The sequence below is a fragment of the Amphibalanus amphitrite genome, unplaced genomic scaffold, assembly GCF_019059575.1.
Source record: "Amphibalanus amphitrite isolate SeventyFive unplaced genomic scaffold, NRLGWU_Aamphi_draft 000785F_arrow, whole genome shotgun sequence".
NCBI lineage: Eukaryota > Metazoa > Arthropoda > Thecostraca > Balanomorpha > Balanidae > Amphibalanus > Amphibalanus amphitrite.
This window is the reverse complement of record NW_024882279.1, coordinates 1-260,033: the sequence shown is the minus strand read 5'-3', so window position 1 is coordinate 260,033 and position 260,033 is coordinate 1. Positions and strand designations below refer to the sequence as shown.

Here is a 260,033-nt window from a genome sequence, read left to right as displayed (position 1 = left end):
GTTAGCTTTGTGTTCGCCAAGATAATACTGCCAGTGTCCGATCAGTCGTGCGGTATTTGATAAGATGCAATAGCGCCCCACTCTGCTATGTCAAAGCCGGCAACCTTGATCTTCATTGCATTTTCTCTCGTGACATTCGCCCACAATAAGGTAATTATCTGTAATGAGCATCGTCCGTTTCATTTAACAGTAGGTAGGAAATTTCTATTTATAGGTAGGCAAGAAAAAATTAACGTAAGAAGATAGCCAAGTAAATCCCTTGCCGTGAGTTTCCCTTTCTTCCAACGAAGAAAAAAACTAGCACCGTCCCACCCAGTCCCAGGTATTGATGTATCGATAGTTTTATCCATCATTGCTGTGGTAAAGACAATCCATGGCCTTGAGTAAACAGGACCTGAGGGGTACACCTTCCACAGTTGCATCGAGCATAATTTATTGATCATTATTCCGTCGGTGCTGTCAACAGTCCGTCAGCATCGAGCCGATTTGTCGGGGGAATTTTACAGACTCGATAATGAACTATAGTGCACAATGGTATTTTTCATGTCCGGCCTGTATCCAAATATAGTCATTTATTGTCAGACGCTATAAATGTTGGGTGCAAATAAAGTGCACATTAGTCCTGACCATTAGTTGGTTCAAGTTTAAACCTTATTTGTGTTACTTGAATGTCGTACTATTTCAAGCAGAGGGCTATTTTAGGCCCACCGAGACAAATTTGCTCCGTCATTGGAATACCTTCTTGGGGTCAGGCACGGCTGCACGTGCGTAAATATAAGCTTACAAACCTAGAATGTCTAGAATGATCGGATATCTTAAATACGTGATTATCCTCTCACTTAGGTACAACTTCATTACCCGCCTTAATCACTAAAGTTGCATCACTAAAAAAGTACCAACCCGACGCGTGTAGTTGGTCTTCCCAAGAGACTTCTGAAATCATGCGCTTACTAGCCGTAACTACGAACGCCACGCATGGATGTTGCGTACACGGCTGGGTCTTCTTTGTGCCACCTGGCCTTGAGAACCGGCTTTAGATTAGGGATCACGGTACGTGTAAGTAAATGGTGTATATGGTTCATGCCACTTCTGTTCATTTAGACGCAAAATCATCAGTACTTGAAGTCCTATTCATAGCCAACACTTTTCCAGACCGCCTCTTCCCTAAAAAGGGCAAGAAAAGGGCACCAGCCGCCTCGAGAGCCGCTTTCTACGTTATGCGTATCTCCAATACCATTACAAGTGCAGAACACTCCCTTATCTCTGGTTACGCGCGAGCGAGCGCAGCGAGCGAGCGAGTTCATACCTACTGAATTAAAGGTAGTGTGCCACATTCCAATGATTTCCCATTTTATTTTTCCTAGGATAAGAAGCTTCTGTTTTTACCTAATATCGCAAAAAAAATCAAAAATGGGCCTGGAATAGTGCCTTTTTTGCCTAAAAGTTTATCGGTTTTCGATATGTATAACAACTGTAGTGGGCTGACCTGCAAACAGGCGTCGGCAACAATCGCGAATACGGCGCACATGTGACAATAAGCAAAGGTCATTATAGAGTTACGACGTACGGGAATGAGTTATCAGCTGTCTAATCGTAGACAACACAATGTCAAACCTTAAACTGTAAGCCTGTATTGGTATTGTTTCTTTTATTTGGCTGTCGAACATTATTTATGGTTTGAATTATGATTTTATGTAAAATAATTTATATGAAAAAGCCGTCTCTTAAGTTATGACCCCATTTCACCACACGCAAGTGGCAGAAATGACAATGATCAGCTGACGCATTTTTCTTGGCCGAAGTCAGAGCGCGCGGCCCGACGCACCACCACCGCACCACAAAGTATGAGCAGAAGCCGTGCCCAAAGCCAGGGCCCCGGTAACGTGAGGTAGCCGAGTCGGGGCAGCGTGCGCTGACCCAAGCCGGGGCCGCGGCTTTGGGCGCGGTCTACCGCATCCCCGCGGGCAGCCCCGGGCTATCACATGACACCGGGAGGACGCGCGGCCCCGGCTTGGGTCAGCGCACGCTGCCCCGACTCGGCTACCTCACGTTACCGGGGCCCTGGCTTTGGGCGCGGTCTACCGCAACACCTAACAGGCGTGTTCGAAACCGCAGGAGATGATGATGAACGGGTTTATCGAAACTTGATTGGATGAGCCTATCGGTAATAGCGATTTCAGTGTGTGCATTTACTGTTCATAGTGGTGTGAAATGTGGTTGGGGTACGACCGACAACCCGTCGGGGCGAATTTTGCACTGAGGTACTCAAAATTTGAAGAATTTAAAGGTAGTGTGCCAGCTTTCCTGGACCGTATTGAGTTAATGGCCCAGATAAGGAGAACCGGATTTTTAGAACTTATCCATACCTTCAAAACTCATGGAAACGTCTTAAATTCTTCAAATTTTGAGTACCCCAGTGCGAAATTCGCCCCGACGGGTTGTCGGTCGTACCCCAACCACATTTCACACCACTATGAACAATAAATGCACACACTGAAATCACTATTACCGATATGCTCATCCAATCAAGTTTCGATAAACCCGTTCATCATCAGCTCCTGCGGTTTCGAACACGCCTGTTAGGTGGTGCGGTAGACCGCGCCCAAAGCCAGGGCCCCGGTAACGTGAGGTAGCCGAGTCAGGGCAGCGTGCGCTGACCCAAGCTGGAGCCGCGCGTCCTCCCGGTGTCTGTGATAGCCCGGGGCTGCCCGCGGGGATGCGGTAGACCGCGCCCAAAGCTGCGGCCCCGGCTTGGGTCAGCGCACGCTGCCCCGGCTTGGGTCAGCGCACGCTGCCCCGACTCGGCTACCTCACGTTACCGGGGCCCTGGCTTTGGGCGCGGCTTCTGCTCATACTTTGTGGTGCGGTGGTGGTGCGTCGGGCTGCGCGCTCTGACCGGCCAAGAAAAATGCGTCAGCTGATCATTGTCATTTCTGCCACTTGCGTGTGGTGAAATGGGGTCATAACTTATGAGACGGCTTTTTCATATCAATTATTTTACATAAAATCATATTTCAAACCATAAATAATGTTCGACAGCCAAATAAAAGAAACAATACCAATACAGGCTTACAGTTTAAGGCTCGACATTGTGTTGTCTACGATTAGACAGCTGATAACTCATTCCCGTACGTCGTATGGTCGTAACACTATAATGACCTTTGCTTATTGTCACATGTGCGCCGCATTCGCGATTGTTGCCGACGCCTGTTTGCAGGTGAGCCCACTACAGTTGTTATACATATCTAAAAACCGATAAACTTTTAGGCGAAAAAGGCACTATTGCAGGCCCATTTTTGATTTTTTTTTTTGTGATATTAGGTAAAAACAGAAGCTTCTTATCCTAGGAAAAATAAAATGGGAAATCTTTCAAAGGTGGCACACTACCTTTAAGACGTTTCCATGAGTTTTGAAGGTATAGATAAGTTCTAAAAATCCGGTTCTCCTTATCTGGGCCATTAACTCCATACGGCCCAGGAAAGCTGGCACACTACCTTTAAGGGAAAATCCTGAGTATGAGCGGCCGGCCGGCCGGCCGTGGGGACGCTCTTCAAAAGCTAATATCTTAGGAACGGGACATCCGATTGACAAGCGGTCTTCTTTACTGAATGTCACTTGGACGTAAAAGTTCTGCGGTGTGATGGCCACCATGCGTTCTTGCCAACCACCGCACGTGGCGCGTGGTAAAGTTGGACATTTTTTAAGAACCCCTAAAATTACAACCTCAATAACGGCACAACGGTTGGGCCGATTGAATTGAAACTCGGTACACAGTTAGGTCTCCATCAGATAATTCATCTGTATGTGTTAAGGTTGGGGTGCACTACAGCACGTGCGCACGTGCAGAGGGCTCTCCCAGATCTCGAGAACGGCTGGGCCGATTGCGCTCAAATTTGGTACACGGTTGGGGACCAGTTAGTAGGGTGCCGTGCAAAAGTCAGTTTGGAACCCGCTTGCACGTGCGCACGTGCAGAATGCCGCTTCCAGATCTCAGGAACGGCTGGGCCGATTGCTCTCAAATTTGGCACACCGCTAGCGACCGGTTAGGAGGGTGCTTTGCACAAGCCCGTTGGAAGTACCCTCTCGCCCTTGCGCACGTGCAGGGCTCACTATCTCGCTCGCTCGTTCTTCTCGCAGTAAAACGCCCCAAAGGCGTTTTACTGGTTATAAGTTGTTATCCCATTCTTTATCAATAATGGGTTTTTCGTCTTTTTTATCAATAATGGCTGTTTTCACGACGGCCATCTGGTACACATTTTACAGCAAACAAGCGCAGTTTCCTCTACCGTGCGGTGAAGGCTCTGAATGCTACGATGTAGCTGGAGGTCACCTAGATTGGGTGCGATTTTATAGCAACGGCCGTTTTTTACTGTCTCATTTATCGCCTTTTATCACACGAAGTGTATTGTATTGATGTGTTTTAACCATCACTTTTGTACTGACGTAGACGCTATATAATCCATGTCATGGAAGGTCTTAATACATTATCTATCTATCTATCTATCTATCTATCTATCTATCTATCTATCTATCTATCTATCTATCTATCTATCTATCTATCTATCTATCTATCTATCTATCTATCTATCTATCTATCTATCTATCTATCTATCTATCTATCTATCTATCTATCTATCTATCTATCTATCTATCTATCTATCTATCTATCTATCTATCTATCTATCTATCTATCTATCTATCTATCTATCTATCTATCTATCTATCTATCTATCTATCTATCTATCTATCTATCTATCTATCTATCTATCTATCTATTTGGTGCACAGTTGGTGCAGATTAGGTGCAGATTTTGTCAAATTAGGTTCAGTGTGTCAGGGTGTCAGGGTAGCTATCAGCTAGGGCTGCACTAATTGCTTATATCCCTGCTTTGTCATATTATCAGAGAGTATCATCGATTAACCCGCGACCACTGAAATAAATTCATAGAATAAAGATGTTTGCTGTAAAAGAGATTAGGTGCAGATTTGGTCAAATTAGGTGCACTCGCGGGATAGCCCGTCGTGAAAACGGCTAATGTGTATTTCGTCTTTAAAGCCTAAGGACGCAGCACGTGGATGACAAAGTACGTGATTCATTTATGAATACATTAAAATGTTCTGTGCTGGTGATTCTGCTTTTAACCCTCGCACGACCAGGCCATTTCTCATAACACGAACGACCAGGGGTTGTTACGACCCCCCCCCCTGGCGTTTCGAAACGGAAGGTCGTAGAGCTTAGCGGAAAAAAACCAACGGATTGCTCTCAACGAGATCTCGCGATTGGTGGTATATTTTTTGGTCCTAGGTCAACATTTGACCTACTTTTGACCGGTCAAAGGTCAAATTTTCGGAAAAATAGACTTTTTTCAACTTTCGGCGGCGATTGCGGCAAAACGGTGGGAGATATCGACTTGAAACCTTCACTATCGTGTTTCTTGATCAATTCTCTATCGTTTGGTATGTATTTCGTTTCCCTAGCTCTAAAAATGGCGCGTTGGGAGCGCCGGAAGTCGGCAAGGTCACAGTCGGCGGCAGAAATTCGAAAAATCAAAATTTAAATTTTTGAAATCTGATTGTATTTTTGGATTTGGGAGGTCCATTTGCTCCCTGTAGAAGCTAATATTGCTGCATATTCCCATTGAGGTGACAAGAATTAGCAAAATAGTGGTTCGGGCGCTTTTCAAAAATAGTACCGGACGCTGTTCCTCTTGTGACGTCATAGCTCCGTGACCTGACCTGACCCGGTCAAATTTCTTATACCATATGATAGCCAATACTTGCCCCAACATGCATGGGAAGTTTCATCACGATCCATCAACCGATGTCCGTACCACCGGCAGGAAACCTCGGGCGTTGGCACTCAGTTTGTGAAAATCCGGCCGGAGGCTGTACCTCTAATGACGTCATAACTCCGTGACCTGACATGACCCGATCAATTTTTTCGGCAAAAGATGCGCAAAGGTTGCCCCAGAGGGTATTGAAAATTTCAGCCCGCTACGACAAGCCGTTTAGCGTACACTTCGAAAAAACCTCAGGGGGGGGGGGGTTGATACAACCCCCCCTAGGCGTTCTAGGGTTAAACAACAAATGCCTTGAAGCTCAGCGTGATTGAAAACGTAGTTCGTGCTTTATGATATACCTAAATCAGAGTAAGCTAAATATCCTCTTTTTTGTTTATGCGAACGATAAAATTTCCAATGCATTTTTATGTCACTACTGGTTTATTTACACTTTAATTATTGATATTTTTTGTTATGCTATAAATGTTGCTTAGTTGTTTGCTTAGTTTATCAATGCGACCGATCTCATTTTTTCAGGTGCTATCTGTTTAGGAGGTTCGCTATCACCAGTTTTGGCTGCCGGGGCCTGTGCCTCTCGTGACCCGACGATGGTCCGGGGGTGAAGCTTCCCAGCCGCTACGTGCTGCATCGGGATAGATTCAGTTTTCAGCGCCACACACAGCGCCTCGGTTCTGCGGTGACCTGGTAGCTCGTCAGACTCGTCATGTGATTGTGGTGCTGATGAAGGAAGGGGAATCGTGGCGTGCGTTGAGGAACCGTTTCTATGAGTCACTTATGTTTCCTGATATCTCCAGCAAACTATAGTTTGCTCTATTTTCAAGTTACTCAGACTATAGTTTTGCTCTATCTCAATATATTGAGATAGCAGCTACATTAGAATCGAGCCGAGACGGTTAGGGCAATACGCAACGCGTCTGTTTTTTTTTAATTCTTGTTCTTGCTAATGTCTTTACTGACTTTACAAAATAAGTTAATGATTTATTCATTTTTGGCGCTCTGTTAGAAATATTAGACTGGTTTATGACACTCTCCAGTTGCTTCATCTTGACCATGCCATACGCAACCGCGCAGCTCATGACATCAGTCGCGAATTTCGTGGATCCGCAGATTGCTGTCAGTGCTCGGTCACGGTTTATTTCGGCATCTGGCCGGGGCCCGGTACTCCAGTTAGCGACCTTGGTGTCATCCCGGCCCGTGACGGTCACGAGCCGAGCCGTGCCCACTGCTCAGACCGGCCCGAGCGGGTCGGCGGCCTCCCGCAGACAGACAGACGAAGCCTCGGCGCGCGCCGCGAGCCTCCCACCGGTTCCGCCAGTTCGTCGAGCGGTGAGGCAAGCGACGCATCGTACCGGGGCGGCCCGGGCAAACCTGCTGCCAGAAACGCTGCAATGGGAAAACCGGATCCTGCTGAAATCGATAGTGTAGGGCCTAGTCTGCTCGGCTACAACGGCGGCGGCTTGGTAGACTTCTAACCTGGATAAGAATAGAGCAACACGTAGGCGGCTCTATTTAAATACACCGGCTCAACGTGGCGTTTATTAAAAACACAACCTTCTAAAGGCTCATACATATTTCACAAGGATATAACACATGTCGGACAGGATGACACGTTGTACAGAATCCATGGACAGTTGTACCTTTCGACCTACTAATCTTATAACACTAAGATGCCAAGTTGTTTCAGGCCTAGGCGAAGACTAAGAAAAACCTGAACAATAACAATGTGAACGTACAATAATATACACTCAGCTGAACGATTGACATCTCACTGACCACCCGCAACATCGCCATTGGTACACCGAGCAACTCGGGATAAGCAAGCATGCGTGATAGGTGTAGTGTGAAAAGCCGATTAGCGGTAGACAGAAGTCACGGCAGAGAGCACTGAACATGGTACCGACTACAAGTCACTGCTGCCAGTCATGCTAGATAAGCAGCACACGCACCAGTCCGTTCACTAGCGCAAGTGGTTTAATCTTATTTATGGTCGCTGGACTTGTCCATGACACTCGTACCGAAAAGGTTAATGATGTATATGAAGCCATCACATGAGCCATCTCCACAGCCAAACCCCACACCCGTAAAACCACAACTTATTCACCCTGGAGACTTCATCACAATGCCACCGAAGCAAAACACGCTTTGACTCAATATGAGTTTCAACTGACCCTATCAAGTTGAGTTGTCGAGCGCAAAATCAGTTATCATCGCTGATTCAGTGGAGATTTCCTGTCATTGCGGAAGCTCCCACCTTGCTCGACATTGTCTAAATCTAGACCCTGCACTTTGCAAAGCATCCGGTTTAATGATATCATACACCGGAGTGCGTCACCGCTGACATTTGGGCAGCCAAGCAGCTTGTGCTCTAACCGGATGCATAGTGCGGCGCGCGTCTCTCTCAACCGGAACGGATCATCTCCGCCTTTCGCGTCTTGGGCACGAACTTGATGTTGAGCGGCCCGTGCTTCTGGATGGTGAGGCTCATCTCGAAGACGAGATCCTCATATTTCTCGTTGGTCTCCACCCAGAACTTGCGCAGGATGGCGGCCACCATGATCTTGACCTCCAGCATGGCGAAACGCTGGCCGATGCAGTTTCGCAGCCCGGCTGAGAAGGGGACGTAGCTGTAGGGGTGTCGGCCCTTCATCGCCTCCGGCAGGAAGCGGTCAGGGTCGTAGCGGTCCGGCTCCGGCCAGTGGTTGGGGTCGCGGTGGATCATGTATGGGAAGATGAGAATGTCGATGCCCGGCGGGATCTCGTACTCGCGGATCTGTGCCGTCTCGTACGTCCTCCGACTGAAGAGCGTCACAGGAGGGAACAGACGCATCGACTCCTTGATGGCGCACTCGAGGTACTTCAGGTTGCCGATGTCCTCGCGAGACGGCGCACGGTCATCACCGGCAAACACCTCGTCGAGCTCGCGCTCGATCTTGCGCTGAACGTCCGGAGAGCGGGCGATGTTGTACAGCGCCCAGTTGATGCACGAAGTAGTTGTGTCGTGGCCCTCGAACATGAAGGTGTCCACCTCTTCGCGGATATCTTCGTCGCTCATGACGGCGCCATCCTGCGCTGTCATGATGAGAAGATCGAGGAAAGCCAGGCGTCTCTTCGTCACGGGCATGTCCTCGATGCAGAAGCCGCTGTCACCGAGGTGGCCCTCCTCCAGGAGTTCTTGGCGTCGCTTGGCGATCACCGAGCGCGAGAATCCGTGCAGGATGGCCAGTGTGTCCTTCTGATGCTGCTCCTTGCCGAGCATACGGAACACAAACGGAATGCGGAGCCACGGCCGGATGGACTTTTGCTGCACGATGTTGCCCATTTCGATGACGGCTCGTCGGTAGGCGTCCTCACGTGCGCCGAGCTCCACACCCATGGCCGTGTGGCAGATGGCGTCCAGCGTCGTGTCGCCCACCAGAGGCCACACGTTCACGGTGGACGAGCGCTGCACGCGCTCCTGCAGGGTGCGAACCAGCGCCTGACTGTGCTGCTGGAAGATGGGCAGGAACTGGTCCAGGATCGAGAAGTGGAAGGTCGGCGTCAGCAGCTTGCGGTGTTTGTGCCAGTGCTCGCCAGAACCGGTCAGTAGACCCTCGCCGAACCATGGGCGCAGGGAGTCATAGTCGAGGCCCTTGTTGAGGAACTTCTTGCTGTTCATCACAGGTTCGACATACTCGGCTGTCGAGACCAGTACGTAGTGGAACCAGAGCACGTAGCCGTAACAAATGCCTGGGAAGTACTCGACCCACATGCGCATGGTGGGGATGAGCGTGGTCAGTGAAGTGGGAAGATCCAGAAGGTTCCCAATGAGGGGCCGAGTCCTCCTGGGCATACATTTCAGTACCGGATTGTCACAGAACTTGAAGCTCAGTGCAAACAGAACAGCGACCGTGACCAGTAGTCCTTTGATGCACGAGAACATCATAGGTGTTATGACGAGTCCGAGGATCTCCATCGCGACGACGTTATGTGATGTCACGAGGAGAGAATGTTAGCATCCAGGTTTGCCACAGGCCGACGATTCCCCGCGGTATCACTTGGGCTATCCAGCACTCCTGGCTGATGCACCGTGAGACTAAGGCCACCAACGGGCGATGGAATCTCGAGGCTGTGCGTCGCTCCTTAGAAATTATCTCCTGCAAGAAGAAACATGTTGTCAGCGTTGTAGTTAGCCGATGTAAAACTGAGTACATCAATGGTCTGCTGACTGTAAACAATAGAAAGCTGAGTCAACACAGGACTTGCGATAGCTCGCCAAAGATTTCGTACTTGTGAGCGATCCTTGAATGAAGTTCTAAGAGCAAAACTAATGATAAGAGATAAGCAAAACAATAAGGGTCAGAAACTTTACTGCTTATTTTTGCTTATATAAATATATGTAAAAAGTATTCACGCTGCTTGATTAACTTCACAGCGAGACGTTTAGTAAGACGCTAGACATAACATTAATGTCTTCAAATTGATTGATTGGTGGACGATTGTCTTTAAAAGACACGAGAAGTAAAGCGACGAACCGGTTTATGCCGCCCTACTCCTAGGTCAGCATAGATAGAAGAGAAGGACATTGATGTCAATCAATGCAATCATTTGCAGACGCTTGCTCCATCGATGACAACGTATTAACTATTGAGGACTGCACACGCAAGCCCCCGTGCAGCGGAATACCTAGTAATGCGTATCTGACCTTGCTCAATGGGGAACATTTAACTGCACTCGTCATTTTATTGCCCGGGTGCGAATGCAAGCACGCTAGCATGGCCTGTCTCACTACAGACTCCATGCTCTGTGACTGACGGAGTGACGTCCAAAACGCAGCCGCGCAGATCGCCCGTGAGCTGTTACCATGACCAGCATTGGATGCTGCATCTAGTGGTTTGGTGTTTAGCTCCCTCGTCCAGGACAACAAAAGCAATCCACTGCTAAATTCTGCAGGCTGTGATGTCCACAGAAACACCACCTTGCGGCTGGCTCTCGGGGCGGAGCCACTGAGCTGGCCGCAAATTATCTGCAGTTCCGAGTAAAGTCTAACCGTGACCTGAGCTCGCTCATCGGCTGCACCGTGCGGCGCACGACAAGGTCAGGACGCATGTTGGCGCCGGAAGGTCACCGGTTGCGCCGCCGAGCGGGTCACATGCACGCTTCACCAGGCGCCTCACGCACTCGAAGGGTGTCGTCACCGCCTGCTGTGACCTTGGGTCGGGCGCGAACGCCTAAGTCGCCTGATGTAAGTTTAGTGGAATCCTCAGTGGCCGCTGGTATAGGCTTACAGAAATCAGCTTTGAATAAGCATTCTCCAAGGTGTGGTGCCCCCCCCCCCCCCCCACACACACACTGCAGCACTATGTGATATACCGATGCAAGCATCCCTTGAGCTCAATTGATGAGTCGTTCGTCTATGTAGCTCGGAAAAAGAACCCACAATGCATCCAAACGACCGCTTAACTTCAGCTGCCCCTTCTTTCGGATCGCCCCTGAGGATCGCTGCTCAGGAAGCGGCAGAGCCGGACTGAGTCGCCCTGTACATTTAGCATATGCTATGCGTGAACTGCGTCTGCAGCCGATTAGGGCATACATCAGGCTGCAGGAACTTGGGTGGGACGCCGCCCGTGTCCGCGGCCACTTGGATATGCAAACCTTTCCGCTTATACGGCGAGCCGAGACACGTGAGCTGACCAGCGGTGTCTCCGGTCCCTGATGGATCGATTGGAGGTTCAGCAGTCCGCCAGTCGCCGTCGGATGCCGCGCATACTGATGAGCCCGGTCATGTCTTACCCATTGACAACATTGACACCTGAGTGTCGGCTATGGTGCGCCATACTTTATGTAGATGGTTGCCTGTTGCATAACCTCGTACATTGCTGCAGGTCATCGCCAAGGTGCGAAGGAATGGTCGTGTTCATGAGGCAATAGACAATGTAGGAACTGGGAACAGGGAACGGTCACAAAATATTTAACTTAGAAATCTGGCATGTGGCCGGGAATGCCGAACATAGGTTTTAAAAGTGTCCAAGCTATTCATGGAACGTTATTTCCTTAACAACCAACAGCAAGGGTAGCTTATCAAACATATGCTATTAACTCTTTCAACAGCACCAGACACAAACAACCACTTGAACGACCGTAGCGACTAAATGGCGGCATTAAAAGCGTGCAATCTTTGTGCAACACCACATCCCGTCTTCCTACAGACGTCGCTCATGAATTCTACGATATTGCGAGAGTCATAAAATGAGTTCAGAGGCAGCAGATGGTGAAGAGAGGAATGAAAATGCAATAGGATAAGAAGGAGAAGCGTGAACGGTGTGGCATTTATGAGAGATAACCACTTTTATATTAACGAGGAGCTGGGGCATTCCACCATAGATCGTACCACTTTTTTCCAATTTGACACCCTCATCTCTCGGATTTTAACGATAATTGGTCTGAGGGGTAATCAGGGGCTCTGAATCCTCTTGTGACAATTTCAGGCTTATCAGATGAGTAGTTTTTGAGTTATAGTGTATAACATGTTTTGGATCTTGCGTTGCAGCGCCAAGTTTGGCGGGCTGTAACTCTCAGACGGATAATCCAAATGCCAAATGCTATACGGCATTGAACTTGCATTGAAACAAAGAATAATATGCATTTTTGAAATTTTGAAATATAATATATTTTTGATATATAACACCTCGAGCTTCCTTTCAGTTGCATTTTTATGCCTTTGGGACCAAATTTTTTTGAATTTTTATTTTCTTAAAAACATTTTTAGATCATTTTTAAGTAGTGTGCAAAAAATTAGGAAGGTGTTCTTTCTCTAAATGTACTTATTTTGCGTTACCGTAATGGTCTCAAATTGTAATTTCGGGAAGAGAGCCTACAAATGGCGTGGTAAAGCTGCCTAGTGACATCACTGGTTACTGAAAGTTCAATTGAAGTCATTTGTGCCTGACTTTTGCATTGTTGACCTTGCGTGACGTCATTCGTACGTCACTAGGGTCATAAGAGTTTTTCGTCAATAACTCTCGATCAAATTGAACTAGAGAGACGGGAAAGCTACCAATGGACTCGGGAAGACCTTGCGAATCGAATGATGTGCAATATGATCTCACTCACCCAGATTCGTGGCCTGACCCGACTGTTAACCATCTCTGTGGCGGCGCTGTTTGTCTAGCGCCGCGCTGGTTGGCTTTGCCGCGGACTCGGGCGGTCACGTGATGCCCGGGGGCTGGCTGCCGGCTGGGCCGCCCGGTCGGGGAGCGGAGCCAAATACACGGCAGTGTGCTGACCCGCGGTCAGCGACTTATGCTGACCTCACCAGAACAAACAGTATATCATTCGACGCGCCGGAGCTAGGCAAACTCAAAGATGCTAAAATCGCGGCTCTGCGACCATTTGTTGCGAAGTTATCTACCAAAAACCGGACCCGTAATTTGGGTCACTTGAAATGACCTCAGGGTTCACACCAATGAACCCGAGACCTTAAAATGTGGTATCATTCGATGCATCTTGTAACGGCGCACATGCTCGTTTTTTCCGCAAGGTTCTAGCTCCATTAGAGGCGAAACGGCGAGCTGGGGTCGTACCGACCCCCGGAAACCCATTTTGTATGCATTAAAATGAGGAACTTATAGAAAGAACACCTTTCTAATTTTTTGCATGTCGATTTTAAATGACCTGAAGTTTATTTTGAAGAAATAAAAATGGCAAAAATTTTGGTCCCAAGGGCCATTAAAGAGAATTTTGAAAAATATTACGACTTTTTTCAATATGTAAAGCTTTTCTTTCCAATTAAAAAAAATATGTATTAATCTTTAATTCATCGTCAGTTCAAAGCTGTTTACCGTTTGTTGCTTGCTTAGCTCATTTTTTAATTATAGCTCATCAAACTCACCCTTACAATCTGAAGTTTAGAAAATATTATGCAATATAACTCAAAAAGTTTTCATCTGAGAAGTCTGATATTTTGACAGGTGTTTTTGGAGCCTATGATTACCTCTAGTACCAATTTTCATTCAAATCTGAGGGATGAGGGTGACGGGCCTGGTACGATCTATCGTGGAATGCCCCAGCTCACAAATGCAAATGATCGTCAGATCGAAAAGCGCTTAGCTCCCATTTACAACTCGATTCGTCAATGGCGTAGCGTAGTTAAAAAATTTACAGTGATTAGCGTGGCTAACTGAAACACCCTCAAATCACCGATAACTTTTCCTTTTCACGGGCCCTCTTTAGCATTGAAATCCTTTCACATTTCCAGCGTCATTCCGGCACTTTCATGCTTCTTCATGTCTGGTTGGTTTCCGCGCTTCATTCTCACGAGCCCACGAGGATGGCATTGAGTCAGTCCGTGCAGACTCACCGAGCCGTGATCACCACGGTGCGCTGCTCACAACCCATCGCAATCCCAGCTGGGCCAGCGGCATTCTACAATCCGCACGGCACGCGAACGCAGGATTTGTAGTGATGGTGAAACACCTCAGCCGCCCCTCCCTCTCCTATTCTCAGCTGACCGGGGCTGGAACCGGTGGCCGGCCTCAGAACCTGAGCGGGGCTCTAACTGAGTTCACAGATCCACCCACCCACGAATTCTTTGAACGCTGAGAAAATCCTTCGACATTCGTTGCACAAATGGCGTGCCGCGAAGCCCACGTCGTGGCCGATGCGGATCACTGTGGTTATTTGGGACTGACCACAAAAATCATTTAGTTTTATCTGCGATGTGCCTACGATCTATATACGATAACGGTGAGATGGGAACACGCTGGTCGTTACATCAGTTGTTACTGGTTAGGCAATAGAGTTCATGCTTACTGGCGATGGCCTAGTAAAATTTTCCTTAACCAACATTGTCTGGCCCAAAAACAAGGCCAGAATCGTGTCGAACTCCAAGGTACATTACAGCTTATTACAAAACCGTCTTAGTTCCAAGGGCAGTCAGGTGTTATTTCGGCATTTCAGCTGTGCTGATTGCCATCATATAGGGAGCCACCGATAGTCACACCTAAGAACGATGACAATGGATAAGTGGGAAAAGGAACGTGGATCAGAAAGTTATCGATCGCCACGGTTAGATGAAAATGGGTTGTATTGCCTACCGTGAATAGATGTAAGCACTGTGAAGATTAGAGGGCTTCTCGCAAGATCAATCACTTTCGTTTTCCATTCACATTATGATTATATTCAAGGCTAAAACAAACAGCTGAGCTCACATGAGATTGGCGAAGAGAGATCTAAGAAGCTATACTACAATATAGTTTTTCAGTCGTGTAAAGATAATTTCTTTGATATCACCATTCACTGCGTTCGCCCAGTGCCCATGGGTCATGACCCAGCTGAACTGAGTGCAGAAGACAGACCAGTGGACCTCGCGGCTGCACAGAACGCTTTACCCACGCGGTCGGCTATGGCGGCAATCGCCGCGCCGCCGCCAGCGGGACCATCAGTTGTCTAACCAGCAGAACACCGAGCTGATTGACGTCTGCCATTGACTGCACATGGAACTAGCCCGCATACCATGAAGTGCGACCGCTGTCCTTGATTGAACTGCAACCGGCGGCGGCGGGAGATCAGTCGCATGGCGACATCATTGCAGCTCGCCGGAGAGCATGCAATCCAACTTTCCAATTCATCGCAAGGTCTCGGACCGATGATATTGGTTATCATGGTGTAGATGTACTCATCTACTTGGTAGATAATGCTAGGGCATGTTCGATAGCAGACTATCTGAGCGTTTGTGTGGTGCAGGCTCTATTGTAGCCTATAGGTAGGTACTGCGCCATAGCTGGCGCATTGCACTATCGAGAGACGAGAACCATAATAAGTGACAATAACTAATAGACAGAATAGAAATAATAGACAGCGCAAGTCGTAGTACCATCAATAAATGTACTCGTACAACGTGAGCACCCGAGATCTTTCGAAAAAATATGTTCAATTATTTCAAATAATGTTTCACAAATGAGCTGTAAATGTATAATTTTTTCATCAATAAATGCATTGCATCTAAAAGTGTCAGCTCGAATATATTCGAGCGTTGCCATAGACCATGTAGGCCTGAACAGCCAGCACGACCGGCCTCGAGCTCGGCAGCGCGGCACCGGTTAGAAACATAAACACCCACTTCTGTAGGCATCTGTTCGGGTACAAACATACTGCAGATCTCCACTAGGCCAGCATTTAGGGGCACGTATTGCATGCGTCTGGAATTCAAGGGTGAACAGGAGTCGAGAGCCTGCTGTTAAAGGATCATGTTGATGTTTGGAAATCGCCAGATGGTGAACCAAACTGATCACGGCGCTGGCTGTTACACCAAACTGAAGACTGTCTTTTGTCTAACTATTAGAGAACCGGACCGGGTGCCGATAACCTCAACTATAGGACCATTTAGGACGCATTTAAAGTCCCAGATCATGAGTTACATGGACCGCGTAACGTATCGTTTATATCACCGCACTGAGGACTGCCGTCAACGCCAGCAGCTATGTCCACTCCATAGTTGGTTGGGTGGTTAAGGGTTAAGCACCGCTGTATTCCCATGGCTTGGTGATGATGAATGAAACACGCCTGTTTCGGTCGGTTCTCTGGCTGGTTCTACTCTGATATCTCACCGAGCAGGTCTGTTGGCGGGTCCGCTCTCCGGGTCGGCCCGTCACACACCGGCCGGTCCACTCTCTCTCCGCTGTACGGGCGCTCCGTCCGCTCCGTCCGCTCCGTCCGTCGGTCGCTCCGAACAGTGCAGCTGACCGCGCTCGGCACACCACTCGACTGACGACCGGTCACTGGCCGCCCCCTGTTATAGCCGCGCCTGTGACGTGGCACACCCCCTCCCTCCATCGGCCATCCGCAGCTCGATACGGTCCCCGCCCGGCACACACATGACTCTGCTCAAACCTCAGATCTATTTTCTCTCTGATAAAATCATTATGTATATGCGAGACAGAGCTAAAATTAATTGTAATATGAATTCATTATAATTTAAATTTATTCAAACAGCCCCTCCTAGCTTCGAAACCACTCATGGAATGATGGAGCGAAACCTAACCTCATTGACCTCGAGGTCACCGATGACTTCATAAGTCAGGTCAAAGTAAAAATTATCAACATTTTCGCTAGTTCACAATTTGGGCTCTAGCCGCCACAGGCTTACCTACATGTCAGATCAGGCTCATTTTTCGGTTTACACACTCGTGAATATCAGCATTAGATACCCTGAGGGCATCGAACTTGTAATTCGAATTTTTCAGGTCAAAGCCAGGTCGTCTTAGGCCATAAAAATTTTATGTCGTACATCGGCCACGTGACACATGTTTAATGATCCATTTTGGTCATTGGGTAGGGTGGGGCAAAGCGCCCACCCTAACTTCCCAGCCTCAGTATCTCCTTATCTTACAAATTTAAAGAACAACCAGGTGGCTGATCTGGTAGCTCATTACCTTAGCTTTCTTCGAATAACACATCAGAAACGTATGGCATGCACGATTTTTGAGATATGCCGTCCGATTTGAGAGGATTTGGGGCATAACGCCCAGTCCTGAACGTTTCATTACAATTTTGATACTCTGGCAAAATAATGTAGCATTCATCCATGCCTCATTTCGAAAGACCTCAACTCGACAGGTTGCATTATTAACCCGCGCCCCGTTGGGCTCTGCCGAGCAACGCGCCCGGTTGGGGGGGGGGGCATTTTGGCCCCCCCTAAGATCTCGAGACCCACGCAACCTAGCGACAAGCGGTAAACGGCGTTGGATAGCCCCAACGGGGAACTACCTTGTGACCCAATTTTATTGACCTAGGTCAAACCGATGACGTCACAGGTCAGGTCAAAGGTCCAATTTTCACCGTTTACAGGCATTTCAAGAAATGCGTTGTAAAATCGAGTAAAATGCATTTCAATGAAAATCATCGATGGGGAAATGTTCTTCAAACACATATTTTGCTATTTGAGGTCACTGATACCAGGTCAGGTCACAGAGGTCAGGTCACGGGGGGTCACAATATGAAAGTGTCGTGTGATACATGTTTTATGGTCCATTTTACATGACAAATGCGATTATGTGGGTCAGGCAGCCTTTGGGGCCAGCTTAGGTCACGTTTTGGTCAAGGTCAGGTCAAGGTCAGGTCAAATTAGGTCAAATTTCAAAGTTAATATTTTTGCATAAAATGGGTATCGAATCGATGCAGCTCGTCACGGGGAGTTCAATGGTGGTCTTTGTTTTGCCGTACGTGGTCTAGAATCGCTAAAAATTGAGTTCAAAAATTTGACGTCATCATTTTTGAACAGTTTTTTCGCTATAACTTGGCCAAAAAACGAGATATCGATCTGAAATTTGGTATGTATATAGAAGAGCGCTGGTACTATCACATATATTCCGGTTTTTTCGAAATTCGGAAAATTTTGGATTTTTTTTTGTTTTTCTAAAAAAATCAATTTTTTTGATTTTTATTGGTCAAAAACCAAAAATTTTGAAAATCCGAGATAGCAGTTTTGTAGCGCCGCTTTTTGTCTACTAGACTATACAAAGAACTTTGAAATTGCTTGATAACTGTAGATTTGGTGAGCCTTTCAAGATTGCATGTTTTTTGCTCATTTTTGCTCGAACATGACCTCAGTTTGACCTCAATAACTCCTGACCTAAGGTGACCTAAGACTTGAAATTTGGTGTGAAGGTGTCAAATTGATGCCCGGGAAGGTACTGAAAATTTGGTGGCGCTGCGCGCCGCCGTTTTCTTGCTATTCAGGAAAAACCACAGGGGGGGGGCCAAATGGCCCCCCCCCAACGGGGCGAGGGTTAAAAACATCTTAAACACTGCTGTCGCCACCCCAGTCCTTATTCAGTCAACGCCTCTCAGTGCCTTTAGGAGCAGAGATCAAATCCTGCAAATAAATCGTTCTAGACGATCCAAACCAGCAAATTGCATATTTAATAAGAATCCTTAGCATTAGAAACGTTACGCATCCCGCCCATCACTTTGAGCCCAAAATGCTCGCCGTACTGTATAACTCCCGTTGGTCCATGATGGGCGCTTTGCCCCACACCAAAGTGGGCGTATTATCCCAACAGCACATTCAAAACAAAATTTACCTACATGAAGCCTGTCACAATTGTGTTGCAAACAAATAAATGCTCAAAGCATAGCTTAAATCTGCAGGTTTGAATTGGCAAACTTGTAGTGCCTTCTTCAATCTCTATATATCAGACAAAGTTTTAGCACTAAGAAAGCCTGTAATTCCTAAAAAAAACGTCAGACTATATCAATCTATTTTTATATCTTACCTCCAGAAAACCCCACATGTGGAAAAAAGGGAGTACAAGCAGATTCCTGCGTGCTCTTGAAAATGGCTATCAAGAATTCTTCAAATAGTCGAGCATTTCACAAAAAAGAGGGGTGGTCGTTTTACCCGCCCTGGGCGCTTTGCCCCACCCTACCCTATATTTCGACATCAGTGACGTCTGTGTCATCTGAGGCCATTTTCAGCTAATTATAGTGCGGGTCAGGTCACTTTCAGTCCAAAAAAGTCAAATTTCGAAATTGATTTTTTTTTTAAACAAAAAGGCATCTATGTTATGCAGCCTAAGCTTAGGAACACAAAAGCGCTATTTTTAGCGCACTATGTCAAAACGTACTGAAAATTTAGTTTGAAGCATTGATAATTGTGAAAAATCGACTAAGGCAAAATGTAAAAGCCGATAACTTGATCTTTTTTAAGCTATCGGGCGAAAACTTTCCAGAGTAAGTCATCGGTATGTATTTATCACGCATATTCCGTTTTTGTTTCTTAAAAAAGGCAAAAACTATAGGAAAAAATTCACAAACATAATTTATGAGGTTATATTTATACGGCTTTCAATTTTTTTTTCTTTCAAATGTTGAAAATCCGAGATCGTGGTTTGAGAGCCATATGTATTTTGAGTCCTCTTATGCAAATATATTGTATCTAGCTTAAATTCTAAGCTCTTGAGAGCGATTGCCGCAGTTCAATGTTTCGCATCAAAATTGGCCGAACATTAACCCGCGCACCGACGGGGGGGGGCGGATATCCGCCCCCCCTGAGGTTTTTCGCGAATAGCGGGAAAACCGCGGCGCGTAGCGCCGCGAAATTTGGTATGACTATAACCTCATCAATTTTACACATGGTGTGCAAGTCTGAACCTCAGATACAGATACAGATACAGATGTATTCAAAAGAAATCCATACAATATGGCTTTTCATTCTTCTACGTCAGTTACAATGCGGACACAATGAGGACACATTTACACTAAACACACAAACCCATCATACATACACCAACTGCTCACAGCGCGTCAGCCGATCTCACGAGCCGCCTGACAGTACGGCGGAACCCAGGCTCGCCGGGAACAGCTTGCACACTGTTCAGTAATCTCACTCCCCGAAAACACATTCTCCTCCTTCCAGCTTCGGTACGAATGTTGGGGCATGTGATTAGCCCCGACTGTCGTGTTGCATGGGCATGCCTTTGGTCCGCTCTCGGTCCAATGGTGTTGTACAGGTACTCAGGCTGTTCCGTCTCAATTATACGCGCTAGCGCACACACAGTGTGGTAGGCAGCAAGCTGCTCTGCGTTCAGCCAGCGGAGCTCCTGCAGCGCCCCGCTGACATGGTCAAAGCGTCGTTTGCCCGTCACGACTCGAACACAAAAGTGAACAACTTTCTGAATCCGGCCGAGCTGGGTCACACCACATGTGCCGTACACGGACAGGCAATATCGCACCACTGACATCGCCAGCGCCTCCACAATCACCTTCAATGTCTGTTTCGGTAGCACGTGACGCGCGTGTGACAGCCCTATCAGAATACCCGTACATTTCCGTGAGATGTATGTCACGTGAGCTTCGAAATTGAGGTGACGGTCGATGTACACACCGAGGTTCTTGACCTCTCTCGAGTCGGTAATCATGTCCCCGCAAAAACGGACAACGACAGGCGGCAGTGTTCGGAGCATTGCAGGCGTTCCTAGCACGATCATCTGTGTCTTTTTAGTGTTAAGTTTCATGCCGTTGTGGCAAAACCAGTCATACACATGACAGAGCGCGTCCTCCATGCTACCGATAAGCCTCTGGATATCGCATTTACGGCCGGACACTAGGAGCTGCGTATCATCGGCGTACTGCACTATTGTGACGTCACTGGGCAGCCTCAGGCTCAAATCATTTGCAAAAAGCATATAGAGGATACAGCTGAGCGCTCCTCCCTGGAATACTCCTATGCTGTTCATTCGAGTGCGAGACAATAAATGACGCCCTCCGGTCGACTGCACGCGGACCTGCTGCGTGTGGCCGGACAGATAGCTACGAAACCACTCAGTGTCGATTCCGTAGAGGGCAAGCTTAGCCAGCAGCTTAGCATGTGACACCACATCAAAACATTTCGAAAGATCTAGCAGTACTAGTATCGATATGTCGCCCCTGTCCATAGCATACAACACTCTATCGGTAATGACATGAAGAGCTGTCTCGGTTGAGCGATGCCTGCGATAGCCGTGCTGGGCATCTGCTAGAAGTGCGTGCTGCTCTAAATACCCAGACAGCTGGCCCTGCACGACACGCTCCACCACCTTCATAACGGCAGGGAGTAAAGAAATGGGTCTCGTGTCAGACGGGTCGCGCGATAACATATTACCCTTCGGGATGGGTGTCACGAGAGCATGTTTCCATTCACTGGGGACGGTTCCGGTTACAAGACTAGAGTTCACCACGTCAAGCTATAAGGAGACAACGTCTCTAAGCAGACAAATCCAGTGAGTAAAACAGCCAGTTTTCAATTTGGTTAGGTAAACCAAATGTATTTCTTGTTAATTTCATTCTCTTGCATGCGTATTGTCCTATTTGAGCAAACGAGCCAGAACCTGACACATTTTTTAGGTATTACCAATTACCATTGACCATGGATGAACCATGGGAACAGAAAGACGTTTTGAAGCTTCCGTATGCAGGGATTCAATGGAGTGCCACTGTTACCAAAATGCATATAAAAAACAACACATATACTGAAATAAGAACAGAAGAAAAAGGCGAGAGAGAGAGAGAGAGAGAGAGAGAGAGAGAGAGAGAGAGAGAGAGAGAGAGAGAGAGAGAGAGAGAGAGAGAGAGAGAGAGAGAGAGAGAGAGAGAGAGAGAGAGAGAGAGAGAGAGAGAGAGAGAGTGAGAGAGAGAGAGAGAGAGAATTAGAATCAAGGAATATCACAGCATACTTTACAGATAAATAGCATGACATCAGCAAGCTTTTAAGCAGGAAGAGCTTAACTGTAGGTAAAACATAAAACGAAAGACCCCGCAAGCTAAAGCTGATTCCAGAAGCCATGCGATGGGCTCATTCCAGCATTCGTACGTGATAGTTGTACACAAACAAGGCTAACGCCGCATGACGACCAATATGAGCTATTCAGCATTTTATTTTGGTCACCAATTATATCATACCGGGTGGCCCAATAAAAAATAGCAGCGTAACACCCAAACCGGATGTATGCCAGCGACTGTACGACATAATAACGTGTCTACGTATCTACCAAATGCATCTACCAAATCATTTCCTGCACAACATCTTCAAAACATCGACGAGCAATCCTAAATATAGCATGCCAACGATGGATCAGCTTTAGGACAATGCACGTCACAACCCCTGCCACGTCAAGGATCTGAGCGCCATGACAACAGGACCGGGTACGCCGCAGGGTCAAACATGTTATCGTGATAATATCCCAGGCCGGAGATGAATTTACGACTCAAAATCTTTTGTGTTGTCCCGAAGCCTTTACCGCAAAGACCGCAGCATGATGAACAAGCGGAACCGTTCCGTTCTTTACCAGAACATGGAAATTGCATTCCGTGCTCTGAGGGATCTCTGCGCTTTGCATGTTTCATCGTCGGATTTTTATCAGGCGGAACTTATTGTTTGTTGGAGTAAGCACGTTTGTAGTTTTGCTTATCCGTGGTGATGTTTGTCCCTGAAATGCCGCCAAGTCATGACGCTGGTTTAAACACGATTCGGTGTCAGATTGGATTCGCGGCGGCTGACTCAAGGGAGGCATCAACGGTACCCAGGCTGACCTCCAACGGTGCGCTGAGAACCGGCTCAGTGCCGGGGCACTCGTATGGGTACTCTGTTTGACGTATCGTGCAGCGTTGATAGCATCTTTGACGCATTTAAACGATTTCAATGCATAATCAGGCATAGGCTTGATGAAGCTGAAAACAAACATCCCTTTTTACTACAAGCCTATGATCCTATTGAAGTAATGCATATAATCCTTGTTCAGTTGCATGATTATATAATGTTATAATAGCCGTTTTCATGACGGCCATCTGGTCCACATTTGGTGCACATTTGGTGCAGATTAGGTGCAGATTTGGTCAAATTAGGTTCAGTGTGTCTCTTAGTAGCTATCAGCTAGGGTTGCAGTAATTGCTTATATGCCTGCATTGTCATATTATCAGAGAGCATCATCGATTGAAATACTGAAATAAATTCATAAAATGAAGATATTTGCTGTAAAAGAGATTAGGTTCAGATTTGGTCAAATTATCTGTAAAAAACTGATCTGTAAAAACGGCACTGTTGAAATTTGCAATAACCAATAGTTATTTGTGAAATGATTTGAATGAGTTATCTCAAATTGACGAGTAGACAAGTTTACGCACCTCTGTCTCGAAACATTCCAGATTTCGGTCAAGGTTGCATTTCAGCGTTCATTCCTCTTACATAACGAGCGCGACATCGTAAGCTGAGGTCTACACGGGTAAATGATGATGCAATAGGGTTCACAGCTTCACTGGGCCACTGGTGAGGAATAAGCACTGCACGGGCCTGAAATTAAGACCAATGACACTTGATGGTTATTGCATTGCTCTTTCGAACTGTCTGGAATAGTGCGTTAGTCCATCTTCATGGGCCGGTCTCAGTAGTGGTAGGTCATTCTGTGTTGCTAGGTCATTCATCACTTCTTCGTTCTTCCTATCTTTTTGAACATATTATGTCATCAGGAAAATTGCGTTAACCCTCGCCCGTAAACGGCGATCTGCCACCTTCGCCCATGCAGTTGGTGCGACCCCCCCCCCTTGGCGTTTGAAAACGGAGCGTCGTAGAGCTTAGCGGAAAAGACCAACGGATTGCTCTCGCCGAGATCTCGCGATTGGTGGTATATTTTTTGGTCCTAGGTCAACATTTGACCTACTTTTGACCGGTCAAAGGTCAAATTTTCGGAAAAATAGACTTTTTTCAACTTTCCGCGGCGATTGCGGCAAAACGGTGGGAGATATCGACTTGAAACCTTCACTATCGTGTTCCTTGATCAATTCTCTATCGTTTGGTATGTATTTCGTTTCCCTAGCTCTAAAAATGGCGCGTTGGGAGCGCCGGAAGTCGGCAAGGTCACAGTCGGCGGCAGAAATTCGAAAAATCAAAATTTAAATTTTTGAAATCTGATTGTATTTTTGGATTTGGAAGGTCCATTTGCTCCCTATAGAAGCTAATATTGCTGCATATTCCCATTGAGGTGACAAGAATTAGCAAAATAGTGGTTCGGGCGCTTTTCAAAAATAGTACCGGACGCTGTTCCTCTTGTGACGTCATAGCTCCGTGACCTGACCTGACCCGGTCAAGTTTCTTATACCATATGATAGCCAATACTTGCCCCAACATGCATGGGAAGTTTCATCACGATCCATCAACCGATGTCCGTACCACCGGCGGGAAACCTCGGGCGTTGGCACTCAGTTTGTGAAAATCCGGCCGGAGGCTGTTCCCTTTGTGACGTCATAACTCCGTGACCTGACATGACCCGGTCAAATTTTTTTTTTATCAAAAGATGCGCAAGGTTTGCCCCATAAGGTACCCAAAACTTGGCGGCGCTGCGCGCCGCCGTTTTTGCACTATTTCCGAAAAACCTCAGGGGGGGTTGCACCAACCCCCCCCCTACATGGGCGAGGGTTAACTTGTTGAGATTTCCGCAGTCACACCTTCCCTCAGGTCAAGGTCAGTGACCGAGTTTTTGACAAAGGTATAGTCGTCTGCACGAACTGAAAAATACACGACCCCAGATAACGACCAACAATCGCACTTGCCCCGCCTTCTATCCAACGTGGAGCTAGATCGCGAGATGCAAAAACAGGTTAAACACGCATTGATGCGAAACTCGCGAAGGTAGCTTTCAAAACAAATTATCTTGTTTATTCCCCATTTTATTTAGCTATTTTTTGAAGAGCTCCGTCAGTAGTGTTTTCGAATCTGGCACATAAAAACAACAATTCAGGATACCTATCTCTGCAGACTGCAGTGCTTGTGGAAAAGTTGGTCAGCCCTCCCATCGGGCCTGCTTGTTTATCATTCTAGCAACAGCAAAGCAAACCCACCAACAACAATAGTTTATAAGAAAAGTTTCATATTTCATTGGGGTTGTGGTTACTGAAGATTTCAGTAGCAAGACTTCGGTAAAAGCTTTTGCCATAGGAGCACAGAATAAAACAGTAAGCATTACGTCACTCCAAACAGCGAAGATTACATCACCCTCTACTGGATTGGATTTGCAGTGATGAGTGAACACTGAACAATGCTATGAGTCGGGGCCGTCTAGCGACTCCCACAGAGGAGGAAAGTGGAAAGACAGCGAGAAATCTCATCAACCGTGAAGATCGCATATCGGCATATCACTTGGCTGGTGGAGTTTCACGACCAGCGGGCGTATCGAGCCGATTAGAGATTTCCTAAATGCAACGGAAGCAATAGATGCTAACTTTATGATAAGCTGAACGTGTGCGCCATATGGGATGTGCATTGTGCACGGTGCAGCATTGTGACTACCACACCTTTAGCTGATGTAGGCTATACTCTGTTCCGTTTCAAGCTTGCAGCCGAAGTGCCTTGCTGAAAGCAGGGCGTGTTTTCTGTACATACAACTCTTACATTTTAAGACGCAAATTCTTGAGCGGAGGAGCGATCTGCCGAAGAAACTCCGACTGCAAACTTGGTATGGAACAGACTATAGGTATATGCGAACATAGTTTCCGTGAGGGCGGAAGATCGATGAACGACCTAGTGTGGCGTCACTAGTGGCCAAGATGTTAACCCTTGGCGGCGGCGCGGCGACCGGCGCTAGCCGTTACGCGCCGCCCGAATTGTAGACTGAGCTGGGGCGGGACGGTTCCGTCTGGCGTCTTAACATCGCGCTCCGTACCGCTGATTATATTCGATTCGCGTCAAATTTTGTGAGAAGACTAAGAAATGTACAGGCAATCTTATGGTCAAAGTATTTTGATCAAATAATTTATTGTTTTCATCCACCCCTCAGGTGTTTTTTTGGGAATGTCTTCGAAACGGCTGGAGCTTGGATGCTGAATTATTTTCTGACTTTTCCTAGAACTAAAATGGGCACATTCCCTGAAATTTTCAAGCTGATACCTTTATCAGGGGCGGTTCCAGGGTATCGGGAGGTCCTATTCGTGAAGTGAGTCATTTAGGTGAAGATCACGATGCTGGTGCATTATACATAGCTGTAGGTATTCATTCTGAAGGCAGATCAACATTATATACATAATTATATGTAGGTATTACAGGCTTACAAGAGATGGATCACAGGCGGTTCCAGGAAAAAAGAAAGGGAGGTCGATTTCACCTCCTAACTTCGATGACCTGACGCCGCCTGTGAATCTATTTTTTGTCATTTTATCACACATTTTGTAAAATCATAAGACCATTGCCAATCAGTTTTGGTAATGCCACAGCCCACAACGTAAAAAAGCGAGTTATTATGTATTTTAAGTACCGTTCAAATACATTTACCTGTATCCGCCTATGATTTTTCAAAAGGTCCATTTTTATGATGCATGTTAGTTGTTACTTTTCGGTTCATTCTGCATCGATTGGCAGTAGTTGCGTCAAAATTGGTTGAAAACATGGCCGTGGTGAGCAGTTAAAACTGAAATTTGCAGTTTTTACCCCCCTCCCCTACTGTCCCCCTATTTGCTTTTTTGGGACTTTTTCAAAGTGTCGATCACGTTGAGGGGAATCGAACGACGTTTGGGTTTTGAAAATCGGCCAATTAGATCTCGAGATATCAAGGGAGGTGCTAAACAGCCCCCCTGTCACTAACAGGGGTAGCCAGGAGCATGACACTTATAGGGTTAAAGAGGAAAAAACGGTAAAACAGGATCAAAATAAGGTCGAATATAAAACAGGTCTGCAGCACTGCACGACTAACCCCACGTTCGGTGTCTCTCGGACGACAAAGATTCTACGGCGTCCGACCAATCACGTTCCATAACCGCAGCCGAGCCCCCGCTGACCTTGAACGGGATTGGCCGGACGACGTAGAATCTACGTCGTCCGGGAGACATCGAACACGGGGTATAAAGTCTGTTAAGTCTGCATGATACCTAATAACACGCAGCTTAACAGCTACGCAGCATAAATGACACGCGGCTACTGCTACTGCAATGCTACTGCTGCTACTGCTACTGTTACGGCTACTGCAATTATTCGTTTGAAGGCATGATGCTTCAGAACATATGCGCGTTATATAGCGAGTGGGCACTGGGCAGTGGACCGGCGCTGCCGGAGCTCGGCGGCACAGCCAGCTCACAGGGGCAGCCGCCTGCAGCGCGGCGGCCATGGCCGGGCGGCCGCGGGCGGGCGGGCGCGCGGCGGCGCAGTGGGGATTCGCCAGCAGTGTGCTCAAAGGCCCGGACGTGCTGTTACAACCTACATGCCTGTGCTTTTATTTTTAATTGTCAAACAGGGTCTTTTATTCGATTTCATCTATCAAGCACGTCTTCATAAGCGGCTGCTGGCTAACGGTAAGCTGTACTACACATATACCTATACGAGTAGCAGCACGGGATGACAAACACAGTTTGCACATTCTCTACAATATCTGCAAAATGCCACCCATTCTATTGATTTAGCCACCGCCAAAACGATCAGCTTCCTGTTGTCCTCCGAAGGTGGTTTGTGTGTTTTTGTTATCATCCGCCAAAGCGCCTGTTAACCCGCGCCCAGATGGGGTCTGCCGAGCAACGCGGTCTGATGGGGGGGGGGGGGCATTTTGGCCCCCCCCCTCAGATCTCGAGAACCACGCAACATAGCGACAAGCGGTAAACGGTGTTGGATAGCCCCAACGGGGAACTACCTTGTGACCCAATTTCATTGACCTCGGTCAAACCGATGACGTCACAGGTCAGGTCAAAGGTCGAATTTTCACCGTTTACAGGCATTTCAAGAAATGCGTTGTAAAATCGTGTAAAATGCATTTCATTGAAAATCATCGATGGGGAAATGTTCTTCAAACACATATTTTGCTATTTGAGGTCACTGATACCAGGTCAGGTCACAGAGGTCAGGTCACTGGGGGGTCACAATATGAAAGTGTCGTGTGATACATGTTTTATGGTCCATTTTACATGACAAATGCGATTATGTGGGTCAGACAGACTTTAGGGCCAGCTTAGGTCACGTTTTGGTCAAGGTCAGGTCAAGGTCAGGTCAAGGTCAGGTCAAATTAGGTCAAATTTCAAAGTTGATATTTTTGCATAAAATGGGTATCGATTCGATGCAGCTCGTCACGGGGAGTTCAATGGTGGTCTTCGTTTTGCGCTACGAGGTCTAGAATTGCTAAAAATTGAGTTCAAAAATTTGACGTCATCAATTTTTAACAGTTTTTTTCGCTATAACTTGGCCAAAAAAAGAGGTATCGATCTAAAATTTGGTATGTATATCGAAGAGCGCAGAGACTATCACATATATTCCGTTTTTTCGAAATTCGAAAAATTTTTGGAAATTTTTTGAGTTTTTCTAAAAAAATCAATTTTTTTATTTTTGGGGGTCAAAATCCAAAAATTTCGAAAATCCGAGATAGCAGTTTTGTAGCGCCGTCTTGTCTCTACACAACCACATAAAGAACTTTAAAATTGCTTGTTAACTGTAGAATTGGTGAGCGTTTCAAGATGTCATGTTTTTTGCTCATTTTTACTCGAACATGACCTCAGTTTGACCTCAATAACTCCTGACCTGAGGTGACCTGTGACTTGAAATTTTGTGTGAAGGTGTCAAATTGATGTCCGGTAAGGTACCCAAAATTTGGCGGCGCTGCGCGCCGCCGTTTTCTCGCTATTTAAGAAAAACCACAGGGGGGGGCCAAAATGGCCCCCCCATCAGGGCGCGGGTTAACCCGGCACCGCCTGGGCTATTTCCGTACCCACGACAGCCTGGGGGGGGGGGTCGGATCCGACCCCCCCTGTTATCTCGAGAACCAATGGTCGTATCGAGCCCCGCGAGGCGGCGTTCGAAAGGTCTCTACGAGACCTTCCCAAAGCACTCTTAAGATTTTAGGATTGAGGTCAACTTTCGGGTCAAGGTCAGGTCAAAGGTCAAATTCAGGGGTTTTGCATGAATCGGCTTACGGACAGCGGAATCGATAGCTGCTGCTCGAAACTCACCAAAAATGACCTCAAAGGCCTAGTGAAGGTACCATGTGCGTATTGGGGTCATACTAGGTACAGGTCAAGGTCAGGTCAGGTCACGAAAGGTCACGGTTTTCACTTTCTGCTACATGGGCGTGCGACACATGTTTCATGGCTTATTTTTCACGCCGAATCCGATGGTAATGGTTATATGTGACCCCAAGTCACTGTGCTGGTGATAAGTGTGCATTGAAAGCATAAAAAATCGTTTATACTATACATAACTAAACGAGGGCTAAGAAAAAAGGTCAATTTTTCAACTTTTTATTTTTGACATAAAAATGCACTTTTCTAGACGAGCTTTGTCCCAGGAATCTAGTGGTGCCATTTGTTTTCACATGCAATGTTCAGAAGTGCCTCTAATTCACGAAAATGTTTATGACGTCACCATGCCCTGTGCATGTTGGAGCTATTTTTTTACAATTTAGGGGTCAAAAATCAAGATAGAGAGTTGAAATTTGGGGCATGTAATGTTCTAATAGAGCTTTACCCCAGCTAACAATTTGCCGTTGTTACAACGTCGTTTAAACGTTGTCAAATGGTTACCACAACGTCCCGATTTATCGTTGTGACAACGTAATTTTGTAGACTCCAGACAACGGCGTGAGAACGTCATCCGACCATGCATTTGAATGTCATCACAACGTTTCTGTAACGTGGCCGTGACGTCCCAAAACTGTTCTTACAACGTCCCGCCAACGTTATGAAATGTTTTCTGTAACGTACCAACAGTGTTTCTGGAACGTTGTCACCATGTTTCCGCAACGTGGCTACAAGGAGTATAGAACCTATAGAACGCTTTGGCAACGTCTCTGCGACGTTTTTATCACGTGCGCACCACGTTGTCGCTACTTCGTATTGCCGTCCCTGCGACCCTGAGTAAACGTCCTAAACATTTTCGCAACGCCCTCTCAACGTGTTCGCAACATACTCAGAATGTGTTTCCGACGCTCTCTTCCCGTTCTCTAGACTTGTAAAAAAAGGCATGTAAGAAGTGTATATTTCAATACATCATACAGGTCAATTTACAAAAAAAAAAACGACGGCGGCGGCATCGGTGATGGGGCATGGGGCCCAGGGGCGCCCCCATGGGGGCGTGGGACGGAATTGGGTTCTACCGGCTCTGGCGCTAGCCGCTAGCACGCCAGAACTGGTGGAAGTTCACTTCTTCACTAACCCTCGCTGGGAGGATCACTCGGCGGACCGTTAGGCACCGGCTCATTTGCGGCCTCGATGTCCCTAGGCAGCTGGCAGTGCCTGACTAGACGGTCTGCGCACCCCCCGTTCCGGTCGCAGCTTCCGGACAGCCACTTCGCTACCGCATTGCCGACAGTAGGCCTGCCACAAGGCGCGCTGACGAGTTGCAGGACGTCTGCGGGAAGACATGAGGGAAAATCAGACATTCAATTCATGAAAAAATCACAAAAATACCTGCACCACTTTCCGTAACAGTGCAGTTGGTGACATACCAGGGAAATAAGCTAAAATTAGAGCGCTCTATTTATTGCTCCTGCCCCATGTTGAAGAGATACCCCTAAAAGCGTGATCTTTTATCGGCCCTTACGCAGCAAGGCAGTAATTCTCAGACCGGTGGATGGTATCAATAGAAAGAGAATGCGTCAAAGATTAACATGAATTAATTAAAATATCATTAAAATGTTAATTAAGCGTGGAAATTAGTCTCAAACATAAGCTAATTGTTGCTCCTACCTCGGCGACGGCGCTCCCCGCAGTCAGCGGAGAAGCTAAAATAAAAGCCACCATCCTCCTCCGTAAGTCAATTTTAGAGCGGCCGAGTGGGCCGATGCGGGGCCACCAAACTGAGATGAGACGTGGCTAGCAATTGCGAACTGCCATAGAAATCAATATCTTAAGACGTACAATACCTATGGGATGATTACTCTGAAGCTGGAGTGAAAGCATGAGTAGATTGCAAGAAACGAAATGCATAGATTGGTTGAATTATGTACAATAGGCACAGCTCAGATGAAGCCATTTCTTTGATGTTGACATTTGACATAACCCTTCCTCTCCTCACCTACGACCTAAGTACGTTGGCAGTTACCGGCATAGTTTTTTAGCACGAGTGTAATTCGCCATCAGACCGCAATGCATGTTGCTAGGCCGCTGCAATTACAACGAACATACGAATACTGCCTTCATTTGTAGACGTTTGTTTTTTAGGCGGTCTTTGACGTACAAGGGGGCATACCTGTCGACAACTTGAGTTTCTCCGAATTTCAAAAACTCCCAGAATTCCAATTCCTTATGCACTGTTGTAGGTACAGCTATGTTCACAAGTTTTCGTTTCCTCCTGCTCTAAAAAGGATGATATTTGTCGATTTCGCGCGTCGCTGATAGAAGGGTGCGTTTAATAATTAGGCCCAACGCTTTCTGCATCCGCGAGTACCTTGAAAAGGGAACAACAGTTTCCATTTATTACCTACACTATGGGACAAGTGACAAAATGACCAATGCAACACGCATGAAACGGAGCTCATATTCCTAAAAATGTCTACAATCACTTCTTTTCTGACACTATTAGCAAATACCATCTCAAGTTAGGTGGTTGACAGACAGTCAATGGAGATCTGGGGAGACTGAGTGATGCCAATTCACCACTTAACTGATAATGAGGGCCGAGGGAAGAGAAACATGCAACATGCACAACTGACAACTTGACAAGTGACAAAACACTACCACTATTGCGCAGTGCACAACAAATTACAGCAGCCAGCCCAAAAATGCTTTTGGTGGCTAATTGCAAAACAAGTCACTAATAAATGTCTTAGTTGCAGCTGAACACTGCACAATGATCACACTGTTCACACATTGAGTGAGATGCCACAGGTGGTTTGAATCACACTTTGGTACAACTGCAAATCTGAAGTGTTGTCATGAGGTTCATGCCTCCATGATCACAGCACTTTGGTTGTGGTTGGCATAACACTTGTAGTCTGCAGAGTTCCACATGAACTGCAGACACCTCATCTGGTGGTCTTCATGTTGCTCAACTTCTTCAGGAGGCAAATGTCGACCACCCAGCGGAAGCATGGTCCTGCAGAAAAGAAAGGTAATGCATAAGGTACAAACATTATCTGCTGAAACAGCCCCTTCTGTTTGCTGTTATTAAACTTTTAACATAACATAACAACATGTATTCCATGTATATTACATTTGTTGAAGTAAAATATTTCAAAACCAGAAAATGAAATTATATTGTGGCATAATTCACATGCTCAGCTATCAGTATCAAATAATAAATTAAGTTAAAATTTGGCATATTCTATATAACACATTCATAGAATATTCTACTTCACGTCACAAGGACTCACAATCTTTCTGTTGGGTGTTTGATTGACGCATTAACTAGGTTTGTCTTAGGTTTTATTATTGCAAAAAATTCATATTGCATTATTGTATTAAAATACTGCCAGCAATAACAAAACAAGAACATGAAATGTCAATGAGCAAGTCGCCTTTCCTAAAAATGGATTACTTTGAAAAGAATTTGTTTCTTTTAAGGAAAAGGAGAAATGATTATCAGGTACTTATCAGAAAACCACTCAACCAGCAAGTGGCTGGGTGGTTTCACAGCAAACATCAAGCCAAAACATATGCTTACATTTATCTAACAATTGAGCCATTTGACTACACAAGGATATGTGAGCAAAATAAGAATCCAATTATCCAATGTTGACTTCCTTGCAAAGTTTATGCCTTATTTTATGAAAATGTGTCGCTAGAATATGATACTTATCATCGAATATTATTTAATTTACGATTTATTTCGATCGGAACGCACATGGGGTCCCGCGCCATTTTCGTCGACGATGATTTGATCGTGTTTCATGAAGAGATAAGGGGTTTCAATGGTCTTTCAAAGCAATAATTTGATGCAAAAATTTGTAGGAAATAATATAAAGCTGGTTCAAATGGCCATCAACCATTTAAAACACCGAAAATACTCACAACTCCGTCCCGACGACCACGCAGCACCGCGCACGCCACACTACTGGCACAATGCCAAAACTGCTGTCACAGCAGAAATATTTTTTTTTCTCGATTGCAATTGTGGAATTATTTATTAAACAGAAGATGCTCTTTCCGAAAAACCGACTGATTTCATACACAGATGCATGGAAAATAAAAAAATCCCAGTAAGTTTATTTGTATTGTTTTGTCGATTTTGACATGCTCCTAGTTTGCAGCCATATTTCGATATGTTCTACAGGGACGACGGTGAAAACAGGGCGCCTGGGGCGATTTGATCAAGGTTCGTTAAATTTACACGTGACGTTTGGGATATAGAAGGCCCATGGAGCGGGGGAAGTTCCAAATGTCACGTGACTAATATGCCCTCCGGCGCCCTGTTTTCACCGGCGTCCTTCTACAGGGAGTTCAGAATTATTTCAGGACCAATCTTTTCCTCGTTCATTTTCCCGTCGATCATGAAATTTTTAGAGCGGAACAATTAGTTTCCAGGCGGTCCGAGCGGTTTTCGTGAGATGGGTGCAAAAATCGGCGTCATTTTTAGAGCCTCGACACCAGCTCAACACAGGACCCTATGGGAGACGGTGAAGTAGCGGAAGCAATAAATAGAGCGCTCTAATTTTAGCTTATTTCCCTGGTGTGTCACCGACTGAGTGCGACAGGCTAGATCAAACATGTCAACACCTTAGCGGCTAGAGCTACAATGAACTATAGCCTAGACCGCACGATATTACAAGGCACAATCTTGCAAATGCTACTCGTAAATGGTACTTTGACTTACCAGTCAAAGCAACAATCGCATCAAGCGCAGACAACTGGCGCTATCTTCCATCTTCCAGCTATCTCAGCCGCGCCCGCCGCCGGCCCTCACTGCTCGCTCGCGCTGCGTAGACTGCGGCTCGGCCGGCTGGCTCTGAACGCCGGCCGGTGACACTGACGTCATGACTCACGGCCCCTCAGGCGAGGTCAGGGCGCGAGCCACCGTTCGTCTGAGTGGCGGCCCGCGTGGCTTGCTGGCAGCCGCGGATAACAGCCGCGTTTACAGAGGGATAGTTGCAAGCCTCTAGCTCCGCCTGTAATGTTGCAAAACATGCCAATGACGCTTTGCAATTTACAAATGTTATATATATATATATATATATATATATATATATATATATATATATATATATATATATATATATATATATATATTAGAGAGAGATAGAGAGAGAAAGGTATCAGAATTTACTTGTAAAAACACCGCTAATTATTCAGTGCCTATAATGTCAAGGTTGTGAAAAACCGTTTTAACAACGTGTTGGCGACCACCAGCTGACAACGTGAACAGTCCAAGTGTTAAAATATGTCAAATTTAACGATGAAAACTGAATATTCGCATTGAAAGTCAAAGGAAATGCATTATATGGCCATATATGTCACCATGCATTATCAAAATATAATGCTGCAAGTGCGCGGTTGCTGCAACGTACCAATAAAACGTTGTCACGACGTTTTACCACGACTTTCGGACCAAACCATGGCTTCACAACGTTCAGAACGTTGCTACAACGTAATTAAAACGTAATTTCGCAACTTACCGAAACACGACGTTGTGACAACGTTGTAGTAACGTTTCCTGTTAGCTGGGACAACATATATTCCGGTTTTTTGGAAATTCCCAAAATTTTGGATTTTATTAGCTGTTTTCCAAAAAATATAGTTTTTTGAATTTTTAGGGGTGAAAAACGCATTTTATGGAAAATCCGAGATAGCCATTTTAAAGAACTCGTTGAGCTGCGTCTTTTGATGTCCTTAATTTGCAATTTGCTTCAAACCCTGATTTTTGGTGATTTTTTTAACATTTACCACTTTTTGACTAAAAACGCCATGTAGTTACATCACTAAAGTCGATATATCTCAAAAGTTTTCGGAATTTTTTTCTTGAAAATTGCACAGGAGACGTCAAATTGATGGGGGAGAAGGTATGCCAAGTTTCAAGTAGATAGCGAAAGTGGTTCATGAGTTATTCAAGAAAAACGGAGGGGGGGGGGTCGGATCCGACCCCCCCAGGCGGTCGCGGGTTAACCCGGCAGCTGCTGGGCCTCTGCGCCACGATAGTCCGCCGGCCGCGCTGGGGGGGGGAGGGGGGGAACTAGCTGCCCCTCTTTACGTCTCCGACGATATCGTCGGAACGCGACAAGATAGAAAAGCGAAAGTTTGCAATGTGCACACATATTTCGCGCATGGACAATTCTATCGGTTGTGGATAAATATGCTGCCAGCAAAATATGCATACATACCTTGTTACTAATCCATGCGATGCGATGGTGCGTACATATTTATGTGCTTGATAATGAAACATGAAATTATTAAACTGCGCCCCAGTTGCGGTCTCAGCCAGCTTCGCCATAGTGGGTGGGGGTGGGGGGGGGATATGTTACCACCCACCTTTAACCAAAAAATTAAGAGGGCTAGAGAGATGCGGTAAAAGCATTGGATAGCTCTTAATGCGTACGTTTGAAAGAATTTCAGTCATTTGTCATCTTAGAGCAATATTGGGGTCGCCAGAGGTCATCAAAGGTCAAAATTTGTCAAATGTCATATTTTTCAGACAACACCGTTATCTCAGGAACTATGATAGCTAGAAAACGCATGGAAAAGCAATCGATAGCTTTTGAACTCTTCTTTTGATAAGGTCATTATCAAAATTGACCTCAGGTCAACGGTTAAGCCTCCATAGGTCAAATATTGTGGAAATACCTAGCTGTTTTTGGATAAAGCTTTTTTCACGAATAACTTTTTAACCAGCAAAGATCAAGAATTGGCAATGGCAGATCGCACTATCGTGTTTCTCGCCTTCAGTCGCTTCGAAAAAATATTTTTTACCTGGAAAGGTCAAGGTCAAAATTTGACCTCAGGTCAAGGTCACGTGGTGACTCAAATAGGACATGCTGCATATCACTCGATGCGTCTCGACAAGACAAACACAATGAAGCCATCCCCAGCGTTCTATCTTTTTCCAATCGAGAGGTATTGGCAAAAAGCTGTTCGTAGCCTCAAATGACCTCGGATGACCTTTTTAGAGGCCATCAGCAAAAAAGACACCTTGGTCGTCACGGATGGTCCAAATCATTGTGATTCTGAAATAGCTGGACTGTTCCTATGCGTACACACGGATCTAGAGGCATTTTCATTTTTCTCCATTGACTTATAATGGAAAGGTCACGCCACTGGCCTGACCTTAGGTCACGGATATAAAAATCCGAGATATGCAAATTATAGGTGCCCAAAACATCATGCAATCCACAAAGTTTAGAACCTCTCTGACAAACACTGCAGGCTGGACATGTTGCAAGCCTTTTTAGGCTTGGTCAGCTAACTTGACCCTGACATGACCTGGGATAAAAAAATTTCACACATTGTCCAAAATTGATATACAGCAAGCTACCTCAAGCGGCGCGGCGCTACGTGCCGGGGTTTGTTATTTACACGCAAAAAAAAAAAAAACGCGACAGGGTGGTAACATATGCCCCCCCCCCCCACAGGGGCGAAGGTTAATGAAGCAAGCCCGAACCTAAAACTTAATCACGCACTTCCGCCCACCCTTCTCCGTAATAATTACTATTCTTTTCCACCTCTCTGGATGGTCAAGAACATCGCACGTATCCACTACCAACACAAAATAGCCACCGTAAAACTATCCCGGGGTTCACGGTTCGCTGCTGAGAATGGGTTTGGGCCGACCGCAGCGGCCTCCGCCGTCACTGGGCGCTAATCTGCAGAGCGGCAGCTGGGCGGCCCGCTGCAGACCTGTCTGAAGAGGTGCCGTCCTTCCGAGCGGAGAGCGGCGCCGCAGTCGACGAGCCGGCCTTCGCGCCGGCTCACGGCGCCGGTCGCCGGCCGGGCCGCACCGCAGAAGGTCAGCCACGTGACTCGGCCCGGCCCGCGGCGGCCCGCCGCGCTGGACGGAGCCAGAGTCATCGCCTTGGGCCAGATACCGGCGGCCCCGTGCCAGTTCAATTGCAGGCGCCTCCAGTTGCACAATCACTGGTGATAATTCGGGGTAAAACGGGATGTAGGTACATACTCCCGCGGCTGGACCGGCCTGAAGACATGGGTGTCGCAACACCAGCCGCGGGCTTATCAAAATGAACAATGTGGCCAAACATTTTAAACGCATGAGACTAGGTCATCAGCAGATAAAGCAGCTACATTTAAAATCAACAATGCATTTACACGCTATTTGACGCCCCAACGCACTAAGAATCGGGCGCACTTGGATACGTCTCGCAACATACAATAATCTTACATACTATTGCGCGAATGAGGGCAATGCTGCAACGATCAAAATAGCAAATTAATTCAAATTTGTGTACAAGTTGTGAAAAACATTTCAGGATTCAGACGAGATAACTTTACTTCGTGCGTGACAGATCATCACCGATGCAATTTTTCAACATCATACCTTATCTCCGACATTTTCACCGAATTCTCGCCGAATATGGAATGTATGAAATGGTCCTGTCATGTTGAGTCAAAAACAATGCAAGGTGCGCGCATGAGCGTGTGGTCAGATTCCTAGTTATTATTGTTTGACAGATAGGCTTATAACTTCTCGGCAGTTTTGTTTTTGTTAGATGTTCCGTCCCGGGTGGTATGACCATAGAGTAAAACATAACCATACTGCAATAAACAGGTTTTTTGAATTTCGAAAAAAACGGAATATATGTGATAGTCCCTACCGCCTTCTATCTACATACCAAATTTGAGATCGATACCTCTTTTTTTGGCCAAGTTATAAATTGTTCAAAATTGATGACGTCAAATTTTCAAATTAAATTTTTAGCAATTCGAGACCTCGTAGCGCAAAAAAGACCATCATTAGACTCCCCGTGGCAAGCTGCATCGAATCAATACCCACTTTATGTTAAATATCAATTTTGAAATTTGACCTTTTTGACCTGATCTTGACCTGACCTTCACCAGAAGGTGACCTAAACCGTACCTGATGGTCTTGTAACCAACACCATTGAGTTGGAAATGAAAAACTGGCCATAAAACATGCATCGCACAACCTTAGTAAAGTTGGGTTCGTGTGGTGACCCTTGGTGACCTTTGGTGACCTGACCTGTGACCTGACCTGGTATGACCAGTGACCTCTAATAGCAACATATGTACTAGACAACTGACACCCTATCGCTGATTCTCGACAAAATGCGTTTTACTCGGTGTTATAGCGCTTTCCCTAGAAGCCCCGTGAACTGTGAAACATTTTATCTTTGACCTGGCCTGTGACGTCATCGGTGACCCCGAGGTCAATGAAATTTGGTTCTCTTCAACAAATTTGACAGGGCTATCGAACGCCGTTTGAATTTTCCGGATCCGTCCAGTGGTTTCGGACATACGGAGGGGGGGGGGGCAAAAAATGCCCCCCTCCGTGAGGCCCACCGCCTGCCGGGTTAAATATCCTGCTACCGTTTCTGAATATCCTTTGACCTGTGTAGTTGAGCTACCACCGCCAGAGGGCCTCGGCTGCAGAGTGTAGATGACGCCACCATCAGGGAGAAGACTCGATCTCTGGAAGTACTGGCAAGTGGCATGCGACAGTGCCTTCCAGTCTCGGGACTATTTGTCACATAATAATTCTGGCCTCCTATTCACTTAGTTATAAGCTCTGTCCGAGTGCTGCTATAAGGTAGGGGCCAGGAGGGGTGGGAACTGTGTACGTACCGCACCTGCTGTCTGATTACTGAGGTCAGGTCAGGTCAGGTCAGGAGGCAGGCAGATGATCTATCTCGACAGCTGGAAACCAGCTCGCAGCTGCTCATTGTGGGATACACAGACCACATTCATAACTTTTCACTAAGCGTTTCATTACGTCGAACGCATTTTTGTTCCACAAATCGTGGACAATCTCCCATAAGCTGTGTTGATTGCTGACACAGAGCCTTATGCAATGTGTGCGCTATCCCCTTGACGCAGGCTGCTAAAAGCCTGGGGTAAGAGATGCAAAGTTCACAAAGGGCTCCATGCTAATTGTTGTGTAACTTGGGAAGAAAAGTTTTACATGAAACGTAATGTGCGAGAAAACGACAACGAGGAACGTTAATGGCCGTATCCCTCACTGTCTTAGTTTTTGTTAGCTTGTGTCGGAGCGTTATCTCAATTCAATTTCAGCAGCATAGTTCGCCTACATAAGCTAGCTACATACTGGCAAGATAAGCACTTTCACATTGGGAACATAAACATACCTGTCTATAGCTCAGTTGGTAGAGCACCGGACTCCCGGTAGTGAAAGCCCGGGTTCGAGACGCTCCGGCGCTCGGTATTTGAGTCTCCTAACGGGGATAATCTGCGCTTGGTGGGAGCAGCCGCAGCCAGCTGAAGTCGTTGAGTGGGACAGGCCGTGCCCGGCTTTGAAGGGCACGGTAAACTTTGGCATCTAAATTCTCCCGTTACCCGGAATTGCGCGATCGGACGGTAGGGGTCGGGGTCTACGCAACAAGCTCTGCTTAGCGTGGGCCCCGGCTCTGCAGTCCGTCCATTCAAACATACGAGCTAAATCAAAAAAAAAAAAAAAAAAAAAATCCGAGCCTACCCACATATCACATTAGGGTGGACCAAATGTGCTGGTCGTTCTATATTAAGACACTTCCCCAGTCATGCTTCGCACATTGACGTCATTGTCCCCTTTGTGGTGACCTTCATTAGCGAGACAAAATGGACACGAGTCCCAAGAACTTGACCCTTGATTCGGAGAACGCCCTTGAGTTGGAGAACGCTCCTACCGAGTAGATTTCCTCGGTATAGATAATCCACTATTCTTATCAGAATGCGTTTTTTTTTTCTCTTGAGCTTTCCATTCGACTTGATCCAACAACCAGCTTTATTTCTATCCGGAGCGAAGCTTCCATTAGTTTACTGGGCTCACTTATACCCAATATTGTGACATGTTTACGTTCTCTGGAGGAAAACGCCACGTTCGCCGGTCTGCATCTTATGAAAGGCGAACGGCTTTGTCGATAAAGTCGCCAGACGGCAAAACACAGGATACAAGAGCATATTGAATCGATGAAGAGGAAAGAAGACCCTTGAGGAACGTTGCAAAAGAAATATATAGCTATTGGACTCGGTGTAAGCTTCAGTTTATTAATACAGCGTAAGGCAGTTCGATTCTTTCAAAGCGCTGTGTGCACACCCGCCGTTTAGATGCCATTATACACCAGCTTGGTGTCTTTGAGATAGCCACATAGCACACAACATCTCAGTGGGGGAAACTGTGGTCAAATCTTCTATTTTTGGAAGCCTTCCATTTTTGGAAGGACCTTCCATAAATGGGTATGCATTTTCCAAAAATGGAAGGCTTCCAAAATTGGAAGGTCTAATCTCAGTGTTCCCAACTGTGATTCACATTCTTTGATTTAAGTTACGGCCTTTTTAAATGTGTAACATTAATAGTTGATTTTGCCATTTATGATCATTGATATAAGGAGAAGCAGCAGTGCTAGTGTTGGTAATACAGGCATGCTATGTCAATGGACATAGTGATATAATAGCATGGTGTCCTGGCGCACTGCTCTCTTTTTCTACTTCTAGAGGACACATAGAAATTCAGAAGAGAAAACAGCTGGTCAATAACCAACCAGGAGGAACACAGCTATAGCCCTGACAAAAAATGGTTTAAATTAAACTTACTTTTCCTCATATAAATTGAAGATTCATGCTCCTTCGATAGAAAGTAACACGAAAAACGGCGCAGCAACGCCTATTTAATTCGTCCCATATTCCGGAAAAAAACATTGAAAAATGACGAGACCTCCACCCAAATGTTTGGCAAAAGCCTTAAAAAATTGAAATCAACCACACAATATGCTAATAAATGCAGAAAACGGCAACAAATACAAGTTTTACTCGCCACTACACTCCCGAAACCGCCGCACTCTGTCCAGACAATTCCGCACTGTAAATAAAGTCGGCGGTATCGAACAAGCATGGCCCGTCACTAAAGTACTTTTAAGGATATTTACTTTTCGTTTTTGATGCTTTTTGCTTACAAAATGTTTGATAAAGTCTTATAAAACCATCGTTTGTCGGTAAATTTTTGTCAATTTTCCACGACTCATTACTTTGAAAAATTACCTAAAATACATCCACGCTAGGATTTAGGCATCCACGCTAGATTATGGACACTTCACTATGGCGAATAGAAAGCGACCAGGGGCGATAGTCGCATTTGCCTCATGTTCGGCGGAAATCGGTAAGTTCCAACATATGCGCAACATTTTCTATATTTGGGTACGATGACGTCGTCAGCGTACCCATTTTTGGAAGGTGCGTACCCATATATAGAAAATCCTTCCAAAAATGGAAGGCTTTCTAAAAATGGAAGATTTGACCACAGTTTCCCCGACTGATCTGGCCGCGCTTCGTGTAAGTAGGTAAGTATGTACTATAAGCTCTAATCATCTAATGGCTCTCGAACTGTTAATTTAAATTGGCACTTAAAGTGCTAGTTGCCACGATAAGCAAATAGCATGACCCCTCTAATTTACATAAATGTCACTCGAATTAAGAACTGTGCTTTCAGCACCAAATCATTATCCACACGCTAACATTTGCGGATGGACACATAATGGATTTAGGCCACTTCTAACTTTTATCGACTCGGCTGACATATTAATTGAGGCTATCATTCGACCCCAACGTATCTTCTGATAGGGGATTCGGGTATTTAGCTGACAGCATTGTAGCATTAAAACATGATTTTGTGGATTCGAACAAGCAAATATTTATCGAGTTGTGGTTAGCTGGGAGGGCAACAAACGAGCGAGTGTTATGAACCTGCCAAGCTCAGAAGGCACCACTCACAGCAGTAGAACTTCAGCAGCGAGAGCGCACGTGAAGTGAGTGGTTACTGGCTTTGGCGTGGTAAACAAACCAATGGAGGCGCAACTGAAATGAGACTCCGCGCCTCCGGGCACTGCGAGCCGCGCAGTTTTATTCTGTTTTCTCTATGCAGACTCGATGAGTTCGTGTCAGAATATGAGACCGGGGAAGAAGGCAGTGGACGCACAAACAGCGGCAAACCGAGAGCTGGGGATTTACTCAGAACCTCTCATCCCCGTGGAGTGTGGAAATATTGCAACGCTCTATAAAAAAAGTTTATTCCTAAGCCGATATCGTATGCCTACATAGCTGCTGAAAATCGCTAAATCCACCAGTAGTTGTGTGCTTAAGGTCACTCCGGCAACTCACGTCGGTATGCTCATTTAGAAATATGATATCGCTTAAAGCAAGTTTTACTTGCAATATTAAATAACATGAAGCGAACTATTGATCAGGCATAACTGGCATGATTAAGGTGCAAAGAGTGTTTAAGTGCATCGGGCTATCATTTCGTCATAGGCCATAGCTGCACTTATTCAAGTTTCGTTGCCGCTGAGAGGACCAGTAACACCCCAAACGTACGTCGATAGTCTATAAAGCGCACCCCGGCAGCTGAGCAGTGTGAGTTACGTCCCATCTGGCTAGCAATGTCCTCGTAAGGTGTCTCATACTCCGAGCCGCATCTTACGGTCCACACAGTAAAGTACTCCTTCAAACACTTATATAAACCAGCTTAATAACTACCTACTTGCAACAAAGTAATATTAGGCTGGTGTTCTACAAAAGATAGCATTAAAAGATGTAAAAACAAGTGCGAAAGAACCGAGTTTCTTGCGACATGACCTATGTGTGTCGCCTCCCCAGGTTTCCGTGCCGCTCCCATGGAGACGGGTCCAAATCTGGCCCGTCGCTCCGGCCGGCCGATGGTCGGCAGACCGGCTCTGGAACGGCTCGGACTGTCCATCGGCGTCCGCCCTACATCTCGCTCGAAGGTATGTATGTTCGTCCGTTCCGGTAACTCGGTTTGGAATGTATCGAGGCTCCGACTGCCGCTGTGCAGGGCAGACGCCAAATGAGGGCTGCATCTCACCCCGCGCTGCAACACAGCGAGAGGCGGCCGACGCCACAGTTCCTTTCCAGAATAGGGCGATATAGCCGACATATACACTCCCGGACATGGTAAATGCTGATGAGGCATGAGATATTTTAGAATCTTCTTAGGGTCAGCTAGACAAATTGTTTAATTACTAAGAGCCACAGTACAGAAAAAGCTGGAATCATTCACTTGACGCTAACTATCCGTCCATCCGCCCAAGCCACATACATTCACCTAACGTTTCCTAGCCTCCTATCGAGCAGCGATTTAGACGCCATCGTCCCTCAGCAAACACGCTCGCGAATCCTGGGAGTGCTGATTGTGAAGGCTTTCAACCGACGGTGAAAATATCTGCAGGGAGCGGCCGTCAAAGGTGCTGCGAAATGCGCACAATCCCATTCCAGTAGTCCCACGACCCGTTGCGGTCGATAGGTCCACATCAGAGGGAGATCAAGTCATCCACCCCTGGAGTACATATATTGGAATCCGTGGGCGGCGATGGTTCCAGTTCCCGTAATTGTGGCGTGATGCTAATCTCTATTTTTCGCTCACTATCACACACAACACAAATAACACAGAACGTGACATATTCTCGTGACACTTATCCGGCTGCCTACATCTAAGCAGCCGGCACATCCTCCGTTTTTCATTTCTGATGTGACCTACTCCTCAGCATATACGGTGACCGAGATCTCTGGTTCCCAGTGATCTGAGGTTCCGGTCCTCTCCGGGAAACCTGAGGTGGTGCTGCTGCCTCTTGGCGTGGTGGCACTCTTAGGTACAAGCTTCCGTCGCTGGTTTCTCTTCTCTTTGTCGAGTCCGTTGTGTCCTGACAGGGGCTGTACTTCCGCAGATGACGTCGATTTCTTCGGTACACTCGTCCATCCTCTGTTTTGACTGCATAGGATCGGTTGCTGTCTCGACTTACAACTACGGCGGGTCTCCATTTTTTTCTGGCCGGGTCTCGGTGCCATCAGCACCGGCGTGCTGGTCTGCATGGGAGGGAGATCTTTTGCAGTTCTGTTATAATATTTCTGCTGCTTTTCTTTTCTTTCCTGAAGGCGCCTTTCTGCACCAAGCGGTACTTCGGGATTGAGCAGTTTTCCATGGATGGGTAGCATAGTTCGAGTACGCCGTCCCATGAGACGTTGCGCCGGGGAACTGCCGACATTTTCTGACGGTAGGTTTCGCATTTCTAGTAATGCTAGATATGGATCTGATTTTATCTCGCATGTTCTTGTCATCATTCTCTTCATTTGCTTCACCGCGTTTTCAGCCTTTCCGTTAGACTGTGGATATCCGGGAGAACTCGTCGTGTGTTTGAATTCGTACATCTCAGCGAACTCCCTGAAATCCCTTGAGTTGAAGGGAGGGCCATTGTCGCTGACGAGCTCCATTGGAATACCATAGCGTGCCATATGTCCTTTTAGCAGTCTGATGATTTCTTTCGTGGTCTTGTTGTGCACTCTGTCGCATTCTATGAAGTCGGAATAGTAATCTACAGTGACTAGATATGACCAGCCTGCAAACTCCATGAGGTCACAGCCGATCCTCTCCCATGGTCTTGCTGGTACTTTGTAGGATATGAGTGTCTCTTTCTGTTGGGCTGGCTGATAAGCCGCACATGCTGTACATTTGGAGACATAGTCTTTTATGTCTTCGTTCATGTTTGGCCAGTACAGGGCTTCTCTTGCTCTACGCATGCACGTTTGCACTCCAGCATGCGACAAGTGCACGCGTTCCAGCATGTAGCGCCTTGCGCTGACAGGTACGAAAATTCGATCACCTTTAAATATTACTCCCTTGTTGACAGATAACGTGCTCCTGAGATCGAAATACCTGCGTGCTTCCATCGGTACATCACTTTTATGTTTTGGCCATCCTTTGCTGATGAGTTCTGCGAGTGTGCATGCTTCCATGTCGTTTTCTGACTCTGTTCTCAGGAAAATAGCCGTTTTGTGAGATTCGGCAGGTAGTCTTCTATCTCCAGTTGTTCTATGTTAGCTTCTTTTTGGCATCTTCCAAGTGAAGCATAGTATATTTCATCCAGATGTTCCGTGTTCGTATCCGGGAGCTGAGCTCTGCTAAGTGTATCGGCTAGATGCATGTCAACTCCCCTTTTGTACTCTAATATGAAAGTCGAATTTCTGCACCGCTAGCATCATCCGTTGCAAGCGTTTCGGTGTTTCAGCGAGGCTTTTGAGCTGGATCTGTTCCAATGGCTTGTGGTCCGACTGTATTGTCACCTCTCTTACCAAGGTGTACCGTTCGAATCGAACTTGTTCAGTCCGTAGACAATCGCGAGCATTTCTTTTTCGATTTGGGCATAGTGTCTCTCAGCGTTGGTGAGCGTTCGAGAGGCATAGGCGACTGGCTGACCGCATTGCATTAGACACGCACCAAGCCCCTCTTGAGACGCGTCCACCTGGAGACTGGTCTCGTCTTTGGTACTGAAGTATTTCAGAACAGGTGCCTCGACGATCAGCTTCTTTATGGCTCGTAGAGCCTCGCCGTGGATGCAGTCGTCAAAAAGGAAAGGTGCATCATCCTTCAGAAGCTGACGGAGTGGTGCTGCTACTGTCGACAGGTTTGGGGAAAACTTTTGAAGATAGTTGACCATTCCCAGCAGCCTCTGCACACCTTTCTTATCTTTCGGGGCTGGCATGGATTGGATAGCACGCGTCTTCTCTGGGTCAACTTGTAGACCTCGATCCGTGAATAGGTGACCCATGTAGGCTACTTGTTTTTGTTTCAGCTTCATCTTGTTCATGTTCAATCTTATACCTCTTTCTCTACATCTTTCTAGTAGAGCTTTCAGTTTCCTGTCATGATCTGTGACAGCCTCTTCGTATGTGTCGCCTTCCCCGTAGATCAGAATGTCGTCGGCAATAGCCTTTATGCCATCTAGACCTTCTAGCTCTTGGTTTAGCCTTCTTTGAAATTCTTCTGATGCCACGGCTATACCAAATGGTAGGCGGTTCCATCTATACCGTCCCCAGGGTGTTCCAAATGTAGTCAAGAAGCTACTTTCGTCTTCGAGTTCGATGTGCCAATATCCGTTTTTTGCGTCGCAAACAGTGAACACCTTTGCCTTCTCCAGTCGGCACGTCAGGTCATCAACTGTCGGAATCGGATACTTGTTTCTTTTCAGCTCTTTGTTCAGCGGTTTGGGATCCAAGCAGAGTCGAAGGCTGCCATTCGGCTTCTTCACTACGACTAAGGCAGACACCCAGTCAGTGGGCACTTCCACAGGTGTGATGATGCCCTCACTGGTAAGACGATCCAGCTCCTGTTTGAGGCTGTCTTCCAGTGCCACTGGAACTGACCTCGTCGCCGCCTGATGCTGTTTAGCCTCTGGAACTACTTCAAGCTTCAGTTTCCCTCGGAATCGGCCTGTCCCGGTGAAAACATCCTTGTATTCGGCGACGAGTGCCTCTTTTTCTCCGGCGGCTCCTCCCGTGGTCACGTTATTGGCTTGATGCACGGTCATGATGTTGGCGTGGTTGACATTGATGAGTTCCAAGTCCTGTACAGCACTGACCCCTAATAATGGAGTATAGTCTTGTGGTACTACAAAGAATTCCACCTGATACTCCTTCATCGTCATGGGGTTCGTCACCGTCAGTTTGCATCGCCCCTTCACCGCACTGGTCGATCCATTGTACATGACAAGCGACATCTGACATGGCTGAAGCTTCTTTAGGAGGGGGTCATCGCATGCCATCTTGTAGACGTGCTGGGGTATCACATTGACACCGGCTCCAGTGTCGAGCTGAAACCGCTCAATATGATTGTTGCCTATCATCAAGTGAGCATGTATCTTGCCGCTCCGTGGCTGTGACATTGCACCGGTGCTCACATGCAGAATGTGACTCGTCTCTTCTAACAGATTAGTTTGCTCTCCCTGTTGAGTTGCTGTTTGAATCTCGACACCAAATGAGTTAAGGTGTGTTTCTTGTGCAGAGCTTGGTTCATCGCACTCCATACCATTCGGTACGTATGAGTCAGCCATGTCCAACATCTCTACACGGGCTCGTCTACACTTTGCGGCGACATGGTTCAGGCGACCACAGATCTGACAGGTCTTTCCCCAGGCTGGGCACTGTTCTTTTTTGAACGTGTGTTTTGTGCCACAGTATTTGCACCATCCAATGGTTGGAGCTATTCTCCGTTGTTGACCTCTTCCTCTACCATGTACTGCATGAAGGTCGGCACTTGGTGTGAAGCAAGGTTGTGTCTCTTGCTCTGAGTCATCGCCTTCATCTGATCAGATGCTGTCTCATGAGCTCTTATGGTCTGCATCGCTTGGTTCAATGTCAACTCATTTTCTTGTAGAAGCCTTCGTCTGACGTTGTCGTCTTGTATACCGATAATCACCCGGTCTCGGATTAGACTTTCCTCCAGGGATCCAAAGTTGCATGTTTTTGCTAGTTGTCTCAGGCTTATAACGTATTCGTCCACCTTCTCCTGGTTTTCTTGCTTACGTATGTTAAACTTGTACCGTTCGTACGTTTCGTTTGGTTTGACCACGCAGTAGGCTTGGAACTTTGCTACTACCGAAGACACGGATGCCTGTTCTTCTTCACTTGTGCACAGACCATCCAATATCAGCAGAGCCTCCGGACCGATGCACGTCAGGAATGTGGCAACCTGTACCCCATCTGGCTTCTCTTGTAAACCTGTGGCAATGGAGTAGTTTTTCCACTGTCGATGCCACAGCTTCCATGTTGTGTCTAAATTATCGTGGTTTTGTTTCAGTTTTAACGGACCTGGCAGAGGCAAGTTGGCCATAGCAGTGATTGCATGAAAGTATATCAGATATTTTGTTCCAATCGAAAGTTAATCATTTCAGGTCTATGTGAAAAAAATACAAAATATTTACAAATAAGATACCCCACTTCTGACACCATATGGCGTGATGCTAATCTCTATTTTTCGCTCACTATCACACACAACACAAATAACACAGAACGTGACATATTCACGTGACACTTATCCGGCTGCCTACATCTAAGCAGCCGGCACAGTAATGACGTCATAAATGATCGATAGCCAGCGGATGGTTTAGGCTGCAGCATGAGAAAATGTGCAGCCGCAGGCGCTCACATTTATCAGCTGACAGTGATAGTACTCCTTCGGATGGGTTACTGCTGGATGCCAGTTTGATTCCTGATATCAATACCCAATTTGTAATAGAAAAGAGTCGTAAACACAATAGTGACAAGGTGAAAAAGAAGTGACGATGCTGTTGAAGGCGCTGTGTCACTCGAAGCTCTTCATCTGACCGTTGGCATTCTTTCGTTAATTCAAGCTTCGTTTTTTCAAGGTTCGTTTTCTTTCTGTATTTCCCATGGCTTCGGTTGGTATTTGATTTGATTTTGGTTTCCAAATCATCTCAAATTGACATCAATAATCTTACCCTATATGCGGTAACTTTGTTGAGCATGATCTGCGAGGTATCAAGGGAGCATTTCCCTCCGACGAATGTTCTATATTGACCAGACTCCCGCCAGCCCGCCCGATATATTTTTTCCGAAGCCAGTCTGAGCTCCGACGACGGCAGATTCGGCATTCAATGATGGAGCGGGAAGAGGAACGGCGACGATAAAACTGGAAACGCTGAAATGTTGAGGGTGAAAAGACATTACACATAGGTATTAGAATGAAGCTGCACTTGCTAGACTCGATAGAATGCTTTGAGAATAAGTGAATGCTCTAAAGAGTCGGAGCGACCAGCACGAGACAGGAATCAGGGAGCGACTGACATATGAAATGAGTGAGAGTGCACTGTGCATTGTGCAATGTGCAATTGCACATTTTGTGTGAATCGTGACTGCATATTTGCTTTTAAATTCACCCAGCATTGTTTTGTAAGACGTTAAGAGATCAAAAGATTTTGAGGTTTGCTGTAGAGTGATATACGCACTCACTAACTGCGATTTTGATTTACATACCTTCCGGAAAGTCAGGTTCTAAGAAAACGACTGTCTTTGTGCCGTCTCATAAACAAATTCGAACTTCGAGCAATATCTCAGATGGTTGATACTCCGTCGTAGTCGAATCATTAGAAAAGGTTCAAAGTTCCACGACGCCATTTCGTCTTGCTTTGCTGTAGTGTTATTTAAATATTGAAAGAGTGGGACTTTAAAGTTTCATCGCCTTCAGCGTCGAACAGTTGAGCGAGTGCACCTGTCAAACTGAGCAAAACACTAATTAAGCATTGCCGTTTATGCCTTGCCGTAGGATGAAAAAGCTTCTAAAGAATCTTCACCGCTTATCATTGAGCAGGACACGTCAAAATATGATAATAATTTGGTAGATAGACAGACAAACTTGAGCAAATAGGGCCAAAATGTGATTTCAAAAGAAGAGACAGACTGCTCTTAAAGTGAGCAATTGATCATATTCACATCAAAATCATTGGTGACATTGTAAAAAGTTAAAAAATCGTTATGCAGAAACAAATTATACAGCGCTACTACATTCTAACCCGCGCCCGGCTGGGGGTCCTGGATTTCCACGCCCTGCTGGGGGGGGGGGGGGTTGAACACCCCCCTTCTAACTCGGCTCCTGGGCCACGTAGCGATACGCGGAAGGCGGCGTTCGAAAGAGCGTCAAAAATAATGAGGAAATCACCTCGGTCAATTTTTTGGTCAGGTCAAAGGTCAGGTCACCAGAGGTCATTGAAGGCAAAATTTCGCCGATTTCCAGGTCGAATGTCGACAATTTCCAAGAAGCCAACGCATAACTCGGGAACCAATAGAGCTACAGCGCCGCGGAAAAGCGCATTCGATAGCCCTATCAACGCCCTTTCTGAGTAATTTTCTCAGATTTGACCTAACGTCAAAGGTTTTGCCTGCAGGGGGCAAAAACTGCAAAAATAGCCGATTTTTCGGACACAGTTTTTCTGCGATAACTTTTGACCCAAGACGCGTACGAGGTTACTTTTACCGGCATCGTGTTCCTCTCGTCAAGACGCATCGAATGAACTATAACTTGACCTTGAAAGGTCAACTTGAAAATTTGACCTCAGGTCAAGGTCATGACCTGACCAGAAAGGGTCATGTTGCATATCAGTCGATCCGTATCGTCGAGGTGAACACATCTAAGGTGTTTTCATCGCTCTAGCATGACTCTATCAAAAGTTATTTGCGAAAAACTGTTAGATACTATTCATATATTTTTTCATATATTCATGCGACACAATCACAGTTGCCAAAGCATGGCCTTGGTGATGTTTGCTAAAACGCATGACGATGACGATGACCAGCATCCATCCATCTAACAGTCATACGCAATCACATTCAGGTTGCTCTCTCATTTCTAACGACAATCGCACACGTTCGTTCCATGCACATTTTGACATTTTTACAATGATAGGCACACAGTACACAGAGCATAAGTTATGTAATGTGAAAATAGTCGACATACAATTGATTTCAAGCATTTGTCGTTCGCAAGGGGACTACTATTGTTAATAAAAACTAATTGTCATTTTCTTCTAAGACATATTTTTGGAAAGCTGCGGCACTTTCTGCTTCTATGAGCCTCGCAGGCAAGTTGTTCCAGTCACGGATAGTTCGAGGAAAATATGAGTTGTGATAGGACAAAAGTCGTGATTGAAGTCGTCTAACCTTTTTGCTGTGATCATTTCTTCCTATGTAATCAGGTTGTATGAGGATGCCACTGACATCTAATATGCTAAAGCCACTGCATAATTTAAACATCAAGCATAATCTAGCAGCTCGGCGTCGGGCCTCTAGATTTTTCCAGCCAATATCAGACAACATCCTGCAGTGCTAACACTACTATCCCTCGAATAATCATCTAAAACAAATCTTACAGCACGTCTTTGTATCATTTCTAGTTCATGCTTCGTTCCCTCTGCACTTGGATCCCAGACACAGCTTGAATATTCTAACAGTGGCCTGACTAAGGTCAAATAGACGCTTTCCTTAACAGTCTGCGGGCAGCCTCTAAAATTTCTTTTGACAAATCTCAACATTTGTTTTCCTTTACTTGTAACATATTGTATATGTTTTTGCCAATTACATGTACTCGAAAGGTGAATGTTGTCATTCTTCAATATTCCGCTTCTGTCTGTTTTACTTTATTCAGAATTAAAGTTAAAATCGATTAATCATAAATTAATGAAAGAACGTTTCTGTGATTCAAGTCCATCTGTATTCTCTCTTTTTTAGCCCGACATGCTCTGCAAGACCATTTTAACAGGGCGAGCTGTCTCACGTGACAGACACCCAAATAGCACATCTGCTGCGTGATTCGCAACATCCTCCCCCCGTGAGATGAATAACGAACATCTCACTACACCGCTGTCACCCCTGGGACGTAGATATCCTAAGGTTGGGTTAGGTTAGCTCCTTCCAGAAGATGAAGCCGCTGAATCGGCCGCACGAGCGTCCCGTCTGTAGTGCGCACAGTCGCCGACCGCACACGAGCATCCCGTCCAGGAAGCAGCTTTTCGATTATGCCTGTTTTCCACAACGCACGCGAGGAACGCGGGTTGTCTTCTATGAGCACCAAGTCATGCTCTCTTGGTCCTCGTCTTTGTGGTCCTGTCCGGAGTGGTAGGCGGAGTGCTCTTAAGTACTCAGTCTTCCACCGCTTCCAAAGATGCTGGAGGACCTGAAGGCGATATTTTCTCATCGATTTGAGATCACGACCAGAGACAGAAAATGCATCCGTATACTGGTGGTCGCCAGTCCCAGGCTTAGAAGGATTGTCTCGTAAGAAGTCCTGTGGCGAGAGAGGGCGGATGTCATCTGGGTCGTCGTTGAGGGCCGTCAGCGGTCTGGCGTTGATGGCCGCCTCGATTTGGCACAGGACTGTGCTGAGTTCCTCCCACGTGAGGAGACTTCTTCTTAGGGTTCTACGCAGAGCTTCTTTGGTCATACGTATCAGCCTCTCCCAGAAGCCGCCCCACCAGGGCGCTCGCTGCACATTGAACTTCCACCTGACGCCTCTTGAAGCCAGAATCCTTGACGCGCGCTTGAAGTTGAGGCCGTTATCGCTATAGACGATCTCAGGTTGCCCTCGTCTTGCTGAGAATCTTTCAAATGCCTTCATGAAGTCGTCTGCAGATTGAGACTCCACTAGTTCAAGGTGCACCGCTCGTACTACGGTGCAAGTGAACAAAACTAGCCACACCGTCAGAGGGTTTTTTCCGGGAGGGTCCTTTCTGTATATTGGACCGGCCAAGTCCACTCCAACTGCCGAAAATGGCGGTCTTTGGCACACTCTCTCCTTTGGGAGTGGAGCCGCTTCTTCAACGAAAGGTTCTGTACAGAACCTCTTGCACATTGAACAATCACGAATGATCTTCCGAACGACTTGTCGGCCGCGAGGGATCCAAAACCGTTCCCTGAGAGAATGGAGCGTCTGTTGTACGCCACCGTGGCATGCTTGTTGGTGTCGATCGAGGATAAGGAGCCGCACGTATCTGTGCTCTGAAGGAAGGATGATGGGATGCTTCTCTGCCTGGCTCAGGTCAGATTCCTGCAGCCTCCCTCTGACCTTCATCAGATCTCGATCCATGAACGGATTCAGATTGTAAACGTTGGACTGCTTGCTGATTTCCTCTCCCGTTTGAAGACTGGCAAGCTCCGCAGCGTACGACTCCATTTGCAGTTCCTTCAGCCAGATGTTTTCAGCCCTGTGGAGCTCTTCCACAGTCAGGTCTCCGTGCTCTCTGGTCTGGCCGGGGCGGATGGCTTTCCATCTAAGCACCCATGCAGTGACTCGGTGCAGCTTGTCGAGTGTGCTAAATCTGCTGACATCAATGACATTTTTCAGCCGGCAGCTTCCGTCAGGATGAGTTTGATGAGTCACCAGAACCGGTGCAGTTTTGCTCTTCTTTTCCTCCTTCAGACACTCCGGAGGTTCACAGATCCGATCTTGCCGCGGCCATCCTTCTTCAGGCAGCTCCAGCCAAGCAGGACCCCTTTGCCATAGGTCTTCCTGCATCTTCTTAACAGACACACCTCGCGACGGCAAGTCTGCCGGGTTGCTCTGGCCAGGGCAATGCCGCCAACACTCTGGAGCGAACTTTTGTTGCAGTTCCACCACACGGTTCGACACGAAGGCACCCCATCGCTGCGGGTTGCTCCGTATCCAGGCGAGTGCCACGGCTGAGTCCGTCCACAAATGCACGGAGTCCGGCTGCATGCTGAGAGCTTGGAGCACATATTCGGTGAGTCGAGCGCCGATCACCGCTGCCATTAGCTCAAGACGCGCCAGACACATGGTCTTTGTCGGCGCCAGCCTGCTCTTCGAAATCAGCAGTCTACTCTTGCGGGGATACTTATCAGTTGGCCGCAGGTACACGGCGGCGGCATAGGCGTCTTGACTGGCGTCACAGAAGGTGTGGATTTCAAACGATTCAGTGTTGGCTGAACCGTAACTTCTTGGGATGCGGATCTTCTCGAGTTCTTTGAGATCCTCCTTCCACGCTTCCCATAGCCGACGTGCATCTTCTTGCATTGGGTCATCCCATCGGTTCCCTCGGATCCACAGTTGCTTCAGTAGCATTTTGGTCCGCACGGTGAACGGTGTCAGCAGGCCCAGAGGATCGAAAATCCTGGCGGATATTCTGAGAACGTTCCTCTTGGTAGGACGCAGACTATCACTCAAGCTCACAAGGGAGCTGGGATCAAACCTCAAGCTGTCGTCCGTTGGGGCCCATACCACTCCCAGCACCTTTTTCTCTTCTGTCCCGCCATCAGGGAGCGGAATCGAGTTGGACTTGTCGTCTTCGACCGCAGCCAGCTTTCGATTGCTGGCCCATTTTCTCATATTCATCTTCGCCTCGCTGAAGATCTGCCTTGTCTCTTGGATGAATTTCTCTGCTTCCTCTTCTGTCTTCAGACTTGTCAACAGATCGTCGCAGTACAAATCGGTACTCAGACGCAGAGCTGATGCAGCGCATGAGTCGGTATATTGACTCAGGTGCCGCCTGATTGTTGCCTGTAGGAGATAGGGTGACGCGCTGACCCCAAAGACGACTCGCTTCATCCGGAATACGGTCGGCTCTGCTCCAGGAGTTTCTCTCCAGAGGAATCTGGTCACATCGCGATCCTCTGGATGGAGGCTGATCTGCAGGAAGGCCTTTTCTATATCGGCTGATACAGCGACTTGGTGGAGCCGGAATCTCAGCAGGATTCCAGCGAGGTTTGCGATCAGATTGGGCCCGGCCAGCACGCAGTCGTTGAGGGAAATAGGGTGCCCGGCGGATGCATCAAACACAATTCGTATCTTCCCATTTTTGTACACAGCGTGGTGTGACATGACGTGTAGAGGCCCATCGGGGGTGCTGGGGGCTCGCTCGGCGTAGTCGTTCTCTATATACTGCATCAGAGCTTGCTCATATTCCTGCCTTCGTCCTCTAGACTCTAAAGCCTTCTCGCAACGCTCGAGGCGTACGCGAGCTAGTTTGTCATCTTCAGGGAGACTGTCAAAGTTTTCTTTCTTTGGCCAGCGCACTTCGTATCGTCCATCGTCGAGTCTTGTGCACGTGTTCTCGAAGTGTGACACTGCTGCATTTTCCAGAGTCTGTTTTTCCTCGCGTGCACTAGCGAATGGAGGGCTCTTGATCCCGATCGAATCCAGATCCCAGATCCGCTCGAGGTCTTCACTGGCATTCGTCGTTCGAACGAAGAGAGTCTGTTTGCTTTCTTCTTCAGTTGCATTGACTCGGCCGCCCAGAATCCACCCAAAAATGGACTCCATCGCGATCGGACCGGACATGCTGTGTCGCACACGTCCGGTCATGACGTCCTGGTAAAAATCCATTCCCAGCAGTATGTCGACTTCCTGTCCGTCTTTCCACTCTTCTGGGGGATCAGCGAGCTCAAGATCTTGCAAGTGATCCAGCTCTTCTTGATTCACTGTGAGGCTTGTGTTCACCGGGCCACAGATGGTGTCAATCTGGACCAAACTCAGTGTAAGGCCGGTGGACATGCTACCCATCTTCCTCAGCGTGACAGACACCTTCTTCATTGACTTGTGACGTTTCTCAGTACCTCCGAATGTCACTATCTGCGTGTCTTGCTCTCCGACATTTTTGCACTCCAGTTTCGTAGCCAGCCGTTTTGTAATAAATGACTGGTTAGAGCCGGAATCCACAAGCATTCTAGCGCACTTCAAGCCCGCTGCCCCGGCAGCCATAACGCGAGCAGTCTGCAGGGCGACGCCAGTTTTGTTTTGCACTTGCGACCGAGCTGCGAGGACTTGTGCGGGTCTCTTCGAAGCTTCCGATTCGTTGTCAAAGCAGAGTAGGTCATGATGTTTCCGCTGACATGCAGTGCACGTTTTCTTACTCTCGCAAGTGCTTGCGATGTGCTTTGGACGCAGGCACAGAAAACAACAGCCGGATGCTAGCAGTCGCTTACGTCGCTCTTCGACACTGAGTTTTAAAACATCTTGGCATACTTCTGTGGCGTGCTGCTGCTCACAAAAAGCGCATTTCAGGGTTTTTGCACTTACTTGTAGTGCAGATGCGGATCGAACTGTTTCAGCCGGTCCCGACACTCTGAAACTCCGTGGTCTCGCGTCCCTGCTCCACTGAGGCTTCCTATTCAGATCAAATAAGGTCTGGCCTCTTGCTTCCAAATATTGTTGAGCAGTTTCGGTAAGATCTTCAAGAGAGGCCAGATCCCTTTCCTTCAAGAACAGACGGAGCTCGGGAGTACACGTGTTCATGAACTGTTCTCGAATTATCAGCGCCTTCAAGCCGTCTCTCGAGTCGTTAGTCTCTGTCATTTCGATCCATCGCTTAAGATATGCTTGTAGTCGGACTACGAACTGCACAGGTGTCTCATCTTGTTCAGGCCTAGACTCCCTCAGCTTCTTTCGATAGCCCTCTGCTGTCAGTCCGTAACGCCTTAGCAGTACATGTTTCAGATGTTCATAGTCGGAAGACTCTTCAGCGTCCAGTCGATAATAAACATCTAGCGCCTTGCCGGTTAACAAGGTGCTCAGTGAGACCGCCCACTGCTCCTCTTCCCATCCAGCGGCCCGAGCAAACCTCTCAAATCTCAGGAGATAACTGTCCATTTCATCACGGCCTTCAACAAATGGAGGCAGTTTTGGGGTCAGCACAGGGTTTGCGGCTTGTCTTGATGTGCTCTGTGTCTCATTTTGATATTGCAACTTTTCTAACTCGTGTTTCCGTTCCTTTTCTCGTTCTTCTCTTTGCTTTTCTCGTTCCTCTCTTTCCTTTACGCGTTCCTCCCTTTCCTTTTCGCGTTCTTCTCTTTCCTCTTCGCGTTTTTCTCTTTCCTTTTCTCGCTCTTTATCGCGCTCCAATCTTCTCTCCTCTCGCTCCACATCCTTGTCCATACGTTCAGCTGCAAACTTCAGCGCGTCTTCACCTTGCAATCCGTATCGTGTTGCTAATTCTAAGTACTTTTCCATGTCGATTGTCCTGTCACGGTCACCAATTATGTTGTCATTCTTCAATATTCCGATTCTGTCTGTTTTACTTTATTCAGAATTAAAGTTAAAATCGATTAATCATAAATTAATGAAAGAACGTTTCTGTGATTCAAGTCCATCTGTATTCTCTCTTTTTTAGCCCGACATGCTCTGCAAGACCATTTTAACAGGGCGAGCTGTCTCACGTGACAGACACCCAAATAGCACATCTGCTGCGTGATTCGCAACAGGTGAACGCCTAAGTACTTATATTCTTTAACTACCTGGACTTCTTAACCATTTATATAATATTTCGGTGTTTTTGCACATTTTTGTCTGGACATTCGCATTATAGCACACTTTTTAACATTAATAGTCATATTCCAGTTTTTGCACCATCGTGACAATTCATCTAAATCTGTCTGTAAGGTGTCGCTTGATATCTGATCACTTCTGACCTCCGTGTACAGGACTACGTCATCTGCATACATTCTTACCTTGCATTTCATTATGTCAGGGAGGTCGTTAATATACAAAAGAAACAAAATTGGGCCCAAGACGCTGCCCTGCGGGACTCCAGATGTGACAGGTAATTCATCTGAGTATGAATTTTCCACAATGACTTTTTGAGATCTATTGGTAAGAAAAGCCTGTATCCATCCTATTACTTTCTCATCCAAGCTGTACATTTTGAGTTTGTTTATGAGATGCTTATGTGGCACCTTATCGAAAGCCTTGCTAAAGTCAATGAAAACAAGATCTATACTATTTCTTTTATCAATTGAAGACATGGTGTCTTGGCAAAGCATTATCAACTGAGACTCGCAAGACAAATGTTTTCTAAATCCATGCTGACTCTCTGAAAAGAGGTTTAAGTCTTCTAGGTAGGTTACAATTGAGGATCCTAATATTCTTTCCATCATCTTGCAGCAAATGCATGTTAGCGAAATAGGACGATAGTTTTCTGCTTGGTTTGCATTACCCCCTTTAGAAACGGGATGAACCAGAGCTTGACGCCAGTCATTTGGTATATCTCCTATATTTAGAGACTGTTTAAATATAAATGTTAGGAACATAGCAGCTACCTTAGCACAGCGTTTAAGAATGGTTCCACAAATACCATCAGGTCCACATGCTTTGTGGATTTTAATATTTTCCAGGAGACCTAAAACACCCTGATAATCAATAGTCACTGGTTGCATTTCTTCGTTTGTGCGACTGCTCGCTAGATTTGGAGTGACTGTCCCGTTTTCAGTAACAAAAACCTTTTTGTATTGGCTGTTCAAGACATTTGCTATGTCTTGTGGTTGGTGTACAATGGAACCACTTTTATTCGTGACCTAAGATGACCTCAGGGCATAAACAGGGGTCACGGACACCATTTTCATGTTCAGTGTGTCTAAACCACTTGTAATTCAGTGTTTGGGAGTGTTTATAATGTCTTTCGTCCAAAAGAGGCACATTTCAATTTTCTCCCATTGACTTATAATGGGGAGGTCGCAAAATTGACCTGACCTTTGGTCATCGATATCAAAATTCTGAGATATACATTTTGTACATGCTATTGCTCTTAGCAATCGCTGAAAGTTTCAAAGCGATCGGTCACTCGGTGTAGCTTTGACAGACATTGAAACTTTTTATGAGGTGAGGTCACTTCAAGTGACCTGGTGACCTGACCTTGAATGACCTTGGTCTGAAATTTTCACAACATGTGTAGAATTGATGTATGATAAGGTGTACCAAAAACGGCGGCGCGGAGCGCCGCCTTTTTTGAGATATTCGCGAAAAACCACAAGGGGGGTGTTCAAACACCCCCCCCCGCAGGGCGCGGGCTAACATTTCTATAGCTCCTTCCGACGTAAGGAGAGCGAAATATCTTAACACCAATTTGGACGGCTACATAACCAGCGCCTTGTGAGCACAGTCCACAAATCTCTGTTGTGAAATTCAGCCGGGGTTTAATATTCCGCGCCGCTCAGCGAGCGGCCAGATTTGAGAGTGGACTCGTCTGATGGGTGAAGCACGTATCACAGAAGTTATTGTAGCTAAAGTGGCTTGCGACCACCCCGGTACCGATGCTGCTCGAGCGAAACTGGGCACCGGCCCTAGCCGGAAGGAACAAGGTTAGAACAAGACTCGACAGGCTATGGACGCCGGTCCTTAGGACAGAAACACGGGGCGCCGATCCTTAGGACAATGACCAAAGAATGTCGCGTGTCAAGATAACTGTCGCAAGGTCAAGGCCATTGTAAAACTAGGACACAAACGATTATTGCAAACAACGAGGATGTTTGTTTATGGTGCCTTATGTACTATATGTTCACAGTTCACACAAAAGGAAAATAAAAGCACTCATTCTTCTCTGCGTCACATATTACAGACACACAGCATCCTATATGTTGACTTGAACAGCATTCATGAAAGGTCAGCCTTGTGTGAATCGTGTCAGCCTAACATTCGGTCAGTTAGCAGGAAGAATTTGTGCGCGCACGTCCTTACTACAATATTGTTTTTTTTTCAAAAGCCTTCGGGGATATTTGAATGACTATTATATAAAGCAAAGGAAGAAGTCATTTTTTGCGCCTAATTTTCACCAGACCCTGAGTTGCGCTAGTTAGCTTCAAACCAAATTGATGCGGAGAAGAATGCTTATCAAAGCTGTGCTGACATTCCAATTTAATTTCAGGGGCGGCTCAGAATGGACATGGCGCAGTGAGAAGGTTGGTATTGATTGATTGCAATTAACCGCCAATTGATCAAATCACGCATAGTTATTCATCGGCCATCGCTCATGCCGAAGCGGAGTTAGTGATGACTGACGAAACTAGTGCGTTAAATACAAAAATAGCAACTGAATCCAAGCATGTGACTGTGGATAATAAAGTACTGGCTCCTTTAAAATCAGGTTCAATAATGAAGGCTCCATTCATGAGATATTGACACGTCTGCAGGGCATAAATAAATACAACTACTTAACTAACCTATGCCATTCCCGGGATGTTGTAATGACTTTTAGTAGCGATTGGTAGGTAAGTTGAAAAATGCCGAGCTGACTGGCTGGCATAATTATCTATTTTCTGGTAGGTACATGTATGCATGTAACGCATCGAATATCGATCATAAATTACATATATCGCCACCCGGTTGAGCTCGTCTTGCCTAAAAAACTGATCGGCCTGCTTTTACGTGGCTGCTTCGTGCCACCACAACACCTACCCCTTCTATTTTTCTTTTATGTCGGCTCTTTCTAAAAAAGCACGCACGAAAGTACTTTGATCTCACTTGAATAGTGGCGTATGTGTTCCATCACGATGTAAACGGATAAAGTGACAGAGACTTCTAAAATTGAATGACACGACATCAAACAGGTGTTTTTAGAAAGACCAAAGAGTTCACAAAAAATACACCAGTTACTTGTAACTACTCTCAAACATATCTGGTGTGCCTTTCGATATTTCACACTATCCATAAACAAGATGCTGTGCTACAGCCTACAATGTGCCAATCTATTTTGCTGCCTGCAGAAGCGAGACTGCGAAACTTATTCGGAACAAGGCATATGACCTCCTCTGCGCTGTAAACCAATGAGCGTATAGCTGGCGTTTCAGTCGGCTCGGGTAACGCTTTGTCCTGCCGTACCAGCCTGCACCCAAATCCCACTCAGCCGCCTCCGCGCACATCTCCTCTCCTCCTCCTTCTCTCTCTCTCTCTCTCTCTCTCTCTCTCTCTCTCTCTCTCTCTCTCTCTCTCTCTCTCTCTCTCTCTCTCTCTCTCTCTCTCTCTCTCTCTCTCTCTCTCTCTCTCTCCTCTCTCTCTCTCTCTCTCTCTCTCTCTCTCTCTCTCTCTCTCTCTCTCTCTCTCTCTCTCTCTCTCTCTCTCTCTCTCTCTCCAGGCGCTCTCGGTCCCCCGAGCTCCAGTTCGACAAACAGCATCGATGCCCACCCCCGGGGATATTGCGCTACGCACAACAGACACAGACTACCTGGGTTCCCTCGTTCACCGTAACGCGACACGACGCATAAACCAACCACCAACGGTTCTCGGTGCTCCGAACCTAGGACGATGTCTGGCAGCCGATCCCTATCGACTCGGCCCAGGACATTTATACGACATTGCAGGACACTCCCGGATCCAGCTAGATATTCAGTGGGTTCCTGTGTCAATCTGGAGCTGGCCAGACACACAAAACACGCTTGATGTCACCTCATAGGACCATAAAGTGCAATATAAGACTTCTCGTCTTCTACGAAAATACACGACATAAAGGAGAGGCTGTACGTTTTTATTGGTCAATACGAGTATACGAACTACAGCACACTGTCCTCTTCAAGATGCATCCGGATAACGACCAATAAGAGGCTTTAATTACCACTTACCGTTTTTATAGACCTGTTGTTTTATCACCAGCAGACGGATGCTATTTTTGGCGCCGTGATATGTCACCGTATGTTATACAGAGGTGGGCATCGCTACCGAAAATTGGAAACCGCTACCGCTACCTTCCGCAACCTGAGGTACCCAAAGCGCAATCGCAACTCCGAAACTATTTTGCAGATAGTAAAACCGCAACTCGCAACTCCGCAACTCCGCAACTCCGCTACCAACCTCTATTAGGACATTAGGTTCCTATGTTTTATCAGTTTTAGTCCTGAAGCGCAGTGTTATGTCTGACAGGTACCTTTGGACAGGTACCTTTGTACTACCTTTGGTTGACCTCTGTTGGTGACCTGACTGTTGGTGACCTCTGATGACGTCACGTGACCTCTAATGCTCAATGCGCAGGTCATTGCGACACCAGTCGACTTAACCCTCGCCCGTATTGGTGTTTTTCCAGCCGCGAACGTATAAGGTGGTGGTCCGTTGGACCCCCTTGCCGTTTCGCCCCTGATCGAGCTAGAGCTTCGCGGAAAAAAACGAGCGTGTTGCCCGTGACAAGAGGAAGCCGATGATACCCAATTTTAAGGTCCTAGGTCATCGGTTGACCTTCCAGGTCAGCTCAATGACCCAAAAGTCGGGAAAATCGGGCCCTGTTAGAAAGTTGTAAAGCGTGGCTGCTATGGGGTTTTTCGGGGTGCTGCTCACGAATATCATGTTAGTTTTGATCACAGATGATGTTTCATGCATTTAGGCCAGGTCGGGTCAGGTCAGGTCAGGTCAACCAGTAAGGGTATTCGTAGTAGGTGGCAACCGCCTCAGACAGCTTCGTAACATGTTACGAAGGCACCAAAACTACTTCGTAAATGTTCATATGGTTGCTAAATTCGAATTCAGCTCCAAAAACTGGCCTAGAAACATGTAAAACTCGAAAAAGTGAGCCGAGGTCATCAAAGGTCAGTGACCTGACCTGACCTTCCGGTGACCTTGACACCCACCCTTATGCATGGGAGCAACATCATATCCCATGTTTGAACGCTTAAAACCACGAAAAGACTGCAAACGCGCGGCTAATGCGAGCCGACATACACCGAATCGCGATTCCGGCCAAACATGGTCTCGAAAAGTAGGTCACAGGTCAAAGGTCATTAGGGTCAGGGTCATGAAAATTTCAGGGTAGGTGTAAAATTGATTAACGCGAGGGTACGGAAAGTTTCGTCCGCGATCGGCCGCTTTTTACGCGAGTTATTCGCGAAAAACGGAGGGGGGTCCGTTCGACCCCCCCCCCCCCTATACGGGCGAAGGTTAACCCTCGCATGTGTGCGGCGTTTGCCAGCTTCTAATGTGTAGGGTGGGGGGGGGGGGATCGGTTGGACCCCCCTCCTTGCCGTTTGGCCCCTGATCGAGCTAGAGCTTCGCGGAAAAAACGAGCGTGTTGCCCGTGACGAGAGGAAGCCGATGATACCCAATTTTAAGGTCCTAGGTCATTGGTTGACCTTCCAGGCCAGGTCATTGACCCAAAAGTCGGGAACATTGGACCTGCTAGAACTTCGTAAAGTGAAGCTGTTATGTTTTTTCGGGGCGCTGATCTACCGGCTATCCAGTAGTGTCAACCACCACTGAAAGATTGTAACATGTTACGAAGGCACTAAAACTACTTTGCTAACGTTCAAACGGTTATTAAATTCCAAATCAGCTTCAAAAACTAGCCTGGAAACACGTGCAGTGTGCAGTGCAGTGCAAAGGGTGCAGTGGCGCCCCCACCGGCGGTGGCGGCCCCGGTAGCGGTTGCGCTTTAGAATTTTTCGCTTCCGCAACTCGCAACTCCGCACCTTTTTTGGGCTCGGTAGCCGATCCGTAACTCCGCTACCAAGAGGGTAGTCCGCAAGTTGCGGAGTTGCGGAGTTGCGGACTTAAGTTGCGCAATGCCCAGCTCTGATGTTATATAAGTGAGATTAAATCGGGAGTCGTTATGATGTTGGTGCTGAGGTATTCATACGGTGTCAGATAACGACGGCCCAGGGGACTGCAGGGTATCTACGGCCAGACGACAGCCAATACAGCGGCGTGTCTATCTACTGGGCGCCCACTTTCCATCTTCAATGGAAAAATCTGTATTCATTAACTTCATGTCAAAAAGACATGCATACCTGATACTTGTACGAATAAATAATAAGTGAAAGAACACTTTGTGATGTTACTTGCATGCAAAACACAATGCTTTATCTCGGTTTGGGTTGCAGAAAAATCATAATTTCTGACGAGAGCTCTTAGCGAGGATTCCGGGCAATCAGATTATTCAAGACATGCAGCCTGAATCAATCGGGGCAAAGTATTTCATAGAAATATTGAATATACTAGGCATTTGTCTTTATTTCTTCGATACGTTGCGTAAGAATTTCATAAGCATGCAGGACGTGGGTAATCAATAAAATCAACTGGCTATGTAAGCATATAAACATAAACTAAGATAGAGCACCTCAGTGTAGCAGTAAGCCAGTAACCGTCATAATACATCACCGCATAAACGACATTGGGACGAAAGATGCTTCAAATATCAAGTTTTCCAGCATTTTCGCTTTATGTAGCTGCCATTCCAGTATCCAGTTTGACCCGTTTGACCTTTTCACAAATCGGGTGTTCCGGACGGGCCGATCGCGTGACATGCTCAACCGCACAGAATTTATACGCCAAAGCGTATCGATTGATAACTGGTGTTTCTGGATACTAATTCCAGTTCGAGACGGAAGTAGGTTTGGCGACTGCGGAAATGTATGCGCACTGACCGCCTGGATTTGTGACAGTTGCGGCCAACTTCCAGCTGTGCCGTCAGATATCGGACAAAATTTATGGCGAGATCGACTATGCCTACGCCATGCACATATGACCGTAATATCTCAACGCATTAAATTGGAGGCTAGCAGAGGGAAGTGAATATTCCATGGAGCTCATGAGCAACGATTTCAGAGGCTCAGTGAAATCGGTCTCTTAAAATTGAAATGCATAAATATAATAGTTTCTTTATATTAAGGCCGCCCCACACTGGAACTCGCATGTGCGGGTTGCGAGTTTTCGGGTTTTCGGGTTTCTTCAAGATCAAATAATACAATCTAAGCTGAGTGACCCACACTACCATCTAACAAGCGAGTCTGCATGGTTTTAGCTTGCGAGCGACCTTGCATCGCATTCCACAAGTTGATGTTGAGTCAACTTTCGATTTTCCTCGCTGCGAGGTCTGCGAGTTCTGCGAGGTTTGCGGGTTTTTCGTTGGAGTCGAATTTTGGTTCGTTGCGCTGGTATTGCGACTAGGTATATGTAATTTTCTGAAGGTGTACCGGTTTCACTGCATTCATAAAGTTACCATAATGGAACGGTCTAATCACTCTATGAATTAGTATTATGCCCGCAAACTCAAAACCCGCAAACTCGCAACCCGCATGCGAGGTCCAGTGTGGGGCGGCCTTTACATACTACAGATATTGATAAAAGCACCGTTTGTAAATGCTGCCTTTAGCCTGGGACGTCAGTGACCCCTATCCAGCAACATTGATGGTGTTTGTTTTCCGGATCACCCGCCACTCCGGCAGAGTCACAAACTTTTTCTGATAAATAAGCAGCATCATGGCGTTCCAGTAGTTTATAGCCTTATGGGGTATTCCACGTCAAATCGAACAAAAATCGGCTGTTTTGCACCTTACCATCAGCGATTTCATTATAAATTAGTGAGCGAGTTCCTGTGTGGCCCCGGACATTACATTGATGTTTTTTGCACATTCTGACCACAGGTCTTCTAAATATTGGGCATCAAATTTTTACAAAATGTTGCATCTTTATATTTTTGAACGACCATAACTTTGGTTGTACTTGTTTGATTTGAATGAAATAAACCTTACTGTTTAGGTAATTTCTTAAGCATTTGTTTAGAATTGCACCTACTTAAATATATGACCTTGAAATTTGCTTAACTCTGTTCTTAAGCACAAATATTGAAATAGCAAAAAACACGTCACCTTCGATTTGGCTCATTTTCATATATTTTATTGCCTACCATATTCTTAACAACCTGTGAAAAAATTAGAGTGGGCCATTCATAAGTTTTGAAGAAAATTGCACATATGCAAACGTATGTTAGCACGCGCAGTGGAGGGGGAAGAGCGAATTTCGCCCACCCATCCTGTTTTTCGCCAATATCTCATAAGATTAATGCGAAATTAATTATGGCTACCTGTCAAAAATTGAATTGGACATCTCATCGTGCAAGCAATAAGAAAATCGGTTCACAACTGTTCTAGTAATAGCGGTGTAAAGTGAACATTAGGGTTGTTAAAAAAACCGAATTTTGGAAAAGTATATGGGCTCATGGCTCATGTGGTGCGATATTCTTTTCTGAGACCAATGATGCCCTTTTTACTGAAAAGTATTAACTGTTAGGGGCAGGGCTGCGGAGTCGATGGATTTTCGGCGACTCCGACTCCGACTCCGACTCCGGCTTTCAAAAACCAGCTCCGACTCCGACTCCGACTCCGGGCAGAATTGTCGACTCCGACCGACTCCAACTCCCGACTCCGACTCCGCAGACCTAGTAGGGCTGCGGAGTCGACAGATTTTCGGTGACTCCGACTCCGACTCCGGCTCGGGTTTCTAAAATCGACTCCGACTCCGACTCCGACTCCGGTCACAGCTGTCGACTCCGACCGATTCCGACTCCGACTCCGACTCCGACTCCGCAGCCCTGGTTAGGGGCTCCTCAAACGGCTTAAAGAGGACCATGTTACGCCCGCCGACCGACCGGTGTCAATAAGGGCGAGAGTTCGACGCCGCACGGCGGCGGCAGCGCCTTATCGGCACCGCGCGCCACGACATCTGCCGGGCGGCCGGCTGGGCGGTGGGAAGTTATAAGTGCGTGGTCTTATTGCACACGATCGGGGTGAGCTATCCCATGTTTTCGGGGCGGAAAGTTTCAGTGCAGCATCGGTGCGTCTGCCACGGTGGTCTGTGTCGATGGTATAGAAAATAACTCAAGCAGAGCTCAGAAAAGAATGAATGATTCCGGGTAGTTGCCTCGAAACAATCCGTTTCAAGAATACAGCTGCCTTCTTTACGTACCGTATCACTTGTTAATTCTTCAAAAAGCAAACTCTGAGCAATAACACACCTCTTTGCGTTGCTGTTGACAATTTACGTTAGTTTTTAACGGTGGCTCGCACCCCCAATATGCTGCCGCGCAACTTTATTCCAACGGCGAAACGGCAACTTCGCGAGAATCGAAAATTCACGATATAGGTACGTACATCAGGGGCTGGCAATGCAGTATGCACAAGGACAGAATATGGAGGAGACCCGACAGTCATCGGCCCAAGTGTGGGGGTGGCTTTGACGAGCATAGGCGTCACCAATGTCATTATTCAGATACGTTGATGTCAGATGCTGGGGCAACAGAATCGACGCCAGGTGTAACTTAGATTAGCGGGTCGAAAGAAAACATAACATGTCTGGGAATGACAGAGTGGCCACCCTGACAGTGTGACGAAGCGAGACATGAGTAGAGACATTAGCCGGAGTACCTACTCATATAAATCAAGCGCCGTTTATCCAATATCCAATCCTGCCGGCGTCGCATAAGCGACGCCGGCAGTCCGTCCAGGGCGGCCGTGCCCACCGATGCCGATCAAGCCCCGAATCCAGACCCGGCACAGAACACAGCTCTGCCCTGACGTGACACATTACCCCGGTGTGTCACTCATGACGGATAGACCAATGCAGGAGCCTTGCCAGCTCCTGTTGTACCTACTTCGTTAAATTTTCGATTCTCGCTAAGTTGCCGTTTCGTCGTTGGAATAGAGTTACGCGGCAGCATATTGGGGCTGCGAGCCACCGTCCAAAAGCAACTTAAATTGTCAACAGCAATGCAAAGAAGTCTGTTATTGCTCAGAGCTTGCTTTTTGAAGAATTAACAGGTGATACAGTACGTTAAGAAGGCAGCTGTATTCTTGAAACGGATTATTTCGAGGCAACTACCCGGAATCATTCATTCTTTTCTGAGCTCTGCTTGAGTTATTTTCTATACCATCGACACAGACCACCGTGGCAGACGCACCGATGCTGCACTGAAACTTTCCGCCCCGAAAACATGGGATAGCTCACCCCGATCGTGTGCAATAAGACCACGCACTTATAACTTCCCACCGCCCAGCCGGCCGCCCGGCAGATGTCGTGGCGCGCGGTGCCGATAAGGCGCTGCCGCCGCCGTGCGGCGTCGAATTCTCGCCCTTATTGACACCGGCCGGTCGGCGGGCGTAACATGGTCCTCTTTAAGCCGTTTGAGCAGCGCCTAGCAGTAATACTTTTCGGAAAAAAGGGTATCATTGGACTCAGAAAAGAATACCGCACCACATGAGCCATGAGCCCACATACTTTTCCAAAATTCGGTTTTTTTGAACAACCCTAGTGAACATCCTGTCGCCGCAGCGACGCGGCGACTCGGCAGCCGGCGCCGACCGCTACGCGCCGCCTGAATTGTAGACTGTGCCGGGACGGAACAGAACGGTTCCGTCTTTACATCGCGCTCCCTACCGCTGATTACGTTCGATTCGCGTCAAATTTTGTGAGAAGACTAAGAAATGTACAGGCAATGTTATGGTGAAAGAATTTTGAAAATCGGTTGGTAAACAATTGAAATATGAACGTGTAAACGCAAAATTGTGATTGCTGCGTTTCCCGCATCGGCCGAGCCCGCCTCAGCCGGCGACATGTTACTCAATTAGCAGGCCTCTAACTGCCATATTTATTATTGGATTAACTAGAAATTCCCCATACATACTAAAAAATGTATGTTCTTTCGTATAGAGAAGATCTAACGACGTGAAGATATCGTTGCGTGATAATTTTTTCGTTGAATTTACTTCATGATGCATTTCCACACGGCTCAAAATTCACCGCAAAATACCGTTTGCCTGAGACACTTTTACTATGGAACGTGAATGCTTGACTACGATGACTACGCATTTCCATTCTCGCAGAGTTTGGGATATCACTAATCAGCAATCATTCATTTCAGAAAGTGTACACAAGCAAGCATGTCTTGACTCTGTCTTTCAAGGTCACGCGCGGTTGCGTGATGTTGATGCATGAAAACGGCGTTTGCCGCGAAAGTTATGAATGGCCCACTCCAATTTTTTCACAGATGGTTAGGAACATTGTGACGGACATAATATGTAAAAATTACCCAAATCGAAGGTGACGTGTTTTTTGCTATTTAAATTTTTCTGTTTTAATTCAAGGTCAAATGCATTTCAAGGTCACTTCAATTTAATTTTATAATTAAAAATCAAAGCCTTATCAATTGCCTATAAGACCCTGTTGATATCATTTTGATACCAGAAACGGAACCAGAGTTATAGCCATTTAAAAAACTGATGTGTGGCATTTTTCGCTATATTCGATGACCTATATATCAGCGATACGTTATCAAATTTCGAAAATATTATACGTAACTCAGTTTTGAACCATGCCCAATCTGCCTACAAATTTTCAGAAAAATCGAAGGGGATGACGGATTTCGGTGTTTGATTTGACGTGGAATGCCCCTTATATAACCTGCAGAATCAGTGTATAAATGCAGATTTTAATTATTGGTGCGATTTAAGGATCAAAAATATCAGACGACGACCATTAATCATAACAACCAACAAATAGCCCAAATAGCCAAGCATAGCCTGCTAACTTTGCGGCTCCTGCATACCTAAAGACGCTGGAGAGAAACATATAGGATTCCTAGCATGTGACTGCTATTCTTAGATTATAAACAGAAGACGGTAAATACAAATCATTTTTTTTTTCTCACATGCAGCACAAGAGAAAACAATGAAACTAGATGCTAGAGTATATATGTTACAGGCAATGTGTGGAATCAGGCATTCTATAGAATGCCTAGGCATTCTATAGAATGCCTGACCGACCAGGCATTCTATAGAATCCCTAGGTATTCTATAGAATCCCTGACTGCTTAGGCATTCTATAGAATGCCTGGCTTAAGCTCCCAGGCATTCTATAGAATGCCTAAGTATTTTGATTGTCCGAAACACACTTCGAAAATTAGGGGTCAGTGGCAGTAATGCTATTTGTTTACCTAATTTTCATTGTTGGCCTATAGGCCGGTCGTCACCTCACACCATTTCAGGGCAATGAGCTGAGAGGAAGCGAGGGAGGTATTGGGCTATGCCGACCACCAAATGGTGCGCCGCAAGCAGCAGCTGATCCAATTCCGTTGGCACGGGAGAGCCACGGTGCAAGGCACGCGGGAGAGTCACAGGCCAGCCAGTCGCTTGAACGGTTACCCTCGGAGGATTATGCTGCTACAGATACGAAGCTGCATTAGAAGAGTGTTGGCTGGGAGGGTGGACCGTAGGCTTGAATCGAAAGTGATTGGGAATGACGATGGCTTTGTTCTGATGTTAGAAATGAAGGTGAAAAATACACCAAAGGTCACATTTTATGTTGTCATAAGCACTTCGTGTAACGACTCTCAATATGCATACATGAACAGCTCAACCTACACCGTAATGTCAGGGAATAACCTGAATAAATGGTTCATTATTCCACGTCTGGGCGGTGGCCCGGCCGTAACAAGAGCCGGATTAGGTGTTGTTCGATCTCCCCTTCCAGCTTGACTTCTGGGCCATGCGGTATTCGAAAGGTCGTCAAAGACTCAAAATTATGAAATTTTACTTCAGTTCTTCTTTGGCAATGTTCGAAAGGGTGCCATTTCTAAAACAAATAGCTAAGCCATTTTTTAGGTCAGCCCAATTTTTGTCCATTTTTGGCTCGTAGCCGTTTTCTCCAGTTTGACTTTAAATCAATTCCTTAGAAAGCAAACACCTCCAAAAATGGACGATTTGTCAATTTTTTATGTGTATTTTTTTTTTACCAAAGGCGTTTCCGATATTGACATTACCACCATCGTCTTTCTTGCGTTAAGATAAATACTCTGTACTCTCAGAATGAAATCCTGATACAATTTGACCTAATAAGGTCAGATTGAATACCTGACCGGAAAATTTGACTGAATGAACATTTGCCTGAATGAACATAAATAGCTGAACGCAAGGTAGCCTGGCAGAAAATAATAATGTTACATGTCGGTCTGTGCTCATAATCTTATACAACATACACTTATATGTTGGAAAGATTCGTGTATTTCCTAGGCATTCTATAGAATGCCTGAAAATCAGGCATTCTTTAGAATGCCTAGGGATTCTATAGAATCCCTGGTGGGTCAGGCATTCTATAGAATACCTAGGGATTCTATAGAATGCCTGGTCGGTCAGGCATTCTATAGAATGCCTAGGCATTCTATAGAATGCCTGATTCCACACATTGCCTGTAACATATACATAGTTTGGCACGATTCTGATGGTCGTAAGTTTACTGAAAAACTTTACTCCACTGAAGAAGTGTAATGACGCCAAAAAGTAATGCTTAACTCAGAGCTGCTCAGAGCAGACACTTCTAGCCTTTCGAGAGTTTCTGCAACGTCTCAGATAGGCAATAGATGTACCTATGATTTTAAGCAGTAAACTATATAATCGGCGTTTCCCTTACTTTTAACACCAATACCGTCTCTGTTATGGCATTATCAACCTCTCTTTTAGAGACTGAAGAGTCATGTCTTAATAGTTAATACCCAGGTAAATGCTTATTTGAAATTGTTTTAACGGACTTTCACTGGGTAGTGGGTAAAAGTTATTATTGGTCCCGGTACTCCGACTTGTATTGAAAAGTCTTCGATGGGGCACACATTCGATGGGGCACACAATGTGTGCCCCATCGAAGACTTTTCAATACAAGTCGGAGTACCGGGACCAATAATAACTTTTACCCACTACCCAGTGAAAGTCCGTTAAAACAATTTCAAATAAACTCTCTTTTAGAAGCAGCGTATCACTTTATCTTCGGGATTGAAAGTGGCACCTTCCATGCTCTGATCCATGAAGAACGTTCTATGTACATACAAATACCAAGGCAAACACGGACGCGTGCTGTTTAGAGGGAAAGGTTTGTCCGGGTCGGTATGAATATTGAATAGTCCCTGTGGATGCGTTTTAGGCACAGTACATACTCCAGTGGACATATATTGCAATCTGAGGATCCTGGGGGAGCATGCGGATGGCAGATTCGTTTCATCAGTCTTATAACTGTCTCACTCAGTATCTTTCATGTATTCATTATGGTTTCGGGCAGGTCGTGTTGTAAGCTGTGCAGCTTTGTGCACTGTGCAGCACAGGTCAACGATATCCCTTCCTTAGATTTTGGCGAGAGCAATAGGGCAGTGTCAACATGTAACCTGCAGCCCTATACTTCGTGTGTTCGGTTCAGACTGCCGATGGTTAAATGCTGTTGATTGTTGTCGAGCTCCACAGCGTTTCGACCTATTTGGCAATGTGCTTGGCTATTGCTGCTGACCACGCAGCGTACACAGATCCTGCCAGCAGCTCGGGGTCAGTGTATAGGTTAGCGTGCTCTGACGGTGATAATATCGGGTGGGTCAGTAGGTACTTTCAAACAGCTTTTCACGAGAAGCCGACACAGCGAACCGAACTTCTGTTCATTAAATAGGAGTAAATTAGTATTCGACTCTAACTCGACTCTAACTCTAACTCTAAACGAAGAAGCCGGTTAATTCTTAGAAACTACTCGCATTAGTGTAAACTAATTAGCTCAGGCATTACGACGGCTCGTGGTACTCACGATTCATGCCTGTCAGTCGTCGAGTGGCAGGTCACGTGCTCACTCCCAGCCCATGCAGCCTCTGTGTCACGATATGCTAACGTTAGCCCGCGCCCTGGTGGGGTCTGTTTATAACGCGACATGGTGGAGGGGGAGGGCGGGGCTATTTTTGCCCCCCCCCCCCCCGACGTATCTTGGAAGCTGCTGGACGGATCCGCAAAATTGAAACGGCGTTTGATAGTCCTGTCAAATGTGTCAAGGAAACTCCAATTTCATTGACCTAGGGGTCACCGATGACGTCACTGGTCAGGTCAAAGATAAAATATCTTACCGTTCACGGGGCTTCTAGGGAATGCGCTATAACATCGAGTAAAACGCATTTTATCGAAAATCAGCGCTAGGGCGTCAGTTGCCTAGTACATGTGTTGCTATTAGAGGTCACTGATAATACCAGGTCAGGTCACAGGGCAGGTCACCAAGGGTCAGCAGTCAGCACATGAGCCCTATTTTGCTAGGGCTGGGCGATGCATGTTGTATGACCAATTTTCATTTCCAATTCAGTGGTGTTGGTTATCAAACCATTAGGAACGGTTTAGGTCACTTCCTGGCCAGGTAAAAAAGGTCAAATATCAAAGTTGATATTTTTGGATATAATGAATATTGATATGATGCAGCTCGCCACGGCGCGTCTAACAGTGGGCTTTGTTTTACGCTACGTGGTCTAGAATTGCTACAAATTGAGTTTGAAAATTTGACGTCATCAATTTTTAACAGTTTTTTAGCTATAACCTGGGCAAAAAAGAGGCATCGATCTAAGATTTAGTAGGTGAATAGAAGTCAATAGGGGCTGAAACACATACTCCGGTTTTTCGAAAATCGAAAGACTTTTGGGATTTTCGACAATTATATCAATTTTTTAATTTTTGGGGTCAAGATCCAAACATTTCTAAATTTCAAGATGGCAGTTGAGTAGCCCTGGTAATTCTACACCTTTTACGGCTTAAACATTGTTCTGTATCTTCAAAGCTATAGGCCTGACAGCTCTTCCCGCGAAACCTTTTTTAGATTGAAAATGGCAGAACGTGACGTCACTCTGACGTCATTTGAAGCCAAGCTATCATAGCATTTGTAAATTATTGGTCACAATGTGTCAAATTGATGCCCTGGAGGGTACTGAAACTTTGGTGACGATCGTTGCTGTGGTTCTGGAGATATATTGAAAAGTCTGGAGGGGGGGGGGGGGGCAAAAAATAGCCCCCCCCCCACCAGGGCGCGTGGTGTTAACTTGCTGCTCATCGATCCCGCATTCGAACAAATGATGAGTAGAGTCTTATGCCGTTACCTTTTTATTAAATACAAATGAAAAAAAAAATCATTAAACATTTTTGTATCGCAAAAAAAAACATTTTGGAAACGTTTCTCGTTATCAAGTAATAGAAAATAACGAAGCTAGAGCCTCAGGGTGATAGGAGAGGGCGGTAAGATTAAGTATGCTATGTTCAAGAGAATGACAGATGAGGTGCTCGAGGCTACTGACGTAAATGAAAGCAAAACTCTACGATATACCTACAGATTGAAAAGGCAAAAGCTCATCATGATGTAAAACACTGCAGCAAAAAAAGAAAAGAAACGACAAACAAGATCGCATTAGCTTGCTGCAGTTTTTTACATCATGATGAGCCTTAGCATCTCCAGCACCGGAAATGAGTGATTCCTCGAATGGCCCAATGCCAGAGTCTTGCCCTTGACCGCTGATTTCTGAACAGTATTCATTCAGTACTCAACCAAGAATGCGGCAAAGCCATGTGCACAAAACAAACGGTATGCATTATATAACCTAGGTGAACAATTGATATACATAGGTATTAGCCGTTTTCACGACGGGCTATCCGGCGAATGCACCTGATTTGACCAAATCTGCATCTAATTTCTTTTACATCAAATATCTTCATTTTTATGAATTTATTTCAGTGTTTTAATCGATCATGCTCTCTGATAGTTAATATGACAAAACAGGCATATAAGCAACTAGTGCAACCCTAGCTGATAGCTGCTAAGAGACAAACCGCCGACCCTGATTTGACCAAATCTGCAACTAATTTGTACCTACCAGATGTGCACCAAATGTTTACCAGATGGCCGTCGTGAAAACGGCTTTTATATATAGTTCATTGTTTAAAATATGCATCAATGAATAGCGCAAATGTTATAACATTTTTGGTCCTGGATTTTAGGTGAAACAGTCAGGTGAAGCATGTCATGATAATGATAACAGATTATCATCTGATGTTACTTAACATTTAAGGTAGGATGTATGAATTCATTAACTAAAAGTAGACTATCGTTGAATATTTCACGCTCCAATTGGCTTAACCCTCGCCGGCCGAGGGGGGGGGCGGGTGCCGCCCCCCCCATAGGGTTTTTTCGCGATAGCTCCGAACACGCTGGCGATAGAGAGCTGAAACTTGGCATACCTGACCTTTGATCCAAGCCGCATCTTTTGACACCAACCGCATTTTTGGGTCAGGTCAGGTCACTGACCTATGACGTCATAAGTGAACCTCTGCACGGTCTTCAGATGTCGCAACTTCGCAACGCCCTCACTGCCAGAGGAGATGTCACAGGGAAATGAAACTTGCAGGATCTAGTATCCATTATGAGTCCCACAACTTGTATATCTCGGATTTTTCCTAAAGGTCATATGAGGTCAGGTCATTTTCGTGACCTCACCATTTTAAGTCAATGGGGAAAAATGAAAACTGCTATTCTGGCGCCGGGAACGATCTCCAACTATCTCAAGCACACAGAATCGTGATTTGATGCACTCCTTGCAAGGTTAGATGCGTCACTTTTGCAATGTTGACCTTGCGTGACGTCATTTATGACGTCATCAAGGTCATATTAGTTTTTTGTCAATAACTCTTGATCAAATTGAGCTAGCGAGTCGGGAAAGCCGCCAATGGACTCAGGAAGGCCTGCCGAATCGAATGATATGCGACATGACCTCTTTCGACCAACTTCGTGACCTGGGGGTGCTGACCTGACCTTGACCTGAGGTCAACACCCCAAGTTGACCTGACCCGGACAAAAAGTATACCATTCGACGCGCCTGAGCGAGGCGAACACGATGCTGCCAAAATCGGCGCTCTGCGGCCGTTTTTTGCGAAGTTATTCACCAAAAACTGAACCGTACCCTGGGGCACTTGACCTGACCTCAGAGGTCACCGGTTGACCTAGGACCTTAAAATCGGGTACCAATCTCTGCGTCTCGTAACGGCGCACACGCTCGTTTTTTTCCGCGACGCGCTAGCTCAACCAGGGGCGAAACGGCGAGGGGGGGGGGGGTCGTACCCGCCCCCCCCCCCTCGGCCGGCGCGTATGTAGAAAACCAATAGGTCCGGCGAGGGTTAACTTTATACACAACATGACTTGAGCCTTGAATGAATTGTTTAATGGTAAAGGTGCGCGCTCATCGGTCCATATATTCTCGTTACCCATGTGTGGGCACACAGCTGGTGGGAGCATGGAGCAGCGTCGGTCCCCGAGGGGCTCGGTGGCACCATCTATGTATACGGTATGCTGACTTTCCATCTGAATCCTCACCAGCCGACCGGATGCGGTGAATGAAGTCGGATGGCGGGTCCGCAATGTTGCACAATAGCGGCTGCTTAGCAGGGATACGGTGCCTGTGACGGCCTATTCAACATTCGGAAATGGCTGATTTTTCCCATGCCTGAATAAGTAAAAAGTAAATAGTTGCAAAACAGCGCAACCAGGCTTGAAGTTATTGACACAGGATTGAATCGGATACAAAACAATGTGCGTGGCAACTGGCAAGTGTAATGAAAATATACCAATTATTGTCTAAATCTATTCCTTCATTCTGTCAATGAATACACTTATTATCCCGCGCCCTGCTGGGGTGTGTGTGTGTGTGTGTGTTTGAACACCCCTCCTTGAGGTTTTTCGCGAATATTTCAAAAACGGCGGCGCGGAGCGCCGCCGTGTTTGGTACACCTTATCATACATCAATTCTACACATGTGAAAATTTCAGACCAAGGTCATTCAAGGTCAGGTCACCAGGTCACTTGAAGTGACCTCACCTCATAAAAACTTTCAATGTCTGTCGTAGCTACACCGAGTGACCAATCGCTTTGAAACTTTCAGCGATTGCTAAGAGCAATAGCATGTACAAAATGTATATCTCAGAATTTTGATATCGATGACCTAAGGTCAGGTCAATTTTGCGACCTCGCCATTATAAGTCAATGGGAGAAAATTGAAATGCGCCTCTTTTGGATGCAAGACATTATAAACACTCCCAAACACCGAATTACAAGTGGTTTAGACACACTGAACATGAAAATGGTGTCCGTGACCCTTGTTTATGCCCTGAGGTCATCTTACGTCACGAATGGTGTCTAAGAGTTTTTCGCAAATAACTTTTGATAGAGGCATGCTAGAGCGATGAAAACGCCTTAGATGTGTTCAGCTCGACGATACGGATTGACTGATATGCAACATGACCCTTTCCGGTCAGGTCATGACCTTGACCTGAGGTCAAATTTTCAAGTTGACCTTTCAAGGTCAAGTTATAGTTCATTCGATGCGTCTTGACGAGAGGAACACGATGCCGGTAAAAGTAAGCTCGTACAAGGCTTGGGTCAAAAGTTATTGCAGAAAAACTGTTTTCGAAAAAAATCGACTATTTTTGCAGTTTTTGCCCCCTGCAGGCAAAACCGTTGACGTTAGGTCAAATATGAGAGAATTACTCAGAAAGGGCGTTAATAGGGCTATCGAATGCGCTTTTCTGCGGCGCTGTAGCTCTATTGGTTCCCGAGTTATGCGTTGGCTTCTTGGAAATTTTCGACATTCGACCTGGAAATCGGCGAAATTTTGCCTTCAATGACCTCTGGTGACCTGACCTTTGACCTGACCAAAAATTGACCGAAGTGATTTCGTCATTATTTTTGACGCTCTTTCGAACGCCGCCTTCCGCGTATCGCTACGTGGCCCAGGAGCCGAGTTACAAGGGGGGGGGTGTTTAAACACCCCCCCCCCCCAGCAGGGCGTGGAAATCCAGGACCCCCAGCCGGGCGCGGGTTATAATGCCGCCATCGAAATGCTTAATTTAGTTCCATCCTTGCGTGGTCCGCCCCCGTTCCCTATATTACCGTGGACACCGTATGGGAGGCGTCTAATCGACCTCGTTTGTTGACGCAGCTGGCTGGGTCTGCTGTCCAGTCAGCTCCTCCTATATACGGCATTGGGTTGGAAGTGTTCTGTCGTTCTGTCGTTGGTAACCAGGAGGAGGGCAATAACGGCGAACGACAGCAACAACTTACGACTGACAGCCTGACGCTTGGCACCGGAAAAGGATGCAAGGAAGTCACTTACCTGAGAAGCAGAGGCTGCCTTTTCTTTCAAACCTATAATTACCAAAGATATTCAAATGCAGGTGATGTTAGATAAAGGCTGTAAATGATATCAAGGCTAAATGATGTTTTATCCGTTCAATTCACCAAAGCACGTATCATCAAGTGATGATGATAAATATATATTTCTGGTAGTCCATTCATGAATCATCCACATGTCTACGTGGACGTTGACGTCTGTTGTTGAGTTTGCTGAACAACATCCAAATGCTGCTGAGAGTGGATCCGTTAGCTGCCAATGTCTGTAAAAGTTATCAGACCGTAACCAGTTGAACACTTAAAACTCACTGAAATATTCAAAAGTGCATTTGGGTGTCACGATACATTGAGCTCTCGGGAGACATTTGAAATGGTCCCACCCACATCACATGCTTACGTCAATTACGCATTGAGCGCCTCGCCATTGCGAAATTAGACTAGAAAGCACAGGAAGAAGCAAACATCACCACAGCTATCACCGCCACACCACTGACAAAATATTCCTGACATTAGAAAACTGGCGCAATAGTTGATGAAAATGCCTACCAAAATATGACTATAACTTTCTCAGCATTAATACATTGTGTCAAAATTCAATGGACAAGCTATGTTTATGGAAACATGCTCGTTGCTAATTATCTCACGGGCCAGGCAGTTGGGTACAAAACGAACACTGCTGTAGTTTGCTACTGGTGCACTCTGGCACATCGACGCTCCATTCGTTGCGAAAATTGCTTGCCCATGATCCGGAGCTCGGCACCAGAGCCGTGAACTTATCTCATATAATCCAATCTACGACCACATATTTCTAAGAGGGAACATATTGTACACAGAAAGCAGCTACACAGAAAATAACAACACACTTCTCGCTGAGCCATCTGAGCTTGGACCGGCGCGACCAAACGAGGAACATGAAGTACAACAGGCCAATCTGATGGCGCGCCGATGCCAGACAGATCTATCTCTAAGTCCACATAATTGCGATGTCTCTGCAATCCATGCCACCACCATAGCAATTCACTCGGGGAATGGCAGGGGTGCGCGGTGGGGAAACATTCAGCGTTGTCCGTTACGCGTGACTCTGTGCGGCCCGGCCGAGGCCGTGGTCACGGCACCGTCTCCTTCACCTGTCCGTGTCACAGCCGTTACACGGCTGTTTCTCTGGGCCATTGGCAGCAGCACCTCCACACCCGCTGCAGTGCCCTCGGCCGCCGTTGTCGTCAGCTCGCCGTTTGCGGCGCGCCACTGACGAATTTTACGCCGCACCGCGCCACAGAAGATACGCAGGAACAGACGGCGGAACTTGCGTCCGAAGATGCAGTAGAGGAAGAAGTTACTGGCCGAGCTGATGTTAACCAGCAACGTGCTGACGTCTGTGAGTACAGCGAGGGTAGCCCCGTCCAGATCGAAGCTGCTGGTGCTCCGAGCCAGCTCGATGATGTTGATGACGAACGCCAGGCTGTTGCACGTTAGGAAGAGCAGCACGATGGCGAAGAGCAGCGTGGCCAGGCCGATCTCGCGCTGCTGCTGGCGGCTGAGCAGCTGGCGCGTCCGGTTGGCCACCTGCACGTGGCGGTAGATGAGCGTGTTGAGCACGAGCAGGGTGCCGAAGGGCAGGCAGTACATGACCAGCAGGTACAGCCACACCACGTACACAGCGATGTAGACTGGGTGGGCACGCAGCGCGCTGGCGCACACGGTGTACCCGTCCGGAGCACCGTCCTGTGCCGGCAGCGGCCGCAGCTCCGCCTCCAGGAAACGGGGCACGTTGTAGAGCACCACCAGCGCGCTGATGATCAACATGTAAAGCCTGGCGCGGCCGTACGTACAGACACTGCGTGAACGGAGTGGATGACACACTGCCACATAACGCTCCACGGTGACAGCCACCGTCACATACGTGCTACCCGTGTGAGCGATGTTGGCCAGCGGAAAAAGCCAGGGCGTGGCCGCCGGGATAGCTCCCTCGGTGAGCGACCTCCAGTAGCCCGTGTACCCGGTGATAGCCGGCACACCCCAGATGAAAACAGAGCTGGCCAGAAGCAGCATGTCGTAAACTGCCAACCCGATCAGACAGCAGCTGGTAGATGAGCGCATCGGCGGACGCGACAGGATGTACACGGACGTGCTGTTGCACACCAGACCGACCAGGTTCACAGAGTTGAGCAGCACGCCGCGCAGGAGGAACTCGGAGAGACTGGCGGTCCGCGTGCATCGCTCGGTGCACGGGTCGCAGTGCGTGAGAGTCTCGTTTGTCGCCGGCTCAGACGTCATTACGATGACGTCTCTTCACTTTTTCGTCAGTCCTCACTCTCACCGAGACCAAATCACCACGGCGCTGCTGAAAGGAGTCCCACGGGACGACCACCGACTTGCAGATGGTCAGATCCGTCCACCCCTCTGCTGGTCCGTCTCGCAGTAGGACAAGTACTCAGCCCAACAGTGCACAGCTGGTTCAGCAGGTACTCAGAGTGTAGGCGGGAGAAACTCTGAGCGTTGGCGACGAATGAGCGCTGTGAGGTCGGTGAGGTCGCAGTGTGGTGGCGACGAACGAGACTTCTGAACCGGGCCGGAGCGTTCACCTCACGAACTTGCCGCAGGAGAGTCGAACTTGGATGGCACTCGCTGACAAATGCAGACGTACCGTTACACTGGAAAAAGTAATCGTGTAGTTAGTGGCTGAATGATTTACAACGTTTTGGATAAGGATACATATACAAATCTTATGCTGGATACAAAAAAGTAGATAAAACAACAGTAGCGAAATTTGTTTTTTGCGTTATTGCGATGTTTTCTAACAACGATATAAAGATAAAAAATCATTTCCAATAGGCCCAGTGTGTGTTCTCAGGAAAGAACACACGAACAAACACTAAATTATCCGGTCTAATTTATCTATGTAGTCTAAATTATCCGGGTCAATAGATTTATCGTTGGGTTCACTAAGCCACGCCATTCGTTAAAGGTGGTTGATGGCTTGTTTTGCAGAGAAACGCAGTTCAAAAACATATTCTTAGTCTGGCTATCACTTACACGTCATCTCTAATGCCTCACAAATGAAAGACGAAGCTGAATTTGAATTGGTGGAAAAATATACCTTCTAGGCATGACGGCGAAATAAACATGAGCCATGAGCTTATCATAATTTGTAACGGAACATTTGGTTACAATTCATCTGAATATCTGTCATTGATAATTTCTGCTGCTTACTACCTACTTCATAGTGCACGCGTTTTGTTGAATGATGCTATAATGAAAATTGTGTTCTGTTTATGTGGATTGCATTCTTATTCATGTTTGTGCGTACCAGCTTCAAGCTTGACATATTTTGGACTAGAACTACATAGCTATGCTCGTATATCCAGGTGATGTCATCCGCTTCTGATATATCACGAAGTGCTTTCTATGCTGATTAAGTGCGATGATGTTGTATAGTGCTGCACTTCAATGAAATTGGGTTGTTGGAGTTCCCTTGAGCCTAAAAGAAGTGGCGTTTTAAAACACGTTAGTTCAGGGCAACGCCCTCGACTAATGGTGTTCAAATCTCTTTATTGTAAGTGATGCCCTATAGCCAGCAAGATATACTGACCATCTATCGCCCCAGGGAACAGAGACTGCATTTGCAGGAAAACACTTCGGACGCAAACATCGGAGAGTGCCGGCAGAGTAGGTCGTTGGGCCGGGCGTCGGAGCTCGTTTGTCGCCGGACGTGGCCCCCATACGGCTGTATGATGACCCGACTGGGCTCCCATCAGCGGCCAGAGCCAATATGGGCCGCAATCGCCGCCAGGACGGGCGTGCCTACGACAGCGGCTCTTATTAGGTCGGAGCACGGGTGACGCACTTCGCGCAGCGTCCTCCGCACTACGGCTCTGCTGCCGCGTGTGACTGAAGGCCGAAGGTCGGCTTCGGTACCGGGCCGCGTGTACTGAGGGAGGCGGGCCCACTGCACGGTCATAAGGACTTTGTAAGCTCATTGGCTTTCAATAGAGTGCCTACTCTTAAACTCTTTCTTATCCCGCGCCCCAGTGGCGGTCTCAGCCAACTTCGCCCTAGTGGGGGTGGGGGGAGGGGGGCATATGTTACCACCCACCTCTAACTAAAAAACTAATAGGGCTAGAAAGACGCGGTAAAAAGCACTCGATAGCTATCAATGCGTACGTTTGAAAATATTTCGATCATTTTTCATCTTAGAGCAATTTTGGGGTCACTGGCGGTCATAAAAGGTCAAAATTTGCCAAATGTCATTATATTTTTCAGAAAACATGCGGTTATCTCAGGAACTATGATAGTTAAAAAAACGCATGGAAAAGCAATCGATAGCTTTTGAACTCTTCTCTTGATAAAGTCATTATCAAAATGGACCTCAGGTCAACGGTTAAGCCTCCATAGGTCAACTATTGTGACAATAGCTGATTTTGGACAAAACTTTTTCACGAATAACTTTTGAACCAGCAAAGATGAAAAATTGGCAATGGCACTATCGTGTTTCTCTCCTTCAGCCACTTCGAAACATACATTGTTCTACCTGGAAAGGTTAAGGTCAAATTTTGACCTCAGATCAAGGTCACGTGGTGACCTAAAAAGGTTATGTTGCATATCATTCGATGCGTCTCGACAATACAAACACAATGAAGCCATCCCCAGCGTTCTATCTCTTTCAAGTCGAGAGTTATTGACAAAAATATGTTTGTAGCCTCAAATAACCTCGGATGACCTTTCTACTAGAGGTTATCAGCAAAAAAGACACCTTGGCCGTCACGGTTGGTCCAAATCATTGTGATTCTCAAATATTTGGACTGTTCCTATGCGTATATACACACAGATCTAGAGGCATTTTCATTTTTCTCCATTGACTTAAAATGGAAAGGTCACGCCACTGTCCTGACCTTAGGTCACGGATATAAAAAAAATCCGAGATATACAAATTGTAAGTGCACACTGCACATAACATCATGCAATCCACCAAGTTTAAAACCTCTCTTACAAACACTGCAGGCTGGACATGATTGCAAACTTTTTTAGGCTTGGTCAGTTAACTTGACCTGGTGACCTGACCTGACATGACCTGGGGTCAAAAATTTCACTCATTGTCCAAAATTGATGTACAGAAAGCTACTCCAAGCGGTGCGGCGCTACGCGGCGCGGTTTTTTATTCACACGCAAAAAACGCGACAGGGTGGTAACCATCCCCCCACTGGGGCGAAGGTTATTTGCGCTCGCATTCATTGGGTTGCATACAATTGATTTTTCACTATTGCAATAGCAATATCTTGACTGTTGGATCACTATGCGCGAGGTAAGGCGCAACAGGTTCTTCTGACAAATGCAGACCATAGGTCATGGCTCATGGCATCTCTCACTGTCATGGTTCGTGGACCGTGATTTAAAGTAACCGGCGAGTGTAATTCATACTATAGTTCGTTTTTCTTAAGTTTGCCCCTCACTGTAAACGTCTTTTTGAACACAGCACGAGAATTGCTAGCTGAATTACTTAGAAAACTGGTTGGCGCACATTGATTTGACCAGATTTGACAGACGATCAATTTGATCAAATTTATTTACTATTTCACAGACTCGTAGCTTGTATTTGCCAATACCTACAGCCCCACAGGGATAGACGACTTCTCAGGAATTATGTCTGAACTAATAAATAAATTGCACGGCGCGTAACATAACGTTAAATCGTCGGTGTTCAAAACTTATTTTGAAAATATTATTCATATCTACAATACAATGTGCGCCAACCAGTTTTCTCAGTAATTCAGCTAGCAATTCTCGTGCTGTGTTAAAAAAGACGTTTACAGTGAGGGGCAAACTTAAGAAAAACGAACTATAACTACATAAAAACTTCCGGCACATAATATCCGGATAAAATAAACAACGATGCGTCTAGTATCATACCTCGTCTGGGTGGAAAGTTTCCTGCGTTGATATAAATGATTTTTTAAGTGAATAAATACTAGTTAATGATTCTGGTTTAAAAAGAATGCCTAATCAAATGCATCTGTTGATATTACTCTTCTAATGCTTTGAAATGGCTCTTCCAATGCTATACCGTCTGTTAGAGCAAACTTCACATTTTTACCAATGCCTGGATTAACGATGCAGGTCTAGGTATATCAAGCCATTCCAGTGGGTAATCTGAGAGGACGTTTTTTTCGAATTGCGCATCTATCTTGCCTCTCTCACGATGTGATGCATAAGTGATGCGATCGTTTTCTCTCTCCAATCTAACTGCGATGTGACGCAGGTGCAGCCAAGCTTCTGCACAAGTTAGATTGCAGACACACAAACACACTTAGTGGCGCCGTCCTGCAATATGACTTCCCGAGACGGAGTCTACACAGCCAGTCAGCTCCAACAGTGGCGCAAAGCTCGGGAATCTCGGGCAAAGAATGTTTGAATCCTAAATCGGGGGATGGTAAATTTTGGTACTGACGATTTGGAAATAAAATACTGGTAGCGATGAAAATATTTGATTTTATCAAGCATGGTTGTCTTCAAACTCGCACATTTGTCAGATAAATCAATGCGATCGAGCCAGTTGATAATTCTTCAGCCAAATTGATTATGGCATAAGTTTGATGTCAGAAGACTACATTTCCTTTCAAACTTCCAATGCCACAACAGGACACTACGCATGAAGAGAGCTTATCGTGTTCCATTTGTTTCAGTAATTGTGTCCTTCACGCCAAAGCAGCCACGGCAAAGTTCAGCCATTCGGTAGAATCATTTTCCCGAGTTCGCGGGCCCATGTCCACCACCGCCTGGTCGTCTGTTCCTGCAGCACTGTGGGCCAGCGTCTGGCTACGACAGGCTCTCCCGCGCTACCTCCACGGACATATTCTTAGATACCCGCAGCGCTATCTTTCGGACAAGTTGAGTCGGTTACCTAACTTCCCTCCGCGGCCGGCGGCGGCAGGTGACAATGGCTCCGGACGTTTTCTCTCAATGAAATTCAATATCAAACCCCATGGAAATCCCCGTGAAATTACACCGGAAACATAGCAAGGCTAGGCGATGTTCTGAGGACATCTCTGATGAAATGAAGCCAGCCCGCAATACCGCATAGTTGTCCTCCTGCTGCAGGAGAGCACATAAACCTAATGTTTCTGTCAAGTGACACCCTTCAGCTTATCCAGTGGAATGCCATTGTGTCCTTCACTCCCCTATGCAATCGTTGTCCCCTCACACAACCCGAGCACGTATTGGGAACCGGCCATGCGAAATGCATTATACATTCGGAGCGTCGTCAATATCGGCGTGGTCTATTGGACATAACTCACCCGTCTCAAACTGACCAGTGGAGAGATTCAGGCCGGAAAGGAACACATCCGCTGGCCAGCCGCCCCACCGAGCTAAACATTATAAAAACCGACTAACAGCTGGCGACAGAGACTGGAATCGCACTGGACACAATAGTTCTGCATGGACATGTGCCTATGGTGTTGTGACTTTTGAGCTAAATTAATCATGCAGTATTGCTCATGTGACAACTTCTACTGAATTTGTCCTTGGGCTGACAGCTGCAAGCTCTCAACCACTTCGTTAAAGTTCCTTATGGGTAGCATCGTTACGAGCAGTTTCTTGGTTTCCAGCTTAGTCATGCTTTACTATTGGATACCTGTCAAGCGCTTGCTCCTCTCTCTCTCACTCTCTCTCTCTCTCTCTCTCTCTCTCTCTCTCTCTCTCTCTCTCTCTCTCTCTCTCTCTCTCTCTATCTCTCTGTCTCTCTCCCTCTCCCTCTCTCTCTCCCTCTCTCTCTTTCTCTCTTTCTCATACTCTCCCTCCCTCTTCGCCGCTAAATAAGCGATCACACCATGGGCCGGAAGAAGGGCCAATTTCCTGACTCATTTCTGCCCACTCAGCGGGCCGAAGTTGTGTCGCCCGATTCGGCTACCAGATGGTCCTCCATCCCTCCATGACAACATTGATTAGCATCCAGGTTCCGGAAAGTCAGAGGCATCCAATTAATCGCAGCAAAATACAAAATGGTGCCTTGAAGCTGTAGCTTTGCCACACGGGTGGTTACCTCCCGCACCATTGAACTTTCATTGGAAAATCTCATCAAGACTGTAGAAGAGCTTCAGCTGCAGCCGTGTCATCTATGTGCATATTCTCACCCTCAATAACAGTGGCATTTAACCCTCGCCCGCACATGCCATTTTCCCATCCTAGAACGCACATGGGGGGGGGGGGGGTTGCCACCCCCCCCCCCCCGCGCCATTTCGTTCCTGTTGGAGATAGAGCTTAGCGGTAAAGACCAAAAAGATTCTTTGGGAAGAGACGAATCCAATTATACCCAGTTTTACCTTCTCAGGTCAGTCATTGACCTTCCAGGTCAGGTCAAACTAAAAAATGTTGCTGTTTTGGGTCACCGTTTGATATCAAGTGCGCTGCTTATCATATACCGATGACGATGCCGTTTTCTGGTGCCAAGCCCGCTAGAACCTCTTTCTCACACTACCCGACCAGGTTTTTGCTGCTGAGGTCATTTCAGGTCAAGTTAGGTCAAGGTCAATTATATGTGTTTGTATGTCTGTGTGTGTCTGTGTGTATACTGATGTGTGCACCGATTGTTTATGTGTCCATATTACATGAAATCATGATCTGAGAAGCTTGTACCAAAAATGCAGTCAAAAAACTTCACAAAAAGTAAATTCCGCTTGCCTAAAACGCAATTATCTTAGATGACCTAGGTTGACCTTGACCTCGACCTTGACATCTGTACATCGTCGAACAACATGTTCCATGATAGGTGGGAGGTAAGACTGGTAAAAAAAGGCCGAAATCAAGGTGTCAAAAGCTCACAAGGCCCATAGCCAACGCAAGATGTCGAGAATTGGCCATTTGGGTCATGACATGACCTGAAAAACAAGGTCATATCTCCGAAACCAAAAGTCACAGAAACTTGAAATTTTCAGTGAACATCAAAAAAAGAAAGAGGAGCAACTATACGAAAAATCAGCCTTCTAGCTTTAAAAATGTTGAGTGCAGAGCAGAAAGACTACCTTCTACGCCAAGGAGCATCACTGCATGCTGAAAGTGAACGCGCCTGGCCTTATGTGCTCGTACATGATCAATAGCTATTTGCCGTCGATATCGGTCAGCACACCTATGGGAACACCCAATGTCCCAGGGAAAGAGTCACTCACAGACAGAGCCAAACAACACCACACTAAGGAGACACGGTTACCACACACACTGGAAACAAGACCATAGTTACAGACATAATAAACAAGACCGCCATATCGACCCAATACAGGTCACATGGAAGAGGCAAACACGCAGAAACAGCACGCTACAAAGCAGCAAATGTAATGGACTAGAATGTTTGACACTACCGTCGCCCATACACAAAATCGTATCACTTATTTCGCTCGTATATCAACTTCACGATCTGAGCTGTAGACTCGCGCGCCTCAAGTCATTGTTAATCCCTCCTCCCCACTGCACAGCACCCCATCACCCTTTCTTTGACGGATCAATATTTCCTCTGCAGGATGGACATACACATCACACAGCAACCCATCACGCGCAAACCGCGTCAATGCTCGTCCCATTGGAAGTTCAAATTTCTCGGTCGATGAAGCGCGTCTTCGGTGAATAACGGGACGGCGGTGGAGCCCGTGGCACTTTTAGCTGAGATATAATCCCACTTGTCCTGGACAGGGATTTCATATTGAAATTTGAATTGTTTGCAATGAGATTTCCTTCGCATTATTATTGCCAGAATAGCTCAAATCGGCATCCGCCCAACCATGATATATCGGTGATGTCACTCGTATTATTTGTGGACTTTGGAGCTCAGAGGCACACACATTTATGGTCATAAAAGCGCTGAAAATATTTAACAAGGGATTTGAGGCCTGATGCGAGGAACAATTGACGTTGAAGCTCAAACAAAGAACACATTTTCCATTCACCTCAGGATGCATTTTTGCTTGCATTTATGCGTTCGATGATGTAAAACAGACTATAGATCTGCCTCAAATTCACTTTTTTTTTTTGCAAAAACACATGACTTTGCTATACTATAAGACAGATAAACTCCTTTAGCCATTTTGAGGGTCCTTACAGCTACTTTGCAATTTGCATTTTGTTCTGTCATAACCTTCTGTACGAGGTGGCGATTGAGTGGGCTCGGGACTTCCCGTATGGTTATGGAACAGGGTAAGCATAACCAGCGTGCTAACGAATTTCCCTTTTTATTAGTATTTAATGGTTTTGGAATTTAATTACGGCAAGTTGCAAGAAAAAGCCCTGACTTCTTTTGCTGAAAATACTTAGGGCATGGTTAACATTTCAAACGCGCAATTTCAAACTTGGGAAGAGAATCATTTTCTTGCTACTTCTAACGGCCAAGATAAGACAAAAGCGCAACATAATAAACATACGCAAAACAGAAAAAACAAACATTGGAAGCCTTTTCAGATAGCAGCAATGACAGTAATGTTGAGAAATGCCCTGGAGGCAGACTGGAGGCAGTTTTTCACCTATCATATGAAAGAATGCTTTATAATGTGTACGAGTATACTAAATTCAGCTTCGGCGAAATGTATGGAAAAAGAGGTTCGCATAACCCTGCCCGCAGCGCACGGTGAATGGGTATACTCACTGCCATACGAATCTCGAGACCCTGGTTCGTTACGCCCGTCAGAGCTTAAGTTTCTTGATTATCAGTTTACCTGATTATCAGTCACATTTTGCAAGCAAAAAGGCCCGCAGTATGGGACGTGCTATTTATGACAGAATCCCTTTATCCCCCATCTCCACACTCACTGGTTCGATAAGCGCGGGCAATGGCGCGAGACGCAAGCCTCGAGTGGGTTAAGGGCAAATAACCTGCAGCCCATGCATACTGCATTAGAATGGAAATGAGAAAGAGTATGGAAATCCATCTTAGCTTTCGGTAAAGCGTATTTTTAGCCCGCTCATTTGTGAGAGACATATACCTATCTCGTCGGAGGAAGATGCGGTTTAGCTTGGGTTGATATCAGAAACTGGGTATTCCAATAATATTGACCTTTTCTTTTATCTGACAGCCGAAAATATCATTCTGTCTTTCACAGTATAGTTCATAGTAATGTCATGCCATGCAGTAGTCATATTCTGCAACTGCACACATTATGTCATTTCTCTTCGTAAACCGACACTCAACACCAACAGTTCTCTTCCATCACCAAATTTATCGATGCTGATGTAAGGAACTAGATCGGTTTCTCACTTCTCACGCTAATATATCGAACTTGCACGTATGAACGATAAACGACGATGAACAATGAGAGCAGCTAGCCCTCGAAGCGAATCCGGAAGCTACTCGAGTTTGCCACTTCCATGGTGGTCGAATGCACCGCTTCATCTAAGTGTCATGGGCTGTTTAAACTGGCTGACTGCCGATCATTTATATTTATCAAACGATTTTCACATAAACCGAAGTGTACTGAAACGTATGGAAGCATGCGAGGTCGTAGTCTGAATCAATGACCAATGAGATTGGATTTGTACGCTTTTCTGTCAGAAGAAACTCTGGCTAATTACTTGTCAAACGATTTATTTTCAACGGATTGTTTTTATTTCTTATGCACCATTGGAGAACCCATTACCCTCGAGTTCCGTCCAACGTACAAAACAAAGGTATTATTTCCTAGCGAAAAGAGTTCCCTAAAACGTAAGTGACACAAACGTGATTTCGCTACATGACACTACTGTCCAATATCCATGCTGCTGTACCGTATGCAACGCCCCTCGTATACAACATGCTAGTCGAAAGCCTTTCCAGAGATGACGACATGCATTTCTGTCAAAATGGATTGGAAACCAAATTAGCCAGGAAAATACAGAAGAGACATTTCATGGCATCACTCCTTACGGAGCATGTATTTCCCTTGGGGAGTGAAATGGACCAATAAGTCTTGGACAGATCGATGAATCCCATCGACTAGTCACAGCGGGGAGCAGAGAACGGGGCTGTACTGGGTGCAACGCAGCACACTTTCAATGCCTATCTTGGCACAGTGTGAGATCTTACGAGGTGCTCAAATGATTATAGCAAAATCTGTACAATCTATTTGATAATTGTCAACTAAAAAAAAAGAATATTTTTCAACCACAACTGCAGGTTAAGAGAAATCTCTGTCAGGAACATTCTGATCAAATATTCCATAGCTCGTCTATGTAATCATATTCCATCTCGACAACTGCAGTGGTACGGATTTTCCTGGATGAGGTCCGATCAATTGCTAAAGCTATTCATCGCTCTCAATTTCGGTTTGATGGTTTTCTCCGCAGCATGCATAACGTAACGTACAGCCCACCGCTAAAGTAATGTAGGGTTTTACCAATCTCAACGGTTGGCTTTGACTGGCGATTGTTTAATGCGGAGTAATCGAAAAGAAGATATCAAAAGCTAAAGCTGCAGCTGCAAGGGTGACGATACATATAAGCTACACTCAAGTTTCATTGTAGTCTGGCTAATCATTCCTAAGCTTCAGGAGCAGAACATACCCATGACTAGAGGTCTGCACCGGCCGGCTGCAGCCGCGGCTGGCTGCAGCCCCACGGCTGTGGGCCGGGGCGGCTGCAAATATCTCCAAGAACACGGCTACGGCTGTGGCCACGGCTGTGAGATTTCAAGCTCAATCTTAAGTACTCAAATATAAAATTTTAAATCCTTAATCTTACATTCTTATAAGCAGTCTAGCCTGTAAAAATCATGCAAAGGATGCCCATTGAACATTGAAACATTGAAAGTGGTGAAGCCTTTGAGAACCTGTAATGGTTTTACCATTTGCTGTAGGGGAGTTTGCACTCTGGTACAGAATACTAATAATAGGTACCAATTGTTCCTTCATATCAAGAGCTTGACAGTTTCAGAAAATGCAACATGTCGTAAGTGGTTAAGCGTTCTGAGGAATATCATCATGAGAAGTATGCGCATCTGGCTGACCTTATCCTCACTTCTGTATGGAAATATGAAATTGCCAAAATAAATTACTGTATTAAAAATCGAGATATTTCGAGCACAGCTCTTCGTCGGTCGATTGTCCGACGACGAATCGACCGACGAAGAGCTGTGCTCGAAATATCTCGATTTTTAATACAGTAATTTATTTTGGCAATTTCATATTTCCATACAGAAGTGAGGATAAGGTCAGCCAGATGCGCATACTTCTCAAAATGCAACATGTTGCATTGTCACATCCCTCTCAAATCAATCTCACCTGGTCATTAGGAGAGCACCTTACAGCTATTAAAGACGAGCGTTCAATAATTCTTTCAGGTAATAGAAAAAGAAATCATGCCTAGGTAAAGGCAGGTAAAGCTTAATAAAATATTATCAAAAATACCTCGCCTCTTAGATGAATTTTTGGATTTTCGACAAGTCCAATTACATAATATAAAACTGGCGCTTTATGTTCTAGCTGGTGTGTGAGTGACCGCTAACAGAAAATGCCGATCAACGAAGCCAATGGAATTAGATTATAAGTGAGCATGAACCTTACTTACGGTTAATTCACATGATGGTGAAAACCCTGAACACGTAATTCACATGACGGTGAAAACCCTGAACACAATATTTATTACGCGAGCTGTTGACTTTACTAACAAAATGACGTCTTCTTCTAAAAATGTAAAAACTTGATACTTGATCTTTGTTTTAGAGAAAGTTTTTAACTGCATAGCGTTATTATTTAAAAATTATAATTTTTATGGCTGTTTATAGTGAAACAAAACAATTTATTGCCTCTTACTTACTATTGACGTCATTAAAAACTCAAGTAAAATTTTTGATTGAAACAGGCAATTGTGGCGCGCACGTCCTTGGGGACTTGAGCAAAGATCATTATTTGGAAAAATCAAAATAGATGAATGTTTTTCTTTCTTGGATGCTCACTAGTGTTTTGATGCCTTGCATATCAAATTAGTTTGAGACTTGCTCAGAAGGCTGCTTCAAGCCTGGCATATCACACCCCAGAAAATATGCAAGGTAAGAAAGAAGCAAGAGTTTTGACTAGACAATCACTGTTTGACAGTCCATCAACTTCAGTTTCATTTTCCATACCTAACATTGATAATGAAAAGCATCAGGGTCTGTTGTTCTGTCCCACAACCATGCTTCAGGATTTGGCATTAGATGTCTACACTGCTAGTGCTTCTATTCTGGTTTGTTGTTTATGTTTTCTGTTGATGTAGGTACCTACCTAGTACCTACCCATCTTTCTTAACAACTTGCAAGGGCTTGTGTAGGCATGCATTGCGCATCAGGCTTCAGGCCTTCGGCCTAAAGCCAGATACACAACCACTTAACCTATGATGCTTCATGAGCTTGAGAATCTATAGCCCATTGCAATGTGCCTTTGGCTATATGTTTCAACTAAAAACAACTTATTATGTACTATTTGGTTGCATTTCATTGAAAGTATCCACGGCCGGCTGACGGCTGGCTGCCCACAGTTTGCCACGGCTGTGGGCGGCTGTGGCTGTGGAGCCATGGCTGCGGGGCGGCTAGGCTGTGGAAAATTGCAGCCGTGCAGAACTCTACCCATGACTGAAACCACACATTACTTCTGCTGTGGACTGTACCTCCAGGACCAGAGAGCTATCAGCAGCGTCTTACCGCATTTCTGTAACAGGTCATGCATGTCAAGCCAACACCTAAATTGTGCAATGGATGAGCAGAATAATGCATGCATGGACTAACTACAAAAAGAATTAACCACATAGACTCCAGAGTCCAGGATCATATTTATGTGTGTTAACCCGCGCCCGGCTGGGGGTCCTGGATTTCCACGCCCTGCTGAGGGGGGGGGGGTGTTTGAACACCCCCCTTGTAACTCGGCTCCTGGGCCACGTAGCGATACGCGGAAGGTGGCGTTCGAAAGAGCGTCAAAAATAATGACGAAATCACTTCGGTCAATTTTTTGGTTAGGTCAAAGGTCAGGTCACCAGAGGTCATTGAAGGCAAAAGTTCGCCGATTTTCAGGTCGAATGTCGAAAATTTTCAAGAAGACAACGCATAACTCGGGAAACAATAGAGCTACAGCGCCGCGGAAAAGCGCATTCGATAGCCCTATTAACGCCCTTTCTGAGTAATCATCTCAGATTTGACCTAACGTCAACGGTTTTGCCTGCAGGGGGCAAAAACTGCAAAAATAGCCGTTTTTTTTGGAAACAGTTTTTCTGCAATAACTTTTGACCCAAGCCTTGTACGAGCTTACTTTCACCGGCATCGTGTTCCTCTCGTCAAGACGCATCTATAACTTGACCTTGAAAGGTCAACTTGAAAATTTGACCTCAGGTCAAGGTCATGACCTGACCGGAAAGGGTCATGTTGCATATCAGTCGATCTGTATCTTCGAGCTGAACACATCTAAGGCGTTTCCATCGCTCTAGCATGCCTCTATCAAAAGTTATTTGCGAAAAACTGTTAGATACCATTCGTGACCTAAGATGACCTCAGGGCATAAACAAGGGTCACGGACACCATTTTCATGTTCAGTGTGTCTAAACCACTTGTAATTCGGTGTTAGGGAGTGTTTATAATGTATTTCATCCAAAAGAGGCGCATTTCAATTTTCTCCCATTGACTTATAATGGGGAGGTCGCAAAATTGACCTGACCTTAGGTCATCGATATCGAAATTCTGAGATATACATTTTGTACATGCTATTGCTCTTAGCAATCGCTGAAAGTTTCAAAGCGGTCGGTCACTCGGTGTAGCTATGACAGGCATTGAAACTTTTTATGAGGTGAGGTCACTTCAAGTGACCTGGTGACCTGACCTTGAATGACCTTGGTCTGAAATTTTCACATGTGTAGAATTGATGTATGATAAGGTGTACCAAAAACGGCGGCTATTCGCGAAAAACCACAAGGGGGGGGGTGTTCAAACACCCCCCCCCCCAGCAGGGCGCGGGTTAACCAGCACTCCAGCGCGGCGGGAAATGTCGATTGTCGAAGCGATATTGACAGACAAAGGCGGTAGGCTTGTTTACAATTAAAACGACTTTGTTGGTTTTATGAACTCATGCCCCTCACAAAGAAACTTAAGGCCAATGAGCTGTATGAACTCCTTTGTAGGTTGTCTATAAAACGATGCTTAAAGTGTATTATGCATCCTTCTTATCTATAACCCATAATTAGGCATGCTCATAAGTTTGGATGTATGCTCATTGGAAGCAGCTATCTTAAAAAAGAGGAAGGAGTTTGGCACTAGTCAATCACGGAGTTAGAACTCCGTGACTGTCCTGCCCGCCGTCACTGCTGTGATCGTTACTGTAAAGGTCAGTCCAGAACGGCCACCGTGGCGCGGACATACATACAGTGAGCCAATCTGACACATATTTCAGAGGCGGTCCACAATTCAGCGCTACCAGCCGACGGCAATGTTCCGAGCTCGCGCTTCGCAGCGTTATCGACAAGCACAGCTCGTCGATCGTGGAAACAGTTCCATGGGCCCTCGCGTCCCGGATAGGCCCAGAGGGAGAGCCGGAAATGGTCCTTTGGACAGGAAACCGCAGGGGCCATTTAGAAGAAATGTTAAGGAGGGTCTTTACATAGTTGGTGATTGCATTCTCCCTTCAGACAGCATTTTTAGAAGACATGGCAAAGAGGGTGTTTTGAGAAGGCACGTTTGTATGGGCCCCAGATGAAGGAGCATTCTGACGAGGGTCATTTCAGTTTCCTGTCGACATCAGTCCACAGCGTGGGGTCATCATCGCTCGAACCTTTGTCTAACCGAAACCGTCACATGCATGATGCTGGTAAGATATTTATTTCTATTTCCCTATGGTTAAAGGGACCCTCCCACCTTAACATTAGTTTTGAGTTGAGATAGCCAAATTGGTGGCCATGACCTGCAAATACCGGTTTGGACACTCACAACATCGAAAAATGCTTTAATTCGAAGATATGGAATTTCAAACTTGCAGTTTTCGGATTCTAAGGGGCTAATGCATTGGAATGCCCCCCTTAGGTTTTGTGACGTCAGCGGAGATCTAACGATTTTTAAATCTTAGACTATAACCATCGTTAACACGTGGTGGTATACGCTGCTTTGCGCGCAACGTCTGCCGCACTTTAGGGCTGCCAAATTATTGCTTCCAAATAAAGTCGCTAGTAACAGGGGAGATCCCAAAAAGTAAACAAAAGTAAAAGCCTAATATCTTGAAAACCAGTGAATATTTTTCGGTGAAATTTGGTAGATATTCGTTTTCGCTCTTTCTGAACCAAGGGACATCACTTTCATGCCAATTCATTAACTTTTTTGAAGGTGGGAGGGTCCCTTTAATATGTTATTGATGCATATTATCCATTAAAATAGACATGGTGTACTTGTAGGGTAAATGGCCAAATCACGAACACTGCCAAAATCCGAGCAGCCAACTTTCAACTGCAATATTTGATATTTAGTGTAAATGGAGTTGAAATATGGCCAAAATTAAATTGACAACTTTTAGGTGAAAGGTGGTGATTTGGGTTAAGGGGTGAGTCAACTATACTGGGTCATTTTGCACCCATTAAATGAAACTTCTGCTCCAATTCTACCCATTGAACCTCAATATCATGATCCACCTGTCCATCACTAGGTATCCTTCCTTATTACATAGAAACTTTGAATGGCATGGCAATTTAGAATTTTAAATGAGAATATTTTTGTTTCTTCTGTAGGTAGGTAGGTAGGTAGGTAGGTAGGTAGGTAGGTAGGTAGGTAGGTACACCTGACTGCTATGGACACTTTTCCAAGTTGGTGGGGCAAAAAACCTAATGTATGTCTTGGTTTGAGTCGTTTGATTGAGTTGATTGATTCCTTTCATTGTCGCGTTTGAGTCGATTGAATCAATTCCCGAAAACTGCTCTGACTTGATTGATTTGATTGGTTTCCCAAATTTGTCGTGATTGAATTGATTGCTATTGATTGAGTCGTATACAACCCTGGGTCTCAAGAGTGGTGACAATTTATGGTAATGGTCACAGCAGCCACCCCACAACCTTTGCTCGATGGTCTATTGACTGACCAGCTGCAGAGTAATGGTCATTCCCTGCCCTAAGACGACACCTCGATCTCTGAAGAGACCATGCTCTGCTGATGGCCATTTCGAGACCACCTAATCGATCAATCGGCTCCATCGATATCGATCTCATCGATATACGATCACACTCAACTGCCCACACGTCCATCACTGAGCACTGTGGTACCTACGAATAATTACATGTACCGTGTGCATATGCTTGGAGCAATGTGTCATGATGGTATTTCAGTTACGATTTAAACCTAAGGTTTTCGGTCACTTATCGACCACGAGTTGACCTTTCACGGCGACCAAAAATGTTTAATATTGAGCACTTAACCGGCCCCTAACAGGCTACGAGCAAACTTAGAGCCATATCTATCAAACATTGATGTAAACTTCTCAATCATAACGTGAATGGATCCTCAAACTCAGCAACGTGTAGGTGGTCGCCAGAAGTCAAATGCCTCCATACTTCCCAGCTTCAGAAAGTTTGTCAACCGTCCCGAAAACGAAAATTGTCAGTAACACCAAGCACGCGTGTTTTAGCGCTCTGCTCAGTACCTACTTTGGCGTGTGACTTTCAGAGATACTCGTATCATCAACTCCAGAGTGCTGGGAAGGAGCTTGCTTCTTTTAGATTGATTATTCGAAACTCAAGCACAAAATTCAATTGATATTGATATATTCATGTAACTTTCCAACCGAGTACCACGGTCATGAATAATGTTTAATCACCTGGATCGCTCAAGGGCTAGGAGCCCGTGGCATCGCCCGGCCAGTCTTCCGCCACAAGTTATACGACTCTCGAGTTCATGAGGCGGGGGTCGTTCCAGGGACCGGCTCGCGGCGGTGAAGCTGAGCCCGTGTGATTTGACGGTGAGGCACGTAACACCGTACGACAACTGGGTTTCGAGCGGGAGCACCGGCTTAACGAATAGAGCGTGCCGTCTGCTGTGTTGGCTGTCGGGCCAGCGCGGTTCGCCACTGTAAATCACCGTACCGACCACGGGGCAATGTGTCTGAAATGATCCCACAGCCCGACACCTTCTAAGGAGAGGATATAGAAAACTTTGGAACAAAGGCAACTTTCTATCAGGCGCTTTCAGCGGATGTGCGCAGCTCATGTGAGATGGGTGAAGTTGTACCAACGATAGTTCATGGAAGCCCATATCCTTGGGTAAGGCTTATTCGGCTTGCCAATGGAGAAAAGTCATACACGGTAGGGGGAGTGCTTGAAGTGCATACCTATAGTTTATATGAAGTGAAGTGAGGTTATCAGATTATGCAAAGAGGCTAGTTTCGTATCACTTTTCAACTCTTTTTTCTTTTTTATGCCCAAACCGCTGCGAGCCGAACCCAAATCAAAGTATTTCGACTCTGTGATGCTCCCATAGCATTTTCTTGCGGTCGTTGCCTGCAGACTTTTATCTGTCACCTAGCGTTGAACCATTCTTGGCTGATATCCTTCCGATTGTCTGAGCTATATGATGTCTAAAAAACCATCATATGTATCACAATTTATAGAGCTTTACATCATTCAAAAACTGTGTCTGTAGCTCCATATATGGAGCTACAGACATTGTGCCTATCTATAGATAGGCGCAATGCCTTTACATACAGCTCGAGCTGTTGTCCATGTAGTTTCAAAACCATAGAAGAAACGTGCATTTCGCCACTCTAATTCAATTATATTTTGAGCATTTAATACACTTCAACGCTATTTTGAGGGGTATAGGTACATCGATAACATAGATAATAATATGCTGATAAAAAGACACAAATTATTCAGAAGCTTTCGGCATTAAACGTATGATAGCACAGTCCCAAAAGTTCCTGGGAAAAAAATATTGTTAATAATGAGTTCATTTAAGACCGTATTAGGGTTATATTATTATTTCACTCAGTAACCAGTGGTAGCGTTTAACAGTTATACCACCTGTCGGTGTATTTATCTCTCCAGCGACTTCAAAACCTTCGACGCCTTCCTTTTCAGTTGACTGGTGAGAGGCGCCTGACCTCTGCACAGTCGCTTCAGCTCATCAGCCAGAGTGACCCAGTCTTCCCAAATGCAACACTATAGTGTTGCATTATCGGCACGTATACGTGCCGAGCTTCGCGGGATATAGAGACGGCAGAGCTGGGGACCGCCGCCCGCCTAACTACGCGAATAGCTCCAAATGGCCAGAGAAGTCACTCTGCTATTTTCACAAACGAGCGCTAATGGCCTTGTGTGGAACGAAGAAAGGAAAAGGGCTGGTCAGATATTAAGATTCTCAAATGAAATGACCTGTATTTGGTAAGGCCAATCCAAAATGTGAAGCAGGATGTCGTGTAATGGACAGGGTACAGGGTATTCCAAAACTCCACGCAGGAAAATCACACTGTACCCATCAAAGGCTTTGGTTGAACGAATAGTAGTACATTGATCTTACGTTGAGGAATCCGGGTTCAATTTCCGGTGCTGCCCCTATGTTACTGCGAACAGTTGTCCCTATTCTGCCATGGGTTGTGTTTGTGCCCCATATTTGCCCCATATCCACCCCATACCCCTCAAGTACGGCTCTCGTGCGAGATTAAGCGGTAGGTTTTGCACTTTCACATTTCCGGCTATATCTCAGAAACTAATCGATCTACGATGAAGCCATTTTACACGATCATGGCCGGCTTGTGAACCAACAAGTCGATCCCATCTTCAACACTTAACAGCTTAAGACGACGAGGATATAGCCTGAAGGTATGTCCATGGAAAACCTCAGCCCAGCGGGAATTAGCATGTGCCAAAAATTGAAGCATCTACCATTGTCTGTAAAAGCAAAATATATGGCCTGTTCAAATGTACGAGTATGTAAAACAGCACGTTTCATTTCAGCCGGAAAATGAGCGAGGCTAACATGGGCACTTCAGAGCACCATAGCTCATGACCCTGTCACCACGGACTCTTATATCAACAGTCTTTTGGCGGCATTTGCCGCCACATTCAGCGCTGCATTTGAGAGAAAGCCTGTCCAAGTAACGAAATTGCACGCCACAAGTAACAAATTGAGCTTGTGGCACACAGGTACATACATGAGGAATAGATCAGCCTAAATATTTTGTGTCATTAATTTACGACAGGAAGCTGTTCAGTTAATACTTAAATCAAGAATGTGACAAAAGCATGCTGCATTAAATCACCAATGCCGTGCAACCACAACAGACTTCGGGCCTTGGGGCAATGAGGGAGCAAATGGGGAGCAAGTATAGCTGCTGAATAATAAGCTACTGAAAGTTATATAGCCTATTTAATAACAAAAAATTACACGCAGATAGTGTGATTAAATCTCATAAGATTAAGCCTATAAACCTCTAAAGATATACCCCTCACTGACATTATTGCAACTCCTACTATGAAAATGACGTCATTAATCATATAAATGAACATCCGGTGGGTATTCTGGTTTTTCACGCGCAGCGGGGGTTCCACCGGCACCATTATGGCTTATGCGGCTTGGAAACGCAGCGACAGATGTCGCCCTTAATTCATAATATTTCACAGATTATTTCTAAAATACTGTCAAGAAGGTGAACAAGTAGTCACTAGGCGCGGCCTAATTCAATAAATTCATTTTGATTGGTAGATATTTGCAAATTTGTCAAAAGTTGTTGTCAATCTCATAATTTCGCAGGCTAGCGACCGTCAAAGCTTTCCTGACAGCACGAATCAGCCCACATTTGGTTTCATGAATTCTGAGTAAGCATAAACCAGCCGTAATTAGTTTTCAGGCCGCTGTGATAGCATGGAAGCCACCTAGTGCCCGACGGCTGGAGGCCACTTCCAGCTACTCGTCAATGCACGGAGGTGGGAGACTCAGAGTTCGGCGATCGTGTGCGGTGTGCAGCGGCCATTTTAGGGAGGATCGTGTGGTGCTGAGGCGCCTGTAAGCTCCGTTTGCCGGTCCAGAACTGCAGCATTACACTGTAAAAAATATTGACTAGCCCCTCGTCAAATGATTCTCAACGCTAAATGTCGGGGGTACAGACTAGTTTTGCATCCTACTTTTGACACACGCTGCGAGCCCCTGGCTTGTTTTGTGTTCGTCAGATGACAGTTACCAGGTGTCGGTTAGTTTTTACCACGTCCCAAAAATAGCTGGAGCGTTTCTGCCTTGTTTTGGAAGCAGGTCCTCGTTAATGCTGTGTATGATAACAAAGTGCCTAGTAACAATAATAACGAAAAACAATGTCAAAACGAGGGCGGCTTGTTTAGTGACGATGCTCAAAAGAAGCATCGTCTTGTTCCTACTTAACGAATGAAGCTCAAACTAGGTCAAAACTAACGTATTGCTCAACCCATAGTCAGATGACCAGCACATCCTACGCCGCCCAATCCAGTCATCGAATTTGCCAGCGAATTCGTTTGAAGACCATCATATTATTAAATATCGGTGGTCTTCAAACGAAATCCCTTACCAGTTTGATGACGAATTCATCCGGCCCATTCCAAAAACGCTCAAGATAAAATGAAAGTGTATTTCTGAAATAATATGCTTTCTTGCAATGCACCTTTCGTATATCAAGCGAATCTTTCACTTCCAGCGCCCGTTTACAGTTATCAATCGAATCAGAAGCATGCACATACCTATCGATAGATCTGAACCTAAGAACACAGACGACATTTTGTAGAGTACCTGTCTGAGCCTATGCAGTGGAGCCCGTGAGCCGCCCAACCGCAGCTGCCTCATGAACTTGATGATAGGTCTGAACCTCAGATTGGCCAGAGCTTGGCCGTCAATAACCAGCTTATTTATATCCACAGTTGTAGTGACTTAGGGTTTGGAATTTGCCAAACCTAAGTTTTGATTACCAAGAGAAGTTTTGTACTTCTTGCACTTGCCCTTTCTTCATAACTTTGGCGGAAGTCGTCGTAGTGAAACTTCAGTGTTCCGTTAGCTGTCGGTTCTTGAGAGAGTTGGCCAGGCCGGACACCGGGGGCGGCTCCACAACTTTCGAAAAATTAAACCTAAGTCCTATTGCACTGCATGGAGAGCAATTCATTTAAAATCGCTCTTGTTTCGCCCCCCCCCCTCGACAACTTTGCAAACGTCTCTGCGCGATTTGGTTGAGAATAATGGCTTATGGCAAGTTATTGAATCAGAACGTCGATCACTGCAGGTCATATATCGGCAAGCAATTCTTCATAACTAGACACTGCACAAATGGAAACGATACAGGTTTGCCCAGTGATAAACACTCGCACTGCACAGACTCGCGCACCCCCGACCGAACGCGGCACGGCACAGCGCAACAGCTGGCGCCGGGAAGCCGGAAACGCATTAAGTGAAGGATTCACAGGTGCGCAACTTTATTGCGAACAATAAAAACCTACCGCAAACGATTAAAAAAAAAGTTTTAGGGCAATCGGAAATACAAATGTATTGACTTATAGAAATAAAATTGTCATTCACCTTCCAAATAACCCAACAATTTATTTGCCGTAAAAAGTGTCTGGAAATGGAAAGTTGCTAACATGATTCAGCAAGTAGGGAAACGCAGCCGCTACCTGGCGAATAATCTCAGGCTGGTTTAGTGACGAGTGCATTGCTACGGCTTGTTCCTCAACCTTCACAGATTACTATGACAAAACTACCCCTAGTATTTTGATCATCCTGAGGCTGGCTTTCACCTAATAATTTGATGAGGGTCTTCCTCGTTTCGGATTGAGGCGAAAACAAACGTCAAACAACCTTGATAGTTAATTCAGCACTTCAAAACAAAGGTACACCTAGGGTATCATTACAATACCGGATCATAACGATCTGGATAGTTCTCAGCCTGTAAGCTAACTAAGCGGTAACTAGTCAAGTGGTAGGTACCGGAAGCATTGACAACCTGGTGACTGTTTCGAGACCCTTGTTTTGACACATAGCTCGTCAATATTTTTTACAGTGTAGTCGTGTGTCAGGGACACTCGCTTAGCTCTGTCTTGCCACAGCGTCACATGCATTCGCTAGTGGGCGATGATCGGTTCCCAGACTGACAGTACATACATACTACCTACATACAGTAAGATTGGTCCCGGACTGACAGTAACATGATCGGTCCCCGGACTGAACCAGTACTGTGACACGATTGGTCCCGAACTGACAGTGCAGTGACATGATCGGTTCCGAGACTGAACTGATCGGCCCCCGAGGTGGACACAATACAGTGTCGTGACTGGTCCCGAACTGACACAGCATAGTGTCACGATCGGTCTCGAGACTGACACAATGCAGTGTCGTGACTGGTCCCGAACTGACACAGTATAGTGTCACGATCGGTCCGGGACTGACACAGTATAGTAACAAGTCAGCTCTATCTGCTCTCGGACCGTTGCCGGAGCCCCGGCTAGCCGGACGGCCGCCCCAGGCGCCCCACCCCGGCTCAAGACACTGATCAAAGGCCCATCCATCACATGAGCTCACTTATCAGTTGCTGAACTCGGTGGGCTACAGAACCTGGAAATTTAGTCAAATTTATATCCCAGCTTATCTTACATGCGTCTTATTCTGAATATATGAAAGCGGCGTGTTAGCTCAAAAGCTCGAAAATATAAAGTAATTCTTGAAGGTGCATATGAAAAGATTAGAGTAATTCATGAATAACGATTCCATCGTAACCTGCGGCGACATCTAAGATAATGAGGTCATGTACCATGGTTAAATGTCAACTTATGATCTTAACCCTCGCCGGACCTATTGGTTTTCTACATACGCGCCGGCCGAGGGGGGGGGGCGGGTACGACCCCCCCTCGCCGTTTCGCCCCTGGTGGAGCTAGCGCGTCGCGGAAAAAACGAGCGTGTGCGCCGTTACGAGACGCAGAGATTGGTACCCGATTTTAAGGTCCTAGGTCAACCGGTGACCTCTGAGGTCAGGTCAAGTGCCCCAAGGTACGGTTCAGTTTTTGGTGAATAACTTCGCAAAAAACGGCCGCAGAGCGCCGATTTTGGCAGCATCGTGTTCGTCTCGCTCAGGCGCGTCGAATGATATACTTTTTGTCCGGGTCAGGTCAACTTGGGGTGTTGACCTCAGGTCAAGGTCAGGTCAGCACCCCCAGGTCACGAAGCTGGTCGAAAGAGGTCATGTCGCATATCATTCGATTCGGCAGGTCTTCCTGAGTCCATTGGTGGCTTTCCCGACTCGCTAGCTCAATTTGATCAAGAGTTATTGACGAAAAACTAATATGACCTTGATGACGTCATAAATGACGTCACGCAAGGTCAACATTGCAAAAGTGACGCATCTAACCTTGCAAGGAGTGCATAAAATCACGATTCTGTGTGCTTGAGATAGTTGGAGATCGTTCCCGGCGCCAGAATAGCAGTTTTCATTTTTCCCCATTGACTTATAATGGTGAGGTCACGAAAATGACCTGACCTCATATGACCTTTAGGAAAAATCCGAGATATACAAGTTGTGGGACTCATAATGGATACTAGATCCTGCAAGTTTCATTTCCCTGTGACATCTCCTCTGGCAGTGAGGGCGTTGCGAAGTTGCGACATCTGAAGACCGTGCAGAGTAGGGCTGATAATCCCGGGACTTTTTGGCAATCCCGGGATCCCGGGATTTTAGAAATGCAATCCCGGGATATCCCGGGATCCCGGGATTGAGCAGTTTTTATTTTAACCTGTCTACAAAGCAGAATTTTCTTGCAATATCGTATGTATATGGCGCATCCTTACCATCATAAACACAATACCAGGCATACACCCTCACCCCGAACAAATATAAGAGCATGAATGACATTGATCATTGTATTTCTTGTTTATATTTCGAGTCAGGATACAGTAGACGTGCCTACGGATTGTGGTCGTCTGACCAGCAGCATGTCAGATGGCCACACGACACTTTGCTGTGTGGCCATCTTGACTTCTTAGATAATGTTCCCACACCGCACTGCCTTTAAATTCAGCAAAATCCGACATTTTGGCAAAGTTAGCTATAGCTTATCACAAAGGCACGTAATTAATAATTATTTACTAACGGTAACCATGCCCAGGGCGCCCGGCCAGCCTCATGGATCGTCCAGCCACGGGGCACTGACAGTAACTGAGCCACCAGACGTGCTCCCACAGTCACACAGAGAAGACGGCCGACCTCCTCCCACTCGATGGACTCGAATTCGATAGTCGGCATAGTATGTCATCGTGCAAAATGATCTGTTAAACCGAGTACGCGAGGGACGTCGCGGGGAGCGAGAGATGAGCCGAGAGAGAGCTCGTCTCTCGCCACATTGTGAAGGCTGAGACGGTGTGAAACAATGTCAATTAGGTATATATGTAACCAATACTTGTGCATAACGACTTTGCACGGCGTAAGTAAGATCTTTGGACATAAAACTGCACTGTAATGCGTTGTTACTCACTTACCTTTTTTTACATACCTACTATCAGCTACACTTTATGAACGATGTTTCTGTACGGAAAATATCGGGATCCCGAAATCCCGATGCTTCTAATCCCGGGATTCGGGATTAATACAATCCCGGGATCCCGGGATCCCGATCCCGGGATTATCAGCCCTAGTGCAGAGGTTCACTTATGACGTCATAGGTCAGTGACCTGACCGGACCCAAAAATGCGGTTGGTGTCAAAAGATGCGGCTTGGATCAAAGGTCAGGTATGCCAAGTTTCAGCTCTCTACCGCCAGCGTGTTCGGAGCTATCGCGAAAAACCCTATGGGGGGGGGGGGCGGCACCCGCCCCCCCCCCTCGGCCGGCGAGGGTTAAAGATGACAGCTTCTATGTACATGGCTTACACATAGCTGAAAATGTTTAGCGTTTCAGAGTTCTAAGATCTAAAACTTTTTTTTAAATCTTCACAAGATAAAGAATGAGAACAGAGAAACCATTGTAAGTACAACATTGTAACTAATAAACCATTGAAAGAACATTTTACATCAGTTGAAAAATCAATTAATAAATGATGCACAGAAGCTAAACAAGGCTGAAAAGCGACAAAATCATAGCGACGATCAGTTAAAACGGTTGTCAAATTTTGCTTGATTGCGGTAATGGGAGAAAAAGATAGCGCCGGCCTGCAGCTATCGAACACAGCTGCAGACCCGCGGCATCAGAATTGCATCTAATGAACTGCAGATGTGGTAGCTGCTTGTGCTAAAGAGTAAATAAAACGAAATAGCATATGAATAGCTTTATATTTGTAGCAAGGAGCTAATAAGCAAGTGTTTTCTCGGATCCTGATGGAGGCGAAAGTGTGGCTAAGCTGATTTGTGTGAGTGTTTGGGGGATGGTAAATAAATAGGGACTAATTACGTTGATCTCAGGTTCCAAAGCTGCGTAGAGGCGAATAACTTTAGACTTGTAACATGTCATGCTTAAAAGCACGTCATCCTTATTTTTACGTGTCGGAATAGGACGGAGCATATTCAAAGAAGCCATTTATATCTCATCATTTCATTAAAAATAGTGTTTTTCATCACATTTTTACATTATTTCGTAACATCAAAACGGGTTGCTTAACTAAAGCTGTCAAATCCATTTTACGATCGACATTTTTACATGAACAGGCAAGAGTTTGTGTAGTTTTTTTTTTTGCGTGCTGATCGACACATATGAAACGTAATTTCAGAGGACAACAACAATTAAGTCGTCAAATTAAGTTTTCAACCTAATCCTTCCAAATCATAAGACCCGCCTGAGACCGTTCCGTTTCAAATTCATCCAGCCTACACGACGCTAGACAAATGCAAAGGCAAAGCGACATTTTTAATCTGTCCATCAACGCCAGTTCGGACCCAATGCACCAACCTTGCGTTAAATATGGCCTCTCCTGAGGTGGACAACTCGTCCACAGCGGAGCCCACCGGTCCCGACACCACCGGTGTGACTTGCGACCCTGCGGACGGCAGTCGTCGGCTGGAACTGCAGCTCGCTACGGTCACAGGCTCGGCGCCGGAGGGCAGAGAGGGCACAGCTCCGGGCACCGCCTGCGCGCCCCCTCTGTCCGCGTGACGTCACCGATCGGCAGGACCAATCAGCAGCGGCCCAGGCCCGGCTAGCGGTGGCACCGCGTGGACCTGAGCAATTCATCTGGAATTGTCATGTCTGTGGGCGTGCCACATAAGTCCAGCACGACAGAAGTAAGGGCCATTACTTACCGTGAGGATACCGAGCGGACATTTACTGACCTATCAGGCACCCAACTGTTGACCTGTTAACGGTTGAAGTTCAAACAAATTACGTCCAAAGTACCTCATAATTCAGGTCACATTTTTGTATGAAAATAAAGGGAAAATATTTAGTATAGTTAACTAGCGTCAACACCAGCTGGATTGGTCTGGAAGCACTTCCTTGCGACAATTACTTTCCCAACACCAAAGCTACAGAGACAACCTACTCGTCAACTTGGAGCAAGGCATTTAGTCCCGGGAGTCACAAACCGTATCTCTGGTCAAGGGACGTTTCGATGTACTTACGGCAGTCGGGCTTTCGAAATATCGTCAATATGGATACATCAATCCATGTCAATAGTACACATCACCGTTGACTCAAATAAGTTGAAAGATTTAATCAAAAGGAACTTATGCAAAGTTCCTGGCGAACGAACGTAAAGGCAACAAAAATCATAACACATTGATCCTGCGTTGCGGTTTAATTGTAAACCGCCTCACCACGAGAAAGCTGCATGCATTTATTGCATATAGCGGATGCATATAGCAATGGTGTGGATGGATCGGATAGGGAGTACTGATCGGATCGGATCGGCTCGGAGAGACAGCTTAGTACTCGAGCAGACCCCATCTCATTTATGGCGACCACTGATGGTGCAGCTAATGGATTGGCAACATTGGAAGACTGGATTATGGGCAATCTGGTTACTGGTGGCCATAAAATAAATATCGCTCTAAATCAGCACTCGGTCTCTGCCTTTATCCTGGCGGCAGCAGTAGATTTCAGGAAACTACCGCACGCACAGTATAGCGTCATCGTCATACCAGAAGCACAGGGTTGAATTAGCCAGGAGCGCACCCACGAACTTAACTTAAGTGTTTGCTGACTATCCATTTCAGTTGACAGCTTGGATAATCAAGTGAACTAATTCGTCAGTATTACGCTGGCACTAAATTAAATATTGCAAAATGTTTCGGATCGGATCGGATTCCCTGTATTTTTCATTACCGGCATATGTAAATTGGTTCATACACATTGCACATGGTTCAGGGGAATCGTCGCAAGACGCCTAGACTTTTCCGAACGGAAAAGGCATCACTTTTCAGCCTCGACTCTCACCACAGCTGCATTGCATTTATGAACGAAATTTTAGCATCACAATGGTTCCATACCCAGGCGCGTCGGTTCAGCCGCTTTATGCCCGGATAAGCAATAAGCATTTATGAAGACTTGAGCCGTACCGCAAACATGGCGAATGCAAGTCGGTGCCATGCGGAACAGCATAAAATCAGGCGCTTCATACCAGCGACATCTAGGCGACAGGGTAGGAGCTGCAGTTTCACTCCTCACGTCCAGGGGAACTCTAGTAGTGCCCAGTAAAATTTCGATTGAAAATTTGAAACAGCACACGAATCCGAACGATAACTTCAAGTTTAGATGTTTGAATGAGCACATGCATTTCATGCATTTATTTATTGAGCCGGATAACAGTTACTCTGAATATCTTGCCCTACTGCACTTACTCCTGTCACTGGTACCTATCCCTGTCTCAGTGCCTTGGATGCCTCTTCACCACTTACATGTCTACCTACATACCTACCCAGTACGGTGGTCCGACCAATGCAAATGGTCCAAGTGCAGTGGCCCCTCCAATAGCCTCCGCTGTGACGCAGTCTGTGACCACTGCTGACCCCTCACTGATCGATGGCCCCAAGAACGAGCACGTTACGGGTATTGGCCGGCACGTCATCTGCCTCGATGGATGGCGAGTACGGAGGTCACAATCTGGCCGCAGAGTTCCGCGGCCGGCGGGCGGTCTGGTTGTGTGCTCAGACTACCAAGAGTCAGCTGCTCGTAACGGCAACTTATACAGCATACCCAGCAGCAGCGGATTTTGTGGTGCCGCCAGCATGTGTAGATAGTTTGAGTTGCAGTCTTGTCGATCGATATGTGCTGCCGACATCGATCACTGTCGCTGAAATATGGCTTAAATTTGTGTGTCGAGGGCTTCAGGATGTCGTCAATTTTTCTCACTTCATCATAACCAAAGTAATTGTTTAAGATGCATGGGGCGGAGCCTTTACTGGACGATCAATACTGCGGCAATTCATATACAAATAAACTATGAAAACGCGTTTAATTTATCCCGGCATTGACTGGTATTCATGGATAATTCGGCCGTAATTGCGTATATCGGCATACCTGATAAACATAAATCAAGAACAACGTTTGCAGTCAATGGAGAAACGCATTAAAATTAATTGCCGCCACATGACCTTGTTGATAGTTGATTGTGGTTGTTGTGATGAACAGATAACCTTTAGAAACCAGCCAACCATTTAATTATTTTCCCGAAATCAGCCGTCAGTGAATCAGCCGCAGATGAGCTGACTGCGTTCGCGGAAGACGGGCGATGGGAGACCGGCCCAGTCCACCTCGGGCACTGCCATTTGAGCGTCTCACTGTTATGACCATTGCTCGGTAGCACTCGCCACACTAAAGGCCAGATATGACGCCGTGAGGGCTGGACTGTATCCGGCGGCGTGGACAGATCTCATGACGGTCAGCTCAGCCGGCACTCCCAACTTCAGCAGCACAGGAATAAGGTCAAATACTCTATTATTAGCCATTGTGTGGTCGAGTTCAAACAAATTCCGATTCATGAATATTGAATATACAATTTAAAGGCACACGAACTATTGAAACATTGTAAAGTTGCAGCCTTTCAGCAAAACTTACCAAAGTAGATAATGTTCTTGAAACGTTTCTTATTGCCCAATGCCTTCAGCTGCCACCGAGATCCCTTGATATCAATTCAGTGAACAAAACAAAAGACTATCTCTAACGTCACATAAAATTGCGAATACTTTACAATCGCAGGTACTAAACGCTTATGTTGATAGAAAATGTAAGATAATATAAATGTAAGATGGCTTGGCGCCGCCGCAAAGCCATGTCATCCGCTGGTTGGTGCCTTGTCCCACAGGTCACACGGACTGAAGGGTTGTTCATTCCTCAGCCTAGATGCCGCAAAAAAAAACATTAAACAAATCAGTCGAAGATAGCGCCAGCACAATAAAATGTGCGCCTAGGACTGAGGACAAATGGCCCTATTTGTTCAACGCTGGCACTTATCTATAGAAAAAGCACTCACCGATCGCCGTGATGTCGCGTGTTGCATCACCCATAAACAATTATTCAAAGTATTTTCATGTCGTACTCACCCGTCTGGTTTGTGCAGATTTCAGTGAAGATCACTCACTTTTATTTGATAGGTATTTCAGGAGCTCTGCCACCGGAAACTGCATTGGTAGAGGCTGCGCCTTCCTTTTTCCAGTCGATCTGAGAAGCGAGAGCTAGGTTCCGGGGCACAAGGACAGTCCGACACCCAGAACTCGTCAGAAAGTCCCTCTCCGACCCGGCCGTCGGTCGGCCGCCGCAGCCTTTACACGCTGATTGGCTCGCTTTATGGTCAGCCGAAGTGCCTGCGCTGCTTGATCCGTGCAAAGCACACAACACGTGCTGCAGCCCAATCTCGTAGGGAGTCCAGTAAGCGGCAGAAGCCACCATCAGTCACAGACGACGGAGGTCCCTTCCTGGAGCGGCTGAGCTACGACGCAGAGGTGCTCGCACGCAAACCACACAGTGAGGTTCACCGCACCAACTGACTGTAAACATGCGACACCATTCTCCTCTTACTCACCAGCGGCCTGTGACTTGTGACTTGTGAGCCCCCCCCCCCCTATCACCATCCCCACCCGACACCCCCCCCCCCTCTGCTCTCGACAGCCGACGCTACCAGTGCCCGGGGCTGCCCGTGACATTTGACCCCCGCCAAACGAGCCTCAGCGGGCACCGACGTCCACTGGTTAGCAGCCAGGCGGGCGCCGCGCCGCCGGCCTCCGCCCCTCTCCCTGCCCACATCTCGTCTGAACTGACGAGTGACGATGAGATTAGACCAGAAGTCGCACAGGGCTCCATTCGGCATTCTTGAATTATTGCGAATCCATTTGACCAAGGAGAGAAGCTAGACTGCAGCATGAACTCTGAGCGGCGATTAACGCAGCTCCGGGGAATTTCTGAAGTCTGTTCGGCAGGTATAACCAGACGCCCACAAGTCGAAGAAAAGATTCGTAGCCGGCCGGTAGCAGACAACCTCCGTCTCAGACAGGGCGGAGACGTGACGGGGGTCAGAGATCGGCTCTCAGTGGAATGAAAGACGACGGCCGCACGCGCTCAAAGGAGGCGAAAGCGCAGGCGTTCGCGTAACTATGTAGTCGAGTAAAAGTTATCCAACAACATGGACGAGCTCACCTCAATTCACGTGGTTATGAGCGCCCTTTAGCATCGGCGCCTATAAAGAGACGTGAGCTGGCGAGTTAACATCAAGTAAAATTATTGTACGATCGAAACTTTTCGTTTCAGGTGCTCAACTCTGCAGAGTTCGGCTGTTGCCGCACGTGGAGCCTGGCTTGGCTATTTTCACTGACCTCTCGGCGCCACTCGGCGTTCTTCGTTAATCCCACGGCGGAAAGCGGTAATCACCAGCACCATACACCTCACTCTCCAGCTCTTCATTCATCCCTCTGTCTTCCTCTCCGTCCCTCCCACTTCCTGGTCGTTTGCGGAGGAGAATGGCCCTCTAGCCCTTCCCATCCTCACCGGCCCCTCCCCCCTCACTGACCCCAAATCGCAGCGGCTCTCAGCGTTGGGGCTGCACCGCTGGTAGTGGCAGGGGCTGTCTGTGTGCTGAGTTACTGCTCCGTCGGCCGACTGACCCAGAGCGGTACCGGCTGAGAGCGTGGCTGGCACTGGCCCTCCCATCTGTCCTGACAAGTGACGACCGAGTTTGAACTCCCGTGGGCTAGTCTGAGGTGATTGGTCACCGTCTGTTAAAAGGAATAGTCCCCAAAGAAATTAAGGTTTGAAATTTTATTATGATTATTTTCCATTTCAAAACAAATAAAAGTGATCACTTTTGCAGATCTATTTATCCATTTTCAGGTTGACAGCGACTGAAAAAGTTTAATGACTGGCCTGCCACGCCTTTCTCTGGAAATCCACCACTGATGAAGTGTCCAACAATCAAGTCTGTGACGCTGAGAGCTGGAGGAAGGCCAGCAGTCCGCTACGCCTTTCCCGTGTACCTGTCGCTGGCGAGTGTCACACAATCGAGCGGCGACCAGTGACGGTGGCCGGTCGAGCCATCTGCTGTGGCGCGCGCTAAATTGGCGCGGGAAAGACAAATAATGTTGCCCTAGGAGTCCATTCACTTACCCCACAGCAATTACGGTAAAGTGCATTGCTGGATGTGGCGGTGAAACTTTCGGGACCGAGAAACGTAATGCACAAATATCTACAAACATGTACCTTATCGTGCTATGTAGCAGTTTTTGGTAAGTGGTTGCGATAATTACAAATGTTTCGCTATATAGCATTGCGTTCTTGAACTCTAAGCACCATAACCATTTTTTAAATAAAAACTTAAAGATACATTGAAAATATCCTACCTAGCACTGCACACCTATCGCCATGGGATGCCACCCATTCATTCGTTGTTTTGAACCAACCTCCGGGTGCAATATATTCGGAAACGCTCTCTAAAGGGCTATACAGAGTGCGTATGCGGCAACCAGACAGTGTCGCTCCCAGGCTGATACAATGCCTTCTGCGAGAACCCAACCAGCCGTCAACTGTTCCAATAGAGACAGTCTAAATAAAGATAACTTACCTACAATGATCTATGTATACACATGTCTGCCAAGTAGCAATGTTCTAAGTTATCATGCGAAGACTGGTCGTGTTTATACTTAGTTTACTGGTAGGACTGCGGGTGGCTGAGAGTTAACTTACGTCTATTCAGAACTTTAATACCGACGTCCGACAGCCATTACTGTAATGTGTGTGCGTGTAAAAGTTTTATGTAGATCTCTCTTCAGCATGTTATATTATCGCGTCACCTACCACTTCGCATTATTGTAATTGGTCACTGTTAAATTCCTTTGAAGGCTGGGCTATTTCAACCTTTCATGTTAATGTACCATATCACAGTGGAAATCCGAATGCGGATGTTTGGAACTTTATCAACAAGGCAAACAAACTTCGAAGGACACGTTACTAGCATTCAAATTAAGTGGATCGCTTCACAATGTTCTTTGACTAAAACATAATAAGCCCAACTCAGTAGAATAGAACAGTCTGTAGGTATACGATAATACCACTAATTATGTTGGAGCTCAAAGCTTCATAAAACCCTTTTTTAAGAAATTTAATGATGCTGTTGCTTGATCGCTAGAAAACAAACGCACAGAAAAATCGCTTGTCCATCCGGTTTGCCAAATGATCACGATGCTCCGCATTGTGACATATTGTGACAATGTAGCTGTAGTAAAAATGAGGCTACAGGTATTCCCCAGAAACTGCTATCAAGCGCATCAGATTTAGTGGAGAGTGGCGAGAACACATGCAAAATATAAAGGGAGTAGGCTAGAGGGCTACTGGGTTGCAATTCTGCACCTCAAAAGGATTGAATATAGTTGTGGCTGGCCTGCCTACCTAGGCGGTTGTATTTGTTCCGGTAGGTATGTAATTAACCCTAGAACGCCTAGGGGGGGGGGGGGTTGTTTCAACCCCCCCCTGAGGTTTTTTCGAAATGCACGCTAAACGGCTTGTCGTAGCGGGCTGAAATTTTCAATACTCTCTGGGGCAACCTTTGCGCATCTTTTGCCGAAAAAAATTGATCGGGTCATGTCAGGTCACGGAGTTATGACGTCATAAGAAGTACAGCCTCCGGCCGACAGTTACCAAACGTGTGCGCCGAATCCCTAGGTTTTCTGCCGGTGCTATCCACATTGTTTGATGGATCATGATGAAACTTCCCATGCATGTTGGGGCAAGCATTGGCTATCGTGTGGTGCAAGAAAATTGACCGAGTCAGGTCAGGTCACGGAGCTATGACGTCACAAGAGGAACAGCGTCCGGTACTATTTTTGAAAAGCGCCCGAACCACTATTTTGCTAATTCTTGTCACCTCAATGGGAATATGCAGCAATATTAGCTTCTATAGGGAGCAAATGGACCTCCCAAATCCAAAAATACAATCAGATTTCAAAAATTTAAATTTTGATTTTTCGAATTTCTGCCGCCGACTGTGACCTTGCCGACTTCCGGCGCTCCCAACGCGCCATTTTTAGAGCTAGGGAAACGAAATACATACCAAACGATAGAGAATTGATCAAGGAACACGATAGTGAAGGTTTCAAGTCGATATCTTCCACCGTTTTGCCGCAATCGCCGCGGAAAGTTGAAAAAGTTTGATTTTTTTCGGAAAATTTGACCTTTGACCGGTCATAAGTAGGTCAAATGTTGACCTAGGACCAAAAAATATACCACCAATCGCGAGATCTCGTTGAGAGCAATCCGTTGGTTTTTTTTTCCGCTAAGCTCTACGACCTTCCGTTTCGAAACGCCAGGGGGGGTCGTAACAACCCCCCCCCCCCTGGTCGTTCGTGTTATGAGAAATGGCCTGGTCGTGCGAGGGTTAACTTATAAATGTAATTACCTATGTCAATGTGATCTATGTAATAACCCATGCAAATAACTAAATATGTCATTTTCATCCGGTCAAATTTGCTTGGTTCGGAAAAAAGTATCGTGCAAACTAAATTTGTTCAACCTAAAATTCAAATACCGATGTATATTTTACGAGGCTGAATACTTAAAGGGACCCTCCCACCTTCAAAAAAGTTTATGAATTGGCATGAAAGTGATGTCGCTCGGTTCAGAAAGAGCGAAAACGAATATCTACCAAATTTCACCGAAAAATATTCACCGGTTTTCAAGATATTAGACTTTTACTTTTTACTTTTTTTGGGATCTCCGCTGTTTCTAGCGACTTTATTTTAGAAGTGCGGCGTTTGCGGCAGATGTTGCGCGCAAATAGCATATACCACCGCGTGCTACAAAACGTTTTAGTCAAACATTCAAAAATCGTTAGATATCTGCGCTGACGTCACACATTCAGAGGGGTATTCCTAAGCATTAGCCCCTCTGAATCAAAATGCTGCAATTTTGAAATTCAATATTTCCGATTTAACCCTCGCACGACCAGGCCATTTCTCATAACACGAACGACCAGGGGGGGGGGTGTTACGACCCCCCCCTGGCGTTTCGAAACGGAAGGTCGTAGAGCTTAGCGGAAAAAAACCAACGGATTGCTCTCAACGAGATCTCGCGATTGGTGGTATATTTTTTGGTCCTAGGTCAACATTTGACCTACTTTTGACCGGTCAAAGGTCAAATTTTCGGAAAAATTGACTTTTTTCAACTTTCCGCGGCGATTGCGGCAAAACGGTGGGAGATATCGACTTGAAACCTTCACTATCGTGTTCCTTGATCAATTCTCTATCGTTTGGTATGTATTTCGTTTCCCCAGCTCTAAAAATGGCGTGTTGGGAGCGCCGGAAGTCGGCAAGGTCACAGTCGGCGGCAGAAATTCGAAAAATCAAAATTTAAATTTTTGAAATCTGATTGTATTTTTGGATTTGGAAGGTCCATTTGCTCCTTATAGAAGCTAATATTGCTGCATATTCCCATTGAGGTGACAAGAATTAGCAAAATAGTGGTTCGGGCGCTTTTCAAAAATAGTACCGGACGCTGTTCCTCTTATGACGTCATAACTCCGTGACCTGACCTGACCCGGTCAATTTTCTTGCACCACACGATAGCCAATGCTTGCCCCAACATGCATGGGAAGTTTCATCATGATCCATCAAACAATGTGGGTATCACCGGCAGAAAACCTGGGGATTCGGCGCACACGTTTGGTAACTGTCGGCCGGAGGCTGTACCTCTTATGACGTCATAACTCCGTGACCTGACATGACCCGATCAATTTTTTTCGGCAAAAGATGCGCAAAGGTTGCCCCAGAGGGTATTGAAAATTTCAGCCCGCTACGACAAGCCGTTTAGCGTGCACTTCGAAAAAACCTCAGGGGGGGTTGATACAACCCCCCCCCCCCCTAGGCGTTCTAGGGTTAAGGCATTTCTCGATGTTGTGAGTGCCGAAACCGGTAATTGTGAGCCAGGGACCCCATTTTGGCTATCTCAACTCAAATCTAATGTTAAGGTGGGAGGGTCCCTATAAGCCAAGTTCATGCGGCAGCTGAAAACCGGGGGAGGGGCGGGCAGACTTGCGTCTTGCGATACCGGTGAACCCATGGACAAAGTCACCGTAGTCGACCCTGCGCTGACCTCTGATAAGTGTTCACTGTCAGCCGCGGTCTCCAAGAGCAGTGCTGTTTTGGTAAATAATGGCAGTGATAAAGACCTGAAAATGGTGACATTGAAAGCAGCCATTCACGCTCCGTCGGCCGATATATTTCATCTTACGTCCAGACAGTGTGAATATTGCTCATCGTCATCACAGTATCTGGTAAGTGAGCTCTGAAGAAGTCTACTTAGTTAGATCAATAAGTTTTGATAGATAAAATTTGCCCAACTTTGTCAATGTGGCTAATATTAGCAGGAAGCTCGGTTACATGGGAAAGGGTACCTATGTGTCACGACATCCACTTATCATGGACATGCCATATAACCTCCTTCGACCGGCTACGTAACCTGGGTGATTCAGACCTTATTTTGACCTGAGGTCAACACCAAGATGGCCATTTCCAAACAAAAAGATATCACATACCTACGACGTGTCTGAGAAAGGATAATTCCCGTAGGCGAAACGGCACGACCGAAAACCTTTGCAGTTTTGCAGAAATTTTGAAGATCCGGCCAGGGTATAAGTCCGAGTTCGATATCGACTCCATCACTCAACCGTCTCAACCGAAAACATCAAACGAACACAGGCTGCGGGAGCCTATATATTCGCAGGCTTTAGCAACCAGCCAGCGGAGGGGGTTACGGACAAAAGTACGTATCGCTAAAGTACGTAGGACAAAAGTACGTAAGCAAAAGTACGTAGGATTAAAGTACGTATCGCAGAAGTACGTACAGTATAAAGTACGCGGACAAAAGTACGTCAGGGACAAAAGTACGTATCGCAGAAGTACGTACAATATAAAGTACGTATGGACAAAAGTACGTCAAGGACAAAAGTACGTATCGCAGAAGTACGTACAGTATAAAGTACGTATGGACAAAAGTACGTCAGGGACAAAAGTACGTATCGCAGAAGTACGTACTGTATAAAGTACGTATGGACAAAAGTACGTCAGGGACAAAAGTACGTATCGCTAAAGTACGTAGGGTATAAAGTACGTATGGACAAAAGTACGTCACGGACAAAAGTACGTATAACTAATGTACGTAGGGTAAAAAGTACGTGTGGACAAAAGAACCTCACGGACAAAAGTACGTATCGCAGAAGTACGTAGGGTATAAAGTACGTATGGACAAAGTACGTCACGTACAAAAGCCTACGCATAGCAAATGTACGTAGGGTATAAAGTAGCCTTGGGCAATACGCCCCAGATAATTTATTTTGCTACATAGGTACCTTCTTTTGTCTCACATCACCTGGAAGGCCAAATTTGTGCTCAATGTGTTCTTTGGGCATTTTATTTTAAATTCCACCCCTCAAATTCATTCACTTATGATCGGACTCCCAGCTAGGAAGTGATTTGTGAAGCAACTGCAAATGGGGCATTTTGCCTCAACCCCAGGGCAAAACGCCCCACGGCCTGAGGCAAGAAGCCCCATACACTAGATTAAAGATTGAACATGGTAGTTGGCTAAGTCTTATATGAGACCGCTGTTCTTATATGTTAGACCGCTGGAGGCACGGCACTGAAGGTAACACCTTCCATCCTATCAAGTGTTCAGCTATGACACTATTGTATGACCAGGTTTTTCACCTGCCTCATAAGGCCAAATAATAAATTAATGCAATGCAAATCAGTTAACAATATACTTCCCTTGCCATACAGTTGCTGAGAAAAATACATATAAATGTATAGAAACTTGTTGTTCGCCAGCTACCGAACATTAGGAAGTGGGTAGTCCGAACAACACATGAGGTAAAACGCCCCATGGGGCTTTTTGCCCCGCGACCTACTGAGGCGTTTTACCCCATCACGTAGTTCGGTCAGCGAACAACGCCTTGCGCTCCAGCAAGACATAATTTAACACCAACCAACCCGGCATCATAAGCATTAGACAACAGTGGTTCAAAATACATAAAAGTTGTTAACCTGATGTGGACCACAAAAGAACGCGATGATGTATAATCAGACAACCAAACATAAAAATCAATCAACAAACACATTTTTGGCTATATCTCCCTAGAGAATTATCACAATTTCTTTCCAGTCTGCCCATATAATGATCATATAGTGCACATTTAACAGAAGAGAGGATCTTTCCCCAGAACCCTGCCAGTTCCGAGAAACATCGGTGAGGCGTTTTACCTCGGCGGGGCGACTTGCCCCTGTCTACCCTACGTATGGACAAAAGTACGTCACGGACAAAAGTACGCATAGCAAATGCACGTAGGGTATTAAGTACGTACCCCACCCTTGGGTTAAGTTGATCAATGTGTAATACCTTTCTTATTCTTTATTTAATGAGCATTTGTTACAACGCATAGCAAAATTTCTCGATGAGTAAATGGGCAAAATGGACATAATATTATTTGGTATATGAATTTATCATGAGTTTCTGTTAGTATGGCAACAGAGCAGCAATAAAGAAAAAGTGGCTCAACTTACACTATTATACCCTACTTTTAGCATACGTACTTTATACACTACCTACGTACTTTGGCATAAGAACCGTACGTACTTTTGGCATACGTACTTTTTACACTACGTACTTTTGCATACGAACTTTTGCATACGAACATTTGCGTACGTACTTTTAGCATACGTACTTAATACGCTACGTACTTTTGCATACGTACTTTTGCGTACGAACATTTGCGTACGTACTTTTGGCATACGTACTTTATACACTACGTACTTTTGCATACGAACTTTTGCGTACGAACATTTGCGTACGTACTTTTGGCATACGTACATTTTACACTACGTACTTTTGCATGCGTACTTTTGCGTACGAACATTTGCGTACGTACTTTTGGCATACGTACTTTATACACTACGTACTTTTTCATCCGTACTTTTGCGTACGAACATTTGCGTACGTACTTTTGACATATGTACTTTTTATGCACTACGTACTTTTGCACGCGTACTTTTGCGTACGAACATTTGCGTACGTACTTTTGGCATACGAACTTTATCGCCTACGTATATTTGCGTACGAACATTTGCATACGTACTTTTGTCCTACGTACTTTAGCGATACGTACTTTAGTCCTAAAATCCAGCGGAGGTCAGCACTCAGCAGCCGACCTCCGCTGCCATTCGGCTATAGCGACAGACACAACAAGCACAGGTTCCAGGCCTGCCCTGTAGGTGGCAGTGTAGTAGTAGTATTTGGTACCGTCTGTTGCCACATCCATGCCGAGCTCCTCGCTGCAGGTGGCGTTGAATAATGTTGAAAATAATCAGAATAACAGATTTGTTCGCATGATGACTAAGCCAGAGGCAGCCAAACCTTGAACCCGCGCACCGACGGGGGTCCGCGCCGCCGCCAACTTATTTCCGACGGGGTGGGGGTGGGGGGTGGGGGTAACCGCCCCCCCCCCACAGATATCGAGAACGAAGCAAGATAGCGACAAGCGGTAAATGGCTGGGGTACACACGGACGAGGTCTACAATTTTTAATGAGGTCAATTTCAAGTCAGGTCAAAGATGACGTCACAGGGGTTAAAAAGGTTAAAATAGCGGCGCTAGGCATGCAGACATGCAGTTTTTCCCGAACAACTTTCGAAGTAGCAAAGCTAGGAACAAACTACTGTAATAGCACCATCGTAACCCTCTCGTCAATCCGCTTCGAAACATGAATTGCTGACTTCGGAAGGTCAAGGACAAGGGTTGACCTCACTCCTCAGGTCATGTGACCTCAAGGTCAGCATGTATATCATTTCATGCGCCTTGACGAGCTGAACACAATAAGATCATCCGAGCGGTTGTATCTGGTTCCTGTAAGGAGTTATAAGCAACAAAAAAATACTTTGGTGAACTTTTATTATACGTCACATGACCTTACAGCCGCCCAAGAGCAAAAACGCCTCGAGGTAGTCAAGTTTGATCGCATATGAAATCATTCATGGCATATTAGGCCATTCCGACGCGTTTTACGAGTAGTGTAAAAAATCAGGCAGCTGATTTTCCCCCATTGACTTATAATGGGAGGCTAAAAAATTGACCTGACCTTAGGTCATCGATATCAAAATTCCGAGACATACATATTGTAGCTACATAGGGTTCCTTTGACGCTAAAAGGTGCTACGAATAGCAGCCGTTAGTACCCCAAATGCTAAGCTTTTTTACAATGACCTCATCACATCCGGCAAATTTCAAGGGACTCCGCCATCTACTATAGCTCTGACACGTTGACAAATTTGCAAAAAAGTGATTTGAGGTCGAGTCATTCGAAGTGATCTGGTGGCTTGACCTTAACCCTATAGGGTTAAGGTCAAGTAATATATTACTGGTCTGCTCTCTGGACTTAACTGGTGGAGGGGGGCCGATTCGGCCCCCCTTGATATCTCCAAAACTAAATGTCCGATCTTAATGGGACAAACGCAATTCGACTGCTTTCATCGTGAACTTTCAGATTGATTCTAAAAAGTCAAAGAAAGTTCAAAATTGGAAACCATGTGGAAGCAAAATTTTTCGAAAAATCGCGTTATACACCTCATCACTAAAAATGCTATAACTTCTTTTTTTTACCGATTTTGATGAAACTTCAAGGGACCCTTCTTCATGAACGGGGCCATCACATATACCGGGTGGCCCAAAAAAATGTTCCGAACTTTAGAGGCCTATATCTCAAATTTAAGTGCTAATAACGAGCCAAAATTCTCATCAATTTTGCGTTACTTCTTTGCGCATTGATATGCCAAGTTATAACACTCCATCATCATTTTCAAGCCAGCAATCTTATGTTGAATTAAGTAAGACGTTTTTGCTTTTTTTGCCGATGTTGGACGGTAGTGATGCTTGGCTTAGACGTACCATGTTAGGAAAAAAATGTAAAAATGGAACACGTGAATGAAATCAGCACTTGTGTTGTTATTTTAAATATTTTTGTTCCACTTATGTGCCGAATATTCAAATACTGAGCCAAAATGGTGTTAATGGATGCTATTCGTTTCAACACTGAGTCCTGTTTCGAGCATGAGTGGCGCGGTGCATGGGTTACTGCTGATTGCCCTCCCTTCAAGAAGATCAAACAGTAAATCGACCGAAAAAGGGCTAGAGGGAATGTGCCACTCTAAGGCCTGAACCATCAGTGAGGCTAGCCAGTAGCAGTCATGGCTGCAGGCCGTGATACCGAGCTGGAAGTGGCCCGTTCACTCACATTTTTTTTAGTAAACATCTAAGCAAAAAAGTAATTTTTACATGGCATGCTAGAAACACGAACCATTTAAAAAGTAATTGCCGGAATAGCATAAAAATAATACAGTTTACTGAAAATATATGCCGCATTGACTATTGGAAGTTTCAATGTTGTGTCTTTATCACTTTCTGAGAAATGTTGATTTAAAGTTGGGAACATTTTTTCTGGGCCACCCGGTATATTCCGGTATTTTGGATATTTCAAAAATCATAGGCGAATGCAGGTAAACTAACTTGGGATGATGTTTTGAGTTATTGTCATGGTATGTCATGTGTCTTATGACATGATGTGTCGTATACCTATACATAGATAACAGTAGAACACCTATACAATGTAAAATATGCAACGTGAGCACAATATACACGTTTTCGTTAAGCATAGGCGGATTCAGGCACGACGGGGGCAGTATAAACTATAAACTAGCTTCCACTTTTTCGCTGCACCGTAGCTTAAAAACGGCAAAATTTGCCGCAGGCGCGGCCAATTTTGGGGAGCTGTTCGTAATTGATTGAAGTTTATAGTGACGAAACAGTTTTGTTTTTCGGGGATATGTGATTGACCTGATTGACCTGACCCAACCCCTGACCTATGCTTGACTGACTCCTACATGGATCTGCAACTCGTATAGCATGTGCACAGTGTTGACAGAGTTTATGACGGGAGACGCCCAGTACGAGGTTCTAAAGTCTATGCTTCTTTAAACCCGATTTTGGGTGTTTGACCTGACCTTGACCCGACCTGTGACCTCGAAGTTCAACTTTCAAGTACTCATCTGAAGCGTCAGAGTGTCGTCAGCAGTGCCATGACATTGTTGACACTCTGTAACTGCTGTTGAATGGGTAACGGTGACTGCATGAGTAGACTTTATCAGAGATAATTGTGACGTCATTGTCGCATATAGAAGCGTGTCTTTGTCACTTCAAGAGACATGGCTAGAGATTCAGTGTCAGGGTCGGACGGAATTATATCAGAACCGACGTCTCTATTCGTCGACAAACAGTGCCAGTGTCATTGCCTGTGTCGGTGTCGGACTGACCCCCGTCGGTGGGCCGGTCGTCGGCCGTCGGCGCCGCCGTGCCGGCCGTCCCCACACCGCCGCACGGTGGGGCCGGCGGCGCGGTGTGCCGGGTAAAAACCGGTGCTGCCGCCGGCGGCGGCGCGGGTCGCCGCGCGGTCGACCCTCAGTCGAGGCGCCGCGCTCGCCGGTGCAGTGTGGCAGTGCGCGAGGTGCGCCGGGAGTGAATCCAGTGCGTCACGACCGCCGTCAAGCTGGATGTGAGGGTGTTGTAGGCACGTGAGCGACCATGGACTCGAATGGCAGCCGGCGCGAGTTTAGGACGGAGCCGTTTGAACACTACTATGACATATTCGAGGAACTCGGCAGGTAAGGAACCGGGAGACTGACGTCGTGGCAAACGAGACAATGTAGATCGGACTGACAACAAAAACTGCATTATTTACTGCAGCTGGTGTCATTGTTTACGACAACGTTTTGATGTTAGTGATTCATGGGAAACGGAAAATATCTAAGTAGACGCAAGCGTGTGACTGCGATACGCATTCCAATGCGTTTTGATGTCCCAAGGCTTAAATTTCGTTATTTTTGACGATTTTATTCAGTCTTATAAATGCAATAAAATAGGCATTGATTTCCGATATCTCAACCAACGAAAGCCTTTGGCTAAAAATGTCGTATATTCTGCTTATCTGTCAAATTTTTGGACTGGCTCACATGTTTGAAACATCATCATCAATTAGTTTGAGCCAATACTGTGCCAACTTTTAGATACGGTAGCTATTTTAGAAACTTATTTCCTGTGGTCAGATGCTTTGGGGTTTGTGTGGTTTTACATTCCACAGGCATTTAAATTTATATCTAGCACTCGGCTTGTATTTTCAGAACAACTGTTTGCTGTTCACTGTTCGGAGCTGGCGTAAAGATATTGCTTTCAGTGCGCTCAATGTATAGAAAATGAGGCTACTAGCCCATGCACTTCCTATTGATCTTTTGCCGTGCAGACAGGAAATTGCCTGCAGTGTCGTCAGTAGCCGCTTGCGTTTCACATCGATTGGCCGTCCCCGCTCCAGCGGTGACTAACGGCAAGCAAGCAGCCAATTTGGTCGGCAGTGGCTAGAGTTACGGCACTCTCCTCTGTTCTGTTCGTTTCTGCCCACCGATAGTCCCTCGGTGGTGGCAGATGGTAGGAGGTCGACCCAGAAGAGTCTGTGTGCCTGTGACGGTGGTCCCACGTACGCCGCTCTGCCGGACTGGCGCAGCGGGCGGCCGGCGCCGTCTTCCCTCCCCGCCCCTGTTTGGCTTGGCACCGTGCCTTCACCACGATAGTCCGCCAATAAATTGGATAAAATGGAAACGATACCAGTTATTTCTAGCATTATGATTCATATCAATTCCTGAGATCTTTTTCGTGCCAATGGCAATGCAAAAATTATCTACTTGCTTTGATTATTGAATTATTGAGAGAAGCGTTTAACATTTTTTTTTAGATTGGTTAGAAGCTCAAATAGCTTTTTAATAGCAAATGACCAAAAAACTTTTTTCTAGTAGAGTGACATCAACAACCCAGTGAACTACTTCTTGCAAGGTCACCTGAAAATGGGGACAGTTTTCATCTCAAGCATACCGCAGTCAGTCCTAAATTGCTTCTGGCTGAAAGACATCGGATGCACCTCAATTTTCGGTCACCACTTGTCTCATGTCACCGATCATCACATGTCACCACTCGTCACATGTCACCGTTACATAAGGTGACATCACATGGTCACACCGTCACATTGTCACAGATATGTGTATTGCGTAACTAGCGGTCCTCAGTGGACACGTGCAGAGGCGTTTTTCGACTGTCTGTGACCGGCAGATAGTTGGGCGATAAAACCATCGCCGAGACTTTGACCGAGGCGACGCCGAGAGTGACAGTTCCATGAGTGGGAATGTGGGCGGTATTTACCGAGGTGCTAAGAAGGTGCTAAGAAGATGTTGAAAAGGTGCCGAGAGAGTAAGAGGAAAAGGCGGAGGAGGTCTGAGGGCTGAAATGCAGCGTGGGTTTTGACGATTCGTTGTCATTGTGGCGAAACGGCTCCGGGCAGTTCCAATGGAGCGGTACTTAAAACCATGATACTCCGAGCTGAGACAGTCGAGAAACCGAGCCCGGCACTCACTCGGCGCATACAATACCGCTGACGCGCTGGGTTCGACAAATGGCCCTCGAACCCCGGCGCATGATCAGCTGATACAGGACCTGAAATGCATTACCGCCTCTCGCCACCGGTGCAACAATGAGAGCCTCAGTGGTCAGGAGGATATCAGAATGTCAACATTTACGGCAGGCCCATCGGTGACGGGTACGGCGCCTGACCCCGCCCTGTACTCTGGCGGCCGGTCCACGACAGTTTTCATTAGCGGTTGGACCGTGTCAGACAAATTGTATATGAATAATCCATGATTGTATCATGTTAAGCAGATGACACTTGCACCGTTGCAGTGTCGTCTATAAATGTTTCTTCCCCTAGAAAGTTATTTGTTTGAAATTGTAGGATATTACAAACGATGCTAGTGTAGCTTTAGCTGGCTGAATTTGGCCACATTTCGAGATAGTGAATGCTCATGGACTGGCCCAGGACATGAGATGGCTATAGATCTCCGCTCAACAACATCAGGGTCTTTGATGAAACGCGACTATTGGACCAGCTTAGGTCGAAAGGGGTTGATGGATAAAGCTAGGAGATTAGGTGCTGGGCCAAGTCAGGAGAGGTCAGGTCAGCCGCTGTGTCGAAAAGACGCAGGTCGGGACGCGCTCTACCCAGGAATGTTGTTCTTTGTTCGCTGGCGCGGTGCGACGCTGATATGATTTTCCCTCATCGGTCATCTCTCGCCAAAGTCAACAATCTGAAGAGGATGAGCCGTGATTCATCGCCGTGCTGGTATTTTTACAGACGAACCGCGGCTCAGATATCCAGGGCGTGTACTCACATACTTGTCGAAGCGACAATGTCTGACCCAGAACGCGCTAAGGTTCTCACGGGGTCGTTTGGATAAGGAATTTGTTTGCAGAACGCTGAATGGCTCCCGAATGTTTACCGTATGATCATCGGACGGAGCCTTGAAAATTGTCTGTCAAACGGGACGAATGCCTTTCGGTCATTTTGAAATGCACGAGACATTTCACTCTTGTTCCCAAAATTGGCACTGCGTCAGTCGGACACTGAATGCTTTGGGTTATATCGTCACTGTCACGAGATGGGCAAAATATATCCGAAAGGAGGGTATAACGGAAACTACAGATCATACGTGACTCTTAGAGCCAACTGGATGATTATTTGTCCCTTTCGAGGTTTCTCAATTGGTCCCGCTATTTATAACCTCTTCACATGGCAAAGTGACCGCGAGCGATGGTGGACATCACGAGCCCATCTCGCTTCACGCCGGACGTCGCCGTTTGTTTTCTACATCATCTTTAGGTGACCACGGGCCGGCGTGATACAATTACAGACCACCCAGGAGGTCGCGATGGATTGCTGCTGGGTGCCGCGAGCCCTACCGTGTCCAGCCGCCATGATTTACCAGTGACATCCTCCTTCGAGACGATTAGAGCTGCCAAATCGCGCCCCAATGAAGCACGACGCTGGCCCGCCGGGCATCGTGCCGACCGTGCCAGCCAGCTCGGACACTCGGGACTTGGCCGGATCTCATCAGGACAAATTGAGGCACTTGTTTTACGATATGAGGCACATGTGCCACGGTTGAGCGCACACAGATTGATGTGATGACGGGTCGGAATGTCAGGTACGGTAGTCTCATGATCGCCTGTCATAGTCGAAGGCATGTCCCCACTTTCCAATACGGGTATTTGCAGTATTTATGTCGGAAGCTCAAAGCGATTGTGCAATTACGCCTTCGCAACACAAATTTTTGACGTTAAGATTTCGCATTATCTCATTGTTTACATAACGAGGAGACATTTGGTGCTTCTCGAAATTGACATTATTCGTTATTGCTCGGTGACCTGGCCCTCAAGTCGTTTTCCACCGCCCGTACTCCGCCGCTGTCCCTAACAGTCATCTCGTGCTCCCTCGCGGCCCGTGCCCCCGCCATTGCAGCCGGACCGGATACAATGCAGAGTGGTGACGCTGTTGCCACTTCCTGGACCGCCCACTGCAGCCCGGCAGTCTGTCACGCATGTCCGCCAGTGGGGGGTGACGGAACTCTGAGCTGCGCTGGAGAATTGCTACGGATTCCGATAGCTCCCCGCTCACCAGCTGGATGAAGGGCATAAATGAAGGAAGTTACTTTGTTTTGGAAGGATCAAAATTAGATTTCATCTACTTTTTGAGCATGAAATATAACTTACTTTAGAAAACTTTGGAATGCTTCCAGAAGTCATCAGTTTCGTTTCTCAGAGCCGTTGCAGTGCGCAGGTTCTGTTTGATCCGTCGCCCGTGTGCCCGCATATGTTTACCCTGCCGGTGTACCTACTCCCATACCTATACCACGGCCCGGTGATGCGGGTAGCCGACACTAGAAGCAGGCATACATGAATAAACAGGCCCAGATTGCTGCCATCAGTCAGCAGGCCAATGAATAGTTTTACATGCGCCGGGGCCTGATTATTTCGGTGCCCGCGATAGAGCGCGCTACAGCACGCGGTGGTCGGTTACTACTCCGCATCGGTGTGCTTAGTGAATTGATGAGAGACGACAAAAACTCGAAAGGTTTATAGCTTTTGGATTGGCAAACCTATCATACCGGCATGCTAAAACGTCAGAATTTGTCGCGTGCCCCTTGATAAGGATGGTTGCGACGCGACGCCTGCTAAAATTAATTTGTCTTCGACAAGTGAAAACGGCTAAGAGCGATTTCCTCAACATATTGCCAGGCTGAACGCTACGGCATACGAATTGGCAAGTCAGAAAATTCGTTTGCTGAAGGTCAGTGCGATATGCAACATATTAACGTGAGACAAGATCAAGCTCAATCGTTGTAATTCTTAGACATTTTGATGATAAAACTTCACTGAACTATACAAATACCCGCGTATTGTGATTTGTGCTTTGATGTGACACCAATGCACGGATATACGGGTCAGATGAAAATCTACCTACCTGAGGGGCGGCGATCCAGCAACTCATGAATAAACTGCAAAACTGAAGCATCGCTTACTTGGTAACACCACCAGCCAGCTGATCGTACCAAACGACCTGGCTCTTCACGCGAGTAGGACAGGTCAGGATTCGTGGACCGTGTCCCTTCAGGCCCGAATGGCGCTCAACAGACATCAAATCACCCGTGTGTGCACAGGGCCTAGCCAGCGTATTGGTTCGTATGAATGAATGCTTGTTTGACATATATGTGTACAATCAACTTCTCGCTATAATAACCGAGTGGGGATGAGTGAAGAGACTGTGTCAATGTTCGCCGACCTCATTTGAATGTACAGTCTCTGTCCCCATCCTATGAATTCTAGTTGAACATGAATACAAAAGATGAGATCATGCGTCCGAGTTGAGGAACAGTTGAGCAGGATCAGTTTCTTTCGATGATTAATTAAATGCGTCATGATTATATCTGATGTGCAGGTATTAGGTAACTGCATTTGATGTCTCCTGTGCACTTAAATGTTCAATGCTCAGCAATCTGAAGGCATCTTTTAACATTTTATTTGGTGCCTCTTTTCAACAGCAAAGAAAAAACATCGTTTCTTGAAGTACCGTAAAGTGGGGCTATTTGAGACAGTGGGGCTATTTGAGACAGTATTTAAAATAACTATAAAATGAAGATCGTTTGATATTTTTGTGAAATGTTTGCTCAGGGTGGTGCTGAATCGAGCAGTGAATCGCCTGAGCAAAAAAATTAAGCATGAATATCATACGGTTTTCATTTTATTACAATTTTAGATACTGTCTCAAATAGCCCCACTGTCTCAAATAGCCCCACCCTACGGTACGCCTAACATTGAGCGGCTTCCACGAATGCATGAGCACACGTTCTGATCTTACCTTGTTTCCCCCTCGATTCCCAGCATTGTCTCGTATGAGCGCGCCCGTCGTGACCACCTAGCCCTATGCCGTACGGTACGGATCGGCCACAGGCCCTATTGTGCTCCATTAATGTCGGCTATTTTCGGGCTCAATTATTTTTGATTGATATGAAATCGGCGGCCATTGTGTAGGCAGCGTGCCTGCTCTCAAAGGCTGTTTAACGGAGCACGCATCTTATACTATCGCCTATCGGCTTGTCGAGCGGGAGGTTGACAAGCCGTGCGTATCACCCAGGTATTAGCGGTCGGTCTAGTTAGCCTTTACGGCGGCTGTCCATTTTCCAGTCAATAGTCATCCGTGTCGACGGCGGGTGCCGATAACGCTGATGTCCAGCTGCTGGAGGTGGGGCCGATCGTTTCGTTTCTCCGAGACGGCCTGCTGAACGGGTGTTGGGCGCGAGCGCGGCTCTATCGGTCGTGACATCGGTGGGCGCCGTGTCGCCGAGCTGCACCTGATCAATGCACTGTATCTCAGCGTGGTGCCGGCCGGTGCGGGTGGCTCGCACGAGGCGCCGCCGGCGGACCACACACGGGGCCGGGAGGGCGGGCCCGCCGCGGCCGTCACGCCGGCGCCGCCGCGACACACCGACGCCCGGCGACCGGCGACACTGCAGGCGCCAGGCGCACCGTCGCCGCGACACTGATGTGAGCCCGGCGGAGGACCGCTGAGGGCCGCCCAAGTACCGACACAAACACAGACGGAGGCTCCGAACCGCAGTATGACCGCCCCCGATTGCCGCATAACTCAGCTGGCCAATCTCGGCTCGGGCCGTAAATGTAGTCGCCTTGTCACGCGCCGGGCCCACCGTGCGGGGCGCGCGGCGCGCGGCGGCTCGTCCCGTGATCCTGCCGTCAGTCCCTGTTATACCTGGCGCCGGCCCGAGGTCTGGCGGGGCTGACCGGTGCCCTCACGATCTGCCCCCATCTCTGCACATCGAAGCTACGGGGAAGCACGTGAGGGCACCTATCCACGACGTGGCGTGGGCCGCCGGGTCGGCAGAAAACCCATACGTCAGCATTACCGCAGGACCGAGCTATGAAAACCTTACGAGCGCACGAGTGCCGAGTAAAGCGTGTGCGATGCTTTGCGGATTCGCCGGAGCCATTTAGTGGGCCCGGCTGTCCGAGTGATTTAAACGCTGCCTCATCAGGCGCCCGCTTGTTCCCCGGTAATTTAGGGTGTGCTTGCGTTAAATGCAAAGTATGGCAGAATTTCGTGTTAATATAGTGGGTTCCGTGCGCGATGGCTGTTTGAATTGCAGGCGTGCTAATTCACAAGAGTAATTACTGCCGAGGTAATGTGATAGTGATGTGAATTCTGAAGAACACTAAAAATAGGTTCGGCCGATGCTGAGATGAGATCCGGGATCATCCTTTCGTGATGCGACAAATAAATCTCCCTCTTTGTTGTCAGTTGGATAACGACTTAATGTGTTAGTCGTTTGTCTCGTGCCAGTGGTTGGCAATGCGCCGTGTAATCATGGAACTGGTCGTCGTCCATCCTCATCTGTGTGCTTATTCCGCGCTCGAATCTCGGCCGCCATCGCAGTCATGTCACGGATCTGCTTCCCTTACGGCCGACACATTCCACTATTTCACACCGGTCTCCGCCTCGGGCAGACAGCGATGTCTGTGTCCAGAGCATGGATGACTGTGTTCGTATTACGTCTGTGTCCAGCCAGACACCAAGATTCTCCTCACGGACTGAATAGATACATTCGGCTACTGAAAAAGTTGGATAGGAGTAGCAATACCTTCTGAAAACGTATTTACATAATGATAACTGTGGCTATTGCTTATGCAAGAACGCAACTCAGTAGAAACTCTGAGCCTGCTGCGCAGACTGCTGCAAGAACTGACTGCATCTTGTCGAACTCGGGTGGTCCAGAGGCCACTTCAGTCATCAGTCATCTGAATGTCAGACCGTGTTACCTCAGTCTCGGCCACTCCAGGAGCCCAGCTTCCATCCCCAGCCCTCCCCCGGCTCTCTCCCAGGATGTGCCCAGACAGCAGCGGAGAGGTCGGGGCCATCTCGCGGTCATCTCACGACGCGCTCTAAATCGTGTCCGGCGTCGGCTCCTCCCCATCGGCTGGCCGCCCGCTCTCCGAGCTGTTCCCACGCCCCATGGACTGCCGTGCGGTACCGAGATGATTGGCACCTAGCAAAGTAGCCGACGAAATGCCCACTCAAAACGAGATAGCCGACCCCGTTCGCTGGGCACATGCATTACGAAAGGCCTTCGAAGCCGGATCTAGCGTAAATGACTGTTCTGTTCGACATTCATCAATCTATTATACCTTACCTCGATTTTCTTTGGTCCTAATTACTTGTACTGTCATTCAGCGCGGAGAACAGAACGGTAGAAGTTCATTTCGTATCTTGGAGCAGGTCAGCCCAGCGACCGTCCAAGTCATGATGACCTGTGGCGTCGTGACTTGGTGACTCCCGTCCCCTTCCCCTGCAATCCCACGCCCACTCTGAGCTGGTCCAACTGCCCCGGAGACCGGCGGAGATTCGGAGCAGGCAGAGGAATGTGTGCGTGCCAGGGAGAGTGCGAGTCCGTCCGGCACTGAGGCCGCACCGAGTCTAATGCGCCGCCATTGTCACTCAATTGAAGGTACCGGCCGACCGATTGGCATCACCCTGGCGGCTGTGGGAGAGGAGGGAGGACTACATTGCTGACCGCGGCCCCCGCGGTGGTGCGTGAGGCGCCAGGCTGTCGAGGAGACTGATCGTACTTGGCCGTGCGTGGTGTTGGCGATGGCGATGGCGATGACGATGGCGATGATGATGGCGATGGTTTGGTGAATGTGGAGTGGTGCGGCGGTCATATCTATGCACCGCGCAATGTATTTCTTGGGGTTTTTAGTAGAAGCAATTTTTCAGGATTGTGAACGCAAACCAGCAATGACTGCATCATTTGACTCGCCCACAACTGTGACAGGACAGCCCTCGGCTTTGTAAAAGTCCCCTAGCCTTCAGATTGAGCGAGGTCAGTTGGAGGACGCAACACCTTCACCCGCCTTTCAGTTCGAATGCGATAGTAAACAAAGCTGCGCTTTCAATATGCCTGACCTTTCACTACATTATAAATAATGCATTGATGTTATGTTGCACCAGTTGGTTGGCAAGATGCGACCATTTGTAGATACGCTTCCCACTGCACCAAGTTTGTGTGACCCGCCTGAGCGATGACGGGTCTGTCTGGGCGGTATTGTGGGCTGGCGCCAGCGCTGGTCGGGCCGGACCTGCACGGCACGTGACTACGACGGTTGGGCTGGTGTGAACGGAGCGTCACCGCCGCCACCGCCTACACCGCAAATCGCCCACCGCTGCCGCCTCTCTGGCCGGCGACGCAGACGTGCCTAGGAACCAGAGCAGCCTCCGCCACCTCTGCCAGGAGCCGGGCTGTGTCTGCTACCGTCTACAGACACAGCCAGACGGTAGCAGGGCTCGTGTTTACTGTCTGTACTCAGCGCGGTATAACCCGTCTGGTAATCAGAGCTCGGCTGCGGTGGCGACCCTAAAAGGCAATTTTATCCGCGCTGTGATAAACAACGAAGATGAGGTGTCTGACTTTGTGGTACTGTAAACAACTCAGCATTCAGCAATCGAACATTTATAAGGCGAGTGTAGGCTTATCGCCTGTGGAATAAGTTTATCTGGCGTCCTCGGAGCATTGTATGCGCCTGCTTTTGCCGGCTAATCGGATACTGACAAATGCGCGATTTCACGTGTAATCGAGCACAAGGCGTGGGGGTTGGTGTGCAATAGTGTGCCACCGACGAGATAACTTACTGGGCTGCAGGAGGGGCACCGTCCACCGTCCTGCATAACCCGTCGCGGCGACGCTCGCATTGATGTTTATGGTTTATCCTACATAGATGCTGACTTGTTTACAATGAGTTGCAATAAAATCAATCACTTCACGTTCGTTCATTATTATTACGAGCGAGCGAGCGCAGCGAGCGAAGTGAGTCTTTTCAATATAACGGAAAAATCTCAGTATGAGCGGCCCGGCCCGGCCCGGCCCGGCCCGGCCCGGCCTGTAACGCTTTTGAGAGGCTTATATCTCAGCAACCGCTGGACCGATTGGCCTGCGGTCTTTTTTGCTGGGTAGCCCCATCCCTTCTACCCCGTAATTGACTACTTTTGATACATCTCAGTGACCGCCGTGGCACGTGCCACGTGAAAAGTCAAGGGTGTTCAAGCAGTTTTGCAAAAGTAATGATTTTGAGAGGCCCATATCTTAGCAGCGGCTTGAGCGATTACCTTGCGGTCATTTTTATAGGGTAGCTGCATCCCTTCTACCAAAGGTCGGATACTCCTTGGGATACTCTTCATCTATGTGAGTGACCCCCACTGCACGTGCAAAATACAACAATAAGAGGTGCCAAATTTGTTCCCATTTCAGTAACTCGGTAATTACTGGGGCGATTTCGCTGAAACTTGGCATACAGGTAGGCACCCACCAGGCAATGCATTCCCATGTGTTGCGGTTAGGGTGCTACTGCACGTGCGCACTAGAGTTGCAAAATTTCCCTACCGCACTACCGGCATGCCGGTAATTTTTCACTACCGCAGGTTTTTTCGTGGTATTTGGCATATCCTGCCGGTAGCATGCCGGTATTTTTGATTTTGCACAAAAAAAAAAAAAATATATCAGCATATGATTCAAACTTTGGACACTAAGAGGCTATTGAATTGTAATAACAGCAATCTTAGCCACTGCAAAATACATTTTGTGGTAGAAGTTCCATTGGTAAGGGATGGTAAGGGTAATTGTACAAAATACATGAACCTCAGCATTTCACAGGTTTGGCTCTAATAAGAATTGTCAAGAATCTACTTTGGTCTATCAAAGGAATAATACTCATTCATGTTGCAAAAGCACAACCAATAAGTAAGTCTAATGGTAGGTAATAGGTATAATACAATAAAATAAATTAATGTTAATGGCAACATTCCCTAGGCAAAAGGCAGAATCAAAACAACACAAAACACATTGTTTGGAAACTGGCCTTGAGTCCTGAGATGTGGTCTGAGATACTCTACAAAGAATTTGACACTGAAAATCCAGCTGAAAAGGCAGGTGTTAGGAAGCCCTGATCCTAACTTCAGTCCCAAAATGAAATGAAAATGAATTAAACTGGCATTTTGTCTTATCTTTACAAGAAAACACAACATGCAGACCAAATGAATACAAAGTGGCGCAATATGATCAGCTGATCAAGCAACCAAGGATTGACTTTTAAGATCCTCTGTCCCCCTAAAAAAAAGATGTAAGCTGATGACGTAATATTTATTCATATGCCCTTTTGGTTGAATTACTCAAGAGAAGTGGATTTTCTTGTAGTGAATAACACTCACAGTGTTGATTTTATTGGATCTTAATATGGTGTTGGATGATTTTTATCAAAAAAAAAAAATCATTCACGAGGCAGTAGTTTGCAGTCCTAAAACTTTTTTTGCAGTGTTTTAATCAGCTGGTTAAAAACTGTGTTATGGCGCATCTGTTTCGATCCTTTATAACCTTGTGTTTGTTCCCGCGTTTGAGATGGGAGAGGATATTATATCGTTTTTATACATATTATTTGGTGACTTCTCAGGACAAGTGAGTTATTAACACATATTTTTACATGATTCGTATCTTACTCACGAGCCAAGCCATGGCGGATAGGAAAAAGCAGATGTTGATCTCGCTTCCTCAGTTAGGAACATGGCCAAATCTGTAGTTTTTTATATTGTGATTTATGACTAGCTATAGTTCACTTTAGGGTAATGTGGAAAATAAGAACGCTTGTGGTAAATGTGATTGCTGCTCACTGTGCAGTCTTCAGGAACACATTTCAGTAATTCAAGTTCTTTTTGACCTTGCTTTTTTGATGAATGTGTGTAGGCTTTTTGTAGGCAATACCTCTATGATTACAGGTGATATTTTAACAGCTGTAAACTGGAATTGAGTTTCAAAATTGTGGTATTTGTGGGGGCAACTCAGCCAAAATCAGGCTGCTGAAGTTTTGGTTGGACAATGGGTGGCTGCTGGGTGGGGCGGTAACTGAAATTGCCAAAATGTGGCATCTCATGTAGGGGTAAGCCAGAATCAAGAATGCAGGTTTTTTAGTATGCCGGTAATTTGGCGGTGTTTTTGCTTGGGGCGTGGTAGCATGCCGGTATCCCAGAAAATTTTTGTGGGGCGGGGCGGTGCCGGTAGCAGCCCATAGGGAAAACTTTGCAACTCTAGACTGCGCACGTGCGATTTCCAGATCTCGAGAACGGCTGGGCCGATTGCGCTCAAATTTGGTACACGGTTGGGGACCGGTTAGTAGGGTGCCGTGCAAAAGTCATTTTGGACCCCGTTTGCACGTGCGCACGTGCAGAATGCCGCTTCCAGATCTCAGGAACGGCTGGGCCGATTGCGTTCAAATTTGGCATACCGCTAGCACCAGTTAGAAGGGTGCTTTGCGCAAGCCCGTTGGAAGCACCCTCTCGCCCTTCCGCACGTGCAGGGCTCACTATCTCGCTCGCTCGTTCTTCGCCCAAAAGGCGTTTTACTGGTGATACGCACGATTGCCTTTTAGAATCGCGCACTGGAGTCATGGCATTCAGCTACAGAATCTCTGGTTTAATTTGAGCGTCTGTCGCAAGGTCATTGATTCAAGACGATGTCATTCGTCTCAAGACGGAGCTGTGCTGATATTGAAGGCTTGACGCTCCTGAAAAGATTACTGTCTTTGTATGCTCTAAAAGGATGCCGATATTTGCGGTTGAACAGATGCCATTGGACCGACTCTGGCGCTCCTGGTTGAAAAAGATGCCGGTGCGGCAGATGGCAAAGGCTTGCCCTCGGCTATGCCATGACATTAATCATGAGCCGCCTAACATAGCGTCAACCGGCTGTAAAACTCCATACACATTCGGTAACCAGTATGCACTCCCTTTGATATAAATGGGAGATCTGGGTCATGCAGGCTCTGTATTGGGAATCTGCCAATGACTTGAAGGCTGCCGGTCATAAAATGACATGACTCCAGTTTTTGTTTCCAAACATTTATGAGCTTCTGAAGAAGTAGCGCAAGTCAGCTCCCAATTCATTAGATAAATGCACATTTCATTGATTGCAACTCATGATTCCGTGGTCATTCAGAACCCAAAACACTAAAAATCAGACCACCAGCAGAAGAAATCCACTTGGACGGCATTCGCCATAAGCTCCCGTTCGGCGCGACTCTGCATTCCGGTCGTGCCCGGTGATATCTCAGTGGTCACTCCATGCAAAGTAGGCCGCCCGGGACCGTCGGCGGCCACCTTGGCAGTCTGAGCGCGTCTCCGACGACCGCCACTGCCGCTATACATTTGTCCAATGAACAGGCTGCAACCATCAGCTGCCATCACAATTCCAGTGGTTTCAGGCGGACGCCGCCGCGTATTGGAAAATAAGTCACGGATTGGGCGTGGCCTCAGCAACACAAAGCCTTCTTTACTATCGTTTTAGAGCGCCGAACTCGTTTATTGTATCGTTACTTAGTCATGATGCACGGAATATCTCGATAACGTCCGCTTCGATCTCGACTGAGCGCCGATTGCCGGTACGCCCAATTACGAGAGGGTGTGCTCCATGGTCTTTGGGGCGGGATTTACTCGCGGGGTTCCCTGGCAGTTGCCGCTCCGTGAAACTACAAACCACTCTCAACGAGCTCTTCACGAGGCCTCTTCAGTGACATTCAAAAAGCAAATAGAGCACGACATAGCTGAAGCAGCAACTCCGCTCGGTCTCACTGCATGCATGACGTCCATCGAGGCCCGGCTGGTCGTCCAGCGGACCGAGAATCGCATACCTCTACGTGCCGCGGCACAGCAGGGCCGCTTTCCAGGCGCGCCGACTGGTCAACGCCACTTGACGACAGTCGCTTTGCTCGCTGACGATCGGCGGCGGCTCAGCGACAGCGCTCTGGGGACTTTTTGCCGGCGCGCGCGACTCGGCGCGTGTTTTGTGCGAGCGGCGCGCACCTGTACTGGGACGCGTGTCGTCGAAGGAGGCGCGCGCAGGCTCGCGACCATGTGGGTGGTCGGATGGCCACATGCCTCAGTGGGACGCTGAGCGATCGGCGTAAGGTTGGCGTGGGTGCCCGAGTCGCGGCGAAGGCCCGGTGAAAGAGCCGAGAACGACTGTCACCGCGGTGAAAAACTAGACACATACCGGACACACACTGCGCCGATGCGAGCGGTTACGGTCAGAGTGCAGGCCTGGGCACATGAACCATGAGTTGAATCTTCTCGAGGTGACATTGGAACCTGAAGCGAAACCGATAGATTAATTAGAGAGGGAACGAGTGTGTTTTTATGACGCAATCTTCTTGCATTGGGTGACGCGGAGCTCATTGGACGTTCATGATTCATGAGATAAACATTCAGTCTACCTCACGTATCCTTGAGGCTGCACTTGTTGGCAAATAATTATCGACGATGGGTCCGGCACGTTTTGGTCATGCTCAACATCATCCTTGTGCTGGGTCATCACGGACGTGTCTGACTGGCAAAGAGCAGTTGGCTGGGGCTTCACGGCATGCATTGGCAACTGCACGCGACTAACTATAAGGTCCTTCTCGTGACCAATTTTCCACGACAATAGTCTCTGTTCGGAGCACGGTCGGTAGATATTTGCTGACAAGTTTGAAAGATGCATTACTGACACTGACCAACTACCTAGGAAACTTCGGTCCGGCAGCGTTGAAGCCCTTTCAGTTTTGCATGACACACTGTCCGATTCTGTGAGTTATTTCGGCCCAAATATGTCCTGGATGCGCCTGAAGGACTGGCAATTCTTCTCACTGCACGCAGAAAATATCTGCAAGGCTCGTATTGTGCTTTCACGACGTCTCCTTTGAGTGGCAGCGCAGTGATCTCTCCCATCCGCTCGGATCGGACCTTCTTGTCTTCTTGGCGGCAATGGCAGCAGTGATGGTCGTTGGACCTGCCCCGAGCAGTGGACGCTCCCGTGTCGCCTGTGTGCTCACTGAGGTCGCCGGTTAGCGCACATTTAGCTTCCACTTGGAAGTTCATTCCCATGCCAGTGTGGTGGTGACTCTCGTCTCTCTCTCTCTCTCTCTCTCTCTCTCTCTCTCTCTCTCTCTCTCTCTCTCTCTCTCTCTCTCTCTCTCTCTCTCTCTCTCTCTCTCTCTCTCTCTCTCTCTCTCTCTCTCTCTCTCTCTCTCTCTCTCTCTCTCTCTCTCTCTCTCTCTCTCTCTCTCTCTCTCTCTCTCTCTCTCTCTCTCTCTCTCTCTCTCTCTCTCTCTCTCTCCTTCTCTCCCTCCGTGGCCTGCTCGAACGGCACGGGAAGAAAGGTCCTGCATGTGACCTAACCTTTCCTCATTGGCATTCTGGAAGGTTGCGATTGGGGATATTTTCACGTTCTTTTAACGGGGCTATAAACTGATTCGGTCTTGGGAAGTACAGCTAACAGCTGCCCCAAGTGGGCGGCTATTAGGTATTGACGCAGTCGCCCCACCATGCACCCATCAGAGGACACGTTTCTGGCTACACGGGTGGCGTCACGGACCTGCCGCCGACCCGCAGGTACACAGGTCACGTGCCTCCGCACAGGCCGCGGGTACTCACCAAGGACGCAGTCACGTGCCAGGAGGGACATGGCTCCATCGTTCTGTTAACAAGGCAGAGGTGGACGTTGTGTTTTTCGTCATCAGACCCGCAGTTCGTTGTGAAAGGGAAACTTCTTTGTTGAAATTCGATAATTCATCTTTCCACTGACGATGCAATAGTCATAGCTGTGTATGCTACTTTGCATGCATATTTTAACACATTTATGGTCAATGTTTTCGCGATTGGAAGCATTTAACGGCCGTTTCTTACTGCTTGATTGCTTTCAGCAAGGTTCTTACGGTCTGACATGCATGCTACGGTACATACGCATTACCTACTTGGCTTGGTTCTATCAAGGCAGTTCCGCGGCGGGCGCTATTCCTTAGTTGGCACGACAAGGAGACGCCAGCGACTGTAATCCAAGTTGATGGTCGGTGTCGGTAACAAACCGTGCAGCAGGAGCTCCATCCACGACGTGAAGGGGTGACAACACGTGGCACGTGCCACCCTCTGAAGTGGTCATGCACCACAGCATTTGACCTTTGGCACACCATTTGCCACGATAGTCTTTGAGGATGCACATTAAAAAACGAGTGAAAGGGCTGTAATTAACTCTTAATATTTCAAATGATTACACTGATTGTACTGATTAGCCGGTATGGCGCTGTGCAATATATGCCAACTGTCCGTCCATTGCAGATCGTAGGCTGCACAGTGCGCTGTGCCTGTAGAACTGATAGCGTTACATTCCTCATCGCGCGAATCGAGTATCTTTAACCCTTAAGATAATCGGCTCGTGGTCACAACTCACAAGTGCTACTCAGTACTCAATGATTCATCACACACCGATACCCTATCTATCACAGCTGTACCGATAAGCTGCTCCTAACGGAAGAGACGGGTAACAAATATAGAACAGGCACTCAATCATCTGGCGACAAGGCGTTTGGTTTAAACGACCACGATACAAAAAGCGTCACGGAATCGCTACCTGCCCCACCATTCCTGACATTCCATTTATCCCTTCGTAGCTGAAAAATGCGATGTTTTATTTTTATCTCTTTGGAGCCAAAAGGGCGCCCACAGTGCATCCGTCAACTTTGACAACCGACATGTGACATATGGAGGTCGACGATGGGGTATAGCAGAGCCCTGTGATGTCGGACTGTGACGGGTGTGATGGGTTTGATGGCCGTTCGTTGAGAAGGGATGACGAGCATATGGAACTTTTCGAGGCCCTTTTAGATGGTGATATGGAGAGATTTTGCACAAAGTGTAACGAGGGAACAGGATCCCATGAAACAAGATCCCATGCCCGTTGCCCATGGGATGGAGAAGCGCAAACCTTCCACTGAAAAGTGTCATAATATCGACACCTTTTTTTTAAACCCCACATCTGCTCTCCCGTGAATTTCCGGGAGGCACGAAAGATCTCCTTTTAAAAGTGTCCAATCGTCCAATCCTGATCAAGTATGTGTGTTCGTAGGCCTGTTCTGGTATTGCTTTATCTGCCAAGACAGACAAACTTGAGAAAAATCGAGTGATTGTACATTTTTTGAAGGTCTCTAACCAACTTGTCTGAAATTCACCGGAGAACAAATGTGGGGTTTAAAAAAAGGTGTCGATATGAGATAAGCGTTTGAGTCGATGGACACCTGAAGATCTGACGGCCGGAGGTATGGTGGATGGGTAAACGGCGGATGGTCGGATGATGACGGGTGGTCCCTGTCTTCTGGTCAAGAAGGACTGCAGCAAAACAGCGAAGGTAATCCTACACAGAAATTCTAGAAATGTAAATCCCATGCATTAGATTTAATTGTGCTTTTTGATGGCTATGCATGCTTACACAAAATGGAGATAGAGATCAAAATTCAAGCTTAAAGCCTTCTGCCGTCAGAACTCCTTTGCCTTTATATGCCGGCTTTTAACAATATGAAAATCGACCTTCATTTCTAAATTTTGTAGGGAGCTTATAAATCACATCTCGTGGTTGTCGAGTGCTGTTTGCTGGTTTCGGAGAGACAACAGGGCCCCCCAGTGCTAACAACACACCAAAACACGCACTGGTGTAGTGCTGAGGAAACGGACAACTTTGGCTGCAAGTTCTCAGCACGCGTGCTGTGGTATCACGAAGGTGCAGGCCAGATCGCTCTTGTGGCAGAGACGAAGAGAGTGAAGGGGCCGAGGTTAGAGGGGCGGGGACAGTCGGAGGAATGATGGGTGCTTGACAGCTGGCACCGACGACCGGAACCTTGGGAGGTAAGGTTGTTATCGGACTAATCTGAACTGGCAGAGGGCAGCCCATGCCAATCCAAATTTCACGCCGGTAATGGTGTAAGCTCTCGATGAAAAGCGGCAGCTCTACGATCAACGGTTTTCACTTCCCCCTTTCCGTCATCTCATAACATCCCTCGCTATCTTATTTCATGGATCTACATTCTACATCTACATACTACCTCTCCTTATGCCAGCTCGTCATAGCTTCGCGCATTTGAATACTTTTTCCTTGAGGTTATTTTTCATTACATGGCATTTTTTCTCACGTAAGGCATAAGCTCGTCAGCAGATCATATGTTCTAAAGGCTGCCTTACACCATCACACCTCTCACAGGACGCCCCTTCCGGACGGAGCTGTGACCGACCGAGTCGACATCCGCCATGATTGGGTCGACGCGGCCACATCCGCCCCCGCCCCCGCCCCCGCCCCCGCCCACTCGCACGTCCGCCCCGACGTCGTCGCGGACCGCTGTTGGTGGGACAGGTCCGGTCGCCTCGCATAGTCGTTCAGGCGCTATGTGAACAATGCTCGCCGTTCGGTCGCTGCCCGTGTTTTTATAGTGACGGCTCTATTGCCGCCTACACGGCTGTTCGATGTTCGGGCCGAAAGTGGCTGCGGTAGCGACCCAGAAGATTGTGGAAGGGCCACGCAACGTGGCGGGTTTTCCAGACAACTTTTGACCCCGCTCCGGGCAGCACGAGAGCGAGTCTTTGACGACCCCACGACTGAGGCGAGTGGAGTTGTTTCTTCAGAGCGCGACTGGGCGGCGGCCTTCTGAAATTAAATTGTGAGCTGGCTTGCCTCAGCTGGGGCTCTGGGGTTCCTTTCCTTCACTGCTCGAGCTGTTCACCCAGCGTGTTGACCATGGCGTTGTTGAGCGTTTTCTCGCCGCTCGCCACCTGACCCCGGCCGTCGGTTGTTTAGGTGGCCCTGATGGTCGGCCGAGGCCCGCAGCGATCGGCACGTTACCCGTGATCAGATTTACCTCGGCACACGTCTAATTGCACGGCGCTCCGTCGGTGCGGCCATTACGGGCTAAATCGGCCGTTAGTGGCCGTTAGCCGTCGTTAATCGCCGTTAGTCGTCTTCGACTCTCGCACTCGAGAGGTCTTGCCCCGCCCGGCCCAAACTCACAGAGTTGAGTCAGGAGTCATTCAGGAATAGAAATCGGCGTTAAGCAGTGGAATGCGCAGCTAAATCGGGGTAAACTAGAAAACATTGACATAAACATTGAACTTATGGTGGTGTGGTTACGAAAATGATGTAGAACGGGTGTCAAATACTTATTCTTCGATGTGTTTCATCACAAAACTGCTGTCTCCCAAACAGCCGCCTCCACCAAATGTTTGTCGTCGGACGGTCCAATGGAGAGCTCCAGTCGGCAATTCCAGGTCTCCGCTGTGAATAAATGACGCCATTTGGAGCGGGGGCGTGTATCCACGCTGCGGCGCTGTCGGCGCGGCGTGCAGGCGGTCCGCCGGGACCGGCCGCGCCGACAGGCACTGTCGGCATGCGGCGCCGGCATTCCGCCACGACTGCCCGTGTTGCACAACGCTCCTGGCACGGGACGGCGGGATAAGTGCGCGCGGCAGAAAAGGGCTGTAATACCTGTAATAAAGCAGCGATTAGCTGACCTAATGGCCGCCCTGTCACGACATCAGAACAATTATTTGCAGGTAAGCTGTGCTGCCCCCCGCCGTTGCGGGTGAACGCCGCTGCGATTGCGGTTGTTTGTCAAAGCCCGGGCGTGCTCGATCGCTGCTCCCCGCTGAGGAGAGGCGCCGGACCCGGAGCTGGACCGATCCGGACCGGGTCGGCCGAGGGGCGTCGGTCGGCCGCCGCCCTTCGTGAGTCAGCGGCTCCGGGCGACGTCCCCCTCTCCGACCAACCCGTGTCACATCCGTGACCGTGCCGATCCGGCTATTTATTATTGACCGCGGCTATCTGTCGGGCTGGATCGGTCACGGTGACCGTCGGGGGAACGTCGGCGCGTGGTCGGCGCCCATCGATTCACGGCTAGACCGTGACGGTGCCGGCGCCACGGTGACCCCCGACCCTGCCGGGCCGCCGGCGGGGTCACCGAGCGGGTCCCGGTGACCGCGCGGCCCGGCTCTGTCATTTGTCGCCAGATCGACAGTCATCGGGGATGACAGTCCAAATGGGTCATGGGCGCCGCAGGCCTGTCTCCCCGGCGACCCGGCCTGGAATGTGCCGCATCAAGGCGTGGCCCCGCCGTCCCCAAGAGCCCTCGACAGATGGAGACTCCATCAGCAGTTCTGGTCGTCACCTTCGCCCGACAGTCTATCGCGCCGCCGCTGTGACACTATTTTAATCATGAAAATTGCAAATAATGAGTCACTTTATCAAGAGCTTGTCAGCGAAACAAGCGGCATTACTTTCATGGCTTATTATTAGCCCGATTACGGTATGACAGCCGCAAATGGCACCGACGAAGGGACGGAGATAAGTGTTGGGAAACACACCTCAGAGAGACAAGGGTGCGATTCAGTCACAGGCAGTCACGCTACCAGGTGCTCACTCAAACTCTCCAGAGCCCAATCTTGTGTAGCGCCGTGCATGCTCGCACCAAGTGTGAATCATTACTTCCTCGTCTGCCGCACGACTGTCTGGCAATGATAACGTCTTCCTGCTCAATTGAAGGTGCTGAATTAACCACACATTCACCTCTTGTCTAACAATTAAATGCGCATCCCTAAATCCATAAATGATAAAATAACGTTGTACGCTGTAAAATAGCTGTGTAAATGATTGAAAACTTTTTGTATTGAAAAATGAACCTTTTTGCTACTGTTCAGCCAACACCGCAATATTTACACATGCTTTGAAATCAGCAAGCAGCCTCGAAAGTGTTAGTGTCCCTTTTCATTGACCAATGACGCATCATGCAATTGTTGCAACTCGCCCTACGGCCTACATCCTGGCATTGCCATCCGTCCGCCCAACTGCACCCCGGCTGAAATCATTGCGTCACCTTCCGATATTGCTTCACTGCACACTCTTCTGGACACAGCTCCTTCCGGGTCCTCTACCCCTGCCCTTCCCATGGCCCCGCGCGCGCCTGCCGCATTCCGCAGACGAGGTGTCTCTGGCCAAATCGGGCTCGTCGGACGGCTGCACGCGCCCCTAAATCCGCCGGCTGTCCGGACGGCGCGTCCGACGATCCGACGATGTTTTACGACGCACTCTGCGGCGGCGGCGACGATGGTGGCGCGGCATTCGCCATGTGGCGTTTATGAGTGCGGAGACACTCGCGGCGCAGCGTTTTCCATGCGCCAGTCTGTGGCGATGCGACTGCGCGGCAAGCTCTGGCGCGGGATGCGATTGTGGCGCAGCAGTGATGGACGGTGCGCCATTCTGTGTCAAGGTCATGCTGCTGTCCTGGTCAGTTACTCTCGAAGGGGCACTTCCTATTGCATGTTTGGGGCGACAGTCTGGACAGGGGAAGAATGAGATTTGTAGCAGCATGCACGCAACCAAATCGCCATGAATGACGATGCACAGATCTGAATAAAAAGTAGTCAATCGCAGCCTGCAAGGCAAAGACCTTGTTGCTGAATATTTATTTCTCGCTTGATGATGACGGTGGAAAGGCGCAACGGCAGAAATCAGAATCATCAGCGATATCTCGTAGCGATTGCCTACGCCCTCCCAGTTCTGATGCCCATGAACCCCGCTGTGGAAGGGCAGCTTCTGAAGATGCATCCGAGGTTGACTTGCGTTTCTGGGTGGTGGCGTTGGTAATTTATGCGCTATTGTGAGGCACTTTGTCGACCGCCCACACGCACCAAATGCGGCAGCTGAGGCGACCGTTTTGTCGATTGATTTGGTGCGACATGTCAGACAAGCAGAGGGTGGACGCGGTCGTTCATCATATCTGAATAGCAAATCTCGTGTGTATGTATTCCAGAACAACTGCGACACTACACTGGTAAACGTTGACAGACATACGGACTGGCTCTTTACAACTCAGAAGACTAGTAAAACACATTCACAACTACTTGCGCAGTCACGTCTCTCCTCATTTGGCACCGTCCTCGCTTCTCCCACCTGATCACGTCACCAGGTTTTGACAATTCCTAGACCCTCGCTCCCTCCCATCTGCCTCCCCACGGCACCTCTCTGACCCCTGTGTTCCTCCTGTTTCAGCGGCCAGTTCGCCGTGGTGCGCCGCTGTCGGGAGAAGTCGTCTGCCACCGAGTTCGCCGCCAAGTTCATTAGGAAGCGTCGCGTGGCCTCGTCGAGACGCGGCCAGCCGATGGCAGATATCGAACAGGAGGTGGACCTGCTGATGCAGATGGCGCACCAGAACGTCATCAGTCTGCACGACGTCTTCGACAACGACGTCTACGTCATCCTCGTCCTCGAGCTGTGAGTACCTGCGAAGGGGAAATGGGATTTTATTAGGTTTGTTTTAACCAGGCGAAGGTAATGATCTAGTGGACCTGGTTGAATTAAAGCTTCATTCATTCATTCACATCTAAACACAACACACCATTGAGACAGCCGGTTTCCCAGCAAGGACCAAAAATAATGGATTCGGTCAGATGTTGACCTCACCGCTTCCGATAGCGTGCACTGCCCGCGACTTTTAAGGTAACAACATCGGATTCAGCCTGCGGTCAGCAATGCGCAGTCGTAGTCAGATTCGGGACGTGAATGAAATCAGCATAAATTCCACCAACTAAGTGCAAGTTGCGTCTGGACAGGACAGCTCGGGCCCTGAATGTCTCGGTGGCCATCACCACTGCAGGCCACCGGGTCTGCCAGGGGCTTAGCGCGCGGTCCGTTTGAAGGATGTCTGAGCCGGGCGGCGCCGGGCGCTGCGTCACGACCTCGGCCGACCTGTGGCGGCGGGGCGTCTGATGGTCGCTCCGTACCGGCACAGGGGCGAGTGATACCCATTCTTCCCCAGTGATATCGGGGTCGGGGAGTGGCAGAATCCTAGTCGGCGCTGAGAAACGCCCATTCTTTCCCTGTGGGATCATGACTTAGGAGCAGCGGTACGGCCCCGATTTGCTGACATGGCAAATTTGCAAGCCATTGCAAGCGTGTGCTTATTTTAGAGTCATTTTACCCATGTCGTAGCGCATTCCAGCAGGGTTCGGATATCTAAACAAATATTTCGATGACTTGGCGCTGTCTCTGCCGTCGTCGCCGCCCATCGATTTCTCGCGTCCGCTCCCCGGCCAATCATCCAGTTTCAACTCATAGCGGCGACGCGGCTATGGAAGGTTAGGACCCTGCCAGGGCGCCACCGAACGTGACCGTGGCTAATCGCCCCATCGACAGACGCAGGGCAGCCCTCGGAGGGGTGTCTGGGAGGGCGCGGGCCGCGGGACCGCCGGACCGTCGACTGGAGTGGCACGAACGGCAGTCGTCGACGGCGACGGGCGGCGAAAGGGTCGTAGAGTGAGCGAGAAGTTTCTAGAGCATCGGAAGAGTGTAGCGTAACTGTAGGAAGTGTCTCAGTGATCACCACAGTTCGTCCACAAGGCAAAGTCAGAAGTCTCAAGAAAGAAAAAAGTTCACCGACGGTGGGCACGTGACGGCCGCCCGTACCCAGGGCAGCGTCCAGCGGCCAGGTCCGGCCAGCCAGCGCTCGTTCCGCTGCACCACTACATTTCACTACAGTGACAGAGCGGAGACCGCAACTGCTGCAGAGGATTGCGGGTCCGGCACACTAACGCCGACCCGGCAGGTGAGGAGTATCGAGCACGTTACGGGTGGCACATACCACAGCGGGGAGTGGTTGGCATGGCAATACGGCGGTATCACGGAATCATACCGACGCGCGCCTATTCCGAGGTGTACTCAGCGAGCGCAGCCGTTTACGTAATCGTGCAGGGAGACGCGTAACACGGTATGCCCGTCATGCAGGGCCGTGCTATATGGTACCGTCACGCGCACTATGCGTGCTTGGTCTGCGCTGACTCCGCGGACAACCTACCGTCGTGGCAAAGTAGCCCTACTACACGCAGCACTCAACGGCTGCCAGCGCACCGCGCCATCTAGCACCACGGCTTCCGTGCTAGGCTCGGCCCCGGCGGACATTAGGTCCGCCGCCGACGCCTCGGCCCTCTGCAACTCAGGCACATATATCGGTCCGCCGCCGACGCATCGGCTACTCTGCAACACGATACATCAGGTCCGCCGCCGACGCCTCGGCCCCTCCGCAACACGGCAAGAACATGTACCGGGTCCGCCGCCGACGCCTCGGACCCTCTGCAATGCGGTAATAACTCATACCAACACGGTAAGAACACACAACGGGTCCGCCGCCGACGCCTCGGCCACACTGCATCTCATCCTCATACATCGGTCCGCCGCCGACGCCTCGGCCATTCTGCAACACGGAATGCACATACATCGGTCCGCCGCCGACGCCTCGGCCATTCTGCAACACGGAATGCACGTACATCGGTCCGCCGCCGACGCCTCGGCCATTCTGCCACACAGAATGCACTTACATCGGTCCGCCGCCGACGCCTCGGCCATTCTGCAACTCAGGCACTTACATCGGTCCGCCGCCGACGCCTCGGCCCTCTGCAGCACGGTAATGACTCATACCAACACGGTAAGAACACACAACGGGTCCGCCGCCGACGCCTCGGCCACACTGCATCTCATCCACATACATCGGTCCGCCGCCGACGCCTCGGCCACTCTGCAACTCAGGCACATACATCGGTCCGCCGCCGACGCCTCGGCCCCTCTGCAACACGGTAATAACTCATACTAACACTGCATACTGCATCTCATCCACATACATCGGTCCGCCGCCGACGCCTCGGCCATTCTGCAACACAGAATGCACATACATCGGTCCGCCGCCGACGCCTCGGCCCTCTGCAACGCAAGCACATACATCGGTCCGCCGCCGACGCCTCGGCCCTCTGCAACACGGTAATAACTCATACCAACACGGTAAGAACACATAACGGGTCCACCGCCGGAACCTCGGCCACACTGCATCTCATCCACATACATCGGTCCGCCGCCGACGCCTCGGCCATCTGCATCCCAGGTAATAACTGATACTAACACTACATACTGCATCTCATCCACATGCATCGGTCCGCCGCCGACGCCTCGGCCATTCTGCAACACGGAATGCACGTACATCGGTCCGCCGCCGACGCCTCGGCCATTCTGCTACACAGAATGCACATACATCGGTCCGCCGCCGACGCCTCGGCCATTCTGCAACACGGAATGCACATACATCGGTCCGCCGCCGACGCCTCGGCCATTCTGCAACACGGAATGCACATACATCGGTCCGCCGCCGACGCCTCGGCCATCTGCAACCCAGGTAATAACTCATACTAACACTACATACTGCATCTCATCCACATACATCGGTCCGCCGCCGACGCCTCGGCCATTCTGCAACACAGAATGCACATACATCGGTCCGCCGCCGACGCCTCGGCCCTCTGCAACGCAAGCACATACATCGGTCCGCCGCCGACGCCTCGGCCCTCTGCAACACGGTAATAACTCATACCAACACGGTAAGAACACATAACGGGTCCACCGCCGGAACCTCGGCCACACTGCATCTCATCCACATACATCGGTCCGCCGCCGACGCCTCGGTCATTCTGCAACACGGAACGCACATACATCGGTCCGCCGCCGACGCCTCGGCCATCTGCAACCCAGGTAATAACTCAGACTAACACTACATACTGCATCTCATCCACATGCATCGGTCCGCCGCCGACGCCTCGGCCATTCTGCAACACGGAATGCACATACATCGGTCCGCCGCCGACGCCTCGGCCCTCTGCAACACGGTAATAACTCATACTAACACTGCATATTGCATCTCATCCACATACATCGGTCCGCCGCCGACGCCTCGGCCATTCCGCAACACGGAATGCACATACATCGGTCCGCCGCCGACGCCTCGGCCATTCTGCAACACGGAATGCACATACATCGGTCCGCCGCCGACGCCTCGGCCATTCTGCAACACGAAATGCACATACATCGGTCCGCCGCCGACGCCTCGGCCATTCTGCAACACAGAATGCACATACATCGGTCCGCTGCCGACGCTTCGGCCCTCTGCAACACGGATTAACTCATACCAACACGGTAAGAACACATAACGGGTCCGCCGCCGACGCCTCGGCCACACTGCATCTCATCCACATACATCGGTCCGCCGCCGACGCCTCGGTCATTCTGCAACACGGAATGCACATACATCAGTCCGCCGCCGACGTCCCGGCCCTCTGCAACACGGCAATAATTCATACCTGGTCCGCCGCCAACGCCTCGGCAATACCGACTCCCGGGTAAAACGCCCCACGGCCTGGGCCAAGTAGCCCCTTACTCTAGACTAAAGATTTAACGTGGTAGTTTGCTAAATGTTATATGAGAGGTCCGTTAGACCTCGGGAGGCACGGCACTGAAATTAGCACATTCCATCCTATCAGGTGTGCAGCTATGACACTATTGTATGAGCAGGTTTCTCACCTGCCTCATAAGGCCAATTAATGAATTATTGCAATGCTTATGTTAACAAAATACTTCTTTTGCCTTCCAGTCGCTGAGAAAAATGCATACAAAGGCATAGAAACTTACTGTTCGCCAGCTACCAAACATTAGGAAAGGGGGTAGTCCGAACAGCACATGCGGTAAAACGCCCGATGGGGTTTTTGCCCCGCGACGTACTGGGGCGTTTTTATCCCATCACGTAATTCGGTCAGAAAACAGCGCCATGCGCTCTAGCAAGACATAATTTAACACGAATTAACCCGGCATTATAAGCGTTAGACAATAGTTGTTCAGAATACATAAAGTCGTTAACCTGACGTGGACCATAAAAGAACGCCACGATGCATCATCAGACAACAAAACATCAAAATTAAAAAAAAACATCTTTGGCTACATCTCCCTCAAGAGTTATCACAATTTCCTTCCAGTCGGCGCATATAACGATCATATAGTGCACGTTTTATAGAAGAGAGGATGGTTTCCCCAGAACCTTGCCAGTTCGGAGAACATCGGCGAGGCGTCTTACCCCGGCCGGGCGACTTGCTCCGGTCTACACTATCTCAGCAATTTGATACTTTACATCTGCTCCGCCGCCGACGCCTCGGCCACTGTTCAACTTGGCATGTACACATGACCCGTAGCCGACGCCTCGGTAGGGGAAAGTGGGGTAAGACGGTCAGGGTAGGTAAGACGGGCACCCCTTCTGCAGACCAAACCAATAGCGCTACGAGCAAGAAAAGTTAGGACCAGAATTGCCTTTCCCACTACACACCACCATTCAAGTCTGGTGAATTTGTGTTCAGTCGATAATCTTTTATTTTGATTTCTTTAAAACACTCATTTCATTGAAAACATCCATAATGTATTGTGCAAGCTTTTGTGTACAGCACTATAGAGTTAAAAACTCGCAATCACTTGTGGTACACTCATATGCCAACAGTGTTCATTTACGGCGGATTTGCTTTGTCTGCATCAAATTGTCCACAGCGAAAAATCGTGCTGAACTTCTGACATTGAGTTTGGGGTAAGACGGGCAACTATGAACCCAATGGGTCTGTAATGGTGAAAATATTTTTGTTGCTGTAGGAAAAAAGAAGCATTTCTAATAAGAATATGTTCGATTCCGATACTCACAGACATGTTAGCAATATTCCTTCGGCACAGTTTATTCTCGAATAATGAATGTGAAAAACGGTTCTACATGGCTTCTGAACTAGGGCCTATATAGGAGCATACGCCTTCTGCACGAATCTCGTATACTGCCATTTCCGAAGCACTTGAGACCAACGAGCGACTGTATAAATGCGGCTAATCTCGGGCATTTGTTGCGAGCTGCGCTGATCGGTGAAAGAAGCTGGCCGTCTTGCCCTACCCATGTGACCGTCTTACCCCATGGGGTGGGGTAAGACGGGTTTTTGCAAGGTTTTGCAAAAATAGCTGCAGTTTATTTGTTGAATCAGGTCTAAGTCTCATCTTCTGGCAAATGAAAGTAAAATGTCTGAAAAAGGTTTTCACCCAGTTTCCCGTTTCTATGATGTTTCTAACCGGCCGAAAAATGGCTCCAAAGTTAAGGTGCCCGTCTTACCCCACTTTCCCCTATCTCAGCAGCTCGATATTTGCACCTGGTCGGCCGCCGACGCCTCAGCAACCCTGCAACTCGAAGACATGGTCCGCCGCCGACCTCCTGGCTACCCTGCAACTCAACATTATGCACTCGGTCCGCCGCCGACGCCCCGGCTGCTTTGCAACTCGACATTCTACTTCCGGTCGGCCGCCGACGCCTCGTCCACTCTGCAGCTGGATAGACATACACCTGGTCCGCCGCCGGCCAGTGTTGGAAATAAGGCCCTTTGCTGGTTCCAGTCGGGTCAAAACGATTTTGTGCTTCTTTACAAATTCATACTCCGGCACCTGAAATTTCTGAAATTTCCAACCTATGTAAAGAAACTGCTATTATTACGCCTATAACATACATTTATAGCAGTGAGCGAACACATTTTATCGACTGTCACATTTAGTAGGCCAAACATATATGATTTTCCTGCTGAGATGTTCTAAAAGCTGGCCGGTTCTCCGGAACAGATTTTATTCTCCGGAACCAGGACCAAAATTCACAATTCCAGCATTGCCGCCGACGCCTCGCCACTCTAGCACTCGACAGGCAGGCATACACCGGGTCCGTCACCGACGCCTCGGCTACTTTGCAACTTGATAGTATAGCCTGGTCCCATACTGACGCCCTTGGCCCGCTGCTGACGCCCCGAAAACCCGGCAACGCGACGCAGACAGGCATAAACGGGGTGTGCAGCCGACGCCTCGGCCATCCCTGCAACTCGACAGATATACACCGTGTCCGCCGCCGACGACTCGGCTACTCTGCAACTCGTCGGACATGCATAAACCGGGTCCGCCGCCGACGCCTCGGCTACTCGCAACTCGATACCATACACCTGGGCCCAATCTAACCAATGCCGTAAATAGGATTTGTCAGCACTGGCCGGATTTTACGGCTCTCATATCAAAGATATCCCTTTTATTTACACCCAGCTAATTTTGCCCGATGATTTTGATAGCGTGAATGATTATGAATGTTGCTTCTTGAACGAATGAATAAGTGAATGTGTAACAGTTCTGAATGTTACCAAATGCCGTGAATGCGCATTCACGGCATTTGGTAAGATTGGGCCCTGGTCCGCCGTCGAAGCCCTGGCTACTCTCAGTAGACATGTAAACCGGGTCCATCGCCGACGCCTCGGCTCCTCTGCAACACGACACACTGAGCTACAGACGCCTAGGGTAATCCGCAACACGGCATATACGCCCGTCGGCTGCCGACGCCTCGGCCACGCCGCATTACCACATGTACAGATATAAATGTCGTATTGCATGTCGGATATGCATGTCGTATATGCATGTCGTATATACCGGTTCGCCGCCGACGACTCGGCTACTCGGCCCGGCCCCACCACCCGCCGCTTGACCGGGCACGGCGGCACGCACGCCGGGGGTATTAGCGGACACAACGCCGCGCGGGGAGACGGGACGCCCAGCCGGCCCGCCAAGGTCACCCGCGCGCCGGCCGCCCGGCAGCGGGGACAGGCATCGACACCGCGAGAGCCGGCAGCCGGGACAGGCGGCGAATGTCACCGCCGGGACAGCTCGGGCCCTCCAGCCAGGACCGTCCACGGGGCCACCGAAGCCTGTAGCGGGACCGCTACAACCGGCCCCAGGCGAGAGCGGCAGGGCGGCGCCGCCCGCCTCAACCCCGACCCCAGTTGCCGCCGCGCGGCCCTGCTCCCCCTCCGGTCACACGCTGGCGGCGGCCGAGCGAGGCAGACGATGAGCGAACACCCGGGACACGGGCACGCTCCATCATCGGGTCGGGGTGCCCCACGCCGGTCGACAGTGATTCACTGGCGACACTGTGCGAGGCGATGGGGTCCAGCCACAGCGAGCTCAAGACGGGAGCCGACCTTTGGGCGGAGGGACGCATACCGCCCCGGTTTCACCCGCGCAATATCGGTCCGGCCCAATAATCACCGCAGGAGCGACTGCAGTCTATAAATCGGGCACAGGCAGCGGCACACTTGGGAACCTTTCCGCATCTGCCCGGATTCGTAGTTAACCCACCAGGTGCTAGTCAACAACCCGCACGTGGACACTTGACGTTGGACCTCTCACAGCCCTCCGGAGGATCGGTAAACGACCGAATCAATCAAAATAGCCTACGAGGCCACTACACCACCACCGCGGAAGCATGTTGACCGGTTCGCGCTCGATGGGCAGCGCGCGCTAGCAATAATATCCGGCCACCCTAAATTCCATTTGGTGCATTTGGCGTTTTGTAGGGGCTATCCTACCCTATAAACGAGCCGACGCGAGTGATTCCGGCCGCTGACAGCCAACTGGGGAGAATGACCGGTGAGATGGCGCGGGCATCGGGGTCCTAATCAACTCATAGCGGCGACGCGGCTATGGAAGGTTAGGACCCTGCCAGGGCGCCACCGAACGTGACCGTGGCTAATCGCCCCATCGACAGACGCAGGGCAGCCCTCGGAGGGGTGTCTGGGAGGGCGCGGGCCGCGGGACCGCCGGACCGTCGACTGGAGTGGCACGAACGGCAGTCGTCGACGGCGACGGGCGGCGAAAGGGTCGTAGAGTGAGCGAGAAGTTTCCCACCCACCCTCACCAATTAAAAGATGCGATCTTAAAATAAGTGGAACCTTACATATCCTCAATCCAGACTACATCCCGTCGTTATCACTCCGGCGGTATCGTTTTGTAGGGGCTATCCTACCCTATAAACGAGCCGACGCGAGTGGTTCCGGCCGCTGACAGCCAACTGGGGAGAATGACCGGTGAGATGGCGCGGGCATCGGGGTCCTAACCTCAGATCCTCCCACGCCTTCAGTTTTTCTCGCTCCCCGATGGCGGTCCAGTTGATTACGTCTCCTGCCCGCGGCGCAATCTCTCCACCCCCTGTGGACAATTCAGACAGCTGCAGTGGGGCAGGGCTGCAGGGCGCGGCCATAGGCGGGGGTGGGGGACAGGAGGTTCAATATTGGCCCCTCGCGCCCCGTGCGGGCTGGATCGATACACACCGGCGCCCTTCTGACGCTCACCTGGCTGTCTGGCGTTCGGAGGGTACCGGCGGGGCACCGACGCCGAGCTATATACGACCGAGCATAGACCTAACAGGCGTCCGTCCCGCCCCTCACGAATCATACAGCGCTGACACGGGCTGTGATCCGAATCATACAGCGCTGACACGGATCGCGACAAGGACCACACTCGGTTCACTGTGCCGCGCTCACAGCAACCGCACAAACACCGTCCCATGAACGTCTCATTAGTCATACGTCGACCGTGATCGATAGCGTACGGTACGGCGCCCGACTGTGACCGCAGTACGCCAAGGACAGGGTTTATTGAAGCGAACAGAGTCTCCGCTCATCTCCGTCCGGCTGTTTGTTTTTCTGCGCGCTCGTGTTTCAAACGCTGGCGTCAGGGTCGCTTTTGGTGAGCTCATGCCCCGCGGCTACCTGCTCGGCCACAGTGCAGGCCCGGGACGAGGTCACTGTTTATTTGGGAGGACTGTGATGGGCGCGTGCCGACAGGAGGTGACCGCTCCCCGTCCGAGTGACCAATTGCCCAGGGGAGAGTGCACTGGGTCGTGGGGTACGTTGGAGGTCCGCTAGGGGTATGCTGAGAGCTCATCAAAGTTCGCCGAGGTTCGATTGGTTTCTGTAAATATCGGTCAACCCAGCGATGGCAACATTCAATGATCTGAACACTTCACGGAACGTCAAACATAGCGACTATGATTGATGGGTCGCCGAAGAATCTGCAGCCATTGCTGAGCGACGGCCTGTTGCCGATCAAATCTGTGTCATCTGATCATGAATTCATTAGCTCCGGAATTCCGAGCAAAATCCTTTACTTACATAGACACGGCTGGTGCCATCAGGCCATCGAGGGTGTAGTTCCACAGCTACCACTCCGAGACCGCTTTACGTTGGTGATCTCCAGGCCTGTCTCAGTGGCTGGGCGGACGGGTAACGAAGCGGAGCGGAGCAGACGGGCTGTGGGCGGAGCGGAGTGGGAGAGGTAGCACGGGGCACGTGCCACCGACTCTAGAGGCGGACGTGCCGCTCGGCTGGAGAGGGTGTTTTGTCGATGGGCCAACTTGATAGCCTTTTTAAAATCCCGATGACAAATAGGAGAGGAACTGAACGGTCTTTTTGTGCTGGAAGGCTGGGGCTCCCGATTAACGTTGCCTGGCATGTTGCCAGGGAGACAGAAACGATGGGCAGCGGCCGCGCCATTTTTGTAGAGGATCGGCTGACCACAGCTCATTTGTATGTTTTGTTTGTGGCTGCTGCTTGTTGTTTATGGCGAGACTCATAGCCCAAGCTTTTGGTTACTTCGTTATTTATGGTGACTCACTCCCTGTAAGTCTGCCAATCAAAATTCGTGTCATTTTATGGGCTGTGAAAGCTTTATGTCGGTTCGTATAGGACAACAAAACACTAATTTTCTCCCCCTATGTGGTATCCCGAGTCATGCAGTGAATCCATTTGATATGAATCTTTAATATAAATAATTGCTCGGCTTATGAATCTGACACCTCGGCGGATGAGATAGCACGTCTGAGTTTCTTCCTGTATAAACAATAATCATGACCTACCACTTTGCATATGTGTGCAAGATTAATAGGCGACATTGAGGTCATGCACCTACTCAAAGGCGCCGAAATGAAACGTGTTCAGTTATCCTAAGTGTGCACACGAAACCAAGCTCTCCAGGACAAAATTTACATAAATTTCGCATTTTACGCTACATTTTGGTTATTCATAATGCACAAGTGTAATTTAGTAACTTCAATAACACCAATGAAAGACGATGGTGCTACTTCAGACCCAAAACAGAAGTGGAAAATAGACAAACGCCCTGGCCCCGCGTTCCCGAGCGGTAACTCCGCCGGTCGGGAGGTCGACTGGCCACCTCGGGCGGCCACAGCGGCGGTGGATAGCGAGAGAAGTGTCGGCCCCCCACCGGGCCAATCTCATTAGAGCTGTCCCACCGCGCGTCGGGAGCGCCGCACTGCGCCGAGAACGCCGCGCCACGCCGCGCCGAGCCGCTCCAGACTGTCCCAGTTTAATAATATGGAGATAAATCACGTATGCGGCGCCGTTGTTCTTCAGAAAGCTCGAGAGGGCCTTAGAGGTCCAGCTTATGACACGAGTAATGATGCCGGCCCAGTCTGTCGATATTTCACAGTTGGGTAATGACCGTTGTTTCTCGTGTTGTAGTGCGCGCCGCATGCCATTTGCCTTCTTCAAAGACGCATGTGTTTGTTAATGGAGTGGTTCGAAAGGTCATTAGGATAAGTCTGGTGTTATTACGAGCGAGCGAGCGCAGCGAGCGAAGTGAGTCTTTTCAATATAACGGAAAAATCTCAGTATGAGCGGCCCGGCCCGGCCCGGCCCGGCCCGGCCCGGCCTGTAACGCTTTTGAGAGGCTTATATCTCAGCAACCGCTGGACCGATTGGCCTGCGGTCTTTTTTGTTGGGTAGCCCCATCCCTTCTACCCCGTAATTGACTACTTTTGATACATCTCAGTGACCGCCGTGGCACGTGCCACGTGAAAAGTCAAGGGTGTTCAAGCAGTTTTGCAAAAGTAATGATTTTGAGAGGCCCATATCTCAGCAGCGGCTTGAGCGATTGTCTTGCGGTCATTTTTATAGGGTAGCTGCATCCCTTCTACCAAAGGTCGGATACTCTTCATCTATGTGAGTGACCCCCACTGCACGTGCAAAATACAACAATAAGAGGTGCCAAAATTGTTCCCATTTCAGTAGCTCGGTAATTACTGGGGCGATTTCGCTGAAAGTTGGCATACAGGTAGGCACCCACCAGGCAATGCATTCCCATGTGTTGCGGTTAGGGTGCTACTGCACGTGCGCACGTGCAGGGGGCGTTTCCAGATCTCGAGAACGGCTGGGCCGATTGCGCTCAAATTTGGTACACGGTTGGGGACCAGTTAGTAGGGTGCCGTGCAAAAGTCATTTTGGACCCCGTTTGCACGTGCGCACGTGCAGAATGCCGCTTCCAGATCTCAGGAACGGCTGGGCCGATTGCGTTCAAATTTGGCACACCGCTAGCGACCGGTTAGAAGGATGCTTTGCACAAGCCCGTTGGAAGCACCCTCTCGCCCTTCCGCACGTGCAGGGCTCACTATCTCGCTCGCTCGTTTCTCCCAAAAGGCGTTTTACTGGTGCATAGGCAAATCAAAGATGTTAAAGACAACTCTGATGTCTGAATATTCTCAAGTAAATTTGCACGTTTATTATGCTCCATTGGATCAATTTAGTTCGCTGTATTTTCAGCAAGCGCGCTCATTTTCGCCGTCATTTTCTCACTTCATGCAATCCACCAGCCACTGCCGCGCGCCCAGCCTTCCAAAATATCATGAAGACCTTCCATTGACCACATTCTGATATTCACCGCTACCAAGGAGGTCGAGAGCAGCCCACGCCACATTGCCATCGTGCAGCCGTTTACAAAGTTGCTCTCGAAAGTCAGAACCGTCTAAAGTTACATATGGTTAGGTGGTCACCAACGGCGGCACGGATCTCCGCTGTGCTGAGCACAGGAAACGAATACTAAGTCCAGACCGAACCCGCTTGGTGAGAAGAGATATGCAGACCGTGCCTGCATGTTTCTACTCCCTGGATCAACTCGTGACAACATCAACATTCACTACCGGTTCTCTCCTGGACGTGTGTATTGTACAAAATCGAAAATTTGTGCGTTCTTGTAGCGTAGCCCATTGCCACTTCAGTCCACACAAATTCGTCTACGTGACCGTCGACGTGCCTAAGCAGCGCTTAAAACCATCTATCATCCAATCTAGATCTTTTAACCGTTTGGACGTTCACTCTATCAACCTAGAGCTGCTGACTGTCGATTGGCAGGAAGTATATAACTCGACGTCGGTTGGCGACAAGTGGCAGGCCTTCTTAGATAACTTCCTACCTGTCTTCGATGACCACGCCCCCCTCAAAAATGTGCTGATAAGAAACCCTACCGCACCCCCTGTATCTGCCGCTACCCGCGAGATCATGTCCCGGCGTCGCTCCGCGTTACGCCGGCTAGGCCGCGAGTCTCCCGAGTACAAGACGCTCAACCGCTCGGTCCGTGCAGCCTTGCGCCGAGACCGCCGTCACGACCTCCAAAACGAGATCAGCGAGCGTGGGGTCAACAAAGTTTGGCAATGCATCAAATCAGTGATCGCTGGAAAGAAAGATGGTCCAAATATTCAGCCCGACCTATCTCCCGACGACCTGAACTCCTTCTTCGTTTCTGTCGGGCCCCGGATCGCCACCGAATTGAGCACCCAGAACATCAATACTGACCTAAACGTACGTCTCCCCCGAGTCGGCGCATGCTATTTTAAGCCGAGAGCCATCACTCTCGGGGAACTCGGACACACAGTGTTCAGCATGCGAAACTCCGCCGCGCGTGGCACCGACGCTATATGTATCCGGATGTTAAAAACTTGCTTCCAAACCATTGGCGACGTTATTTTGCACATCATAAACACCTCAATCACCCGTTCCGACATACCTAACTCCTGGAAACACTCTATCGTCCAACCCATCTTCAAGTCTGGCAACCCATCTGACCCCAGCAATTTCAGACCGATCTCCCTAGTTCCCGTTATCATGAAAATCATCGAGCGTGTAATCCATCGGCAGCTCTATCACTACCTCTCCCAAAACCACCTTCTTTCGTCTACCCAACACGGATTCCGCCCTCGGCACTCCACTGAGACTGCACTGCTGTCAGTCACAGATAGCATCCTTGCCGCCACCGATAGGGGTGAGATCTCAATGCTGTGCCTCATAGATCTCAGCAAATGTTTCGACGTCATCAATCATGAACTCCTTGTCAAAAAACTTGAAATGTACGGCATTGAGACCTCCTGGTTTTCTGCTTATCTCCATGGTCACACGCAGAGCGTGTCCCTGAAAGACAAAACCGGCCGTAAGATGACCTCCCGACCGCTCCCAAACACCGTGGGCGTTTTCCAGGGATCGGCGCTGGGTCCCCTGCTTTTCACAATATTCTCGAATGACCTTTCCCTATTTGCTGGAGATGCCACCGCCTATCAGTACGCCGACGACACCCAGATATTGGTGAGCGGCCCACGCGACGACATTAGGAGCCTCATCTCGCGCATGGAGGCATCACTCGCGTCACTTAACGCCTGGTTCTGCGCACACGCCCTGAAAGTCAACGCTTCTAAAACTCAACTCATGGTATTCGGTAGTCGACAAAATCTACGTAAACTGCCTCGCTTCAAAGTCTCATTCCGTGACGCTGAGCTCCAGCCGTGTACTCAGGTGGGAAACCTGGGTGTTGTATTCGACGGCGCACTCACCTGGGAGGCACACGTAGCCGAGCTGAGCCGTCGTTGCATGGGCGTACTGATCGGCCTCTCCCACGCACGACACTGTCTCCCAGACGGCATCCTCAAAACGATCGTGACGGCACTTGTCATCTCGCGCGTCCAGTACTGCCTCACTGTCTACGGAAATGGCTCCCGGAAAAACTTTGACCGGCTCCAAAAAATTATGAACTTCGCAGCACGGGTCATCTTCGGCCGCCGTAAATTCGACCACGTCTCTGGCCTCCGCGACTCGCTTGGATGGATACCTCCGAAAGCTATGGCCGATATTCAAACCCTCGTAACTGCTCAGAAAATAATAAGGAACGGCGAGCCCGAAGAACTAGCTACTATGTTCACTTATAACAGTGACGCGCGAAAGAGGTCCACCCGGCAAGACCACCTTCTCCACCTCCCACGCTCGCGGCTCGAGACAGGCAAGCGACGGTTCGGCTACCGGGCCGCGGCGCTACTCAACAGTCTGCCTCCCGGTGTCATCGAACAGCGCCCCGCCCAATTCGCCCGTGCGGCCAAGGCTGCAGTCTGTCCGGCGTTCGCGACCGCCCGACGCTGACTCATGTCAGGGGGAGAGGGTACCCGCAGCCGTGTGTGGCGCGCTGACTTGAATTGTCCGTATGTATATAGAGAGTGAGTGTCCAGTGATTAAATCGTTATGCCTGTGTTCTACTGCCCCTGCATGTTATTGTTCCAACCCGTCTCAGACTCTGGACTGTAATCGCCACGCCCCGTGTGGATTGTCCATGATTGTAATACATACATACATACATACATTTCAGTATGGGAGAGCGAACTGGTGGTAACATGACCTTGAAAAACAGATCGACATCGATATTCAGCCCCCCCCCCCGCTGGAAGTCGTTGAGCTTTTAAATGAAGCGCTCTTTTGACTTGTCTAGCCTCTACAGCACATAAACACAAACCATAGAAAGGAGCTGCGTTCGGCTGTTGGTTGTTTGTAATTTGCATATTGCAGACCACGTACAGAACCAGAGCCATTTCTCTTCGAATTATAGTAAGTGCAGAACTCCGTCACATCAGAAATCGTGATCAGGAATCACTCAGCACTCGGCAGCGGGCCGCCGTATTCAGGCAAGTGCCAGCTCATGCCGCCACAACCGTCAGGAAAACCGCACATCATCTGATATACACCTCGCCGTAAAAACGCGCTGTAAAACACCGGCCATGCTGTGAGCCCGTGAAACCCCTACTTCTCGCAGCCACCCGCCGTACCGCTACACCGTCAGCGTCCGTCAGCGGCTCCGCGAGCGGCCGATGACGTCCATCCGCCGGCGCCGGCCACCCAGGGCCGATGACGACCTCCCGGGGGCGGCACGTGCGCTCGGCGGCCACCCACCGGCCGACAGGACCCATCCGGTGCCGTGAAAGTCCCGAACTCCGCACCGGCCCACAGTGATAGACATGCAGCCGAGGACCGGATTTTGTAGCGACGCACCGCCTCCATCACGCTTCATTTGTGTTGTTTCAGTTTCACTGCGGGATTTCGTTTCACAACGCGTGTCTGGGAGTTTGGCCGGCGCCTGTGATGCATTCCTGATGACGGGCATTGCGTCGTAAAAGGCGTGTTTTGCATATTTCTGTCGGCTGGACGATCGTAATGTCCGGTAAGACCGCGCTTACCGGCCATATTTTTATCATACGCTTACGGAGGCGATGTGGTATGAATGGCGCGCCGCCTACCTCGAGCTTACGTGCGAGTGATTGAACGTGTAGCGGAATTCGATTGCTTCATTGGAGGCCCATTGTGCACAAACCGTGGCGAAATTCGAGCACATTGACTTCCAAAATACATTGTTGATAGGGTTTCACCATCGTCATGCACCGCCTTATTGTCATCACCTGTAAGCATGTTTGAAAGTGCGACCTTTTTCGCTCAAAAAGTGTTTGGATAAAAGTGTTAGGGAAAAATCGATTTAAAGGAAACAATGAAAAATGAAAAGCATTAAAATGTACCGCTTAGAACTATTTAGACTACTAAATCGAAACAAGAAATAAAAAACTGCGGTACGATTCAGTTCGAACGCACTTTGGCTGAGATTGCACCCATCGGCGCGAGTCCCTCTGCTCGCCAAATGTCCCCATGGCCTTTTAGACATGGTTTCTGGTTTGCATGCTTGTGCAGTCTGACACGAGATGTCATAAACCGTACACGGCACACGAGTGACGGTGACCAATCAGCGACCGGTGCCGTGACAGAGACCGAGTAATTGTCCCGACACGCTACGCCCCAGTCGGAACGGTGCTGGCCCTCAGTCGACTCAGTAGCATGGGAAGACGACGGGCTAAAAGGGTGTGATTTGTGAAGCTTGATGGGGAACTTCCGATTAAATAGGGTCGCGAGAAGGCTATTTCGAGGGAGGAAGACCCTTGAGCCGGGTGATTTTCGAGGGCAGGGATATCTCAACGAGAGGTCCTTGCCCGGAGGTATGCTCGGCCGGTGGTCGATTTGGTGGCACCACTGGGCCGTCGCTCAGTGGGTTAATTGAGCGTATCGTCACCGCCGGCAGATAAGCTAACCACAGCCGATCGGGCCGCCGCTAAACACCGGCCATAAAATTAGGCGGAGCCGGTGCGGGCCGGGCTGGTGGCCACACTCGCCTCTGATCGCCGCGGTGTGCCGTTTTTCGCCTCGGTAACTATGGGCCGCCGGCCGGCGCCGCAGGTCAGTTTGTCCATCGATGGACGCCCGCTGTCCATTGAGCTTGTACCCGATGGACGCCCGCTGTCCAGTGGGCTTGTACCCGGCCCAATTAAGGCTAACGTATGGATCAGACAACATCATTTGACAAACGATAATCGCATGTGAGGCTCATACCAGCTGGGAAGAAATCCCGAAGCACCCCAGACGAGTCTGTATCGGCGGTTTGGATCGTCTCTCGTCCACAGGTCAGGAGAGCAGGTGCGCCGGAGAGATTTCCGTGGCGTGCGTGCGTGCACGAGATGCTTCGACCTCCAGGCTGAGGTGCGCTCAAATGACACCATCTGCTCATTAACCGGTGAAAGAGAGCGCTCGTACACGCAACCGTGCTTAAGCGTTTTCAATCAGGGTTTTTTGACGTCGCGTGCGACCGCGCGAGCGTGACAGAGGGGGCGGTCAGGGGTCGCCGCGCTGGTCTGTGTCGCTGGCTGTGTCACCGGACAGAGTTTAACCGGGGTGGCCCCTGAACGGGCAGCTTTCTCCAGCCAGGCTCCGGGGAATGAGCCTCTGCCTTTGAATCTAGCCCTAATAAATGCACGCCGAGTCCGCCGCGCCCGGAGATGGTTGTAATGATCATCGCGCTTCAGCCGGCGGTAAAAACGCTAATCGTGCTCAGTGTCATTCAGGATCGATGTTTTATGATTTAACAACATAAGGCTGTAAAGACATGAAACCGCAGAACATTTGTGTTTGCTTTCTCAACGACTGAATAAACTGTGGTATGATATGTGGTTGCCTGTCTTTTAATTACAAAAAAAAAACGTTTTTTAAGCAATCTGATTTACTAAAAGCTAAAGCTTTGAAAAAAGTTCCACACCTAAACGCTTCTGATATCTGGCAAGAAGTGCGGTAGCCGAGATCTAACAAGCACTCAAAGTCTCTGGTAGTTAATTCGTATCTCCCAAAGTCAGCATTACTGACCAGTTGCGTAAGTGGTCAGCGGCGACCTTGTCGCTCTGGTCGGCCGACCGGGTGACCGCTCCACTAGTGAGCACGCACTGGCCGCGCACGGACTCTGGGTCACTCAGCGACCTCGGCGGGCGCCCCAAAAACTGGACCAGGCGCCCGCACCGGTCCCCGGCCTCAACTCAGCTCACCGGCTGCCGACGGGCGCAGTAACACGGCTGACACTGCCCAGTGACCACACACAGGTCACAGAACGAAGGTCATATTGCAGGTCACGACGCAGGTCACATGGTTTGGTGCAGGTCATGGCGTGTGTCACATTTGCTGAACCACATGTCATGGCTTTGCCAAGCGAGGATGCAATTTGTTGCACTTCTCCCCAAACCGGCTATGAAAGAGAAATAAATAGCTAACCGGCGAAAACATACTTGCTGTGGCACGCTGCGTTTGACAGCCCTTGGCGAGGGACCGAGTTTCCTTGACCTTCGTCCGTGGCCGCTGGGGCGCTCTATAAATAAAATCCCCGCTGGCGCGCCCTGACGGCACTGCCTGACCAACCCATTCGCAGCAAGTTCAGCGGGTGGTTTCACGGCGCTCAACCAGCTCTGGTAGGCCCGTGCCTCCTCCGCGGGATTACTGAACAGCGCGGCCCGTACTGTAGTCTGCCAGTGTAATAAACAGTCACTGACCGACACTTGTGCCGACGGAACACACTCATAAACAGATAAGCTTTATTCGTGTCTAGCTGCTGACAGATTTCCAACACAGCCCCTGTGAGCTGCAAAGCCGAGCGCTACATGACAATGAATTTGTTGCAGCGCTAAGTACTAGATAAGATAGGTGGCGGTGGGGAAGGTTGCGAGACTACCTGGTAAGTGGTCCTTGCAGGGCGGCCTCTGAGCAGCTGAGGCCGAGTAACGAGCGGTCTCGGCGCGGCCGCAGCTTTACAGTGTGTGTGCACACTTCAAATTAGGCCCTCTGAGAGCGGGCCGAGGCCGAGCAGCGCGCTCCGGCCGGCCGGACCCGGTCCGCGCCGCTTGCATGTCTACACCGTCAGCACCACTGGTTTGAGTGCCGAATAGTGACCGCCTCATCACCCTAATTCAGACGGTCGGCCTTTCGCGGCTCTTCTCGGGGCGTTTTACAGCACCATTCGCCAGGTAACCGACTTCATTAACAGTGTCGCTCCCCGGTCAGCCGAGCGCGCCCGGCTCCGCGGGGAATGCGCCAGGCCGCTGCACTGGGGCTGCGCTGCACTCATGGCTGCAACAACTGCCCGACTGCCCTCCTCGGGGCATCCTGTGCATCCCGTGCGTTCCCCTCAGCGCACATCGTCTTACATAAGACACGCTGCGTCGCTCTGTATATCCGCTCCCCCACTCTCTGGACCCGCTGGCCGCTCTGGTCCACCTCTGTCGGTCCGCGCGGGCCGGCCGGTCCGACGGCTATCGGCCACCTGTCGACAGTCGACACGTCGTGTCGGCCAGGCCGCTCTCCGAGCCGTGCGCCGTGACTGGTCAGTCGTCGCGCCGCTCCGGTTCGGCTCGGCTCGTTACGGACGCCCCGCGGCCACCGGCGGCGCCGCCGTCATCGGCGCCATCAACGCCGAACGGCCGTCATCGGCGCCATCAACGCCGAGCGGCCGACATCGGACCGACAGTCTGGTGCGATGAGTGTAGACGAGAAGATTGGCGTGCCCATGATATACCTCAATCCGTGCATACCTCCGACGTGCTTGCAGTATGGTTCTGCTGACTGCTTGCCTTGTTTCCTCAGACTCTTTAAAAAGCTCATGAAATGTTTTTTTCCTCACTATCTCAAACTGATCCGATCTGTTGCTTGGTTTTGACGCATTGGCCTCACAGACAGAGGAATGACCTTCGCGAGCGCAATAATGCTGGTCGGTCTGCGTTATTTTCCTCTCCCATCGTTTTCTCAAAACCCATGTTTTGTTCTATTATTTGTATTCATTTCTCGTCGCTGGATGCATCTTCTCCATCTTTAACGGTCAGTTTGATGCTGAGTTCACCCTTTACTCTGAATGCATCTGCCGTCCGCCTCTATCTCGCCTGCAATTTAACGATCCATTTCCCCCACAGTTTCACATGAGCAGACGGGATATTGGGTTGCACCAATTATGAATAAATTGATTCATGGGTGGTGATTTGCACACATATATCTCCAATGGCGCAAGCCAGCGACAAGGATAGGCCGATTGACCTGCAATGAGGTTGGCAGTTACTGCGCCCTCTCGTGTATCGAGCGTCATTTGAGGTCGACCCGCGCCTAATTGTGCCGACGTAATGTGGCATTTTAGACGCGAATGCTGTGTTTTCCTCGAGTGCTTACCCATAGGCACAGTTTTCTGTATCCTGTCCACTGTCCATGGACGGACATTATTATGCAGAAAGCTGCGTTTCAGAAGATGCAAGGTCATTGCTGACGCAGGATTCGGTGATGGATTTCTCCGTTAATCTTGACCGCAGGTTCTATAAAGACTCTCCTTCGATTTTTAATGTGCTTCCTGGATTTACCCACATTCCATAACCCATGCAAGTGAGTGTAGATCTACGAGTACTCTTGAGGGGCTCTGTTTAGTCAGTCAGCTCTGACGGAACTGACTCACTTGACCAATACCTGGTCTATTATTGATCAGGGTGGGTGCTCACCGGCTCAGTTACGCCGTACCCCCCACGGACGGTAACCACATGTGCTATTCATGCATCCACTGCCGCGGTACATACACGACGTCTGACCTGACACGGACGCGTCTGATTCATCCCTCACCGCGCCAGGGCCGGTCCGGAGTGACGCGATCTGACTGGCGGGTCGCCGGGTCAGCCCGGGGGTCGCCCGGTCACTCGAGAGGTCACCGGGTCAGCGGGCAGCACGCCGCTCGGTCGGCGCTGCCGCCGCCGAGCCGCTAATGGTCTCCGTTTGTCAGGGGCGCCGTCAGGCGGATGCGGGGGGCGCCGCGATGCTGAGATGATATCCGACCTCCTATCTGACGAGAGATATGTAGTCTTGAATCAACAGAGCGAGGGTCACTTGAACCATGCGCGACTAGACCCCGTAACTCAAGTGCATGCCGGTAAAGCTCATGTCGTGCATGGCCGTACATTAGCAATGCGCATTACTTGCATTTGTTGATTTGTATGCTCATCAATTTCTGAAAGGAAATAGGCACCGTAATTACGGCATGTTACGGGGATGCTGTTTTCTGACTATGATGATCACGATCTGCGGGTTGAAAACGTATATCAAAGACATGCCATTTCACATAAGTTATTACGTTACATAACACCAGCATAACAGCTCTATGCTTCACGTTTTTCCTGATGTTCACTGCGGACAGTGCACACGGAAATTATTGTTCTTTGCAAACGTCTTGCATCATTCACCACATTATGCGCGTGCAGCACAGCTCATTGTAAAAAAAATCTCTAAGTTCCCAGCAAGGCTCTTTCTTTAATTGCATAACCCATTACCCTAATCAAATCCGCTCCTCTCTACTCTCCCTCCGTGTCTCTCCACTCTTTCTACACCGAACCCGTCCGTAAATCGTGTCCGTCCTTGCCTGCGTCCTTGGTGTCGTCTACGACGGGTCCTGCGGCTCCGTTAGCTCCTCCCGTGGTGACCTCCGGGGACAGGCTCGTCACAGCGCGCTGACTGCGGCGGCTCGTTCGGCTCGGACTCAGCACATTCTCCCCGGTCTCGGCTCGGCCGGCTGGCCGGCTGGCTCCGGTCTACGTGACCCGCCCCGGGCGCTATCGGGCGGTCAGACCCGGCCCTGCCCGGCCGGCCGGCCCGATAGCGGACTGGACTGGGTACTGAGTAGTGGGTGCTGCAGACTGGACTGGGTATGGGTACACAAGTGCATGCCTACTGCATGGACAAATGCAGCGGCTCGACCCAGCCTCCGCACTGGGCACGGCATGTGGACGGTTTGGGACCGTGATACTGAGATGTGTTATGTCATTCGACAGGTGTGCTCATGTGCTGCATGGTGACTAGGGAAGTATTTCGTTGAGATATCGCGTTTAACCAAAAGTGATTCAGGCGCGCTGGTGTACTGCAGTACAGTATATTTACAGGCGTTCTAGTGTACTGCGGTACACCTATAATTATATACAGGCGTTCGGTGTACTGCGGTACAGTATCTTCAGACGCGCTGGTGTATTGCGGCACAGTATGTCTACAGGCGCGTATTGTATGTATTGCTCTACAGGTAATCTCGTGTACTGCTGTACAGTGTACAATATACCTACCTACAGGCGTTCTAGTGTACTGCGGTACAGTATATCTACAGGCGTTCTGGCGCACTGCGGTGCAGTATCTTTGGCGAAATGATGTTCTGCGGTACAGCATCAAAATGTGTGTTGATGCATGCACGGATAGAAGTCCTGTGCTGCTACGATAACGCAGTATTCCCCGGGCTTTCCATTCTACCACTGCTAAAGAGACACGTTTGAGTAATGTCTGGCCGGAGGCAGCTCCGAGACATGGTTTTCCAGATATATTGTAGCTGACACAACTGACGCCATCTCGTGCATTTTAAACGTCGGAATGTAAACAGTGGTTATGGGGAACCATCAATTAATTAGATAGCAGATCTTCGTGTCGTCGATTTAATTGGAGTTACGCCCTAAGATACTTTCACAGATTGGAGCGACTTATTGAATCGTTAGGCGGCACGGGCGGACATCGATAGCAGCGCCTCTATCGGTCACTAGGGAAAGCTTGGCTGTAGGCGACGAAATACCGGCTGAGTTGTCACACGTTGAATAGGTTTATAGACATCCGTCTTGTGAAAAAGTTGAACTTTTGCCTTCAATATTTCTACAGGCAATTTTAGAAGTGTCTTCACATAGATTACAAAACCATTTAGATTATTCTATTCACTTCAAGCCTTTCCTATTGTTCTTGACGAGATGCGGGAACTATTTGTAATTAGTGTTTCTAGCTTAGTAAAAGAACATATTATGCAAACGATAAAAAAAGCATAAATGGAAGATTTTATATGCAATTTTCTCTAACAATTAATGGTAAATTATCTACATATCAAGGAAAAGATGCATGCTAACTGATAATTTAAAGTTCTTGGGGCCAGTTGTTTTCCTCTTTTCTTACGTCGCCCCAATGGCCGCGAATACACTAGTGATAACGCCTATCGTATATTTGATTGCACGATATGATTTATAATGAAGGATCTGTGGCTGGTTATGTATGTCTTTTGTATGTCTGAAACAGTGGCCCCATCGAAGGTCAGTTTTACGCCCCAGATTAACATCGAATAAATCATGTGTCAAAAGTCCTAGAACCTATATCCTCGCATTATAGGGAGCTGTTCTCATAAATATGCACCCCGTATAACTCAATTAAATTCGGATCATGACAAAATATGTCGGTGTAGACGGTAAGGATTATGTGTCAATAAAGTTGGCATCAAATGCCTACCGAGCTGCAAGGCACGCGTGGGTGTTTTATTATGGCGTATTCTGAGCCAACTCCCAATGTACTCATTTCCATTTGACTTACTTCCAATAGTGAACGCAGCAGTGGTACACTCAACGGACCTGACGAACATAAAACAACAGTGCTTTGAAGAGGTACGCCCACCAAGTAATTTGTCATGGACTAACCAGGAAGCCAGCGCGTCTTTCAGGAAAATTTCGCTGTCTCGTGGTGATGACAGCACTCCACTGCACCTGTGGTGTTGTGATGGATAGTGGCCTATTCAGCCGGCGGTGGCCGGCTCGAGCGCACTGTTCCCCGCCTTGTCACTGAGTGGACCCTGAGCGCATGCAGCCCCGGGGAGGTGCGACAGAAGCATTGGCCAGCCTACTGATCACGACACTCGTCAAGGCCGCGGCACCGTGCCGGGCAGGAAGACATGTAACCTCGTTCGGGCGTGACAGATGAACACAGGCCAAAAAGGAGAGTGGTAATGGTTGACAATGTTCCCCCACAGTAGATATGCTCAGACACACACCCCTCTATGGGTCAATGTCGAACAAGTCACGAAGACAGCCATCATTTGCAGCACTGTAAAAATATTATTCATCTGCCTTCCCATCTGTCGAATGTTTTGCTCTCCGCGTGGAAACTGAGCGCTCGTCCGCTCGTGCGCGCTACGCGATGCTATCAGCGGTCCATCATTAATTTCACACGCAGTGTTTGGGAGTGAAACACTGTCTGGGGGCGAGCCCCGGCGTCAGTAATGTGTTGGCGATGGCCTGATAGGCGTGAATTCAGGCCGACCGTGCCGCCTACTCTAGACGACCGTTCGCAGCCTGTTGTGCGTCGTGTTGATATGTCGGCCGCACTAAGTGGCGGGACCAATAGAGCAGGACCGGCTGGATCCGTGTCTTTTTTAACGAAGTCTGTCTCTCGGCTCGCCGTCAGGCGCAGATGGCACAGAGGAATGCGGAACGTGCGTCTGACATCTGACAGTCGGCAGGAGAGAGATAGAGAGAGAGAGAGAGAGAGAGAGAGAGAGAGAGAGAGAGAGAGAGAGAGAGAGAGAGAGAGAGAGAGAGAGAGAGAGAGAGAGAGAGAGAGAGAGAGAGAGAGAGAGAGAGAGAGAGAAGAGAAGGAAAGAGAGAGATTGAGAGAGGAACTGAGTCAGAAACATAGACAGATACAAAAATTCGCTCAGACAGAGTGTGAAGAAATCATAGTGAGAGAAAGATCGGACTAAGGGAAAGAGAAAGAAGGGAGAGGTAGGAGAGACCGTGTGGGTCAGTGCGTGCAGAGGTCACGAGGTCAGTCTAATGACCGGAGCGGGAGGCACGCAGCGGACGACCCGGGTCATCTTGCGGTCGGCGTGACCCGGCCCGCAAGAGACAAACAACGGGAAAAGTGAGACCCCGCGTGCCATGGAAGCTGCTCCAGAGCTGCGGCTTCACACGGTGCGGTTTATCCAGCCCGATGGCGAGTAAGCACCGATCGGTCGTACTCGTGATGTAGCAGGAATGCTTACTCGCTGGTTTTGATGTTCAAAATTCGAGACACCGAAGAGGCTATATTAGTTGGCAATTAAAAGTCAGCGGTGAGCACATGAGCGTTCACTGAATTTTAACGTGTGAAGCTCAGCCAAGCGTGCAGCCCAGTGTCGGTCATTGTTTAATGTTTAATGTTATGTCACAAGCACCTCGGGCAATGCAATGAACAGGTGATAAAATGAGTGACGACTTCAAATTTTACAACTGCTAATGTGCCGTCTAACACCAGGTATTACCGAAAGATATATCAGTTTCGCACCATTAAATCCGGGGCAGGCAGGGAAGATTGATGAATGCGGATTGTATCTGGCTTCCTCGGCTCGCGCCTCACTGAACCGTGACATATCTCGAGCAGCCAGTAGCGATATTGGAAACGGGGACCGATTTCAGCTGCCACTACCCATCGCGTCAACTCAATGAGCGCTCACTTAGGCGGGGAGGTCGAGTCACGACTCCTGGTATCGACCCAGGCCCGTCTCACCAGGTCATGCGGGACAGTTTTCCGCGCTATTTGTCTGTCACTCTCGGACGCCGGTGAAGCTGTCACCTGTCAGACTCGACATGGTTAGCTGTACAGATTCCAGTCGGGGCCGCGGCTTCTGGACAGGGTGCGGCCACTGTGTCAGAGAGCCCATCGCCTCCGGCAGTCTCATTCGGAGCGGCTGGTAGCGGGCGGCGCAGTTCTCCTCTGGTGATAAAACTGGTAAGCCAACTCTCATGATGAATTCTGGTGGTGTAGGTTTCGTGATGGGCGCGGCGCTGCGGTTTTGGTGATAGGACAGCTAGTGGTGTAGGTCGGACGATTAGAGCCGGACCGGGCCGATGATATATTGGTGTGGGGTTAGAGATGCTATCCGATCGAAGAACTGGATGGTGTGGTGAGAGCCGGTCTTCTGTGTTCATTGGCTGACATGCCTGTCTCGACTACTGTCTGATGTTGTTGTGGCGTGAAGGTCTGTTTGGGGACGCGTGTCTGACGGCCAGGAACAATCAACAATCGACGGTGAGACGCTGCCAGCGGAGGCCGAGCAAGGCTGCCTCTCGGGGGACCTGTCACCCTTTACTACGCGCCAGTCCGTGCCACTGCCGGCGGCGGTGACGGGACAGACCCCTGAGCCGACCTTGCCCGCAGCGCAGCGCGCGTCTCCGCCCCAGGGGACACGCGTCCCCATCCACTGCCATCCAGTCGTCCATGCCGTACTCCAAACCCCGCCGTCTCGTCCGTGACGACGGGGCGCCGTGTCGTGTTGGCACCCCGCCGGCAGCGCCTCTCTCTCTCGAGTGGAGATGAGTGCTCGACAATAGAGCCGCCTCACTGCGGCAGCGGCATCCCGAGATCAGCGCGAGCCGCGTCCGGCGGCGGCGCCCGCGGCAGCGGCCGCGCCGGCCGCCGGCGAGGCTGCAGTGGGGCTAATTTTGGCTCTGGTCGGTCGACGAGGGCGTGACGCGGGCCGCAGTCCGCCAGCTCCGAGCGGTCATACACCCCTACCAGCCGACACAGAACGTTCGGAGCTGATTGGGAAGGATTGAAAGAAGATGTTGCAACGTGCAGCGCAACATTGGAGGCTGCTGAAAACAGGGAGAATGCGAGAATTACCTCTTGCCACCTCATTTTAACCAGGTGAATTGAGCCAAAGTAGGTACTGATTTCCGTTGTCCATGAAGTTAGTGCCCTTGACTTGCACAATGCACAACTGTTTATTAGTTCTTACGTCGCATGGTTAGTGGAGATCCGGATGAGCCATGTTCGTCTGTAAGCGGTCGCCACTCTATGGCATCCGTCTGCTCGGTCGTTCAGACCCGCAGAAGCTGCTCTGCGCGGCGGGATATTTTCAGCAAGAGATAAGGCACCTTTTTGCGGCTGGCGCGGCGGCTGGCGCGCGCAACTAATAGCGCTGCGTTGATCCGACGTGAACCTCTCTCGCGGCGCGAAGTCGGATGTCGGCGGCGGGTGGAGAGTCGGCAAAGGCGCGGTGTTGGCGGGGGCGGCGGCGGGGGCGGGGGCGGCGCGGGAGTCACTCGCGGCGCACGTGGCCATGCCCGGCGGCGGCACGTGCCAACACGGTGGGTATTCCGGGCCCGCCACTGCTGGTCCGGCGGGCGGTGGCCGGCGGGCCGCTGAGGCGCCAGGGTGTCGATTACAAAGCTGAAGGCTACCACAGCCTGCTGCCCTTACTCCACGGACCCGATCGGTGGCTGGCAGCAGCCCCGCCCGCCGCTGCAGCTGCCAGACAGGCGACTTTGATGCTGCTTTGCGTCGGACTCGGTTCCAGACCGCCGCGCCGTCGTACCGGCCGCCGAGGCGGAGCTACCCCTCCCCCTCCGCTCCCCTTCGCTGGTCATCCTCCCTGACGTATACCAGAGCCGGAGCCGACGTCGGCCCCTCCCCTGTGACGTCAGCGCGTATCATACAGGTGGTGCTCGTATGACGTCTCGTTCGCCAGTGATGGCCCAATTGGCCCAATCACTGATACATAAAGAGGAGATGATTTCCCTTGTTGAACGGCCGTGTATCGACTTGCCAAATGGGGAATGCCAAGCATCGATTATCCCCATCAAGTTCCTTCGATTTTCTAGTAATGCATGCAATTCATATTGAAAATTGGGAACATTTTTTGGAGGTATTCGTCTTTAATATTATTGGTCACTCAAGGATTTCATGGCTTGACGATTCGTACGTGTAAGTATTGTATTGTATTGAACATTGAACAATCATGAGGGATCCACATTCTAGAATTGCGTGGCGATTACCGCTCAGACACGACGGTACATCACGCGACAATTCCATGATTATCCTATTTGAAACAAAAGTATGGAAGAGGAAGGAGAGTAAGAGAACAACGAAGGGAGGGAGAAGAGAGAGGAGTGCTGGTGTTATTCCTGCAGAGCGATGTTGTGGCATTTCGCGTATGTTGGCACTTCTTATGTTGGCATTGCCCCTAATTGTCAGGCGGGATTGTCATTAGCACCTGTCACCGCGTCACTAAAATCACTGTCACTGCGTCACTACCATCACTGTCACCGCGTCTGTCAGGGACCGTCACCTACACTGAAAACAATTTCACCCGAAGCTGGCGAATTAAGCGTTGCTCTGCGGGTGGTATATGTTAATTAACTCGTCATGTCCAGATTCTAGCTAGAGGGTAAGCAGACTTGCCTGCCTTATTACTCGTAAATATGCACTGTACCCACAGTCTGCAGTAAGGTAGCTACCCAGCAGTGGATATTGTCCCCGCGGGTGTCGAGTCATTGGCACAGCCCTCACTGAAAGAGTTGGAACTACTCGAGGTATCGTAAACGCGTATCCGTGGATGGCGAACCTTTACATAACCTGCCCTGAAGGAGTTGGATCTACTGTTACAACTAGATGGCGTTGTCTCATACAGTTTTGAATTACAATAATTTTTTAACTTTTTTTGAACCAATGATATATTGACACATTGTTTGGCGGTTTTCAAGTGGGGGCGAAAGTACAATTGTTAGGGTACATCTTTAAAACCTCTGCAATATTCATCACGGGACGATTGGCAACGCTTTTTCTTCCGAAACTACCAAGTGAGACCATTTTGATTCTTATATAGGTCACGAAAGCAGCGGCGACACGTCTTCTTGATTTCGGGCGCGGTCTGCATGACTGCCGGTGACTGAGTCATATCGAAATTTCTATGGGAATTCGATTTGACCTTTCCCACCGATATGAAACTTTCTCACCGATGCACTCAAAACTTTTTTACTACCTCCTGGAGGGTTCATTTTCATCAAACCAGCAAGATAAGAGTATATTGAAAGGGTAACTCTTTGCTACCATTATGTGCATAGTAACGGTACGTGGTTAATATGACCTTATTCGCCAGCGAAGAGTATTATTACCATGTAAATATCAATATTACTCTCGCGATCCAGAACATCACGAAAACTCTTTCCTTCTGGGTATCGTGACTCGTGTACAGATAGTCGTTTCATGCGTGGATCTTGTTTACCCTCGTGAAGATGATATTTGAAATGGAATCACTCAGCCAATCAGAAACGAGATCGGCCGTTTGCGGTTTGAAGGCCGCGCGCATCTGTCAGTTTTCGGCCGTTGGTCTCCGAGAGAGGATGTGAGCAGTGTCGGTGCCGCGCGGCGTGGCCGTTGGTGATTGTGCTTGCGTGTTGTTCATCGCCTATAGAGCCTCTGTGGACATTTTATTGTAAGTACCGATGTGCTAGAGCACTGCATGCCGTTGAGTGGTGCTAATTTGACCTGGTTAACAGGACCCCGTGCACGGCCACGTGGCCTAGGTTGTGAGTACGTACATTAATTTTGTTGTGATGCTACAAGTTTATGCATTTTGTTGGTGACTTTGAAAAAGCCTTGCACTGTAGTGATCCAGTCTCATTATCTCACGCAGACGGGCGACCACCCAGGAACGCCGTCGCTCTCTTCAAATATTGTGCGCTGTGCCTTATCCAATATGAGGGCGCTGAATGTCTTGTATTCACATTCAAAGTGCATTCAAGTTGTATCGTGGTGTTTATTGACCGTTTGTGCATTGCTGAACGCTTCGTATAAATTCGTATGCATAAGTGAAGAGTCTCACAATGTTCATGGCTGGTGTGCCCCTCGTATTGTTTGTACGGAAGCCAAATATACATTGTTGCTCTTGAAGCATGTTTTTTTAGTTGGTGAGCTCCGGTTAACAGAAGCTTCGTGAAGCTTCTGAAGCAAGCGTCTGTGAGTCTGTTACCATCCTCTGGGGGGTTTACACTAAAGGGAAGAGTAAACATTACCATGTGACAAAGGGTAGGCCAGAAGAATATACTCTCTGTAGGAGGGTAAAGCACAGAGTAGATGATGCGTTACTCCCTAGAAAAGGGTTCCGTTTAAGATTTACCCTTTCAAAGAGTGTAACCCAAAAAATGTTACACTCTAGACAAGAGTAAATCAAAAGAGTTTACCATTCAGAAAATGGTAAAAAACGTCTGTGTGTCATGTTACCCCTCCCTGGCGAGTTTACTCTTCATGAAAGAGTAAAATTTACCATCTGGAAGGTGGTAAAAAACGTCTGTGTGTCAAGCTACCATGCTATGGCGGGTTTACCCTTCAGGAAATGGTAAAAAAGTTTTCAGTGTGTTTTCTAGGTGTGAGATTGCTATAATATAGATATTTTCCCGCAAATATGGTCAGGCGTGGGAGTTTTTTTTTTGGCCCTCGTGACTTGGTCGGCGAAGGGTAGGCGTGGAGGGTAACCCCATCTCCTAGGGGTTTGTGGGGCGCTGCTGCCAGGTAGGCGCCGATTAATACCTTTCGATGGAGGGGTCGCGAGCCACTGGTGCGCGAATAGTCGTGGAGGGTTACTACTCTCCAGAGTGAATTGCGAAAGTGTTATGCCCTAAATTGACTCCTGGGAGGGTGGTTAAAAATGGTTGCGGATAGGGGTACCGGCGAGGCACCGGTTTACTCGCCAGTTTTGGGTGAAATTGTTTTCAGTGTACTGCTGACACATCAATGTCACCACTGTCACGCCCTGCAGGTCCTGGACGCCCATCGAGTCCATTCAGCCATCACCAGCCGTCGATATAGCTCCCTGCCCTTGCCGGGCGCTGTTAGTTCGCCATTCGTCGCTGCATCTGCCCCCGACAGATTCTGTTTGTGTTCCCCGTGGAGGTATGCAGCGTGAGGCGCAGTTCGCTCAGTTGGGCTCCTTCCAGAGTCGCAGAGCATCAGATAGGAATGTTGGAACGGGTTGACTAGCTGCGGAGAAAAAAAAACGAGGATCTCGCTGAGATCGTGATTAGGTGATGTTTCTGTCAGTCGTTTTGGATCGATCTCCTTTTTTGTGCGTCTCTGTATCAACAGTGTCGATAATAAGCGTCAAACCAGTGTCCGGCTACCTGGAGAGATTGGAAAATCGGTCCCGGATCTACCCCGTAACAGGCGGTCAGACCAGGTGAAGCTAGGATCTAGATTGTCAGCGTCTGTGAGATTAACAGGGAAGCATCCACCGGGGGCGAGTGACAAATTCGCTCCACGTCTGGCCGTGAGTGGCTGGGTCTCGTCGGGTGACAGCAGCCTCCCAGCTCCCGGATAATGCACTCTGTTTTCTCTGGCGCTGACTCCCGACTGTGTCGTCTCCTCAGAGTGGCTGGCTGCCGGTTCGGGGCCTCCCCGTTCTTTGTCTGAATAGCCGAGTGGCTTCCGGTGGACTGGAACTGATTTTTAACAGAGACATTCTGTTTACACCAGACGCGGACGATGGCGGCATGGGGGTGTCATCGTTCCCAGAACTAACCTCCTGGCACTGAAGGTGTGATGTTTGCTGGAAATGAACAATCAACGTTTAGCGGAGAATGGAGATCAATAGTACCAGCAAACGCAAAAGGAGAAACACATTAACCCTCGCATGTGTGAGGCGTTTGCCAGCTTCTAATGTGTAGGGGGGGTCGGTTGGACCCCCCCTTGCCGTTTGGCCCCTGATCGAGCTAGAGCTTCGCGGAAAAAACGAGCGTGTTGCCCGTGACGAGAGGAAGCCGATGATACCCAATTTTAAGGTCCTAGGTCATTGCTTGACCTTCCAGGTCAGGTCAATGACCCAAAGTCGGGAAAATCGGACCTGTTAGAAAGTCGTAAAGTGTGGCTGCTAAGGGGTTTTTCGGGGTGCTGATCACGAATATCGTGTTAGTTTTGATCACAGATGATGTCTTTAAGCATTTAGATCAGGTCGGGTCAGGTCAGGTCAGGTCAACCAGTAGGCGTCGTGACGGGCATTCGTAGTACGTGTCAACCACCTCTGACAGCTTCGTAACATGTTACGAAGGCACCAAAACTACTTCGTAAATGTTCAAATGGTTGCTAAATTCGAATTCAGCTCCAAAAACTAGCCTAGAAACATGTACAGCTCGAAAAAGTGAACCGAGGTCACCCGAGGTCACCAAAGGTCAATGACCTGACCTGACCTTCAGGTGACCTTGACACCCACCCTAATGCATGGAAGCAACATCAAATCACATGTTTGAACGTTTGAAACCACGAAAAGCTTGCAAACGCGCTGCTAATGCGAGCCGACATACGCAGAATCGCGATTCCGGCCAAACATGGTCTCGGAAAAGAGGTCACAGGTCAAAGGTCATTTGGGTCAGGGTCATGAAATTTTCAGGGTAGGTGTCAAATTGATCAGTGTGAGGGTACTGAAAGTTTCGTCGCGATCGGCCGCTTTTTACGCGAGTTATTCGCGAAAAACCATGGGGGGGTCCATCCGACCCCCTACACATGCGACACACCCCCTACACATGCGAGGGTTAACACATTATCGACAAAAGAAGAAACGCATTATCGTCATTTGTGTCTCATCATGCGATAAGCCATGTCTCAACAAGCTTTCATTGGGCTCAGCATATCATTGATTAACTATAGAATTGCTTCCCGTTTATATTATGGTTTGCGTCAGCCGTCAGCTAATATCAATGAGTCATTTTATCTGCACTTATCTCACGGCTCATATGTCAGATCATTACCTAATGATGCGTGTCGGCCTGTGACGTATCAGCGTCTCCCGGATCCTACCTGTCCTCGGAACAGTGACCGATACGGACCCAGTTTCTCCCGCAGCGTTCAGTCCGAAGTACCTCGCTAATCGGACACACAGTAGCAGCTCTCACACAGCGCCGATCCCTGCCATTGGCCAGATTATCGAATCACTCGCGTAACGGTGTGGTCGTTAGTATTCCGTCGCTCCGCCCAGAGCTCATAATTGAGAGAAAATAGCAGTCATCAGGGCTGTCGGCGTTTCTCCCGTTTGCGGAAGGCGTTTCTGGGAGAGAAGCTCGGCCCGCGCATCTCTCATTCGTCTTTCATCCCTGGCTCGACGTCGTCCACCGGAGGCACTATAGACTCTGGGCGGGCGGCTCGGTGCTTAAACTACCACCCCATCAGCCGGCGCACCCATTTGTCGTCCGCCGCAAGAAGGGTCCATTCTTCTGGTACTTTCTCCAGTAGGCGGCGGCGCGGCTCGGCCGCGGGTCACGCGAGGTCAACCAAGGTCGCGGCTCGCGACTGTGATTTAATTAGCGGTGAGCGCGAGCGGCGGGCGGGTGGCGCGCGTGTGCCGCTGATTAGTGCATTCGGCTGACCCGGTGACCCGACCCGATGGACGGCAGTGGGGGCGATCGAGCTGCGTCACACTCAACGACTGCCATCACAGTCCATCGCTGACACCGCCACCGTACGCAGTGGGAACCCGAGGCAGTCCACCGCTCCTGCCGCGCGGCCCGACCGCACGGTTAAGTGCAGCCAAACGCCGCGAATAATTAGGGCCGATGAGACGATTTGTGGCTCGGCGCGGAGGCGGTCGCCGTGGTCAGGCATACAAATGCCGGCCGGCCGGCTCCGTGTTCGGGTCACCTGGTCGGGTCAGGCGGCTGAGCAGAGCAGTGGAGCAGGGCCGCCGCGGAGGAGCCGGGCTGGTGTGGAGAGTTTACGAGCTGTGCGGCTGCAGGTGCGACTCGGCTCGCCCTCCCTCGCTCTCTCCAGCCAGCACGTGGAGGAACGCTGCGTGCGCCGGCCTCCGCGGGCGGTGCCGTCATCTTCATTAGCGGCCGGTAATTTCGGCCAATTCAGCGCGATCTGCTCATCGGTGGGGCCGGTCACGAGCGGTCGGCGCAGACCGGGGTGGGCCGGCGCGGCGGTCCCTGGGAGACCGTCCCCATGTACCGACACGATGGTCTCTGGGAGTCCGTTCCCAGCCTAGCGCCGGACGGGGACCAGCGGTATCAGTTCCCGGTACGACAGAGAAGGGGAGAGGCGTAACGACCCATCAAAGCCCGATCACCCTCGGACCGGTCGCTGGGGAGCATCTCTGCAGTGTTGCACTGTTCACAAGAACTCGTCCAATCGCGCCATCTCTGCTTCAATACACCGAGGGGATTGCGCGGATGCGCAGGTTGCGTCACAGGTATCGAACACAAAAATACCTGACAACGCGACGATAATTGGACTACACTGCATTGAAATCCTGCTCACCTCTCTGGATCCGGGGTTCCAGGAACCTGGCCCAGGTGTGGATGGAACCGTGGCTTCCAGGCGGGCTGGATTCCGGGTCAGCGTGCTACTGGTCACATATCTTAGCTACCTTCACCGGTCCTGGCAGTCGGGTCGGTCGACGGTGAGTCATTTCTAAAATTCCTGAATCTTGTCTTGTCATGCCCGATACATGTCGACATTTGTACACATAACTCATGGTTGTTGAATTCGAGAGAACGCGTCATGTATTCAGCTATATCTTACATAAAAGGAGCGACTGTATTGTAACTGAAATTTCTGATGAAAATAGATGTGAGTCAGCGGAGTCAGAAGATGTAGGTCGTGCCGCTCGTCTTCTTGGCCTGTTGGGAGCCGACCGTCTATGGTGACCTGTCTGGCAGTGAGCGGGGTTGCCTTTCGGGGCAGTCACAGTGACCTGCTCCTGTCCTGATACTGACCTCTGACTGTCGGGTTGGGGGGTCTCTGAGGTCTCTTTGACTGAGGTGTTGAATGTTCACATGCTCGGCCGCGCGTCGGTCCTGCAGTCTTATAGACTTAGCGCCGGTTGTCATCATAATAGTTTTAGAAGATGCTTATGCGGTAAGTGGCAGCATATCGACAGGCCTTTTCCTTCACTTGAGCTCCACAATAAGCAACGAAAATGACAACGTTGACTGCTGTCTTCTTGTTTTATTCTTCTTAATGGATGTCATTTTTATTCTTTGGAGCGCTCTTGCGAGGAACATTATGAATATTAGAGAGAGAAAATATATGAAAAATTGACCTCTCCTCGACATTCAAAATTATTTGAATAGCCAAATAGTATTGTATTGATATTTCGACCAACAGGTCTTCTTCAGAATAAGACAGTGTACACAAGTGTACGAGAATACAATAATTGATGCAGCAGACTTGTCTGTCTGCTGCATCAATTATTGTATTCTCGTACACTTGTGTACACTGTCTTATTCTGAAGAAGACCTGTTGGTCGAAATATCAATACAATACTATTTGGCTATTCAAATAATTTTAAATGTCGAGGAGAGGTCAATTTTTCATATATTTTCTCTCTCTGATGTCATTTTTACCATGACTCCTAAATAAGGAACCCTGTAAATAAGCAGATGATGGGATGCATTGGTAACTCCATCAAAACCATAGCTACAGATAACTCTATCAAAGCCTATTGCCAGCTCATTGCATCCTTTCTCAGCCCTGCAGCCCGGCCTGGCGACAGGGATCTGGCGGTACCGGTGCGTTCGGCAGCAGCAGTCATATCAGGTCGTTTTGTAACCGACCTTGTATAAAAAGTCGTCAGCAAGCTGCCTGCCGTTTTTGCCAACGGTGTCCGTAGAAAGTGGTACTTCGTGAGCGGAACGGGCCCGGAAGCCCCCGAACGGGCGTCTGTCACCCCGCTGTCTGCATCGGACGCATGTCATGTCAGTGGTAAATTTCTAGCATTCAGATGACCATTAAAAACCGAGGAACAGTTCAATATTCATAAGATCATTCATTTGGAGAGTTTGCCCACCCGGGGAGCGAGTAGTGAATGCAGCACGGTGGCATCAGCTCTGATAAGCAGCTGTCAGGGCATAAGCCGCCTGGCCGACTCCTGCGGCCGTCTGCAATGCCTCCCTGGCCGATTCCTGAACGCGGCAAGTCATAGTGCGCTTATCTGATCGCGTTTACGACCATTATTAATGTCGGCGAGCCATTATGTTTTCACGTAATGAGCGTTTCGGCCCGTTTGCAGTGCCTTCTGACGTGTGTGGGGATTTGTTTTAATTCGCGGCCGGCGCGGTCCGTGCTTGGATTGGTGAATGGCTCCGTTCGTCACAGGTAATCACCGTGTAAGCGGGCCGTGTTCGGCCCGTTCGGCGTGCTCGTTCCCAGGCGAACGGCGAGGGCGGGTCGCCGCAGGTCGCCCCGGCGCCGCCGACGGGCGCGCCGCACAGACCTCTGCCTCTCCCGTCTCGCAGTCGGGTGCCATGTTGTCCCTGGGCACACAGGATGTCTCCTGGCTATTGCCCAGTTCGTTTGCATTGTTGCAACGTGCCTGTCATGCCTGTTGATGTCACTTGTCCGAGGAGCAGTCCAAACAGCTCAGCCGCGACGCCTGCAGCCCAGTGATGTAGTGTTTGTCTATCGAGGAGCGGCCAAGCCATGCTGTTGAAGCCGTTGTAAATGTGATAAATGATCAAATCGCCAGGGAATTCCGGCTATGCCTGATTGCGTGAATGAAGAGTGGACACTTGGGGTAACAGATGGCCAGTGTCGCCGACAGCTACTGGATATTGCGAGGGATTATCATGCAGAGTAGCTAGAGAACTGTGGGAAAGTGAGGGCTGCAGCTGATCAGGCTGCGCCGAAACGCTTCAGAGAGAGACGGTGAGAAATCAGACTGAGTGACCTCGACCTTATACCGAGTGCGATGTAAAAACGGCACCATTCGCCGAGTTCCGACGGTGCCACGGCCCACTGGCAGCGTCCGGTGTGCGCTGTAAACTGGCAGCTTCAGATACCGGGCCGGCCTTCCTGCAAGTCGGGCGCGCCAATGTCGGGCGCACACATAGCATTCACACGCACTGGGCACACACGAAAACACACACACCAGCACACACGGCCCGCGCGGTATTGAAACGCTATAGAATTAGACCAAACAGCTTCCAAACAGCCAAATGAGGGTGATACGGCGAGCAGAGCTCTATTCTGAGTCACCCAGTCGCAACGAGGCCCACCGGTCGATCGTCGAGGGGCGACCCATTTCGATCGGTGCCGCGCAAGGTCGCAGGGGGAGGGGCTGGGCGGCTGACTGGAGCGGGCGCCCGTATCGGCCACCCGCTTTGTCCGCGTCTGTCAGCCGGCGAAATTGGCGCCCCGGCCGCGCCACGACACGCCGCCGAATCTGGAGCGCCGTGTGCCGTATGCGCCGCGCCGCAATCGACGACCATTGAGCCGGCCGGGCGGGGTCGGAGGTCGCCGGTCAGCCCTGATGGGGTACGGGCCGTGCATACTGCAGCGGCTACCGTGTCATGGGGCCCGAGCCGCGTCACGAAGCATTAGTCAACGGAGTCGGACAGGGCCGGGCCGGCGGGAGGCGGCGCCCCGTCGCCGCCGGCCCGGCACGTCCGCGTCGGCATTGCCGCACCAGCGCGCCGAGATCGCCATCACCGCGCTGCGATTGCCGCGCGGCACGAGCGGCGCTCTGGGCCTGCCTGGCGACCGGCAGTGGACTGACGCCGGGCCGGGTCAGGGGGAGCAGTGGACGCCGCGGGGTAAAACCGGTGGATATAAACAGTAGGTACGGATTCAGTCGGTGCCGCCTAGCCACCGGTGCCGCTGCTGACCTCACAGCTCTTCGCCATGCCGTCCACAGTCACGGAGTATCGCTCACCCAGAGCACTTCTCAGAGGACCGAGTCCTGAGGTCACCGAGGTCCTGTTGACCCAGCCTTGGCTCGGGCTGCGCAGATCAGCCTGCGGACTGCGGAGCCGGCCGATCCCCTGACCTGGCCGTCCGCGGATCTCTATGACCGGAAACTGGCTGTCGGCCAGCCGCGCCTTGCCAGGAGCTCACGTCGGGCCATGATTTCGTGAACCGGGTCGTTTCGACGGAGTTTACAAATATAGCGTGCCTGCTGGGGCGATGCGCCAGCTCTTTGTCCCGGGAATCTCTGATAGGCTGGCAAACCATGACGCTATATGCTACGTTTCCAGTGATACGCTCTTCAGCTGCAGCTCTTCAGGCTTCAGCTGCGCTGTAAGTTTGCGGGCAAATTTCGTAACAGGCAGATATTTTCAGACAGTTTGCTTCGTTTGTACTTTATCTTCACAGATAGACAGTTTTGACAACACACCAAACCACACAACCAATCTCGGCATCAGATCTACCATCCTTGTTCCAGCATCGCAGCATGCAGAGCACAGACCCGTATGAGCCGTTCCATCCAGCCCCATTCGGACCGGCTTGGAGACCGACTCGGACCTGCAGCGCCTGCACTGGGCCAGCCGCGGAGGCCGCCGGCTCCACAGCGCGGCCTTGCGCTGACCGCACTGTAAAAAATATTGACGAGCTATGTGTCAAAACAAGGGTCTCGAAACAGTCACCAGGTTGTCAATGCTTCCGGTACCTACCACTTGACTAGTTACCGCTTAGTTAGCTTACAGGCTGATAACTATCCAGATCGTTATGATCCGGTATTGTAATGATACCCTAGGTGTACCTTTGTTTTGAAGTGCTGAATTAACTATCAAGGTTGTTTGACGTTTGTTTTCGCCTCAATCCGAAACGAGGAAGACCCTCATCAAATTATTAGGTGAAAGCCAGGCTCAGGATGATCAAAATACTAGGGGTAGTTTTGTCATAGTAATCTGTGAAGGGTGAGGAACAAGCCGTAGCAATGCACTCGTCACTAAACCAGCCTGAGATTATTCGCCAGGTAGCTGCTGCGTTTCCCTACTTGCTGAATCATGTTTGCAACTTTCCATTTCCAGACACTTTTTACGGCAAATAAATTGTTGGGTTATTTGGAAGGTGAATGACAATTTTATTTCTATAAGTCACTACATTTGTATTTCCGATTGCACTAAAGCTTTTTTTTTTAATCGTTTGCGTTAGGTTTTTATTGTTCGCAATAAAGTTGCGCACCTGTGAATCCTTCACTTAAGCGTTCCCGGCTTCCCGGCGCCAGTTGCGTTGTGCCGTGCCGCGTTCGGTCGGGAGTGCGCGCGTCTGTGCAGTGCGAGTGTTTATCACTGGGCAAACCTGTATCGTTTCCATTTGTGCAGTGTCTAGTTATGAAGAATTGCTTGCCGATATATGACCTGCAGTGATCGACGTTCTGATTCAATAACTTGCCATAAGCCATTATTCTCAACCAAATCGCGCAGAGACGTTTGCAAAGTTGTCGAGGGGGGGGGGGGGGGAACAAGAGCGATTTTAAATGAATTGCTCTCCATGCAGTGCAATAGGACTTAGGTTTGATTTTTCGAAAGTTGTGGAGCCGCCCCCGGTGTCCGGCCTGGCCAACTCTCTCAAGAACCGACAGCTAACGGAACACTGAAGTTTCACTACGACGATTTCCGCCAAAGTTATGAAGAAAAGGCAAGTGCAAGAAGCAAAACTTCTCTTGGTAATCAAAACTTAGGTTTGGCAAATTCCAAACCCTAAGTCACTACAACTGTGGATGTAAATAAGCTGGTTATTGACGGCCAAGCTCTGGCCAATCTGAGGTTCAGACCTAGTGTCTCTCGGACGCCAATGGAGCGCCTCCGGCAGGCGGACGTGAGCCGGGATGCTCGGTGCCGCGCTTTGCTGCTGAGGGTCGAGCCGGTGTGCTTGGGCCGCCCGAGCTACAGCGCTAGGTGATGGAAAGTGCAGTGAAGGGCTGTGCACTTTGCAGTCTGAGATGTGGGCATCCTCAATGTTTATCACAGTGCGAGGACTTCAAGAGGTGCGGACATTGGAGAAGCCGATGGAATGCACCCAACTCTTTTCGACATCCCTGTGTAGGCCGGTAAAACTGGCCAATATAGTCTGTCAACAAAGCTTCCCTGGTGCGTCATTCAAGCGGTTCTTATCCAATATCCAGCCTGATGCTGTCCTGGACCTGCGGTCCTTTGCTGAAGCTGCCGCCGTCAGTGGAAGCAGTGCCCCATCCCCGTCAGCTGCGGCCAGCGTGCGGACAGCCTCGTGAGTCCGACCAACCGTTAATGACCGGTATTAGCGCAACGCATCGTTACATGATCCAACAATTATCATTAGCGATTGGTTGGATGACTGGCATGGGAGCCGGGCCGGGGTCCTGCCCGGTCGACCTGTCGTGACCCTCGGCGACCTCGGGTGAGCCCGCAGGGACACGTCAGTCTCTCTGTAGCGACAGGGCTGTTGCGGTGGACGGGTCGCCTGACCTCGTTTGCTCACCGCGGCATGGGAGCTGATCGGAGCGAGCGAGACAGAACAATGCCCTATCTGCCAGGGGCCACTCGAAATGGACCTTATCGGCGGGTGATTTGAGAGGACGACACGCGGGTCACGGGAACCCCCGACCGCACGCCAGGTCGGAGGTGCAGGCGCTGGGTGGGGGAATTCGCTCTCTAAAATGGTGTGACAAAAAAGTCCACAGAGCTTTCAAGTTCTAAAGCACATGGCAACATAACAAAATACTTTCATAAGTAAAACTTTTCTACTGAACGCTCTTTTTCAGTCGCAACACGTCAGCCCACTCGTCATTAGTTTGTCATCAAAAAGCGTTTCATTGGGCTTCATCCATGAAGGCAGGTCTACCTTTGCGCGCTCGGAATCAAATCAAATTCATTGAGAAAAAAATAATCTGTGAAATACAGGTTCGTTTGTATTCACTTCTCCTCCCATGGATTTGCAAATAACTATATCTCTGACATAGTTTTGAAATTCCACAGCCGGAACGATGCTAGTGGCAGTGGCACCGGTAGCACTTCACTTCTTGCACCTGCAGAGGGCCGGTGCCTACCGATCTTCTAAGCGCGGCGCGGGCGGGTATTGTGCGGCCGGCTCGAATGATAAGTTGTTTGGCCGATACAGAACAGAGGCCGACATTAATCAGTAGGCGCAGCGGCGCGATTGCTACCGAGCTGGCCGATACGACCCGGGTGTGGCCCGACGGCCGGCCGGCAGGGCCGCTGCATGAACGGGTGCAGCCTGAGCTGAATGCAAGGCAGACTGGAGTGGCTAGTGAACATGCCCTTCGAATGAATCTAGATCCAGAATGATGCCGACTAGCGCAATAAATGGCAAAATGACGTTTACTACTGTCACGATTTTCTGCTTCAAATTCAAGAGTAACTAATTTGCGAAACGAGTCTAGCGATTTAACCAAGAACACTCAGTAAGCAGCTCTGCTTCGACATCAGCGTCTATATTTACTCCCTCCCTACCGGAACACGGTCCTCGTACTTGCATGCACTACATCCCCGCGGTATGCAGCGCGCTCTAAGAGCACCGCACGCTCTCCTGCTAGCCCGCCGCGGTCAGTATGCGGCCGGCGCGCCGGCTCTCGGCTATCACTCAGTGGGGCGGCGCCCTGTCTCCGGCGGGCATCTGGGCTCCCGCCGACGTCAGGAGAGCACTGATCCAGTTCATGATGACCGCACGTCCGCTCCGGTCAGCGGTGGTCAGCGGTCAGTGGTCAGTGGTCAGCGGTCACCGGCGCGGCACGGTCGACCTGTCGGCGGCGGCGGGCGAGGGAGGGGGAGGGAGAGGAAGAGGGCGAGGGCGGCCACCGCTGGGTGTGAAGTGGCCCCGTAACCAGGCGACGACTTATCGCGGCCGAAATCGGCGCCACAGCGGTTTTATCATCGTGAAATGAAATAACGGATAAGGGTCTCAGCGCCGCGCTGGGCACTCAACTCTATAAGCGTGAATCAAGAGCAGGTCACGGGCATGAACGTCAAATGGAGTCTAACGTAATCGTGTACGTGCACACGCAGCTGTGACGTGGGATGAATACGAATATCTGCAGCTGAGCGAGCGCTCTAATTTACATTCGTTACTGTCTTGTGTCACGTGCCTGCTACTGCTCCATTTGAAATTGGTCAGCCACTGACTGGTGGAATGGTGACACGTAGGTATGTGCGTTCGGCCCCCATTGACGCTCCCGTTTTTGTTTTGCAGCGTCCGCGGCGGAGAGCTCTTCGAGTTTGTCACGGAGAAGGAGCGACTCAGCGAAGCAGAGGCTTCATTCTTCATCAAACAGATTCTCAGCGGTTTGGAGCACATGCACTCCAAGCGGATAGCGCATCTCGATCTGAAGGTAAGTAGCGGGAGTCTTACGTCGGCACTAAATCTTCGCTCGATGAGCCTGCCGTTTGGCGCAGTTTGCGACCGTCAGCAGGTGTCAATTCTCAGTCGAAAGTATTATATGTGGGTGACAACAATCGGACCCCTGGGGCTGATGACATTCCTCAACTTGCCGAGTGACACTATCATCCGCTATTCAAGTCCAATAAATCGCGGGCCCGTGCCAGGCGCCTCACCGCCCGTCCAGCCGCCGCACTATGCCGCGATGCAGTGGCGAGCGTTGTGTAGTTTTGTCCGAGCAGGAAGGACGGGCGAGGTAAGACGCTCGGATGGGCCGTTACTGGACAACAGTCAATTGGCCCGGTAACACGCGGTAATAGTTGTCAAAGCCGGTTTGGAGGCGACCCTGAACTAGTGTGACGTCCGTAAATGTGAAAGATTCCTCGTCTGTGTGACCAAGCATGCTTGACTGAGCAGTGTTCCTCCATAAAGGGAAAATGAACAACAATATTACTCAGGCTTCCTTCTTGCGTGATATTTTACATCACGATTTCAGCAATGCTCATTACCACGCGATGCTCTACATGGAAAATATGACTAACGTTTACAAAAGCATACAAACCGGTGGTTGTCCAGTGTCCACCCACCATTGCTGCATATAGCACTACCATCTAGCTCCGCAACAGTCAACACACAAACATATGTGTCCCATTTAAGTCCGACCCAGATGAGGTAACCTCGTCACTCCGTGGCCGCCATGTGGCCTGTCTGTCGTGTATTCGCCCGTCTCGGTGGACGACTGACGCGTCCTCGCCACTGTCTGGAGACTCGTGGTGGTCCTGGCCGGTCCATTGTGTCCCATCCCCGTCACCGGAGGCATGCGAGACAGTGACGACAGGTCGGCGGGCCGCCACTTAACCGGCCTTTGTCCCAGCGTGTGCCCCGGTGACCCGGCGACCCCAGCTGATGGCACGGCGCTGGGGATGTTCTTCAGACGAGGACTGCCGCTGGGACGGCGGATGGAGACATTCCTGGGCCTGGAGCAGACGTTTTTAGGCAGAGGAACGATGGAGATAGGAAACCTGATGGTTGACGGTCGGCCGGCTGACTTTTGTATGTTGTTTCTGAGAAACGCTGCTTGTAATGTTGAATAAAATAATTCAGAAAGTAGCGTCGGGCTTTCTTTATTGCTGGAAATGAAATGTAACTTAATCTGCTCCAGGTTATCAATAAGCGGTGCTCGAATGGTCCAAATGACAGCGTAATGACGCCCACGATTTTTATCGTGTTTGCTTTTCAAACATCAGCTGGACAGTTCCCATGAAAATCTCCCTCGCGACCGTCACGGCTCTCGGATGCGCTTGTGTATTCTCACGACCAGCTTTTTACCTCGGTTACCGCATGTTACCAGTCGTTTGGACCCCGAGGGATGAAAGTCTGTCACGCCGGCGCCATCCCCAGCTCCAGCGGACCGGTCGCGTCCCCGGTCGGTCGTACCGATGACCCCGGCGTGCCGTGGGGGCGGTACCGAGTGGCTGAGGTCAGCTGGGTCACGGGGGCAGCCCGGTCGACCCGTACCGTCCCGTGAGGCCGGGGGCCGGGCCGCAGCGGACGGCTGAGTCAGGGGCCGGGCCGGACCCCGCCCGGTCGACCACGTCCCTGGGGCGCCGGTCACGACCGCGCTCTGTTCGGGACGCCGGGGCGCTCGTGATTCGTGAGCTGTGTCCGGGGCGTGGGGCGGGACCCAGCGAACTCGTGAACCACGAGCGGGCTGACCGGCGCGCCGGCCGCGCCACGCCGAGAGCGGCAGGAATGCGAATGAGCTGTGCCGGACACTAAAGCTGTCATCGGACAATTATAGGCGCCCGGACCTGTTTATTACGTGACCTGCCGCCTGGCGCCCAACAAAGCTATGTAGTTAACAGCCGCGTCGGCTCATAAACTGACCTCTCGTCATGGTCCGCTGCCTCCGAGGCCCCTGGCGGCTCCGATGGGAGGAGGGACGGGCAGGGACATCTGATCGGCCACCCCCTATAGGAAATCCCATCGGTAGCGGCTGTCTGATGCGAACTCCAGCCGGCCGAAAAGGTATCACCCGGTCATGCTCGGTAAACATAAGTGACGAGAAATCGCCGGCAGCACGCGCTGTCTGAATGGAAAGCCGCCAAATCGGGCTGCACATGATGCCCAGCCGGTCGTTAGTGTAAATTTATGATGAGCCACATATAGATCTCGGCTATCATTTAGTCAGACGGGCGTGAAATATCACGGGTGATAGTATTTTACTGGCCGGCTCGTGTTCTCGGAGCTGTTGATTGTGTATGGCGTCTGAATACCTGCGCCGGTATGAGGCGAATGTCAGCTCCTCCCTGATCAAACAGAGATGCCGCGCCTAGCTGTCCGGAGTATAAACATTAAACAAAGTAAGTAACCATTACATCGCTGATACAACCCATGTGGTGGACTGAAGGCTGGGCTTCAACGTTATGTTCGAAACCAGAATGCATGACGATTCGGTCAGAAGTCATGGTAGCAGCGCACTCGGCAGTCTCCGGGCTCCGGGCGCACCACTCGGCTCACCGGTCTCCGGGCTACATCAGGTCCTCCAGGGTCCTTCAGGGTCCTTTCCGGTTCCCACCGGCGCCTACCGGTCTCTGTCTCCGGCGGGGCGTCTCGACGCGGCACTGTGCTCCTTATGAGGCCGTCGGCAGCGTGTCAACGCCGGCGCGACACGACCGATGACCTGGTGACCCAGACGGCACCGCAAGGTCGCTGCGGAGGCCGCTGGGGCCGACAGCACCCAGAGTGGACCGGGTCCTCCTCCACCGGGCTCCTCAGAGTGGACGGGGCTCCTCCGCCGGCCCGGCGCCTCATGTCAGACGTGCGCCGTATAATGGGAGCCATAAACACTGCAGGATATTATTTCATCAGAATGAAATCGGAATAAATAACATAGCGGTATAATTGTTCAATTAAGCGTAATGCTACCACTTATGGGTCACTGCACTAGATCTCTAAAAATGTTGATTGCGCTCATGACTGCGAGATATCATTTAGACAAACTAAAAAAAAAAACGAGAGAAATATCTCCTTGTACGACTCATGCAGTGAAACCACTCATGCCCTGTCATAATGAACTAACCGCTAGCCACGGCTCGTGCCGATTTAATCCGCTGAAAGGATGCTCACGACCTCGTCAGCGGCGCGCTGGCGAGCCCTTTATCCTGGGATCGGGTTGCCGCCGCTCGGGGCCACCGTTATCAGCGCCTGCCGTCCATAGAGCACGCGGCCGGCCGGCTCGTGGCGCCGCGCCGCTCTCGACTGCACGCGCCCGGCCGATCGGCGCCGATAGGGTGCCGCCGGGGCCGGTCGGGTCGGTCATTAGTGGCCGCGCAGGTCAGGTCAGACTGATCGGGTCTGTTCAGGTGATCAGGAGCGGTGGGGAGGCTGGGTGATTGGTTGATTGGAACGTGGTGTCGCACGGTTTATAGCTGCTGTCACTGTTCAGCTGAGAGCTGATGCAGCTCCTGTCGCTTCTGTATTGAAACGGCACGACGAATAAATGCGGCATGAATTCAACTCAGTGTGTTACGAACGATCGCATCCTAGCTAAGTTACCATGTTTGGCGCTCCGCTGTGAAGTGGCGAGCAGTCTCCGGTACATTTTCTGACGACCGATATCCAGACACTGGAGGACCTGACCTGTCCAGCGGTATCAGCCGCGGGGTCGACCGCTCGGTGTCGGCGGACAGTCCGTCAAGGAGGCTATCGAGGATGGACATTGGACATCCTTCACCGTCACCGACTAGCCGCCATCGCTCCGGTGCCGAGCCTGCACAGAGAGGCGACCGCGCGCCATCACTGTCACGGCCGTGCCCTCCCGATCCCAACTCACACGACCCACGAGGGATCGCCGTCGTTACGGAGCAAATCACTGGGTTTCGGCAGCGGTAACCAGGGCGGTCCGCCCTGGTTAATGCGAGCGCGCCGGTCCTTTGACAGGCGCCGGCTATCCCGAGATTCACGGAGGCGTTCGTGGCGCCAGCAGGGGCCTCTGGGGATGGGGAGCCTCTTCGCTGATCCGTGATGGCACGCGGTGCCCCCACGCGACCCATTTTGTCAGACGACACCGCCCGTCGGCGGCGCCGGCGTGGCTCCGTAGCTGACCTGAGAGGGCGCCCGGGTCTAGGGGCGGCCTGCATGGGAGCTGGGAGGAGGCCTTACAGGGCGGCCTGAGAGCGCCGATGGGAGGCCCCACAGGGCGTCCGTTGATGTTATCGGCTCCGATTGTCCTGTCCGCGAGCCACGGAGGCGCACAAAGCAGCCAGCGGACAAATTGGCGGTGCCTGACGGAGCGGCCCGGACCGCCCTGGAGCTCTAATGAAACCTTTCAGTAGCGCGCGCCGCGCCCGTGCGCTATGACAGCGCGGTTTGAGGCGGCGGCGCCGGCTGCGCCACACCCAGATGCTCCACAGAGGGACGCGGACTGCCGCAGCGGCGCGCGCGCTCAATGCGCTCGCTTTGGTCACCGTGATGGATCAACTGACGGCCCGAATCACCGTCACACGAACTGGGGCCGGCCACGTCACGGTCACGTTTCTAGCGTCCCCTCCCCTCCGCCGGGCCGTCGCCAGTGTGGCTATTTCGGCGCGGCCCAGGCGCCGACCGCCGGGAGCGACGCGGCGCGGCCCACACGACGTCGACGCCGACGGGTGCGTCACCGCCGCGGAGCGCCAGGAATGTCGCGCCGCCGCCGACGACGCTGACACAACGACTCGGCGCCCGTGAGCGTATCGTCTGAGTGGGAGGGAGCTGGCGACGCGCGGTGGCCCGGGGACCTGCCAAAGGTCACCAGGGTCACTGGCGCCACCTTCCAGCGGGCTGATTATTCCGGCAAATGTGGTGCAAATGGCGGATCGGTGAGGGAGACGCAGGAAATTGGAGGAAATGCAGCGCCTTTCAGCTTTGGATTTGGCTGCGAGTTGCGACAGCTCGCGAACTGTCTTAGTTGGACTATGAAGCTAGTCGTTTGTTCGTGTAATTCAATGGACCTGTAGCAGAAAACTTATTTAATTCAATGGTACCTACAATGCATTCCATTTTTAGGCTTGCATTATCACGTTGGTATGCAAATTACGTCGTTGTTGCTCCAGTTTGGTGCAGATGTCGGTTTCATTTGTAACCTGTACGAGCTAACCTCTCAGAACCACACAAGCCAATTGCTTCAGAAATGCTTTAATGACAATAATTTCACAGAGAACTTTAAAATTGAACACAATGGAAGCACGTACTTTCACACCTGTAATGGTTCCTCTTGAATATTTTGTCCATTTGCGTAAGCGTTGAGGGGAAGATACTGTAGCAGGGTAACTAACATCAGTCAAATATGTTCATCTCAAGGGTTTGTTTAATTAAGACACTGCCTTTGCATGCCTAATTCGTGGTACATTCTCTTGGCATCATTCTATATATTTAAATAATGTCTAACTATTTGGCGTAATTTACGGCACTTAATGATCATTTGCATATATTTCACCCACTTTCAAAAGCTTGTGTCTTTATTCGCCCGCCTTATTTCGCAGAACAGCAAGGGTTTATGGTAAGCGAACCCGCACCTTCATATCCCCTTGTTGACAGATCGAAGAGATTCGTTGTCACGGCAGTAGACCCAGTGATCTTTCTTTTCCTCTTTTTAAATTGTTAACCCTCGCCCGCACATGCCATTTTCCCATCCTAGAACGCACATGGGGGGGGGGGGGTGGTTGCCACCCCCCGCGCCATTTCGTTCCTGTTGGAGATAGAGCTTAGCAGTAAAGACCAAAAAGATTCTTTGGGAAGAGACGAATCCAATGATACCCAGTTTTACCTTCTCAGGTCAGTCATTGACCTTCCAGGTCAGGTCAAACTAAAAAATGTTGCTGTTTTGGGTCACCGTTGGATATCAAGTGCGCTGCTTATCAAATATCGATGACGATGCTGTTTTCTGGTGCCAAGCCAGCTAGAACCTCTTTGTCACACTATCCGACCAGAATTTTGCTGCTGAGGTCATTTCAGGTCAAGTTAGGTCAAGGTCAATTATATGTGTTTGTATGTCTGTGTGTGTCTGTGTGTATACTGATGTGTGCACCGATTGTTTTTGGGTCCATATCACATGAAATCATGATCTGAGAAGATTTTACCAAAAATGCAGTCAAAAAACTTCACAAAAAGTAAATTCAGCTTGCCTAAAACGCAATTATCTAAGATGACCTAGGTTGACCTTGACCCTGACCTTGACCCCTGTACATCGTCGAACATCATGTTCCATGATAGGTGGGAGGTAAGACTGGCAAAAAAGGCCGAAATCAGGGTGTCAAAAGCTCACAAGGCCCATGGCAAACGCAAGATGTTGAGAATTGGCCATTTGGGTCATGACATGACCTGAAAAACAAGTTCATATCTCCGAAACCAAAAATCACAGAAACTTGAAATTTTCAGTGGACATCAGGAAAGGATAGACGAGCAGCTATACGAAAAATCAGCCTTCTAGCTCTAAAAATGTTGAGTACAGAGCAGAAAGACTGCCTGGGGGGGGTGGCAACCCCCCATGTGCGGGCGAGGGTTAAGATAACGCGGCACGGCCGGCGTTCATTGCTGTGAAGCTTATTTTAGATCTAGAGCTTACCTAGCATTGACAGTGGAGGGTTAGAACTTGAGATATCACAACAGTGCTCTGATAGCCCGCCCCATGAGTTGAGGTGTTGAGGATAAGGGAGGGGACGGGGGTGAGCCCCGGACGGCGGCGGCGCGTCGTTATCGCTGCGGTGACACTCGTGACGCCGTGTGTGCGGCGGTTTCGTCACGCGTCTGTCGCGCCGGTGCCGCCGTGTTTATTTTAGATTTTGTGCCGGTCTCGACCGTGACGACCGACCGTCTCGGCTGCCAATTAAGCCACTTCAGACGGCGCGGTGACCGTGGGCGATTTTAGACCAATGGTGCTGAGCCGAGACCATTTGTCAGAGTGGAGATCGCTGGTGACATGTCGTCACCCATCGTGGAGACTCTCGATACGTCCCGAGCACCTGTTGCTGAGCTGACTGTCACTGACATCTATCGGTGGAGTGATGAACCAGTTCGCCGGGCGGAGCGCCAGCGTGGGAACTCGACCAGATCTGATCCCGTGTCTCCGGGTCTGCTGCCGCGACTGCCTGCAGGCACGGTCTTTCCACGGGCCCAGCGAGTAACCTGTCAGCGGCTTCACGGCGGGCTGCTACTGTCACGACCCCAGAGGTCGGCAGTGAGGTGCCGTGCCGCGCGCCACTTTGGCAGGGGCCGGCCAACAGGCCACCCGCCGGACCAGCACCCCGCACTTTCATCACGGCTTCAACGAACGAGACGATTGTGAAATCACACATCATCAGTGGACCTACATGTGCACCTCTAGAGATAACCACATGGTGCGAACTATAACAGTAAAAAGTCACCATCCCGCCACTGGCGCTCTATTCAATCACAGTGCCAGAGACGCTAGTTACGGGCGAAATTAACCCGTCCCAGTCCCTTGACGGCTGCTCCTCACGGCTGGGATGAACTGCAACCTCGCCGAGCTAACCGCAGGTGGAATGCGCTTCACGACGGCGGCGGTATATAGGGCACAACTCACAATTTAACCGCCCGTTAGTGCGGTGATGGGCGATGCCGATCTAATTGATGACCGCCCTGAAAGATTGCCGCCGCAGTTTGGACTCGTTACGTCCTCCTGATGAAAGCCTTGATCATGCCCCAGTAATTCCAATGTTTTAGTTAACGTTTTGGTCTCAGGAAACTCGTACATGTGCTGTAAAAACACAACAAAACTTGATTTACAGAGTTGGCTTATTTTGAAATACAAACATGTGCGCTGATATCCCATTTCATTTTTATTTACCTTCTAAATCAAAAGTTTCAAGATTTATCCTTTCCTCACTCCCTCTTACCTGTTACTCCTCTCTCTCTCTCTCTCTCTCTCTCTCTCTCTCTCTCTCTCTCTCTCTCTCTCTCTCTCTCTCTCTCTCTCTCTCTCTCTCTCTCTCTCTCTCTCTCTCTCTCTTTCTCTTTCTCTATCTTTCTCTCTCTCTCTCACTCTCTTTCTTTCTTTCTTTCTTTCTTTCTTTCTTTCTTTCTCTCTCTCTCTCTCTCTCTCTCTCTCTCTCTCTCTCTCTCTCTCTCTCTCTCTCTCTCTCTCTCTCTCTCTCTCTCTCTCTCTCTCCTTTCTCTCTCTCTCTCTCTCTCTCTCTCTCTCTCTCTCTCTCTCTCTCTCTCTCTCTCTCTCTCTCTCTCTCTCTCTCTCTCTCCCTCTTTCTCTTTCACATGAGTGAACACGACGTTAAGGCCTCATGACTGTTTCAATAAGTGCACACCTATTGCCCCGAATCCTGCATGATGCCACAGCGAACGTCATTGTAAACGTCACTCTAACATTAGCTTTCTGTTGAAGCGATCGCTTATTCAAGCCAACAGGACACTGAGCCGCATTGGGCAAAGTTTATGCATGACTTGTTGGATATCAGCAGCGATTTACATATTGTCTGGTGTGCGATCATCTCTGATCTCAAGAAACATAACGTTTTCGGGTCAACTTGGAATGCGTTTCGCCTATTTCCGTGAATATGTCCCCCTGAAGTCTCGACGCATACGGTTCGATTACCATGAAGTTTCGGTACTAGATCCGGGATGGTTTGATCGCGCTGCATTGATATCCATTCCTGGGCCAGCGATAAGATTTGCGGTCACCGGATATAGTATTGCGCCTCATATATTGTTTGTTATGCAACGATAGTTCTGATCTCGCATTCGCAAAGCAGCAAAAAGACGGCGACATTGCAGCATGGCAGCCCTCTGTGTTCACTGTACAGCCTTCTCTGAGGGGTGTGATATGATGTTCCCTGGAGTGACCCTTTGCTTTGCTGTTAGTTCGACCCACACCTCCGCTGTGCCGAGTCCTGTTCGTGAATACGGCCCGAACCTCACGCTCGACCTGCACCTATACCAGAGTCGGACGACTTCGCCCCGACGGAGCCGAGGGGCACAACAACAACAACAGCTTGCACCTCTACCGTACCGACTGCCGAGTCCTGTCCGTGAATACGGGCTGACCCTCACGCTCGACCGACCTGAACCTCTACCGTACCGACTATGTCCTAGGGCCTTGGTACCGACTGCCGAGTCCTGTCCGTGAATACGGGCCGAACCTCACGCTCGACCGACCTGGTGCCGACCCGACAGGCGGCCGGTGGGACGCCGGGTCCCATCGGACCGGCATCTTCATTAGTGGCCGTTTATGCGGGCTCAGAGCCGGCCCGCTTTGTTAGGGAAATGCCCGCACCATTGGACGGCGGACTCGCCAGAAAGGGTCGGACCGCCCGCTTTGTTTCGCTGTCTCCGTCTCCGAACGCAGGCGGCTGTAACGCCGGGCTGTGAAACCGGAGATAACGCCACGGGCTGGAAACGTGGGCTATTAAAGGCTAAAATACTAGGCAGTTTATTTGGGACGCCTCCGGGAAAACTACAAAGGTGACGTCGAGCCTGTTCCAGTTTCTTTATTCCACACACAAGTGGACTGAGACTTGAAATAGCTTTTTTGTGCACGGGATTTAACGCACATAACCCGACTAACGGGAAAGAACACATCAAACGAAATTGGTATTTTTCATTGGGCTGAAAATATTTTTACCCTCCTACTTCCTAGGACAGGCTCACTTAGGCATGACTTTGAAGCTGAAATGACATATTGCGATCTTTATTCTATCGAGGCAACTGTTTCGCTTTCAAATAGGTATGTATCGTGGATGAGGAAACATACAGTCCTCTCCCAAACGGTATTTTGACACCTTCCGTGGACATCGGGCGCCATTCGTAAAGGGCTACTCCTGAGACGCGGGCAGCTTGTATCACGGTCGTCATTTGGTATAGTCTCGTGAAAATGTTCTGGCCTACAAGCGTCGCATCAATGGCGCTTCAAGCCGGTCTTTGGCCTCGGAAATAAGTCTGTGCTGATGTTACACAGAAATTCCCCAATGGTCGTCAATCACACATCATTCGAGGAAAGTTTATCTGCAGCGCTGATAATCGCTAACACGGAGATAATCTCGTCCCACTGCGTTCACTTGGTCCCTGCGTGATTCTTCTGTCGTGATTAGCGCGTACCTCGGCGTGTCCATCAGAGCCCACTCCCAGAGGCCGTGATTAGTCCGGTTGAAGGACCAAGAGTAATTGCCAAGCACAGTGAAAATCGTGATAATTGCCGGTCTGTGATTGAAACGCCGTTGCGCGTTGCCCACTACCTGACCTGACTGAGGTGCGCCAATTAATTTGGACCGATTCCACTGTGGGCAGATGATTTACACGTTGGTTACGAAGAGATTACAAATGCTGGTCGGACTGGGCGCCTCACTTTGATTTAGCATCATGGCACGTTCGGAGGACCTCATGGGACTGTAATTAATGGCTCTTTTACGATAGCAGGCCCTCGTGGACTAATATTTAGATGCCTACGATGCTGCTAGTGAGACCACTGGATTCTGATCTAATTGCATAATATTGATCCTTTGATGTTTGTGAAATTGTTACATCACAAATCAGCAGTAGGAGATATCTCACTTAGGATTCCATTTCGCATTTGTCAATCGTCTGGGAAAACCAAGTGACGTCAATGCTGCCAATTTAGCCAGATTGATAAGCAAATGAGGATATAAATTGGGGATATAACTTCCGGGGAATGCAGGATGCAAATAACGATTGAACAAACGTATAGTGTGATTAAACTACTTTGGTTATTTCATAGTTTTATAATGTACGTATGTTACATTTAATATAGTCAGGTGATGCATACATTTAATTACATACATTTGATGCTAAAGCTAAATTATCACAGATTGCTTTGACAAAATAGCTATTGTTTAAAGACTGAAACTGTTGCTAATGCATTCATACATTCCTCTCTGAACATGGCGCAAAAATAGATATGCATCTGGTCACTTAATTTGTATTTTTATGTTGAAATTTATCATGCGACTCTTTTCAAGTACCCAAGGAACAATCCACGAAGCGCTTGCAGTTCTCAGCCCTTATGCAGCTCTTCGGAGCTCACGCAGCTGGACTAATCGACACAAATTGATACGTTCATCCAGTGATCTCCATCCAAAGCGGCTCATGTGCGCACGATTTTGTCGGCGGTGATTTGTACCTCGACGTGTGTTTCCTCTGGCCGGTATCCATCACCTGGAGCGGCCGCCCCCGGTCATCCAGTTGGCAGCCGTGCAGAGCGGCTCACCAGCCCCGTATCAGAGGCGCGCCAGTGATTCACATGTGGCGCATATGCATACGAACGGCGCAGCGCAGCGCAGCCTGGTCGGTAACGAGCTGCGTCTCTGGCTCCGGTCACGATTGCCCCGTTACCGGACGATCAGTGTCGATCGCGGTCGATCTCCATACGCAGCGCACTAGTTCCGATTGTGTCAGAGCGATTGAAAGCAATCGGTGCACCGAGAAGTTCAGTGCAGTTGCAGACCCTAATGCCTTCGGATATGACTGTGCATATCGGAGAGCATGGTATCTCACAGTACGCTTATATAGACTTCCAGTGCCCATGGTGGATGAACAGGTGGCCGAAATCAAACCGACACCAAGCCAGCTCATCCTTGGCAGTGCAATTAGCAGATCCTTCAGACTGTTCAGAGTAAGCACAAGTCCTGCATTAGCATTCAGCCACAAAAACGCTGTTAATCACCGTCGTCAATGAATAAAAAGCGCCGCCAGTGTTTGTATCCGCGTGCAAAAACCACCAGTTATCATCTCATGACGCTCATTTAGACACCGGGCCCGGCGCGCGTTTGCTCGAAGATGAATGATTGAGCAAATGATAATCTAACGAGATGTGAGAGCGGCCCTGTGCGGCTCATAGGTCGGGCCTGACCCGGCCGCCGCCGCCGCAGGGGGGCATTAGCTCCGCCTGGGGCCGGGCCGACACCGCGCACTCGGCCTCTCAGATCTTACCGACCGAGCTCCCCCGTCCCGCGGGACGGCACAGGCTCACGAACCATTCGTCATCGCATCGGTCCGCTGCCTGCTGCACGTCGTATGACGCGCCTAGCCGTACAAGGCTCGCATTGTCCGGCTGTTGACTGAACAGTATGAGGTTGATTGCATTAGCACACCACGACGTACTTGCTGATGCATGCGACGTGGTTTTCTGTTACACAGAGGCGGGCTTAAATGTCCTTCTTTGGCAAATGAGCATGTTTTATTTCTCTTTATTTTCTTAGCAATTGTTTAGAATTGTAAAGGACTCGGCAACATCAGAGTTAAAACCAGACAAAATATCATTATTAACCCTAAATATATTGCAACCACCTGTTGTTTCTCTTGCCGCTGTTCTTTGTTCCGCCGCCTTTAGAAAACTGAACAAGTTTATCTGGCTTTCATGTAGCGGCAGTTCATTTGTGCTCCCTCAAAGCCCGTAAACTAGATTCTATTCATACTCGTGAACATCGAAGGCTACGCCTTTACCATGCTTTCCGCCGTTTACGTCTTAAGCAATCAGTTCTGTACCAGAACATTGTGAGCTTGTTGTGCAGGCAAGACTGCGTAAACACCTCTATCGAAAGCGTAACGGTGCTGCCGGAGTCTTGACATGGCTATTAAGTCGTTACGGTATGACAAATCGTCCCAAATGCGTGGTTTTCTGGCTGCTCCGACAGAAGCCGGCTGTGCCAAGCTATACACAGTGGTATCATAATTCACGGGTCGATCGCACGTACAACGATAAATGTGGACGACGATCGAGTGTTGGGCGGTGAATTTAGAGGTGTCGAACATGAAATGGTGAATCTGGTCAGCGATAGTGTAGCCGAATCGGGAACTGTTCTACCTGGTGAATCAGATGAAAGGAAACTTTCTCCCGTTTTACCGTCGTTCCGCCCCACATTTTTCTCCATCTCCATCAGCCCTTTTTCTTCCTTTCGGTCTCCAACTTCAATGCAGCTGTTGTTTTTGGACCTGGAATAATAATAGATCGATGACTCTTGAGGACTATGGGGACTTTGGCATTGAGTCTGGCTCTGGTGGTGGAGTCATGTGGTTGGAGTCATGCGATTCGCTCCGTGACTCACCGCTGAGTCACTGAGTCATGGTCGCCACTCGCCAGCCGTGTTGTCACACACTGCTGTTTGGGTTGGAATTATACGGGGCCTAGTCTGAATTCAGGATCAACAGCACACTGCGAGAAAACGACGCATGTGCCTTGCCAGCTCATACCATACATAGGTTGGGTTTAGCGGTGTCCTGGCTGTTTGCGCCAAGATCAACTCTAAGAACTTTATGTTCTTGTTAACATCCTTAATTCCTTATATTTTAACCGTAGAAGTTTTTTGAGTGTCCAATTAAATGTCAATAGTAGTTTTTGATTTAGAAAGAAGCTTGACCGATGCACGCCATTATGTGTCACGTTGTTTATCACTGTTGTTCATAAGTGCAACCCAATTCAAAGTGTGCCGGGCACACGTTTTCTCAAGAAACGTCTCTTTTACCCTTTACTGCACGCTCTCACGAGGCCCCTCTTTGTTTCAGCCCGAGAACGTGATGCTGCTCACCAGAAAACACCAGCAGATCAAGCTGATCGACTTCGGTCTCAGCAAAAAGATCGAGCCTGGTCAGGAGCAGCGGCATATGCTCGGTAAGACTTGAGTTATTATCCGGTCACTCGATCGATGATGATTCATATCATAGAATGACTGCTTTATAGTTAGATGCATTCAGATCTGCGCTCTCGTCTCTGAGCATAAGTAATTAGGTACGTTATAGCTTCCAGCGTTTAGTAAGCAAATAACAACTTTCCGCCAAAGGTGCGAAATAAAAAGATAAATGTATGCATGCAAAAAGCGTTATCCCGATCCAGAAACCTCACATAACCACCGCGATAGTTGTCAGAGCAGAGCGCAGCAGCAGAGTCCTGCCGCGATTACAAACCGTTATGCTGTCCTTCACTCGGTACGCCGCGCCCGGAGGAAGCCATTGTCTTGATTGACACTGATGGATCTAAATTTACAGCCCTCCCCGGCGGCTGCTGTGGAGTCGGTCGCTGCCCGCCGCGCTCACTCAGCTGCGGGCAGTGCGCCCCGACACGGTTTGAGTTGTGAGAGCAATCGCGTCGTATATTCTCACCGCACTACCGAGGTATATGAGCGGCGAGCTATAGTTGGTAGCAATAAGAGGAATAAAACTGAATATAGGATTGTCCTGCCAGTAACTATATCGGTACTTACCACATGCCTAAGGTCTCACAGAGTTCGGATATCATTAGGTTTGTTGGCAACTAATTTGAGAAAAAAAAAATGAACAACTACTTGAAATGATTAGTTGCAAGTTCGTCTTTGTATTGCCGTGCATGCTCGCGACATTTAGGACAAGCCCTTTCTCCTTGTTCGTCAAACACGAAGCCGAGAGCCGCTGTAGCCACTAGTTTCATGCAATTACACGCCATTACCGTTAAGTGCTATGACACCTAGACCGCTGTCGGAGAATGACCGCTGCCCTCTGCGCCGCTGCGGTCCCATTATAGCGCCGCTTAGTCGCAACAGCTGCCCCCATTAGGGTCGCGGCCTCTCGCTAACCAGGTGTCAGCCGCCGCTCTAACCGGTCACTATCATCGGCTGTCGATGGACAAACGGCCTGACGACGGCAGATTGCCGATCCGGCAGTTTGAGCTGACCTCTGTGACCCTGGCTGGGTCCCGCTGCGCCGTATATCGCCCCCAGCGCCGACCGAGTCTCTGGTGCAGGGATAACGACAGGAGATTGTCAGTTCGACGGGAGGTGAACCGGAGTGAGTTGATGTGATGTCTGTTTGGGAAATGGAGAGTAGGAGAGAGAGAGAGAGAGAGAGAGAGAGAGAGAGAGAGAGAGAGAGAGAGAGAGAGAGAGAGAGAGAGAGAGAGAGAGAGAGAGAGAGAGAGAGAGAGAGAGATATATAGAGAGAGAGAGAGAGAAGGAGAAAAAGAAAGAGAACCAGAGTAAGAAAGACAAAATTATAAAAAGGAAATAAAGAGGAATAAATAAAATTCAAAATGCAAGGTGAGATATTGCCAGTGGTTCTGGCGGGATCAAGCCAATCAATCATCAGATAAAGAGCTGATCATCTCTGACAACGTCACAGGGTTCAACTAGATGGCCTAATCGAAAATAATTTGATTGGTATACATTCGTAACGTTCGAGTAGCAATTCCAGAAGGTAGGCGGGTGCTGCAATGTATTTGATCAGGGACAATAAAACCATTCGGGATTGTTTGCAATCGGTGACGGTTATGGCTTGCCGTGAATGTACGAGATGAGACAATGGGAGAGAGCGAGCGGCTCTCAGAGTGGCGGTGCACCGAGTAATGTCACGTGATTGCGGACCTGCACATAACCGCGGGATACCGGCGGCTCTTCCGGGCTTCCCTGGCGATAAATCATCAGAGCTTCTGCCAATTTACGCTGTGTAATTGTGGGCTTCCAATGCGATGGGCGGGTCATTCATTAGAAGCACATCCTTCAATTTTCATAGATAGTTGTTATGCGGCATTACCTGCGCTAATGCCCGGCATGCTAATCTCATTGGATTTAGCGCTATCGGCAGGAACCTGAGGCCGATGTAGGCCGGCTGCTGGACGGGGCGGTGTGCTGTGTAACTGAAACCAAGTACCGCTGCAGGAGGGTGTAGGCCGGCGCCGCGAGCAGAACACACGCGGAGAGCACCGAGCGGCCGGCCGCCGGCTGACGGGTGGACGGTCCACGGTCTGCACCTGGGCCGGTGTCAGATCGGACCGCAACACAATCCGCTGGTCGACAGCGGCTGGAAATGTCAGCTACGCATCTATCTGACCGTCGATACACCACATCTCCAACAGCTCCAGCTCCTTTTCCGACCATTCAGTCTTCATGTCCACCTGTCATTTTACATGCCAGAGACTTTGGTGACTGTCTACCGTGTTGATTCAAGGAATGACCCCCGAAGTTACGAGACTGACGGTCGGTGCCCATTTCAGGAACGCCGGAGTTCGTGGCACCGGAGATCGTCAACTACGAGCCTCTGTGCCTGGCCTGTGATATGTGGGCGGTCGGAGTCATCACCTATATCTTGTGAGTATGTCGCTGCCTGATATACGTTTTCTTAGAGTTAAATAATGTTATCAGCATGAGCTTTCGGTAACAGTGCTAAATAACACTGCCTATATTTACTTGACAAATGAGCATCTTACCCCTAGGATCTGCCTTGTAAGCTACATCGTAATTCGTAGTCCGCTGGATTCTTCTATGCTCCTCTGACTGAATTGAATCGTTCACACAGCCTCCTGACAAGCATGTTTCTTGATGAGCTATGGTATCGGTGATAATCTTGCTTATTCAGTAGTTTTAATTGAAACATTACAAGAAACCAATTAATAACGGATCATCAATATACCGCTGTAACAGGTAGTCAGATTGACTTCGATCCATTATTGGTTGCGAAATGACTTTTGCCAATGAATGGTGATAGGTGCTCACTTATCAGTGCACTGCATAATACCCTGAAGGGGTTATGCTTTTATAAGGACTTCCCTAGATGGTTGCCTGAGTGAAGGAGCATACGAGCATGATCCAAGTTGAGGATGGGCTAGGTCTTGACTCCTGAGCATTGTAAAAATTGATGTTTTACCCCTCGAGCGTTGTCCTTTCATCGATGCGAGCTTGCCAATGAAATGACCGAGCGTAAACTTCATTTTCCGTACTTTAGTAGGGTTCACCTTTTCGCACAAAAAAAAGTTTTCACATTTTCCGTCAATGCTATTACCTAAGATTAAGGTGTCTCAGGAACTGCAAAAAGCTGACCGTGATGTTTGCAAACAACGGTCCTAACAAAACGATTTTAGGACTAAAGTACGTATCGCTAAAGTACGTAGGACAAAAGTACGTATGCAAATGTTCGTACGCAAATATACGTAGGCGATAAAGTTCGTATGCCAAAAGTACGTACGCAAATGTTCGTACGCAAAAGTACGTATGCAAAAGTACGCAGTGCATAAAGTACGTATGTCAAAAGTACGTACGCAAATGTTCGTACGCAAAAGTACGTATGAAAAAGTACGTAGTGCATAAAGTACGTATGCCAAAAGTACGTACGCAAATGTTCGTACGCAAAAATACGTATGCAAAAGTACGTAGTGTAAAATGTACGTATGCCAAAAGTACGTACGCAAATGTTCGTACGCAAAAGTTCGTATGCAAAAGTACGTAGTGTATAAAGTACGTATGCCAAAAGTACGTACGCAAATGTTCGTACGCAAAAGTACGTATGCAAAAGTACGTAGTGTATAAAGTACGTATGCCAAAAGTACGTACGCAAATGTTCGTACGCAAAAATTCGTATGCAAAAGTACGTAGTGTAAAAAGTATGTATGCCAAAAGTACGTACGGTTCGTATGCCAAAGTACGTAGTGTATAAAGTACGTATGCTAGAAGTAGGGTATAGTAGTGTAAGTTGAGCCACTTTGTCTTTATTGCTGTTCTGTTGCCATACTACAGGGAACTCATGATAAATTCATACATATACCAAATAATATAGCTTTGTCCATTTCGCCCATTTACTCATCGAGAAATTTTGCTTTGCCTTGTAGCAAATGCTCATTAAATAAAGAATAAGAAAGGTATTACACATTGATCAACTTAACCCAAGGGTGGGGTACGTACTTAATACCCTACGTACATTTGCTATACGTACTTTTGTCCGTGACGTAGGCACTTTTGTCCACACGTAGGGTAGACCGGGGCAAGTCGCCCCGCCGAGGTAAAACGCCTCACCGATGTTTCTCGGAACTGGCAGGGTTCTGGGGAAAGATCCTCTCTTCTGGTAACCCGGCCGGGCCCGGGGGGTAATTCCAACCACCGCAGCCCGGGGAGGGGTGTTTTTCGCCCCCCCCCCCTATCTAACTCCGTAAATAAGGGAGCTACGCAAACAAAAGCAATACCAAACGAAAGGTCCTTACGAGACGATTCTAAAGCACCCAAAATTTTTGACCTCAGGTCAATTTCCAAGGTCAGAGGTCAAGGTCAAAGGCAAAAACCGGCCACATGTGTACCTAGTGATCTCAAAGTGAGCGTTCTAGAGGACGGTAGGATACATAAAACCGGCAAAATTGGGTGTCAAACGAAAGAAGAGAATCTGAGAACTCCGAAAATGTGCTCAACATCAAAGGTCATGGTCAAGGTCATGCTCAAAATTGACCTCAAACTTTGCACTTTTTCGTACATCTTGCGTGTCAACTTCCAAGATGTTTTGAAATGTTTTGAGGCTTATCAGGTCCCTATTTGTGGTTCATCTTACGATACAAGGCTGCTCAAAGGTCAAGGTCACAGAAGAGAGTCCTTGCTAGAGGCTATTTCACTTATTTAAGGTAGTAATAATAAATAAGACAATTTTGCCATCCGGGGGCTCTAAATAAAGGCTTAGAGGAAAATAGATGCCAGATTCGTGATCAGCGGGTACGAATCCATCATAAACGACTTTTGATGTGTCAAGGTCAACCAAAGGTCATTCGAGGTCACATGAGGTCAACATAAAACTTGCCCTTTTCCAAACAAAATATATATCGTTCGACGCGGCTTGACAAGGCAAATGCGATGGTACCACTGCCGTAGCTCTAGGACCATTTTTGTCGAAGTTATTTGCGAAAAAAACTAAAACCACAGCTTGGGGTCGTTGACCTGACCTCTGAGTTCTGACCTCAGGTCACTAAAACTAATTTTGTATTTTTCTCTAGGTCAAACGCTACACAACCGTGCTCGTAATTTGTCTTTATCTCTAAAACTATTTTTAGCAGCTATTTGAAGTTCGCGTCTGTGACACCGAAGTTTGCCGTGCAGGGGTCTAGAAAAATCGACTTTGTGACGTCATCAATGGGGCTAGGTCCAATTTTTTTTCTTCAGAAGATGTCAAATTGATGGGAGAAAAGGTACTGAAAGTTTCGCTTTCCTATCCTATCCCTAAGCGTTCGGGAGCTATCGCAAATATTTGCCAGGGGGGGGGGCGAAAAACGCCCCCCCCCGGGCCCGCGAGGGTCTAGTGTATGGGGCTTCTTGCCTCAGGCCGTGGGGCGTTTTGCCCTGGGGTTGGGGGAAAATGCCCCATTTGCAGTTGCTTCACAAAGCACTTCCTAGCTGGGAGTCCGATCATAAGTGAATGAATTTGAAGGGTGGAATTTAAAGTAAAATGTCCAAAGAACACATTGAGCACAAATTTGGCCTTCCAGGTGATGTGAGACAAAAGTAGGTACCTATGTAGCAAAATAAATTATCTGGGGCGTCTTGCCCAAGGCTTTATACCCTACGTACATTTGCTAAGCGTAGGCTTTTGTACGTGACGTACTTTTGCCCATACGTACTTTATACCCTACGTACTTCTGCGATACGTACTTTTGTCCGTGACGTACTTTTGTCCGTGACGTACTTTTGTCCATACGTACTTTTTACCCTACGTACATTAGCTATACGTACTTTTGTCCGTGACGTACTTTTGTCCATACGTACTTTATACCCTACGTACTTCTGCGATACGTACTTTTGTCCCTGACGTACTTTTGTCCATACGTACTTTATACAGTACGTACTTCTGCGATACGTACTTTTGTCCCTGACGTACTTTTGTCCATACGTACTTTATACTGGACGTACTTCTGCGATACGTACTTTTGTCCTTGACGCACTTTTGTCCATACGTACTTTATATTGTACGTACTTCTGCGATACGTACTTTTGTCCCTGACGTACTTTTGTCCATACGTACTTTATACTGTACGTACTTTTGCGATACGTACTTTAATCCTACGTACTTTTGCTTACGTACTTTTGTCCTACGTACTTTAGCGATACGTACTTTTGTCCGTAACCCTAACAAAACTCCCATTGCACGTTCTGAATGAGACCCCTCGCACTGCACTGCCGCCGCCTAGCTCCGTCGTAGTGAAAACTGTGTACTAATAGTTCCATGATTCGACACCAGGTAACACTGGCATCAGTGGCGGCGCCTCTCGGTCGTCGGCGAGGCATTGCGGCTCTCGACCGATGCTATCAACGTAAATCCCTTGTCCCCCATGGATCCAGAATCAATTTGTCTGGGCTGAACAGAACTCTCGTATCTCTAGCTCGTTCTTCCCTTCCTTATCTCATTTCTCCCACCCTCTGTCTCTCTCCCCTTTAAACCTTTTGTTCTCTGTTCACCACCAGGCTCTCCGGGGCGTCTCCGTTTCTGGGAGACACTCAGCAGGAGACATTTGCCAACATCGTGGCCTGCGACTACTACTTCGACGAGGAGTACTTCGGCGGCACGTCCGAGTCGGCCAAGGACTTCATCTCTCGTCTGTTTGTCAGGGACCCCAGGTGAGCACTTGGAAAATTAATTGGACGGGCAGGGGGCCGGCCATTCTAAATAGTCTAATATCACGATATCGACGATTGCTTGACAGCCAGTGGTTCATGCTAATTCGCTCTTCGCTTATGCCACATTATTACCAACAAGAGCATGCTACTTAAATTGTGCTATCTTCAGTTACCTATGGTCCCAGGTCCTGTCTTGTGTCATGTTCTCTCATTTTCTACTCCAGTCGCTAGATGTCACTAGTGCTAGACGCCTGCAATGATGCTGTGCCGTATGACTTAGTACGAGTCTCGATTCAAAAATGAAACTACTTGAGATGTTTCAAGAGCCGATGGTCATCTTTCTGTTTATTTGCAGGATCAATACGCGATCTCGTCAAACTTCATTTGAAACGCAATTTGATCCGCTGAAACATTTTTAACATTGACTTCCATATGCTTTACTAAAATGCATAGTTATATTATTTGAATATAACTTTGCTGATATGATTTTGATATGCCTCTGAATAGTATTTAATCACTTAGGTGGTACTAAAGAAGAAAGTTAAATAAATGCATCTAGGAAGACAGGACGTGCTTTGTATTCCCATAAGCACTTGCAAGATAGAACCGAGAAGGTCAACATCTGCCATCTATGCCACTGAATATTCCCTCTCTGAGACGACGTGTACGTCACAGTGGATATGGCGGGGTTTAATCCAATAGAAACATATGTTAATTTCCTTTACTTTCCATACCAAGTTAATTAACTGTATTAGATCGCTGTCAACCAAATATATGTGCTAGAGCCTCAGCTCTAAAGTTGCTAATTGCATTATGACTATGCTATCCATAACACGTCCCGACATTTTTCCTAGGAAGGAGTCAGTGAGCTCTGTTTCAGCTGTTTCATTTACAAGACAGCTTGAATGACCCCAAGGTGCTTAGGAATCCCCATGGTCAATTAAATGCATGACTAACGTCATAACTTGGTGGCCCACGTCACGTCCCATGTGTGAATGTAGAGTGTGTGGCGTATTATGGGATGCTGGTCATGAAGGCAGTAAGATGGGTTGTATAAGACAATGGAGAGCAGTTACATTAATTGAATTGGAGACACTTAAATGTAGACAATTAAATGTACTTAAATGTAATAATGTACTTAGAATCTACATGTGCTTCGAGACGCATACGCAGCATCATGGGCAATACGAATTGCGATGATGATGATGATGATTTGGTGTTTTAGGGCGCACCAGCAATGAGGCTATTTATGGACAATGCGGAGCAATGCATCTGAAGCCCCTGGAAACACTCCCAGTACTGGGAAACGTGTGTTTTGTATTTTTGAAGAAGAACGTTCGGAAGATTTAATTAGAAAACTCGCTCAAGATCCAGTGAGCTCAAGTTTTTGTCAACACAGACATCCTGAGATTCACTTGTTGCAACTCACAGAAGTTCTTTTTTTAGTAATTGTATGTGATTTCATGACTGTCATACGAGTTACGAGTGCTCGTAATTCATAGTTTTGTGACGCTTATTGACAAAAACAGTTGGAAACATGGTTTCAAACGTTTTGCATGTTCGGGTCCACTCGGATCATAGATCCGTGTTCTTGGTTTATCGTCAGATCCTATGAGATCAGAGATCCAGGATGTATTTTTTGCGCGGGATCCGGTGGGATCATATATCCTAGCCTGCAGTTTGCTTCGACTAGATCACATATCCATCACTCGGATCCATGCACATCTCTGGTTATGGAGTCGTATAAACTGAACCCGATGTAGACTGCATGCCAGTTGCCATGAAACGTTTGCAAAACTTTCCCGCACATTAGAAGTTTATTATTCTTCTTTGAAATGGCATATATGCTGAGAGACTGAGCGAGTCATTTTGCTCGCATTGAGATGGATTTGATCCGTTTTTGAAGCCCAATCCATTCATTTGATATCCGCATCGGTCATTGCCATTTCAGCAGTTTCTGATAGCTTCTGGAATTTTAATGAGATGTCGTGAACCTTACAGACCACTCGGCATATGAACTATTCAAGCGGATATTGGCAGAACTCATTTCGTGCTAGACGACCAGCTTCTAAAATGGTAAATTTATGATGTTGAGCTAGGCATGGATTCTATGATGCCGAATGGCATTTAGCATAGCTCGAAAACATAAAACTTTACTGAAGCCGTGCCATGAATACTGAATAGATCCTCATGTCACCTGATTTGACCAACGCACACACAATTAACCGTTTTGAATGTGCATCTTCTAATTATGTTTCACGTTTCGAAACGGATTCACGTGGTTCACGGCCCCTTCCGCTCACTCACGTTACCTGGCTTCTGTGCGGCCCCTGCCACAGACACGCACGCCATTACACGTAGGAGCTAAATGCGGCCGCCCGCACCGGGGCTTGAGCCGGGCCCTCGCTGTCGGCTAAGCGTCAATTTTCGGCGCTTTTATCCACTCCGCCACGGAGAGGACAAGTTGTTTTGATAAGCGAAGCCTATCTTCATCTATGATGCTTCAAAAAAGAGGTTATATGCATTTTTGCGTAGGGGAGAGTGGGGCAATTTGGCCGCTTTTTTAGGAAACGATATAACTTAAAATTGACGACACATTTCTGCATTTTCTCAACGCTGGCAGGTGTCGCATTCATTTTACTTTACTGGACAGTGAACTTGAAATGATAGAGTAATTACTTATATTGAAATTGTGACGTATTACAAAGGTCTGCAAGGCGGCCAAATTGCCCCACTAGCAGGGTTATTTGGCCGGGGGTGTGGGGCAATTTGGCCGGTGTTAGTTTGCGGTCGGGATTTTCTGTTATATTGCGAGTCAGCTTCAGATTCAGCAATGACGTGTGTCCTATGACGCATTTGCTGCATTTTGGAGGTTGGCTCAGGGGTCACAGGGGTCAAAATAGCCAAATTAGCGGCTCTAGATGCGATCACCGTTTTTTACGAATAACTTTTGAAGTAATCAAGCTAGGCCAAAACTTTTAGTACCATCGTAATTCTCTCGTCAGTCCGCATCGAAAGATATATGTGTTGACCTTGAGAAGTCAAGGTCAAAGGTTGACCTCAGGTCACGTTGCATCAGGTCGCTTAACCTCAAGGTCACGTGATTTCAAGGTCATCATGCATATCATTCGATGCGCCTTGGCGAGCTGAACAGAATGAGACCATTTGTGCGGCTGTACCATTTTTATGTAAGGATTTATTAGCAAAAAAAAAACGTTTGGTAACCTTTGATGACGTCACATGCTCTTACAGTTGACCAATCGGAAGTAAGGCATCAAAGTAGTCAAAGTTGGTCATGAATCATGTCATTTATGGTACAATGGACCATGAAAACTCGGCCGTCCCAGCATAGTGACCATGAGCGCACCGGCCAAGTTGCCCCACTAGTCCCGGCCAAATTACCCCATATTGCCATTCTGAAAATTTATGTCTATAAAGTCATCACGGCTTTACGGAATTAGATAAAATTGCTCTTGGAACCGCTGAACACCCTCAAGAATGGCGCTATAATGTCTGAATTCGTTTTTAGCCCAAATACTACATGTTACACAACTTTGTAAACAGAAGTAAAAGTTACCATTTTCTAATGAAATTAACGTTTTATTAATTTTGAATAAAACTACGAGGGGCAAAGTTTTGACATTTGTCCTCCAGTTATTTCTACCCATGACAAATGAATAGAGACTAGAGTTATTTCACTCACTTTTATAAGACATCGTACAGGTGGGGGCGGCCAATTTACACCACCGGCCAAATTACCCCACTCTCCCCTATGTACATAGTGTTCAGATAGGGGAGTGCATGCACGGTAGGTATAGTCATTAGTCACCCTCACCAGGCTTCTACTAAGAGACCGGCTTTAGTCTTTTTAGTCGTCCCTAGCACTGATTTAGTTCAACGTTGATTGTCCACCCTGCGTCGCGGAAACTTTTTGAGTCTAATTCTGCAGCGTTAAAACTTTAATAGAATAATTCATCGAACAATATGTACGTATCGAACACGTTCAGTGCCTTGTCCAGGATCTGGCTTAGCTACAGGCACATGTGTGGCTCTCAAATCACTGTCAGATAACTGTTTTTATACAGAGTGTCCTATATCAGTCTATTCTTGGCGACGCTCCCAAGTGTATCAATTACTTATTACAAATAGCTGCAGGAAGGTAATGCGCAAAAATAATGAAACGTCAGGATCAAATGCCATAATGTGAGACCAGCCATCAGGAGATGTTCATATATAACATGTCCATTAAATAAGTCTCGCAAATAGGAGCCACTTATCCCGATTCAAAAATAACGCGCTTATCTCCAACAGCAACGAAATACTTTTCCTTATATATTTATGCTGGTCGATAAACTCGTCATTCCCATCTAATCTCTATGCGCCTCGTGAACCTGCGCAGCGGCATCTCGCTGAAACCGCTTTCTGCACCGCCCCAATCTGGTTTGGCGCTCTCGACCGACCGCTCCATATTAGGGTCACCCTGCTGTCTCTGCGCAGCAACTATCCCTCCCTCTCTCCCCTCTCCCGGGAGTGCCGTCGGTAACCGGTGCGCCGACGGCACCGTCGACGCCTCTCGTCGATGGCGACGCACGTCGGTACGCGCGTGGTGCCGACGGCCACACGATGGTGGGCTGCCCGCGCGCGCCCCGGTTTGGTCAATAGTGGGAAGGTCGCGGACCCAGGGGAGGTAGGGGAGGGACGGGCGAACGGCCGGCGATGGACCGGTAGCCCGGTGCGCAGTTGGGGCGATACAGGAAGGACCTGGACACCCACCGATTGATGTGACTTGAAAATATAACAATGAAAAGTATTCTAGATTGATTGTATTGCTAACGCCGTTTCCTTTGTTGAAGAAAAGACACGTGAAATTCAGGGCTGAGGTATGTGTGACTAGAAACGGGATATTTATGCAGATATGGTCAATGAACTAGCACAGCAGCACACGTGCTAAGCTTGGCGACGGCGTTCAGGGAAGGACTAAGGAGGTAATTAAAAGAGCATACCATTGGCTGTTGAGTTAAAAAAGAAATGTCATCCGGAGACAAAATGAAGTGCTCGTATCTAGCATAACATTCGTGTGGTTGTAGGTGTGGTATCAATTGCTTTATACCTAACAGGTTCTAGCATTAGGGACATTCAATGTTTTCTTTTACTCAGCGCACCTAAACATGATATAAAGCATTATGTTGATGCATTTTAGTCTACATATGTGTCATCACTGCTTTATCACACATCATTATTACACTCCGCGATGAAAATATTTTGATAAAAAAAATATTCTAATATAGGTATTACCGTCTATGCTCCATGCAACATTCAGAGGCTGCCCTTCCTGTAGATACCGACTTAATTCTGAAGTTGTTTTGTCAGACCGGACATTAGCAGGCAGCGACTGCCGGTGGCGCGATCGGAACCGAAGCCAAATCGCCGCTGACACTGATCTCACCCAAAAGCGCTCTGGGGCCCGGCCGCCGAGTGGATAAGGCCACTAATTCAATGATTAGTCGCTGCTGTGACAGTGGCAGTGAGAGAGAGGGTCAGCGGATATCTGACGTTGGCTGCACACTGTGTAGTGCTAAGTGCACACAGTGACTGCACAGTGCACACATAGGTGAAGGCATAGCACATGTTTGTGATCATGCATGCACTTCCTTTGACAAGTTAAGATTCGACACTTTTTGCAGAATGGGATCGATCATTGGCAAAATGATCTTAGTCGTTTGAAATCGGAAATAAACAATAACTTGGATGCGCTGGTGCAACCGAACAGCAATGCGCGTTTAGCACATTGAACAACGTCAGATTAAGAGACGTCTGTTATATCGAAACCCAAGTGTGGTCGTTTTATTTCATTTCCAGACAGAGGAGCAAAATTCGTGGTAGAGAAGTGAGCAAACTGGTGTCACCTCTTTCATGTCTGTGCCACTGCAAATTATTTTCTTAACGCCCTCGAGAAAACCTACAGTCAGTGTAGCCACAAAATAACAGCCAATTGCAACAAATCACAATAACGCGTCCACCTTTCATCGGCTGCAGCCGGCGCGGTGAGGGCACACCCCTCCCCCTCCCTCTCCTTGGGGGCGCTGAGCAGCTCTGCAGGGCAGTGCAGGCCCGGTTGGGTCACGGCCGACACAGTCTGATCGATTCCGTGCGGTCGGCGGCAGTCGGTCGGAGTATTCACGCGCCCCGCTGCAGGCCAAATCAATGGCAAACGGCCGCCGGGCGGGCTGCCCGGTGGCGCGCTGACCACTCGTCGTCTATCGTGTGCCCGCAGGCGGCGTGCGGACGTTCAGGAGTGTCTGCGACATCCCTGGATCGAGGTAGGTCTGACCGGCCCGTGCAGGAGGTGGCGGGGATACCGGGCGAGCGCCGCGGTCGGTTTGTTGTAGTTACGGACAAAGGCTGTGATGTGAATCTGTGATGCCTGGAGCTGGATAGTTATCGCTGCAATCTGCGCATATACTGGACATGCGCGCACATTACGGTTGCTACAACGATGTGTTTCGCTGACTTTGTACTATTTTTGTTAAAATATTGAAGTTGTGTTGCGCAGTGGTGTGTAATGTACTGCTTTCAGCAAAATAGGTGTTAGGATTGCAATGTCGTATTTTCATGCCTTATCAACACGACAAACATGATAACAAGTTACAGCCCCTGCACTGCTGTGTTAGTGACTCCCTGCGGCCCTTGCTCTATCGGCGGCACATAACCATCTCTCTCCATCTTTCTCGACAGCCACGAGGAAAGGAAGAGAAGGCAGAACAGCGAGAGAAGGAGGTCAACATCGACAACCTGAAAAACTACCAGGCTCGCAGACGCTGGAAGGTGAGTGTGTTACCCTACGAGTGAGGTATGAAGGGAGGCATGGAGAGAATAAGAGAGGGAGAAAGGACAGAGTTCTTCTCCGAACAGACCAAAAGATCACACAACCTACAAGAAGGCACATGTGTTTGATCAACGTCATTGCACTATTCTGACTCCGAGACAATATCTTACATTTAAAACATCATTTTTTCTATTGTTTGTCATTCACTATTGGCTTGTTCATTAGGGAAAATACTATGCAGGGTCATAGCCTGTTTATATGAAGGGTCGATGGGGAGCGCCCCGTTAGCTAGTTGGGTGGTGCTGGTCCATAAATTGGCTCCAAGGCTTTGTCTCCAACTTTTGTCGCCTAAAGCTGAGATGTCAAGATAAGCCGTTTGTTTTCAACTTGTAACAAATTGGATTTGCGCCTCTCGAGTATTTGCTATAGTTCTAACATCTGCAATATTGATCATTATGTGAAATAGTTTTCTACAAGCTCCCCCTAACTTCTACATGTAGGTATGACATCAAGGCCAATAATCTGATATGCACATTGCACGGAGCACAATGTAGGATACCTTATATGCATTTGTAGTTTGATTACCTCCTGCGAAGTATATACAAAGAGAATCTGTATCAAATTCCTTATTAGCTGCCGCTAAGGTAGGTGCATATACATGATTCAACAACAGGAAGTAGTTTGAGGACGATGCATCCCCTGGTTCGCCTCATCCCGGCCAGGACTCAGGTCGTACTGCTTCGTCATTAATTAGCACCCCTGTAGAATATGTAAACGTGACTCTGTCGTTTTCGGCCGGCTGGCGTGACAGCGCTAATGAGCAGGTGACATTAATTAGGGATCATGTCGGATGGCGCTCGCCGCGCAGTTTGCTCGTGGGGACATTTCAATCAACGGACAATAAGTTGATTTTACAATGGGATAGCAATAAAAAAGAAACATTGATTGCATGCATAAAACGCGGTAGCTTTACGATATAATGCTTAAGGTTCTTTAAAAAAGCAGCAGAGAAATAATAGAAGTCATCTATGGCGAGGAACTATAGCTTTCGAATAGAAGTAGTAGGAAATGACCCGAATAATACCAATATATGCCTTATATTTTCCTCATACGACTCGTATTCCTATGCATGTAAAATTATTATTCATGCATGTTGAGTCGACGCCTGCACAACAGTAATCACTCATAAAGTGCTCATTCGTCGTGGCCCATAAAGCGTGACCGCAGCCCTTCAACACTCATGTGGCGGATACGGCTCAGCGTTTTGCCGTTTCGCCTACAGGTGGCACTAGTGGTAAGCGCCTGAACTCATACTGCGCCGCACGGCTCGGGGCGATCGAGACGCTATCACTATGGGACGCGCCAAATTGTGTGGCGTGACGAAGTTGCTTTATAGGCAAAGGCTGTGTATGTAGGCTAAGCAAAGAAAGTAGCAGCATTGAATTATGTTTCTGGTTTTGTTTTTGCTTTGTGCTAAAAGTATTTCATAAAGATATACATATAGATAAATGCGTGCTACCGGTATGTTGTCATTAACTTTATGTAGCAACAAAAACTTGAAACCACATTGTTTTACCGAAAAGATTTTGTCAGTAAAAAGGCGAAGAAACATGTCATTTCCTCCAGAATATCTCTCATTTACCTACTCCTGCTCGCCTGACAAATTAGGCAGGTAGAGTCTGGTAAACGTCAACAATGAAATTCGAATAAACAGCAAACGGGTCATAACGGCCATTTATCAGTCCACATCGTCTGTTGTTCACATTGGACAAAGCAGAACAGTCGTAAAACATCCCCCGGTAGGGAATATTGCTGTTAATTTCCGGCTGCAAGCCCTGATGTCTGCAAAGTTGCCCTATTCCAAGCGTAGAGAGCATCCGCAGACAGCCCTGGCGCGTCCATTTCGCGAAACGTCCTCGCGGGGGCGGGCGGTGCGCTCGACTAGTGCCAGATTATCCCGTTAGCAGGCGGTCGACAGCAGGGTCATCACTCGGATATGCACCTAGATCAGGCGTCCAGTCGGAATGATTCGAGCGCTGCGCCAGACTTGATGACACCAGCCATATGACCCGACATGGCGGCACCACCTGCGTTTGATCCTATACCAGGGTTGTATAGGCCGGTGGAAAACATGAAATCTCCGGATATCCGTTCGGTGCCAATATTGGGGGGGGGGGGGATTACGTAATCACATCAAATTAATAAGTTGCTTTTGTAACTAGCCATGTTTGTTTTGTCGTTTATACAGAGCAGCCTTGTCGTTTGATGCTTCGTGGCAATGGCATTCCGATGTTTGTACCCGATATAAATAACTTTTATAAATCGCTTTCTTTCATTTTTATCATACCAATAATTCTACAAAAAAAAAACAGTCAAGTCCTTTCCGTAAGGCGCCTGAGCCTTTATGCCTTTGGCCTCCCACGCCCCGACATGTATAAGCCGTTACAGACACCTGGGTGTGCCCTCCGATCCCCACAGCCGTGTGTCGCACCTGTTGAGAATCAGTAGCGAGGATGATCGCCATAGTTTCGACTATCAACCGCACCGCCAATTTCTGCAGCTGTGAGCCGCTACATACTCGGAGCTTCATTCCACAGTTCAGCTGGTCCCACAGCGCTGAGTTTCTTACTAGGCCCTTATTTGTTCGAGCGCTGTGGCATCCTCATCATAAGAGTAATAAAATATGGCGCATTTTTTGTCAGAATCTAGTTTTATTGAACTGACCATTACGAAAAAATCTTGAAAAATGCGATTACTGTAATTGGTTTAATATCTACTAACAGCTGCTTTAACCATGGTATTGAGCTTACGGGTTTTTAAGTCCCATCACATGTTTTGGTTACAACTCATCTGAAATATTTAACGTCTCTCTGTCTCCAGCTGAGTGATTAAACTATCTCTTGCTTCTTTTCCCATTATGAGCTCAGCTATAGCTCCTCACCATTTTCATTAAATTTTCATTCGCTCTTAAGCGACGGGTTTTCCGAATCACACCACCATTTTGCCCTGTAGTTATTGGTCGAAAATGTCACCATCGACCCCGCCCTTTTGTCTTGATCGACTGTCACCATGGACACCAAGTCAGTCATATGCAATGATACTGATGCCGCGCTTTCTCGATCACATCTTGTCTCATCCCGACTTAGATACTGCTCGGCTCGCCACTAACTGCTGCAATAATTGGTGACGACCGCGGACAGGTCACCGCATCTGTTGTAATCGGTCTGTGCAGGTGGCAACGGGTGCGGTCTGCTTGCCGGCCGCGGTGGAACTATGTAGTTCTTACCGGTCACAGAGGAACCAAGAGGCAGTTCATCCTTACTGAGGGGGGCTGGGGCCAGTCCTTCTTTGTCTCTACCTGTTTTCATCTTCGTCTCTCTCCTCCTCACCTCCGGGCACCTTTCTACTCTCCAATTCTCTCTCTGTCTCTGTCTCTCTCTCTCTCTCTCTCTCTCTCTCTCTCTCTCTCTCTCTCTCTCTCTCTCTCTCTCTCTCTCTCTCTCTCTCTCTCTCTCTCTCTCTCTCTCTCTCTCTCTCTCTCTCCCTCTCTCTCTCTCGGTCTCTGTCTCGCCCCATGTCGGCCGGCCTCCGATCAATGCCTGCGGGGCTGCGGACGGGCTAGGCTTCAACTGGCCGTAACCAGCCGTTGCCGCCACCGCTGTGTGCCGTGCCGCCTGCCAACTGCAGAACGAAACACAACGAGCAGCGATGCGCCGCGATCGCCTCCGGCGCACCACAGTTGTCCCTAGGGCGACGAACGATCGGCGGTGAACGATCGTCAGTTCACACAGCCGCCGGCGGCAGGCGCAAACTGAGGTCGTTTTTTGTGGGCGCTCTGCTCTCGGTGTTCGAGTCGATTTGTTGCCACACGAACGGCAGTGGGATGCCCCGTCGACCGGTCGCGAACTCGACCGACGAACGCGGGCGCTCAGAGAGGTTTCCGACGGGCACCCGGAAATGATGCTGCCCGGCAGATTGAAAACATCCGGGGCTGACGACCGTAGCTCAGAAGTCGCCGACCAAATGCGTTGTTTTGAACTATGTGCGTCACTCTGAACTCAGACTTTGTGGCACCTTAAAACGAGCGAATCTTTTGAACTAAAGCTAGCTGAAACGGGGGAATGCGTGTATTTCGGTGATGTGCAAAAAAGTAGTTATATATATGTTAACATGACAAGCCTTATAATGTACACTTTACACATGTTCTATTTTAGATCGATTTTCCTCTCCATCTTCCCAACTTTCACCCTCGACTCAAAGCGATTAGCAGCATCTGTGTTCGCACCAACTCTTTCCCACAGCTGTGTGTTATGTGTCTGTGTGTCTCTGTCTGTGTGTGACCCGCTCCGTCGCTCTGTCCCCAGCACTCGCTGCGAGTGGTGTCGCTCTGTAACCGGCTGTCGCGCAGCGCCAAGCTCCGCAGTCGCAGTCAGAGTATGGAGATGCTGGACGAGAGGGCCGAGCAGCCGGAGCAGCCGCCGACTGCCTCCTCCACGCCGGCCATCAACGACCTGGCAGTGGCCGCATATCAGGTCAGTCTGAGTCATAAAAACACAGATACCTCCTCGCCTACCATGTCAGCCGAGTCGTGGGACGCAGATATACCTGCTCACACACGGGGGACGCAGACACACAGAGGCAGCCGGTCAGTAAGGTTTGAAGCTTGAAGACCCTTGAAAAACTCGAGTCCACCGTTGAACGTTCTGGCTTTTAAATGTTAAACTTTCCCGGAATAAAGTCACTGTGCTACCCAGTACCAGAATCCAAACTGCGCGCAATCAGTTATCGTGAAGAAGCATCACCTCATTCGGCGCTCTGCGGGCGCTCGCAGATGAGGTCGGTCTGAGTGGTGGGCCGTGTTGGCCCTCTCACCGCTGTGCCGTCGGGGACGGTCGAGCCGTCTGACCTGAAATCACGGTCTGCCGCCCCGGGGGAGGCGCCGGTCGCGGTCAGGTCAGTAGAGCGAGCCGCGCGCTGGGGCCGAGAAGTCAGCGGTACCGCCGGATGTTGGTGGGTGCACTGAAAACTTTTTTACCATTTCCTGAAGGGTAAACCCGCCATAGCATGGTAGCTTGACACACAGACGTTTTTTACCACCTTCCAGATGGTAAATTTTACTCTTTCATGAAGAGTAAACTCGCCAGGGAGGGGTAACATGACACACAGACGTTTTTTACCATCTTCTGAATGGTAAACTCTTTTGATTTACTCTTGTCTAGAGTGTAACATTTTTTGGGTTACACTCTTTGAAAGGGTAAATCTTTAACGGAACCCTTTTTTAGGGAGTAACGCATCATCTACTCTGTGCTTTACCCTCCTACAGAGAGTATATTCTTATGGCCTACCCTTTGTCACATGGTAATGTTTACTCTTTCCTTTAGTGTAAACCCCCCAGAGGATGGTAACAGACCCACAGACGCTTCCTTCAGAAGCTTCACGAAGCTTCTGTTAACCGGAGCTCACCAACTAAAAAAAAAATGTTTCAAGAGCAACAAAGTAGGTATATTTGGCTTCCGTACAAACAATACGAGGGGCACACCAACCATGAACATTGTGAGACTCTTCACTTATTCATACAAATTTATACAAAGCGTTCAGCAATGCACAAGCGGTAAATAAACACCACGATACAACTTGAATGCAATTTGAATATGAATACAAGACATTCAGCGCCCTCATATTGGATTAGGCAGAGCGCACAATATTTGAAGTGAGCGACGGCGTTCCTGGGTGGTCGCCCGTGTGCGTGAGATAATGAGACTGGATCACTACAGTGCAAGGCTTTTTCAAAGTCACCAACAAAATGCATAAACTTGTAGCATCACAACAAAATTAATGTACGTACTCACAACACTAGGCCACGTGGCCGTGCACGGGGTCCTGTTAACCAGGTCAAATTAGCACCACTCAACGGCACGCAATGCTCTACTAGCACATCGGTACTTACAATAAAATGTCCACAGAGGCTCTATAGGCGATGAACAACACACAAGCACAATCACCAAAGGCCACGCCGCGCGGCACCGACACTGCTCACATCCGCCCTCGGAGACCAACGGCCGAAAACTGACAGATGCGCGCGGCCTTCAAACCGCAAACGGCCGATCTCGTTTCTGATTGGCTGATTGTTTCCATTTCAAATATCATCTTCACGAGGGTAAACAAGATCCACGCATGAAACGACTATCTGTACCCGAGTCACGATACCCAGGAGGAAAGAGTTTTCGTGATGTTTTGGATCGCGAGAGTAATATTGATATTTACATGGTAATAATACTCTTCGCTGGCGAATAAGTTCATATTAACCACGTACCGTTACTATGCACATAATGGTAGCAGCGAGTTACCCTTTCAATATACTATTATCTTGCGGGTTTGATGAAAATGAACTCTCCAGGAGGTAGTAAAAAAGTTTTGAGTGTGTGCTGACTGCCGCCGCCGACACCGACACAGCGCCCCAGCAGCCGACGGAAGTTGGGCAACTCGGTGTGAGTCAGTCGGAAAGACTCAATCGCCAGCCAGAGTAACGTCATATGTCTGTCATTAACCCCGAAAACCACTCAATGGACTATGATCAGCGAGCGAGCATTCACAGATCAAAAGGTCAGCCGTCGCAAATTAGCTGCTGCAATCCCTAGCAGCGTAGGTGTGTGGGTGCTCTTACGGCAGACAAAAAAACTCTGATTTCTTCAGAACATCTTCCACCATCCTGGAAACAATAAACCGTCCTTTGTGTTCCTCACTCGACGAGTCGTGCACGCCATCTAAGGTAGAACACAATGCACCTACACCGCGTCAGAGCGGTGCGCTGCCGTGCCTTCTCGGGAATCGTTTCCGTATCATTTCCGGAGGTCGCTCCCGGCCGGAAAGACGTGCTGTGGCGCGACACCCACTCGATAGTGGGGCCTCTGGCTCCGGCACTGTCCTGTCTGGGAGGATATAGACCGGTAATGAGCGCCGTATCTCCGGAGGAAATCCCATGGTCGGCCAGAGCGGGATGCGGGAGCGGGATAAGGGATACGATGTCGCCGGAAAGGGTGGGAGAAGCCGTACCGTGAGTAGAGAAGATAAGCTCAGCGCACGAACGTTCAGATTCATTCAATTGCGCTAAGCATGTGATGACAGAAGACATTGTGTGTTAAATCACAATGCTTATATTTCTAAGATATCATGTATTACCAAAAATGATCATGTAAAAAGATGTGCCCCAAAAGTAATTGTCCCTTGAGGCGTCTGGCTGCACATGTGAGACCCTAAAGCGACACTGCATTAAACATTTCTAAGGATGTGTCATGCACTATGGGTACATTACCATTGCCACACTTCTTTCTCATCCCTGGTATCGATCTTAGGCGCGCACCAATCATGCACATGTGACGGCTCTGTGCTGAGTACCACGGGCTCTGTTTTCCCAGAACCCTGTGGACGGAGACGATCTCCCTGCGCTGGAAGAAGCCGCGGCGTATCCACTAGCTCCTGAAGCATCGTTTGGCACCTCTCCTTCCATTGATGTCGTAGGCGTTACTTCTAAACTGTTGTCTTCTCCGTATGTTAAGTCAACCGTTGTGACGGATGACCCAAAGTTTGGCGCGCCGGTCGATGCAGCCCCGGCTGTTTGTGCTCGTGCAGAGTCCAGCGTCGACCCCCGGTTGGGTGAGGCTGAAATAAGGCAACAAATTGGCCACCAGGGTGCCGTGCAGGATATTGACACCTTGATGAGTTTACAGCCGGGCGATCCGAGCCGGCGCGCCGGTGAGACACTGGAGATTGGATTACCGGCTGAGGAGAAACAAGTGAAACATCAAGAGGTGGCCTCGACCGAGGACACTGTGGCTAGTGACCAATGCCAAAGGACAGATGAAGCTGTAGAAAGCCGAACAGAACATAAATCAGAACATTCTCCTCCTGCACTTGGGAATGAAGATAAAAACGTCGATCCTGAATACACACCAACAGCTGTCAAAGAGCACGAGGTTCCTTCCAGTCCTTCTACCGACACTCAACCCATTGGGGGAGAGGGTATGGACAACTTAGCAGCACCAGATATGGATACAAAAGAAGCTCGCGTAGAGGCATTGGAAGATGAATCTGTGACATCAAGAGACGTGACGGCCCGGCCGGTTTCCGCTAGCGACGGGCCTGAGAAACTTCAGCTCTCTGAACTTCACACTGATAATGAAGCGCCCGCAACCGCTGACACAAATAACCAGCTGGGACAATCTAGTCCCTTGTTTGATGAGTCTCCAGTAAAGACAAACAGCGCACAATGTGACAGAAGTGGGGACATTATGACTCACCAAAAACAAAAAAATGTAGGATCGACGGTCGGTGGACCCAGCACACATTCTTCAACGATAAATGCTTGCGGACAAAACGACGAATGTGAAGGTTTGCTTAACTCGGCAAAACTGATTGAAGACAAGCCAGGGAGTTTGGTGGTGCCCAGCATGCCAACATCTCTGGGAGGAGACAGTATTGAATATCCGGGTAAATTGAAGGTTGATGCGTCTCCCCATTTGCACAATGAAGCAATTATGGATACGCCGTCCTCCGGTATGTCATCACAGTCGACCCACGCTGAAGCTATTGTTGGAGAGTCGGAACAATTAACCGAGCAGGAACTGCATCGGAATCGTTCAGCTCCGCCTCTCCGAGAGCCGGCGTTTATTTCCAGCGCTACTGATGGCTGGAATGAATCGATACTAGCTCTCGACTACGCCAATTTGGCAGGTGACTTCGATGATACAGTTGTCAAAGAATCTGCCGGGCTGAACTTTTCAGTAGCGGGCACTTCTCCCGCTCCAGTGGAAAAGAATGTTCAAGATGAAATGCCGGACAGTTCGGACGGCACGACACCGCCTGGCCTCGATGAAATGGCCGACGTACTATTACGCCCCCGTCAGCCGTCAAACACTCCTCTGCCAGGGCAGCTGTCTCACATATTGGAATCGACTCACAATCAAGAGACTGGATCAGATCACCTAAATAACTTTGCATCAACCAAAGAAGAGCAAGATTCATCAAAGATGCAAATGAAACAGCAATCAAATGCGTGCTCAGCAGAGCTTTCCCAAACTGATCCGAATTCCAATCGGGTGTCCAACCTGCTAGAGGAAGAGCCTAAGGCAGGAGAATTGGCTGAGATTCCTCTGAAAATGAATGAGCTACCAAATGTTCGATCAGACCCACAAGCTGCACCTGAACTACCCAACGCGAATGGCTCGTCCACGCTCTCAAAAGGCTTGGACGAACGATGTTCCGAAACGGCCATTTCGGAAGACAAGATGGAGTCAGCGACCTCGTCCTCGATTGTGTCTCGACCTCGTGCCCCAATCGTTCCGCCCGAGTTGCCGGCCTCCGATGGGGTGTACCACCCTGCTGAACCACTGAATTCTTCCAGTGCATCAGCTGAACCTGCTGACCTGTCCGCCGATGCTGCCTCAGGCCAGCAACAGAACCCTTCCACCCCAGCCCAGGTGGAACAGACCTCTTCAGCTACTCCCACGCAGGCTCAGATGTTATTCATGTTCAAGGCCAGCGGGGACGTTCGGCATCTCTATCGAAAGGACTGATTTCATTGACCTTTTTGTAGGTCAGTGAGTTATAAAAGCAATAACTTTCTCCCCAATTCACTTAGTTTAAAAATGAAGACACACTTATTTCTTCACACAAAAAAAGAATCACTTGACACTAATTCACTTCTTCGCTATTCACCACTTCAGTAGGTGCTGTAGTTATATGGTTAAAATGCTGTTATATATAAAATGCTGTTATATGCTATTATAGTAGCATTTCATGATCGATACAGGCGACAAACTTATCTTCTTTACCAAATAAAACTATCGCTGAAAAACTTCAGTATCCGGATTCGAGTCTTAAGTTGATTTCGCGAATCAATTAGTGGAAGCTTATCGCTTATTCTCTACTTAAAAATCCATCTCCGCACTCTCGGCGTTTAACTCCGTCTGAATATATATCCAAAGAAACTCCAAACTTTTGCATCCCCAGCGGCTTTTCTGCGTATGATGTGACTGTTTGCTGAATACCTGATTGTCAGGATGAATTCCTGAAAAGGATGTGTTATATAAGAAGCGGTTCCCTGAATTCGAACTTTCCTTGCAGGTCCCTAGGCCACTTCTGGTGGAAGCTCGAACTGAAAGCGCAAAGTCAGAATTAGTTTCCCTTTGGAAAGCGGACTTGGTTCATGTAATGTGTGAAAAGTGCATTGTGATCGGCCATTAAAACGCACTTAGCTCGTATCTATAGTGATACTTTTGTAGACTTCTTAGTTCTCACGATCTCGAGATCTGAGCTAAAAAAAAAACATAGAGGTCATTAAATTGAATTATTCATTATTATACAGTGGTATCATGGTGCTTTGTTTAAAAAATGACTTTCGCTACATATCTTTATCTTTAACCCTATTCCTGGCGGGCTCCGCCGGGACAAGAAACTGGCGGGGGGGGGCCGATTCGGCCCCCCTCTGAGATCTCGAGAACGAAGCAAGATAGCGACAAGCGGTAAACGGCATCGGATACGCACGGCCAAGATCTACAATTTTTACTAAGGTCATTTTCAGGTCAGGTCAAAGATGACGTCACAGGGGTCGAAAAAGTCAAAATGGCGGCACTAGATATGGAGAGAGTTTTTCTCGTATAACTTTCGAATTAGTCAAGATAGGAACAAACTAAGGGCATCATCGTGATCCTCTCGTCAATCCGCATCGAATGATATATATGTTGACCTCGAAAGGTCAAGGTCAAAGGTTGACCTCAGGTCACGTGACCTCGAGGTCATCATGTATATCATTCGATGCGTCTTGACGAGCTGAAGACAATGAGACCATCCACGCGTCTGTATCTTGTTCCTGTACGGAGTTATTGGCCAAAAACCTTTGGTGACCTTTGATGACGTCACATGACCTCACAGCTGCCCAACAGCAAAACAGACCTCAAGGTAGTGAAGGTTGATCGTATATGAAGTCATGTATGGTATATGGGGCCATTCCGACCCGTTTTAGTGGTAAAAACAGGGAGTTGATTTTTCCCCCATTGACTTATAATGGGGAGGTCGCGAAATTGACCTGACCTTAGGTCACCGATATCAAAATTCCGAGATATACAAATTGCACATACTGGTACCCTAACTAAACCCTGAAGAGAAGAAATTGATCGGTCAAAAACTCTAGCTCTGGCGTGATTGCAAACTTTTCTGAGGTAGCGTCACCAAACCGCCTCTGGTGACCTGACCTGAGGTCAGATCAACTCAAAATTTTCAGACATGTTGCGTAGAAGCCTTTTAGGAAAAGTCAGAAAATTTGAGCTTCCTAGCTCAACGCGTTTGGGATATATAACCAAAAAACCTCAGGGGGGGGGCTCCTGAGGCCCCCCCCCCCCGCCAGGAATAGGGTTAAGCTTTATTTAAGCTAATATCTTTAAGCTATATTCGTGATGCCGTTCATTCAAAATAGCCTTATTCGGAATATCAATTCGAAATAGCATACCGGTAAATTATATATGTACATGGCAAGTATGAAAGTAATCATAGCACTGTTGAGGCAAATGATAAGAGCATCAGCATCACGCAATGCCTCACGCAACGCATCACCACTAGAATATAGCATGCCAATTGTCATCATTTCTCGGCCAAAGACTTGCACTATGGAAGAACAGCTGCATATTCAACACTGAGGCCGTTTCAACACTACAGCTGACGACATGCAAAAGGTGGATATCGCTTCCTGCCTTTGACAGTTCGGAGCACTTCTTGTTATATTACGGACAGATACTCACTCATTGCTACATGTATCCACCATCACTGTTATTTTTAGATGGGTTTGAACTTGACCCATGCTTTCTGTCGAAGTTTCTTCTTCCACATTTGTAGTTGACTGCAGAGTTGATGTTCTCTTCCTCCAAGATGCCTGTGTTTTGCTTCTAAGGTATTTTCCAGTTCAAGGAACCGTAACATCTAAAGGAAGATACGAGGAGATGCTATATTGGCACGGTGTCGTTCTACATTAGGTGCGGTGTAGCTCTCGTTTCCGCTGTAAAATCCTGCTGGTTGACTGCTAGTATGTAGCTTTTGTTTAGGTGTCAGTGTGATCCAGCCGATGATCGAGCCTTGACTGAAGAATACAGAGGCCCAACATATATCCTGGTATGTTATAACATTTATTGGAGACGGCCTGAAAGACTGGTCGTGTGCAACGTTCTCAACTAAAAAGTGAAACGTGCGCGGCTGTGTTGAACTAATGCTTACATGACTTGGTCGCCAAGAGGCATGACACAAATAAATTGTATGCGGTGAACTTATATGCTAAATATAAAACGCCTCACTGATTGCTGTGACGTCTATTGCCGAATCGCAATCAGCCTTGACCGTCTTTGTATGTGATGGTCATCCGGCTCAGTGTCCAGGCCGCACCGCTCTAAACTGTCTACTCAGCTGCAGCTATTTGTAACTTGCTGCGCTATATATTGGCTCTGATTCCTTGATTGAAACTTCGAACTGATACGCTTCAATAAATTATGCAATATGCATGGCACGGTGAACGTCGCTGTAGCTAAAAGTTTCGAACATTACTCGTATTCTTTGAGCTTACCCCATTGTTTGCACTGCCGTGTCGCTAAATCTTCATCTCGCGCTGGGCGAGAGCAACAGCGTCTTATCGATCACAACATGCAACTATCTTTCCAGATAGGATCAAATTGTACCACCAAGGCAATAATGCTTTCTTTGAAGTATCTATGATTGTATTTCATGTTTTAAAATGAACGTTGTGCTTGAAAACTGTGCCAAATGAAACTGTACTGGGCAGCTGGTGGATATTCTCATCCAAAAACCCTGCTTCTCTATCACTAGAATGGAAAACGAAAAGAACGTCTGTCATCTGTCTGTTGGCTTGTTTTGCGTGACCTGTCTGATCGGCGATTCGCCTACATCCCGCTTTGTTTTTAAATACACAGGAGTTTTAATTGAGCTGACTTTCAGACTTATGCTAAGGCTTTAAAAAGCTCCTATGAGTGTTACGTTGGCGGCTGGCTCAGGAAAAGATAAAAATAAAGTTTTATGTTTTTGGTACACCTTATCATACATCAATTCTACACATGTTGTGAAAATTTCAGACCAAGGTCATTCAAGGTCAGGTCACCAGGTCACTTGAAGTGACCTCACCTGATAAAAAGTTTCAATGTCTGTCATAGCTACACCGAGTGACCGATCGCTTTGAAACTTTCAGCGATTGCTAAGAGCAATAGCATGTACAAAACGTTTATCTCAGAATTTTGATATCGATGACCTAAGGTCAGGTCAATTTTGCGACCTCCCCATTATAAGTCAATGGGAGAAAATTGAAATGCGCCTCTTTTGGACGAAAGACATTATAAACACTCCCAAACACCGAATTACAAGTGGTTTAGACACACTGAACATGAAAATGGTGTCCGTGACCCTTGTTTATGCCCTGAGGTCATCTTAGGTCACGAATGGTATCTAACAGTTTTTCGCAAATAACTTTTGATAGAGGCATGCTAGAGCGATGAAAACGCCTTAGATGTGTTCAGCTCGACGATACGGATCGACTGATATGCAACATGACCCTTTCCGGTCAGGTCATGACCTTGACCTGAGGTCAAATTTTCAAGTTGACCTTTCAAGGTCAAGTTATAGTTCATTCGATGCGTCTTGACGAGAGGAACACGATGCCGGTAAAAGTAAGCTCGCACAAGGCTTGGGTCAAAAGTTATTGCAGAAAAAACTGTTTCCGAAAAAATCGGCTATTTTTGCAGTTTTTGCCCCCTGCAGGCAAAACCTTGACGTTAGGTCAAATCTGAGAAAATTACTCAGAAAGGGCGGTAATAGAGCTATCGAATGCGCTTTTCCGCGGCGCTGTAGCTCTATTGGTTCCCAAGTTATGCGCTGGCTTCTTGGAAATTTTCGACATTCGACCTGGAAATCGGCGAAATTTTGCCTTCAATGACCTCTGGTGACCTGACCTTTGACCTGACCAAAAAATTGACCGAAGTGATTTCGTCATTATTTTTTACGCTCTTTCGAACGCCGCCTTCCGCGTATCGCTACGTGGCCCAGGAGCCGAGTTACAAGGGGGGGGGGTGTTCAAACACCCCCCCCCCCCAGCAGGGCGTGGAAATCCAGGACCCCCAGCCGGGCGCGGGTTAAGAAAGCACTTAGCCATTTTTCCGAGCGTTGCATTTACTTTGCAGCTCGATAAATAACAGGGCCTAGATCTAAGGCCTGCAGGCAACATACCCTGGCCGAAACTCTGGGTGGCAGATATCCAGCAAAAGAAATATTCAAGAGTGAACACGTTCTATGGCACTGTTTCGCCGGCCTGATACAACCGATTGCAGATTTTATATTTACCAATAGTATACAAGTTGTCTGCATTTTGAAGATTGATATTTTAAACTTCAACGCCACTTTTCATAATTATAAACCCTAAACTATGCACTATACGGTACCAGCCTCGATCAAAACTCCGTGCTAATTGCGAACGGGGAGGGGTCAGCTGCAAGCCCAGGGTGGATGGCGCTGTGAGCGGCGCGGCGGTGGCAGAACCACTAGTTCTGGGCCCGACCGCTAGAATCGCTGTCGGCGGTCGCCGTGGGGCTGGACCGTCGAGGCCGACGTATCGGGTGGGGAGTGTGCCAGTGAGAGGGACGCCGAACGGAGGCAGGCCGACGGCTGCGTCGAGCACCGGCGGCGAGGGACGGAGAGATGGCCCGCAGCAGCAGGTCCTCCCACAGGGTGAGATATCGGTGCGAGGGGTGCTCGGGAGGCTGTTCAGGTGGATATCAGTGCATAGGTATTTAGGTGCTTTGTATTTTGTCGAATGCTTCAATTTTATCATGACTGGGAACTGGCCAGTGTCATACCCAATTTCTTGAGTTAAGTTGACAAATTCTAAAGCTGTAAATGGTTGTAAATGTAAAAAGATGTTACATGAGTTCTGAAGTAATAACGGGAATATGTATGGTTATAGACAGTGATCTCCAGTGTGAGCACTTAGAATCGAGAGGCATGGGGACGTACTTACTACTTACATAGTACATACAAGGATCACCGATGGCAAACCACAGACGGTCTTGGTTGGGCTGCCCGAGACTGGTGTGGGAGGGGAAAATGATCGGTCTGATTGGGTCTTGTTTGTTTGTTGTTTGTTGGGGGTTAGGGCGCGCCGACTGCGAGGTCATTTTGCGCCATTGGTCTGATTGGGTCATTCGTGTAGTATGATCGTGCGTGGTCCTCGAGGGACCACCTACTGTCCCAGCCAGGTCGTCCGTTGTGTTGTGTTGTCCGTCGTCCGTTGTGCACCGTTCTCGGCACAGGCAGTCTGTCATTGGCTCTCATCATCCGCCTCGAGTGGGCCCAGTGGGTGGCAGTCAGGCCATGAACGTGACTTCCACAATCGGCACCGATGGAGCAGGGCGGTCGTCGCTCTGGTAGAGTGACAGGGCGCGCTGAACGTATCGAAACCGTGGGAGAGTGGCGATGACAGGTCACAGACAAAGCGAGAGACTTGTTCATCCTTCACCGTTCAGTATTTGTTGTCTGCGTTCACTGTTCACTGTCCAGTGTTCAGTGTGTGCCGTTCATTTTTCAGCGTTCTATAGGTATGTACGACACCTATGTTCACTGTTAAGTGTTCAGTATCCAGTGCTCCATATTTGTTGTTAATTTTTCGTCGCTGGACAGACCTCACAGCACGGCCTGGAGCGGACCACTGCGCCGCCGACGGCAGAGAAAAGGGTCGACGGTGGAACAGGCTAAAATGAGCGCGATTATTCACATTACTGACCTCGTTTGTATGCACGGGAGAGATAATTAAGGCAGTAAATCTTCTGAAGAGAGTCACTTTCAATTTTTAAATTTACTAAAAATACATGTTGCAACGCTGGTGGATTTATCCTGAAATTTAAAGCAAAAGGCTGTAAATTCAGGGTAATTCAAGCGTGATGCACCAAAATAACAATTACACTTTAGAACTAACTACTCCGCTGTAGTGGTAGCCGTATAACCTCACTATTTGTTTAGATGTTGATAGGCAGGTACCCTTAAAAATCGCCAAATGATAAGATCTTCAACCGACCTGCAACATTACTGGTACAGAAAAAAAGTATGCTCAACCGTTTCTCAGTGCAGCGATTGAGAAAAAAGCTCTCTCGTGAACGGCAGCGTATCGTGAGTTTCAGCAGTTCTAATCAGTTTTCTCCAACTCCAGCAGCCGCCCAATCATTGTCCGTTTTCTCACAGCCAGAGTTACGTCGTTTTCTCACGGGCAGAGTTTCGTCAGTCGCTGGTGATCATCGTGTGGCGAGTTTTTGTCGTTCGCCGCTCGCCGTGGGACTGTCGTGCGGTAACGGAATGACGGACTCGTGTGCGGCCTGTCCGTCAGACGGCCGCTGATCACAGGTGGTGCTGCTACCCACCTGAGTGGGGCCTGGCTACACCTGTTGCCGCTCCAGTGGCTGACTGACGGCCATTGCCGCACGACAGCTCCCGAGTCCTAGCTGTAATGGGAGACGGAAAGTGGAGGGGTTGTTGAAAAACTATGAGAGAAGATCACTGCGCTCGGACGACGGTTCTGGTGAATATCTGTTCAGAAGTATCTTGTATCAAAGTACTGCGTAGGCGATCTCTGCATTGGAACTCAGCGGACAGCCTTCGGCAGATGACCGCGAGCGGATTACACTTTTTGTGTCAGCTCCGACATCCATCAGCGGTTCAGAATCCTGCCACAGGTATTTTCTAGTGAACGCAGAGACCACCACGCAAGCAATCATCGAGCGTCGGTTTGCAGCTGTCAGCCACCGGCAGGCTGAGCTCAGGTTACCATGATTCTCCGAAAGTTTGATATCACTAACGGTTTGCTGCCACACACTGGCGGCCGGGGAATGTTCCACCACGGAAACGCTCGGCTTGCTCTGCGGACGGCGGACGGACCCGCTCGCCTCTGCGACTGCCCGGAACACTGACACAGACGGAGTCTCCAGATATTACCCGGCCTCCACCGTCACAACCACCGCCCGCCTGACATGAATGAGATTTGCCCGAGTGGCTGCCGACTTCGCTTTGGAGCAGCTGCCGCGCGGCTGACACCAAAGGCTGGAGCTGCGAAATGCCACGAACTATACGTGGCAGCCGCCAGCCGTCTTGGATGTATGTGAAATGATGAAACAAGGTGATCTCATTAATAAATGCGATCGTGAAGTGCAATAAGCGCTCATCGCCACGCATTTACGAGTGTTTCTGGCACTTCCCTGTACTTCACTCTTTGATGAAACCAATTTGACAGCAAAAGCTCTAGCTTCCTCTCCCCAATCACCATCACGCCAGTGTCTGCGGAGGAAGTATTTTCAGACCATAATGCTGCAGTCATGGTACTTAATCTTTCACTTCACTGGTCGTGGCGGTGTGCCATTTCGGTACTGCCTGGGATCCACCTGAGACCCGGCACGTGCCGTGTGTCCCGAGAGGATGTAATGAACCGGGTCGGGCGTCAGACACTTCGGCGGCACACAAACGTACAACAGACAGACGATAAAATGTCAGACAAACATGCAGGCGGACAGAATGTCAGACAGACATACGAGACAAAGTAGCAGACCGACAGATATAGACAGACAGGTGAGGGAAAAATATCGGACGGGCAAGCAGACAGACATACAATCAGACAGTTGCTACCCCTTCCTACTCCGGTTCCCTGTTGATTCGAGCTGTCCACTGGCCAGTGTGCAGTCCGCCTCCCCACGGTGGTATCCCATGGGATGACCGGAGGAAGACTCACTGATCCGTGCTGACAGGTTCTGTTCTAGACTATTACGCGCCATTGCGGTAAGCCGACGCGACGACGTGTAAGCACACACATACTCGTAGGACGTGTCTCTGCTCCGCCCCGTGGAGAACCTGACCTTCCTGATAACCTGAGGATCACGGAACGGCACGTACCGCCACGGCTCACGGCACATGCTGATCAGCGCCAGAGCATCACCGGCCGTGACCCCTGGTATACCCTGGGGGCACGCACTCAGCGGTCCACCCAATTGCGCAGCACCGCGCATTCAGCGCATTACTTGTCGGAAATGTCGCACCTCTTTGGCGTTAGGAACACGCCTGGGAGCACGCCCGCGGCACGTACAGCGTCCTGTGTTTACCAGAGCCACGGTTATTGTGCGCAGTGTGATGGTGGGGTGGGACAGAGGGACTTTTTTGCGGCACAAAGAGTGACCACTGACCACAGTGACCAGCTCCCGCGATGGAAGCAAGGTCTGGGGCGATAAGCGGTCTGGCGAGGGCGAGATGCTCAAGCCCAGTGGTTGACAGGAAGCGATTACGTATGTACGTAAATCAGGTCATCATGCTCATGAATTTCGATCCTGAATTTTAATTAAACTACCACTAAATCATGAAAATCACATGTTGGGCTCCATTTCCCAGGCCTCAGTAAAAGCTAAGTGTAGACAGGTAGTGAAGCACAGTGGAGGGCAGATACGCCCACCCAACTGAGCAGAAAGCGCTGGCATGGCGCGGCTGTGCGCTGCAGCTATACCTACTCGGAGTGCATCTGCTCACCAGAACTAGCGAGGAAACTGCAGTCACCAGGCCTCTGCATCAGCATTCGGCTTTTCTGTAACAAGTCCGTTATGAAGCTTTATTCTGTTTGAAAATGTGTGGCTGTTTCAGATACGATAGATAATTTTTCTTTGGGGTCACTCTGTGAAACCTTACAGAAGTAACTTTTACGGCTCTTGGCTCGCCTTCTAGAAGCCTTACCAAAGACGACAGCGTCCTACGCTGCACAAGAGCGTTCTGTGCACGAAAACACACAGACACACATACCTACAGACACAGGGGCGCGATTCGTGCCAGTTGCAGTGCCCAGACGGGCGGCGCCGCCCGGCCCGTCACGGTCGTCGCTCTCCGGAATGTCACGGCGACACGCGGCGGTACGTCGTCACGGCAGACGTCACGTCACGGGCCACCGTCACGGCCCAGCGCCGCACTGTCCGTGCGCCCCGGACATGAACGTCCCAGCCATCGCGTAATTGGCGCCATGGCCGGCGCAGCAGCGGCATAGACGGCGCAGCGGAGGCAGAAGTGGCGCACGGCAGACCACCCTGAGGGCGACTCTGGGCTCACGGCGTGTGATTCGGGGCTGTATCGTGACAGCCTCTGGGCCCGTGTTCAATCGCTGAAACCCACACAATGACAGCGCAGGTACCGACGCACCTGGGAAGAGACGGTGCCAGAACGGTGAAATATGGGACGGCAAACACCTGAGGACCGTCGGCCTCACGTCAACCTGCAGCCGCTAACACCTGAGAACCGATAACGCTGGGTCTTGTCTGTGCTGACATGGACGCCCTGAGTGGCTAGGCATGTTGTTCGCTCTAACATGATAACGAAATACATGCATGCAGGTCGTCTATCGACCCATATCTCCACTTGGCCATTAGGCGCCAGGTCACATCGGTCCTTGGAGCCTCATTTAGACTGGAGTTTCAAGCGCTGACCGTCGCCCGGCCGGGAAATTCACCGCGCTATTTTCCGTTCTTCTTCCGGTGATTATTTCCAGAGTAGCGGGACTGGCGGCGGCATCAGCCACCTGAATTAAAACCGAGCCGTCGCCGTCGCGCAGTGTCAGAACGCTAACCCCGCCGGTAGCGACCGGGCTCAGCCGGAGCCGAGAATACCGTCACATAAATGGTCAATGGCTGCGCCGCTCCGCTGGCTTCAGATCAGGCTGCCTGGGTTGGAGATCCGGGCACACGCAGCACGCAGCTCGGCTGCAGCAGCTCGCCGCTGTCTCCCGATTTAGCCGCTCCTGCAGACGCCGGAATCAGAGGAGCTCACCGGTCCCCGCACCGTCTCGGATGGGTGGGGTTGGAGCAGCTGCGAGCGGCGCTGGGTCACGGGATGGGATTGCTGCAGCTGCCTGTGTTTCGCGTTCCTTCCAGCTGGGGCGAGTAGTCGGCCGGGCTTCCCGCCATGGACACAAACAAGGCAGCGTGTTTGTTTGGGTTCAGGTCAAACATTAAACGTTTAGCCTAAACACGCGACCTTTCTCGCTTGCGAAAGCTACAGTGTCGGCGAAGATTGTCGATTTAAGCCACTCGAGCCACTTTCAGCGAAATGTCTTATCAAGATTCTTGCTGATGTCATCCTAAAAGGTAAATTGGAAGCGATCGACCCTCTGCGGCACCTGTAAATTTCATTTAATATTATCTCGTCGTAACACGTCCATTCCTCTCTTCCTTTTCACCATCGACCTGCGACCTGCATCGGTTGCATGGCGCTACCCGGGGCCGTGAGTCGATGGTGCAGGCCGTCCCGTGCATGGTCCATGGGTGTCACACGGCCATGACACCCGGTCCGTGATAAATGGCTGTTGGACGCGACACACAGCACCTGGTCCGTTCCCGCCGGTGCCGGAAGGTGCACCGAGCGAGACCCATCGATATTGAGCGGGCGACCCACCGGGTGGGTGACCCACTGAGCAACCCATTGAGCGGAACCCATCAAGGCCTCCTCTAACATACCCACTGGGTGGGCAAATGCCTACCCAGTCACCACAATTGCCCACCCAGTGGCGTCGATTTGCCCACCCAGAAGCAAATGCAAAAATAAAGGTCCGGTCAGACGTCCGGTAGGAACTACCACTTCCGTTTCCCGGAAAAAAAACTTGCTAGCAGCCAGTGCCCCAGCCCCCAATCACTGCAGTGCAGGTTATTTTTTTTTTACAATGGATGCATCTGAATGCAGGGGCGGTAGCAGACTTGGCGTTTGGGGGTGGGGGCAACTTGGCAACTTTGCCAACTCTCGGAGGGGGGGGGGGTGCTAGCTTAAGGGGCCCATGGCCATAGCGGCCTCAAAGGCCCGTATGGAACCCCAGAGGCCGATGTGGGCTCTCAGAGGCCAGTGCGTGACGCCTAAGGGTGTAAGCCATGGGTCCCCAGCCACACAACAAAATAGGGCCATCAGAGACCTTATAGGCTGATTGGGGACTAAATAGGGCCTCAATTTGGAGCCATCAGAGGTTAATGTGGGCCTCAAATGTCAGTGTGAGGCCCTTATAAGACTGACATTGGTCCTCAGAGACCGGCATCGATCCTTCAGAAGCCAGTACGGGGCCCTCAGAGGCACAAAAGGGTCAGTCTTGGATCTCAGAGGCAGAAAATGGGCCATCAGAAACCGGTGTGGGACCTTTAAAGGTCGGTTTGTGCCCTCAGAGGCCAGTTTAAGGCCCTCAGAGACCAGTACAGGGCCTGAAAATGGCAGTTTGAGGCCATCAGAGGCCGGCTTTAGCCTTTGAGGCTCTCAAAGGCTAATGCGGGTCCTTGAGGCAAGGATGGGACCCTCAGGGTCCCATCCACCCTAAAAGACAGGCTTGGGCTGGTGTTGGACCCCAGAGTCCAGAAAAGGCCAAGTTGAGCCCTCAGAGCCGATGCAGGTCCTTAACCCGGCAGTTGCTGGGGTATTTCGCCACCCACCGTTTGCTGGGGGGGGGGGGGCGTTAAACGCCCTCAGCCGATAACTCGAGAACCAATATGCGCAGCGAAACGAACGAGGCGGCAAACGAAAGAACGCGACGAGACGCTTCAGATGAGTACTTTTAAGTTGAATTTTGAGGTCAGAGGTCGGGTCAAGGTCACGTCAAACACCTGAAATCAGACTTTCAGTAGCATGGACTTCGGGACTTCACAATGGGCGCCTCTCGTCATAAACTCTGTCAAAACGGTGCACAATCCATCATATAAGGCCTACAAGAGTGACAGCTCCATGTAGGGGTCAGTCAAGCATAGGTCAGGGTCAAGGTCAGGTCAACCGGGTAGGCACATATCCCCGAAAATCAAAACTGATATTCGCAGCCTGTGACACATGTTTTATGGGTAATTTGGGGCGTAGAACACGATGGTGACATTCATTTTATCATATGTGTACGTGTTTGGCTCAAAAAGTTCAATTTAAGAAATGCATGTATCATGGTCGTGAAGTAGTCATGAGAAATTGCCAAGATTCAGTTCAAGATTTTGGAAAATGAGGAACGATAATCAATAATCGAAGATAGCCATTTGATTGTTCATGGTATTGTCAGTCTAATGGCGGCATGTCTGTATGTCTATTCTGTGATTTTTTATGATTTTTTGAACACATAGGGTGGAGACTTCCATTTCGCGTCTAGCTAGACGCGTCTAAGTCATAGACGCGTCTAGCTGAACGGCGGCTGTGTCTATCTGGCGACAGCTAAATTTAGACGCGTCTGGCTTGGAAGTCTCCGTCCAACAGTTAGACGCCAAGTTAGACGCCAACTTGGACGTCTGCTCAGTTAGACGCCAGTTGGACGCCAGTGGAAGTCTCCACCCATAAAGTTTTTGGTCGAAAACCAAGAAATCATGACGTCACTGAAACCTCGATATCTCAAAAATTTTCCAGACGATTTTTTTGAAATTTTGTCACAATAAACGTCAATCAATTCCCTACAGGTACCCAAAATTTGGCGCGCCTGCGGCGCGCCGTTTTTTTTTGCTATGGTCCAGCGAAAAAAGTGGGGGCGTTGAACGCCCCCCCCCCCAGCAACTCGGGGGTAACCCTCGCCCGTATAGGGGGGAGTCGAAAGGACCCACCTCGATTTTTTGCGAATAACTCGCGACCTGTGACCTCTTTTCCGTGACCATGTTTGGCCGAAATCGCGATTCGGCGTATGTCGGCTCGCGTTTGCAAGCTTTTCGTGATTTCAAACGTTCAAACATGTGATTTGATGTTGCTCCCATACACTGTAAACCAAATTGACAAGTCTTGTGTAATATAACCAATCATCTCTTGGTATGTTTACTAACTGATACTTTTTAAACAAGCCGTTGTCTGGTGCATTGCTTGTCAGGTGACGACTACGAGTCAATAGTTACTATGCACACCAACTTCTCAGCATCCAGACCAACTCTACATTTGTTTCAACGATTGTTTCTTAACCAGTTTTGGAAACCTGTTGCCGCCTAACTTGTACTGGTCAGCTGGTCAGCATACACATGGTCAGCTGCGCCTGACGTCAGACTTGGCGGACCAATCAGTGGTCGCCGCCCGCCGTTAGCGGGCCCCGGCGCGGCGGTTTCAAACCAGCAGTTGTCGCGCGGCCGCCGTGCAGCCTGGAGCAGCGACGAGGGCTGTTCCAGCATTTGTGCAGTAAAAAGTGAAATCTGTGAACTGTGGTTTTCGTGCTATGAGTGAGGCTCCCTCTGGCCTGCGGGACGCACTAATCGTGCCTATACCCGCGGTCGAGACGCCTCCCTTCCCCTGCGCGCGCAATGTAAGTGGGCCAGACCTGTGCAGTGTGCATGCACATGTGAGCAGATGTTTTGCGGTCGGTGTTTTTTTATATTTAAATACATTTATTTGCCTTTAATTCAACTCTTTGTATTTTTAACCTGATGGACATATATGGGCTGTAAAAGCTAATCTGGTTGGCGATCATGATTTATTCGAAATATCAGCGTGATCGTGCAACTGCATGATTGTTATGCTTAATGTTCAGGAAATATTCGTCACACGGGCATGTTATACTTCTGGCTTGATGCGGTGCACAAAACCATGTTCTTCCACATACGCAGCAGTTCTTGCTTCAAAGACTTATATGCTGACGGTGCACGATAGGTATACCTACTGGGTATACCTACCTCATGCATTTACCACATCCATTCGAAAATAGGTATGCACTCGGAATTGTCTCCAGTCAATAGTATTAATTACGTGACCGTAATAAATACTAATGATTCCAGAAACTTCCGAATGGATGTGGTGTATGCATTCATTGATTATATAACCCATCAGTTTTTCGTTTCTTGTCAGCGCAAGCCTTTGAGCAATAACTGATGCCAGTCATGGTTTTGTGCACCACTTGCAGCCAAAAAATAACCTGTCCGTATCGAAAATATTTCCTGATTCAGTATCGTGGCAATTGAAAACGAACGCGAATCGTAAGTTCTTAAGGTTATCAACGCAAACAAAGCGATTGTAAGGAAGAACAAGTTCGAACAGAGCGTTAGTACACTTACTTGTTGACAATTCGTAAGCTAGCAATGCCCAGTCAAAGGCTAGTTCATCAACAAACCAGGGGTTGGTGAACCGACAAGGAAACGACTATGCCTATCCAGAAGTTGGTAGGTCCACAAGGCCCAAACTAGTACTCAACAAGGTGACGCCTATGCGAATTGGAACCAAACTTGTAGACAAACTGTTAGTTTGTTGGCCAACAAGCCTGGGGTTGGTGAATCGACAAGGTATCGACAAGGTGACGCCTATGCGAATTGGAACCAAACTTGTAGACAAACCGTTAGTTTGTTGGCAAACAAGCCTGTGGTTGGTGAATCGACAAGGTATCGACAAGGTGACGCCTATGCGAATTGGAACCAAACTTGTAACAAGGAGCCAACTTGTAGATTTGGTTTACAGTGTACATAAGGGTGGGTGTCAAGGTCACCTGAAGGTCAGGTCACGTCACTGACCTTTGGTGACCTCGGGTGACCTCGGTTCACTTTTTCGAGTTTTTCATGTTCTAGGCTAGTTTTTTAGCTGAATTCGAATTTAGCAACCATTTGAACATTTACGAAGTAGTTTTGGTGCCTTCGTAACATGTTACGAAGCTGTCAGAGGCGGTTGACACGTATTACGAATACACGTCACAACCCCTACCGGTTGACCTGACCTGACCTGACCCGACCTGGTCTAAATGCTTAAAGACATCACATCTCTGATCAAAACTAACACGATATTCGTGATCAGCACCCCGGAAAACCACATAACAGCCACACTTTACGACTTTCTAACAGGTCCCGATTTTCCCGGTTTTCGGGTCATTGACCTGACCTGGAAGGTCACCCGATGACCTAGACATGTGCGGTCGCACAACGACTGCATCCTTCTCCAGGATGACCTGAACCGTATCTCAGATTGGGCCGAAACATGGAAACTGTCTCTCAATGCATCAAAGTGCAAAACCATGTCGGTCACGCTTAAACGAAACCCTGTGCGATATGTATACACCGTCGATGGAACAGTTTTAGAAAAAGTAGACACAATGCGCGACCTTGGTGTGCTTTTAGAGTTTAGACAGCAAACTGTCCTTCAACGCACACGTCGATTTCATCGTTTCTAAGGCTCGCCGTGCTTTGGGTGTGCTCATGCAATCGTTTCAGTTTTGTCATGGAAAGAATGGGCAGTTGAATGAAGGGGCCGTCATGGCCGCATACTTTGCTAACGTCCGTTCTGTCTCAGAATTTGGATCCCAGATCTGGTCAGGCGCGGCAAAAACACATCTGGACAGGATAGAGCGTGTACAACATAAGTTCCTGTTATGGCTTGTTCACCGCACTGCGAACAGAAGGATGTCATCTGACCTCTCATATGACGGACTGCTAGCGCTGTTTAAGCTGCCATCACTCACATCTCGCAGGCTACAGCATGACATTACTCTGTTATATAGTATTATTAAAAGCAGATGTGACTCCATGTACCTTTTAAGTTGTTTTTCCATTCGTGTGCCATCAAGAACTACTCGCTACCGGGCCAGCTTCTTCGAACCTGTCGCCAGGGTAAATTCAGTCAAGAACGGGATGTTTTGCCGACTGCCCCGACTTGCCAATGATTTTATAGCTCGATGTCCCCATGTTGACCTTTTTCATGACAGTAGGTCCGTGGTGATGAAAAGTGTGATCATGCGTGTGGTGTAATATCCTGTTTACGACTTGTATTTATTGTTTTATACGGATGACTTTGCCTTTTAGTGGGAGGCCTTATCCCGTTGGCAATATACTGAATAAACAAACAAACAAACAAACCTAGGACCTTAAAATTGGGTATCATCGGCTTCCTCTCGTAACGGGCAACACGCTCGTTTTTTCCGTGAAGCTCTAGCTTGATCAGGGGCCAAACGCGAGGGAAGGGGGATCGTGCCGCCGAAGGACGCATCACGCAATGGCCTGTGCCGGCGAGGGTTAAAATTGGGTATCATCGGCTTCCTCTCGTCACGGGCAGCACGCTTGTTTTTTTCCGCGAAGCTCTAGCTCGATCAGGGGCGAAACGGCAAGGGAGGTCCAACGCCCCCCCCCCCCCTATACGAGTACCTACGTTCGCGGCTGGAAAAACACCAATACAGGGGATGGTTAAAGGCCGGCATCGGGTCTTCAGAATCCAGTGCGGGGCCCTCAGAGGCTAATATGGGCCTTTACAGGCCAGCATGGGGCCTCAGAGGTCAGTGTGGGACCCTCAAAGACCGGCATGGACCAGCAGGGTAGCGCGCTACAAGGCCAAGGATGTATTACAAGTAGATTAAGGTCAATAAAAGCCGTATTTAGATCAAGAGGACGCGTCAAGAGTAAGCTGACCATGCCTCCTAAAAAGAGGCAGCGAGCCTCACCTACCTATTCGATTTCTGGTTCAAGGAGCAATCATAGTAAGTTTAACTCTGCACTTTTGCAGTCTTCTTAAAATTTTAAATGTATGTAGACTAGAGATGTCAATCGGACACCAACTTTTTGGTATACCGATACCAAACTGATACCAACTTGGTATTTGGTATTTTGATCCTAATGTTGTTGGTATTTTGTTGGTATTACGAATCCGGCTAATGTATAAGAGGATACGAATTCGGTAAAAAGTTGGTATTTCCCTCATGTTCCCAAGTTGGTTTGGTTTCGGTATTTTTCATGGTTTTGGTTGGCATTTGGTTTGGTATCGGTATCCTGATTTTCCGTTATTGATATCACTAATGTAAACAATAGGCATACCTATAAGGTGAAATACACACGAAATACCATATCACACACAACAAACGTTAAACTATAAATGGCACAGTTGGTTGACTGTGAAAGTGACATAGGCCTTAACCCGCCCCCCCCCCCCCCAGTCGCAGGTGAAAATGGTTGCACCCCAAAACAAGTGACTGGATCTGCCCTTGGGCAGGGGAGCGGCGAAAAATTTTGCCCACCCAGTGAAAAATCCTTAGAGGAGGCCCTGGAACCCATGGAGCGGGCGACCCATCGAGCGACCCACCGACCAACCCTTTACCAAGAAACGGCAGGATGTGTGTCCATAGAGACGTTTGGTGGGGTGGTGGGGCGAGATGGGACCGTGGAGACGGCGAAGAACAGGCAGCCTTGGACAGGGCAGAGTGTGGAAGACGAATTGCTGAGTTCATATCACTAAGGAAATGTGATAGATGCAGGAAGAATGTCAGAGATAGGTGCAAAGTTGCAGGGAAAGGGACGATGATAAAAACAGATGAAAGGATAAGAGGATGAGAAGTGCAGAGGGTGGGGCACGCCGCTGGACCTGGCATGTGTTTTCCCATGAGTAACACATTACCGGCAATATGGGTTATTGCAGTCACCCGCAATGACAATCGTCCGTTCCTATATTGCCACCTCCAGCGCTCAATACGGAGCAATTCGGGTCCGCTGAGCACAGGGACATTGGACAAAGCGATATCCGAGAACATTATCCTTAAAAATTTGTACAATGGACATTGTACGACTTTTGTACCAAGTTGCATTGCACCAACTTTGACGATTCCTCGTAATCCATGGCATTCGTATACCTAATTCATACAAAATACGTGACTTCAGTAGCATAAATAGTTTTAAGTAGCACAACTGGCGTGTGCTTTACCCCTTTTCCGTGAATTTTGATTTGTGAGCTTATTGATCGATATTTTTTCGCAGGATGAGAATTTCGTGGTGTCGGCGCTGTTCTGCGCCGCCGAGGAGGGCAACGTCTCCGGCATCAAGGAGCTCTTCTCCATGGCCAAAATCGACCCAAACGTCGCCAACAAGGTGAGTCCGACCGCGGCGATATCGCGCAAATCCCTCTTCCTCTCTTTTCCGCTCCTTGTGATAGGCGTCGTCGTCCTGACGACGGCGTTCGCTTAGATGCATTTAGCATTACGTAAGAGTCGTCCCATCATTTTGTGATATGGTCTGATGTGCACATCAATATCGTTTTGTGATGTGTTGGTAGATAGACGTTAGCGAAATGTCTCTTCATGTTCTATGTGTATATGAGATAATATTATCAACGCAGAGCCTTTGCTATTTTTATCATATAGCTTTGACCTGCCACTGTCTATTGAGCGAACCCAACTGCGCGAAAAGTAATCTCGTCTCGGGCCCATACTCTATTATTTTTTCATTAAAAAAAGATTTGAATCACCAATAAATGGAATATCAATCCTTTTATCATAAAAAACGGCTCGCTTTTAACCCGCGCCGCGTTGGGCTCAGCTGAGCAACGCGCCCTGTTGGGGAGGGGGGCAATTTGCCCCCCCCCCCCTAAGATCTCGAGAACCACGCAACCTAGCGACAAGCGGCAAACGGTGTTGGATAGCCCTATCAGGGAACTACCTTGTGACCCAATTTTATTGACCTAGGTCAAACCGATTACGTCACAGGTCAAGTCAAAGGTCGAATTTTCACCGTTTACAGGCATTTCAAGAAATGCGTTGTAAAATCGAGTAACATACATTTAATTGAAAATCATCGATGAGGAAATGTTCTTCAAACACATATTTTGCTATTTGAGTAATTATACTTAACACATATTTTGCTATTTGCTATTTGCTATTTGAGCGAGAGGCGCGTCACTGATACCAGGTCAGATCACAGAGGTCAGGTCACTGGGGGGTCACAATATGAAAGTGTCGTGTTATACATGTTCTATGGTCCATTTTACATGACAAATACGATTATGTGGGTCAGGCAGCCTTTGGGGCCAGCTTAGGTCACGTTTTGGTCAAGGTCAGGTCAAGGACAGGTCAAATTAGGTCAAATTTCAAAGTTGATATTTTGCATAAAATGGGCATCGTTTCGATGCAGCTCGTCACGGGGAGTTCAATGGTGGTCTTTGTTATGCCCTACGTGGTCTAAAATCGCTAAAAATTGAGTTCAAAAATTTGACGTCATCATTTTTGAACAGTTTTTTTCGCTATAACTTGGCCAAAAAACGAGATATCGATCTGAAATTATGGTATGTATATAGAAGTGTGCAGGAACTATCACATAAATTCCGGTTTTTTGACAATCGGATTTTTTTATTTTTTAGTTTTTTTTCTAAAAAAATCATTTTTTTGATTTTTTTGGGGTCAAAAAACCAAAATTTTGAAAATCCGAGATAGCAGTTTTGTAGCGCCGCTTTTTGTCTACTAGACCATGTAAAGAACTTTGAAATTGCTTGGTAACTGTAGATTTGGTGAGCGTTTCAAGATTGCATGTTTTTTTGCTCATTTTTGCTCGAACATGACCTCAGTTTGACCTCAATAACTCCTGACCTAAGTGACCTAAGACTTGAAATTTGGTGTGAAGGTGTCAAACTGATGCTCGGGAAGGTACTAAAAATTTGGCGGCGCTGCGCGCCGCCGTTTTCTTGCTATTCAGGAAAAACCACAGGGGGGGGCCAAATTGCCCCCCTCCCAACGGGGCGAGGGCAGATCTTAGCCGAATTTCATAACATATTTACATTCGCTTAAGCCAGCATTTAACTTATACAGGAAGTCGATTCATTCAGGTGCTGGTGAAGTATCTTCTTGAGTTCGTATTCCATGCTCTGAATTAATGATAAAGTTCTAATGCATACCGAGAAGAGGTGGCAGGACGACTGCGTACACATTTACCCTCGAATATAACCGCTAACTGTTCCAGCTTACAAAGTTTGGTGGCATGACGTCTGAACTTTCTGGAGGTCATGCAGCGGCTGCATGAAGTTATGCTGTATGTAAAGGTCGCGCCCATTGCAATACGGCCGTATTTCAAACTGACGCTCTCCTGTGTATTCTGGAGTTTCCGTGCTGCGGTCCTATTCAGCAAACGGCGTCACCGCGTCAGAGGTGCTGTTAAAAAGGGTTTGAATTTTATTTTCGTTCGTTCATTTGGCACGATTGATCGCCCGCATCATTTTCTTTTGGCCATTTGCCCAGTAACCCGGCTGTGCTATCCCAATAGCGTTCTCCAGCGTTGATAGAACGCGGCAATCCCTTAGCTGGATCACACCAGTGTCTACGGCTATCTCCTCTGAACAGTGCCGCAGCCGGTGACCGTGAAACGTCCGGGAACACTCCCCTTGGCCAGCAGATAGCGACAGAAGTCGCCAACGACCGCTGTATCGCAGAGCGCGGCCCGACCAGTTGGGTATTACCGTTCCCCAGCGCTGCCACGGCAGTTTTGCAGAGCCGTGGAGGCGCTAAGGAGTCCCCAGAGTAGGTGATTCTCGTGATGGAAGGGCTAGGACCGTGGTTTTGTGCCGTATAGTGGCTGCTGCTAAATAGCGGTGAAGGCGGTGCATGAGGTGTTCGCTCCAGTAAATGCAGAATGGATGCGTGTTTGCGTTTTGAAGGTGTCCCACACGAAACACTGAACTGTTTTCAGTGAAACTAACTACCTCCGAGTAAACTTGGTGCTCAGATTGATAAATGTTCCTTTTCACTCTGCGAGAGCGTAACACAGCCTCAAAAACACCCACGAGACCATTACTCATCATTTTCTCGGAGCTCTTCCAAACTATCATCAGCTCCCTGACGTCGTGTTACTGCTCTGCGACTGCCATCAGTCTTCAGCTGTCTGATAGCGTGCATCTCCGGGTCCGTCCTCACTCCATCTATGTATTATATGTGCGGGAAATTGTACGGAGAGAAGGATGGCCGCGATCCGCCCTGTCCTCCGTCCCCCCCCCCCCCTCCCCACCGCCCGTCGCCCACCATACATCCAGCCCGCCGCGGCCGACGGTGTTCCCTCGTACACACATCCACGTCAGCGGCTGTGATGAACGAGCGTCTGCCAGCCGAGTTTCCTTTGATGGCGCCTCCGGTGATGGATGTGCAGCAGAAAATGGGCCGTTCACGCCCGCGCCGGCACCGACACACCGCAAATAAGCCCAATAACGTCACCTCCTGAAGATATTACCAGGGTTCCTGGGGTGGTTTTTGTGTGATCCAATCAGCCCTGATGAGTTTTGAGCTTATGTGATAGTATAGCGTAACCAGAATTCCTATTCGCTGGGATATTGAAAACTGTTCTTTATTTTTTTATCGGAATAGATTGATGGAGCAGCTCAAAGTATTACAGACACTGGAATTTCAATACACGATTCAAATTGAAGCTTGTAACCATCCGAGAGCCGTTCAGGTTATAAGGCCGTGCCATGCTGTCTGGTGGGACCTGTTGCCGGGCTGTATGAATGTTAAATGCATGCAAATTGCATACGGCATTTCCGCCTGGTGACATCGTTGTCATTCCTTGGCTAACATTCTGACGTATAATTCATAGCGCTCCTAACGATGTGTTTCGGTTCCTAGCTATTATAGGTACATGATTGATGAAACAATTCAAGGTGCTGAAAGACCAAATAACTATTGAAAAAATGACACCTCTGGGAGACGTTTCGTACTTCCTCCATATGAATAAATGTTTAAACTGGACTTTTCCGTCTGTCCAGACTGCGGTCCTTGCACTCTTCATTCTTCAATGCTCACAGACCACAGTTAAAGGGACTATCCCACCTTTAAAGGGACCCTCCCACCTTCAAAAAAGTTTATGAATTGGCATGAAAGTGATGTCGCTCGGTTCAGAAAGAGCGAAAACGAATATCTACCAAATTTCACCGAAAAATATTCACCGGTTTTCAAGATATTAGACTTTTACTTTTGTTTACTTTTTTTGGATCTCCGCTGTTTCTAGCGACTTTATTTTAGAAGTGCGGCGTTTGCGGCAGATGTTGCGCGCAAATAGCATATACCACCGCGTGCTACAAAACGTTTTAGTCAAACATTTAAAAATCGTTAGATATTTGCGCTGACGTCACACATTCAGAGGGGTATTCCTAAGCATTAGCCCCTCTGAATCAAAATGCTGCAATTTTGAAATTCAATATTTCCGATTTAAGGCATTTCTCGATGTTGTGAGTGCCGAAACCGGTAATTGTGAGCCAGGGACCCCATTTTGGCTATCTCAACTCAAATCTAATGTTAAGGTGGGAGGGTCCCTTTAACATGGGGTTTGAGTTGAGATAGCCAAGTTTGCGGCGAGGTTCAGAAACCACTATCTATCTAGGTTGCAACCCCCGCGGCCTCTTGGTGTTGAAGAAATTCGTTCCCTTCATTTGAAAATGGGCCTTGTACAAGGCCCTATCTTCAACATGGAGCGACCGTTAGTGTGACGTCACCTCGTTTAATCATTCTGATTTAAATGGGTTTGTTCGTTGAAAAATCGCTTAAAACTTGGTCTGAACTTCGTTGTGGTGCCTACAGAGTAAAAAGAATCAGCTTTATGACAGTAATGTGGCCTGGGGAAGGAGGTAATTTTGGGCTGTGACGTCACATATTTAAAAGTTTGTGTTTGGAATATGGGAAGCCTAAGATGATTAATGAAAAATAAATGCCAGAACCGTGTTCCTGGTCATCCAATCTATAAAGTCGGGCACAATTTAACTGGTTTTAACAACATTTTAGAAGGTGGGATAGTCCCTTTAAACTTCAACACATACGTTCCCGTGCTACAAGCCCGAGTTGCCGCCCGCTGGACTCCCAGTTATGCTCGACTGCGGCCACCCAAAGAGACGGACATGGCAGTAGACTGTGAGAACGACGTCTGCCAGCGGCGGCGGCAGCGGTGAACCGCAAAGCACCGCCGGCGACGACCACGACGCGACGTGAGAGGTCCGCAGGCGACAGCCGCTCGCTCCCCAAACTGTTACGACCGGCCGGAGACGCCGTCACCGGTCTCCTCAGAGGCCAAACTGTCGACTGAACGCGCAAACTTGTCCCACGAATACCGGCCAAGCTGGCGTTCTGCAAAAGATATAGCGCTATAGGCACTGCAGCAGACGCGAGGATGTCTATATGAAATGGGAGATGGGTATTAAATTTACTATTTAATATAGCAAACTAGAGCCGATGCATGAGTACATTTTCAATTAATTGGCACTTGGACTTTTACGCCAGGCGTCAAGTGAGCTATTGTTTGATTCGAAAACAGTATTCTTGTTCGGCGCTCTGCAGCAGTTTGGTGTATGTTTGCGGACGGAAGCGTATTTCAGACACAATGGAAGCATGTCGCACTCAGCTCTTCCGTTCTGTTTCCTGCGCTCGGTGTCGCAGCCGGTGCGGGGTGGCACCCCTCTCCGGTCCGTCGGGAACTGCACCACTCGGTGGGCACCCTGCACACTGCACAGTTGTGTCAATAGGCGGTGTTGGTGCCGGCTAGCTGGATCGATTGCTGAACGGGGTGCGCACAAAGGAGCGACAAACACCGGTCACGCCCGCAGGGAACCGCGCTCAGGAATGAACGCTAAAAGTTAGGGTCGGTGGTTCCAGTTGTTGCACGTTATAATATGAAGAAATGACTTCAATGTTTCAGTTCCCTGGTCGGTGGTCCACAGGTCACCTTGAATTGTAGGGCACAGCATACGATATTTGCACATTTATGTGTATACTAGCATACATTATGCAGTTTTATGAGGTCGCTGTCAAATATGAGCACCCATAAATATCAATGTGAAGCGATTTTCATCGAGCCCAATATCAACACTGACCATTTTCACGGCTCGATTGAGCTTTGCATCACGTGGCTGCGATATTCCGCTCCCCGCGGCAGCGTGCCCGAAAGCCTCGCTATAACTGAGTGTCAGCTTCTGACATTCTGTGGACCGACCCGCTGAGTTGGCAGTCGTGATTTCTCCCGCCGCGGGACAGCAATATGGGCACTGGTGTGCCGACCGAATACCAAACCGAGGCGCTTATTGTGCGGTGATCGGCCCGTAAAGAACGTCGTATGGTGGAAAACGGCCCCATCGCGATACTGTTCAAATGAAAGTGGATCGATCGAGACCCGGAGAATTGAATCTGATGTTGGGCCAAGTCTGGGTTAAGTCAAGGTCACACGAGGGTGTGACTGAGCGAGCAGGACTGCGCTATTGCCTATTATTTAGTATTTGCCTAATCCGGAGAAATAGTGTGTAACTAGTGCGTGGGTCTCGTCACTCCCCTGTCAATATTACGTAAGCGTCAAAAGAAAAATAATAACAGCAAATGAGATACGAGAGGCAAACTTTGTGTAACTGCTTATGCAGTGACAAACTTTCAGGTCGCAATATTTCACGAAAGCTGCAGTTGTGTGGCTTTCAGTCCCAAGCTTCGCCCAAATATTATTGCTACCTTACGGCAAAGCAAAACGACGAAATGCCTCCCGCCTACAAAGCGCCTTCAGCTGACACTTTTCAGCCTCCCATTTTTTATTATTAAATGAAACACCAATTAAACGGCCCAATGTGTCCATACGCCCTGAGGTCATCTACTGGTCACCTCTAACGTGGCGCCACCTATTGGCAGCACGGCGAGACTGCACTTCACGTGGCGGCCGGCCTGGGTCAACTGGAGGTGGTGCGTGTGCTGCGAGCCAAAGGGGCCAACCTGAACCAGACGGATAGCAACGGCGACAACACGGCCTTCTGGGCGGCTCGGCACAGCCACTCGGCCGTGCTCAACTACCTGATCAAGGAGGGCGTGCACATCAACAACAGAAACAAGGTGCGTACAGTAGGTCTATTAAAAAAAGTCCCCAGCACCAGTGGGCGCTGCATTCGCTGAGCCGAACCCCCGTCTGCCTGTCCCATATCGCGCCGGGCTCAGGTCAGGTAGGGTCAGCGGGACCGCTCGGTCCGGCCCGCGGGCGGTGGACGGGCGGCCGGTAACGCTTTCCGCCAGCCAGCTGTAGAATCCAACAAACGGGACGGCCACCGCTCAGCGCAGCGAAACCGGTGTTAAAGAATGGCAGTAGATGTTCATGGCCACAATGATTATGAGATAGTCATTGTTAGCCCGTGCCCCACAGGAATGCCTAGACTCTCACGCCCTGTTGGAGGGGAAATGGGGATTGAGCATCATTCTTTTAACTCAGCTTTGGGCATTTAAGTGGTATTCGAAGTAGCGTCAAAAGAAGCAAAAAGAAAAAAAAAATACTTCAGCTAATTTTGGATCGGGTCACAGCCAGAGGTCATGTCACTAGAGGTCATCGATGGTAAAATTTTGCTTAGACAGGGTGCGTTGCGCGCACCGGTGCATTGGGTTTCCAATTTCTATTGAAACATCAACAGACTCGGAAGCTCGCACCGCTAGCGGGGAGCCGAATTCATATCAACCGCCGCAACAATGCAGCAGCGCAGTGCAACGTGCTGCAGCGCGGGGCCGTGAAACACCGCCCAGGGCTATCCATGTGTCAGGGCAATCCAAGCGGAACAGTCTCGCTTCCTTAGATCACTGTCGCTGGCTCGCACAACCCAATTACTACACCAGAACATAGTTATGTCATAGCTCTGCAAGGGCCTTTTCAGACCGAAAAAGATGGCCCCCAACAAAACAATTTTCTCATTCAGTATTGTATCTCAGCACCACATGTTTTCAGAGTGTTTATTATGCGTTCCGTCCAAAAAAGCGCAGTTCAATTTTCTCCCATTGACTTGAGCGATCTCAAAATTGACCCGGCCTTTCTGTCAACAATGTCAAACTTGCAAGGTAAACGTTTCAAATACATATACTGTTGCCCATTAAAATCGCTGAAAGTTCTGAAGCGATCGGTTAGTTGGTGTATTTAGATATGATGAGCACAGGCACTTTCCTTGAGGTAAGGTCACTTGACGTGACCTGGTATTATGACCTTGAATTGAAAGACTTGTGTGGGAAAAAATGGGTCATTTGAAATCTTAAAATGCTAGATTTTAACAATAACTGCAAACACTATCCCGGCCAAATAGTGAGTGAGAAAGGAGCGATTCCCCGACCCCACGTTTAGCTCCTATAATTGAGCTAGCTGCTAGAGCCTCGCGGAAAAAAACGAGCGCTTGCGTCGTTACGTGACGCAGTGACTGGTACCCCGTTTTAAAATATCAGTGACCTCTTAGGGCAGGTCAAGGGCCCCAAGGCATTTGATCGGTTTTGGTAAAAAAAAAAAACTAAGCGCATTATCGTCATTTCGATACAATCGTGTTTTCTGTTCTCAGACGCATCGATTTACGAGTAGGTATATGCTTTTTTGTTTAGATGAAGCAATTTAGGATGTTTACCTCAGATCAATGTCATGTTAGAGCAACGCAGGTCACGAAGCTGTTGAAAGGAGGACATGTTGCATAACATTTGATTCGGCAAGTCTTGCAAAGTCCATTGATGGCTGTCCCGACTGGCTAGCTCATTTTGATCGGGAGTTATTGACGAAGCACTCGTATGACCCTAGTGACGTCATAAATGACGTCACGCAAGGTGAACAATGCAAAATTGAAGCATTAGAACTTGCCAAGAATGTATGAAGTCACGATTTCATGTGCTTGAGGTATAGTTTCAGATAATTTCCGACGCCAAATTAACAGTTTCCATAATTCCCCATTATGCTTATATGTCACTAAGTGCATTGCGGATTGCATCATTTTATAACCGACAACCGTGCAGAGGTTTACCTAATTAAGACGTCATAGTTAAGTGACCTGACCTGAAAACGTGGTTGATGTCAAGTGATTCGGCTTGAATGAAATGTAAGGAATGTGAAATGTCAGCCTTCTATCATCATTCTGCTTTGAGCTACCGCAAAAAAATACATGGTGGCGGCATCCACCCCTTCTTCTCGGCCGGCGAGGGTTAAACCTCGCTTCGAATTATTGCAGATAATGATGCGACCGAAAACAAATCATTTATCAATTATCTGTGTCTAGAACGGCCGCTGACTTGTTGGACAAGATCCCCAATATTAATTCGCTAGATGGGAATAAAATACTCGGTATGTGATACATATAGTTATACCCCTCGATTTGCCCTCGCGCTAAGTCTATTCTAATCATCACTGTCGCTTTTTTTATCCGAGATGATGTCCGCCGCTAAACGGGTTGTTTTGTTTGCTTGCTTACGTTGAATGGCCATTACGGATTATTGAAGGATTATGATACTTGGGGCAAGGGAGGATATACACTGCAGGTGTTTAATTTAGATCACAAAGGCATCATTTCCGGCCTCGTGCAGAGTCATTATCTTCCCCTCCTCTGCACTGCGTCATCTCTGCACCCCACACACGGCGTCCTCACTCCACGGCCGGCCGCCGCCAACTGACCCACTCGCCGGGCGCCGCGACCTGACCCGTGTCGCTGCCGCGGCCTGCGCAATAGAGTCGGGGCTGGAATACGGGGGTTCGGCTGGCCGGCCGCCTCTGGAGCGGGGGACTTTTTTAGTAGACCTACTGTACCTACCTACGTATAAGGGATTACAGACCTGTTTTGTCTTCAGCCCCAGTTTCTTAAAAAAATCGTTTACCTTTAGACTTCTAAAAAGGTTGGTATGACACAAAATGAGTGAGTGAGTGAGTGAGTGAGTGAGTGAGTGAGTGAGTGAGTGAGTGAGTGAGTGAGTGAGTGAGTGAGTGAGTGAGTGAGTGAGTGAGTGAGTGAGTGAGGGAGGGAGGGAGGGAGGGAGGGAGGGAGGGAGGAAGAGAGAGAGAGAGAGAGAGAGAGAGAGAGAGAGAGAGGGACGAGTCAGCGAGCGAGTATGTGCGCTAGTCCCCGCTCATTAGACGTACAGCGAAAACATTGGCACTAAGTACGCGGGCAGTCTGACCCTAACGGCTAACCGCCCGATCACTTATCGTGCACGCATGCATCTCTCGGAAAACTCATCACGGATATTCAGCAACTAGAAATTGCGCAAGCCTGGGCTCTATATGAAGGTCACGAGCTGTCTGCCTGAGACGAGGTGCCATGTATAAGGCACATGACCTTTCCTCACGACGTAATTAACGATGCCTGACAAGCAGCCGTCTCGTGGAAGTTTTCTACGTCTAAACAAATGGAGCGGTGCAGAATGGTGAACTGACACAGACAGACCTCGTCGCGTGCAGCAGCAGATGTATGCAGTGCTAACCTACTTGCACTGCGCAGAGAGCATGAGCGCGCGGCAACATAGTCAAAGAACTTGGTCCGCAACGTCCGTCTCTCTTCAGATTTCTTTTTTTAACTTTTGACTAAAGATACGAGTATAAGGCACCACCCTCAGTCAATTTTTGTCTCAGATTCTGATTTCTGAAAACAGCACATCACGACAAATTTACATTAGCTTTCTCAATCTTCAATCTGTCTCGTTCAAAATCCCGATCGATCCATCAAACCTAAATCTTTCTAGCGTCACAGCGTGCGTCACTGACTGTCATTACTCTCCGTGTCGTCAGAACGGCGAGACGCCTCTGCACGTGGCCTGTCGGTACGGCCACACCGCCGTGGTACAGCTACTCTGCGAGGCGCACACTAACCTCGACATCCAGGACGACGTGAGTACACTGCCATCTGGTGGCGACCGGCTGCACTCGTGCTTCAGATCGGCCCGCCGCTGGGCACCTCGCTTTTTTGCATCGATATCCTCAGAATAGGCTTGCTGTGATCTTTGAAGGTCATTCAGTGATAGGTGGTTTAATGCATGGCATGCTCTCATGACAACTCATCTCGGTTGTATCTTTGCTTTAGCAGTGTGCTGCCGTTTTTCATAACTGAGTTGCCAGTTCATAACTACCTATAGTACCATTAGAACAATCATAGCCATTTTTAGCCTTTGGAGTTGTGTGACCTGTTATAGTTTTGTGTGGTCCATTTTTTTTTTTTTACTGTTCCTTATATTATATTTTCAGTTAATTATATTCCGAATAGTGTTTGCATGAGTGCCTGGCTATGAGGGTATTTTTATTACGTTTATTTTGCTCGGTTTGATGTGCTTTCATTTTTTATTATCTTTGTTTGCATAGTCTCAGTGAACGGCCGGTCCTTATTCCAATAATCTATCAAGCTTCAATCATCGCATGTAATTAAATGGCATCATTTTAGCTAAATAATTATACATTGTTGGACCTCAAATGAGAACAATCTCATGACTAGGCAATGAGGTGAAAAGAATGTCATGAATGCCTAAACGCACCGGGAACATTTCACCAAACCAAAACGGTGGCGTAGAAAGTCAAAGGAACGACACCGTAAAGCCAGTCGCCATCCACATCCGCCCTGAGATTCTCAGAGCGCCATCTCAGCACCTCTCCTAGATTCCTCCCTGAGCCTTCAGTGCCCATCGTGATGAACTTTAAATCCCTCCCGGCCGTTCACTGAGACCGGCTCCGTCTCTGAACGAGGCCCGGCCCGCTGACCGCCTCTGCTCACTGCGTGTGCGTGCGTGGCCGCGCAGCATGCGGAGACGGCGCTGCATATGGCCGTCTGGCATGGCTTTCCCGTGATCGCCAATCTACTCTGCCTGGCCGAGGCCAACCCGAACGTCGTCAACCTCGTGAGTATGGAGTGCTGCAGGATGCGGGGAGGAGGGTGGGGAGCTGCGTCGATAACAGGTATGGCTGTGTCGTGTGTTGCCTGTGTTAGGAGTGGGTGAATGGGGAAGCAGGCCACGAGTCATGACTTACTGACATGTGTGTGCATTTGCCTAGCATGGGACCAAGGAGTCTAAACTGTCCCACTAGGGAACACGGCTCAACGATTGTGCGGTCCCACTTTGGGACAGAGCTGTGTATGAGTGGGCTATCCTACCATACGGGATGAAACTGAATGAGTGACTGTCCCACTGCTGACGGTAACTGCAGCCGAGAGCATGCTCGGGCGGCCAGTGGCACATCAATACGCCCTTGGACGTGAAATGAACAAGGTCGATGCAATCATCACTCATCACCGTAAAGAGTGACGGGTCTTGAGCTGACGAAAGGCGGTGACTGAACAGGTCATCAGTCCAGGGATAGGCACTTTATCCCGTTACCAATATTTTTTTTTCTTTATTGCAGAAAAAGTTTAAATATTTGTATTGCAGCCATGTCCAAACTATACGACCGGCGATGAACATTTTAGTGGCTCTCTCACGCGGGCTTCGCTGCCCGTTTTCTGTTTACCGAGTAGCCAAGCTCCCAGTTTGCCTACGTCGCAGTTCAGTTTATTCCAGCCCCCACCGGTATTCGTGTGGCGTCGTTTTGAGCACGCCAACGTTTCCCAATGGAACGCAGTTCTGCTCACACCGAATGCCGAGTGGCTCTGGTGCACTTTAACCGGATAATGTTGTCAATAAGAGGGACACTTTCAGCACGAAAAGTGGGCGATTTCTGACCGAGGAGTGAAATCAAGTCGCATTAAATCAGCTTTTTGAGCCGTGCCCGAACGGTGCTTTGGAGTTTAGAGTGCCACTGATGCCAGGCTATTGCAGTGTGGACAAGCTAACTTTAATGTCTAGGCTGACATTTGGTTGGCATTCGCGTAAATTTTTATCGGCATCGGCATTTTCAGCGTGATTAGAGCGAACGGACGTGCTTGTAAATTGTAATCGTCTTTAGCACTTATAAGGCAGAAAGTACTCAAGGAAATACACGTACATACCTACTTTGGACTCGGCAACGAATCGAACTCAATATAAAAAATCAAGTTAAAGTAACTGCATTGTATAGCTGGGGAGATCAATTGGACAATAGACAGCTGAAGTCGCACTTGAAGAGATAAAAAATGTGGAAAATCTCAGACGTTTAAAATAAAGACAGTTTTTGTGCTGTGAAAGGTACTTAATTTTTCATCATTCACGCTCGTGTTTGTTTATACGACTTTAATGTATACGAGCAGGTAGTCATGTGTGTTCTAGAGTAGTTACTTTAGCAGTTAGCAACAGACGGTACAAAAACATGTGAGTGACAGTAGAAAGGGCTGGCATGTTACTGAGTCAGGCTAAATGGAAGCTGAAACGCTACCGACCTAAGGCTGAAATTATAGGCTCGACTAGATAAATGTACTCGCCGCATTTGTCATTCACTTTAGGCTTTTACCGGCAATAAAGGCTTACTCAGAACTTACATTTTAATGTCATCTCCAACCGAGCGAGATGAGTATGCGCCAGCATTGCTAACGGAACGCGGTAATAGCGACTTGTGACGACCTTACTCATGTTGACGTTCTTGGTTTTGCCAATTTCACATTCCCCTGTCAATTGCAACCTCTGACCTAAACGTGACCTATGGACTTAACTTTGAGCTTTGTGGCGTTACTTTGATTATGACTTTACTCAGACATCTGACCCACATATGACCACTGTGACCTTATTCTGGCCTCTTTTACCTAGCTACCACCTCTGTGATCTTACTCTGGCCTGTGACATTACTCTGACCTCTGACTCAACATAACCTCGGACTCGTTCAGGAGCACGAGACGCCGCTGCACTGTGCGGCTGCTCGAGGCCACTTGGAGGCAGTGCGTTGTCTTCTGGACGCCGGCGCTACACTGGACATCCCTGACCGGCGCGGTGCGACGGCACTGCACCTGGCGCTCCACCGGCGTCACGTGCATGTAGCCCACCTGCTGCTACAGGCAGGCGCTGATTGCGACCTGGCTGACCATGTGAGTAGTGGGGAGACTGAGACACAACTGGGGCAGAACTGTCTGAGACTGACCACTGGGAGGGTGCGGGACTGTCTGAGATAGGCCGTCGGGTGGGGAGGGAGAAGCCTGTCTGATGCGGACGGGCTGCCGTGAAGGATGAGAGGTGCTGAACTGTCAGAGATTGGCTTGCTGTGGAGGGGAAGGGGTCGGGGCTGTCTGAGCTGAGTCGTCAGATTAGGGAGGGTCGGGCTATCAGTGACATGACCCGCAGCTGTGACACCATGTGGCGACCTCCGCTCATGCGGGTCGTTCTGCCGAGGAAATTGGAAACGTATGTGATGGAAAAATGGCCGATTAAGTATATCTGGCTGCCGGTGCCGGCGCTGAATTGTTCGACAGAGCTGTGTAATGGTGTCATATGTCTGGGCCGTCGCAGGGGCTCCGTGGACGACTTCATTACAGTCCTGAACGGGATCAGTGGTCCTGCCACAGTCACTGTGCTGCAGGGATCCGACGATACATAGTTTCCGTTAGCGGCCGGGCAGCAGTAGTGTATTTTGAGCCGACCGCACGGCGCACCGGCCCCTGATTATATCCGGGCTGTGTGCGGTCGGCGGCCGCTCGCCGGCTCCTGGAACCACCAGCTGCGCCGGATCACCGTGATAACTGATAATGGCGGCTAATTGGAACCACGATGGTTGACTGGTCTGCTCCGTATACGTGCCCCTGGATACCGTCTTTTTTCCGAATGGACTCCATGGAATTGACTAGTCGGGCATGGGAGAGCTTTCTCCCTCATTAGCTTAGGTTGCAAGGCTGCTTTGGCCAGAAATGTTGCTGTAGTTTATAAGCTCAAGAGGTGACACCTAACGTATGCGCATTACTTCGGTTTCAGCAGCTTTTCAATGGTTTCAATTAATGATTTAGTTCGGTATAAAGATAGCCATAAGGACGTAAGTAGGCCTTTCAAAATAAAGGAATAGCGTGCAAAGCACCAGCGGCGTCCGCTGGTGCCAATAGGCCAGGAGGGTAAGCAAAGTTAGCCAATAAACATGAAACATCACTTTCTATTTCAGTACTTTGCATTTCTTCTTTGAAATAGAATCTAAAAGTCATGCGAATGCCGACAGGTATTTGTATGTCGGCATTTGTCTCGTGAGCACGTCGCGTGTCTCCGTGAGCTGAAACCGTCGCCCACCGCGCCTGTCGCTGAGGACAGTGTGTCACATATAGTTTGCCGAAACTTGACGGCCTCGTGTCGCTCAGTTTAGCGTCGGAACCCGGAACACCGCTGTCTCTCGACGCCGTCGCTTCCACCGTCTCGGAGAGGAATATTTCAGCAGTGCCATCTCATGTGGGAATCGCATTAAAGTCAAGACACGGAACAGAGTGGGCTCCATGGTAATCGAGAACTTTTGCAGGTCCTGCCGGCATCCAAATGTTTCCACTTACTCTAATGGACTGTTATATGGGGCCTATCTTTACCTGGCTAGATCCTTGATATTGCATTCAGCATTACTCAGCTGACGCCTAGCTTCCTGGTCATCTGCATTCCATGCTGGTTGTCCTTATACAATTATACATTACTTACATTGCCCGCCGGGTGCGATATGTGTGCCATTTAGAACGCCAGAGTAATTCAAAAGAAGTCAAGCCACGTGTGTCAAACACACGACTTCTTCATTCTTCACGTGGTTATTTCAATGAAGATGAATTACATGTAGGTACTACGATGTCCGGCAAATGAGAACTCCTGCTGATGCTATTCTTTTCCCTCTCAAGCGCTCTGCAGCACCGCATCACGCTCAGCACTCATCTCTAACCTGTCTCTCGCCCTCTGCTCGTTCCAGCTGGGTGAAACTCCGATCCATCTGGCGGCCGCCGCTGGTCTCCTCTCATTGGCGCAGACTCTGTGCGCGTACGGCTGCGCTGTCGATGTGATGAACAAGGAGGGCCTCTATCCCATCCACCTGGCGGCCAAACACGGGCACACCGAGGTGGTCCGGTAAGTGAGACACATTTGGACCATTTGTGAGAAGATTTAAATGTTTGACTGGCTTGTGATTTGTGAACCTGATGCCCGTTTCACTTTCCTGGACGTACTCGTATCTCTTTCTCGTAAACTCGTATTTGTTTTTTAAGTTGATCACAGACTTCTCTATATATGGACTGTGCGCTGATTTTGGAAATCAGCATTGGAGGCCCAAATTTCTGAAGCCGTAATATGAACCCATATGTTGTAACACAATGCCCTTTTATTGTTTCCTGTCGACAGGCTGAATTTTATGTAATATATTTGTTTTTTGTACTATCTATTGCTCGTAGCTCAGAATAAGAAAGACTTCTGGTCGATATGAATCTGTATTGGAACATCATTTCACGTTCATCGACACCCATTGATGTCCTCATGTCAAGTTCATCTCACATTGCACCAGTGGGCTTGAAAATGGCGTTAGTCCATTTTCACCGCGGGATCCAGCGAGAAAGGGTGGCTATCATCCCTTTCTTCTTCCCCCGTGTGCTGGATTGTTCACATCTCTGACATGGCTGGCTACAAACTCGCGCGACAGTGCACCGACCGCGCTGGTGGTAAAGGTTGGCGGTAATGCCGATGGGGGACTTTACGGGAAAATGTGTGTCTGCTGCAACGGTGTCTTCACTGTTCTTCTCTGCTACCCACTTTTTCGCACCACGCATCTAAACATAGTCGCACTTTCACACATTCGCACATGCGCATCACCAATTGCAACGTATCCCTCCGTCTGCTCGTTTTCCACTCGCTGCTGAATGATAAGGCGATAGCTCTTGTGACGGTCGTTCCCATCACGTTGTCATGCTGTAGCTATTGTTGCTTTTATTGTGTCCCTTCGTCCCATGGAGACGTAGCCGAGCAGCTCTGAAGGGACCTGTGGGCGGCCCCCAGGGCCACCACGATGCTGCCGCTCCGCACCTCCTCCATGTTGGGGTTGATGGTCGCCATCAGGCGATGTCGGGTGCCCATCAGAGCCGGGCACCGCAGGAGGACATGCTTGGGCTGTCCGCCTCCTCTCAGCAGACGGGTAGAGTGCGGCTCTGCATTGTCGGTCGTCGCACTGGTTGCACCCCGACAGCCAGGAGGGCGCCAACCCGACTCTGTGGCGCCATTGGGAGGAGCTTGTCCAGTGGCCGGCGCGGAGCTGGTGGATGTCCACCGCCGCTGGCCGGTCGCCGCCGGCAACGGTAGGCGGGAGTCGATCCCCGTCAGCTGGTGGAACCAGCCGGCTGGCCAGGCCCCGACGGTTCGAGCCCTCGCCACTCTGGCGGCGGCCCAGTGGGCCTTCTGGACGTCTATAAGGATTTGTTTTTAGTCGAGTATGTTTGCCTTCTTGGCGATGGTGTCGGCCCTCTCGTTGCCTTCCAACCTGCATTGTGAGGGCACCCACTGTAGGTAGACCAACAGGCCTCCAGCTGTCAGTCCCCAGAGGGCTCTCCAGATGTCCACTCCGAGCGAGGAGTGCTGGGCGGCCCAGCCACCTCGGATGGCGGCGAGGGCGGACTGCGAGTCGGTGCAGGCTACGATGGTGTCTTCGGCGTGCGGCGGGTTCTCCAGCAGCTAGGAGAGAGCAGCTCGGAGGGCGACCATCTCAGCTCGGAAGCTGGAGCACAGGTAACCTGCCGGGGTGCGGATCGAGTGCTATTCCCCGTTCGGCCAAACGATTAGTGCCCCCGGCGCCTCCGTCATATTCTGTAGCTCGTTAGTTACAGTATGCTCTTCGCCCTTGGCACATTTCTTGGCTTCTTCATCAAAAATGTCCACAGCTGGCCTAGAAATGGTGACCTGCCAGTTTCCTGAGATATCCAAAGTAGAAGTTCCTGTAATAACAGGCCACCACCGGCACAGATATTTGTCCCAGCTACTTATACTCCAATCAGTCCTATGCATCTTGTTTCTGCTCCACCGCTATTTTTCCGTCCGTTCTTCGCAGACTGGCGTATTCTTGAGCTTCCCGATCCCGATGCAAGTTTTGCGGTAACATTTAACAGCGGCAACCTTCATCGTTTAACATTGATGCGAAGGGTACGAATTCCATCATTTCATCGAGCATTCTTCCGAGATGATTTGATCCAGACCATAATGAACTACAACCCCATACGACACACTGGATAAACTTCATTGTTTGATTGAATAAGCTTACTTCTTTTGGATGTAGTGGCGTATCACTGCCATGGGTATGGCATTATTTAGCGCGGCGTAGCTTCGAACTGCGATGGCGAGTTGTTCTTTTCACATTAACTGCTGGTCTCTGTAGCTCCTTTCAGTGAGTCTTTTTTTCTCCAGAATAAAATAAGGCACTAGGCATTATAGGAAGTATGCTGAGACTGGCGCCGTCGATAGCGTCCTGTTTTTCTTCTTGCTGTGTGAGTCTCACAGGAGTCAGTGTTTGCAAAAGTAAACTTGCAAATCTGATTGTCCTCAGCGTTATCTCTTATCTCGATTGATGGTTTCGTCTGTGAACATTTTTTCCTTTTAGTTATACGGGAGGCTAAAAAGTTGCCTTTTTGCTAGAAATTATGTTTCTCACATTTTTCTTGCCCTGACTCTGGCTTGATACCCGGAATGACATCTTCGCACCACACGTTTTCTGATCCGGTCGTGATGAGGTAGTGATCGATAATATTCTTTCCTTTTTTGACCATTTTTTCGAGCTATTTCTTACTTATTTTTACTGCTTCTTGTGGCCCTATATAATGTATCGTTATTTCTCAAAACCCTTTTCAAAACCAACGTAAATGACTAGTTCCGACAAATTAGCAACGACAACCAACAATGCAACCAACATTCAAAAGCAAGAAAATGCGCGCAAAGTACGGCTGCATTTGTGAAGTATATACCTCCAGCGTGAACAAATGGCTAACTGAACGAGAAAACATGTTCTCATTTATATACATTTATTTCTTATTTATTTTGAATTCAACAAAAAAATGTAATCCGACAGGTAGATAAAAGTATGGGCTATCCTATATCCAAATTTGTAAATATTCTGACACCCTTTTCATTGTAAAAAGATGGATAAAAGTGCACTTATTTTTGGGCCTCCAATGCTGATTTCCTCGGATCAGCGCACAGTCCATATATAGAGAAGTCTGTGAGTTGATTGATAAACTACATAAGTATTTTTCACGACTATTCCGATTTATACGTTAAATGATTACTGATGTCACGCTACCTTCACAAGAGGTTTGCGTGTATTTCAGGATCTTTTGCACCCTGATCCCGTGTCCCCGTGTCTGATCACTAAGGTCACTGACATTGATCCCGTGTTCCTTTTCAGGATCTTGTGTCTGGCGGGCTGCACGATCGACCAGCGGAACCGAGACGGCATTAAGGCCGAGATTACGGCCATCAAGCACGGCCACAACGACATCAGCTGCCTTCTGTCGCGTCTCAATAATGTGAGTGATGCGCCACCTCCAACTCTCGTCATTAAACTGAACACCACGGCTAATATCCCACCCGAACACCTATTCCGATCTATATGATTATAACGAATATCTACCCTCTAATTTCAAGACTATATATCAACCCGTATCTAAGCCCCGACCCTCCGCTCATTCCCTTTTCCCACCCACTCCTCTCCTGCCTCCAACACTCCGCGATACCGCCAGCCACCCCCGTCGCATTGGCTGCCCTGGTCGACCCTCTCGCTCTCTCCGCCCGAGTGCCAATATCCTGGTTACTGCCAGTCAGGCTGTGATGGACTGCGAACGAGGATGAACCCTATTATTCTGGCGATACTGGCCCCGGGCGTGGACGGGAGAGGTGCACAGCTGCACATGACGCCTCCGTGCTGGAACTGGCAGCTCTGGCAGAGGATGATTTGATGGCGGTGTAAGGCTGACAGGGAATATACTAGACAGCCCACGCAGCGGTGTTGCTCATGTGTCGATATTTGTGCGGTAATAGCGTTGGTGACCAAGTGTTTTATGATGTGATGGATTTCACATAATGTATCGGCAAATATGTCAATGTTTATTTCAATTTTAGTTGCCAAATAGCGGACTTCTCACCGATAACCAATATTTTTTTCAATGAAAGTAACGTAATTTGTGTCCGTTATCTGTCGTCCTTTTACCATTCGCACTCGGACCTCCCAGAGTCTGTGCTACTTTAGCAGGTTTGTCTGGTATTGCTTATATGTACCATTCTCATCGCGATGTAAAGTTCAATATCACACCAACGGCTGTATTTAACATGAACCTTATCCCTCCTTTCAGGCGGACCTCCGAGAGGAGTACATCAACCAGCTGATCCCCACGTCCAACCCGATCTCTCGCGTGAAGCTGAAGCTGTTTGGCCACTCCGGCGTCGGCAAGACCACGTTGTCGAGTCCATGAAGACGGATACTTCTCGAGCTCTTCAAACGCAGCAAGAGTGGCAGCATCGGTACATCGGCACCAAAAATGTGAGTGCCGATGTAAGGCGAAACCCCGAGCAAAGTGCAAACCATCTGAGAGTGACGCACAATATTCGGGCATAGATGCCTTCGCATCCGTTTCATGGTAATTGGTCCGACTGATTACATAGCTATTTGTGTTATTTTCACAATAATGGCGTAATTATTTCCCTCGGAATGCTTTGCTCATTACAAAATCTCTCTCTCTCTCTCTCCTCTCTCTCTCTCCCTCTCTCCTCTCTCTCTCCTCTCTCTCTCCTCTCTTCTCCTCTCTCGCTCATCGCTCTCTCTCCTCTCTCTCTCTCTCTCTCTC

At 48.6% G+C, this 260,033-nt stretch overlaps 3 protein-coding genes and 1 long non-coding RNA gene across 7 annotated transcripts; 1 reads left to right on the top strand and 3 right to left on the bottom strand.

Annotated features, from left to right (window-relative positions):
• Window positions 1-7,323: 7,323 nt before the first annotated feature.
• Window positions 7,324-34,131, bottom strand: LOC122366116 (cytochrome P450 4C1-like). Of its 2 annotated transcripts, none has more exons than XM_043337965.1 (2): window positions 34,020-34,131; window positions 7,324-9,933 (listed from the first exon to the last, which is right to left on the bottom strand). In XM_043337965.1, the coding sequence occupies exon 2, from the start codon at window positions 9,750-9,752 to the stop codon at window positions 8,199-8,201; it is 1,554 nt and encodes a 517-aa protein (XP_043193900.1). In that variant the 5' UTR covers window positions 9,753-9,933; window positions 34,020-34,131; the 3' UTR covers window positions 7,324-8,198. The 2 variants fall into 2 exon arrangements, with proteins under 2 accessions (XP_043193900.1, XP_043193899.1); XM_043337964.1 differs by lacking the exon at window positions 34,020-34,131 and adding an exon at window positions 16,384-16,545.
• Window positions 34,132-78,203: 44,072 nt separating this feature from the next.
• LOC122366113 (FMRFamide receptor-like) lies at window positions 78,204-79,792 on the bottom strand. Its single transcript, XM_043337960.1, has one exon. It carries the CDS (start codon window positions 79,419-79,421, stop codon window positions 78,204-78,206), a length of 1,218 nt encoding a protein of 405 aa, XP_043193895.1. The 5' UTR covers window positions 79,422-79,792.
• Window positions 79,793-120,886: 41,094 nt separating this feature from the next.
• Window positions 120,887-259,729, top strand: LOC122366114 (death-associated protein kinase 1-like). Of its 3 annotated transcripts, XM_043337962.1 has the most exons (17): window positions 120,887-121,182; window positions 142,897-143,118; window positions 184,509-184,647; window positions 198,219-198,324; window positions 200,674-200,767; window positions 204,887-205,039; window positions 211,314-211,359; window positions 211,775-211,864; window positions 216,230-216,397; window positions 239,600-239,710; window positions 246,250-246,447; window positions 250,118-250,216; window positions 251,116-251,214; window positions 253,107-253,304; window positions 255,137-255,291; window positions 258,599-258,719; window positions 259,542-259,729. In XM_043337962.1, exons 1-17 carry the CDS (start codon window positions 121,103-121,105, stop codon window positions 259,659-259,661), a joined length of 2,199 nt encoding a protein of 732 aa, XP_043193897.1. In that variant the 5' UTR covers window positions 120,887-121,102; the 3' UTR covers window positions 259,662-259,729. The 3 variants fall into 3 exon arrangements, with proteins under 3 accessions (XP_043193897.1, XP_043193896.1, XP_043193898.1); XM_043337963.1 differs by lacking the exon at window positions 251,116-251,214 and having other exon boundaries at window positions 121,008-121,182; window positions 259,542-259,723; XM_043337961.1 differs by lacking the exons at window positions 239,600-239,710; window positions 246,250-246,447; window positions 250,118-250,216; ... (3 more) ...; window positions 258,599-258,719; window positions 259,542-259,729 and adding an exon at window positions 219,281-222,249.
• Window positions 156,092-157,695, bottom strand: LOC122366115. Its single transcript, XR_006253846.1, has 2 exons — window positions 157,208-157,695; window positions 156,092-156,791 (listed from the first exon to the last, which is right to left on the bottom strand). It is a non-coding gene; the product is annotated as an uncharacterized LOC122366115 (long non-coding RNA).
• Window positions 259,730-260,033: the final 304 nt, after the last annotated feature.

What these genes read in the sequence shown, in the direction of transcription:
- LOC122366113 (XM_043337960.1), bottom strand. Translation starts at nt 79,421, where the DNA reads ATGACGTCTGAGCCGGCGACAAACGAGACTCTCACGCACTGCGACCCG.
- LOC122366114 (XM_043337961.1), top strand. Translation starts at nt 121,103, where the DNA reads ATGGACTCGAATGGCAGCCGGCGCGAGTTTAGGACGGAGCCGTTTGAA. An exon ending in ATATTCGAGGAACTCGGCAG is followed by an intron (nt 121,183 to 142,896) that starts GTAAGGAACCGG and finishes CTCCTGTTTCAG; the next exon opens with CGGCCAGTTCGCCGTGGTGC. An exon ending in GTCATCCTCGTCCTCGAGCT is followed by an intron (nt 143,119 to 184,508) that starts GTGAGTACCTGC and finishes TTTGTTTTGCAG; the next exon opens with CGTCCGCGGCGGAGAGCTCT.
- LOC122366116 (XM_043337965.1), bottom strand. Translation starts at nt 9,752, where the DNA reads ATGGAGATCCTCGGACTCGTCATAACACCTATGATGTTCTCGTGCATC.